Source organism: Malaya genurostris, chromosome 2 (genome assembly GCF_030247185.1).
Source record: "Malaya genurostris strain Urasoe2022 chromosome 2, Malgen_1.1, whole genome shotgun sequence".
Taxonomy (NCBI): Eukaryota; Metazoa; Arthropoda; class Insecta; order Diptera; family Culicidae; genus Malaya; species Malaya genurostris.
Window position 1 is genome coordinate 212,044,734 of NC_080571.1, and position 233,638 is coordinate 212,278,371.

The 233,638-nt window shown below is 35.9% G+C and overlaps 1 protein-coding gene across 5 annotated transcripts; it reads left to right on the forward strand.

Moving 5' to 3' along the window:
- Positions 1-11,984: 11,984 nt before the first annotated feature.
- Positions 11,985-231,102, forward strand: LOC131427403 (nephrin-like). Of its 5 annotated transcripts, none has more exons than XM_058590556.1 (19): positions 11,985-12,825; positions 94,087-94,482; positions 138,964-139,087; positions 139,200-139,314; positions 147,008-147,101; positions 152,528-152,641; positions 161,574-161,777; positions 166,331-166,624; positions 166,696-166,826; positions 166,952-167,111; positions 193,744-193,843; positions 195,611-195,722; positions 201,095-201,176; positions 201,445-201,586; positions 215,548-215,732; positions 215,829-216,046; positions 216,262-216,385; positions 230,454-230,503; positions 230,582-231,102. In XM_058590556.1, the coding sequence occupies exons 2-19, from the start codon at positions 94,386-94,388 to the stop codon at positions 230,849-230,851; spliced, it is 2,616 nt and encodes an 871-aa protein (XP_058446539.1). In that variant the 5' UTR covers positions 11,985-12,825; positions 94,087-94,385; the 3' UTR covers positions 230,852-231,102. The 5 variants fall into 5 exon arrangements, with proteins under 5 accessions (XP_058446539.1, XP_058446540.1, XP_058446541.1 ...); XM_058590557.1 differs by having other exon boundaries at positions 11,985-12,587; XM_058590558.1 differs by having other exon boundaries at positions 11,985-12,578.
- Positions 231,103-233,638: the final 2,536 nt, after the last annotated feature.

Here is a 233,638-nt window from a genome sequence, read left to right on the forward strand (position 1 = left end):
CATTTTTTTTCTCTGCGTGAGTGTAGGAAGGAAAGAAATGTAGATAAACACTTGATGCCAGATTAAAATGTTCACACATTCTCAATGAAAGAATTCAATGAGTAATTCCACCGCAAATGACAGAATATTTTTGAAATTTTATTTCGTATATTTTGATTCGTATGAGTACAAAACGTATTTATGACCAAAAGAAACAATTTGCATCATCAGTTTGCCATATTTACACTAGTCTTTATGTTTGAGAAAAGACTAAACGACCATCCCCATAAAAAATCAATAATATATATCCCACAAACGATTGGTCCGATCGATTTGGTATCTTCGGCAATGTTTTAGGTAATTATAAGGATTTTGTAAAAAAAAATTATACTGTGTAATTTTTTTTGTGTTCTTCTTATTTAAAAAAATATCTCAAAAAATGTATTTGTTACGATTTTGGATGATCTTAAAATCTTGTTAACATAGAAGCAAATTTTCTTGAAACAGTAGATAAATTGTTAAGCAAAAGCTAGTATTCATTCTATGATGCGTTTTGCCTTTCTCATATAGAAAGGTTATGCAATCACTGTGAAAACCGCCTTTTGAACCGAAGCCCGGAGGGCCGAATGTCATATACCATTCGACTCAGTTCGTCGAGTACGAGTTTCTGTGTGTGTGTGTGTGTGTGTGTGTGTGTGTGTGTATATGCGTATGTGTGTATGTAACGTTTTTTTGCACTAACTTTTCTCGGAGATGGCTGAACCGATTTTCACAAACTTAGATTCAAATGAAAGGTCTTGTGGTTCCATACAAAATTCCTGAATATTATTTGGATCCGACTTCTGGTCCCGGAGTTATGGGATAAAATGTGCAAAAAAAACATGTGTTCTAACTTTTCTCATAGATTGCGCCACCGATTTTCACAAACTTAGGTTCTAATGAAAGGTCCTGTGGTCCCATACGTAATACTTGAATTTCATCTGGATCCGACTTTCGGATCCGAGAGTATAGGGTAAAGTGTGTTAAAAATTTTAACCATCACTGAAAACAGCGAAAAACCATAAAAAGTTTTCTAAATCAACCTCAAAACTCCTCCAATTGTTAGATTTTATCAGTAACCGGTCAAACAAACCGATTTCGGTTATTCTTTTAAGAATCGAAGAAAATTATTTTGAAGAATACCACAGTATTATTAGGTGTACAACTTTGCTTCCGTCGTTTTTTCCAAAAATTTAAAGCTTTATTGAGAAAAAGTGCTTACAGATGTATTATTCAAAGTATTGTCCGTCGCTAGCGACAACTTTCTCCCATCTTTCCGGTAATTTTCGGATCCCGGCTCAAAAAACGGAGTCCTATTTTGACGCTATCCATGAAGCAATCCATTTTTCCAACTCTTCGAAGGATTGAAAATGTTGATCTGCCAGGCCGTGTGCCATCGAACGGAATAGGTGGAAGTCAGAAGGGGCGACATCTGGGGAATACGGCGGGTGGAGCAAGACTTCCCATTTCAGCGTTTCCAGGTACTTTTTGACCACTTTTGCGACGTGAGGCCGAGCATTGTCGTGTTGGAGGATGACTTTGCCATGTCGCTCTTGATACTGTGGCCGCTTTTCTTTTAGCGCGCGACTAAGGCGCATCAGTTGCGTTCGGTAGCGATCTCCTGTGATGGTTTCACCCGGTTTTAAGAGCTCGTAGTAAATTGTTATTCATCTTTGAAGGTTTTTTCTCTTCCACCATCCACCATGTTTGTCTTCGACATCGAAATCACCATTTTTAAAACGTTGAAACCACTCCCGACCGTTCTTTTACTCAGAGCAGCATCACCGAAAGTTTCTGAAAGCATTCGATGCGCTTCAGTTGCATTTTTTTTCGAATTGTAACAGAAAAGTAAAACTTCCCGCAAATGGCGAGAATTGGGCACATAAACAGACATTTTCGAGCGTGAATAATACGAAAACAAGAACAACTGTCACTGAAACTGAAACTCACACGCATTATCATCTATGTATTTTGACCAGCCTCAGCCGGTACAGCCACCTATCGGAAAACGGCGGAAACAAAGTTGTACACCTGATATATATATATATATATATATATATATATATATATATATATATATATATATATATATATATATATATATATATATATATATATATATATATATATATATATATATATATATATATATATATATATATATATATATATATATATATATATATATATATATATATATATGATAGTATGATTGATATGAGAAAGGCATCATTACAGCACTAGGTGGATTAAAACAGGTTTTTTTCTAATATATTGGCAATATATATTTTTCGTTAAGAATAAGAAAACATGTTTCCCAATACGTACCTGCTGATTTCGTAGGTAAAAACTGTTGTTATATTTTCCTGATTTTACAAAAATGTTTCTGTTGGTTGTTACAGGTACCCATGTTTGTGGATAGAACAATCTGGCACTACGAATAAACAAGCTAATGAAAAACGAGTGACAGGCAAGTGATAATCAATTGAAAACAAGAAATAGCTCAGAATTGAAGAATGAAGTACAAACTGAATAGATTCTTCTACAGGGATTGCGTAAACGTGTTTCTAAAAAGTGTTCCAAAAGTTACCGAATTCTCACGGAAAGTAATATTGCTAAGTTAGTTGACATAGGATTTGTTGAAAAAAAATCTGCCTAACAAAAAATTTAAAATTTGCAATTCATTTCGTTACAAGTTGAACAAACGAACTGCTTTATCTATCTATCTAGAGGAAGATGCTTGTATAGATGTTCAGAAAACAACACAAGCAACAACAGAAACACCAATAGAGTCAACAAATTCCAACATGATTGTTTTCAGTCAGGAAATATTGAAAGCGACGTCAGCAACATCAATAGAGACAACGGACTCAAACGTTCCAGAATACACCCAAAAAGTTAATAATTGACAAAACAAAAACTAGATCTGTTAAATATATTATGGAGAAATATCACGAGACAATAAACAGCATTAGAAAACATATATTCTAAACAAAGAAGCTAGTTTTTATGAAGGAAGAATCAACGAGTTGTGTGAAATAATTAACAGCTCAAAAAAAAAAAGTTTCCCAGCAAAGGTACAACAAAAGCTGAACAATTTCAATACCTAACTGTATTGCCTAAGTTATGGAAAGCCGGGAAAATAAAGGAAACATTAAATACGACGCTATATACGGCAACGGAAGTAAAAAGATTACTGAATGAGAGCGGTGTGCATTCTACTGTTGAATCGAAAGCAGCCAGTGGACTAGATGAAAATATTAAGGACACCAATTTTACGAGGATGACGAACCAGCCGACCAATGCCTGATCAACGTGATTATATAATTAGTAACGACGGACAACATGAAACCGTTCAAAAAAGGCTAATGACCACTACATCGCGAGAAGCCTACAATCGATTTTAGAAATTGAACACTGGAATGCAAATTGGACTTTCAACCTTTGCTCAACTTCGGCCTAAGAACTGCAAACTGTTAACTGGCTCAGGAACTCACAACGTGAATGTATGTACCCTTCACGAAAATGTGAATCTCATCATCCATAGTTTAAAAAATATGGCTTATCTAATGCATTGAAAGTGTATACAAATAGTTTGACATCTGAAAATGTAACAGTAGAATGCATTTTTCGTCAATGCAAAAATGCATCGAATCAGCCACGATCAGTTTATGTGTTTATGATAGATTGTGTAATAAATTAATGAAAAGGCAAAAGGACTACATTGCCACGCAAGCACTAGTCTAAATGTTCACTTGATTTTGCGGAATATTCATGTAGGAAATAGAAATCGTTTTTGTCGTGAATACGACTTGGTTTACTATGGATAGAACTAAATCTAGAGTTCAAAACTCTATCGTATCAACATAATTCTTTTTTCATGCAATCAGCAATATGATCAGCAATTCAAAAAAAAATTTGCAACAGTTTGAGATAACCGCAATAAAATCAAGAATTAGGTTTTCTCAAATTTTTGGAAACAGTAAGCAAAATTCATCACGCTTGCTTGCCTTTCTCGTACTTGCAATGACGGTTTTGAGGTATTCAGACATCGATGTCAAACTAGATGAATTTAACAAGTAAACTATGATCGAAAGTCGATCATTTCTTCTTGTGCTCTAACAGAACTGGACATCATGGTGAGAACCTTCCAACACCAGCTGCAATAACAAACTTTCTGAGTAGTGTAAAGCTTCAAACGCTCAGGTCGCGCTCTAATTCGCTTTTCGGAGTCGTGTCGAGCCTCAACATTTTTCTCAACCAGTATCAGCAGCAACAGATTATCAGTAATCGCACTTAGCTTCAAAATTCTAAATCTCGATACGGGAACCGAATTTTTTATTGGATCCCGAAACAAAATCCTAAGCTTCTGAATTCTGCCACCTGAATTCTGAACTCAATTTCAGGTTTAGAATTTGGTTTTGAAATTCAGTTTCAGAATTTTTTTCAGATTACTGGTTCAGAAATTTAAACTATAACTCTACAACTGAGTCCTAATTCTAAATTCTGGAACTGGTTTCTTAACTAGAATTGGGAACTGAATTTAATTTCTTAATTTATGTTCGAAGTTTGAATCTAGAATTCAGAAATTCATTTTCAAAATTCTGGAATCAAATTTAGGATATAAACTTTAGATCGGAAATCTGAAACTAAATGTTAGACCATAATTTAGTCGCTGAGTTCAGTTTTATGATTTAAATCCTGCATCTAAATTTGGAGCATGGATTCTGGAGCTGAATTCAGTTCCTTCATAATGGTTTGGAATTTAAGTTTATAATTTAGTTCTAGAACTAAATTTAGGCCTGGGCTCTGAAAAAGAGTTCAGTTCCATAATTCTAGAACTAAATTTATGACCTGAATTTTCCTACTGAATTCTGAACTTACCCTAGATTTCTTGATTGAATTCAATTTCAGAATTCAAAGCTTAAATAAATTCACATGAATTCAATTTCAGAATTCAAAGCTTAAATAAAATCAAGTCAAAAAAGAATCAACTGTTGTGAACATTGGATAAACAACGCAAATCGATTGTTCTAAGAACCATTAATATATTCTCAAAGTATTATACGAAGTTTACTTCTACTAAGTCTACAAAAAAGCTATTTGTTTCGTGTAAATAACACATTTTATGGTAGAATATGTTTGTCGTCAATAAGTTATTCTTTAGAACAGATGAATTGCTACTATTAGGAAGCCAAGCAATAAAATTTTCAAAATTCACACCATACTCGATACTAATACGATCGATTTTTTATATCCAAAGTGTGAAAGATGTATGTCAGTTTTATTCGTATTCACGTCCTTCAGTTATATCTGTGACATGGTGGATCACCTTTTTATTCACTGACATACAAAGAATGGACATCATAGAAGATCATGAACTGACTAAGCCCAGCTACGCTGTTCTTAGTAATCATCAAAATAATGTTTTGTTTAAAATTTGCAATGTATTTTTTTTCTATATCCTTTAAGATAGTTTTTAAAATAAATATGTTATCATTCTACATATATGAGATTGAAAGGTCAACTTTTTCAACAACATTTTTTTAAATATAATTATCATACCATAAAAAGCAAAGTCCTGGCATTACATTCCTTTTGTGGAATTTGACATTTCTGTTTCAACAGACTTCGCAGCCGATTCTTAGTGTACAGAATCATTGCATGGCTAGTACTATGGATCCTACTGACACTAAGAATCCTGCCAGGTCGGGGCTCGAACATACGACAACTGGCTTGTAAGACCAGCGCCCTATGCATTGAACCATCATACCGTAGCTTATTACAAAAACATTTTCAAGATTTCGATAATTCATTCATATGAAGTTCGATATACACAGGTTTTATTCACACAGTTCGTTTGAGTGAATTCTCAAATACGAAATTGAACCCGGATCAATATACCCAAAACTGTTTAGAGGATAAATTATGTTAAGCGTCGTTTTTTGAAAAACAAATTTAGATGAATAAAATTTAAACTGATCTAATGAAATTCTCCACTTCCTACTGAGACATATGGAGTGTATCGAAAATAAGCTATCCACATACATTTGTGTTGTACGTATGTATTTGTGATGGTATTTTATGCTCAGATCACAGCATGCTGTGCGTTTGGCTGTCAATTTTCGTTTGTTTACTTGTTTGTGCGGTTGGAATTCTGCGATTTCAAAATGTCGCGTATTGAAAACGGAAGTGAAAATTAAGATTCTGGTTAAGTGACATGGCTAAGTGAAAAGGGTATTACTATGCGAAAATTGGCGAAGCGGTTTGGAATTCATCATGCCAGTGTTAAAACCATCATTGGGGAACACTATTCTTTGGATGAGCTACCAGGAAGAGGCCGTTCTTCCTACCCGAAACTGGACCTGAAAGTGGTATTTCTAATCATGAAGAACAAACCAATGTCAATACGTGATTTGGCCAAAAAAGCAGGAACGAGTGTCGGAATGATCCAGCGAATCAAGAGGCGAAATCACCTGAAGACCTACAAGAAGCAGGAAATCTCGAAACAAAGTGTAGAACAGCAGAAGCGACCACTCTCAATTGGCTTACGGAAAAGGGTATAAATTTCGTTGAGAAAAATATCAATCCACCAAATTGCTCTCTGCTTCGACCAATCGAACGTTACTGGGCAATCGTGAAGAGGGTCTTCAAGAAGACTGGTAAGGCAGTTGGGAACATGCAGGAGTTACAAATAATTTGGGCTCAAGCGTCCAAAAAATGCGATGCAACACTTGTCCGGAACTTGATGAAGAGCGTTCTATCAAAAGTTCGAAAATTTCATCCGGTTTTCCTTATGCTCAAGTTAAACCTCGTACAATAAAGGATCAATTTTTAGTTTGAATAAAATATCGTTTTTTACCATATATATATATATATATATATATATATATATATATATATATATATATATATATATATATATATATATATATATATATATATATATATATATATATATATATATATATATATATATATATATATATATATATATATATATATATATATATATATATATATACATATATATATATATATATATATATATATATATATATATATATATATATATATATATATATATATATATATATATATATATATTTATATATATATATATATATATATATATATATATATATATATATATATATATATATATATATATATATATATATATATATATATATATATATATATATATATATATATATATATATATATATATATATATATATATATATATATACATATATAAATACCATTTTGTTTCACTCATTATTGAAATCTTGAAACAGACCTTCGTGGCTTGAAGTTATATACGTGAAACTAGTCCAACTGGTTCATGATCCGAGAAATTTTAATCATGGGGTATTTTCACAACATGAAAGTACATTCTTTTTTCCCCAAATCATAACTCGTTTCGCACAATTCTAGAATCGGAATTTTGCTCGTGTAGTTTTCTGGTTGGCCATACAAAGTCGTACAAAGCATTCACCAGTTGATTGTTCTTTGTTTGTATTTAAAAATTCCAATCCGAGTCTATGCGTTCATACACCAAGGTCTACTGAGAGGAGCGGCTCATTTCGCCGAATGGGTCATTTCGCCGGAAGACCATCATTTTTTACGAAAGGGTTATTTTGAATACATAACATATTAATTTAACGCAGCCACATAACCGAAGCTAAGATGGCTCGGCGACACAAAACCGCTGAGGCGACGCCAGCTGAGTTGGCCTCTTGCATACAATCCTGTAACCGCCTCGTTTGCCTGGTCTACTCAAAGCTAGGTTTCTTTGCTTCAGTTAGGTCCGAACGAGCGGTAGCGAGGTCGGATAGCATACGAACAAAACGAAGTTACGAAGCCGCATTAAATATTTTTTCATCTGCACTCAGTTATCGGAAATACCGCAAACAACTACGTGATAGGTACAATAATAAAGTCAACCATTTTTTTGAGAATTCCATTCTAAGGATCATGAATAAACCTACAAAAATTATTCAAGTCTCTGGATCATTTCAGAAATACGATTGTAGGTCAACAAAACTGGAGTAAATATAATCATTTTTTATTTGATTTACCTTTTTTTATAAATATAAAAAATAGGTATAGAATTCGCTCAAACTTTAGATAAATTTTCCAAGGCCCGAAGGGCCGAATGTCATACATCAATTGATTCAGTTCGACGAACTGATCAAATGTACGTGTGTGTGTGTCTGTATGTGTGTTGCCAACTAAGAGGTCGAGATCTCAGAGATGGCTGGACCGATTTTGATCAAACTAGTCGCAAATGAAAGGTCTCCCGTCACCCAGAACGCTATTGAATGGTTTTGAGATCGGATGTTTACTTTTTGAGTTATACGAAGTTTTATGTTAAAGTTTTCAGTTTTTTGACAGTATCTGTCACTCTTGACCTTGAAAACAGAGTACGAGGTCTGTTCAAAAAGTACCCGGAATTTTCATTTTTCTAAAAAAATATTTATTTATTCGTCTACATCTATATGGTCCCCTTCAAAGTAATCCCCCCTAGATATAATACACTTATGCCAGCGTTTTTTTTCAGTCTTCGAAACACCCCTGATAGTCACTTTTTGTAATGCTCTGTAGCACTCTCAGCGATTCTGCCTTTATCTCTTCAATCGATGAAAAACGCTGTCCTTTCATGGGTCTCTTCAACTTTGGGAACAGGAAAAAATCATACGGAGCGATATCTGGTGAATAAGGAGGTTGGGGCATGATTAAAGTCTTGTTTTTAGCCAAAAAATCACGAATAAGCAACGCAGTTTTGGAACGAATTTTGCTGCCACTCGTTTCATGCCCAAAACATTTGAAAAAATATGATGGCATGAGCCAACTGATATGCCAACTTCATCAGCAACTTCTCTAATAGTGATTCGGCGATCATCCATAATCATTTTTTCCACTTTTCCCACATTTTCATCGATTATTGACGTGCTGGGTCGACCGGAGCGTTCGTCGTCTTCAACGTCTTCGCGGCCATCTTGGAAACGCTTATACCACTCGTAAACACTTGTTTTTTTCATAGCAGACTCTCCGTAGGCTCTCTGTAATATTTCGCACACTTGGTTACACTTTATTTCATTTTTCACGCAAAATTTAATACAAATTCTTTGACTCTTCAATTCATCCATTGTTTAAACTAACAAAAATCGCCGAGCTCAAAAAAACACGTCTACACCAGCCGCTACAAGACAGAATGTAAACAATGAATACAGCTGAAAATTTCACCATACATTAGGGACATATATACCAACACAATAAAAAAAATTGACCACCGGACTCTCCAGACGCGCGCAATTAAAAAATTCCGGGAACTTTTTTAAACAGACCTCGTATGTCGGAGATATCGACATTTTTGTGTAAGCGACTTTTCCTCCTATTCCAGCAGTAGGCGTGTTAAGCGCTGTATGACAAAGCAATGCTTGGAAGCAACGTGAAACACGATTCTTATACTGTTACATACAATTGTTTCTAAGTACCAAACAGACTGTGTACTGCATACTCTTCAAGAAATTTAACCTCGGACCGATTTTAGCACGGTTCGTTTTTGGCAGCATAATCGTTCGAATATGACATATGTAAACCAGATGATGGCAGCATTTTCGTGTTGAAAGCAATTCCATAATTATATTAATTTAAACTACTCACAGCAATAATTGTTGGAAGAACATAACCCATATATAACATTGGAATCAGTTCGTCGAGATCAGCAAATGCGTGTGTGACAAATAATTTCACTCAATTTTCCCGGAAATGACTCAACCGTTTTCTACAAACTCAGATTCATATGAATAGTCGTATGCTCCTACACAAGGTTCCTGAATTACGTTTGGATCCGACTTCTGGTTTAAGAACTACAGGATGATGTGATGATAGTGTTACTCATTTTTCTCGTAGATGGCTGAGCCGAACTAAGATTCAAATGAAATCTAGGAACCATAAAAGATTAAAATGAAAGGTCTTAAGATCCTATAAAATATCTCGCTTTTTAGTCAGATCCAACTTCCGGTGTATGAGATACAGGATGATTAGTATAAAAATGTCCATTTCGCACAAATTTATTAGGTTTATTGGGTTTGTAGTTTTGGATAGTCGATAACCAAATAAACTTATCTCAGTTTTTGCGGCATTCAGTTTTCGATTCGGACGGTACCCAACAATTTAATTCGCACTACGATTTCTCAAAGATGTCTACATTGATTTTCAAACAGTTTGAATCAAATGTAAACTGCACAGCTCTTGAGGTGGATTTAACTGACTTCGGCTACACCGATTTTAGAATTCCAGTATCGAATTATTTCTCAAAGCTCAATCGTTTTCTCAAAAAAGTTCAAATCAAATTTCAACTACAAAAATTAAAATTAAAGGATTTATGGTCCCATACAAAATTAATAAATTTTATCCGATTCTAGAATTACAGGGCGATGAGTTTTTAATATTCATACCGATATAGAAGATGACACTCCAAAAAAGTTTCAAAGTTGTACTCAATACTTTTGCAATTTATACGTCATATTAATTTATGGCCATACGAATCGTTTACGGTTATGCGGGTTTTTGAATACTGGTTCTGGTAGTACCGTGAATAATCGTAAGCTCTAAAATGCAATTTATTTCGACATCTTGCCGCTTGAATATCATTAAAATAATGGCATGCGAACTAAAACACCAAAGAATAATCATGCAAAAAACACATGCGGATGATCAAAAAACTGCTAGGTGGATTAAGCACGTTTTTTATCAATTCCAGTCACGAAATTGAGAATAATGAAGAATTCGGCGTACTGAGGATACGTACAGCGTAAAAAACCGCGTAACTTCAGAAATTCACGTAAAAAAACTTTGGAAGTATGGGTAAAAAACACGGTAAAGCTAAAGGATTTTTTATTGATGCCAAATATGTTAGAAATGCATGAAACGTCCACCAGATCTGGTGTAATCTCAAAAAAATTATTTTTTTTTTTTGAAAAAAAATCGACTTTAAAACTTTTTTCAGATTTCCGAAATCGAAAATCTTTTTTTTTTAAGCCAAATGTCTTGGAAATACATGAAATGTCCAGATCGGATGAAACCACAAATTACAATTTTTTTGAAAAAAAATCTAAAATCTAAGAAAAATTTTGAGATTTCCGAAATCGATTTTTTTATGCCAAATGTTTTACAAATGCATGAAACGTCGAAACCAGATGTAATCTAACAAAATAAATTGTTCTGAAGAAAATCGGAAGTTTTGCAAGTGTCAGAGAGTTGACTTAAAAAATCGGGATAACACCAGATCTCAACGTTTCATGCATTTCTAAGACAGATCAATAAAACCGCGTAACTTCGGAAATCCGCGTAAAGAAAACGACTAAGTTACGAAATCCGCTTAAAAAACCGTGTAAAAAATTACCTCAGTGCATGTGCCCTGGTCACCGACATATTTTCATATTTCTGTAAGAAAATATACCATAGATAAACTCACTACAAAGCGCTATTCACCTATGAATTGAATAAAAATGAACGCTAAAGTTATTTTCAATGTACTATCATCTTCGAATGTTGTAGCAAATCCACACCGCAGCTATCACAGAACATCTAACGTGCTTCGATTCAGTTTGCCAGCTAAAAGGAGAATACGATGTAGCATAAAGAGCGCCCCTTCGAGTATTCCCCTAGCCTTTACAAATGAAGGGGAAGCGGGTGACGATGTACATACAATTTTCCGTGTACCGACTGAGTTCATTCGGTGTGCTGCACATTTCGAGTGTAGCGAGATAACGACCAAACGTTTTACTTCGTCCGTGTTGGGTCGTCATTTCTGAGATGCGGAAGTGAGCGAACTCTCTTACTACCGAACGGGAGTTTGCTCCGGTCGGAAAATTTCAGCAGCGTCACGAGGACGAGTTGAAGTATGTCGCGAAGTTTGCGAACAGGATGCTCTCAGTTTTCCTACGACTGCTGACGAAAGCGTAACAATTGCTCAACTAGGACCAGTCGAATACGACTTTGTTTTTCACCGTTTCGCCAACAACAGTGCGTCCATTACAGAGAAATAAGTTGCCGTATAATAAAGTGCCCCAAGGATTCTAGTGCACGTGCGGGTCAGGAACATAACGTGCTTTGGGATGTTGGGAAAAGTTTTCCATTTCACTAATATAATTTTCCTCCCATGATTTCTCCGCGACGCGTCATTCTGGTGTTCGATTTAGAAAACAAAGTGCGTTTTTGAAAGGCGATTAGTGAATTGTTGGATAACATCCGGTGGGACAGTACCGAAACGGTGACGAAGACGAGGGGGGAACATGTGTTCCATGTTGAGTTCAGGCACCGTGCGAAAAAGGACAAGGTATATACGGTGGTAGTGTAGTTTGCGAAAAAGGAAGCAAGCCTCAGCACAAACAGGAAGGAAGGAAGAGGCGTGTGTGTGTGTTTCATAGTACGTTGGAACGGAAAAGCGGTTGGAGAGGAGGAGAGTGTTTGTAGCATGCAAAGAAAATTTTGCCGAGCAAAGGCAGCGATGACAGCACGAGTTTAACTTGTGGAAATGTTGAAACGTGAATAAGGTTTTATTTTTTCTATCACTTTCCTTGGCGCTTGCCGAATAATATACAGCACGATAGGCAAAGAAGTGCCACACATCCTTAATACATCACAGTGAATTATTTCTCTGACGTTCTCCTAACCAAGCTGATACGACACCGACAGTGTATGAGATCAAAAGTTCAGTCTTCTTTTTGTACGCATACAAACGACGACAACCGGCTCGTTTATGCGAAGTTGACGAAGAAATTTACGACCCAGGTATGCATATGTAGATATATTTGGTAAAGCTGGTGCTCTAGTGACGCTCCTCGTCACACGAACACTCGGTGATCAAAATATAGGTTACATGTCTTAAAGAATCACATTTTGAGCATCACCATTTCGAGCCTGGAACCTTGAAGCTGAAATCACTTTGATGGTAAAAAAAACCCCCCGCCGACAATAATACGTCGCGAACGAGTCTGTGGTTTGCCAAAAATTAGAATTAGTGTTTCCCGATGTGCTAAGCAGCGATTAACCGATGGATGGCCGTTAATGTTGTTAAAGAGACATTAGATCCTAATCCGCTTACGGTATTCTGGGTGTCCAACTAACCAAACCACCCACCAGTTGGCCCGCTGTTCGTTTGTTGTGACTTTCAATGACTTCCCAGTTTTTTTACTCAAATCAACGATTGTGCTCAGGAACGACCGCTAGTGGGTGGTTGGGCTCCTTTCAGTAGATAGTAGCTGTTTGCTAGAACTGCGTGTCACTGAGGAACGCAAATGTGCTATTGAAACCTTCATACTCGGCTAATCCGGCATGTTATCTTCTTCATCGTCGCCATAATCATCATTGTGGAAATTGCAGTCTGCCAGTACACGATTAAAGCTCTGTTTAAGTTGTGTTTAGGTAAAAGTACATTTTATTAAGATTGGTTTAATCCATTGGTAAACACTATGGTAAACATCGGCTAAGGAATGTGAGAACATTATTAAATATTAGCGGACCCCCGCATACTTCGTAACGCAATAATATTAGAATGTAAATGAATCAAAGCTACTTTCAATAAATTTTAATGGTTATTGAAATAAGACAGTGGTTCCCAAACTTTTTTCTATCGTGGACCACAGGTTGGGAATAGTTGCTCTGTGATAAACAACTTTTTTTCTCCATTTCCGGTAAAAATATATAAAACCGATGGTTTGCGGACTCGCGTACAGCCAACTTACAATTCTCCATATAAAAAAATCCATAAACTCCTAATGATTTTCCTTGAGATTTTTTGACGGTAGCAGAAAAACTAAACGGATGGGAAATTGACGTTTAAATTTAAACGATGTATCAGTTCCCTCAATAATATTTGCAATTAACCTTTTAGCTTTGAACATTTTTTCTACATTTGCTTCTGTACTTATTACTGTACTTTCTGCTCTTGCTGCCCTTTTTTCTGTTCCCGGCGAACTTCGTACCACTCAGAAGTGATCTTTGGAAGGAAATTATTTCGAACAGTCAGAATAAACAAACGACCTGTGTAGGAGTCGGTTTCAGAAGAGCGTGGTTATGAAAAGTTGTTCTATCGCGCACAGTTTTCATGTTCTGTCAAAATAAATCGTCAATTGTTCTTAATTCGACCTCAGCAATTTTTCAAAATGGGTACCATTTACACTTTGCTGCACGAAGTAGCGTTGAGCAAAAAATATGCCCAAAAACATTTCGAGTGGGTTGATATAATTTGGATCGTGTTTGGGCCAATTGAAGACGTTTGGGCTCGAATGACCCGTACTTGAAATTTGAAACATTTCTAAAATTTGGAGATCATTTGGAGAAAAGTACGCACAAAACCTCCAAAACAAGCACAAAGACATCCTTCGAAGGTTTCAAGCCTTTATTCATTATAAAGTATTTGCCTGAAATATTTGAAATAAGTTTCACTTACTCGTACCAGCGATTATGATATTATGTTGGGCTATTGTACCGATAGTTATCTCATTACTAGAGTCACCATATTATTTTGCCGATTGCTCAACTTTTGTTGAATCAACGAACTATTATAAAATCGGATACAATATATTTGCTTCGATTCTAAAGCTACGATCAGGCTAGGCCAGTTTATCTGTCACAGTTTATTTGCCACAGACAAGTAAATTTTTCGGCAGTTTATATTTGGTCTGGCAATGTGATCACACTATTCAAAGTTAAATGACTGCAACAGTCAAGTTTGACTGCTGACAGTAAATACTTTGATAGTTGTTATGTTTGACTGTGACAGACTTTTTGAGCATGTCTGTATTGTGATTACATTGATCAGACAAATAAAACTGGTTACATACTTAAATATAGGGAGTGGGCTGTTTATTACAGTTTTTCTGCACACAGTGATCACATTGGAAGAAAGTTTGTGTGACAGAGAACTTTTCACGGAATATTGCATTATGATAAAATAACGATCTGGTCTCATAAACGGAAGTTCGTTGCGTTGCTACTTGGTGTGTTGTGTTTGGAAGCAATTAAAGAAGGAATATAAATGTGCTCCGTTTTTTTACATTTTTTATAAATATCAAAAATAGGTATAGAAACCGCTCAAACTTAAGAAAAAAATGTAGGTTATTATTTTAGAAAATTTCAAATACTGAACCTTTCCACAGTTTAAAAAAATATGAAACTGATGCTCTTCGATGTATCTAAAAATCATTTATTAACCAAGTATGAAGTGAGCGTGTTTTTGTTAAAATGAAACGTTTATTTTGAATGAAAAAAAAAATAGTCGAAATAGTGACCATCTTTCTGGCAATTTGTGGATACCTCGAGAATCAGACATCCCATTTTCGACTTCTTCGTAGGAATTGAAATGATGCAAAGTCAATGCGTGGCTTTACAATAAAAACATATGGTAGTCATTTCATTTAAATTCATATTTGTTTTCCTTCCTTTTTTATCTCTGAATGATTTACATTACAAGTGATTCTATGTATTATAAAATATTCCATCTTTGTTACAGTACTTTGGTTGTTCTGTTTCTTATTTCCTATCTGTATCTTGATTTCCACTGATTCAGTGTCATTCGATACAAATAGTATTCGGAAATAAATGAATACGACGGTGAGGAAGAAACTCCTAGTCATGTGCTTTGATTGTAACCTTCCTGAACTTTGAAACTGATTTTTATTTGACTTTGCAGTATTTTTCTTCCAATGCAAACATAATTCTAATGCTTTTCCAAAATCATCTCTTTCTAATACAAAATTCGACAATTTTTAAATGATGAAAATATACGATGTTGTTTGTTCTATGACTATTTTATGTATATTTGATATATTTAGCAGATGTCATAACAAAAAAATATTGAGATTCTTTCACATCATATGTTCATTATCTACACGTTTGTGTCTTAACGCTCACATCATACTGGTATATCTGCTATTACTAAAAATCCAGAGTGGCACCAAGATCGAAAAAATATGTTTCGCAATTGTTAAGTATTTTTCACGCAACAAATATATCTTCAATAGATTGTAAATGGAGTGGTAGATTCAAAAATCAAATGCAATGAAAATCCATAGAATCATCCTACCTCCGTCAATATGACAATTAAAGAGTTGAAATTTTGGGAAGGTTGTCTCCAGTCCAAGCTCTTTCAAATATGGTATAACGGTATGAATTCGCTTTGGGGCAGAGTTCAGATTTTGACAGATCCACAATTGTATTACCAAACGCTTTGTAATCAATTCAATTATCGAATGAACGAACGATAAGCTATTGGAAATTCGGTAAATATTTACAAAATTTAGAAAAACTTTCCAAATAAGTACATTTTCTGTTACCGTTCATCATTTTTCAATTTGGAGTAGTTAATACTTTGTTCATTAATTCATTATTTAATTTTTCATAATTATTTCATTAAAGTACAAAGCAAAACGTTCCAGTACTATGCTTCTGGAAATCCATTGTACTTTATCGTGAAGATGGAGCTCGGAAAATTTAGTAGTAATTTCTATTAAAAATTCTACGAAATATGCGATAACCTAAGCTTCATTATTTCGACCGGCAATGACGACATTGACAACGCGGTTCGGTGAGAAGTTAATACACGTGGTTAAGAGATAGAAGTGGAGTCTAATACTCGTTAATCGATTTCGATCGATTTTAAGTACTTTTTTGTAAAATAAACAATATTTGTGTATAGAACTAAAGAGCCACAGCATCATATCCAAAGAGCCTTGGGCTATCCTGATCCTGGCTTCCTGTTCCTGAAATAGTGGTCATATACAGGGTCACTCGAAGTGTAACCGATTAAAAAGGCCATAAATTCAGTTTGGAAAATTACTTTTACTTAATTCAAAGTACAAAATGTGTAAAAATAATACAAAATTCAGAACCAATTCACTTTTGCTCGATATGACCACCTTTTGCCTTGACTATGGCCTTGAGACGGTCAAAAAACGAATCGCAAGCTCCCCGAATGTGACTTGCAGGTGTATTTTGGCCCACTCGCGGACAATAACTTTTTTCAGCGCCGCGAGACTGGTGTATCTTTTAGTTCGGACTTTGCTCTCCAAAATGGCCCAAAGAGAATAATCCATTGGATTCGCATCCGGTGAATTCGAGAGCCATTGTATAAACGTGATGAAGTTGTTTTTCAGCCATTCTTGGTTTACTCGAGCTTTGTGAGACGGTGCCGAGTCCTGCTGAAACGTCCATGGTCTGCCACCGAAATGTTTGTCTGCCCACGGCTTCAAAGTAACCTCCAGAATACTTTCCCGATAATATGTCGCATTTACCTTGACGCCAGGCTCGAAGGTCTGAAGTTGGTTACACTTCGAGTGCCGGACCCTGTACTAAAAAATGGAACTCACTCACTTTTCGTAAAGGTTGCTTGACCAATATTTACAAATTTAGGTTCAAATAAAAGGCCAAAACTCCTGAGTTTCTGAACTTTACGCGGATGCAAGTGTTTAAAATTTCATGTTTGCCATTTCTAAAATTATAAGTATTTGAAATGTAAACCGTCGTTTAAAGTACGATGGCCGAATCATATAAAATCTTATAAAATTTACTAAAATCAATACAGTTTTTAACCACTATTTCAGGAACAGGAAGCCGGGATTAGCCCAAGGCTCTTTGTATATGATGCTGTGGCTCTTTAGTTTTATACACAAATATTGTTTATTTTACAAAAAAGTACTTAAAATCGATCGAAATCGATTAACGAGTATTGGACCCCAATTCTATCTCTTAACCACGTGTACTAACTTCTCACCGAACCGCGTTGTCAATGTCGTCATTTCCGGTTGAAATAATGAAGCTTATAGAATTCTTAATAGAAATTACTACTGTATTTTTCGAGCTCCTCCTTCACGATAAAGTGCAATGGATCTCCAGAAGCATAGTACTGGAACGTTTTGCTTTGTTCTTGGATGAAATAATTATGAAAAATTAAATAATGAATTGATGAAAAAAATATTATCTCCACATTAAAAAATCCTGAATGGTAACAGAAAATGTACTTATTTGAATTATTTTCTAGATTTTGTAAATATATACCGAATTTCCAATAACTTATCGTTCGTTCATTAGTTCGATAATTGAATTGATTACAAAGCGTTTGGTAATACAATTGCAGATCTGTCAAAATCTGAACTCTGCCCCAAAGCCCCATTCCGTTATACCATATTTGAAAGAGCTTGGACTGGAGACAACCTTCCCAAAATTTCAACTCTTTAATTGTCATATTTACGGAGGTAGGATGATTCTATGGATTTTCATTGCATTTGATTTTTGAATCTACCACTCCATTTACAATCTATTGAAGATATATTTGTTGCGTGAAAAATACTTAACAATTGCGAAACATATTTTTTCGATCTTGGTGCCACTCTGGATTTTTAGTAATAGCAGATATACCAGTATGATGTGAGCGTTAAGACACAAACGTGTAGATAATGAACATATGATGTGAAAGAATCTCAATATTTTTTTGTTATGACATCTGCTAAATATATCAAATATACATAGAATAGTCATAGAACAAACAACATCGTATATTTTCATCATTTAAAAATTGTCGAATTTTGTATTAGAAAGAGATGATTTGGGGAAAGCATTAGAATTATTATTGCATTGGAAGAAAAATACTGCAAAGTCGAATAAAAATCAGTTTCAAAGTTCAGGAAGGTTACAATCAAAGCACATGACTAGGAGTTTCTTCCTCACCGTCGTATTCATTTATTTCCGAATACTATTTGTATCAAATGACACTGAATCAGTGGAAATCAAGATACAGATAGGAAATAAGAAACAGAACAACCAAAGTACTGTAACAATGAAACATTTTATTATAGAATCACTTGCAATGTAAATCATTCAGAAATAAAAAAAATAAGGAAAACAAATATGAATTTAAATGAAATGACTAATATTTGTTTCATCGAGTAGCCACGCATTGACTTAGCACCATTTCAATTCCTACGAAGAAGTCGAAAATGGGATGTCTGATACTCGAGGTATCCACAAATTGCCAGAAAGATGGTCACTATTTCGACTATTTTTTTCTCATTCAAAATAAACGTTTCATATTAACAAAAACACGCTTACTTCATATTAAGTTGATAAATATGAATGATTTTTAGATACATCGAAAAGCTTCGGTTTCATATTTTTAAAAACTGTGGAAAAGTTCAGTATTTGAAATTGTCTAAAATAACAACCAATCCACCATGCGTCTCCGGGCCTCGGAAAGAGTAACCAGTTTTATTTGTCTGATCAATGTAATCACAATACAGACATGCTCAAAAAGTCTGTCACAGTCAAACATAACAATTGTCAAAGTATTGACTGTAGGCAGTCAAACTTGACTGTTGCAGTCATTTAACTGTGAATTACACTCACATTGCCAGACCAAATATAAACTGCCGAAAAATTACTTGTCTGTGGCAGATAAACTGTGACAAATAAACTGGCTAGTCTGATTGTAGCTTAAAAGAATTATTTCGACGAATACCACATATATGAGAATGTGAGAATATGAGTAATGCGAGAAAGCCCATCAATACACCACTAGGTGGATTAAAACAGGTATTTTTATTACTATCTGGTTTCTACACATCAGAAAAAAAAATATATCACAAAACCAACCCTCTTGGGGAAAACCACGTGTACTCACTTCTCACACTGGTGCTGGAACGTTTTGCTTTGTGTTTGGATGAAATAAACAAGTTTTTGGTTGTCATAGAATCTGTGGCAGACAACTTCTGCACAACAGTTTCAGAAACAGTCAAATTTTTCTGTACAATCCTCAACTGCTTGTTTGTCGACTATGATCACACTGTGATCACATTGTCACAGATAATCTGCACACTTTGACTGCATACAGATGGACAGTCAAATCGATTTTGACTGCTTACAGACAACTGCGAACCAATTACACTATATTACAGTCAAACTGCACAGGTTTGTGCAGATAAACTGGCTAATGTAATCGTACCTTTAGAGCGACGCGAAAACTCGAAGTGAACGAACCTATTTTCAACTTACCCTGACTATCTATCGAACCGAGATAGCAGATCTCACTCTGACAATTAGTTTTCGCATATGAGATGACTTCTGGAGTTGAGATGAATGGAGGTGTCGCAACCCTACCAAATTATTTTCGCATTTCACTCCAAATTGACTTCATTTACCAATTGTATGTACGTTTTGTAACATAGTTGTGTTTGGGTTAATCTATTAAAATTAAAGAAGTATAACTACAGCTGACCGCAACTGGTGATGCAAATTTTGCTATTCGAGCATTGCTAATGCTTATGTAAAATTTAAGCCAAAAAAAACTTCATTCGAATTCACACAGAATTGCTATGTTCACAGCGGCAGAAAATAACATGTTTTAACGATAGTAATATAAACTTAAAACCGCACTGTTCACTCTAAAGTATTCTTACAATTTTGACTTGTCGAGCCGTAATTGGTTTTTGAAATGTATAAACGGTTACTGTTCCGTTCCACGGGGATGGTTTTAGAACTGAAACGTAGTGTTTGTAGCAGAATTTCACAAACAATCTGAAAATGCAACTCAAAATTATAAAGTTTTAGCCAAAACAATTGAAATTTGAAAAAGTTTACATAAACTTTTCCGAATTTTTTTTGTTGCTTGCGCGCTGCTGTTTCGTATTGAGGTGGTGGGAGAAATGCACGGAGGACTCGGTGGCATTATATCGTGAGCAAAAATTGCATATCAAATAATGAAGCGAATTTACACAGCATTGGGTTTTGTGTTGAAATTAAAACGAGTTGAATACAATAAAATGTGTATTATAAGAAGTCATCTATTTTCTAAGTAACTGTCATTTATAATGCTAAAAATGTCCAACTCTGTTGAGCTCAATGCACTGATGTTGCTGAAGCAATAATGCTTGGCTGTGTAAAGTCATATAATAGGTATTATTTTAGATTCTAGCAATTTTTATACCAAAACTAAAACTTCAACCTTGACTGGCTACTGAATGCAATGAATACAAACCAAGTAGTATCGTTCATGTAGAATATTTGAAAATATAACTTCTATATAACCTGTGATACAAACAATGTGGGCCTGGTGAACTACTGGCAAAGATATCGAAAATACTTGAATGTTCTCTTGTCTTCAATCGTTCTTTTGAAGAAAATTCCATGCTTGCTACTAAACTCAGGTATATACATGGTTAGCAAGTTAGTCAATACATATAACAGGTCGGCTGAAAAGTTCGTATCGTTTCTATGAGAGGGCGCCACTAGAATTAAATCCATACCATTTTCAGTTAGTACCAACCTTCAAAAGATACGTGTATAAATTTGACAGCTGTCTGATTATTAGTTTGTGAGATATTGCATTTTGAGTGAAGCTACTTTTGTTATTGTGAAAAAAAATGGAAAAAAGGAATTTCGTGTGTTGATGAAACACTACTTTTTGATGAAAAAAAGGCGGGTGGGTAATGTCAGAGACATAACTGGATGTCGTGAATACGAAAACAAATGACATGTTCCTCAACACTTCCGAATATCAATTACTTGATCAATTGTATGAATTATTCAAGCATTCCCCTTTTCCACATTTTTCGCAAAAACAAAGAAGGCTTCAGTTGATATCGATTACTGTGAATTTCACACAGCGAAAAGTGCACAAATCTAACCAAACTGTTCTAGATTTGCACTAAACCGAGGATATTTCCTTTCGATTTGCGAACAACAAATCCTAATAGTTCTTTAGAAAACTTTTAGAGCCATTAGAACGACTGATTTTATGTAATGCTCTCCACCGTTGCTCTTTCACCAATTCAAATGACTGGCAGCTGTGACGTAATCGCTCTTGTCGGAAGCGAAACTAGCTTTGCAAACGACACAAAATACATCGCAGTGGCGATAGAATCCTAACTGATCCAATTTTTGTTGAGAGGCTTGTTTTTACCTGATTTCGTTTGTAGCTTTTTCACTAATGGGCGGTCCTAACGGCTATAAAAATAGTAAAATAGAATTTTAATTTCGATATTTCATTTCGGATTTGCATTTCATTGAAAGAAACTACCCGGATGCTGTACCAGGTTTATTCCTGCCTTTTAGAAGGACCAAATTGTGGAACTCACTACGATATTAAACACTGTTTGAAACATTTTTCTCGAACGTTTTGTTTTACAGCAGCAGATATTTTGTTCTCTTCCTCAGAACGCGTTCTGATTGGCTGGTGTTGACATGGGTCAAATCAGACAGGTTTTTCAATAGTGTACTATTGAAATACTTCAATGCTTTTTCTTTACACGCTTAGGTTGAAAAATTTGGATTCTATTGGTAGTTAGATTATATAAATCCTTTCACAGATCACTGAGCTATGAACTTTACAAATACGAGAAAGGCAAACGCGCCTTATGAATTATCCTCTTTGATACTCGTTTATACCAAACATTTCAGAAAAGTTTAATTTTGAATTATTTGAGATTATGTCACACAACTGAATATTTTATCATAAAATTGTGATCATATTTCCGATGGCATGTAGCAAAAATTATGTTGTTTCGCTAGATACAACAAAGCGATATTCACGATCAAAAACTTATCACTCTCTCAGAGGGTAAATTTTGAAAAGGCGCCCCATAGTAAAGTAAGTCGTATTCACGACAAAAGTGCCGCCGATACCAAAAAATGGCTTGATGAGTGTTATCCAGACTCTGCACCGGGCGAAGCAACAATTCGTAAGTGGTTTGCAAAATTTCGTACTGGTCATATGAGCACCGAAGACAATGAACGCAGTGGACGTCCAAAAGAGGATGTTACCGATGAAAACGTGAAAAAAATCCACAAAATGATTTTCAATGACTGTAGAGTGAAGTTGATCGAGATAGCTGACACCCTAAAGATATCAAAGAAACGTGTTGGACATATTATTCACGAATATTTGGATATGAGAAAGCTTTGTGCAAAATGGGTGCCGCGTGAGCTCACAATCGATCAAAAACAACAACGAATTGATGATTCTGAGCAGTGTTTGGAGCGTTTATATCGAAATAAAACCGATTTTTTTCGTCGATATATAACAATGGACGAAACATGGCTCCATCACTTCACTCCGAAATTCCCACTTCACACACGAAATTCCTTTTTACCTTTTTTTATATATATAAAAAATAGGTATAGAATTCGCTCAAACTTTCGAAAATTTTTCCGAGGCCCGGAGGGCCGAATGACATATACCAACCGATTCAGCTCGACGAACTGAGCAAATGTCTGTGTGTGTATGTGTGTGTGTCTGTATGTGTGTTGTCAACTAAGAGGTCGAGATCTCAGAGATGGCTGGACCGATTTTGATCAAACTAGTCGCAAATGAAAGGTCTCCCCGTCACCCAAAACGCTATTGAATGGTTTTGAGATCGGATGTTTACTTTTTGAGTTATTCGAAGTTTTATGTCAAAATTTTCAGTTTTTTGACAGTATCTGTCACAATTGACCTTGAAAACAGAATATGTTTTCAGACTTAGATTCCGCACGGTAATACCTATTCAACAAGCCATAGATTGTTAAAATCCGTCCATTTTTAACGGAGATATCGAAATTTTTGTGTAAACGACTTTACCCCCTATTCCAGCAGTAGGAGTTTTGAGCGCTGTATGACAAAGCAATGCTTGGGAGCAACGGGAAACACGATTTTTTATTCTGTTACATACAATTGTTTCTAAGTACCAAAAAGACTGTGTACAGCATCCTTTTTCATGACAATTTGCCTCGGGCCGATTTTAGCACGGCTCGTTTTTGGCAACATAATCGTTCGAATATGACATATATAAACCAGATGATGGCAGATTTTTTTTTAATTATATTGTTTTAAGCTACTTACAGCAATAAATGCTGGAACAACATAACATCCATATACCATTCGAATCAGTTCGTCGAGATCAGCAAATGCGTGTGTGACAAATAATTTCACTCAATTTTCTCTGAAAATTTCTTTTCTACAAATTCAGATTTATACGAAAAGTCGTATGCTCCCTAACAAAGTTCCTGAATTATGTTTGGTTCCGACCTCTGGTTCCGGAACTACAGGATGATATATAAAACGAAATCAAAATTGTGTAACTCATTCTTCTCGTAGATGGCTGAACCGATCTAAGATTCAAATGAAAAGTTGCAAGATTCTATAAAACATCTTGCTCTTCAGTCAGATCCAACTTCCGGTTTTGGAGATACAGGGTGATTGGTATAAAAATGTCTATTCCACATAAATTAATCAGGTTTATCGGGTTAGCAGATTTGGATAGTCGATAAAAAAAATTATCTATTTTCAGTTTTAGTGGTATTCAGTTGTCGATTCAGAAGGCACCTAAAAATTTAATTCGTGCTATGATTTCTCAAAGATGTCTTCACTGATTTTCAAATATTTTAAAAACAAATGTAAACTATACAGCTATTCAGGTGAATTTATCTGACTTCGGCCATACCGATTTTAGAATTCCGGTTCCAGTATAAAATCGTTTCTCAAAGCTCAATCGTTTTCTCAAAAAAGCCTAATCAAATTTCAGAAACAAAAATTCAAATTGAATTAAACTTATATACAAAATTAATTAGTTTTATACATACATACAAAAATTAATGAATTTTATCCAATTAAGCTTCAAAGTTGTACGTAAAACTGTAATTTATTCGTCATATGGCCATACGAATCGGTTTGGGTTATGCTGGTTCCTGAATACCGGCTCTGGAAGTACCTTAAATTACCGTAAACTCTAAAGTGGAACTTACATATCATGGCATGTTTAATCGATTATCACACTTCTAGATTTAAATTCGATTGTATTTGCAGTTTCGACATTACAGAGTAATGAGTGATTACAATCTCAAATTGTCGCTTAAAACGACGGTCATTAAAATAATGTCATGAAAACTTAAACACCGAAGAATATTCATGCAAAAAACACATGCGGATTGATAAAAAAAGGTATCATCTCACTGCTTGGTGGATTAATCACGTTTTTTTTTATTTTTTTCACAATAACAAAAGTAGCTACACTCAAAATGCAATATCTCACAAACTAATAATCAGACAGCTGTCAAATTTATACACGTATCTTTTGAAAGTTGGTACTAACTGAAAATGGTATGGATTTAATTCTAGTGGCGCCCTCTCATAGAAACGAACTTTTCAGCCGAACTGGTACATATAACCTCATGTTAGTCATTCATAATTACTCTTGATTCATAGACCTAGTGTAAGAGTAATCACTAACAATAACAATTGAATTAGCATATATTCAATGCGTGAAGGATCCAAAAATCCATTACGTCCAGTCTTATTTACAAGCCAACATAACGAGAAGTAAGCCCACTGCGCTTAATCACTGAAAAAAGTTCTGGTTTCTATGTGTCGGTTTTTCTTGTTATGCTTTGTGCGACGGTTCGTTCAACTGAAGCGGATAAAATTTTGCGCGCATTTTATGACGCTACATTTCACCTTAACGCTCATGGGGAAATATTTTTCCTTCTATAAGAATCGTTATTGATTCTTCCATTATTATTAAATCGATGTGTTTTACCTTTTTTTAAAAAATTGAAAATAGGTATAAAATTCGTTTGAACTTCAGAAAACTATTCCGAGGCCCGGAGTGCCGAGTGTTATATACCAATCGATTCAGCTCGACGAATTGAGAAAATATCCGTGAGTGTGTGTGTATGTGTGTGTCTGTATGTGTGTTGTCAACGAAGAGGTCGAGATCTCAGAGATGGCTGGACCGGTTTTGATCAAACTAGTCGCAAATGAAAGGTCTCCCCGTCACCTTGAACGCTATTGAATGGTTTTGAGATATGATGTTTACTTTTTGAGTTATACAAAGTTTTATGTCGAAATTTTAAGTTTTTTCACAATTTCTGTCACACTTGACCTTGAAAACAGAATATGTTTTTTACTTAGATTCCGCACGGTAACAGCTGTCCAACAAGCCACAGATTGTCAAAATCCGTCCATTTTCAACGGAGATATCGATATTTTTGTGTAACGACTTTTCGCGATTTTCAATTCTGTTTTATGCAATTGTTTATTGGTACCTAAAAGACAATGCACAGCACCCTTTTTCATGACGTTTCGATTTTAGCACGGTTCGTTTTTGGCAACATAATCGTTCGAATATGACATATGTTTTAGAAAGATGGCAGTATTTTCAAGTTCAAAACAATATTCAATATTTGTATTGATTTATACTGCTTGCAACAATAATTGCTGGAAGAAAACAACTTCTCACATCCTTATATCATTCGAAGAAGTTCGTCGAGAGAATCAAATTTGTGTGTGAAAAATAATTTCTATGATTTTTCTCGGAGATTGCATAACTGATTTCTACAAGCTTAGACTCATGTGAATTTATCTAACTTCGGCTACACCGATTTTCGAATTCCGGTTCCAGTATCGAATCGTTTCTCAAAGCACAATCGTTTTCTCAAAAAAGGCCAAACCTAATTTAAAGGACCATACAAAATTAATGGATTCGGGAATTACAAAGTGATGGGTTTTTAACATTCAAACCGATATAGAAGATGACAATTTCAAAAAACTTCAAAGTTGGACTAGACACTATTGCAGTTTATTCGTCATATTTATTTTTTGGCCATATGAATCGTTTTGGGTTATGCTGCTTCCTGAATACCTCTAAAGTGGAACTTACTTTGACATCTCATGAAATGTTCAATCGATTGTCACACGTTCAGATTCAAATTCGATCCGATTTGCAGCTTCGACATTACGGGCATTAAAATAATGTCATGAGAACTAAATCACCGAAGAATATTCATGAAAAAAGCACATGCGGATTGATAAAAAAAAGGTATCGTCTCACTGCTAGGTGGATAAGGCACGTTTTTTATACTAAATGTAGAAAAAAACTTTATTTCCAAGGCAAAAAATGGGTTTCTGAAAGAATAAAATAAAAGAACTGTTATATTATATTTTCGTGAAAGGGTTAAAAAGAAATTTTTTCCCCTTTATGTTAATAGTGAATTGCACATCAAAGCATGAGTAAATAGAATCTCAGCGGACTTTTGTATCAAAATAAAACAAAAATTTGTATTTTCAGTGTTTTATTTGTTAGTTTATTTGTTTATTATATGTCTCTTGTTTTCCGCTGAGACTAGTTGCGTCCACAACCAGGGGGCTCCAAATTGAAGCTTTTTGGTGTGGAGAAGAGTGGTGGGCAATTGAAAAAACTACAATATCTGTTTAGCATCAATATTAAATATTATATCTTATTTCTTTATTGATCAGTTATTCCAATTTCATTAAGTAAATAGATCTAGAGAAATAGTTACTCTATTCTGAATTCTAAAATATAAAATAAACTTATTCGTCTTCTTTCAATACTTTGTTCTTGGTTTAATATTCCACACGGAAAGAAATCCATTACTGCTGTTATAATTAGAAAATTATGAAACCAATCCTTTTAACTTATTATGAAATCATGAGCAATAACTCTTCTCCCATGGAAATTAATCATGGTTCGAAAATGCGTTACTTGAAGAATGCATTTCTTTCAAAGCTCGTTACTCTAATTTTCTACCGGATAACACTTTGAACCCTCTGCCTCAAGTGATGTGATAGATTAATAGATTAATGGTTAAGCAAAAAGCAGACATTGAAAAGCAAGACCTACTGAAAATTCTTACTTGATCCTGAAGCATGTTATTAAATAATCGTGTTGTCTTACCAACATAACATAAAAAAAACCCTTCTTAATCCACCTAGTGGTGTGATAATGCCTTTCTCTACTTTCATAACAGTCTCATGAAAATATGTCTCATACTTTAATTAAATAAATTTGGATACTAATTTTGACACCAATAGATTAGATTAATTCGAGTAGTTCACAAAAGCATGCTTAAGTGTTTATGTCACACAGTCAGCATCATTTTTCCAAACTAGTGCTTGACATTTGCGTTGCCTATTTGTATGAGAACAGTGATGCTAATCTATATCTGGAACCAAAAGTCACAACCATTTGATCTTCGAACTTGATCAATGGCCCGGCAGTAGCTTTCAAACGAGCCCAAGTTTGTTAAAATCGGTTGAGCCATCTCTGAGAAAATTGAGCGCGTTCAAATATCTTCGAAAAGTGCACACACATACACACACACACACATACACACACACACACACACACACACACACACACACACACACACAGACATTTTCCGATCTCGTCGAGCTGAGTCGAATGGTATATAACACTATGGGTCTCCGAGGCTCCGTTCGAAAGTCGGTTTTTCCAGCAATTCTAATACCTTTCTATAGAGAAAGGCAAAACCCTTCTTAGTCCACTTAGTGGAATTTTCATATATCTTGAAAAATCACCAGTACATGAAATTTTCGATATCGAAAAAAAGTTTGATGCCAAAAGGCTTAGAATTGCATGAAACGTCGAGATTTAGTGTCATCTCGAAAAAAAAATTTTTTGAAAAAATCGACTTTTTGGGACTTAGAAAATTTTTCCCAGAAAGTTGATTTTTTCAAAAAAAAGTTTTTTTTTATGTGACACTAAATTTCGATGTTTTATGCAGTTTTGAGAGTTTTGGCATCAAAAAAAATTTTCGATTTTGGAAATTTCATGTACTTTCCCCTATGGTGCTTTTTCAAGATCGAAAATTGTCAAACCTTTACCACCGGGCAGCACCCCTTAAGCATGTCCGATTTAGCTCAAATTTCGCATGAAGGCCTTTTTCGAGGTTCTTAAACTTTTGAGCACTAGAACTTTACGAAAATAGAGTTGATCCCAAAATTTTGGCACCCTTATATATATAAGAGCGGTAAAAATCAACGTGTTTTGTCGGTTACGTCACTTATACAATCATATATCTGGAACCAAAAGTCACAACCATTTGATCTTCGAACTTGATCAATGGCCCGACAGTAGCTTTCAAACGAACCCAAGTTTGTTAAAATCGGATCAGCCGTCTCTGAGAAAACTGAGCGCGTTCAAATACAACGCTTTTTGTCGGTTACGTCACTTATACCATCATATATCTGGAACCAAAGGTCACAACCATTTGATCTTCGAAACCTGATCAACGGCCCGACAGTAGCGTTTAAACGAGCCCAAGTTTGTTAAAATCAGATCAGCCATCTCTGAGAAAATTGAGCGCGTTCAAATACAACGCTTTTTGTCGGTTACGTCACTTATACAATCATATCTCCGGAACCAAAACTCACAGCCATTTGATCTTCGAACTTGATCAATGGTCCGACAGTAGCTTTCAAACGAGCCCAAGTTTGTTAAAATCGGTTCAGCCATCTCTGAGAAAATTGAGCGCGTTCAAATACAACGCTTTTTGTCGGTTACGTCACTTATACAATCATATCTCCGGAACCAAAAGTCACAGCCATTTGAACTTGATCAATGGCCCGACAGTAGCTTTCAAACGAGCCCAAGTTTGTTCAAATCGGTTCAGCCATCGCTGAGAAAATAGAGCGCGTTCAAATATCTTCGAAAAGTGCACACACATACACACACACACACACACACACACACACACACACACACACACACACACACACATACATACACACACACAGACATTTTCCGATCTCGTCGAACTGAGTCGAATGGTATATAACACTATGGGTCTCCGAGGCTCCGTTCGAAAGTCGGTTTTTCCAGCAATTCTAATACCTTTCTATAGAGAAAGGCAAAAAGCCTTCTCAGTCCACTTAGTGGAATTTTCATATATCTTGAAAAATCACCATAGGGGGGAGTACATGAAATTTTCGAAATCTAAAAAAATTGAATTGCATGAAACGTCGAGATTTAGTGTCATCTCGAAAAAAAAATTTTTTTTTAATCGACTTTTTGGGACTTAGAAAAACTATCAAAATTTTTCTAAGTCCCAGAAAGTAGATTTTTTCAAAAAAAATTTTTTTTTGGATGACACTAAATTTCGATGTTTTATGCAGTTTTAAGAGTTTTGGCATCAAAAAAAGTTTTCGATTTTGGAAATTTCATGTACTCCCACCTATTGTGCTTTTTCAAGATCGAAAATTGTCAAACCTTTACCACCGGGCAGCACCCCTTACGCATGTCCGATTTAGCTCAAATTTTGCATGAAGGCTTTTTTCGAGGTGCTTAAACTTTTGAGCACTAGAGCTTAACGGAAATAGAGGTGATCCCAAAATTTTGGCACCATTATATATATAAGAGCGGTAAAAATCAACGTGTTTTGTCGGTTACGTCACTTATACAATCATATCTCCGGAACCAAAAGTCACAGCCATTTGGTCTTCGAACTTGATCAATGGCCCGACAGTAGCTTTCAAACGAGCCCAAGTTTATTAAAATCGGTTCAGCCATCTCTGAAAAAATTGAGCGCGTTCAAATACAACGCTTTTTGTCGGTTACGTCACTTATACAATCATATCTCCGGAACCAAAAGTCTCAACCATTTGATCTTCGAACTTGATCAATGTCCCGACAGTAGCTTTCAAACGAGCCCAAGTTTATTAAAATCGGTTCAGCCATCTCTGAGAAAATCGAGCGCGTTCAAATATCTTCGAAAAGTGCACACACACACAGACATTTTCCGATCTCGTCGAACTGAGTCGAATGGTATATAACACTATGGGTCTCCGAGGCTCCGTTCGAAAGTCGGTTTTTCCAGCAATTCTAATACCTTTCTATAGAGAAAAGCAAAAAGATAATGACTCAAAAATGACATCATAAGAGACATTTTTCATTTGACAAACATCAATGTTACATTTTGTTCGAATGTATTCTTACATATGTGATCGTTGTTGCTAGAATAATATTCCGAGAGCTAGCGTTTAATTCGATTGTGAATTTGGAACACCATCTACCGAAAATCAGAAAAATATTTTGTTGAACTACTTTGATTAATTTATTTCATAGATATAACAACATAAGCTGTATTGATGCACCTAAATATTATGAATAAGACGATTTTTTTTTTGCAAGAATTCGACATAGAGTTTCTTTTTAAGAGGTTTGATTCACTCGTGTTTTTTCATGCAGTTTAGGTGTTTAAATTCAAAAACACAAAATCAAAACTGAAGTAATGAACGCAAGTAAACACGTTATCTCTTACGTCGTTCGTGCTTTTCACTGAATTTATATTGCAAAAATGACCATCGTTTCGAAAATCACACATAACGCCTGAATTTATGTTGCAAAAAATACCATCGTAGCAGAAACACGCCTGAAGTTATACCCAACAACTTCAAGTGCGTTTCGTTTAAATTTCATAGAAATCAGTCCGAATGGAAATTCTAATCATGGTGTATTATCATAACATGAAAATATATTATTTTCCCCAAATCATGACTCGTTTTGCTCATTTCAAGAATCGGAATTTTGCCCGTGCAATGACATAATTTTATGTCTGGTTACTATTTCGTCATGCAGGCTTGGTCATGGTTTTTTGTCTTATAACTCTTATTTCAAACTAAATAATGTTAAAAAAATTAAATGTTAATGATGTTCATCAGATGTAGCATGTAATATGGATATTGTATCATGATTTGTAACTTTTAGGTCACGCATAATGCTTGCCTAATGGTCATTACTGTTCGTGAAACCTAGATCAATTTTCATACTACTGTTGTAAGCGATTTAGTAGCCTCTTTAACAATTTGTTAGAATACCGCGACTTCCATTAGTCGCCGTAGTTCTCGGCTATATAACTCTATATTATAGTTCATGTTAAAATCACCACAAAACAGATTTTCTGTTTTGTTGCCGATTGATAAATCCAACCACTTATTTTCAAGAAGTCTCAGAAATTCTAAGTCACTTGAACTAGGAGAATGATACACGGCAGTAACGACAACACAAAATCGATCTATTTGTGCTTTGACTGATAAGATCTAATTTCCTTTTGTTGTATCACATAATTTTTTATTTCACTCTTACATCATTTCTGACATAACATACATAGAAACTCCTCCAGTGTGTCTCGAAAGAGGAAAACAGTTTAGCATTGAGTATCCGATAATCGAAAACAAACCAACACACAGTGGTTCGAATCAATAAAAACGTGGACATAAATCAGTAGCTGCCAAACCGTTCTTTTAATGCATATAGTTGCTTTGAAGAAATTATTTACAAATATATACCGCGTAATTTGATCCTATCAATAAGTGTTCATGGCCTACTTTGACAAAATATGTAACCATAACTTTTTTTTCTGAAGAGATAGAATTTTTTTTTTCTTCTACAAAGTTTTAGAACTATTAAAACTAATTTACTTTGTCAAATATACCAAAAGTCTAGGTCGCACCGTTTCGGATATACAAAGCGTTTTTATGGCAACCCCCTTAAAATCAGTTTTTTATTTATAACTTGTTTCGAGTTAGTTTTTTATGCATACTTTCTTTGGAATAATTAAAGAAAATAAAAAATCCCATATTTTTGTTGAAGGTAGTGCATAGGTTTCTTGTTTCCTGGCAAAGTTATACAACATTTTACCTTTTTTTTACCTATCATAAAACCTTACACAGAAGCGAAATATGCAACTTTATGCAGCTGATTTTTACAAAATTTGTAGGAAAAGATGTGCCCAATATCATAAAAAAAAATCTAAGTGGAACTCGGTGGAACTTTTTTTTTAGGTCTTTTCAAAGTTTGTTTTAATTACTGAATTATGGCAACCCCCTTAAAACTAGTTTTCTAGTCATAACTTGTTTCGTGTTATTTTTTTATGCAAACTTCGTTTGGAATAATTGTAGAAAATATAAAATTTCATAATTTTGTAGAAACTAATGCATAAGTTTATTCTTTTCTGGAAAATTTATGCATAATTTTACTTCTTACCTAGAAAACCTTGTGCCGAAGCGAAATATGCAACTTAATGCAGCAAACTTTTATAATACTTATAAGAGAACATGTACCTTATCAAATTTATTTTCCAATGAGAATTTCTAGAGTAATATTCGTGTGACTCATTTACACTATGGCCATGCTGAAACCATAAATGGTTAAGAAACAGAGGGCGCACAGTGGTCCAAAACTGGAAAAAGACGGTCACAAGTCTGTACCTTTCACTGATTTTTAAGAGCTAACGTGTCTTCGAAGAAGTTTTACAAAATTATATAACGCTTCTTTTGAAAGTAGCACCTTAATTTTTGTTAAGGGGGTAGTACCGATTTCGAAAAAAAATAATTTTGTTTTTGACGAAAAAAAATTTTTTTTCTATCTCATTTCAAAGAAAAAAACATTTCAAGTATTTTTGCTGAAGATATGAATAATGTAAAAAAAATATTTTTTGAGATATTCGCTTTATTTCAAAAACAGTTTTTTTGGATTTACCTACGTAGAATTTATCTCTATTACCTAAGTATCTACTTCAAAGCTAGCAAAATTACTCATTTAAGTTTTCCCAATACTTTTCACAACCTAATCAATCAACTAGGTAGTTAATGTTACCTAATAAATCATTACAATATGTCACTTAGTCGCATTGCATTCGATCAATCAGTATCAGTCACGCTATCGTCCGAGTTTTCCGTATCGCTAATTTCTTATTCTGTTGTAAGTTCTAGCATATCAATTGCTTCCAGTGACAATTTCTTTCCAGTTTTGATAGGTTTGTAATAAATATTCGAAATCAGTGGGTCAGACGCTACTAGGAGTCGAAAAAAAAATTTGTCATCGTTTTTTCACGGCTGTTTTTCCTCATGCCCAAGTTTGGATTTTTTTATTTGTTTATTAATTTTTAACTTTTTTCATTCAATAAACTATAAAGGTTGTTTTATGGAATGGCTTATTTGAAATCTAAGAAAAAACCGTACATTCATGCCTTGGACGAATTTTTATATCTTTGTTATATTTTACAGGCTGTTGAAAAATGGCTTTGTGCGAAATACCCCATGGATTATTACTTTGTTACTTTTTACAATTGAATTTTTTGTTACTTTTTACAATTGACGATATTAGAATAAATCTAAGTGGAACTAGATGCAATTTTAGGCCTTTTCAAATTTAGTTTTAATTATTGAAAATCCGAAAAATTATCAAAACTTCAACACATATTTCAAAAATGGAAAAATGTTTTCTAGACAAAATATGATAAAGTATTGTTAAAGTACAAACCTTTACGAAAAGATTTCATGTTTAAACGTGTAAATAAATTGAGTTATCGCGAAGCAACACGATTTTTAACACGAGATGTTGATCGGGCGACTGCAAAAGTGAGTTACAGAAATAGCAGACGCGTGACGCCCTCTGTTTCTTAACCAGTATGGCCATAGTGAAAATGAGTCACACGAAGAGTACTCAAGATATTCTCATTGGAAAATAAATTGGATAAGGTACATGTTCTCCTATAAGTATTATAAAAGTTTGCTGCATTAAGTTGCATATTTCGCTTCGGCACAAGGTTTTCTAGGTAAGAAGTAAAATTATGCATAAATTTTCCAGAAAAGAATAAACTTATGCATTAGTTTCTACAAAATTATGAAATTTTATATTTTCTACAATTATTCCAAACGAAGTATGCATAAAAAAATAACACGAAACAAGTTATGACTAGAAAACTAGTTTTAAGGGGGTTGCCATAATTCAGTAATTAAAACAAACTTTGAAATGACCTAAAAAAAAAGTTCCACCGAGTTCCACTTAGATTTTTTTTATGATATTGGGCACATCTTTTCCTACAAATTTTGTAAAAATCAGCTGCATAAAGTTGCATATTTGGCTTCTGTGTAAGGTTTTATGATAGGTGAAAAAAAGGTAAAATGTTGTATAACTTTGCCAGAAAACAAGAAACCTATGCACAACCTTCAACAAAAATATGGGATTTTTTATTTTCTTCAATTATTCCAAAGAAAGTATGCATAAAAAACTAACTCGAAACAAGTTATAAATAAAAAACTGATTTTAAGGGGGTTGCCATAAAAACGCTTTGTATATCCGAAACGGTGCGACCTAGACTTTTGATATATTTGACAAAGTAAATTAGTTTTAATAGTTCTAAAACTTTGTAGAAGAAAAAAAATTTCTATCTCTTCAGAAAAAAAAGTTATGGTTACATTTTTTGTCAAAGTAGGCCATGAACACTTATTGATAGGATCAAATTACGCGGTATATATTTGTAAATAATTTCTTCAAAGCAACTATATGCATTAAAAGAACGGTTTGGCAGCTACTGATTTATGTCCACGTTTTTATTGATTCGAACCACTGTGCAACATTGACTTCATCTGTTGGATGTGTCTTCACCAGGACTTTTTTTTTTTTTTATTCAATATTATAATATAATTTTAAGGCACACTGCTTAAGCTCTAAGATGCCAAGGATATTTACTAATCTTAATTACGACTATATTAAAACTAGAATAGTATCATTATGTAATGCCGGTGAATTGGATATTGCATGAGGGTCTTCCATATGGCGTTTGCAAATATCCATGTTGGCCGCATCCTTCGGTCCGTGTGGGTCCGCGGGAAACACCCCCAGGCTACGAAGGCCTGGCGGGTGGCCCGCATGCTGGTTTTCGACTGGAGCGGTCTTCCCTGGACGATGATGGTGATGTTACGAAAGAGATGAAGAAAAAAAAAAGTAAATATTGTGGAAACGGGGTAAAACAGGGGATGTGGGGACAAAATGTCTGAAAACGATAGAGATCTAATTAGTTGCCATCGAGATGGTGAAGAGACAGGGAAGGGGGAACGAAAAAGTTAGTGACAAAAAAAAGATCTTGTTAGTTCCAATGAAGATGGTGGACAGGGACGGGGATCGAGAGAATCGGGCGGATGTTAGTGTCGAACCTGTAGGTGGAGTTTATACTTTCTGAACGAGGATAAACACATTACACTTGTATATCAATGTGTTTAAGGTACTGGTATATGAGAAGCATATATGAACTATCCCGACTCGCCAACACATCCCGAACCGGAACCTCAGGCGGTCTACCTCGAGCCCTAAGGGATTCCAGTAGCTTCGACCTGGCGTCATGATACTCTACGCACGACCACACGACATGCTCGATGTCCTGATAACCGTCGCCACAGGTGCAGAGACCGCTCTCCGCAAGCCCAACACGCCGGAGATGTGCGTTGAAGGTGTAGTGATTTGACATGAGCCGCGACATAACACGAATGAAATCGCGACTCACGTTCATCCCCCTGAACCAAGGTTTCGTCGATACCCTAGGGATAATGGAATGTAGCCATCGTCCCAGTTCGCCATTGCTCCATGAAGTTTGCCAACTTTCGAGAGTTTTCTGACGAGAGATACTGAAAAATTCATTGAAGCAGATTGGTCTTTCATAAATATCACCTTCCAATGCGCCCACTTTAGCCAATGAGTCTGCCTTTTCATTGCCCGGAATGGAACAATGCGAAGGGACCCAGACTAACGATATTAAATAAGACCGTTCAGATAAAGTTCTCAAATGTTCCCGTATTTTCCCCAGAAAATATGGGGGATACTTTCCTGGCTTCATTGCCCGGAGAGCTTCTATTGAGCTTAGACTGTCCGTAACAATGAAATAATGGTCTTTGGGCAAGGTTTCAATGATCTCGAGGGTGTACTGAATAGCAGCTAATTCTGCGACGTAAACTGAAGCCGGATCACTGAGTTTGTAAGAAGCGGTGATGTTTTGATTGAAGATGCCGAAGCCTGTGGACCTGTCGATGTTTGATCCGTCAGTGTAAAACACCTTTTCACAGTTGACTGTTCTAAATTTATTATAGAAAATATTTGGGGCCACTTGAGGGCGCACGTGATCCGGAATTCCATGAATTTCTTCTCTCATGGATGTGTCGAAAAACACAGTAGAATCAGAAGTATCCAAGAAATGAGCACGGTTGGAAACAAACGAAGAAGGATTAATATTCTGAGCCATGTAATCAAAATACAAGGACATAAAACGGGTCTGAGAATTGAGCTCGACAAGCCTTTCGAAGTTTTCAATCACCATCGGATTCAAGATATCGCATCGGATAAGCAATCGATATGAGAGATCCCAGAATCGATTTTTCAACGGTAATACGCCCGCGAGCACTTCGAGACTCATCGTATGAGTCGACTGCATGCAACCTAAGGCAATACGCAAACAACGATACTGAATTCTTTCCAGTTTAATGAAATGGGTGTTCGCGGCGGATCGGAAGCAGAAGCATCCATATTCCATTACGGACAATATCGTTGTTTGGTAAAGCCTGATCAGGTCTCCTGGGTGGGCACCCCACCAAGTTCCGGTTATTGTGCGAAGAAAATTGATTCTCTGCTGGCATTTTTGTTTCAGATACCTAATGTGACATCCCCAGTTGCCTTTGGAATCGAACCAGACCCCGAGATATTTAAATGTGAAGACCTGAGCTATGGTTTCACACCTTAGTTGAAGCTGTAGTTGTGCTGGTTCTCGCTTCCTTGAAAATACAACCAGCTCAGTTTTCTCCGTAGAGAACTCGATACCCATTTGAAGAGCCCATGTCGACAAGTTGTCGAGGGTATCTTGCAATGGTCCTTGGAGATCGGCAGCTTTGGGTCCTATAATAGACACAACGCTGTCGTCGGCAAGTTGTCTTAGCGTGCAAGATGTGTTGATACATTCATCAATGTTGTTTACGTAAAAGTTGTATAAAAGGGGGCTTAAGCATGAGCCCTGAGGAAGACCCATGTAACTGAATCGTATTGTCGACAAATCACCATGCGCGAAATACATGTATTTCTCGGACAACAGATTATACAAAAAGTTATTCAAAATTGGTGAAAGACCTTGCTGATGCAGCTTCTCAGATAGGATGTTTATGGAAACTGAATCAAAAGCCCCCTTGATGTCTAGGAAAACTGACGCCATTTGTTCTTTACGAGCAAATGCCATTTGAATTTCGGTTGAGAGCAACGCAAGACAATCGTTCGTTCCTTTGCCCCTGCGGAAGCCGAATTGTGTATCTGAAAGTAAGCCATTAGTCTCGACCCAATTGTCTAGACGAAACAGAATCATTTTTTCGAACAATTTCCGGATACAGGAAAGCATAGCAATCGGCCGATACGAATTGTGATCGGAGGCTGGTTTCCCTGGTTTTTGAATGGCGATAACTCTTACTTGTCTCCAGTCATGTGGGACAATATTATCCTCAAGAAGCCTATTGAATAAATTCAATAAGCGCCTTTTGGCAGAGTCAGGCAAATTTTTCAACAAGTTGAATTTGATTTTGTCTAACCCCGGAGCTTTATTGTTACACGATAAAAGCGCAAGTGAGAACTCGACCATCGAAAAAGGTGTTTCGTTTCTGTTAGATGAGGCGACGCGCATGATCGTCTGTTCCGGAGCAGAGTCAGGACATACTTTTTTAGCGAAATCGAATATCCAGCGGTTAGAATATTCCTCGCTTTCGTTCGTGGTGTTTTTGTTGCGCATTCGTCGGGCTGTGTTCCAAAGAGTACTCATTGATGTTTCTCTCGATAATCCGTCTACGAATCGACGCCAATAACCGCTTTTCTTCGCTTTAATCAAGCTTTTCATCTTAGCGTCTAATGCCGCGTAGTTTCTAAAATTATCAGGTGTTCCGTTTTTCCTAAACTCGATAAATGATGAAGTTCTCTCCGCGTTTAATTCCAAGCACTCTTTGTCCAACCACGGGTTGGGAGGACGGATGTTAGTTTTCGCGCCGGGTACACGTTTCGTCTGAGCTTGAATCGCGGTGTCGAGAATCAAGCCAGCCAAAAACGTGTACTCTTCCTCCGGAGGAAGTTCTTGTGTTGTTTCTAGTTTCTCAGATATCGAATTTGTGTAGCATTTCCAATCAATATTTCGTGTGAGGTCATACGAAACATTGATTGTCTCCGATGGTCTTAATCCGGTGGCGATTGAAATTACGATAGGCAGATGATCGCTACCGTGGGGATCAGGGATTACCTTCCACGTGCAATCCAACCGTAGCGATGTCGAGCAAAGGGATAAGTCTAGCGCACTTGGTCTTGCTGGTGGTGCAGGAATTCGTGTCATTTCTCCCGTATTCAAGATTGTCATATTGAAGTTGTCGCAGATATCATGGATCATAGTTGATCTGTTATCATCGTGAAGACAGCCCCATCCCGTACCGTGTGAGTTAAAGTCTCCTAAAACCAACGTCGGTGCAGGAAGGAGCTCTACGATATCACTGAGCCACCGATGCCCAACCGAGGCTCTTGGGGGAATGTAGATGGAAGCAATGCAAAGGTCCTTACCTTTGATTGTAACATGACATGCGACAACTTCAATACCTGGTATCGAGGGGAGCTTAATGCGATAGAAAGAATAGCACTTTTTGATCCCTAAAAGTACTCCTCCATAGGGATCATCTCGATCCAGACGAATAATGTTAAAATCGTGGAAGTTTAAGGGTATTTCAGAAGTTAGCCAAGTTTCGCACAATGCAAATGCGTCACATTTCAGATTATTTACTAGAAATTTGAAAGGATCTATTTTTGGGATGATACTTCTACAATTCCACTGTATAACAGTGATTGTATCCGTGACCTCGGTGGGTGACTTAGCCATCGAAGGATACGATCGCTGAAAGAAGGGGCCATTTTGCAGTCAACTGCTTCAAGAATGTTTTAACTGTAGGAATAAAAGCCATTATCAGGCTTTTAAGAGGTTCAGAAATATTGAAAGTAGACATGATCCAGTCCACAATATCAGAGAATTTAACAAACCCAGTATTTGGTAAATTCTCTGACTGATCTTTAGGGACTTTCGGGGGTTTTGAAGTCCCAGGAAGTGATGGAAATTCTTGCTCGGAATTTAATTTTCCAAGGCCTGGAGCTTTTTTCTCTGGTTTTTTGCCATCACTACCAGTTGTTGTGATTTTTCGAGACCCATCAGAGGACATCTTCGAGCCCTTACTAGGGAGCTTTTGAGAGGATTTATTTCTTCTCTTTCTAATTGATGAGCTATGAGGGACAGCCGAAGATGTACCTTCGAGGGGGTCATCATATTCGCTCTCGTCAGTTGACAAGTAAGCGTAAGGATTTTCGGTAGGTGGCGTAGCACATTTCAACATTTCCGCAAATGAGCGTTTGGAATGTTGCTTGAGTGAACGCTTCATTTTATCCTTACGCAATTTATACACGGGACAATCAGAGAGGTCATGCGGCCCCTCCTTACAGTAGAGACACTTTTCATTGTCTCCACTGCAGGAGTTATCCGCATGACTCCCTCCACACTTTATACACCGGGATTTATTGCAACAATGGGATGCTGTATGTCCCAATTGTTTGCAATTGGTGCAGTTCATGACCCGCGGTACATAAAGACGAACAGGTAAACGAACTCGGTCCAGGAGGACGTAATTAGGCAAAGCCGAGCCAGCGAAAGTCACCCGATACGAGTCTGATGGGATATAGGACTTAGTCCCATCCTCAGCGGTCGATACTGAACGCAATTGCTTGCAGTCCAGTATCTTAACGTTCTTGAGTAGGGGGTTTTTAAATCCGCCTGCCCCATGCTTAAGAACGTCCTCGCAAGTCAGACTCGGATCGGTGATCACGCCGTCTATCTCGACTTCGCGAGCTGGTACGTATACGCGATACTCCCGCGTGAAATTCTCACTTTGAACGATCTCATTAGCCTGTTTTGCACTGGCTAACAAGACCCTAAGCTTGTCCGGGCGTACTTTTTCAATTTTTTGTACAGTATTGTATCGCGAGGACAGGTCATTAGAAAGTTTTAGAAGGTTCAATTTTTTACCATTCGCTTTGGTCCGGATGTAAACCGCATACGGTCCGGCCGAGAGTGCAAGCCCATCGGGATAGCTTCTAATGCGCGATTTATTGCCATCTGAAGCATCCATCTGATCATCAAGGGGAAGGTCAGGCAATTTGATATCGCCTGTCATGTCACGGACTTGTGTCCGTGCGGTCAGATTCGGGGTGCAATTGAAGTGGTATTAAACAACAGAGAAAATAAAGTTTTACTTAGCTTAAGCTCCAAAACGGTGAACGGCTGCCAATACCCAGTCCGAGGCAATGGGTAAATATTCCTTCCAGTAGAGTGCAAAAAACCTCTTTCAGGAAAAAGCACTTTTTTTTGTCTCTCACTACACTGTCCAATGAAACGTTTCTCTTTTTATCACTATGTATATTTATCACTGTTTCTAATGTACAACGATATATACGCGGCGCCCAGCACTGGCGCTGGCTAACGGTACCGCACGCAGTGCTGCTTCACACAAGCTCACAGTCGGCCTTGAGAACGGATTAATTCGAATTATCACTGATGCAAACAATAGAATACGGAATGACCTTGATAACGGAATAAAACAATTCACCACGCGATTGGAGAAAGCCGAATTTACGTCCGATCGATCCGATAGTCACGGCACGAATGGCTTCACCAGGACTTTGATTTGTTTAAATCTATTATCTATTCTATTTATTATAGCTGAGAGAGTTCGTCAGCTTTGTTTTGCTTTCTCTTGAAAATCTCGCATTCATACCTCCACGATGAATGGACAACTCACAACTCTTGCAAGTCTTCAACTCGTGATTTTTCGCATTGCTTTGGACGAACATTCGGTAAAGGTTATGCCGAACGGACAGTAAACATTTTGATGCCGATTTCGGTAAATTTCGTTTTTTCTTTTGTCGAGATGATTACCGAGTACTCGGCGGTGCCAATCAGCGCAAAAAACAAATTGTGTAGATTTGAAGGATGTTTCACTCTTTCTAAAAATCATTCTGAAGTCAAATTGTTCTATCCATCCGTGCAAAATCGTCGTTTACCATACTGAAGTATGCAAAGTTTCATCCACATCGGAGCACGTCGATCCTAATTTTGACATCTTTTCTATTGCTTATTTCGGGAATTTCTTCATTGTAATTCTCGCAGCCAATCTGGGTTCAATTCCAGTACAAAATATTTCTAAACAATAAAATAATAATTAAATTAAATTCTACTCTGTCACCTAAAAGATTCGCTTTAATTAGGTCAGTGTCATAAACCTTTGACCATTTGTTTATCACTGAATCAGGGGATTGTAGTTAAATTTGCCCGAAGGCGAGAAATTTGTTCAATTTTCACACCGATTTGCCATGATGCAATCGGCTAATGGACTATGGTCTCTATTATTAAAATAGTTTCTTACTGAAAAATGTATGCTGGAAAATCTAAAAATAACTCCAGATAGTTTCGTAAACTGAAATGATTCAATGATTGTGAAAAGTCAACAGCAAGCATCAGAGCCGGATACATTGTATCCAGCCAGGCAACTTCACAATGAGCAGCGGTTAGCAAGAAAGGGAAAAAAGAGCTTTTATTTCTTCTCGTCCCGCCTCCGGAAAGTTTACACTTTCTCAAGTTGTGCTGCCTTGTTGTCAACCCTTGGTCAGACTAGTCAGACCCTCCCTCCCTTGCATGTCGCCCTTTTCCTTAGCATAACAGGACGAACAGTCGGTCAGGAAGCGGCAGTCATTTCGAGATTGGAAAAGTGTAACTTTTCCACACCGATGCATCGGCTTGATACACCGGACGCAGGACCCGAAGCTGCTGGAAGACGAGCAGACTGCAATCACATGATATCTGGTGTATTGTGCCACCAATCGCAATTCTTTTCTTCTGCTTTCCATCTGGCTGCTGTCGGTTTAGCTTAGCTTTGCAGTGGTCCCTGGGAAGTGGCAAAGGTAAAAGAATGGAAGGATGCAGCATTTTTATTCGTACACATTCCTTGATGGAGTACGTGCAATCTCGAGAATGTCTCGTGTATACTTGGTAAGAAATGCAACAACGAAGCATCGCAGTAGCATCGGTTTGGAGTTTGCGGGAAGGCAGGTATTATTGAATTGATTGATAATTCGGTCCTCCGGGGGGGAAAGCAGAGGAAGAATCGGTCTTTGCCGAACTGGTTTATTCCTGCTGTTCCGTACATTTTTTATCGACTGAAAGGTTTATAAATCTGCCGCAAAACAGGTTATCGGAACATGTTATAGAGTCTACTACTTAGATTAGACGAGTGAGATACATCTAGAAGCTGATGTCCTTCGTACCAATGTTTATACAATTTACCGAAAAAGTGTTTTCGTTCTCCTTCTCTACGGATTGTGTTCAACCGATATTCGTTCGATTCAACCCGATAGACACTTATTTGATCGAGACGCAGCAATGTGTAGCAGGTGTCGAAGAAGGTACTCTCGACGAAAGCAATTTCGTAGAATCAATTTAGTTCCATCGAATAATGGATGTATTCTGGGACAACAAGGCACCGTATTCTCTTAACAAATCAACTTTGGATGTGGGTATAGAATACATAGATAACGAAACTTATTTTCAGTGTTAGCAGGGCTGTAGAAGAACATAAACGAACATTCTCTTCTGTTGGTTTTGCGGTGTTGTGATTGTAGTGATATTAGGTGAAATGTTTAGTGATGAAATTACCAACACGCTGGTGTTTTCGTTTCCTTTTTCAATCAGTTGAATTCACCAAACAATTGCACCCCAAGCTGGTCAGCTTAGCTCATGAATATTCATGCGTAAATGCACTTTCTGATTGCACTGTACCTGTGCTTGCTAGCTATATTATCAAACGAAAACTGCGAATTCACTCTCTCATCATTCGTCAAAATACCTCAGTTATAACAAGGATGTAGGAAACACTAGAGATAATCCGGTTAATCTTATAACATTTTAGTCATCAACAGGACGCAGCCATAAAAATTAACAGATTCTGAACCATTGCAAAATGGCAGCGGTTTTTGGTTGCGGCCATACTTTCTGGGACAGTCTTTATCAAGTTGAAAATTTGATAGAATATCAATGACAGATGTGGCAACCAGTGTTGGTGATTGCCGATAATTTGGCAGATTGCTATTGCTATTGGTATTGCTCAACATTCTGTACAAAATTTTCAATCCGGATGCTACAAGAATTCGCTGCCCCTCAATGCATGAACCGTGAGAGAATTTTTATACATTTCTTCGTTCCGCCTCATACTCTGAGTATTTCACTGCTCTTACCTAATAGATACAGTTTTGCAATGATCGGCACTGTATGGAATTCACCAAAAGATAATCGCAAGTTGACAATTAACGCAGAAAATCGAACTGATGATTCTCATACTAGGTTACAATATTTCAAAACTCTTGCATTCACAGACATTTTCATAGACACAACTTATATAAATGTTATTATCCACTGCCCGTACAGAATCGGATCGCAAAACGAGAATGAGCGACCGTTTGTTGCTTCATAAAAAATCTCCACAGTAGCTTGCTAACCCGTGACGGGTCATCGAGAGAAATTCGCTCTTGCACTGGTGTCCATTCTAAGTTAAATGAACCATGCCGGTTTTTTGTTGCTGAGATGATATTCGTCTCTCTTAGATGGCACTGATTGAATCGTGTGAAGAGTTAGTAGAGAGCGTTCTTTGATACTATAAAAGCCATCCTTGGTGACAACCTAAATAAATCTACTCGGGTGACTGAGAGCGCCACAAGGTAGTAGTTTGAAATGCCATGAAAAATTCGTCTAGCTGTTTTACCCTAATTTTACTCTAGTAATAATGTTCAGTTGGATTGATTCATAGATATTGAAAAAAAAACCGGGCATTTCGCAATGCGCTCTTTATCTAACAATACAGACTTAAAACCAAAAGCGAATAGTTATCGGATGATTTATTTTAATAATCTCAATAGTTTTTTATTGCTTCTCTTTTAAAGGTAGTGTTTAGTTCAATATAAACTAAAAACAATGCACGAATTAATTATCAAACTTTTTTATTTCAAAAATAATTTAGTATATTATTGAGAATCGGATATTTTTGACGATGATTTTGATTTAGTGTATTCTTTCTATTTGGTGGTAAAAATTTTATTTTATTTTTTTTTTTTATTTAAAAGATATTTTTTATTCAGGCCTTTTTGCGTACAAGCTTTACGTGGCCGATTGAGCCGATTTTTAAAAAAGTTTTGTTTTAGTTGGATCTCGTTGTCACCCTTTTTCTAGGGGGAGAGGAGCTTCCATTTCCTTCCTGCAAGGATTGAGGGGCACTTCGTTCGTGGTTCGTCTCGTCATCCATTGCCGCATCGATGGTATTGTTGTCGATTTCCGTCTTCTTTTCGTTGCTAGTTGATGTAGATGCACCTTGTTGTATATTGGTTGCAATTGCTGGTTGATTGGAGGGTAAGTTGTTAACTGCAGCCGTTGTACTTTGTTCTATAGAGGATACTGATGGTTTCGTTGAAGGGGATGCTTCATTGTTGTTGGCGGCTGTCACAGGTGTACTGGGGTTGCTTGGGGTTTGTGTGAAGGAAGCACCGTTGTCCTTTGGCGTAGTTGTCTCCTTGTCCAGTTTATCACATGGCTTACCGTAGTGAACAGCTTTTTGACAATATTGACATGTGGCCATCTGATTGTCATAGGTAACAAGTGATTTGCACGGGATTCTTGTATCTTGACCTAAAATCACATAAGAAGGTATAGCCTTCTTCAAGTGTATGCGTAATAAACGTACGCCATTTAGAATACCGGGGAAAAAATTCTTCCGCTTTTCTTTTTCGATAGAGAGAATCTCTCCGTATTGGGACATAGTTTTGCGAATATAAGCATCGGTGACGCTTGAATGAAGATCATGCACACGCACTTCTATGGCACTATCATCCATATATACTGGAATGTTGTACTTAATGTTCTCGTGCTCCACATAGTGCACATTGTTATTGTCTTTTTCGAATTGAATTGCATCCAACTCTTTATAAAACTGGATGTTAACAACATTATTCGTCTTATTGCATTGAAGTAAATGCACACGTTTAATTTCGAGATGCATTTGCTCCTTAAGCAAACCTTCAAGTTCTCGTATCGAAGGTCGAATTTTGCACTGCCTGAAGTCAACAACAATTGTATTCTTTCGCGTCGGCGGTAGCTTTTGTTCGTTTGGTTCACTCATTTCGAGGTCTATTGTTCACTATACAATACTGTACTTGGTTTCTTCTGTCCCGAACGTAAGCGGTTTTGTTTTATCGACTGACTTGGATAAGATGTAAAACCGAACTGAAAAAGTTGTATTTTGTTTTAAATAAACAGAATTTAGTAAAAATTTTGTTAAGCGCTCTGAACATGAATGCATTATGAATAAGAGAAAGAGACAAATCCATTTATTGTTTACATGTAACTGTATTCGCTATGTGTTGTCACTGTTCTTTCTGACGTTTTGTATTGCGGCAAATTCGATGCGTTAAACTCTAAGGTACGGAGTCGTTCAAGGTGGTTCCCTATACTATTCAGGCATTAGCTCTGCTTAAAACAAAATACAGAGCCAGAGATGCCATTTGTACAGATTTTTCTGTATTGTATAGATTTTTGCGTTCGCGTACTGATTTAAATCAATGTACATATTTTATACAGCATTCGTAAATTTAATACCAATTTGTACAGGTTAATAAAAAGTGAGAAGTAAAAAATTAGACTTTTCTCTCTGAGAATCTATTAGTATTTGATTGTAGTGATTCTTTAAAAGTATATTAGTCAACGGACAAATAACATGTTGAAGTGGAAAGCTTTTATGCAGATAATTAATTATAAACACTGAAAAACATTTATATTAAAATTTTAAACCAATTTGAACTGATATATCAAGACTGACTAAAAATTCCTATCGCTAAACCTTTTGTTAATTTGGATTTGACAATTCAGTTCGATATCGTCGATCGGCCACGTTGTCTTCGATGTCGTGTGGTTGGCGGCTGGTACGGTTGCTATGTCGGGTTTACCCCGTGTCAGCATTTTCCTTGCTGCGTTGGTGGGCGGACTCTCGGCTGTCGCTATGTTGAACTATGGCGTTGCTGTTCCGGATCCGGTATTTCGTAACATATATATATATATATATATATATATATATATATATATATATATATATATATATATATATATATATATATATATATATATATATATATATATATATATATATATATATATATATATATATATATATATATATATATTGTTATTGATCAAAAATGACTTACGAAGACATAAAGAACTATCTTTTAACATCATTTTATTGAACATTTAGGGTTTTTTTTTGTTTTGTGCAAAAAGCACATATTTTGTTTCAATTTTCTTTGCGTTTCGCCTTCGGCTCGTCAGTGCTTAAAGCAGTTCAAGTAAAACTGCCATCTTCGCCTAGAAGTCCAACTTAAACCGCTAAGTAGACGGAAAGCTTACACAACTTATGTAACGCTCATTTTATTAGTGAAAACAGATAGAGCAGATATAGACTTTTGTCGTGAATACGACTTACTTTACTATGGGGCGTTTTTTCAAAATTTACTCTCTGAGAGAGTAATAAGTTTTTGATCGTGAATATCTCCTGTTGTATCTAATGAATTAACATAATTCGTGCTACATGCCAACGGAAATATGATCACAATTTTATGATAAAATTTTCAATTGTGTGACATAATCTCAAATAGTTCAAAATTAAACTTTTCTGAAATGTTTGGTATAAACGAGTATCAAAGAGGATAATTCATAAGGCGCGTTTGCCTTTCTCGTATTTTGAAAGCTCATAGCTCAGTGATCTGTGGAAGGATTTATATAATCTAAGAGGCTACTCTGAACGTACGAGACACCGTCAGCACGATGGCACCGAAAACCGGTGGAAAGGCAGCCAAAAAGTTCAACAAGGCCCATTCAAAGCACTTTTCAGTGCTTTTCAGACAATTTAAAGCACTTTTCAGTGCTAAAGATCATCATAAAGAACTAGTTGAATTTTGTCGCTTTCCTACCATTTTCTGAGCAACTGTTGCCGAAACAAGACACACACGAGAACAATCTTATGTCGTTTTCGTTTTTAAATTGCACTACACTGGTGTAGCGAAAGCTGCACTGAAACCGTTCGTTTTTACCAATTGCACTACACCAGTGCTACACTTTTTCTGCACTGATACCACTGGTGTAGCACTCATCAAAAGTTTGGTGTAGCTCTGTGCAATGGAATCGTTTATTGTAGTCAATGGTTACTGTTTATGTTTTCGTCATTTTTGTTCGTTTATTCATACCTCAGTGTAGCACTGCACCGGTGTAGTGCAAATTAAAAACGAAAACGCCATTAGATCTGAACGCAGATCTTCTTGTAGTTCTTTATGTTGATCATTAAGAGTTAATTAAACTTTCAATATTTCTTACCAAAAGATTTATTAAGATGGAAATTAAAATAATTTGTACCGTCACTAACACATTCAATTACGAACGGCAATGCGAAAGCGAAAGTGATGATGTTGAACACATATATTGTTATTATAACTATTATTATTGTTATTATTATTATTATTATTATTATTATTATTATTATTATTATTATTATTATTATTATTATTATTATTATTATTATTATTATTATTATTATTATTATTATTATTATTATTATTATTATTATTATTATTATTATTATTATTATTATTATTATTATTATTATTATTATTATTATTATTATTATTATTATTATTATTATTATTATTATTAATATTATTATTATTAATATTATTATTATTATTATTATTATTATTATTATTATTATTGTTATTATTACTATTATTATTATTATTATTATTATTATTATTATTATTATTATTATTATTATTATTATTATTATTATTATTATTATTATTATTATTATTATTATTATTACCATTATTATTATTAAAATTACTCTTGCATACCGAAGATCGTCGATACATTTCAGACCAGGCCATTGCAATTGTTTCGTACTGAAATTTCGAGAAGAGTCAGATATCTTCAAACTTCATAGCTTCAATAAAAATAAACTACAAATTTGTCATACCCAGCCTCCTATATTGGCAAATTAAAAAGGAATTGTTTCAAGTTTGGAATATATAGCTGTAGAATAGTAGCTGTTTAATGTAACTAATCTGTACTTTAATGTAGGTGCATCGCTTCAAACTCTATTAGTGAAAAAGGGGAAAGCTTGCACAATTTATACAATCAATCAACTAACTGATATTCGGAAAAGTGATGGGAGCGTGCCAGTTTTTTCGTATTCACGACATTCAGTTATGTCTCTGACATTACCCACCCGCCTTTTTATGCAAAGTAATACATGTTTTTTATGAAAGTATATGGCATCTTTGTGCACAGCCGATGAAACACACACACTTCACAGCATTATGCGGAATGAAGCCAGTGCTACTAGATTTGCCACAATAGTTATTTTGCATTAGTTTTTAACACGCTCTTTCTGGTAATATTCGAAGCCGAAACAGTTTTATTGAAATATTATTATCAATAATATAATTAAACTAATGTCATGGATACCAAAAACATACTTTTTGATGATAATTTTAAGAAGAAAAACAATTTTTGTTTTGTAACATTATGAGGCAACTTGGCTACTTTGCGAAACCAAATGAGATGAAAACAAAGCGCAATCAAGTGAACTAAGCGAAAAACTTTCATCTCATATTTTTGAAGACTTTTATTGCTTGTCGGGTAATTTTTGCAGTTTAATTAAACGTTAATTAAACAAGTGGCAAGTGAACATTTCTAATTATGAAGTCATCCAGCATTCAATGGTAGTGTAATTGTTCGAAATAGTGATCATGTTTTGAGACGAATCGATTAGTAGATATTCAGAAACATGACGAACTGTAAATCTTGAGACGAAAATGTGTTAAATGAAAAAAAAAAAAAAGATCACCGAAGAGTTTATAACCATTTCTTTCAATGGTAAAGTGTGACAATAGCTTTTATTATTTTTAAATTATTTTAAAACATTTCACAGTTTGGTTCAGGTAGGTTGTTAAATATTATTTATGTTCAAAGTAATGAGGTGAAGGGATGAGATGGAAATAGGAGCTCAGATGAAATAGGGAGCCGTTAGCCTATCATTGTTAATGAATACAAATACTGCTAGATAATACCAGATGGAGCGATCCTGTCATGATCCCAGTGCTTGTTTGTATCCTTATTCAATGTACTTATGGATGTACAGTAGGGGTGTCACGAGTGATATCTGACAAAAAGAGGTATGAAAATAAATGGAAGAGGAAAAACAAAATGGATATGTTCTGACTATACCTAATTGATACGGATAATTGATGAATCGGATATCGGATATTTTTATAGCTATCGGTAATATGATGACAGACTGTTTAAAAACCCCAAACTGCATGAACTCCTCATCTTCTCTTCGCTGTTATTGAAAGACGCAAACAAAGTGGACCGCTTCTTATCCAAGTCGCACACCTAGTTGTTCATTTGCATGATAAACGTTATCTATAGATTGCGTTACAAATTTTCTATGCACCTCTAGTATGCTCACATTTTCTATAATTGTAGGAAGATTTACGCGAATTTCGATTACGAATGGTTTCTGTTTAATTTGCATGAGTAGAATGTTTTCCTACTATGTGCCATTTGATATCAGATGATTGAATAAAGTTTCCAACCGACGTATCACTTTATTTAAAACAGTTGATTTGTCCATTATGAAACTGTAAACGTAATGGCCACACAATGGGAATGGTAGTTTCTATTTTGTAAATCTCCTGGTAATGAACTCATAAATTCCACTGCGCCTGCCGGAATAAATGAATCCCATTTTGCCTGCCGGAATGATTTGCAAATTGTTACCAGAGCTTGGTACTCTGGACCCATTTTGTAGCTTTTCAATTGCCTTTCAATCGGCAAAATTGTACCGGTACAATTTTCAGTGAGTGAATTTAATTGGCACCCGTAATTACTGCTATATTTTGCGACCGGATATTTCAATTGACACTCTGTCTGCCATAACTTTCATAATTTTTCTTTCAAGTTGTTAACGTTTTCAAATGCCAGCATGGCTCCAATCAACTAATCGACGATTTATTGTTGCACATTGTATAAACCGCACCGAAATGGAATATCTGATCGTGCCCCAGGATAATCAATTCTGAATTCCTCCAGCTGAGGCGCTAGAATTAAATGAACCCACCACGTCCAACCTTGACGCTGCCACTCTTAGCCATTCGATAAACGCCAACTGATATTATTTCCCACCGAGTGACTGCATATTATTGCACTTTCCTACTGATTGCATCGGAAAAATAGCATAATGAGTGTGAAAAATATGATTATGCGTAAACGGACACGAAATTAAACCATTATTGCATTACAACTCATCTATTATGGAATTAGCAACCGGGTCGGCCGGAATATCAGCGTATGGAACAATTGTTTGTATTTAGTGCACTCAGCTGTGCGATATTGCAAGCAGAATTCCTAATTGGCTAAATCATGGAGAATGGAAAATGTATGACGAGCATCAGCCAACGGTGAAAAGGCAAAACGTTGCAAAATGATTTGTGTTGTTCTATTTTTAACTTGTCGTTTAAATACAAACTGACTTAGCATTAGCATTAGCCAGGACCGTCGAGTGGAAATATGAGCCCCGGGGGGACTGCAATATTACGGGTCTCTATATGTGAGAATGAAAAAAAAAATAAACCGTGTCATGTGCATACATTGAAATCGCTACTCGGATCTCTGTATTATAACGTTTGACAAATTTAACTAAAAACTGTACCTGAAAAAAATGCAACACTTCCTTTTGCGTGTCACTTTTTATTGTATGGGGAAAAACCCAAGTCTATTCCACTTAGTGGTGTAATGATGCTTCTCTCATATTACTGTGAGATTGAGCCGTATATAGAAGAAGAGGGAAATTAATAGAAGTTTATAATTTTTAACACGCTTCATTCTGAAATTTCGGAACAGTAAATCGAACCAGATATTCAGTGTTGGCCTATGCAACTAACGTTTGTAAAACTAAGACAGATAATTGCTTTTGATAAATTTCCCATGGAAGTTCTACGCCCTTGCGAGCGGCTTTTCGGCAGTTATCTGGAACATTCATCATGGCGGACGAAAAAAATGCATGTAGGCATGTTTTTGAGTTCCTCCTTCGTTTTATTTATCAATTCCTTCTCAGTTTTTGCAACAAAATTGATGGAGTAGATGTTACGTTTCAGGTTGGCCTAGAAATTCTCGGCAGGGGACGTTTCGAGGATTCGTCGACGTGGGTACCACATCGATATTCAACCGCTCATCGCTTCGAGTAGTGGGCCGATGCCAGATCCGGCCAGAACGACGGATTAATTTCTGGATTAACGAGGTAACCTCTGGCAGGGTTTCCGTACTAAAAATTTCCCCGTATACGGCCAGTCCGGAGCTAAAGAAAAGCAGCTTTGACATCCCCTTTCTCGTTGATTGTCAGCCACAGTCGCACCTTCTTGGGGAACTTGGTGTGTGAAATAAATTCCACCTCGGAGCTCACTTCCTTCGTTGTGGCAGGAAAATACGAAGTGCCCTACCAGTCGTTGCCATTCAGGGATGAAATAGGTTTCGTTGTCCATCACAAACACCACGTCGCGATTTGCGGGAAAATCCAGTTGATCGCTGCCGCTGTGTCATTGCCTGCAGCTCCGAAACCGGACGCGACTTCCACTTCCTGACATGTATGTCCAATTGTTTGGCCGGTTGAACTGACCTCCCGACCAAGCGCACGTAGCGATGTAGCCACTTTTTCGTCGGAGTTCCTCTTCAGCTTCATTTTTAGCTACTTGTCGTTCATGGTCGCCCTCCGGAACCGGGATTTCTTTCGATACTTGTATTGCTGTCTAATAGTGCCAAGATATTGCAGATGCCGGAACGGGAGTATCCAGCATCCACAAAAAACCGCACGATGTCCGATTTTGACGCGGCACTTTTCCGAATCCTATCACGACTCCATCTTGTTGAGATCTAAATCGGAACTTCAAAATCATCTGATTTCAACGTAAATAAACAATTACTAATTACTAATCGTTTATGATTTACCTCGTGTATTGCACGAAAATTAAAGATTTTTGGATCGATTCTCTCACAATAACTTGTCGGTTTACCTAAAATACAGCAGATAGTGTTTTGGGACATCAAGTAGAGGTAATTTTCACAATTTGAGAGTCGCGATGAGTATCAAAACATCACAGTATTTGGGACCCGAAGCGCGAGGGGCTCGACGTAATCGGTGTACTTTCAAATGGCTGGTGCTAATATACCGGTGTCATATGGCTGGTTTTTACCATCACGGCTGGAGTTTGACTGATAGAGCTGTCAAATTTTATCTGTTGACTCATGGGTTACTATGATGCATGGGCTGCACGGGTAGTTTCGTCAGTGCAGGTGAAGGTAAACAATTTTTGAAATGCAAACATTATAACATCAGACCAGCCATCTTTAAGAAAATGAAGTGATTGTATGCCTTCTCCTACAAAAAGATAAAATAATAGTTGGAGACCCCAACTTTCGAACGGGGCCTCGGAGATCCATTTTTTATATACCATTCAACTCAGCTCAATGATATCGGACAATGTATGTGTGTGTGCACTAGAGATGGTCGGGTTTCGGCTGTTTGTACCCGAAACCCTACGGGTATTGGTCGGGTTTGGGTACAGAAAAAATATGTTTATTGGGTTCGGGTGTTGATTTTTTTCATTTTCAACGGGTACGGGTCGGGTTCGGGTTAAAAAATTTGGACGGGTTTTGGGACTTTTTTCGGGTTTGGGTCGGATACGGGTAATTTTTTTTTATCGGCCACCGTTCGGGATCGAGTTTGGAAGATAAAAGAATCTCGGGTAAAGGTAGAAATTAGTTTACCCTCAATCGGGTACAGGTCGGGTTTAGGTTTAAAAAAGTGATCACTTTTCAAAGTATTATCACCGCTCAATTTTCTCAGAGATAGTTTAACCGATTTCAACACACTTAGACTCATTTGAAAGCTATCATTCGCCCCATCGTTCACTGACCCTGTTTTATCGTCGTCGAAGTTGTTGTTGTTGTTATTGGTTTCATCGTTGTAAGCAAGGTTGCTGATCCTATCAATGAAACATTACTCGTGAACTATTCTTTTCACCGGCGATGCTCTACCCGTGCGGCGAGCAGTTTGTATATATTCCGTGTCTGCTTTATTCATTCTTTCCTTCCACTCAGAGAATTGAACCGCTTGGCAAAGCAAGCAAGCATCTTATATGCACTCTGTTGGCTCACAGTGAGTTCGTTTCGAAGCATTTAGGTAGAAAGCTATTCGGTGGTGCTGATGACTCGCGTTGAGTCGAATTTTCTACTCACGGTGATTCGTTCTCTGCGACGTATGGCGGTACAACTGAATGACCGCCCAGGATAAAATTTTATTCCTGTATAAAGCTTATAAGAAATATGTCGAATCTTTTCGAATTGTCTTCACTTGTCACTAATAATTGATTTTAATTTCATGTTAATCATTCATAATAAACTAATAGTATTTGTATTGACTTCGAGACAAGTTGTGTCGAACCAAGTCAACTACCAAAAAGATTGAGACCAGCTTTGATGATAAACACTATCAGTTCGTACTAGAAGAACCATAAACACCAAATAATTCCGTCACATTCAATATACAGGGCGTTAGAGCTACAATATAATAGAAACTAAAACCGAAATAGAACTTCTATAATTTCGTATAAGGCACTAATTTGGAGGCCAACATAAGATTTTACTGAAGAATTATATTTCTATTATTATCAAAAACAAACAAACTCTCTACAGTTACTTGTTGGAAACTGTGCCATGGATAATCGTGCAATGAAGACCTTCCGCAGTTTCCAATAACGAAATAAATATCTAAAAATCAAGTATCATACAATCAAACACAACAAAATTATCTGTCTCGTGACATTAGTGACGTTAAATAAAGTGGAATTAAATGCATATTTTTTTTCTTGATCCTATATTCTCCTACTATCTCCTGATTATGTGATAACAGAATTATATTTCATTTGGACTCTTTGTATGTGATCCTTGAAGTATTCACGTAAAATTTTTTTTGCTCAACATAGTTTTAAGGTAAATAAGACAATGAGTAGTTTCAAAACTGAATGTGTGATATGAGTAACAAAAATTCTAAATCGCACTATCTGACAAATCGATAAACCACGCGGATTGTATTATTTTTCAAATTGAAATCGTTTCCTCTGTAATATGAATATTGTAAAATGTTATGAAATTGAATTTACAATTTCTTCTAGCGGAGGTTCTTTTTTAAAAAAAAGCTAAACCGATCACTTCGGGAGTCAATTGTAGAACATTTTATTTGCAATACATTTTTGACAGCAATATCAGATTGTAATCTTAATTTGATTTCAGCTCATCAATTTCTCAACTGATATCACATTACGTTATTATTTTGCTGTTTGCTTTTGGAAAAAAAACTTACGAGGCAATAGTTTTGTGAAACTCCAAAAATGATAATATTAAATGCAAAAATTTAACGAATGCATTAAAATAGGACTAAGTTAATAAGGCGATACAAAAATGCAAAAGTAAATTTCAATGGAACATCTATTCCTCCAATTTTATGTTGCGTTTTACAAAATTCTTCGACATCCTGTGGCAGTTGGCCGGAACCACAACCGTGATTCTAATCGATAATTTGCGTAGATGTATGGTAAAAGATGCTGAATGAGTATTTAGTTAGTAATGACTATTTCTTTGTTAGCCATTCTTCTTAATTGCTTTGATTTTTGCAGAGCAAGCAGTTACATGGCGTCTCAGTAGGTTCAAACGTTGTGGAAAACCCTGCACTCCTATTACTTCTATAAATCAAATCTAAGCGTTAAATTGTGTTTAATATAATAAAAACATGAGAAAATAGATCATCCCTGGAATTAAAAGATTAGACTTGCCTCTATAATCAATATTCAGAATATATTTTTGTCACTCTATTTGCATTGCATATTGATATTGCGTATTGGACTTGATCATTCATAATCATATGTGATTTTAAAAAATATCACTGTAGATATTTCAGTCCATTTTCAAAATCATAAATAAAATAAATATCAAACAAACCCGAAAGATAATCAAAAGTGTTGCTACAGTTATATGTGGAAAATAATTCCTTTAATTTTATTTCTTATATAAGCCATATAAACTGCAAAATTTTCACTTTACAAAAGTGATTGTCCTCAGGTGATTCAACTCCAGCTTTTTTAAAATCTATCTGCCATTACTTTCCGCAAAATTTCAACAGCACGAAGTACGAACGTGAGAATAGTATTCGGTGAAATCTGAATAAACTGTTTCATTAGTTTTATTGCAGTAGGAAGTACATTATATGTACACTAGTATACGATTTTAAACGACGTTTTGAAGTGGACTATCAGTTTTATTTATCAGTTTAATTTTTATCCAACCCAATCGTTTCGCCATCTTCCAATGATAAGTAATGATATTACGTTTAAAGTTTTCCAAGCTAATTTGGGATGTTCAACGCACACTTTTTATCAGGGCAATATCTACGAGACAATTAAACTAAGCAAAATAAAAAATTGCTTCCATCGCATCGCTAATTTTTGTCTTCAATTTTTTTCGTACACTTGCATTCATGATTGCTGGCATTTTGACTCGCAGTGAGTCAAAAATTGACTCAATGTAAGCGCTATTCGTGCTTGATGATACCTGCTCTTGAAATGGTAGAGAATGGCTCACGGCGGAATAGCAACCAGCATGAAAAAGCAAGATCTCTTCTCTCTTGCGAGTCGCTCAGGCAGTCACATATTAAGCATAGCTTTTGCCTCGTCCGGCATTACATGCTTTGCTGTCTCCGTTCTTGAATCGTTCGCAGGCGGTGAACGTTAATGAGTTGCGTGAGGCGAATTTCAGCAACCCTGGTTGTAAGAATCCTCTGTCGCGTTTTCATTCTGTTGTAAATTGGCAGCGATTGATAGTTCCTTTCATGAGAGTATTGGATGGTTTTTTGTTGTTACAAGCAAGGATGGCTTTTATCGTATCAAAGAACGTTCAATCTTCACTCTTCACACGATTCAATCAGTGCCATCAAAGAGAAATGGGAAACATCGCAACAACAAACACCCGGCATGGCTCATTTAACATAGAATAGACACCAGTGCGAAAGTGAATTTCTCTCGATGACATTTCTGAGAATCAAAGGTTAGCACGCTGCTGTGGAGATCCTCTCTGAAGCAACAAACGGTCGCTTATTCTCGCTTCGCGATCCGATTCTGTATGGGCAGTGGATAATTGCGATAGAATCATTTCACTATTGCCGCTTATTCTAACTATGTGCATATAACCTTTGTATAAGTTGTGTCTATGAAAATGTATGTGAATGCTCCACACAAGGGTTTTGAAATATTGCAACCTAGTATGAGAAACATCAAGATGAACCATCGATTCGATTTTCTGCGATAATTGTTAACTTGCGATCCTCTCTTGGGAAATTCCACACAGCAACGATCATTATCAGACTGTATTTTTTTTAAGGGCCGTGAAATACTCAGAGTATGAAGTGGAGCGAAGGAATGTAGAAAAATTCTCTCGCGGTTCATGCATTGACAGACTCGAGTTCTTGTAGCATCTTCTACCGGATTGAAAATGTTGTATACAATATAGATAGCAATATAGCAGCTTCTGTCAAATTTTCGGCAATCACCAACACTGGTTACAAGTACTAACGTTACTTGTAGTTTGTTTAAAAGAAGTCTCATTGTTCTTAGATACAGATGTCTTTTTGTCCATTTTCGCACAAAGCTTGCCACAGTGATCGGTTTGCTGACAGTTTTGATATGTGGTCTATTGGTTTTCATACGTGGCCTGTAATCTACATGACTAGCTCCCGTCAAAATCGAAGGTCACATAAGATGGAATTGGTTTCAAATTTCTTCGTATTACTGCAGATTGTTTCTAATGAAGCCTCTGGAAGGATATCATGAATATGCACTTCGATTGCACTATTTTCCACAAGTTGTCATGTACTACATAGTAATTTTCTTTAGATAAAACTTGGCACTGCATTCCTTTCGTGAAATTTGACCATTCAACAGACTTCGCCTCGCTTTACTTTAGGTCTATGTGCATTGACTCCTCAAGCCAAATACACCGATGTTTGAAGTCAATAACAATTGACCTTGATCGCGGAACCAACACTTTCCTTTTTGCATTAGATTTACTAATTTCGAGTCGTCTCTTCGTTCACCTTACTGTATACTGTTCTTAAACGGTATACGAGACAAACTGTTTCAGATAAGGTATGAAATCGAATTCAAAATGTTCGGAACTAATTGGCTCAAGTGGCACGGAAGCCGGAATAAAGTTCTACTTCAACCATAATATCTTTCACTTATATCTAAGTTTATTTATATCGGTCCAACCGTGTGTCGGTAATTGAAGCGATTTCCGTTTTGGAGTGGACGTCCCTGGTTTCCGATTCTGCCGGAGCCGGAAGCTGAGATTTGTCATTGTCCAACTGAAGAATTATACGACTAGTTGAAATTATTTTGCTCGACTTCTCAGCGTCATGTATAGAACCAAGCTCTTGAAATGTCTATACAGTTTTTTAAGTAAAAGCGTGTCCCGCAAAATTTGGAATAGTTTGTTAATTAATAGTTTTTGCTTATGCATACATTAAATACATTCTGCGCAACGCATTCAGTTTAATAGTGGGTCCAATCACCACCAACATCAAGTATTGCTTGTCATCTCCACGGCATGTTTTCCACTAAATTTTCGGCGCATTCGTGGAGAAGCGCCAATTTGTTGAGAGAGCTGCTTCAAAATGTAAACACGATTTCCACGGAGGTTCTGCATTAAATACTGTCCCAGAAGTATGGACGCACTTTGATTTCGCTGTAAATAATTCACAAGTGTTAGATATTCAAATTTTATTCGAGATACTGATAATATTAGACTACAACAACAGAATATTATTCTCAACATTTACTACTTAGCCATTTTAGACTAGCTGGCGCATCTTCTTGCGAACGTTCCTCATAAAATTCCGCACAGACTTCTTGGCGACAAGTTTTGACACTTTTTTTCCAATCTTTTTCGAACTGTTGAATGGTTTCAGCTGCCGAGACATGTTTCCTAAGATGTGCCTTTGTTAATGCCCAAAATTCCTCAATTGGTCGAAGTTGTTGGCAATTTGGTGGATTCATGTCTTTTGGGACGAAAGTGACATTTTTGGTAGTATACCATTCTACCGTTGATTTCGTGTAGTGGCAAGAAGCAAGATCTGGCCGGAAGACAACTGCATCCTTGTGGCTTCGAATCATGGGTAGAAGTCGTTTTTCATTTAAACATTCCTTGATGCAGTGTTGTGATTGCCGAAAATTTGACAGAAGCTGTTATATTGCTATCTATATTGTATACAACATTTTCAATCCGGTAGAAGATGCTACAAGAACTCGAGTCTCTCAATGCATGAACCGCGAGAGAATTTTTCTACATTTCTTCGCTCCACTTCATACTCTGAGTATTTCACGGCCCTTAAATCAATTACAGTCTGATAATGATCATTGCTGTGTGGAATTTCCCAAGAGAGAATCGCAAGTTGACAATTATCGCAGAAAATCGAATTGATGATTCAACTTGATGATTCTCATACTAAATTGCAATATTTAAAAGCCCTTGTGTAGAGAATTCACAGACATTTTCATAGACACAAGCATAGGTGCACATAGTTAGAATAAGCGACAATAGTAAAATGATTCTATCGCAATTATCAACTGCCTCTATAGAATCGGATCGCGAAACGAGAGTAAGCGACCGTTTGTTGCTTCAGAGAGTATCCCACAGCAGTGTGCTAACCTTTGATTCTCAGAAATGTCATCGAGAGAAATTCGCTCTCGCACTGGTGTCGATTCTATGTTAAATGACCCATGCCGGGTTTTTTTTGTTGCGATGATATCCGTCGCTCTTTGATGACACTGATTCAATCGTGTGAAAAGTTACCAGTGAGCGTTCTTTGATACGATAAAAGCCATCCTTGCCTTGATGCATATTTCGCTGTTCATTGAAGCAGTGGTGATGAAGGGTTTCGAAATCTTACCGCAGCTACAAATTGCTTGCCAGACCATATCAATCGATGTCTCGGACTGGTTTGACACTTGCCCTTCTCGCACCGTATAATATTGTGGTCCCGGCAAAAATTTGTAATCGAGTTTCACGAAGGTTTCGTCGTCCATAATTATGCAGTTCAAATTTCCAGCAAGAATCGTATTGTACAGCTTTCGAACCCTCGGCCTGATCGATGCTTCTTGTTCAGGACAACGTTTTGGTTGTTTCTGCTTCTTATAGGTTCAAATATTCAAAACTTTCTTTAGCACGAAGAACATTTGACTTCGAAGTGTCCACTTTTTTGGCCACATCCCGAACTGCAACCTTCTTCTTTTGCTCGAACGCCTTCAGTATACGTTTATCCAACTGAGGGTTAGCAGGACCTTTTGTCGTGAATACGACTTACTTTACTATGGGGTGCCTTTTCAAAATTAGCTATATGGAAGAATGGGCAGAACTTAATCGTGAATATCTCGACTTGTATTAATGGTAGCAACATAATTCTTTCACCATTTCATCAAAAATATGATCTGGACTTTAGGATAATATTTTGAACAATGTGAGATAACCACAAACAACTCAAAAATTAAGTTTTCTAAAAATTTGAAAATAATGCGGAAAACTCTTTACTTTCGTTTGGGTTTTCCGCGCAAGGACGACGATTTTGAGGTAGTCAGGCACATATCTTCATCTGAATGCATATAAAAGGGGAACCGTGGTGAAAATCGATCATTTCTTTTCGTGCGTTCGATGGTAGCAGACGTAGTGGGAGTTAAACCTTCAACCAGCAGCGACGGAGAGTGCACCTTCTGCGTGGTTAAAGCCTCAAACGCTCAGGTCGCAACTCTCATTTGCTTCTCGGTAGTCGTAACGAGAAGTTCAAATTTCAGATATTAGTTCCGCAATATAGGTTTAGTATTCAGAGCCTGCGTGCTGAAACTGGATTCTGGAACTGTATTCCGGAACTACTTTCAGTTTCGAAATTGCAGTTCTAGAATTCAAACTGGATTCTGAGTCTGTTATTGGTTCTAAATTTAGTTCTTGAACTCAGGGTCCAGTTCTTTATTCCAGACTTCTTCTATTCGGTTCTTTTTAGAACCATATTAATACCCCTAAAGAATTATGCGGAAATTTACTTTACCGTACTCTATACAACCCATTCTGGTAGTCATGGCGGTCTTCAAGTTTCAGAGCTTAGTTCCGAAATATGGGTTTAGAATTCAGAGTCTGCGTGCTGAACTAACTCAACTCGTCACTCTCCATCACGAACGCTTTCATAAAAAGTTCTTTTCAGAGCCACCATTTTTTATTATAAAGAACTATACTGCTTATTTCATAATATTTAATTGCGTTTTAGAATGTTTAATGTAACTAATCTGTAATTTAGTCTAGGCGCATCGTTTAAATTTCTAGTAATGAAAGAGGGGAAAGTTGCACAATTCAAACAAAACTACCAGTTCGAATTCGGAAGCATAAATAAAGCGTGTCATATTCGTATTCACGATATCCAGTTATGTCTCTGACATTACACACCCGTACTTTTTTTCGACCCGTTTTCGGTTTTTCCTCAAAGGTGTTATCCTCACCGAACTTCCTGATTGCATTTCGCACGGCTTTTTCATTTTCTCCTTCCATTTTTGCTATCTTCACAGAAAGAAATAATGAAACTTACACGGCATGTAAACCGATAGTACTATGAAATAGACGTCAGTTGAAACGAAAATCTGATTTGAAACCATGATTGATGTAAAATTACATTATTATTCATTTAGTTTTTCATTGAACAAGACTGTACATTTACAAACGCTTAGTTTTGTAATTTAATTTTCCATTCAATTGCCTGCTCCGAATATGTGCATGAAAATAAATGTAAATTTACAAAATATTTTTATCTGTGTTTCTCAGAGACAGTCCGCGTTCTGTGCACCATTTGTACACAATTTTTCGACGTTGTTCTGCTGAAAGTCCACGCATTTCGAATCAAACTAATGAAAACGAATAAACAACTGCACAAGTTGTTAGAGAAGAGTGTAAACAGCAGGACGCAGCCATACAAATTGACAGATTCTGAACCATTGCGAAATGACTGCGGTTTTTGGTTGTGTCCATACTTTCTGGGACAGTCTTTATGTAGGCCCGAACGTTTCCGATAGGATTTGAATTAGACATTTTTTTCCATTTAGTACAGAACCAGCTCCGGTGTTTATGATCATTATCTTCTTGCAGAATTCAGATCTCGTTTTTTTACATTGTTTGCGCACAGATATTCCCGAACGACGCCATGTGATAACTCGAGACCTTTTGCATCAATTTCACATGTCCTTGACGTAAGGATGAGCCAGGATTGCGCACAAACAAAGCCACGATTCGTTTTTCGACATTTTTGGTCACTTTTCCTACGGAGCCACGGTATGGCAGGTCCACGGTTTTGGACTTTTGGACCCACTTCCAGGCAAACGATACCGACTTTTTAATGTATTTAAGTTAATTGTTGGTCCTTTAGTGTGCGCAAAAAAACGGCTTTGAAATGCTTTTCGAAATGGCATTCATTGTGATCTTAATCTTAATATTGATTTTCACACAGCTAAGGAATTCGTAAGGCCGCACCAAGCGGGATTTACTGGAACCCGCACCACTACGGATCACATATTCGTGATAAAACAAGTACTCCAGAAGTGTTGGAAATACAACGTACCCACGCATCACCTACTCATTGACTTCAAAGCGGCATACGACACAATCGATCGAGAACACGAATACGGCTTCCCGGATAAACTGACGCGATTGGTCAAAGCAACGATGGATAGAGTGATGTGCTACGTCCGAGTACCTGGGACGCTCTCGAGATCCATCGAATCTTGGAAAGGGCTACGGCAAGGTGATGGACTCTCTTGTATCTTGTTCAATATTGCCTTGGAAGGTGTGATTCGAAGAGCGAGAATCAACACGAGTGGCACGATCTTCCGAAAGTCCGTACAACTTTTTGGCTTCGCTGACGACATTGATATTGTGACACATAACCTTGAGAAGATGACGGAAACCTACATCGGACTGAAAACTGAAGCTAGGCGTATCGGACTGGCGTCAAAAACAAAAAACATGAGAGGAAGAGGCTCTAGAGTAAAAACACTACGCCTCCCATCACGAATATTGATTGATTGAGTTCGTGTATTTAGGCTCACTGGTGACCGCCGATAATGACACCAGCAGAGAAATTCAGAGACGTATTTTAGCAAGAAATCATGCGTACTTTGCAATTCGAAAAACCCTTCGATTGAGAAAAGTACGCCATCGCACGAAATTGACCATCTACGCTCATTAGACCGATTGTTCTAAAGGGTGATTTTTTAAGAGCTTGAGAACTTTTTTAAACAATAAAACGCATAAAATTTGCAAAATCTCATCGGTTCTTTATTTTAAACGTTAGATTGGTACATGACATTTACTTTTTGAAGATAATTTCATTTAAATGTTGACCGCGGCTGCGTCTTAGGTGGTCCATTCGGAAAATCCGCTTTTTTATCGACAAATTTTGTTCAGCGATGAGGCTCATTTCTGGTTGAATGGCTACGTAAATAAGCAAAATTGCCGCATTTGGAGTGAAGAGCAACCAGAAGCCGTTCAAGAACTGCCCATGCATCCCGAAAAATGCACTGTTTGGTGTGGTTTGTACGCTGGTGGAATCATTGGACCGTATTTTTTCAAAGATGCTGTTGGACGCAACGTTACAGTGAATGGCGATCGCTATCGTTCGATGCTAACAAACTTTTTGTTGCCAAAAATGGAAGAACTGAACTTGGTTGACATGTGGTTTCAACAAGATGGCGCTACATGCCACACAGCTCGCGATTCTATGGCCATTTTGAGGGAAAACTTCGGAGAACAATTCATCTCAAGAAATGGACCGGTAAGTTGGCCACCAAGATCATGCGATTTGACGCCTTTAGACTATTTTTTGTGGGGCTACGTCAAGTCTAAAGTCTACAGAAATAAGCCAGTAACTATTCCAGCTTTGGAAGACAACATTTCCGAAGAAATTCGGGCTATTCCGGCCGAAATGCTCGAAAAAGTTGCCCAAAATTGGACTTTCCGAATGGACCACCTAAGACGCAGCCGCGGTCAACATTTAAATGAAATTATCTTCAAAAAGTAAATGTCATGTACCAATCTAACGTTTAAAATAAAGAACCGATGAGATTTTGCAAATTTTATGCGTTTTATTGTTTAAAAAAGTTCTCAAGCTCTTAAAAAATCACCCTTTATATGGCCACGAGACCTGGGGTGGCATTATGTATCTCGATTCGACTTAAATTTTATCGAATCGACCACGTTTCGTATTATGGTTCTCGATTCGAAGTCGATCATCGAGCTTCGTTCGACTTCACTCGAAGAAGTATTAGATTATCGAGAAGTTTTGGCATTATGGAACCAAAACAATCGAGCTCGTAAATGACTGAACTCGATCAGAAATGGTCGAAAGCCTTATTACTATCGACTATGAGTTTTCGAATACGTTTCTTTTTTATTTAGGTAGTTATCGATAACATGTTAGATTCTCATAAACATATTAGTATTGATAATCTTTACTTGAATGCATTGTTTTGTATATCGTTTTATATATATATATATATATATATATATATATATATATATATATATATATATATATATATATATATATATATATATATATATATATATATATATATATATATATATATATATATATATATATATATATATATATATATATATATTGTGTTTGGCATATTATGTACAAGTCGAACTGTTTAGAAAGCATATTAATTGAAAGCTGCGTGGTGTTTACTTAAAATAACAAAAATAAGTCGAAACTAACCTATGCCCAGTAACTGTAGTTTGTAATAAAATTTCTGAATCCTGTGGACAGAAAACGTCGCTCAAACGGATTGTAGGAAAAAGCTTATTCGCTCGATACCAATGAGCAAATAATGTTTTTACCCATATATCTAACTCAAGTTAATTGAAAAATTTTTCCAAACGCCTTGAAAGTATTTATAATATGCCAAAAGCATCACAATCTCGTGCTATTAGCGTGTATTTGACTCTTCAATAGTACCTAAATAGATTATGAATACCACAAAGAATGGGTTGCTCCTGGTATATTAGCTAAAGCAATATCTCCTAATAAATATGATAAAATACTACAAAGAAAGTTGCAAAACCTAAAAGCCTTTGATTAAAACTACACATATGGATGACGTAAATTGAATTAGACTTGAAACAATGCATGAAAAATACAGATTTTTTTTATTATAATTTCAAAAGTTCATCGATAAATTGTGTACAAGAACACGCTTGAAAAAATTCTTTACGTTTTCAAATGGAGTGGAAACGAATCTGCTTCTTGATTTAAATTTCAGAAATGTGTTCATGTTAATTTCGTGCGGCAACTTTAAACCGCAGTATTACAAACAGTTTGCTTCTTTTCAGTACTTGAACTGAATAAATGTAATCGAAAATACTCGAACAATAATTCAGTTTAATTTTTTTCATGCTTGCAATGTATATGGGTTTGTTTACCTATGTATGTTATGACCAGAGATGCAAGATATTCTCATAGAAAATCTGTTATGATTCGTATAAAATATCTGTATTTATTTGTATTCGCTAATAAAATGAAATTTCTACAATACAATTATGTTAAAAGGTGTTATTCCAATAGATTATGGTTATAGAGTGGTAGATTAAATTTCATATCTTATATTATTTTCATCGACGAAATTTTTGAAATTTGAAAATGTTCACTTCATAAGTTGAGATGGATTTCCAAAACCCAATATGCAACGTCAAGTCAGGTAATACAACTGTCAGTCTGGCAATAATGTTTCATGATGCCAAGACTTGTCTAACTTTTAAGTTCAATTTAGTTACAAATTTTAATATAAATGGATTTCAGTGTTCTTCATTAAATATCTGCACAAAAAAATATATATTTTAAAAAGTGATTTGTACGTTGATTCCTAAACGTTTATCTCGTCATTGCAATCAAATACTAATAGATAGTTCAAGTACTAATAGATAGTTTAATTTTTTCCTTAATACTTTTGGTGAAATCTGTATAAATCTGTATTAAATTTAAGAAATCTGTAAGAAATCTGTACTCTGTATTAAATCTGTATGCGCATGTAAAAATCTGTATAATACAGATAAATCTGTATAAATGGCATCTCTGGTTATAACAGTTCGAGCAGCGTCAGTCGAAATCTAGTACCACATTGTTAGGATCTCGATCACGAGGTCGAAAGCGATACGTAATGCCTCAGTTCCGTCGAATCGACTTTAAAAATAATCGTTTCGAGCAACTCGATTCGAGATGCATAATGTCAGCCCTGGACTGACCCAACTCTCATTCACCACTCCCTCCTTCTACCTCCCATTTTAAAGCATATTTCTTTTTTTCTTTAGTTTTAATGCAAAATCACCAACGTTTACCCGATGGGTTTAGTGTCGGAGTTAGTTAGCTAGGATTAGTTTTAATTGATAGTATTAAGTACATACATGTATCTGTTGGATTGTAGTAATCTGTTGATATAAACGATGAGGAGGTTTTATGCCTGCTGGAGTGAGAGATTATTATTTCAGCTCCAGTGGGCTTTTTCCTGCTCCAAATAAATAAATAAATAAATGTTGACAGAGGATCAATACGCCCTTAGTGTTTTCGAGAGAAAGGTGCTGAGGACCATCTTTGGCGGAGTGCAGATGGAAGACGGAACGTGGAGACGGCGTATGAATCACGAATTGCAACAGCTGCTAGGAGAACCACCCATCGTACGGACAGCGAAAATGGGACGTCTACGATGGGCTAAGCAGGTCATAAGGATGTCGGACGACAGCTCAGTAAAAATGGTTCGTGAATCTAATCCGACTGGTACAAAAAGAAGAGGAGCACAGCGAGCAAGTCAGATCGATCAAGTGGAGGGTAATCTCAGAAACATCCGTGCCTTGGGTGGCTAGCGACGAGCAGCCATGGACCGAGTTATGTGGAGACGTATGTTTGATACCGCAAAGGACTATAGCTGTTAGGTAAGGTAGGTAGTGGCTGTGACAAAAAATGTCACTCGATTTTCTCAGAGATTGCTGAACAAATTTTCACAAACTCAGATTCAAACGAAAGGTTTCATGGTCCCATATATCGCTTCTTCCGACTTCTGGTTCCAGAAATATTTGCAAATCTATGAGATAATGCGCACTCAATTTTCTCGGAAATTTTTTAACCGATTTATACAAAATAAAACGCAAATAAAAGATCTTGAAATTCTTAAAAAAGTTCCCGAAAAGTTTCATTTTCATGATGATTTCATGATCATTGATGATTTCTATTAAAAAGGCCATAAATTCAGTTTGGAAAATTACTTTTACTTAATTCAAAGTACAAAATGTGTAAAAATAATACAAAATTCAGAATCAATTCACTTTTGCTCGATATTACCACCTTTTGCCTTGACTTGATGACTTGAGAGAGCGAAGGAGTTGCTTCGTTTTGCCGAAAGCGGTCAATTTCCGAACATTGTATTTTCTGACGAGAAAATTTTTCCAATTGAGCAATTCGTAAACTCTCAAAACGATAGGGTTTACTTGACCGACCGTTCATACGAGAATTTGAGTCATCGATTGGCCACCAGGAGGCAGCACCCGCAACAGATAATGGTTTGGGCCGCTGTAACCGCAGATGGGCGCTCTCCAATCGTTTTCATCGAGCCTGGCGTCAAGTTAAATGCGACATACTTTCGGGAAAGTATTCTGGAGGTTGCTTTGAAGCCGTGGGCAGACAAACATTTCGGTGGCAGACCATGGACGTTTCAGCAGGACTCGGCACCGTCTCACAAAGCTCGAGTGAACCAAGAATGGCTGAAAAACAACGTTCCGAACTTCATCACGTGCACACAATGGCTCTCGAATTCACCAGTCTCGAGGCGCTGAAAAAAGTTATTGTCCGCGAGTGGGCCAAAATACCTGCAAGTCACATTCGGCCAAACGAAGCAACTCCTTCGCTCTCTCAAGTCATCAAGTCAAGGCAAAAGGTGGTCATATCGAGCAAAAGTGAATTGATTCTGAATTTTGTATTATTTTTACACATTTTGTACTTTGAATTAAGAAAAAGTAATTTTCCAAACTGAATTTATGGCCTTTTTAATTGGTTACACTTCGAGTGCCGGACCCTGTACACCACTAAGTGGATTAAAACAGGTTTTTTTTGTAAAAAATCAATTTTCCCATACCAGATTCCATACAAACTTAGAACTTTGGGCGCGAAAATATAGTTCCACCGAGCGATCTTAAATTTTGCATAGTTCCCATGGGACCCAAAAGGAACACGAAAAGTTTGGTGAAGCGAGAAAATAAACCGTTTCATTTTTTCCCCCATACAACCTTATCTTACCCTAGCTTTCAGACTAGAATTGATTCGGCAAAACAGTTTTGGAGTGGTAGTGGAAAATCCAATCCAGTCTTACAGTTGAATAACAAACAATACAGTTGCTAATCAACCGTTCAAAGAGACCCAGACGACCCAATGGCGGGTTATCAGCGTGAACACAAGGAAGGCGAAGGATTACTTCAAGCACAGTCCGAACCTTTTGCTTCGGTACGGGGCCAAGATGGTCAGTTCTTCCGTCTGGTTCGTCCATCAGATAATGAAGCCGGCCGGGCATGTCTTCAAAGCAACGAAAATGCCTAACCAAACGGATAAACAATATAAAACACTCTGTTTTGGCTGGATGTGGCATCGTACCATTTCGTGATACCGGCAACGCTGTTGTTTTTGTGTCGAAAGAGATAAAGCCACCCACCCCGCCAGAACTTCGTAAAAAAATTCTGGGCGACTATGAATGGCAAGTTGCGAAAAAAGAGAGAAGGCCTTCAAAACGACCATGATTGGATGAAAGTGGTGGAAATTCTTGTCAGTTTTTTTTCTTCAAGCAATCCTCACTTTCCATAAACAATTTTATGCTAATAGAATGCTTCTAAGCATAAACTTTCACTATATACACCACATTAAAAGTATCGCATATTGTGAAAATTGAAGATTTTTGCAACTTTTTACAAATGTTCAAATGTATTTTTCCCCTACTACATACCATGAAAATGCAGAGGTATGCCAACTGCCAATCAGCAACGCGATTTTTTACAAAAATCCGTATCCAAAAACGTGGCACGACATCAAATACAATTTCGAATTTCCGCTGATGTAATATAAAATGACCCGGACGTGCCTTATTCTGTCATTCACAATTACCAGGGCCAGTGTCCAGCGAGTGATTATTTAGTTCCAAGCCGACAATCGGGTATTCCGATTAAACAGAAGGCAACCTTTAATGGACACTTTTCCGGCAAACATTTCCGCGAACCTTCAGTGAGTGACGAGTCGTTCGATAGAAGGTAAATAAAAATTTCGACACATCTATCACCAGTTCGCTCTGCCGAACACGTCAGTGTTTCGCTCGTATTCGCAATTATGCAATCTACTCTCATCGTGTCCAAAAATATGATTAAAATTGACACTGCGGTAAATTGATTTACGAATCGGTAAAATGGCAAATTTTGGTCTTAGCATTCTTCGTGCGGTGCGTGATTGGTGTTACGCTGGCCCTACTGATGATAACTACAAAAAAAAATGGAATTAATCGACGGAAAAATCCGCATGTAATGTTTTTCCCCGCGATGCTAGTAGTGATAAGGAAAATTAAAATATACTGTAAAAGTACTCCGTTAAATATACTCTAGCATACATTTGTCTTTGCATAAACGAATGGCAACACGCCGTTAAAATATTTTGCGTAATAGATACTCGCTCATGTCAGGCTCGAATAAAACGTAAATGGGCTGGATTGATTTCCCAGTGGGGGATTTGAAATACGTTAGTGTGAAAAGTTGTTCAGTCAGCTTTCGAGTACATCAATAGCATAAAGATTGTACTCGGAAAAAATGCAACGGCTATATTTGATCACCAAAATTCGTTTAAATCACGGCACAAATAAACACCGATATGTTTTTGCAATGTTGGTTATGCAATCTCCTTTTCTAACGTAATTGCCCGCACCTTGGACTTAATGCTACTAATAAAATTCTATGCAACACTTACGCCCTCTTTCTTACACTTTTTTGCCCAGAATTTTACTATTGGGTGAAGTTCTGGCGAGTTTGGCGGGTTTTCCTCTTTCGGCACAATAACAACATCATTAGCTTCGTACCACTCCAACACCAGTTTCGCAGAAGATTCTAGAGGAATCCTTATTCACACATTTAACCGTTAATGGATCCGCTTGTGTTTTCTTGCCGTTCAGTTTTCCGCATCAAGTGCCTGCCACACCAAGTACTTCATGGCAAAGGGTGTAGCCGAGTTTTCATATAAAAACTGTCCCCAAACAGAAAAAATCGAAATACGGTGTTTGAAAGGGTTTGTATTGGAGATGATTTTCCTAAAATTTAAACACTTTATCTACCATATTGGTGGAGTTAGGGTGATGCTTCTGATTTTCATTTCATTTAAATTTTTCAAAAAAATCTATAGCAAAAAATATATTCAAAAAATCAGGAATATTTTATTAATTATGGGAAACCTTTCTGATTTTTTTCAGAATTTTTCAAAATGTATTTCATGTGAAAAAAAACCTTCGAAATTTTCAATTTTTTTTAATCGCACTTACAATTTTGGTACCACTCTAGATTTTACATAAAAAATTAATCATTTATGAGTACATTACGCTGTTTTTTTTTTCAGATTTTTAAAATAAGTGGACGGGTTTTTCATTCGGAAAACCATGCGTCTCCATCAAATTGTCATCATCCGATGGAGACGCATGGTATTTAGTTCTAAAATCATACATCACATACCCTTAGAACTAAATGCCATGCGCTTCCACCTACAACTTGAGTTCAGGGCTTGGGTATTGACGTAATCAATGTTGATAGAAGAATTCTATTCCTTATGTTATTTACACACGCCCGCACGCCTGGGTTGATTTTCCAAGCAATGATGTAGGAAATGCATTAGTGAACATGGGGGCCAGCGGACGGTTGTAATTCGTTTCTAACTTGCGGTATAATCTGGAGGTTTCGAGGTTAGGTATTAGCAGTCCTAAGAAATACTATAAATCAAATAGAAAAATCGTATTGTTTTGTTGCTTTAATCGAAATATCTATTAACTATTTTTTTCGATAAACAACTCGAAAATATTCGACACGTATTTTTTTATTTCAATATGGTACGTGGAGTTTTCGAGATATGAAAAATTTCACGTTTTCAAAAAAAAGCCCTTTTTCAACAGCCAATACTGTAAAATCTAATAAAGATACAAAAATTCGTCCCAAGACATGAAATATACAATGAAAAAAAGTTAAAAATTAATAAACAAAGAAATAAAATAACTCTTGGGTCTATTTTTTTAAAAGAAGCCTTAGGGGTTTAACTCAATCTTGGCAAAGTTTCAGAGTGGAAAGATCAATATTTTCGGAGCAGTGAATTTTTCAATTACGACTCGCACGCGCGAAGTGTACCGCAGCGCAACTCGCTCGAATACGGGCTTAACTTGTCGACACATGTCGCGCCACAGATCGAATTCTAACTTTGACAGTTTATTGTTAGCAACGTTTCAGGCAGAAAGCGAGTAAAATTGGGACAAAGGATTTACGTGAGTAATAAAATAATGGTGACATAAAGTTTTTGCACAGTTGCAATTTTTCTATGATTTGTTTTTTCTGGTTTACAAAAACTCAATACTTCAAACGTGTCCTGGGAAGAGAAAACTTTCATTTTCAATTCCTTGTCTCCGTGCGGCTCAATAAAGTGAAACGATTGTGTTCCAGAAATAGTTTTACATTTTTCGAAACGATTTTTAAGTGTTTTACATTTATGAATTGCGTGTGTGTGTGTGTGTGTGTGTGTGTGTGTGTGTGTGTGTGTGTGTGCGAAAAATATTGTCACTTTTTCGGAGATGGCAGAACCGATTTTCACAAACCTAGATTCATATAAAAGGTCTTATGGTCTCGGACATAGTTCCGGAATTTCATTTGGAGCCAACTTCAGGTTCCAGAATTACAGGGTGATATGCATAAAAATGTGTAAATAATGCACAAAAATGGGAAAATAATGTCACTCACTCAGGTATGAAAGGTAGGTTAGGTACTCAGTATGAAAGCGTCAATTGCAGGAATACTTTGCTCATTAGCTACCTTTTTATATTGGCTAGTGATTTTTCTCTAGTTTGCAGACCATGAGACTCTGAAACCAAACAAACCATTGATAATCCAATAAATGATTTGCTAAATTTTATCCAAGTCCGACTACCGGTACATTTTTTCCCACATTCAAATCGTCATAGAGAACCGTAAATAAATTTGTAGTTCATGTTAGTGTATGGTTGAATGAACCAAATATCACTATGTCGATATGCAGCTTTCGGTTCCGGAAGTACCGGCAATAATAATCAATTATGATAAAATGGAGCTCACTTCACTTTCTCACATATGATTGAATAGATTTTCACTAACTTAAATTCAAATGTAGTGTATCAATGTAGTAGTATTATGAAACAGAAATCTTCAAAACTATTTTCTGAACTTTTCAAATTGTAGTATTTCGAGGAATTTCTGCTGTAATATACAGGAAAAAGTGAAAATAAGAAAGGCATCATTACACCACTAGGTGGATTAAAACAGGGTTTCAAGGTTATCAGCTATGATGAAGATATTGTTGTCGACGAAGAAGCAGTCGAAGATTGTCGATGATAGGAGAATCCTAAGACAAGACCTGACAACTGCGGGGATTGCTTTTGTTCCCAAATGAATCAGTTTCTGGTTGGCTGATTTTGATGTTGCTACCCGCACATTATGAAAAGAAAAAACTTTTGCAGGGTACGCGGGCAATGATGCCAAGTATAAAAAAAATCAGAAATTATAATTTCAGTTCACCAATGAAAATGAAAATTTTCAGAGATTGTTTCACTTTTTTCAATCTCATTTGTAATAAGTGTACCTTATGATCAAAGAAGAACCGGAATTTTATTTTTAATAAATTTCTTTATTATCGCCTTCAAAGTACTCTCCTCCTGCGGCAATACATGCATGCCAACGCTTGATTCAATTTTCCATACAGGTTTTATAGGCCGCTGAAGTTATGGCCTTTAGTTCACGTAGCGAATTCTCTTTTATGGTCTCTATGGTCTCAAAACGCGTTCCCCGCAATGGCAATTTGAGTCTGGGGAGGAGGAAAAAATCACACGGGGCCATATCTGGAGAGTACGGTGCTTGGTTGATGATATTGGTTGAGTTTTTGGCCAAAAACTGCGACACAATCAACGCTGTTTTTGAATGAAATTCAGCTTTTTTGGCACCAGCCGAGAAGCGACGCGTTTTAAACCCAAAACATCAATTAAAATGTGTTCGGCTGATCCATAAGAAATACCCAACAACACAGCAATCTCTCTAACTGATAACAGATGTTATTGGGCGGCCAGGGATCTCATCATGATCCAAGCTTGTACGACCACCTTTGAAGCGTTTATACCACTCGTATGCCTGTGTTTTTCCTAGACACGATTCACCAAAGGCCTTTTCTAGCATTTTCAACGTTTCGGAACACTTAAATCCATTTGCAACACAAAATTTGATGCACACACGTTGTTCTAAATTTTCATCCATTATAAAAATCACCACACGAAAATTTTTCAACTTCTTTGTATAGACGCCAAAAAAAAACTAATCGCACGATATGCGTCAAAATTTGACAGAATGTGTATAAACGTGTTGCCAACGTTGAGAGAATAAAAGTTTACCGATTGGACAAGCGCGGGAATTTTAGAATGAAAATTCCGGTTCTTTTTTTATCATAAGGTATATAGTGGCAGCACTGTGTAATTCAAATAAGCATCAATCCGTTTTTCTTTTTAGTGAATTAAAGTGTAACCAAAAAAGATTTCCATTTAGGGGTTAGCCTATGTTTGTGCTTAGGGCACATAACCGTTTTTACTTTTCTTTACGTTTTGTCTTAGACTCGTCAGTGCAGAGCAGTTCAAATTGAACTGCTTATTGCAAACTTAAACAGTTCAACTTGAACCGCTAAGCAGACGTAAAGTTAATGCTATTTGCAAAACACTTATATATTTGGTACTGAAGTACCATGTCTTTTCTGACGTGCCGAACGAAATGACCATACCTGCATCGGCCAGAATAAGCCGAAAACAACAATAGCATTAACTTTACGTCTGCTTAGCGGTTCAAGTTGAACTGTTCAAGTTTGCAATAAGCAGTTTAATTTGAACTGCTCTGCACTGACGAGTTTAAGACGAAACGTAAAGAAGAGCAAAAAAGATTTGTTAAATTAGTGTAAACTCGAAAGTTTATTTAGTTTTACGAGAAGAATGAACTGTTGTGTTCCACACTGTGGTCGCACTAAGCGTTTCTATTCAAGCTTGACTTTTTCCGGTTTCCAAAAGATCTGGTAATACGGCAACAATGGATTCGATGGTCATGGAAGCTCAATTAATTGTTTTAAAGTATGATCAGTATCTAACGGGGAAACAGATTGGAAAATCGACATGTGAACACAATGATGTAATGAAAACCGCGAAAATGTTACCGCAGAGACGGGACTCGAACCCGTAGCTAACTCCTAACCGGGGAAATTGTTTTACCAATTAAACTACCCTGCATATGAAAACACATGAAGAGAAAGTCCAATTGATTGGACGAAACTAAGCATGCTTCGCTCTACTTAGCCACTACGGTATTCACTTACAGTCCCGTATCGACGGAAACAAATTCAACAGAAACACATACAATGATCACGAGTCTATTTCTACCCATCTGTTTTTGCCGCACGATACTGATTTGAGACTTTTGTTTTTGTCTATTTCGCTATCTACGGGATAACACACGATAGTTTCATCCATCGATTTAATGGATCTCCACTAGTGTGTGGTAGCAGCAGTGACGATTGTGTGATCTCAAACACAATGGTAAAGGTAGACAAACCTTTTATTGTCCTTCAACGATTTTGTTTTAGACTTCGTTAATCGTTAAATCGATGGATGAAACTATCGTGTGTTATCCCGTAGATAGCGAAATAGACAAAAACAAAAGTCTCAAATCAGTATCGTGCGACAAAAACAGATGGGTAGAAATAGACTCGTGATCATTGTATGTGTTTCTGTTGAATTTGTTTCCGTCGATACGGGACTGTAAGTGAATACCGTAGTGGCTAAGTAGAGCGAAGCATGCTTAGTTTCGTCCAATCAATTGGACTTTCTCTTCATGTGTTTTCATATGCAGGGTAGTTTAATTGGTAAAACAATTTCCCCGGTTAGGAGTTAGCTACGGGTTCGAGTCCCGTCTCTGCGGTAACATTTTCGCGGTTTTCATTACATCATTGTGTTCACATGTCGATTTTCCAATCTGTTTCCCCGTTAGATACTGATCATATTAAAACTAGCTCAAGGCGGCTTTACGTCTTAACGAAGTCTAAAACAAAATCGTTGTTTTTAAGTGTTAATATATAATAAAAAATATGCATTCATCAAAACATTTTTCATGTTTATTTCAAATCAAAAATCGAGTCTAAAAATTCAAATAAAATAAATATTTTTTTCTTAGTATAAAGTTATTAAGTAATCTGTAAATATGGCTACACTGTAACGTTGGTATTACTTGCACATGGCGAAAATAACAAGAAGGAAGATTGGGAAGGAAGAATAAGAAGCCAGTTGTCAGGTCTTGTCTTAGGGAGAATCAAACTTAGATCATCTCAGTCACTAGAGGCATAGATTGTTGTTGTTTGTGACAAGCGTACATTTCAAGTATTCTAGTAGGATTTTGTTTTGTCTCGCTAAAATCTAACTTTGGCAGAATATTGTCATATTGTTAGAAGAAATCGGTTTTACGGGAGGAGAGTTGCTTCTCAGGTCATTCATTTTCAACCTTATACTTTTTTTCTAGGCTATACTAGGCTAAAATAGTATTGGAATACACTAGAGATGGTTAGTCCACGAACGGTCCAAAAGAACTAGTCCTCCTCGAAGAGTGAGTGAACTGGAGTTCTTTATTGAAGAATGATACTTTTCTATTCTTCTCAATAGGAATGAAAGTAATCGAATTATTTGAGTATGTATACAACAAATAAGTTGCGTCTTTCGGAACATTTGCTGGTGTGAGGAATCTGGTATAAGTTCGCGAACTTTGAAAATGTATACAAAAGAGAATTATGATTGGTAGAACACATGCAAAAAACACTCACTATTATTGAATCTGTTTACTATAAAATATATTTTTTGTAGCTCTCATATTATTTTCGAAGAAACATACAAAGTTTTAGAAAAAACGAAAGGACGGTTCAATAGAACTAATTCTTTCGGATAAAGCTATTCAGTTTTCAGTGGTTCTTCGAAATGAACGGCTTTAGCTATCTCCAGATAGCCTTAAAAATACTGATTAAGTGGTAGTCTTGCAAAAGATTGAATAGTTCACTGTTGGCCAAAAAAGGAAGACAAAATAAATACAAAATTCCTGAATATTATTTGGATCCGACTTCCGGTTCCGAAATTATGGGGTAAAATGTGAAAAAATTGTGAAAATAAGTGCACCAACTTTTTTCGGAGATGGCTAAACCGATTTTCACAAACTTTGATTCAAATTAAAACTCCTTAGGTCCCATACTAAATTTCTGAATTTCATTTGGATCTGTTTTCCGACTCTCGAGTCATAGGGTAAAATGACCAAAAAAATGAAAATATATGTTAGCCTCCTATTTTCACAAACTTAGGTTCAAATGAAAGGTCCTGTGGTTCCATTCGGAATTCCATGAATTTCGTCCGGATCAGGAAATGTAGGACAAAGCGTATTAAAAATTTCATTAAAAAAAATCTAAATCGACCTGAAATCTTCTCCAATTGATAGTTTTTATTAGTAGACAGCCAAACAAACCGATTTCGTATACACTAAAACCTCAATTTACGCGAACGTTTTTTGCGCGAATGTAATTTACGCGACTTTTTTAAGCGCTTTATTTGAAATAACGCGATTTTTTATTTATTTACACGATGATCGCGTGAAAAAAGGTTTTTTTGCATAATGGTGGAAATTTCAATTTATATACATATGCAAAACAATCTGCCTTCAGGGAATTGAATGCTGTGAATCCCAAGTAACAATTGGGTTATTTGATTTATTTCTTCTTAGATTAAGTGTAACTTGCATTAAAGAAAATTTCATGGTCGCCATTATGATGTTCTTTGCCGTAGCCATTATTGACATCAAATAATCTTCGAAATGCAAAAACGAGGAAGTATGATGGACTGTTATGATTCATTTTCAGAACGTATGCACAAGTTTTATCGCCACGAAATAGATTTATACAAAAAGAACGATGAATCACAGAAAATAATTTTCATAAATCATGGAGACTGTCACAAAAACCGTATTTATTTCAAGGCGATTAGTTATAATTTTAATTTTTATCCATACATTCACGATAAAAATAAAAGCGCATGAAGTTTCTACGTTCGGTAAAAGCCTCAAACATGTAAATAAAATCCAATAAATTCTTACTGTTTGCATTCAAAGCAGTCATGACACACATATAGTCAAGAAAAATATTATCAAAACGACAGTTAATTCATAGCGGAATTCATTCCATCCAAATAAATTTAATGTTGATCGTAAAGCTGGTTTCAAAATTTTCTTGAATTTGAAGTTTTAACGCAGCTTTAGGCTGATTCTTCAGTTTGCTTTATAAACCTTATGAAGAATGGTCCACTTGGCAGGAACATGCTCTTTTAGAGGTTTTCAGTAGGCTTTCGTGGAGTTTAAAGCTTTAATCCAAGATTTATTATGTAGCATTGCAGATAGCTACAAGTATTTATTAATATTAAAAATGTTACTTGGGAATAGTATAGTACTAGAATGTTTAGTTTTGAAGAATCTAAATAAGATCTTGGGCATCCAAGAATTCTCCTGAAAACTCACTTAACGGATGACTTTTGTATGACTATTGAGTGTGGTATGTAGTCGTAGGACTAATTACAGAAAATTGACATACTGTGATAAGATCTGTAGAAGAACTCGCTCATCCAAAACCTCTTAGGAACACGCCTTAAGGTCTACCAATGTAATCGATGACTTTAGCGAGTTTATTGATTGTGGTCTATACTTTTTGTGTTTCAATCAATTTATGGAATTATTGCGACGAATTATTAGGAAGTGTTGGTTCATCCAAATATTACTTAAAGTTCAGGCCTTAAGATCAACCTGTGTAACACAGTGTAGTAACGAGATTGTAGTTCTCGATCCATATTCGTGTTACCACATGCGAGGAAAGATCAAAATACCCAAATAAGCAGTACATAAATCTACGATTATGAACAGAATTGAAAAACTGTAAATAAACTGCTGAATGCTCGTGTAGATCTTAAGACCTGTTTTCACTGTAGTTCTTGGACGACTGAGAATGTCCCGAGCAAAGATCAAAATAAGTAAGCAGAATGTATCTCTAGGACTATGAGTAGCATTCAAAAACTATACAATGCTCGTATAGATCTTAAGACATGTATTGATTGAAGTTCTTGGACGGCTGGGAACCTACCTGGAACAGCTATAAATAGACAAGTAAGCAATGTTTAGCTCTAAAAGTATGAATCACAAACAAAAAAATGTATTAACCGTTGTAGTTTTTGCTGTTTCACAGTGTAGTCCCTAAGGACAATACTCCAAGTAGTTTTTGGGTATTTGAGCATCTCTTAAGCATTTCCATAGTCTCAGAACATGAAACTACAGACAGGTCATCAGGCGCTAATGCATCGGTCGTAGTTGAATTGTTCATGTTATTTACACTAAAATCAAATTAAATTTAAAAAAAACCTTTATTTACGCGAAAAACTTTAAATAACGCGATGTTTTATTTAATTTACGCGAAATTTAATTTACTCACCCCCGGCTCTGCACGTAAATTGAGGTTCCAGTGTATTCTTTCAAGAATCAAAGAAAATTATTTTGAAGAATACCGCAGTATTATATATGATAGTATGATTGATATGATAATGGCATCGCGTTTTTTCATTTGCACTCAGTTATTGGGAAATACCGCAAACAACTGCCTGGTAGATACTCTAATAAAGTCAACAAGTTTTCTTGGGAATTCCGCTCTAAAGATTATGAAATAAAAAAAAATTTAAAAAAAATCGAAAAACCATTCAAGTCTTTCTTGATTATTTCAGAAGTACGATTTCGGATCAACAAAACGGAAGTAAATATTATCATATTGTCTTTATTTCAAATCAATACACCGAAACCTCCATTTACGAACTAAACGGGGGTTCGTAAAAAGAGGTAGTTCGTAAAAAAAGTTTACGTTATTTGGGATTTAGTTCGTAAAAAAAGTTTACGTTATTTGAGATTTGGTTCGTAAAAAAAGTTTACGTTATTTGGGATTTGGTTCGTAAAAAAAGTTTACGTTATTTGGAATTTACTTCGTAAAAAAAGTTTTGTGTGATTATTGTGGAAACCGCGCATCATATGTCTATTTCCGGAACGGATGTGAAGAGTAAGTGCAAGAAAATGTTTTTTGGGTTCGTTTCAAAATCCAAGATGGCGGCTTCCGGTTTATTGAGATTGCCTAAAACCCCTAACAATATGGGTATCTTCGGAACGGAATTGATGAGTAGATGTCGGAAAACGATGTTTGAAGTGGTTCTGAAATCCAAGATGGCGACTTCCGGTTTCTTGATATTCCTTGAAAACCCTTACAATATGGATATTTTCGGAACGGAATTGATGAGTAGATGTCAGAAAACGATGTTTGAGGTAGTTTTGAAATTCAAGATGGCGACTTCCGGTTTGTTGATATTCCTTGAAAACCCTTGCAATATGGGTATTTTCGGAACGGAATTGATGAGAAGATGTCGGAAAATGATGTTTGAAGTGGTTCTCAAATCCAAGATGGCGACTTCCGGTGTGTTGATATTTCTTGAAAACCCATACAATATGGATATTTTCGGAACGGAATTGATGAGTAGATGTCAGAAAACGATGTTTGAGGTAGTTTTGAAATTCAAGATGGCGACTTCCGATTTGCTAATATTCCTTGAAAACCCTTACAATATGGGTATTTTCGAAACGGGGTTAATGAGTAGATGTCGGAAAATTATGTTTGAAGTGGTTCTGAATTCAAGATGGCGACTTCCGGTTTGTTGATATTCCTTAAAAACCCATACAATATAGGTATTTTCGGAACGGAATTGATGAGTAGATGTCAGAAAACGATGTTTGAGGTAGTTTTGAAATTCAAGATGGCGACTTCCGATTTGCTAATATTCCTTGAAAATCCTTACAATATGGGTTTTTTAGGAACGGGGTTAATGAGTAGATGTCGGAAAATGATGTTTGAAGTGGTTCTGAAATCCGAGATGGCTACTTCCGGTTTCTTGATATTCCTTGAAAACCCTTACATAATGGGTATTTTCAGAACGGGATTGATGAGTAGATGTCAAAAAACAATGTTTGAGGTGGTTCTTAGTTCCAAGATGGCAACTTCCGGTTTCTTGATATTCCTTGAAAACCCTTACAATATGGGTACTTTCGGAAAGAGATTTAAAAGTAGACGTCGGAAAATTATATTCGAGGTGGTCTTGAAATGCAAAACAGTGACTTCCGGTTGATTATTATCTTTTGAAAGTTTTTGCCATTTTCCTTTAACTCTTTATTCCTTTAAAACACTATACCGTTCCGAAGATACCCATATTGTATGGGTTTTCAAGGAATATCAACAAACCAGAAGTCGCCGTCTTGAATTTCAAAACTACCTCAAACATTATTTTCTGACATCTACTCATCAATTTCGTTCCAAAAATACCTATATTGTATGGGGTGTCAAGGAATATCAACAAATCGGAAGTCGCCATATTGGATTTCAGAACCACCTCAAACATCATTTCCGGACATCTACTCATTAACCCCGTTCCGAAAAACCCATATTGTAAGGGTTTTCGAGGAATATTAACAAACCGAAAGTCGCCATCTTGAAATTCAAAACTACCTCAAACATCGTTTTCTGACATCTACTCATCAATTCCGTTCCGAAAATATCCATATTGTATGGGTTTTCAAGTAATATCAACACACCGGAAGTCGTCATCTTGGATTTGAGAACCACTTCAAACATAATTTTCCGACATCTACTCATCAATTCCGTTCCGAAAATACCCATATTGCAAGGGTTTTCAAGGAATATCGATAAACCGGAAGTCGCCATATTGGATTTCAGAACCACCTCAAACATCATTTTCCGACATCTACTCATTAACCTTGTTCCGGAAATACCCATATTTTATAGGTTTTCAAAGAATATCAAGAAACCGGAAGTCGCCATCTTGAATTTCAAAACTACCTCAAACATCGTTTTCTGACATCAATTCCGTTCCGAAAATTCTTATATTGTATGGGTTTTCAAGGAATATCAACAAACCGGAAGTCGCCATCTTGGATTTCGGAACCACTTCAAACATAATTTTCCGACATCTACTCATTAACCCCGTTTCGAAAATACCCATATTGTAAGGGTTTTCAAGGAATATTAGCAAATCGGAAGTCGCCATCTTGAATTTCAAAACTACCTCAAACATCGTTTTCTGACATCTACTCATCAATTCCGTTCCGAAAATATCCATATTGTATGGGTTTTCAAGGAATATCAACACACCGGAAGTCGCCATCTTGGATTTAAGAACCACTTCAAACATAATTTTCCGACATCTTCTCATCAATTCCGTTCCGAAAATACCCATATTGCAAGGGTTTTCAAGGAATATCGATAAACCGGAAGTCGACATCTTGGATTTCAGAACCACCTCAAACATCATACTCATTAACCCCGTTCCGGAAATACCCATATTATATAGGTTTTCAAAGAATATCAACAAACCAGAAGTCGCCATCTTGAATTTCAAAACTACCTCAAACATCGTTTTCTGACATCTACTCATCAATTCCTTTCCGAATATACCCATATTGTATGGGTTTTCAAGGAATATCAATCAACCGGAAGTCGCCATCTTGGATTTCCAAAATACCTCAAACATCATTTTCCAGAATCTACTCTTTAAACCCGTTCCAAAAATACCTATATTGTAGTAGTTTCCATGGAGTCGGAAATCGCTTTCGATGAATGACAAAACCTCTTTTTACGAAGTAGGTTCGTAAAAAAAGTTTACGTTATTTGGGATTTGGTTCGTAAAAAAAGTTTACGTTATTTGGGATTTGGTTCGTAAAAAGAGGTACGTAAAAAGAGGTTACGTATAAAAAGTGTTCGTAAACGGAGGTTTGGGTGTACCAATCACAATATGAAGACTATTGAAGAATTCGGCAAAATAACCCTTTCGGTGAAACGGCTTTCGGCTTTTTTCAGGGTCATCCTTATATATCATTCAACTCAGTTCGTCGAGTGCGCCAAACGTCTCAGTTTGCGCACACAATTTTTTCGGAGATGAATGCACCGATTTTCCCAAACTTAGATTCAAATGAAGGGTCTTTTGGTCCCACAGACTGTTATTGAATTTAATCTCGACCAAACTTTCCGTCCCGGTAGAAGCAGCCATGAAATGTGTTAAAGAAGAACAATAGATTTTTTTTTAATGTTTCATCTTTTCAATTTTCGATCCAGCAATCTGTGAAAATGATGAACGAGTATCAAAAATACATTTACAGTATTTTATTGTTCAATCAAAAACGCCACTTCGAATTAATTTACAACAAATGTCATATCATCCTTCAAAGCAGCATCTCTCCGAAAGAAATATTATTATTGTTAGTTGTTGAGAGGTTCAGTCTTACTCTGAGGAAAACAATATAATTTCATAAACACACACGGCAGAAAAAGAACTTAGAATTACATATTTTGTCATTGTTTTATGTTATAAAATTATACATCTAAGTCTTATGTTCAAAACATTCGATATCAACATGAACACATTTAAGAATCAAATGTGATGACAATTGCACTTGCCATATGATGCCACACTTTATATTCATTAGGTAAACTTTTAAAGTACAAATAGGGCATGTTAGTGCGCCTAGAAACATGATAATTATTTAGAGAAACATTTTGTGGATTTTTATCAGTGTATTTATCTGAGTCGGTTTTGCACGATACGCTTTGTTTAATGGTTCGTTGAATTCATGCGGTTGAAATTTTGCATGCCTTATTTTGGCACTGAATATCTCCTAACTGCTTGTTCATACCAAACAATTTAGAAAACTTGAATTTTTGAGTTATTTATACTTATCCTATACTACGAGAAATTTTATCATAAATTGTGAACATAGATTCGATGGCATGGTGCTACATTCGCCTACTGCGTTAAGCTAACTTCAACGTGTGATCGAACTTGATTGAAATTGCTGTTTTAATCAAACTACTCATTTCAGGTTCAACAAACTGACGATCTATCCAATGAATGTTTCATTGCAATTTCGGATGGATTAAATTATTTTTTCATACTTCACAAACACGTGCAAACGTAGACGTGAACAATCCGCTGTAATATGTCACCACATAATTTCCGCCGGGTAATCCAGATTTTACTCCTCAATGCTGCACCATATTTAATATGCAAACTTTCCCAATCGCTATTCATATCGGATCCGGCCCGTTCCCTAGCGCTCCGATAGAAGCCATTCGATGAAGTGCCTGTGTGGGTGGGTGGCTGTGTTTGTGTGAATGTAATCAGAGTCTGGCAGAACAAAAGACTCTTGGCTTCAGTCACTTTTCTTCCTGCTTCTGCTGCTCCAGTAACGACCTAAGGACGAGGCCACTTTTCACATGACAAACAGCAGCCTCAGCTAGCAATCGACCGGGAAGAACAGAGGACACACCAGACTTCGTTGTTCGTCGACGCTTCATTGAATGGCACTGGTACCTGGGTACAAAAGAAAGGTAATTGTAAATCAAAGTGAATCGCTCTACGTGACCGTTGGGTGTCGATCGTTTTGCTAAAGTATCACCAGCATCTCGAAGATAGGCGTTCCGAATCGGCCCGGCACTACGGTCGAGTTGACTTAGATACTTCGTGTGAATGCGCAAGATGGCGAGATCCGGATTCTATTGAATCTCGATTGTCACCCAGTCAGGACCGAGTTGCACGTGATAATCACAATTTTCAAACATCTCCACGGATAGGCAACTAATAGTTCAGTAAAATAGTTTGATGTACTGGTTTATGGGGGGTTGAAACAGCTTTCTTGGTTCTCACTCATCAACAGAGAACATTGAGAGATGGCGAAAATATGAAGGTTTTCCAATAAGACACAAACTAGCTATAAATATAAAACTATAGCGACGAGATCATGCATCTCAAAATGGAAAAGCCTGACCTTTAGATCAAAAATCTTCATTGATTGCATCCCTACATAGTTTTAACAATCGATTGCTCATCTTGCGGCTCTGCTTGGTACATCGACCAGTTTTTTTCTAGCAATTTTCCTATAATATTTAATGGATCGTTGGATTGGAAAAGATTTAATAAATAAATTTTTTTTCAAACTATATTACGTGATTGAAATGGCAAGTTCGTGCCAGTCTCAGCCTTCAAGTTCACCCGTTCATTGTTGTCGGTTTAGCTTTCTTTTTCCCGGGGACGAAAATACGGTCACATCCGCTCTTTCGTTAAACATCGGTGGACGAGTTGGGGACGGGAACATCAACCGAAATTGCAAGCAAACGTGCGGTCGATTTTTTTTCTCCTTTAGACGGAATCCCAACCAACCAGACTAGCTGTTGGTGTGCATGTGCTACTTTACTTCAAGACGACGGATATGGCTGATGCAGTTCTGAGCAGTCGAGTTTCGCGACAAAGTGCCTCTTCAATCGTTGAGAGTTTTTCGAGGAAACATTCGCTCGGCTGCTGCTGCATTCATTTCATCTATTGCTGGGTATAGTGCACTAGAATAGTCACGTTTAATCTCGGTTAAATCATCACTGGGATATGTGATGATCAAACATTCTTTAAGTTTTCTGTTTATCACCTAATATTTTCTAAATTAGGTTAAAATTTGCAGAAATTTCTAAAGGACACTCAGTTATTATCCCTGAAAAGTAGAACAATTTTGAAAAACAAGACATTTTGCTCAAAACATCTTCCGTGTTTCACTTATTCAAAATGATGCGATCACCTCTACTCTGCTTTTAAAGCAAAGAACACACAACAAACTGCCATACATTATTTGGCAGAGTTTGTCGAGCTTGGGAAATATATTCGTGTTAGCGCCTTGTTGTCACTGTTATTGATAAAAACTTTTGGCTTGAAAGGTGTTTTTCTGGATAGCATGATTTAGAAATCAGTTATCACCGTAACTCGACACTGAAGGTACCTATCAAATTATTTTTGGGGAGCCGCGTTCAGCATAATGGGTATGACTAGAGTGCCTATAACCAGAGTGACGACATCTCATCCGTAATTTTGGCAACAATTCAAAACATTCCATTAGCTTTACATTGAATTGACAGGTCGTTTGCTCGTTTGGAACTGAGAGCTGTCATTCCAAACGAACAGCTGTCGCCACTCTGATTATAGTCACTCTAGGTATGACGATGCCATACGGAAAGACCGTATTCAGCGAAAAAAAAATTGATTTTCTGATTTTAGTTAGTTATTTTTCGAAACAACTAAAATAATCTAACTTTTGCAAACTTAATTTTTTTTAATTCTCATTCCCCTAATAATGATAAACTATTAGTAGAAATTGCTATTTTTTTAGTTGAACTCACCAATTAAACGTGCTGTCACTTCTTAGCTAAGGCACACTCCATTCCCATCCAACCATTTTTTTAATTGAATTAGAAAAATGAAATGCTGTTTTTAACCAACATGAATGGTTAAATTGGCTTCTGCAATCTGCAGTACAGACTTTCATAGCAACAGACTGCAGCTATAGGGACCGTGCACGATAACAAGTAGCGCCATTAGTGACGAATAGGCGAAAAACTCTACCATAGCTTTACACTGTTACATATGTTCACGGTGAATAAAATAGTCAAAAACCTGTTTTAATACAACATAGTGGTGTAATGATCCTTTTCTCACATCAATCATATCCTCATATATAATACTGTGGTATACCATTAAAAATATTTCTCTCCAATTCATAAAATAAACCAAAGAGATTGTTTGTGCCTTAACTAGCATAACCTACAGAATGAAACAGTTCTCTGACATCGATGAGAAAACGAAGTGAGTTCCACTATTGTAGGTATTTCGGGCACTAGAACCCGAAAACGTATAATCGAAGTTGGTTCGTATGGCCATCAACTAACATGATTTTAATTGCAATCGAAAATATGCTGATTTTCGGTAGGAGCATAAGATCATTCATTTGAACCTAAGATTAGGAATACCGGACTAAGTGTAAAAGTAAGAAAGATCCTTTTTTGAGTGTATGACTATTATCTGCCGTCGTTATTCGAAAACCAGGAATACTGTCGAGACCAATTTAGAAAACTTTTTACTTTTTTCGTTCCGACTCTTCAAGTGACGGTACACAATTTTTAACACACTTTGCCCTATCATTCCGGAACTGAAAGTCGGATCCGGATGAAATTCAAGAATTCCGTATAGAACCATGGGACCTTTCATTTGAATCTAAGTTGGTCAACATCGATTAAGTCATTTTCGAGAAACACACACACATTCTAAGAGTATGGACCATCCTGCGAATTATTTGAACTTTTAGTTAAAATATGACAGTCGGGCAGTTATTTTTTGTCGAGTACTTAAATTTATCTAAAACTGTGGCCCATTTCAAAGTTTGACGGATGGAAAGTTATTTGGGTCTATTTTCCTCTGAAAATAAAGTAATAGCAAGTGGTGTAATAATTGCAATTCAGCGAAAGGAAGAATAACTTCGAGATAAACTTACTTTATTTAAAAAATATTTAAACTTTTTACTGGGGTATTTTCTTTGAGTAAAAGTATAAAAAGAAATTACACAGAATCAATTTTACTAAAGGTCTGAAATTAGAATGTTTAGCAAGATATTTTTCAGTGTTTCCGGCCAAGTCTATTAAAAAATCATTCAATGTGCTGAGAATATCGTTCGAGTGTTTGAGTTTGAGTGAATATGATAAATACACAAATCCAACTGCAATGACAAAAAATGACGTGGCCGTATTTAGATACAGGACGAATAATTCGACTCAAAATTCAATAACCAGCCAATGTTGAACAATCGTTCGCACCGCACGCGAATAGTTCCTGGCTCCGGAAAAAATACGCAGAGAAAATACGCTAGAAAGTATTTTCAAACTCAGATTACAAGTTTTGCTATGGTAGCATTATTTTTTCCACTCGCCGCCTCGTGCGCTGTCATTATCGGGACACTAAACCACGCCCTCGTGCACGGTCCCTATATGGCGCCCTGTCACCGAAAAAAACGTTAATACTGTAATGACTACTAACCACTAGATGGCAAACTACTACCGAAAAGAATTTTGCAGTTGCGGTTGTCTTTTCTATATTGGCAGGTATAAATACGATAGCGACTTCCCGTGTTGTATTTACGGAAAAAGACATAAACGAAACATAGAATTCTTTTTCCTAAACTTTTTTTTCTAAATCACTGCTTTCTTTATTCGACTCCGCGAAATCGACTCTCTCACTGAAAATTTTGAGTACTTGGAATCAAACTCCAGACGGCGTAGCCCGAGCGAAACATACCATGAAATAACAAGAAGCCACAAAGAAGAACAACCGCCCACTACGAGTATTCTACACAAACTGTGAAGGATGTTATTTTCTTGTTCCAAAACTATGTTTTGAACAAATATAAACCTACCTTTCTTCTTGTTTGCATATAACATTCAACTGAAAAAACTACAACCAGTTGCAATGTAGGTTGGAAGATATAACGAACTTCGTTTGACATATACAGTTAGAGTGTAACATTCGAAACTCACTTCATTGTTCCACGTAAAAACATTATAACGCACAATCGCATCAAATGCGCACAAATTCTATCCAAACACACTTTTCACTAAGAGTTTACGACAATTTAAATATGGATATATTGTAACACATGTGAAAAACATCAAAACAATTTGCTAGCAGTTTCAGCAAGACTATCCTTCTTAGCTTTTAAATGGATTTTCGTCTTTCTCATATAGAAAGGTTTGGCAATCACTTGAAAAACCGACTAGTAAAAATTAGCCCGGAGGACCAAGTGTCATATACCATTCGGCTCAGTTCATCGAGCTGTGCAATATCTGTGTGTGTATGTGTCAAATAATATCACTAGGTTTTCTCGGAGATGGCTGAACCGCTTTTGACAAACTTAGATTCAAATGGAAGGTCTTCCGGTCCCATACGGAATTCCTGAATTTCATCCGGATCCGACTTCCGGTTCCGGAGTTATAGGGTAAAATGTGTTCAATAGTGTACACCGTCACTTAAACCGGTGAAACAAAACCGTAAAAAAATTTAAACTGGACTCAAAACCATTAATAATTAGTAGAGTCTGTACGTCATGTTAGTTGGTGGCCGTACGAACCGGTTTAGATTATACCGGTTCTTGGGTTTCGGTGACAATTAGATTCTTTCAGAACAATTGATTGTACTCTATTTTATGCCTTGAACAATTTTTTACATTTGAACATTTTTGGAAAATATCCTTTAAATCAAAGTCAATTATGATGATTTCAAAGTTACTTAAAAGATCAATTTTGGATACGAACAACCTCAAGTTATAAATCTGGATTTTATATCATAATAATTTTCAAGACAGAGAACGTACAAACTTAATCATTTTTTAAACAGCGATTGGAGAAGATTTTAAATATTTCGATCGAAAAATGTGAATGTGAAAAATTTGAATAACCGTCAACCAATAAACTCATTAATAGTGTAATTTTAATGATCCTTCGTTAAAAAGCGTCGATAATCTTCGGAAAGTGTTTGAAAATAGAATAGCAGCAATACAAGGAAGAAAATATGTGACACAGTCCGCAGAACATATTTTGTTACTTCAATTGATTTTCACTTTTGCATATTAAGGAACCAATGCATACGCAATCAAATTCCTTAATTTTGTTCATATTGTAACTTGATTCTATTAATAGATGAACGAACATTGTCATTGTTACAGCGCATGTAGTGATAAGACACTTGTTGTTTTGATGTACATAAATGATAATTTAACTTAAAATTGAGGTAACCCGAGTTTAGTAAGGATTTAAATTATACATGTAAAATCGCAAATCAGTTTGTCTTGAGTTTATCTCTAATACTGTATTTTATTGCATCTGATAATTCTATATACCTTATGATAAAAAAAGAACCGGAATTTTCATTTTAAAATTCCCGCTCTTGTCCAATCGATAAACTTTTATCCTCTCAACGTTGGCAACACTTTTATACACATTCTGTCAAATTTTGACGCATATCGTACGATTAGTTTTTGTTTCACGTCTATACAAAGAAGTTGAAACATTTTCGTGTGGCGATTTTCATAATGGATGAAAATTTAGAACAACGTGCGTGCATCAAATTTTGTGTTGCAAATGGATTTAAGTGTTCCGAAACGTTGAAAATGCTAGAAAAGGCCTTTGGTGAATCGTGTCTAGGAAAAACACAGGCATACGAGTGGTATAAACGCTTCAAAGGTGGTCGTACAAGCTTGGATCGTGATGAGATCCCTGGCCGTCCAACAACATCTGTTACTGAAGAAAACATTGCAAATCGTGTTGCAAAATCGTTCTGTACCGATTAGAGAGATTTCTGTTGTTGGGCATCTCTTATGGATCAGCCGAACACATTTTAACTGATGTTTTGGGTTTGAAACGCGTCTCAAAAAAGCTGAATTTCATTCAAAAACAGCGTCGTGTTTATGTGGTCAAAGAGATGATGTCCAACGCAGATAGTGACCCCTCATTCATCGAATGCATCATAACTGGTGATGAGGTGTGGATCTATGAATATGACGTCGAAACCGCACAACAATCGACCGAATGGCGCTTCGAAGGCGAGCCGTTGTTCTAAATTTTCATCCATTATAAAAATCGCCACACGAAAATTTTTCAACTTCTTTGTATAGACGCCAAACAAAAACTAATCGTACAATATGCGTCAAAATTTGACAGAATGTGTATAAAAGTGTTGCTAACGTTGAGAGAATAAAAGTTTACCGATTGGACAAGCGCGGGAATTTTAAAACGAAAATTCCGGTTCTTTTTTGATCATAAGGTATTTATAGATTCCTCTTCGAAATACGCAGAATGATGCGGTGTTTTTATGCATGACGCAAAGTCTCACGGAAAGAAATCCGTTGCTACTGTCATGATTAGAAAATCATGAAACCGGTCATTTTAATTTCTCATGAAACCATAAGCAAAAAGTCTTCTCCCATGAACATTAATCATGGTCCGAAAGTGTGTTACTTGAGGAATGCATTTCTTTTAAAATTCGTAACTCCAATTTTCTATCCGGATATCACTTTGAACCCTCTACCTCAAGTGATGTGATGAATTGTTTAATAGATTAATGGTAAGACAAAAAGCAGACATTGAAAAGCATGAACTATTGAAAATTTTTACTTGATCCTGAGGCATATTCATTTTATAATTGTGTTGCTTCACCCAACGGCTGACAGAGAATTGACAACATAAAGATAATAAACCGAACATTGACATCATAAGTTTTAAATTTTGTATGAATATATCTGAATGTGTTCTTACATATTTGATGTGACTGTTGTTAAAATAATAGTCCGAAAGCTACGTAAACCGATAAATAAATTCAACTGTAAATTAGGAGCACCATCTAACGAAAATTAGATTTTTTTTTGTTCAATCAGTTTGATTAATTTGTTTCATAGATATAACTACACAAGCTGTATTGATTCATCTAAATATTTTAAATAATACGATTTTGCAAATATGTTTTGAAAACAAAAAAGGAAAAATCGATCCGCGGTATTTGCAAGAATTCAACATAGGATATCTTTTTAAGAGGTTTGATTCACACGTGTATTTTCATGCAGTTCGTTTATGTTTTCCTAATTCTGAAACAAAAAACAAATCTGGAGCAATGAACACAAGTAAACACGTTATTTTAGGTGTCGTGGTTGTTCAAATACATATTTAAATTGTTGATGCTTCAAATTAAAAAAAAATCGTTGTGCTTTTCACTTTTTTTCTATTCAAATGTACATTATTTGAGACATTAGTTGAAATCGTATAAACAATACGCCACACACTTTCACACTATTCCATTTAATTCATATTTAAAATCTTCATATTTTAAAACATAACGACTGAATTTATGTTGCAAAGATTACCATCGCAGCAGAAACACGCCTGAAGTTATACCCAACAACGTCAAATGCGTTACGCTAAGTTTCAACGAAATCAGTCCAAATGGATCATGATCCGAGAACTTTTAATCATGGTGTATTATCACAACATGAAAATATACTATTTTCCCCAAATCATGACTCGTTTTGCTCATTTCTTCAATCGGAATTTTACCCGTGCTCCTATGCCGAACAAGAAAATGACGTCAATTTGGTCAGCTGGGATTGGTGGATGAGAACATAGGTCAATTCTAACCATTTTTTCAATAATATGCTATTGAAATACTGAAACGACGTTGCCTTACATGTTTAAATTAAAAGTTTCCGAATCGATTGGTTGTTAAATTATATCAATCCATCAACAAATAACGAGTTATTAACGTTCAAAACAATGACGCAAAAAGGTTACGCGGCTATTTTTGAAACTTTTAATTGACCCTTGGCCCCGTATAGTGAAGAATAAGGCATTTTTAATGCCAAAAGCAGGAGCGAGTGTCAGAATGATCCAGCGTATCAAGAGACGAAATCACCTGAAGACCTACAAGGAGCAGAAAATCTCGAAACAAAGAGTAGAACAGAAGAAGCGAGCAGCAACAAGGGCCCGAAAATTGTATTCGCGTCTTTTGCAGTGTTCGGATGCATGCGATTCGATGGACGATGAGACTTATGTAAAGGAGGACTCAAAAACCCTTCCAGGTCCACAATACTTTACTGTCATCATTGGGGAGGATGTGAGCGATGCGGACAGGTCGATTCAAGTGGAGAAATTCGGTCGAAAGGTATTGGTATGGCAAGCAATATGTTCCTGTGGTTTGAAGTCAACCATTTTTTACACTACCGGAACTATAAATGCATAAATTTATTGATCTGAGTGTCTCCACTGCTTTGACCGGATTTAGCGTCGGCTCACTATGCCAAACCCACTCTCAGTTGGCTTGCGGAAAAGGGTATAAAATTCGTTGAGAAAAATATCAATCCACCAAATTGCCCTCAGCTTCGACCAATCGAACGTTACTGGGCAATCGTCAAGAAGACTGGTAAGGCAGTTGGGAACATGCAGGAGTTCAAAGAAATTTGAGCACACGCGGCCAAAACATGCGATGCAACACTTGTTCGGAACTTGATGAAGAGCGTTCGATCAAAAGTTCGAACATTCGTGATGGAATAACTTAAATTTCATCCGGTTTTCCTTATGCTCAAGTTTAACCTCGTACAATAAAGGATCAATTTTTAGTTTTAAGTTACATGAGAAGACAATTAGGTGGATTAAAACAAATTTTTAGAGTCACCAATAGATTACTTACAATTTATTGGACACTAGGACACCATTTTTGTACAATATATCCGAGTTACCATGCAAAAATACATACGCCCTTTTTGAAAATCAGTCTAGAGTCGAATTGGTCTTTCTATCCGTGCAATTATACTATTTTCTCATACTGAAAACGTGTGCAAAGTTTCATCCGAATCCGGAGTATGTAAAGTCTGATAACTTGCTAATCATTTCTAAAGCTGCTCTACTTCGAGTTAATTTCGTTACGTCATGACACGTTTTTAAGATCACAAGCATATTTTGAATATATGTCTGGACTATATCTACAATATTTCACTATCTATCATATTATTTATATTGCCATTATTAGTAATGAAGTGGAAAATTGACAGTCGAACAAAAAAAATTTGGTTGGCGATTTTACGAATTCTAACCCTATAGTTAGTTTGCTCTCTTGTTGATTGATGGCCAAACAAACTGTAGGAATTAACCGGTGATTTAAAATAGATTATAAAACGTTTCGTTCTTTCATTTGAATCTGAATTTGTAGAGATCGGTTCAGCCACAAATTCCGAGTTCACTCACACTGCCACATAGCCTTTCTATAGTGAAAATTGAAAATCTCTATCCACCACTTTGCCTTTTCAACACTAAATATTTTATTCTTACATTGATTCAATGAATTGATAATTGCTCGCCTCAATTCTGAAGCTGTTTAATATCGGATACGATTGCCAATCATAGCCCTTCCCGGAACGAACAACTTTGAGAGCATACATTTGTCTCCAGGCCACAAATGGCTCCATTTGTCATACCATTTCGGTGGTATTATCCCCCCAGAATATAACGTGACGATCATTATCGTATGCAAAATGGCCCAAAAAGAGAACGGAGTCCTGATTTGGTACCAAACTGTGCCATATTTGCAAAAGGACTCCACCAATAAGCCACTGCATTTGAAGCACTATCCAGGGTTTGTGCGGGAACATTCACTGCCGCCAAAACAGCACTCAATTGGCGATTCATGAAGTTACGAGTACATTGTCTGGCAGGAAATAGAATGCAGCTGCGACACTCTGCACTGGTTAGACTGGAGTGGTGGTGCAATTTGGAATGAATATGCTATTAGAAGTGCACGGTTGCTAACTTCTGCATCGCTGCCACTGCGGCTGCTTCTGGCTGATGATGGCGATGATAATAACTGTGACTGTGTCATAATCATAGTTTCTATTAATGGAATGGAATACCCAAACTTCTCTGTTCTTTTGATAGCTCATACAAGACTCATTCGATAGGTCCAGTATAAACTATACTGGAGACTGAAACTACCCAATATAATTGGTTCAACATCCTTTCAAGTTACTACGAAATTATAAAAACGCAAACGAATCCGTTTTCTTTTGTTTACTTTTCCTGAACGAGCAGACTGTCATAGGTAAAAATTGATACGCGTTTTCCGGTACTGTTGAACCATGATGCGAGAAAGTGAAATTTTTCCATTATCTCAAAGTAGCAAAATGCAACAGATGAGTTTTGCTTTCTCGTTACAGGGCTGATACTCTCCAGAGCACGAACGGAACGGAACTTGTGCTGTACTGCCATCCTCGCACCCATCCCCAACGCACATTTGTACAAACACGCAAACAAACCAAACAACGTGAAACCATCCAGAAGATAAACTAGCATAGAAGATCATAGAATGCACATAACCGCAGTTGCAAACTCATAAAAGGTTCAAACGATCCTGTATTATAGTGCAGTTACCAACAAAGGGGGAAAAGAGGAGCGCAATAGTTGGAACAAGTCCCAGAAGCAGGAGCCGAACGACGATTTTCAGGAGGCGGTGAAAATGAAATTGAATGGTTTCGTAAATGTTTTATGCTTCAAACTGGTGCTAATTATAAATTTAGCAAATGGGAAATTGATGCACGATAAGGACAAACACGGTAAGTACATGCGCACACACAGTTGTTTGTTGCTAACAATTCGACCGCACGAATGATAATAAAGTATGGAATACCCTCTTTCGGATGTGGGAGGAACTAGCGATTAAATCATCCTGAAGTGTTTTTTTTTTCATTTGTTTCACAGAGCGCCTGTTCTCTAAAGTCACTGAAAAAATCGCTTCATTTATTACAAAGCAATATATCCTATAGAGGTTTCATAACTTGCAAAATGAAGCTTTTAATATTATGTCACTACATAAGCCTTTGTCTACACAGTTTTGCGACGGTTACGGTTCCCGCGAATCCCCAGTAGCAACTGATGGGCCCGAAGTTCTATCCACAATCATTGTTCTCGGAGCTCTTTGTAATAGGAACATTCGCTTGGCCTTACTCAGCTGGTCTACTATTATGTAGCATAACAGCGGGAAACAGAGAGAGAGAGAAAGAGACCAGAAGAAGATCAGTCGAGGAAGGGGAAAACGAGACCGATGTACTATAAATCAAACAGAATATTAATCTTTTTGTTGTATATTGTCACATATCCTTTTCACAAACACACGCATCTCCGTTACGCTTTCATCAGCTCCACTTACACTTGCTCTGATGTTTGAAGACAGGAGAAAATGCTGGATGGTTGTCATCCGCCAAGGTCTTTTCATCTATTCAGAAAGTGATGTTGATTTGTGTCACACGTAATTTTATTTGTTTCTTTCCTGAATGTTAAAGTTAACAATTTCTGCATGGGCAACAGTGCGACGAAGTCTAGTAACGTGATCTTTTTTTGTCCCGGACTTGTACGGCTGAAACATGAATGGGTGTAGTAGCAGTACGAAATTTCCCGTGATCACTGTACGCATACAAATAACTGACCACCTTATCCGACAAGGGTACATGTTACGATATTAAGTTGTTGGCGAAAGGAAAATACTCGAACAATCAAATATTGACAATAGAACTAATGATCCAACTCCAAATATTGACACTAGAACTAATGATGATTAGTTTACAATGCAGCATATAACATTCTTCAATATTGATACAGTCGAATATCCATTTGGGAACCGGAACGGAAGTTCGTAAATCGAATCTGCTGATAACAATTTGAAATCTGCTATGTCAAATAATTTTCAACACTATTTATAATGTTAAATGTGTATAATATTTTCGTTTCGGATTTTTTTAAACCGAATTTTTGTTATTTTCAAGATGGGCTGTCATCCAATAGGAGATTGATAGTACCTATTATCTTTCTCCGGACAGGACCAGCCTAGAAGCCGCGTAGAATCCGGTGGTAACAAAAAAAAATTAGAATATCCACTGGGTTCCTGCTTCCATATCGTAAAAAGCCCCAATTGCCGGTGTTTCTCTGTTCCTACCTTTAGTTACCAGAATTCTATTTTACTAAACTATCACTTGGTGGAACAAAGTGATATTATTTATTCCTAATTTTTCAAGGGATGTCTTCTTACCTAATTCTTAGAGGGTTTAAGAATTGTCTAACGGGAAAATAATTCTTCTTTCATGTTATTTCTCATTCTTCAGCACTATAGGTTGTGGTGAGCTCGATTCAGCCGCGTTTCTCATCAATTTTTCTCACGTGGTGATTCGATAACGGTGCATTACCCAAGTAGCAAACATTGTTCTAGTAATTAATTTATTTAATCTTCTCGCAACGATTATGCGATTGCAAAAGTGCACTTTTCTTGTATGATGTACAACAAGTTGCTTGTTTCATATGTTTCACAACAGTAATATTTAATAAGTGGAAACCGGAATTGAAACTGCTCAATGTGGAACATAATCCATTCAGGTTTTTGAGTTGAGTGATATGAATGAATTCTACATCCGTTACAAAAACGTGTTGAATCAATTGTCTAACATATCAAACAAAAATAACCGATATGAAGCAATTGTGAAACATGCCAATTATAACAAGTTTTAATTGCTACTTGGGTAATTGAAAGTTTTCCACTTAGTTGTTTGTAGTTTTACCTTTTTTTATAAATATAAAAAATAGGTATAGAATTCGCTCAAACTTTAGAAAAATTTTCCGAGGCCCGGAGGGCCGAATGTCATATACCAATCGATTCAGCTCGACGAACTGTCCGTGTGTGTGTATGTGTGTGTGTCTGTATGTGTGTTGTCAACTAAGAGGTCGAGATCTCAGAGATGGCTGGACCGATTTTGATCAAACTAGACGCAAATGAAAGGTCTCCCCGTCACCCTGAACGCTATTGAATGGAGATCGGATGTTTACTTTTTGAGTTATACGAAGTTTTATGTCAAAATTTTCAGTTTTTTGACAGTATCTGTCACAATTGACCTTGAAAACAGAATATATTATCAGCACGGTAATACCTATCCAACAAGCCATAGATTGTTAAAATCCGTCCATTTTTAACGGAGATATCGAAATTTTTGTGTAAGGGACTTTTTTCCCTATTCCAGCAGTAGATGTTTTGAGTTCTGTCTGGCAGAGAAATGCTAGAGAGCAACATAAAACACGATTTTTTATACTGTTACATACATTTGTTTCTAAGTACCCAAAAGACTGTGTACAGCACGATATTTTGCTTCGGACTGATTTGAGCACGGTTCGTTTTTGGTAACATAATCGTTCGAATATGACATATGAAAACCAGATGAATGCAGAATTTTCGAGTTGAAAGCAATTCCATAATTATATTGATTTAAACTACTTACATCAATAAATGCTGGAAGAACATAACAGTCTTATACCATTCGAATCAGTTCGTCGAGATCAGCAAATGCGTGTGTGACAAATAATTTCACTCAATTTTTTTGGAGATGACTCAACCGTTTTCTACAAACTTAGATTCATATGAAAAGTCGTATACTCCCAAACAAGGTTCCTGAATTATGTTAGGTTCCAACCTCTGGTTCCAGAACTACAGGATGATATGTGAAACGAAATTAAAACTGTGTAACTCATTTTTCTCGTAGATGGCTGAACCGATATAATATTCAAATGAAAAGTTTTAAGATTCTATAAAACATCTTATTTTTCAGTCAGATCCAACTTCCGGTTTCGGAGATACAGAGTGATTAGTATAAAAATGTCTATTTCACATAAATTAATCAGGTTTATCGGGTTAGCAGATTTGGATAGTCGATAACCAAATAAACTTATTTCATTTTTGGTTGCATTCAGTTTTCGTTTCGGAAGGCACCCAAAATTTTAATTCGCACTACGATTCCTCAACGATGTCTACATTGTTTTTCAAACATTTTGAAACAAATGTAAACTATACAGCTCAAATGAATTTGTCTGGCTTCGGCTACACCGAATTTCGGATTCCGGTTCCAGTATCGAATCGTTTCTCAAAGCTCAATCGTTTTCTCAAAAAAGCCAAATCGAATTTCAGAAACAAAAGTTCAAATAAAATAAATCCAATTTTATCCAATTCTGACTTCCGATTCTGGAATTGTAGGATGATGAATTTTTAAAATTCAAAGCGATATGGGAGATGACAATCCCGAAAAGCTTTAAAGTTGGACTCAAAAATATTGCAATTTATTCGTCATATGGCCATACGAATCGGTTTGGGTTATGCTGGTTCCTGAATACCGGCTCTGAAAATACCTTAAATTACCCTAAAATCTGAAGAGGAAATTACTTCGACATATCATGGATCCGATTTGTAGTTTCGACATTACAGAGTAATGAGTGATTAAAATCTCAAATTGCCACTTAAAACGACGGACATTAGAATAAAGTCATGAAAACTGAAACACCGAAGAATATTCATGCAAAAAACACATGTGGATTGATAAAAAAAGGTATCATCTCACTGCTAGGTGGATTAAGCACGTTTTCTTTATATCATACTTTTCTTTCACTAGATTAAATAATTTATGAATTTAGTTTTCCAATGCATATTCTAAGCCGCCTGGATGGTAGAAAGCAAAATCTCGGCATTACATATCTTTCGTGGGATTTGGCCTTCCTGTTTCAACGGACTTGACAGCCGATTCATAGCAGGTGGTGAGCCCAATTCGTCTGCGTCTCTTGTCTCTATTTTGAATATGGCGATTCGCCAGCAATAAAATTGTTACAAGTGTGCGTACACATATCTTCTTACCAAATAAGTTGTTTTGATGCTTTGTTTAGTGTTTCTATGATCTACTAAGAATCTGTCCGGGAGCAATACGATTTTATACAGTCTAAGTAGGTCTGGAATCCTTCTAATGGCCAAGTCTGAATTCTTTTTGGTTCAGCCGTCTTGGTTGTCTTGAATATTTTCAGTTGAAATTGTAGCTGAAGTGTCTAGGTGTTTACTGTGATAATCAGGTATAATGAAGGAGATCAGAGCAAGATAAGCTCTAAATTTATCTCATAACTGCTAACATCATTAAGTTTCGCTATGAAACAAATCGAAGATCATTAGATTAGAGCGATAGTCGTTCGCAGAAATCGGTTCAATCGAAAATAAATAAATACAGTCTGTTAAGTAAGAGCATGTCCATCAGAGCTTAATATCCATAAGTGATGAAGTCGATCTTCATTTTTTTCTGATCGGAGGATGGAATCTCTGTTTTTAGCGTTCTAAAATTCAGTCAAAGTCAATCGTCCATCGGGAAGATTCAGTGGCGGGCAGCTAAAAACATTAAACAGTCGGTATCGATTGTCAAGAATTGGAATCAACGATTTAAAGAATCAAAAACCTGTCAAATCGTGGATCAGATGTAAAAATAACCAAAAAGAATGAAAAACGAATTCTGGCTTAATTTTCACACAATCCTTACGTCAAGAACAAGTGAAAGTGAAGGTCTCAAGCCAAAGCCTTGGTGTTACATTCCTGTAGTGGAATTTGACCTTCTGTTTCTACAGACTTCGCAGCCGATTCAGAGTGTACAGAACCATTGCATGGCTGGTGCTACGATTCTACTGACACTATGAATCCTTCCAGGTCGGGGCTCGAACATACGACGACTGGTTTATAAGCCCAGTGCCCTATGCATTGAACCGCCAACCCGGGGTCTCAAGCTATCACAATTCGCCATTGAGAAACATTGTGCAAATCTGGATCTTGCTGGAGATCTGGCTCTGTACTGCATGGAAACTGTAAAAATGCATTGTGACACTCGATTTGCCTTTGCAATCGCGTGATACAAATCCTATGGAAAACGTCCGGGCCAACATCAAACTGATGCTCCGTGGAAAACGTGTAAACACTATCAGCTATCCCAATATATTCCATTTATTTGGATGGCACTTCCCCTCGAATACGCCGAAAATTTAGTGGAAAGTATGCCTCGGAGATACCAAACAATTATTGATGCTGGTGAAATTAAACTTACTATTAAACTGAAAGAGTGTTACCTCAGAATGTATTTAATGTATGTCAAAATTTATTATTAAATCAATTATTCCAAAATTATGCTGAGCACGGTCTTACTTAACAGACTGTAATCAAATATAAATTCCAATAAGTTAACTATCGTCTTTTGTATCATTATCACAGCACCTCAGCATAGAACTGATTGGCCGTCTATTAAAATACAGTCTGTTACATAGGAGCGTGGTCACGATTACTCGCCATCGGTAAAGTGGAATGGTGTGATGTTTTTTTTTTACACAGAGGGCAGTAGTGTCCTTGACGCAATGCGAGAATAAATCAGCTGACTATTGTTTACAATTCGATTTCAGAATTTTTCCAAAATGAGTACCGCGTACGCTACGTGCACCGAAGCAGTTTTTTGTGCTCCGAGCTGCCGCGGCAAAATACATGCAAAAAACGAAACAGTTCGTGAGTAAGTGGGTGAAAAATGTCGACGACTTTCAAAGTCGCGGTTCTATCGGTGTATTGTCGGAAATAAAAGACGAAAATGTGATTTGTGACCTGTTTTTGCAGAATCCAACATTAACTTTACGCGAAGGTGCTTCAAAATTGACCAAAAAAGGTTTAAATATATTGCACGGAACTGTTCGCGGACATTCGATCGCAAATAATTTGAAATTTCGACGTACTTTGCAAAAACCGATTTTGAGTGGAGAACATGTGCAAAAACGTCTTGAATGGGCAAAGGAGCTAAATGGTGTCGTGACCTTGGATTAGCCCTCTCAGTCGCCCGATGCCAATCCAATTGAGAACGTTTGGGCTCAAATGGAGATAAAGCTTAGGAAAAACTGACCACACAAATTTAGAGGTCATTTTCAGAAGAATACGCGCAAAATCTCGCTCAAAGTATGTCTCAAATGTATCAAGCCATTATTAACGCTAATGGGGATTGGAATTGCTATTAATGTATTTGTATACAAGTTTTTGATCTGATAAAACAATATTCAAAAGTATTTTCATGTTGAATCTTTTCATGTTCTCACAACAGTGACCACGCTCTTATGTAACTTCAAATCGATTGACTACAGTCTCGAAAGTTTGAGCTGTACCTGATACTTATGAATGGAAATATTACATCATTAATATATTAAATAGTTCTGAAACCGGAAGTCGGACCCGGATCGAACTCAACTGCAACCTATGAGACTGTAGGACCTTTCATTTGAGCCTTAGTTTGAGACATCGATCATATCATTTCTGAGAAAAACCAGTGAGTTTCGTTTAAAGTTTTTGACCACTATTCTCGGTACTTCCGGAACCAGGAACTGGGAACCGATATAGCTGAAGTCGGTTCGTTTAGTAAATAACTAATATAGATTTTTAATGCAGAATTTGATACCCCGATACAGATTTTTCTCCTGAAAGATATGGATTTCAATGTGGCAACCCTGCACGCTGCACAGTGGTCCAAAACTGGAAAAAAACGATCAAAAGTCTGTACTGACTTTCACTGATTTTTAAGAGTTAACGTGTTTTCAAAGAAGTTTTACAAGATTATAATACGCTTCTTTTGAAAGTGGCACCTTAATTTTTGTTAAGGGGGTAGCACCAATTTCGAATAAAAATAATTATTTTTTTTTCACAAAAATTTTTTTTCTATCTCATTTTGAAGAAAAAAACATTTGAAGTATTTTTGCTGAAGATATAAATAGTGTAAAAAAATATTTTTTGAGATATAATCACTTTATTTTAAAAACAATTTTTTTGATTTATCTACGAATCTACCTCTATTATCTAAGTATCTACATAAACAATCATAGCATAAACATGCTTATGATTGCACGCGCAACTTAAGCAAATTGTTGGGATTTTTATTTGGTTTACTTTTTGATAATTAACAATATTATAAAAAATCTAAGTGGAACTCGATGCAACTTTTTAGGCCTTTTTCAAAGTGGGTTTTAAATATTGAAAATCCGAAAAAATATCAAAAGTTCAACACATATTAAAAAAATGGAAAAATGTTTTCCAATCAAAATATGAAAAAGTATTGCAAAAATACAAAACTTTACGAAGAGATTTTATTTTTAAACGTGTAAATAAATTGAGTTATCGCGAAGCATCACGTTTTTTAAGATGATATATTGATCGTGCGACGCTCACTTAGAGATGTGCGAAGCAGCTCATACTGGTGAGCAGCTCCGAACCGATCAGCTCACTGATGGGAATCGATTCAATGTATCAGCTCATCAGCTGATACATTTAAATGGAACTGAAGGTTTGTTTTGAGCGCCGTTTTTCTTTCATATGCATGATCGAAATCATTGATGCACAAAGAACAATGCTATGCGAACTAACTTGTCAAAATTCAATAACTAAAACTAACGTTGGAATGGCTTGAAAAAAAGTTCGATCGAGTTTCACTTAGATTTTCTCATTATAGTATTGAGCATATCTTTTCCTATAAATTTGGTAAAAATCAGCTGCATAAAAATGCATATTTCGCTTCGGTGTAAGGTTTTATCATAGGTAAAAAAAGGTAAAATGTTGTATAACTTTGCCAGGCAACAACAAACCTATGCACTATCTTCAACAAAAATATGGGATTTTTTCTTTTCTTCAATTATTCCAAACAAAGTATGCATAAAAAAATAACTTGAAACAAGTTATGAATAAAAAATTGATTTTAAGGGGGTTGCCACAAAAACGCTTTGTATATCCGAAACGGTGCGACCTACACTTTTGGCATATTTAACAAAGTTAATTATTTTTAATAGTTCTAAAAGTTTGTCGAAGAAAAAAATTTTCTATCTCTTCAGAAAAAAAAAAGTTATGGTTATATTATTTTGTCAAAGTAGGCCATGAACAATTAGGGATACAATCAAATTACGCGATATATATTTGTAAAAAATTTCTTAAAAGCAACTATATGCATTAAAAGAACGGTTTGGCAGCTACTGATTTATGTCCACGTTTTTATTGATTCGAATCACTGTGCGCTGTACGAAACTGAACCTAGCACGTTGTGTGCTTCGTTCGGAAAGCGGTGGTGTTTTTTTCTTCCATACCATCACGTACCAATGAGTATCTTTAAAGGCAATGAGAGCTTTAATTTGAATCAAGATTTGGAAAAATCGGTTTAACTGTTGTTGAGAAATCGAAGTGAGTTTCGTTTTTGGAGCTTTCCTTCACCAGTATCGGTGCTTTCGGAACCGGAAACCGGGGACCAGTAGTTCCAAAGTAGGTTTAAATATCCACTAACAAGATCTACCAACGAGATGAATTTACCAGTAGGTTTTATAAAAATTTGCACCTCGTTTCGCCATCGCTTGTAAAAAAATACTCATAAAATTAAAAATTTTCCATCAAACGCTTTTTAATACTGGATCGGCTCTGGATCAACTATTCGTGGATTTTTTAAAGAATTTCAGACCTTTTGTTGAAATCTAAGTTTGTGAAAATCGGTTCAGCCATCTCTGAGAAAAGTGAGTGACCATCTTTTTTATTCTATTTGTTGCATCTCACTCTAGAATTCCAAAAGTCCTCTGTAATTCCAAAGTTGGATCGGGATAAAATATGGAACCCTAAGACCTTTAATTTAAATCTGAGTTTGTGAAAATCCGTTCAGGCATCTTTGAGAAATTTGAGTGGCATTATTTGTCACATACCACGGAACCACCCGCGATCCCATTTCAACCAGAATATTAGTTGATTTTCTGAATTCGATTGGTTAAAATTTGGTACAACTAATCGATTGCTGTTTTAACTGAACTGTCATTTTTGTTTTTCGATTAGCAGAAACTATGGTTGAAACAACTAATTGAACTGTTTAAAAAAAAGCTGACAATTAGTGAGGACACATACCTTTCAATTTCAACAAATATTTTAGTTGAAATAACTGGTGTTTTTATTGAAACAAAATTCTGTTAGTTGAAAAATAAATCGGTTTTATTTGTTTTAGACATTGCAAATAGTTGAATCAACTCGAACAATGTTATTGATTTGCGAAAATAATCAAAATATACTTACTAAAACACGTCATGATCTATTTGAAATAAGTTCGGTATGTTGAGATTCATGAAATAAATATCGTTATTCAAATATAAACATTATTTTATATTGACATGTAATATCATTAGGGCTGGGAAAACCACCGATAACTGCTGATTTGAAGTGATCTTAACCAAGGAATAAATTATCATTACGAAATCAGAACTGATCTGATCTCCAAGTAATTTTGATTTTTGTATGATCATGATCATGTCAAGTCGAGATCAGTAAAGATCTGAATTCTAAAAAAATACTTCTGATTCGATTGGAAATGATTAATGTAGAAAAATGTTTTTAATCGGCAAAAGTGCCCGGAGGGGCGAGTAAATTAGCGAAATTATTAAATTTGTCTAAAATGAGTATTGAAAGATGATGCCTTCAAACGGTTGAACTAACAGGTCGGCTGAAAAGTTCGTATCGTTTTTATGAGAGAGCGCCACTAGAATTAAATCCATACCATTTTCAGTTAGTACCAACCTTCAAAAGATACGTGTATAAATTTGACAGCTCTCTGATTATTAGTTTGTGAGATATTGCATTTTGAGTGAAGCTACTTTTGTTATTGTGAAAAAAATGGAAAAAAAGGAATTTCGTGTGTTGATGAAACACTACTTTTTGATGAAAAAAAGTGCCGCCGATACCAAAAAATGGCTTGATGAGTGTTATCCAGACTCTGCACCGGGCGAAGCAACAATTCGTAAGTGGTTTGCAAAATTTCGTACTGGTCATATGAGCACCGAAGACGATGAACGCAGTGGACGTCCAAAAGAGGCTGTTACCGATGAAAACGTGAAAAAAATCCACAAAATGATTTTCAATGACCGTAAAGTGAAGTTGATCGAGATAGCTGACACCCTAAAGATATCAAAGGAACGTGTTGGACATATCGCTAATCGCTGAAACTGAGGCCTATTTTGAGGCAAAGGACAAATCTTACTACAAAAATGGTATCGAAAAGTTGGAAGATCGCTATAATCGCTGTATCGCCTCTGATGGCAATTATGTTGAATAATAAAAACGAATTTTGGCAAAAAATGTGTGTTTCTATTAAACGATACGAACTTTTCAGCCGAACTAGTTATGCACTGATAATTTTAGTCAATTTATATGAGCTTGGGTGCATCAACCGCTGGGAATTGGAATTTTTCGACGGCAATTCAAACGCGCCATTCAATCGCAGCGCGTTCTGTGCGTTTGAAACCCTTCGCTCCTGTCACTTTTATAAATTAAATTCATGTCAAAAAGCGTTTTATTGCTAATGCATGAATATCATCATCGGTATCAAACAGGTGGAAGTAAAACAGTCTGCTGGAAGTAAATCAATGATCGAATTTGATGCATGAAATTTTTGCGCATACCTGAAAGATTACGAGATGATCATTTATTAACATTTTCTAATTTGTCACCGAATCTTTTTCATCTTAAACAAGGTTAACTTTATCACAACACCGCTGTTAGATAAACACTTGTTATCATAAATCTCCCAAATCGAATGAACACAATTTCACCAAACGCTTTAACCATCGATGTTGCTTTCATTGACATTTTGATGCGACGTGAACAAATTTCAACTAAAAAAGTTGTTGATTTAGCATTGCGATTATTGTTTTGCTTTCAACTGTCTCCGGCATTTGACAGCATTCAAAACAACATATTTTTCAACTACTTGAATATATGCAAATCAAAAACCATTTTGGTTGAATCAAAAAGAAATTAGTTAAATCAACTATCGCAATAATCAAAAACTGCGATATCGCAATTTTATGATCGAAGGGTTCTCCGTGCACACAGACATTTTGTGATCTCGACGATCTAAGTCGAATGGTATATGTCACTCGGCTCTCCTGTATGAGAAAGGTAAAATGATATATAATTAATGTGCTGTTTTCCAGTTCATTGATATTTGTATTGAAACTGTACCAAAATTTGATTCGTCAATTCAAAGTATACGAGTTAAACTTCGATCGAAAGTTTCATGCTTAGAACATTATAATTACTTTTCTCTTACTGAAAGAAAAGGCAAATGAAACAAAATCGACGATACGTAATCATAAACCAATTAAGATTCGACAGAAATATCTGACATAAAAGTTATCTCCTATAATCAGATACAAATGATACAAATAGTTGATATAAAATCTTGATATTTCAACAACTATCCAAAGTAAATTTATATCAAATTCAGATTGGTTTCGTGTAATTTATAATATCAAAATCTGATACAATTTGGATAATCACATCTGATCGGTTATCCTTTTTATAGTAATAGAAAAGAAACTCCAAAACGGAAGTTTCATCGATTTCTCATACAAACATTAAAAACAAAGGCATCATTTCACCACCAGATTAAAACAGGTTTTTTGTTAATTCCATTCTGTTTGCCTATATCCTTCGGGATAAAGGAAGCTCAACCAATTAATTGAAAACGTGAAAGGAAATACATAGACTATCGTCATTTTCCCATGCCGCATAAATGGTTTTCCCTGTTCTCTCACAAGCTTATCTACGAGTTTGTAGTCATGTCGTCAAATCAGAAATTGTTTGTTCGAATATCCTCCGAACAAGCTCGTCTCATTGCTAATTCAGCTGTCAGAAGTTACCCATTTCTGTCAACGATTTATCATTCAAAATGTTTGAGATTAAGAACACATTCTTCTCGGCAGCACATAGATCTCTATCGATTTTCACATCCGTGTTGAAACAGCACAACCCGCACAGCACCGACGCCGATGTCCATTGCTTTCTTGAAACGAGAAAGTGCCTTGAACGTAAATTTCAATTGATTTAATTTACTTTCATGGTTTTGCTACTGCTGTGCTGTTGTTTTTTTTTCTTTTTTAAGCTTTACACTTCCTATCAACTTTCGCTACTGTTTCTGACGCGGATCCAGCGATGAAGCTTCACAAATTGGAGCAACATTCGACACAGGCACGATTGGCGAATAAGCAACAGCATCTTAGCGCGATAAACTTCCGTTTCCGTTTAGGATCACAGACTTGGCTATGGAATGATTCATTGCATTCTTGCTTCATCTTGCTTCGGAGATTGCCAGTACTATACGATAACGAACGCAGCAATCCCTTTTTTTTGCACTGTTCGCGAAAGGGAATCTGCTGGAGGAAGCAACGCTTCGAAGATACGATCCGGCAAACACAAATTATTGCTTTAATTCAATCAAGTAACGAAATAAGATTTAGGAACACTTATACGCAAGATTAGCGTCGGCTTTTCTTTGACTTGCTTCTCTCTGAGGTCGCTCATAGCATAGTTGCCAACCCACTCGAACTCGGTGCTGGTGCTAGTGCTGATAATAAGGCCACCGTGGAACATGTCACAGTTCCGGCAGGTACCGGAGCAAATTAATCCTAACGAACCTTGAACCAAATTCAGTGCAGGACGCTAGATGAGCAAATCACACCGTCTTGGGAAGAACCGGCATAAGCTTTTGCTTGTAATTAAATGTTCCGGTGTTATGCTGGAATATCAAGCCAACTGTAATTAAAGTAATTGATTATAATTGTATATAGCTCAGTCTTCATTTGTGAAAACCGAAAAAACTTGAATCAATCTAAAATCTCGTGGGTTGAATTTAGTTTAACAACAATTTGAAAAATAAATTGTTGTCCTGAAACATACACACCGATGAATGCGCCTAATCGGATGACTAGTCAGTGTCAGATTTAGTACTTCTATCCTTGTGCTTTAAGAAGTATTTTTAACTCAAAATTGGGAGAAATAATTCCATAATGTTTTGCCTCCACTGAGTTTATCTACAGGGTCCGCCATGTAACTTTTTTTCAAACATGCAATAAAACACAAACGGTTCATCCGATTTCAAAATTTGTTTTTTCATATTAAAGTACAATCCTTCCGGTTAATTGTGGAATATAATTTCATTCAAATGGCTGCCTCGGCTGGCCTTGCAGTACGCCATACGGTCGGTCCAGTTTTTTAGTACATTTTCGATTGTATGCAGCTTTATTTCAGCTATGGCTGCACGAATGTTGTCCTCCAAGGCTTGAATTGTCTCTGGCTTGTCCACATAACACTTATCTTTGACAGCCCCCCAAAGATAATAGTCTAACGGTGTCAAATCACAGCTCCGAGGAGGGCCAAACGACATCCGAATTTCGACTGATAATTCGATCTTCGAAGACTGTGCGCAGAAGATCGATTGTAGCGTTGGCTGTGTGGCACGGAGCGCCTTCTTGTTGGAACCGAATGGTGTCCAAGTCTTCCTCTTCAAGTAACGGGAAGAATCAATCGCTAATCATGGCGCGGTAGCGCTCACCATTGACCGGTGCGGCGGCTCCTGCCTCATTTTCGAAGAAAAATGGCCCAATGAGGCCGCCAGACCAAAATACGCACCAAACCGTCACTCTCTGAGGATGCATCGGCTTCTCCATGATAACGTGCGGGTTTTCTGTCCCCCAGATGCGACAAATTTGCTTATTAACATACCCGCCGAGATGAAAATGTGCCTCATCCGAGAAGATGATTTTTTGGCAAAAATTGGCGTCTTCTTCAAGCTGATTTTCAAAGTAAAACTGCGCTATTTTCACGCAGTCCTCAAGCGTATACACAACCATTTTCGTTAAGCGGAAAGAAAAAACTAAGTTTCTGTCAAATCAGAAGTGACATTAAGGTTACCAATGTCGAAATAACCGCTAGTTAAAAAAAAATTAGATGGCGGACCCTGCACACTTCACATTAGACAGAACACCACACAGTCTCTCGCGACCTACGATCAATCGATTTGACTAGAACAGATCCTAAAAGTCCGGAAAATATCAGAATTAAGCTTCACCGGGAAATCCGGGAAAATTATAATGTAACACCGGTAAAAATATAACCGACCCAGAGTTTAATAACCATTCTTAGCATCATGATTTTCTTGATTTAACAAATAAAAAGTAAGAGGGAATGCTCAATTTAACGTATTAGTAAAAAATCCAGTAAAACCGGTTGCTAGGGAACAAGATTACCTATCTTGGAACAAAAACTTATTCAAATAAAAAATGGTGTTTTTTTATTTTGTAAATCGACTTTGCGTTTTAAAATTGCTTTTATTCGGTGTAGTACTCAATTTGGACATATGAATAATTTTGTGAAAGTTCCTGTAATTATTTTTTAAAGATAGCTTTAAACTTCCTACCAACCATTTTGCATTATACCCTTTTGAAAAAATTGTAATGATAAAGTTTGAATCAAAATAAAAAAGGCGGGTGGGTAATGTCAGAGACATAACTGGATGTCGTGAATACGAAAACAAATGACATGTTCCTCAACACTTCCGAATATCAATTAGTTGATCAATTGTATGAATTATTCAAGCATTCCCCTTTTCCACATTTTTCGTAAAAACAAAGAAGGCTTCAGTTGATATCGATTACTGTGAATTTCACACAGCGAAAAGTGCACAAATCTAACCAAACTGTTCTAGATTTGCACTAAACCGAGGATATTTCCTTTCGATTTGCGAACAACAAATCCTAATAGTTCTTTAGAAAACTTTTAGAGCCATTAGAACGACTGATTTTATGTAATGCTCTCCACCGTTGCTCTTTCACCAATTCAAATGACTGGCAGCTGTGACGTAATCGCTCTTGTCGGAAGCGAAACTAGCTTTGCAAACGACACAAAATACATCACAGTGGCGATAGAATCCTAACTGATCCAATTTTTGTTGAGAGGCTTGTTTTTACCTGATTTCGTTTGTAGCTTTTTCACTAATGGGCGGTCCTAACGGCTATAAAAATAGTAAAACAGAATTTTAATTTCGATATTTCATTTCGGATTTGCATTTCATTGAAAGAAACTACCCGGATGCTGTACCAGGTTTATTTCTGCCTTTTAGAAGGACCAAATTGTGGAAATCACTACGATATTAAACACTGTTTGGAACATTTTTCTCGAACGTTTTGTTTTACAGCAGCAGATATTTTGTTCTCTTCCTCAGAACGCGTTCTGATTGGCTGGTGTTGACATGGGTCAAATCAGACAGGTTTTTCAATAGTGTACTATTGAAATACTTCAATGCTTTTTCTTTACACGCTTAGGATGAAAAATTTGGATTCTATTGGTAGTTAGATTATATAAATCCTTTCACAGATCACTGAGCTATGAACTTTACAAATACGAGAAAGGCAAACGCGCCTTATGAATTATCCTCTTTGATACTCGTTTATACCAAACATTTCAGAAAAGTTTAATTTTGAATTATTTGAGATTATGTCACACAACTGAATATTTTATCATAAAATTGTGATCATATTTCCGATGGCATGTAGCAAAAATTATGTTGATTCGCTAGATACAACAAAGCGATATTCACGATCAAAAACTTATCACTTTCTCAGAGGGTAAATTTTGAAAAGGCGCCCCATAGTAAAGTAAGTCGTATTCACGACAAAAAGAATTTAAAGATTTATCAAAGTATCGTCCATCGCTAATTACTACTTATTCCCACCAATTCTCGGATTCTATTTTGAAAAACTTTGAGCTTTTGAGGTGATCCAAGTTTGAAACTAATTTTCGATTTCTATGAAAGAAGTAAACAGATGACCTGCCAGAACGTGCTGCATTCGTCGGAACAATCAGTAATCAGAAAAAGTAATGTCAGGAGATAGTGGCGGATGCGGCAAAATTTTCCACTTGAGCGTTTCCAAATATTTTTTTCAAGAATTTTGCGACAAAAGGCCGAGCCTCGTCGTGCTGGATGTTTTTTATCATGTTTTTGCTGGTATTCTAGCCGTTCTTCTTGTAATGCACGGCTCAATATCGCATAGTATTATAATATCGACTGGTTGTAATTTTTCTTCGACTTTCAGTCAAGCGAAATACGCGAAATACGAAGCGAATGCGCCTAATTTCACCTTATTGTTCCTTACTCATACTCACTCTTACAAATGGTTTTCGTATATGAGATGCCTACTGGAGTTATCCTATACTGATTTCTCCACTATATTCGACTGAATGAACATTTAAATAACAGTTGCAAAACTCCATAGACTTGGATTCAACGAACCATTACTTAAATGGCTGGAGACAAGGGATTCACTTAGGACCATTTACATTTTTGCTTTATTTTGACGATATCAGCTTTGATTAGAATGTCACAAGCTATCTTTCGCGAACGTTTTCAAATTACATTATCTAGTGGAAAATTCGTGGAAATATTTCTGCAGTCACAGCTGGACTTATATGCGAACTGGTGTTATTACGATAGGATGGTTTAAATTGCATCAAAGTGTTCGCATTACTAAGAGCTTCGTTAATGTTAATGTACTATGTACTACCTCAAGGCTTTATACTGTGGTCTAATTCGCTCGACACTTGAATATGCAGCTGTTGTCTGGTCACCTCACAATCAAACTGGCGTTGATCGTATCGAAACCATTCAGCACACATTCGTCGCTTTGTGCTGTTTACCTTGGAGGGATCTAGCCAATATTCCTATTTACAGAGATCACCGTAAACTTATAAACCTGGATCTGTTATTTGTTCGCAGCAGTATCTCTAAAACTGTTTTCATTGCTCGTTTGTTACTATGAAGTACCGGTTGTCCCGAGCTTCTCATGATGATCCTCATTCCTTCTTCAGAATACCTACTGCAAGAACAAATGACGGTGGACATGTACCGAACATTCAATAACTGCTCCAATGTATTCCCTTTTCCGTTTATCTCGTAATACAATCAAACGAATGATTCAAATTAGCTTGTCAAATTATCTTTAAAATTAGTGTTAGTTTGTAAGTGAAAATGATTTATTCGATGTATTATTTAAGTTTATGATATATGTATCATTTGGATGTGGACACTCTTTTGGTACGAAAAATGAGGAGGTTTTATGCCCGTCAGAGACCGAGATCGAATGAGCTTTATTTCCAATACACGTTTTTTACTCCACAGAATGAGAATAAAACTAAAATGGCGTGGAATTCTTTAATAATAAACTCTTTTTAAATGAAATTCACGATTACCAAACTTAGTACACTTAGTTTCTGAATCATACAAAACCTACTCTTAATTTAAGTTTTATTAGAATTTGAGATGATGTTTTATTTTTTTGATAAAAAGATACTGGAAAATTTGAGTTTGGACAAGACGTGTCCCACTTAGAAAATTTCTACAGATTTCGGTAACTTTTTACCGAATTTTCAACAGCTGAACGTTCGATAATTCAATTGATTACTGACCGTTCGGTAAAACTAATTTTGTTGTCTATCTCACGAATAGTTTTTTTGATTTTCGGGCTTTCTAGTGTCAAGAAAAAATAGTCATTTGAAAAACACTTTTTCGTGACCAAACTGTGAACGAGTGAAAGCATAATTATCTCAGAACCCTATGAAACTCGGTTTGTGCGAATATATTGTCTAAATGAGCAACTAAGCATTTTTTTATTAATCGATAATTCCATCCCAAAGTGTTAATGCCATTGAACAAATATTAAATTATTTCTCTTTTATTTGGACATTTATTTCCTATGGTAGTCAGGGAACATAATTGCCTACATCGGAACAAAATTTCATCTAAATCAAAAATGGCGTTTTTTGTATATCAAATTTAAATTTTTAAAATCGATTAGATTTTTCATTTTTTTTATTAAAAACTTGTGTACCGAATAGCCTTTGTAGAACTAATTTGATCTATTATTTTGCTCAAGAAAGTATGTTGATACATTGAGGCGTTTAAGAGTTAGGCAATATTTTTGAGATTTTTGAAGGTATTTTTAAGACTACTTTAAATAAGTTAAAAAAATAAAACCCTTCCAATTGCCTCTTAAATTTTTACTTATATTATGACCTTTCAGGAACCGCATAGGATACATTTTTATCGATCTGGCATCTAATGAATATTGATATTTGAAGCTTGACTAATTTTCGATGGAAAAACAATCATAACTTTTTATTGGTAGCTCATATGAAAAAGCTTCGATTGAGCAAAATTATGCGAAATGATTAGTTCAACAACTCTTCTGAACACAACTCTTCCGTAGAACGTTTCACAAAAAAGTTAGAATAAAAAAAGTGATTTTTCAGGAGCCACCATACTCTTACTCGTAAAACTTGATGTAACTCGATCAAATGAAGAGCTAGAGAGGTGCTTTTTTCAACAAAGTTGCTCAAAATAAATCTTCCTACAAAGTACAACAAAATCATTTTGAGTTCAATTAATAAAGTTAGATTTCAGATTTCAGCCTAAATGAGGACCACCCTAGTAACTTTTTTCATCACAAAAAGCGCCATTTGATTACAAACAACTTTTGTGAAGACACCAACTACAAAAAACTAATATTTAACAGTGAAAATATTTTTGTCACTCTAATTTCCCGTTTCGGACCATAGTGCAATGTCCAATATCAAATGTCAAAATCTCACTACTTTTTTTTTTATTTAAAAGATATTTTTATTCAGGCCTATTTATGTACAAGCTTTACGTGGCCGATTGAGCCGATTTTCTAAATAATTTTTCTTTTGAGTTGGATCTCGTTGTCACCGTTTTTCTAGGGGGAGAGGAGCCTTCATTTTCCTCCTGAGAGGATTGAGGGGCACTTCGTTCGTGGTTCGTATCGTCATCCATTGCCGCATCGAAGGTATTGTTGTTGATTTCCGTCTTCTTTTCGTTGCTAGTTGCTGTAGATGCACCCTGTTGTATATTGGTTGCAGTTGCAGATTGGTTGGATGGTACGTTGTTAAGTGCAGCTGGTGTACTGTGTTCTATAGGGGATACGTTGAATGGTTTCGTTGAAGGGGATGCTTCACTGTTGTTGGTGACTGTCACAGGTGTACTGGGGTTGCTTGGGGTTGGTGTGAAGGAAGCACCGTTGTCCTTTGGTGTAGTTGTCTCCTTGTCCAGTTTATCACATGGCTTACCGTAGTGAACAGCTTTTTTGACAATATTGACATGTGGCCATCTGATTGTCATAGGTAACAAGTGATTTGCACAGAATTCTTGTATCTTGACCGAAAATCACATAAGAAGGTAGCTTCAAGTGTATGCGTAATAAACATTTAGAATACCGGGGGAAAAGTTCTTCCACTTTTCTTTTTCGATAGAGAGAATCTCTCCGTGTTGGGACATAGTTTTGCGAATATATGAATCGGTGACGATTGAGGAAAGATCATGCACACGCACTTCTATAGCACTGTCTTCCATATATACTGGAATGTTGTACTTAATGTTCTCGTGCTCCACATAGTGCACATTGTTATTGTCTTTTGCGAATTGATTTGCATCCAACTCTTTATAAAACTGGATGTAAATAACATTATTTGTCTTATTGCATTGAAGTAAATGCACACGTTTAATGTCAAGATGCATTTGCTCCTTAAGCAAACCTTCAAGTTCTCGTATAGCCTGAAGTCAACAACAATTGTATTCTTTCGTGTCGGTGGTAGCTTTTGTTCGTTTGGTTCACTCATTTCGAGGTCGTTCTATTGTTCACTACACAATACTGTACTTGGTTTCTTCTGTCGTAAGCGGTTTTGTTTTATCGACTGACTTGAATGAGATGTGAAAGCGAACTGTTTCGACTCCTTATTCGTTTGGCAGTATTCCAAGGAGTGTTCATAGAGGTTTCTCTAAATAATACACTATATACTCGATAGCTACACTTTTTGGCATGAAGTGTACTATTGTAATTGTTTTCCAAAAATAAGAAAATATATATATAAGTTATTTTTACTATCCCCCTAGCAAAGTTAAACTTCTAAAACAAAATGTAATCATTTTGTTATACATCTGAACACCAAGGGCTATTCTATTGGTCAATGGACTTGAAAATCATCTTTTTCGTACTTGATCAGCTGTTAGGAGCAAATGTATTTTTTTTTAATTTCAAGATGTTCTACAATTGTTTTAGTATTGTTATTTATGTTAGATATGTTCAGAAAGCATTTAAATATATTAAAATTGGTTGTGCAACTTATCACTGTTAAGTTTCACAACACTTCCGAAAAAAATCACTGTAGAACAACTTCGAATATGTACATCTAAAATAATTGTGCAAAAAATCACCAACTTGTTCAATTTTTACTAGCAGTTATAGAAGTTCTGCAAAAAACTTCACATCATCATGTAAAACGGGAGTAACTATAACTAATGTGCAACTTATAAACAATTTTCCAAACGGCTGTCATAATTGTATCGAACACAATATACGTCGAAATTGCTGTAAATCTCATGTTGAAGAAAAATTAGCGAAATGATGCACTCGGCAAGGTTAAATATGATAAGCCGAATTGAGAACCTTACTGCAAAAAATATTTTACTGCTGAGTGCGGATAATTTTGGCTGCCTCGTGAATTTTTAGGTCAGTGTGTGAAGTTTTCTGTAGTTTTAGAAAAACAGTGATAAAAAATTAAAAACTTGCATAAAAGTTGTGCAAGATTTATCTGTTTGAAATGAACGCAAAAATTGCAGTCATGAGGAGATTATAATAGAAGTTACATAAATGCGCAATGAAAACAAAAATCAATCAGATAATTTGTATTCTGTTTTCATCTCGCGATAGAAAAGAGCACACCTGACCTCACATTTTAAAGATATTAAAAGAAAAGTTAAGTTCATCATAGTTACTCTCATAGTGATTTATTACCGCTTGAGCGACTTGTTTTTGCAACTCCAGCACATGGGCTTATCAAAATAATACCAGTGCGTGTCACAAAAGTTGGACCCGCTAAGTGAGTTTTTTATCAGTTGCACAATTGTTGTGAATAAATATTCGTTATAACAGAATAATTTAAAGATATGTTGCACAACACAGAAAAATTGTACTTTTTCCAACAGTTACTAGAGAACTAGTATAAACTAGCTTGATAAATTGCAAGCAAAGTCTTGGCATTACATTCCTTTTGTGGAATTTTGCCTTTCTATTTCAACAGACTTCGCAGCCGGTTCTTAGTGTACAGAATCATTGCATGGCTAGTACTATGGATCCTACTGACACTAAGAAGCCATCCAGGTCGGAGCTCGAACATACGACAACTGGCTTGTAAGACCAGCGTCCTATGCATTGAACCGCCAACCCAGGACAAATAAATATAAATTGCACAATCAGTAGAAAAACGCAACTTAACATGCTACTTGGGTTTCAAAATCGAACCAGTCTTTTTAGGAATTTGTTAGACATAAAAATTTCGAAATATTTGATTCAATCGAAAATCACGAATTCACTCTGAAGTAGACATGATCGAGTATGCATATTCGTAAGCATCGCTAATCACTTCCAAAATCACATATTGCTTGTTTTTAAGCGGACTTCAAAGATTTTTTTATTCGGATGTGGTCTACATCTCTAAGTAATCTACCCACGAAAGTAGCTAATTCTTGTGCCAAAAAGTTTGCTTCTGAAATATTTACATCAATTCACAGCCTCACTTCGCGACACAAATCTCCTCTACGTTTAGAAAAGGTAATTATATTTAATTTTCGAATTAATGCATCAAACGAAATAACCTGTACATTTCGAGACCACGCACTTTGGCTTTTCAAATAAGCTGGTCCCTCGTATGTGCGACCTTTACGCTTGAACTCGACCCCGCAGCTATCAACTACACGCAACTATGGAAACCAGAAAATAATTATGGACATGAAAATCATCTGATAAATGATCGAAATGCACCGGAGCTTAATTTTTCGGTTGGCTTTTTTATACCATTGAATCGTCCCCAACTGCATCATCACCATTCGAACATACATTGCATTGCTGCTATTTCAATACCGCCTGGTAAAGCCATTATCCGATACTGTGGGCAATTCTGGACACTTGCGGTTTCATTTGAAAAAAAAAAACAAAGTTTTTGTTTTGATTTACATTTTTCAAAGCATTCAGATTCTTCCAAGTTACTAACACTACTGTAATTTTTTAAGAATGTAAGTGATCGTTCTGAAAATCACACTTGTTATGTCGATATCCATTCGTCCCACTGTGATCTCTTTTCGAGTCGAGTTGCATTTTTCGAGAAAATCACCTGCAGAACAAAATTTTCACAGTAACGTCAAGTTATTTATGTTCAACAGTGTGATCAAACATAAATAAATAAGAGCCACAACTTTAATGTATGGCGCAATCTCTTCTCTCGCTACCAATTACAATTGGATACGTAATTGTATTCATACTTTTTCGATTAATATACGCGGTGATGCAGTAACGTTTCGGTACCAACAAATGTATGATTTTCCATTTTATTGCATATCGTAGTCGTTGATGAATTATTGCAAATAAGTTCATGATTGTATCCCAGAAGTGGTCTGGCACTGATCATGGATCGAGAAATTTGATTAAAAATAAATAATTCAAAAATGCTGCTTGAATTTTCATGTTTTCAATATTCTCCACCATTTCTTTTGAATGTATGTGCGATGTTAATTGGACTATCATAAACAACTATCATAATCTTAAGATTTTCATTATCTGTTCAGTAACGAATGATGACTTTTCAATCTAATTACAAACACAGGTTTATTTTGTTAACCTTGTTTGTACCTCATAAAGACTGGTTTATGTAAAAAGTAATAGTTTATCGGAGATTTGATGAAAAGTTCGTATTTGTGCCCAATGAACTCAATTAAATTTGAACTGATCCAATCAGGGAATGAAATGTGCACAATTAGATAATTTTTTATACGAATAACACCAGAGAACATGATCGTTACGATTTGGATTCGTGAAAACATATCACTGGTAGCTGTCAAATTCGCACTTTATTCGTGAAATTTTCTTGTAAAATTTAATTCATAATATGGTTTAAATTAAAACTGTGCTCTAGAAAAGCACTAAAGATAACATGTATGACAATATTCTCTGCAGAAAGCAATGGGAATATGTAGGAAGAAGAGTTAAGGGTTTTGTTACTCCAAATTGGCCTGCTGAAACTTCACGCATTTTTTTTTATCGTGCATGAACAAAAAATCGTGCACACCTCTTCCCATTTGTATTCGCAGAAAAAAAAATTGTGAAAATGAATTCTGGATAACTCAGAACATATGAACTATATTCTAGTTCAAAACAAGCGTATTTTGTTTGAATCTGCTATATCTCCACAGAAATAAATTATGAATTTTACAGGTGACAAACGATCTACAAACGATACAATTCATTACTACTTAACTGTTCAAATGACTCAATATATCACTCGTACAGAATTTTACAGGCTCCGAATGTAATTTGCTACCTAGTGGATTTATATGTATCAATTATTCATCAAGCACATATTAGCCTTCTGCGGTTCAGACGATTAACCGATGTGCTTTGTGAGCTGGTGGTTCTTGCTTCAAGTCGCGCTGTTACTATCGATCTTTGGAGTTTCATTTTATTAGACTATCAAAAAACACAATTTTTTACATCTGTTTGAATATATAAATTTGTTTGATATACGACGCTCCATAACTTATAAGATGTAAAATCACAACATTTTTTCGAACTGTGTCGGTTTGAAACAACTATTTTTTTAGTTTGATGGCCCGGCGGGCCAAGTATCACATATTATTCGACTCAGTTCGTCGAGTTGAGCAATGTCTATGTGTATGTATATGTGTTTATGAGTCAAATAATCTCACTAGGTTTTCTCGGAGATGGCTGAACCGATTTTGACAAACTTAGATTCAAATAAAAGGTTCCATACGAAATTCATGAATTTCATATGAATCCGACTTCCGGTTCCGAAATTATAGTGTAAAGTGTGTTAAAAATTTCATACCGTCATTTAAAAAGGCGAACAAAATACGTACAACAATTTCTAAATTGGTTTCAAAACTATACCAATTAATAGCTATTATCAGTAAGCAGCCAAATAAAGTGATTCCGACTATCCTGGTTCCCAGTTTCCGGTTCCGGAAGCACCGGAAAATGTGCTCTTATATTCCAAAATAAATTTCAATTACTTTTCAGCGATGATTTGACCGATTTTCACAAACTTAGGCTAAAATGAAAGGTCCCCTACGTGATTCCTAAATTGCATCCGAATCCTACTTCCGGGTCCGGAGTTATAGCGTAAAGCGTGTTAAAAATTTTATGCCATCAAGAACTAATAAAAGTCTTTTTCATTGACTCAAAATAGACGAAAATGACGAGAAATCATTGTCACTCTCAACTTCGCTTGCAAACTATGAGAACGAAATCCATGTCCAGTCAATGACATAAGCGGAGCAGCAATTTCAAAGTTGTGGTCTTATTTTCATTTGCCTTTTCAGTGATTTGCGGTTTTCAGTGAAAATCCCATAGTATGCAGTGTCGGTATTCAACCGAAGCTTTGAGAATCGAAAATGACAGAAACAGGTTTCACAATGACTTTTACCTGTTGGTGCTCGAATTCGTAGTAGTTTTGGTTTCCGAAGAGGTTTTGGGATGTAATTACTTCGGTTTGTCATATTTTAGTCACTCGTTATAGCCAAGCGTCACAGATTGTCAATACATCGATGAAAGAATGAGAATTGAGATACTGCTGTTGCTTCCTGCAGACGTTAGTTTGGTTTCATATTGTCATAGAGGAAAGAGTTACGTTGACAATTATACTCTCTCATTTTTTCAATGAGAAACGAAAATGCTTCGTCTCTCTTCGTTTGTTCTGGTGTCGGTCATTCACGAATGAGACATTAAAATATTGAAAATGAGATTATAGGAATGGTTTCTTTCATTGAGAATGCGTGACAATTTTACGCTCTGATACCATCACTAAAAGCGGCAAAACTAAAACCGTAAAAATGTTCTAAATTGACCTCAAACTATACCAATCAATAGCTATTATCAGGAAGCAGCCAAACCAACCGATCTCAATTCTCTCAGAGATGGCTGAACCGATGTCAATGAACTTAGATTCAACTAAAAGATCTTATAATATTTTAAAACGCAATAGAATTTTATTAAGAAAAGATTTGCGGTTCCGGAAGTAAGAGGTGATACGTAAAAAATCAATTTCTAGAGCGTGTTTCAACACATGGCGATGCGAAAACAAATGAAATCCTGTTAAACAATGTACTTATGTACATATTTTTTGTACCGAAAATTACTTCATATTCTCAGGCTAAACCAATTTTCTTAATCTTCGGTTCAAATAGAAGTCCCATAGACTGCTATTGAATTTCATCCGGACTCGGCTTGCAGTGCTGGAAAAACAGGATGAAGTTTAATTAAAAGTTTAATCCATCTCGTCATTTAAAGCAAACTATTCACGTTAACTCAACGAAATGTCTAGTATTTACGAGAAAATGTGTAATAAAAAAAAAACATCATCACACCCCTAGATGGGGAGGCGGGTCTCTGACGACTGAAAAAGTACTATTTTTGACAATTGTTGTAGAGCTATCATTCAAACAAATAAATTCAAATGTTTTGCGTAATACAAAGCGTGATTCGAACAATATTTTTTAATATTTCCGTGGAAAAATATGCCGATGAAGGAGTATTTTTGAGGACGTTTCTTAGAAATAATGATTTGTGGTGTACACTGTATCTCAGTGCAGACTAATCAGAAATCAACAAATCAAAGTAACATATTTTTCTAGACCCAAACGTTTTTGTTAATGTTTAAGTTTGTCCCGTTGCGGATGTTTAAAGTCAAAAACGATTTTTCATAAAAAAAAATCTGCTATTTTGCAGCTGTAAAGTCTCCCCAAAGTAACAACGAACAAGAAAACGTTGGGATCTGGTATTTTACATGCAGGAAGTATGCGCAAAATTTGAAAAAAAAGTTCAGTAGTTTTTGAATGACGAAGAACACGGACTTCAAAACCTGTTTTCAAGAAAAACGTGTTTAAAGCTTTTTGTTTTTAAAATCGAAGGAAACAATTTATTTTTAGGGAGCGCATAGTGTTTAACCATTATACATTTTCTTCGTATTTTGTTATACATTTTCTTCGTATTTTGTCATAATAAAATATTTCGAGAATTCATTTCACTGATTATATAGAAGAAAATCCTAGTTTATGTGAAACGCTCGCACTTTGGACTTGACATTCTTCATTAAATTCTGCACAGTTACTTTTGTGACTTTCCTGGTGGCAGCTGTCCAGTTTTTTTAACTCCTGCATGTTTTAGGACACTGTACCTTCCTTCCGAAAGTGCCGCTTGACAATTGCCCAATACCTTTCAATTGGCCGAATATCCGGGCAGTTCGGTGGGTTGATGTCCTTTTCCACGAATTGTACATTATTTTTTGACAACCACTGTAGAACGAAGTGAGCGTAGTGGGCTGAAGCCAAATCCGGCCAGAAGAGAGGAGGAGCCTTATGCTTTCTGTACAGTGGCAGCATTCTCTTCTTCAAACATTCTTCCTCGTACACCTTGGCGTTAATTGTGCCCTTCGTGAAGAAAATCGACGACCGCAAACCACAGGTAAAAATTGCTTGCCAGACCACCTTCTGTCCAAACTTTTCCATCGCCACCGTGGTGTCAGCGTCATCCAAGTCCTGGTACACCGATTTCGTATAATATTGCGTTCCGGGCAGCGCTCGAGTGTCTTTCTTGGAGAAAGTTTCATCGTCGATCAGGATGCATCCATCTTTATTCTGTAGAATCCGGTTATACAGTTTTCGCGCTCTTATTTTGGCCTGAACTTGCTGTACCAGGGACTTTTTCGGCACCTTCTGTTCCTTGTACGTTTTCAGGGAGTTCCGAACTTTGATCCGTTGAATCATCCCGGATGCTGGTGTTGAACTGCTTGGCCAAATCCCGCGTCGACGCCGATGGGTTTTTCCTGATGTACTCAACCACTTTTAGGTCCGTGCTGGCTGGGACTCGTTTTCCTACCGGATCGGGCAAATCATTCATGGAAAGGGTCTTACCGAACTTCTCGATAATATTTTTGACACTGGTGTGGTGCACTTTCACCCGTTTTGCAATTTCGTTGTACGTGACACCACTTTCTAGACACCAAGTGTGCAGAATTTTCTTTCGCGTTTCCGGATCAATTCGACTCATCATTGAAACGATAAACCGTACCGAAACCAATCGATTGCGCAGCTGTTATTGACATGTAAACAAACATGTCACCATCGATGTCATATTGGAAAATATTCAAGCAAAATTCACTTCGAAATTTTTCAAGTTAAATAAAACATCAAATTTGATCAAAAGCATCTGGCAATTTTAGAAATGTTTCTATATACGTATTTTAAACACCATTCCGATGATTCTCATTAAAAATAATATACTGTTATTTTCACAGAAATTGGTGTAAAATCATCAAAACACGTCAATTCAAAGACGCTTCAAAATTTTGGACGTACGAATACATTTTTCACCATGAAAATGCAGTTTGTTGTCGATTTTTCATTTACAAAAACACGAAAGTTTAATTCCACAATATGTAGCATTATCATTTTTCATGTGCAAATTATTTTACAAGATCCATGTTTGTGCTAAGGGGCTGTCCATAAAAGACGTCACGCCGCGAGAGGGAGGGGGATGTTTCACAAAACGTGACCTTTTGTGACAGGGGGAAGGGTGGAGGGTTGTTGGAATGTTACGTCTAATATTTTCAATGAGTGCATTTTTGAAATACCTAATTATGTTACTGCTTTGAACTATTTCCTGAAAAAAATCTCCACAATAAATGTTTACATTCTACAGGAAAACGTGTATTTATTGATGTAAAAGCTTCTTCTTGTAAATTCGGAAATGAATGATGCAGGAAATCATTTCAGTTGTGATCAGCAAAAGTGCACGGAGGGGTGAGTAAATAAGCGAAATTAATAAATTTTGCCTAATATGAGTGAAAACAGATGCCTTCAAACGGTTTAACTTAAGTTATGCACTGACAATTTTAGTCAATGTATATGAGTTTGGGTGCACCAATCACTTGGAATTATGGATTGTTTAACTTTCGGAAATTTGATGATAGGTAGTAAGCAAATGTGGAATATAAACCACACAAAGAATGAAAGAATTTCAAAAAGTTTGTTTGGTCGGTCGCATTGAAATTTCATACTTCTTGATGTATTTAAAATTCATTCAGCAATAACATGTTGGCGGAGTAATATCAATAAAACCGGCTAAGTACATTTACATATATGTTGTGATTATCAATAATTATAATGATAAGAAAAACATGTTCAATCATAAAGCATGGCATGCAGCTGATTAATTTACCCTGTTTAGCTTGAATATCATACACAGAAGTAACAGCCCGGGTAGATGTGATTTACCAACCAACTATTAAAACCAAACATCTCAATGGTAGAAAGTAACATTATTTAGTTTGAAATAAGAGTTGAAAATTAAAAATTATTACAAAGTCTGCATGAGAAAAGAGCAACAAAATATAAAATTCTACCATTGTAACTTCAAAGCAAGAGCAAAACATTTATAGAAGACGAATTTTTCAGTAATTTGATTTTCTAGCTTTGAGAATAGTAGATTTCTCTTATCTTATTCTGATGCAGTATATTCAATAGTATTCCATTTGAAAAAGGAACCACTGGATCAATTGTACTTAATGAAAATGGTATGCCTCATCAATAACGAAATAGCCTATAATAACAAATATTGATGCTAAATAGATTTTGTCTAATCTATCAAGAAGATTCCTTCGATTAACTATCAAGAAAATATGAAGTATTGCTTTGACAGCACAGGAACATCAAGACAAGATATGATGGTAAAATTTGTTATTATTTTGATTTTCGTTCACTATCGCACATCTACCCGGGAGGAGTTCGGGTTTTGCTATGCAATTCAAACATGCCTTTCAAACGCAGCGCCTGCTGTGTGCTCAAACCCTGTGCTCCTGTTACTTCCATAAATTAAATTCATTTTAAGAAGCGTTTTATTGAGTTTAATCAAAATAGTGCATCATCATAAACATTATCATCTGCATCAACCAGCTGGAAGTAAAACAAAGTCTTTTGTCGCTCTAATCACTATGTGGTGTGAAATATTTTTCTAAACTAATCTTGCATGGAGCATTGCTATTGCGTAGAGAATGCTGTCAAATTAACAATATCAATGTGATTACGATCCAAACTTATTATTTTCATGAAATTTTCATCTAGTATTTATTTCTCTTAATCTAGTATTCATTTTATAGCGAATGAAACAACGGTTGAATCGAACACGGGATGCATCAAAAGAGAATATAAGTTGAAACTACGTAAACCGTAACGTAACGAAGCCGGTATTTTCCTCAACTCTGTTGATAAGGAGTGTTAAAAGAGTATTTCTCAAAGATACAAAATTGATAATGTTCCATGATTTTGGAAAAGTCTCATTAACACGCGTTATCCTTAGTTATAAATTCCTGTAGGATTGCTGTTATTACTAATTTTCACACCTCTCAGCGGGGGATCAACGATTTCAGACGTAGATCATGTCATGTCTTATCTTGATCATATGTGATCGAATCATCCAATGATTGAACTTACATGAATCAAGAATCATTTTACCTCAAAATCACTACCGATTTTGTGCGACGGAAGATCCGTACCGATTTTGATCGATGTGATTTAAAGATCACTAGATCAGAAGTGATCTTTGTTGGGAAAGATAACAAGCGATCTTACTCGGCAGTGATCTCGATTTGATGAGGTTTTGAACTTTATTTTCCTGTATGCTACACTAAGGAAATGTTATTCCTTAGCTAAAGAAACCTGTGTACCCCTAGGAGAATTAAAACAGATGATTTAAATGTTTCATCAATTCCAATCAAATACTTTTGTTAAATTATATAAATAATATTAGTAACATAATTTCGATGGTTTTGTAGTTTTAGAGAGTTTTTTTTTTAATCTAATGACAGCATGTAATAAATCGATTTTTCCCTCATATTTGTATGGTTTGTCATACATATTGAGTATGTATTGAGATGAATTTGATTTATTTTGAATTCGTGACATGTGACATAGGGAGGGTGGGGGGTCTTTGCTGCTGTGACAATTTGTGACAAAGGGGGGGTGGGGAGTCAAAAATTCCTAAAAAAAGGGTGACGTCTTTTATGGACATCCCCTAAGAACAGTTGTATTGAAAATGAAACTTATTCATTAGAAATTAAGCTTGTTATGTTTTTTGTAAATATCATTTCATTTCTTGTTTACATCACGAGTTTCACAATTTGTTTTTCTCTGATTTTATTACTGCCTTTGAGATGGGATCGACGCATGAGTTTTTGTATCAGTTGCACAATAATTGTAAATAAATGTTCGTGAGAACGGAAGAACTTAAAGATATGTTGCACAACACAGACAAATTGCACTTTTTCCATAACACTACAGTTACTACAATAGTAATATGAAGTAATTTGATAAATTACACAATCAGTACAAAAATACAGGACAGCAAATTAACATGCTACTTGTGGTAACTGACAAAACGTGTTATTTTTTTAGCCGCTCAATTTGCTCAGCCATAGATAAGCCGATTTTGATAAGCTCAGGCTCGTTTCAAAGCTACTATTGAATTATGGACAAAGTTTAAAAATCGAATGGTTGTCACTTCTGGTTCTGAACATATAATAGTATAAGAGACGTAATAGACTAACCTAACGGACTATCGAATTTCGATAAACTTATTTAAAAGCTAGCAATGTCAATCAAATTTGGAAGAGTTATGGTAAACATTTCCGGTTCGAGTGATGTAACGTTGTATGTGACGTAACCGAAAAATCCCAGTGCTTTTCAATGCAACGAAATTTCTCGAAGATGAAAGATTTGAGTTCTAAAGACTCGTTTGAAAGATACTATTAAGTTATTTGATAATTCACAATACTAACGGCCGAGGACAGAATCTTATTAATATTTTTGTGAGACTATTTAAAGGGCAAGAGAAAGACGTTATTATAAATCTAGGTAAATTAAGAAAGATATTGTACAATCTGCCATCTAAAACTCACGGAAATTCATGCAAATGCCGTTTTGGTGGCATAACATTCATTAATTTTAAAACTAGACATATTTTTGAACACACAGAAAAAATTGACAAACGTGTAAATGTGCAAACAAGCTTGTTCTGATTTATGCTGAAGTCAAAAAACGAAACAACATTTGTTGACCCAATAATACAAATTTTTAAGCTAATTCTTTCCTTAAATTTTCGTATGGTTTCAGAGAGTGAACCAAGCTCCGAATTCACTGTATTACAAAGTCTTACATTTGTAAAAAAAAATCTGTTCATGATGGTGATCAACTTTGTAATCAAAATCAATAAAATTGTGAGAAACCATTTCAAAAATCTATGAATAGGCTCACAATTGTGTTTCTATTCAGAAGCACTCTAGGGTCAACTGTTCATTCGATATTTGACGATAGGTATTGAAAATAATTTATGAATAGCACCAAAACGATACCCCGTAGCGATTGACCACCGACCGAAACCGCGCTCGAAAGTGTTGCTGTTTCTGTTGGCCAGAAACAAAACGAAATGGTTGATTATGTGGCCATAACAACTACAACAGAATAGACAGCGGACCACGGATTTTTGTCGAACAACTCAAATAAGCCAACCGTCGAATAAATACCTCAAATTTCCGAAACTTACTCTGACCAGCCCTGAATGAGCGCAAACCGACCAACCCAACCAAGCCAGGATGCGTACGAAAATTTGGACAGGGATACCATAATTTATCATCACCATCGCCACACCATCATCATCATTGTCATATTCACCATACATTGACGGTTCCGGATCGAGTATACAAAACGACGATAGACCGGACTGACCGGGCTGATGCTGACGTGAGAGCCTTACTCTCAACTATACGCCAGCCAGCACTGAGCTCGACCGAATGAGTAGCTCCATGTGCAACAACCGAACATGGTGGTTGCATCACTGCGCATTCCGGGACTTTAACCACTTCCTCTTAAGTCAGGGCACGGATGCTGAACTGTAAGCGCCTCTTTTTTGTACATAAATTACTCTGCGGTTACTGTCATAATTGTGAGCCATCAATTTCTGCATATTATGCCCACGGAGGCAGATCGTTGGAGCTGCTCCTGAAGTAGGGGGGGGGAGGCAGGACAGATGAAGGGCTCGAAACTCGTTGCTCCTGATGTATGTAGTACCATTGTTCCCTTCCGCCAGCATTTTGCGGACAATGAAAATCCACAGTTTGACAGGACCGCTGTAATGAAGTTTGCTGATATGTGGATGTCCGTGTGGTTTGCCTGGAACGCCTCGATACATGGTTTTGGACATGCATTATTGACACCTTGACATTGTTTCGAGTCACGGTTTTGGAGTGATTTTAATCAATCGCTGTGTTGGCTTTGTGAATACGATATACAACAGCAACCGTTAGATACCGATGGAAAGTTCGGCATTTGATGCAGGTCGGTGTTCCGGTTTTCCAAATATAAAGTAACGTATTGGGAGTTTTTCACGTTCTCTCGTGATTCGTGGAAACATTAGTACCTAATTGGCCGTGTGCTGGCAAATCAACTGACATTGAGAATTTTTCATTGATTAGAACTATTATGCTAAGTCCTTTAATAGAATACAGATTTTTTGTGAACGTTCTACATCCAAAACGCTAAATTTCAAGTATTACCTCAATACTAAAATTATTGGTTGTACTTAATCCACCTAGTGGTGCGATAATGACGCTCTCTTGTCGCTGACGTTTTGTTGATTACGTCACTTATACCATTATAGCTCCGGAACCAGAAGTAACAGCCATTTGATCCTCAAACTCGATCAATGGCTCAAGCATTCAAACGAGCCTAGGCTTGTTGGAATCGGTTAGGCCATCTCTGAGAAAATCGAGCGGTTTCTATACAGATTTTATTTTCCGTCATATGCAAATGACTTCCTTCTTTGAATCTTTGAAGTTCGAAAATCCTACTGCTGCTATTTCCGCTGGTAAACTGCTTACTGAAAGCTTATTTGGTCAGCGCAACTTTTTGACGTAGCGTTATGAGATTATGGAAAAATTGCAGATAGCTCTGATGGCTATACCGGAAACTGAATATAAAAAACGTGCTTAACTGCTAGGTGGCAGTGAGGTGATACCTTTTTTTATCAATCATCATGTGTTTATCGCGTGAATATTCTTCGTTGTGTTTAGATTTCATAAAATTATTCTAATGACCGTTTTAAATGAATTGTAATTAAAATTTTAGAACTGCAAGACGAATCGAAGATAGAAATTTATGAAACCTTAAAATTATTCCCTTTAATCTAAACGTGTGACATTAAGCATTCCATGAGATAAAGAAGTGAGTTCCTCTTTAAAGTGTTTGTCATTATTTATGGTACTTCCAGAAACGGTATTCAAAGACCAGCATAAACAAAAATAGTTCGTACGTCCATGAATTAGTATTACGAATAAATCGAAATAGTTTTGAGCCCAATTCTGAAAATATTCTTTGACAGTTTGAATTTCCTGTTAATTCAAAATAGGAAGACGAAATCGGATAAAATTCACCAATTTTGTACAGACCATAAGTTTATTTTAATTTGAATTTTTGTTTATGAAATTCGTTTTGACCTTCTTTCAGCTTCTCTATTTTCAATACTTTCGGAAATCGGTGTAGCCAAAGTCAGTTAAATTCGTCTAATCAATTGTTAATCATTTCATTAGATTCGAAATTTGTGAAAATCAGTGTAAGATGTCCTTAGAGAAATCGTAGTGCATTCCACACTAAATTTTTGAGTATCTTCCGTGATCGAAAGCCAATTACCGGTAAAACTGAAATAAATTTATTTGGTCGTCGGCTCTCAAAATCTGTGAACCCGAGTAACCCGATAAATTAATGTAAAATTTTTACACTAATCACCCTGTATCACCTGAACCGGATGTCGGATCTGATTGAAAAACAAGCAGTTTTTATGGGACGTTAAGACCTTTTGTTTGAATGTTAGATGGACGAAATCGGTTCGCCCATCTACTAGCGAAATAAGTGACATTAATTCAATTTCATTACTTATATCATCCTGTAGTTCCGGAACCAAATAAAGGATCCAAATGTTCTCACAGCAATCATTGTTGCAAGCAGTATAAATCAATATAAATATGAAATAGTTTTGAATTTGAAAATACTGCCATCTTTCTAAGACATGTGTCATGTTCGAACAATTATGTTGCAAAAACGAACCGTGCTAAAATCGGGACGTCTTGTAAAAAGGTGCTGTGCATTGTCTTTTAAGTGTTAAAAACAATTGCATAAAACAGTATTTAAAATTGTGTTTCACTTTGCTCCGAAACATCGCTTTTTCGTCAAGTGCTCCTGCTACTGGAATAAGACGAAAAGTCGCCTAAACAAAAATATCGATATTTCCGTTAAAAATAGACGGATTTTAACCATCTATAGCTTGTTGGATAGCTATTACCGTGCTAAGTCAGAAAACATATTTTGTTTTCAAGGGCAATTGTTACAGATATTGTCAAAAAACTGAAAATTTTGACATAAAATTTCGTATAACTCAAAAAGTAAACATCCGATCTCAAAATCATTCAATAGCGTTCAGGGTGACGGGGAGAGATTTCATTTGCAACTAGTTTGATCCAAATCGGTCTAAAAAAAACAAACACACACAGGGACATTTGGTCAGCTCGTCGAGCTGAATCGAGTGATACATGACAATCAGCCCTCTGTGCCTCGGAAAATTTTTCTAAAGTTTGAGCGAATACTATACCTATTTTTATATTTATAAAAAGGGTAAACATGTTTCTAAGGTTGGATCAAGCGCTGGCATAAGTGTGTTACAGTCGGTTGTATCGATTTTGATGACTAATCTTGTATTTTTAATTTTCTAAATAGATTCCGAGATCTTTTTGATCAAATTAGTTTAATTTGAATTTAAATTGATATTAATCTTACTATAAATCTATGACGCGCCGCTGGCTAACAGCCTTTCCCTAACAGAGACGATGGTTCTGTAGGAGTAAGCGACATTGCGATTGGAAACCGACACTCTGATTGGCCATTTAATTCAAAGGCAAAATAGAAAAAGGGTAGATGGTTGACTGCGTTAGTCTCTAATGGAATCCAGAAGGGTGAGGTTCGAGTCAATCAATTAATCAATTCTAGGTTCGGATTGGAAGAAAAGTCTAAGCAATAAATGGTGCAATAGAATTCTTTCCTATGATTTTAAGATCCACCTAAAGCCATAGAGAACAGACATCCAAGCTAGCATAAACTTTTTTTTAAAGTTGTGTAAATCATACAAGTTAAAATTCGTTAAAAATCGTCATTGCATACGACTTCGCATGCATAAATAAAAATTGTATGCAATCAGTTCGTGTTCGCATCTCATCCAACGCAGTCGAAAATCGCTTACAGTCCAGACGATAAAAACAAAGACAATACAGTGTACTGAACAATAGAGTATTCAAAATGAGCAAATACTGAAGCCTATTGACTTCAAGCACTGCATAGTGAGAGTGGCAGCAATAGAAATTGAAATCTTTCTTATAGAACGAATGCATCTAGACGTAAACGATGGCTGTGAAACACAATTAAATAAAGTTTCTAACTCTGTGTGCATTATGTTTAAACCTGAAAGAGATGCAATTGACATGATCTCCCCGCTCGTGAACGATCGATTCCATCGAAAAGGAAGTGTGACTTTTTTCCCGGTATCCGGAATGAAATGCGAGTAGTACGTATGCGACTACATAAGGTAATTCCATCTTTCAGCATTTGTGGCCAAGACTTGTAAAACTTTGGTTACCAGCTCACTAGGGTCAACCCTGCACTGACACTGCGAAAAAGACATCTTCAACCAAACACAAGGTCAACCGCTCAACAACGGTAACTAGTGAGCCCATTACTTCCGAATCAACAAACGAAAATATCAATGGACTATCGAACAACATACCTCTTCCTCCAAGACATCCATAGTGAAAGACCGCAAACAATCAACCATTAACATCGATTTCAATAACATAAACAATATAAACAACAGCAACAACAAATGCAACAAAGACGATGACAAAATGATCGACGATGGGACCGGACCATTTGACCCTTAACCGTTGCTGAATAGCAATGAGAACACCTCTCCCACAAGGAAGCGCGACAACAACAAGATCCAGTAAAAAACTCCGGCTCTATTAAATTTATAAATCTTGAGCCGTGTAATAAAAATTTATGTAAGCTCGAGCCACCAATAAACGATTGGTAGACTGCTCGAAGCGCCTCGTCAGGCGAGTTATCACTTGATGATCGCTTTGCCAAACAACGGTTAAATTTCTTACATACATTGAAATCTCTACATGGATTTTTTTTATTCAATAATATAATTTTTAAGGCACACTGCTTAAGCTCTAAGATGCCAAGGACTTTTTCTAATTTTATTAACTACTAACTTAAAACTAGGATAGAATAATTGGATAATGTTGTACTGGGGTCGCAGTGGTCGACTTTGGCAGATCCATCCTTTAGCTGGCGATCGGCACCGGCCGGTGGATTGAATATGTCATGAGTCTTCCAGATGACGTTGGCCGCATCCTTCGGTCCGTGTGGATCCGCGAGAAACACCCCCAGGCAGGGTTGCTGAAATTCGCCTCACGCAACTCATTAACGTTCACCGCCTGCGAACGATTCAAGAACGGAGACAGCAAAGCATGTAATGCCGGACGAGGCAAAAGCTATGCTCAATATGTGACTGCCTGAGCGACTCGGAAGAGAGAAGAGATCTTGCTTTTTCATGCTGGTTGCTATTCCGCCGTGAGCCATTCTCTACCATTTCAAGAGCAGGTATCATCAGGCACGAATAGCGCTTACATTGAGTAAATTTTTGACTCACTGCGAGTCAAAATGCCAGCAATCATGAATGCAAGTGTACGAAAATAATTGAAGACAAAAATTAGCGATGCGATGGAAGCAATTTTTTATTTTGCTTAGTTTAATTGTCTCGTAGATATTGCCCTGATAAAAAGTGTGCGTCGAACATCACAAATTAGCTTGGAAAACTTTAAACGTAATATCATTACTTATTATTGGAAGATGGCGAAACGATTGGGTTGGATAAAAATTAAACTGATAAATAAAACTGATAATCCACTTCAAAACGTCGTTTAAAATCGTATACTAATGTACATATAATGTACTTCCTACTGCAATAAAACTAATGAAACAGTTTATTCAGATTTCACCGAATACTATTCTCACGTTCGTACTCCGTGCTGTTGAAATTTTGCGGCAAGTAATGGCAGATAGATTTTAAAAAAGCTGGAGTTGAATCACCTGAGGGCAATCACTTTTGTAAAGTGAAAATTTTGCAGTTTATATGGCTTATATAAGAAATAAAATAAAAGTAATTATTTTCCACATATAACTGTAGCAACACTTTTGATTCTCTTTCGGGTTGGTTTGATATTTATTTTATTTATGATTTTGAAAATGGACTGAAATATCTACAGTGATATTTTTTAAAATCACATATGATTATGAATGATCAAGTCCAATACGCAATATCAATATGCAATGCAAATAGAGTGACAAAAATATATTCTGAATATTGATTATAGAGGCAAGTCTAATCTTTTAATTCCAGGGATGATTTATTTTCTCATGTTTTTATTATATTAAACACAATTTAACGCTTCTTCGGATAGATTTGATTTATAGAAGTAATAGGAGTGCAGGGTTTTCCACAACGTTTGAACTTACTGAGACGCCATGTAACTTTTAAATTCAGAATCACGGTTGTGGTTCCAGCCAACTGCCACAGAATGTCGAAGCATTTTGTAAAACGCAACATAAAATTGGAGGAATAGATGTTCCATTGAAATTTACTTTTGCATTTTTGTATCGCCTCATTAACTTAGTCCTATTTTAATGCATTCATTAAATTTTTGCATTTAATAATATCATTTTTGGAGTTTCACAAAACTATTGCCTCGTAAGTTTTTTTTCCAAAAGCAAACAGCAAAATAATAACGTAATGTGATATCAGTTGAGAAATTGATGAGCTGAAATCAAATTAAGATTACAATCTGATATTGCTGTCAAAAATGTGTTGAAAACAAAATGTTCTACAATTGACTCCCGAAGTGATCGGTTTAGCTTTTTTTTAAAAAAGAACCTCCGCTTAAAGGAAATTGTAAATTCAATTTCATAACATTTTTCAATATTCATATTACAGAGGAAACGATTTCAATTTGAAAAATAACACAATCCGCGTGGTTTATCAATTTGTCAGATAGTGCGATTTAGAATTTTTGTTACTCATATCACACATTCAGTTTTGAAACTACTCATTGCATTATTTACCTTAAAACTATGTTGAGCAACAAAATTTTTACGTGAATACTTAAAGGATCACATACAAAGAGTCCAAATGAAATATAATTCTGTTATCATATAATCAGGAGATAGTAGGACAATATAGGATCAAGAAAAAAAAAATGCATTTAATTCCACTTTATTTAACGTCACTAATGTCACGAGACAGATAATTTTGTTGTGTTTGATTGTATGATACTTGATTTTTAGATATTTATTTCGTTATTGGAAACTGCGGAAGGTCTTCATTGCACGATTATCCATGGCACAGTTTCCAACAAGTAACTGTAGAGAGTTTGTTTGTTTTTGATAATAATAGAAATATCATTCTTCAGTAAAATCTTATGTTGGCCTCCAAATTAGTGCCTTATACAAAATTATAGAAGTTCTATTTCGGTTTTAGTTTCTATTATATTGTAGCTCTAACGCCCTGTATATTGAATGTGACGGAATTATTTGGTGTTTATGGTTCTTCTAGTATTTGTACGAACTGATAGTGTTTATCATCAAAGTTGGTCTCAACTTTTTTGGTAGTTGACTTGGTTCGACACAACTTGTCTCGAAGTCAATACAAATACTATTAGTTTATTATGAATGATTAACATGAAATTAAAAGCAATCATCACATATGTTTACAATTATTAAGGAAACGATCGTCGAATGGCTTTGTAATCGGTTTATAAATAGTTTCACGATCATGAGAAACAATAATAATTGACAAAAACTTGGGACTATTACTTCTCAGGCATAATAAACAACCCTACATTCGACCGAATGAAAAATACCAATTTGGCATTTCAAATGAGGTATAATTTGTTTGGAAAAGTCGAACTCGATCGAAACACAAAATGAATTTATTATAGAACTACGGAATAGGAGTGAAAGTTACATATTTACGACACACAAAAACGCTCCATTAATAACCCTTTACAGTTTGATGGTTAATCAATAACATATCCTGGCAGGTATCAAAGTTGTCCCTAACGCTACAAATCACGATTGAAGTATAGCAAACACCGAAGAAATGTGCAGTGAAAACAATTCAAAAAGATTCGACATCATTCTTATAAGCTTTATACAGGAATAAAGTTTTATCCTGGGCGGTCATTCAGTTGTACCGCCATACGTCGCAGAGAACGAATCACCGTGAGTAGAAAATTCGACTCAACGCGAGTCATCAGCACCACCGAATAGCTTTCTACCTAAACGCTTCGAAACGAACTCACTGCGAGCGAACAGAGTGCATATATGATGCTTGCTTGCTTTGCCAAGCGGTTCAATTCTCTGAGTGGAAGGAAAGAATGAATAAAGCAGACACGGAATATATACAAACTGCTCGCCGCACGGGTAGAGCATCGCCGGTGAAGTGAATAGTTCACGAGTAATGTTTCATTGATAGGATCAGCAACCTTGCCCCCAGGCTACGAATACCCGGCGGGTGACCCGCATGCTGTATTTCGACTAGAGCGGCCTTCCGTGGGCGATGACGGTGATGTTAAAGAATTGAAAAAATATAGAGAAGTAAATATTGCGGAAAACGAAGTAAAAAGAGGATATGGGAACGAAATGACTAAGAACGACAGAGATCTAATTAGTTGACATCGAGATGGTGAAGAGGCAGGGAGGGGGGAAGCGAAAAGGTTAGGTACAGTAAAAAGATCTTGTTAGTTCCGATGAAGATGGTGGACCGAGACGGGGATCGAAAGAATCGGGCGGATGTTAGTGTCGATCCTGTAGGAGGAGATTATAGTTCATGAGCGAATACAGATTACACTTGTATATTAATGTGTTTGAGGAACTGGTATATGAGAAGCATATATGAACTATCCCGACTCGCCAACACATCCCGAACCGGAACCTCAGGCGGTCTACCAAGGGCCCTGAGGGATTCCAATAGCTCCGATCTGGCGTCGTGATACTCTACGCACGACCACACGACATACTCGATGTCCTGATAACCATCGCCACAGGTGCAGAGCCCGCTCTCCACGATCCCGATACGCCGAAGATGTGCGTTGAATGTATAGTGATTTGACATGAGACGTGACATAACACGAATGAAATCACGGCTCACGATCATCCCTTTGAACCAAGGTTTCGTCGATACCTTAGGGATAATGGAGTGTAGCCATCGTCCCAGTTCGTCATTCGTCCATGAAGTTTGCCAACTTTCGAGAGTTTTCTGACGAGAAATACTGAAAAATTCATTGAAGCAGATTGGTCCTTCATAAATATCACCTTCTAATGCGCCCACCTTGGCCAATGAGTCTGCCTTTTCATTGCCCGGAATGGAACAATGCGAAGGAACCCAGACTAACGATATTGAATAAGACCGTACAGATAAAGTTCTCAAATGTTCCCGTATTTTCGCAGGAAATTCCTGGCCTCATCGTCCGGAGAGCCTGTATTGAGCTCAGATTGTCCGTGACGATAAAGTAATGGTCTTTGGGCAAGGTTTCAATGATCTCGAAGGTGTACTGAATAGCAGCTAATTCTGCGACGTAAACTGAAGCCGGATCACTGAGTTTGAACGAATCGGTGATGTTTTGATAGAAGATGCCGAAGCCTGTGAACTTGTGGATGTTTGATCCATCAGTATAACACATCTTTTCACAGTTGACTGTTCTAAATTTGTTATTAAAGATATTAGGGGCCACTTGTGGGGGTACGTGATCCGAAATTCCACGAATCTCTTCTCTCATGGATGTGTCGAAAAACACAGTAGAATCAAAAGTATCCAAGAAATGAGCACGGTTGGAAGCAAACGAAGAAGGATTAATATTCTGAGTCATGTAATCAAAATATAAGGACATAAAACGGGTTTGAGAATTAAGCTCAACTAACCTTTCGAAGTTTTCAATCACCAGAGGATTCAAAATGTCGCATCTAATGAGCAAACGATATGAGAGTTCCCAGAACCGGATTTTCAGTGGAAGAACGCCCGCCAGCACTTCGGGGCTCATCGTATGAATTGATTGCATGCAATCCAAGGCAATACGCAAACAACGATACTGAATTCTTTCCAGCTTGATGAAATGTGTGTTCGCCACGGATCGGAAGCAGAAGCATCCATATTCCATTACGGACAATATCGTTGTTTGATACAGCCTTATCAGGTCTCCTGGGTGGGCACCCCACCACGATCCGGTTATTGTACGAAGAAAGTTGATTCTCTGTTGGCATTTTCGTTTCAGGTACCTAATGTGACATCCTCAGGTGCCTCTGGAGTCGAACCAGATCCCGAGATATTTGAATGTGAAGACCTGAGCTATGGTTTCACACCTTAGTTGAAGCTGTAGTTGTGCTGGTTCTCGCTTCCTTGAAAATACAACTAGCTCAGTTTTCTCCGTAGAGAACTCGATACCCATTTGAAGAGCCCGTGTGGATAATTTGACAAGAGTATCTTGTAACGGCCCTTGCAGATCGCCAGCTTTGGGTCCTATAATAGACACAACGCTGTCGTCGGTAAGTTGTCTTAGCGTGCAACATGTGCTGATACATTTATCGATGTTGTTTACGTAAAAATTGTATAAAAGGGGGCTTAAGCATGAGCCCTGGGGAAGACCCATGTAACTGAATCGTATTGTCGACAAATCACCATGCGCGGAGTACATGTGTTTCTCTGACAATAGATTGTGTAAAAAGTTGTTAAAAACTGGCGAAAGACCATGCTGATGCAGCTTCTCAGATAGGGTATTTATAGAAACTGAGGCAAAAGCCTCCTTAATGTCTAGGAAAACTGACGCCATTTGTTCTTTACGAGCAAATGCCATTTGAATTTCTGTTGAAAGCAACGCAAGACAATCGTTCGAATCGTTCGTTCAAATTTCGTATCTGAAAGCAAACCATTAGTTTCGACCCAATTGTCTAGACGAAACAGAATCATTTTTTCGAACGATTTCCAGATACAGGAAAGCATAGCAATCGGCCGATACGAATTGTGATCGGAGGCTGGTTTTCCAGGTTTTTGAATGGCGTTCACTTTCACTTGTCTCCAGTCATGTGGAACAATGTTGTCCTCAAGGAACTTATTGAATAAACTCAACAAGCGCCTTTTGGCGGGGTCAGGCAGATTTTTCAACAAGTTGAATTTTATTCTGTCTAATCCCGGGGCTTTGTTGTTACATGACAAGAGTGCAAGTGAGAGCTCTACCATCGAATGGTAGAGTTAGCTGTATGCATGAAAGCAAAAAATTTCTCAGTTGTATTAACCAAAGTCTATTCAGTTATTTGGGGGGCATCTAATCGTTCACCGTTTTAATAACGAAATTTTGTTCAAGTAGCTGCTTATAGCTTAATCACTAATCTCACAGATTATAGAGAAATACAACAAAATATTGTAATTACCAAAAGGGCAGCAAAATGTCCACAGGGCGTTAAGAACACGTTTCCTCCACTTGCAGAATGGCTCACTGGAAGAGCTTTTTAGATTCCGTTTTGAAGAATGTTGCTGACAAGCCAATGCTACAGATGCACCTTCAAGAAAATACCATTTACATTAGGAGCAAAGTTTCATGCGTTAAGCGGTTTTAACTACATTGACATAAACTGTCCGAAAATACATTACTCACAGATGGAATTAAAACATTTATACTATAGGAATATCTATTTAATAATTTATTTTACAATTACCTTTTATATTCTTCTGCATACTTTCACTTACATGAAACAGCCACTACGTAACTGACATAAATGACGTTTATTTGCCAATGAAAATTTTCAATATGAAAGGTTTCTGGTGAAATGAAGAGTATTTTTGTTCTGCGTTTTGCTGTATTCGTTCTCGGCCAAGTGACAGCATTTGAACACAGCAATTTCGTTTACCTGAATCGTTATGACAAACAACAATTGCAATATTGTAATTTTGTGATCTGCGGGTTCTCCGTGTAATAGCATCGCTCTTTCGAACGGTGTTTAACCTATAACTAAAACACTATCAAACTAATCTAATTGATGGTTTTTAAGTTTAATTCTCTTTATGCAAAATATAAATCATCAAAACCCATCCATTGCAATCTCTAACAAGTTCCGAGTCAGATTCGAAACATCGAATTATTGATCACCTGACACAACTCGTGTGGCTAAAACATCCATCCATTACTGAATTGTTGCTGCGAAAACGGTCTGATAATATTCCACCGGGAATTCCGTCCAAACCCCTGCAATCACTCATTCTGCCTCGCTTGAAGTTCACATTGCATAATCAGAGATCACCGGTTCCAGTGGCTTTGCAACGCAAACAAGAATGCAACATGAAGGGAGATGTTCAGTTAGGTAAGACTGTCGTAATTTGAAATTTGATTATCCCATTCGAGATTGTTTTCTAAAGGACTGATTGCAATAGTTTGTAGTAATGCTATACTGACATTATTCACGATTATGCAAAAGTACTATTCTAACAGAACCTAGTTTCCTGCCTAGTGAACCGCTCCAATGATATTTTGATCACTCCTACTTAATAATGGTTCAATTTCAATCGCCATCAAATGACCCTTCGCGTTCCGTGGAAACGAGATATGGTAGTTTGCTCGACGGATATTGATTCGAAATGAAAAGCGGTCTGAGCGAATGTGTTCGCAGATTGTGATTATAACTATTGCTCGACACTGTTGTCTACGCTTGATCGGGGATTTGAAAAATGCTCACACATCTGCCACACACACACGCTCTAGTTCTATGCCATACCATCTATGGCGTACTGAATCGAACGACCGCATCCAGAAATGATAAATCTCACCCAGGCTATTCGGAATTCATTCCGCGTGGCTGTGATTTCGGAAACCAATTCTAGAATTTCATAACTTTGTAAAAACAAAGCGTTCCAACTGCCAACGTGATGGTAACGGTCTCTGTTCAGTCTAACCGCTCTGCTCGGCTAGGTTCCTCTGCAATCCGAAAACCGCACAACTAAATTCGATTCGTACTGACCTCATTCCATCGTTTCATCTTTATATTGAAATTTTCCAGAGCCTTACAGCGTGGAAGGCGTGGAAGGACGCAATATCGAATTACAATGCCCAATTACCGTCCCGATGGCCGAGGTGAGCATGGTGCTCTGGTTCAAAGACAATGCCGGAATTCCACTGTACAGGTAGGTGTGCCAAAGGGCTAAACAGCTATAACGGGGCAGATGCAACGGAACGGATCTCGAAAACTGAACGAATGAAATTTGTCTCTCCCTCCACTCTTCGGCTGCCATCCAGCGTGGACGTACGTGACAGAGTTGCCAGACAACCATCGCACTGGTCAGCGCCCGAAGTATTTGGATCACGTGCCAAGTTCAATATTGATAAATCGCCGGCTTCGCTGCTGATAAAGGTAAGTGACAGCACGTATTTTTTGTTTTCAATGGAAACGTTCCGATATTGCCGTTTTGTATGTACTGTTTCGGAGTGCCGAGTGAAATGTTCAGCGTAGGGAAAGGGTCCGGCGTAGGAACAATTGCTCGGATCGGACATTTAAACTAGTTGAAGATAAATTTGTTTAAGCATTTTTTTTGGAACAGAATGTAAAATCACAGACAACAGATTGACATTTCGAGTTTTATATTGCATAATCCTATGTCCTTTTCGCATGTATCACAATGAATTTCCAATATGTCAAAATAAAACTTACCAAATATGTGACTTCTCTGAAACCTTATGGGAAAAAGTTTGAAAGCATAATTTCCTTATTACGAGTTATATGCTTAGCCTGTAAATGACATAAAAACTGTTCCAATTAAAAGCGCATGTTATAGTAGACGATTACATCTCAAGTAATCATTTTGAAAACTTACAATAAACTTTCTTCACATGCAATGAAACTCAAGTCTATATACAAACATATTTTAAAAGCTATTATCAGAATTAAAAGAAAATGGTTCATATAGCACGATTCTATCACAATTCGGAAATTTGTACCTTGCTTTTTGCCTTTCTCATATAAAAAAGCTATACTAACACTGTGAAAACTGACTTTTGAACCAAGGCCTGGAGGGCCGTATGTCATATATCATTCGACTCAGCTCGATGAACTGAGCAAATGTCTGTGTGTGTGATAAATATTGTCACTCACTTTTCCCTGAGATGGCTGAACCGATTTTCACAAACTTAGATTCAAATGAAAGGTCATATGATCCCATACAAAGTTTCTGAGTATCATTTGGATCCGACTTGCGGTTCCGGATTTACAAGGTTGTATGCACCAAAAAAGTGAAAATAATGTCACTTCTCTCGGAGATGGTTGAACCAATTTTCACGAACTTAGAATTATCTGGAAGGTCTTGAGATGCCAGAATAATATCCCAATTTTAATTCGGATCAAACCCCTGGTTCCGAAGGTAGGGTGCTTAGTATAAAAATGTCAATTGCAGGAATACTTTGTTCATAAGCTACCTTTTTATATTGACTAGTGATTTTCTCTAGTTTGCAGATCGTGAGAGTCTGTAACCAAATAAATCATTGATAGTCCTATAAATAATTTGCTAAATATTATCCAAGTTCGACTAACGGTACATTTTTTCCAGAATTCAAATCGTCATATAAAATCGTAAAATAATCTGTAGGTCACATAAGCTTATGGTTGAATGAACCGAATGTCACTATGCCGATATCCAGCTTTCGGTTCCAGAAGTACCGACAATAGTAATCAAATGTAATAAAATGGAGCTCAATACACTTTCTCACAAACGATTGAATAGATTTTCACCAATTTATATTCAAATGTAGTATGTATTATGCTACAGTATGTAGTTGTGTTATGCAACAGAAATCTTCAAAACTCTTTCCTAAACTTTTTTAAATTGTGGTATATCGATGAATTGGCTGTAATATATGGGAGAAAATGAATAATGTGAAAAAAGCCCAGTAGATGGATTTAAACAGGTTTTGCCTTTCTCATATAGAAAGGTTATGCAATCACTGTGGAAACCGACTTTTGAACCGAGGCCCGGAGGGCTGAGTGTCATATACCATTCGACTCAGTTCGTCGAGTACGCAAAATGTCTGTGTGTATGTGCGCATGTGTGTATGTAACGTTTTTTTGCACTCACTTTTCTCGGATATGCCTTAACCGATTTTCACAAACTTAGATTCAAATGAAAGCTCTTGTGGTCCCATACAAAATTCCTGAATATTATTTGAATCCGACTTCCTGTTTCGGAATTATGGGGCAAATGTGCAAAAAAATGTGAAAATAAGTGCACTAACTTTTCTCAGAGATGGCTGAACCGATTTTCACAAACTTGAGTTCAAATGAAAGGTCTTGCAGTCCCATACAAAATTTTTGAATATTGTTTGGATCCGACTTCCGGTTCCGGAGTTATGGGGTAAAATGTGCAAAAAAATGAAAATATGTTTTCTAGCTTTTCTCAAAGATGGCGCCACCGATTTTCATAAACTTAGGTTCAAATGAATGGTCCTGTGGTCTAACACGTAATTCCTGAATTTCATCTGGATCCGACTTCCGGATCCGGAAATATAAGGTAGTGTGTTAAAAATTGTATACCATCACTGAAAAGGGCGAAAAACGGTAAAAAGTTTTCTAAATCGACCTGAAATCTTCTCCAATTAATAATTTTTATCAAAAGACGGTCAAACAAACCGATTTCGGTTATTCTTTTTAGGAATCGAAGAAAATTATTTTGATGAATACCACAGGATTATATATGATGGTATGGTTGATATGAGAAAGGCATCATTACACCACTAGGTGGATTAAAACAGGTTTTTTCTCTTGATGTGAAATGACAGGAAGAGAAAGCGCAATTTTAAATTATAGCACAGCACAGTTAGATTTGATATTTCTTATGAACTTCATCAAGACCTTCAGAGCTCCATGTCATATTGGGCAAGAATATTTTTATGTTTTCGATCCCTGCACTTCGGTTCATCCTTGTATGAGAGACCAAAAATTTCAATACGCGATTGCACTACTGATGGTCACTTATATTTAAAGTGGTATAAAGGTTCAGAACCGGATTCACAAAAAATCATAATCATGTGATGATTAAGTCAACAATGTCCAGTCAGTTTTCATACTAAAGACTGTACTCAAAAATATGTATGTTGTATGATTTTTCCCGATTTTTTTTTCTAAGCTATCGTTCAAAACAATGAATGCAAATGTTTTGCATAATAATCATAACTCCAACCAACTGAGAATGAAGTCGACGACGAAGTTTTTTCGAAGCGCTTTTTTAACTGAAACTTAATGCTTGATTCTGAAACTGAGCTAGGATCTAAAGCAACCGAAATGAGGTGCTTAGTTAGTACAATAAACTATTACTTTGATATAAGTTTGCTATCGCTTTTTATTCGGGCTTCTATACCGACCCAGTAGGTAACACAGAAATAAAATGTTGCCTACTACCTCAAAACCGTCGTCGCGGGTACGAGAAAGGCAAACACGCGCTATGAGTTTTCCTCTTTGATACTCGTTGACACCATACATTTGCGAAAATTTTAATTTTGAATTATGCGTGGCTATGTCATGCAACTGAAAATTTTACTATAAATTGCTGATCATATTTCCGATGGCAAGTAGCAAAAATTATATCGATACATTAGATACAACAAGAGATCTTCACGATCAAAAACTTCCCAGAAGAAAAGTTATATTCAAAAAGAAGTGTTTTTGAATGCCGTTTTTAGAACTCTGCAAAATGATTAAATTAAATACAACAAATTGATAGACATTCTCGGACTCAGATCTGGTATAAATTCTGTTCTCCGTTTTGAAATAAAGTGAAACTAAAGCAAAATTTCAATTCAAGATTCAGATTTGAATATATAACTTTATTGCCGTGAGTTTTTTTTAATGTAATGTGCAATATGAATTGAATTTAAATTGTTAAGATTTAAGTTGGGTAACTTTCCAGCTCTATTATAAACATATAAACTTATATACTAACTTACTAACTAATGCAAAGAGCGAATCAATTCTATTGAAGATGGTATTGATTTTTGTAGGAATTTTCTAATAATATTTTGTGACATTACATCTAATGGTTCTATATTTGTAAGTCTGTGTAACTCATTTGTACTAATCCAGGGAGGATGGTTCAAAATAATTTTTTAAATTTTATTCTGAATCCTTCGAACTTCGAACAACAACAACTCCAAATTGGTACTGCATAAAGTATGGCTAGTCTGAAAATTTATTCATGATTTAATAATTTGTTCTTAAGACAGAGCTTGGAATTTCTGTTTAATAGAGGATATAAACATTTAATATATTTATTCCACTTTTCCTGGATCCTTGAAAATAACTTTTTATACTACGTTAAACCTGAATATTTTGCTTGATCAGACCATGTCAATTCCAAACCATTCAATTTTATTCAACGTAATATTTGATTTATTTTAGAAAAGAATCTCTAGGCTTACAATGTTGCCATTAACCATATTTCAATACTTTAAACTATTACATCGGATTGCGTTAATAAATGTTGTTATGATGATATAAGCGATTGGTTTTTCATATCATTAAGACTAAGGCCACCTTTTAATTCGACGATGTTCCCATGCACACAAATTTTAAAGCAACTATTCATGTGAAGAACACATAATTTTATGTTGACGGCCCTGACTAATACTAGTAGTGATTTGTAACGTATTTGCAAATAGAAACATTACCTTTTAATTATGGTTATAAAATAATCTCAAAAATTACTCGTTTTGAAAAACATCTGATTAATCGATGGTGGAATTTTACTGAACCTATTTTATGCACTTAAGCTTAACGAGGCCGTTTAACACTAATAAAAAATATTATTTTTTCTTATGGCTGGATCTAGTTGTCATCTTTATACCTTTTTTTATAAATATAAAAAATAGGTACAGAATTCGCTCAAACTTTTGAAAAAATTTCCGAGGCCCGGAGGGCCGAATGTCATATACCAATCGATTCAGCTCGACGAACTGAGCAAATGTCTGTATGTGTGTTGTCAACTAAGAGGTCGAGATCTCAGAGATGGCTGGACCGATTTTGATCAAACTAGTCGCAAATGAAAGGTCTCCCCGTCACCCAAAACGCTATTGAATGGTTTTGAGATCGGATGTTTACTTTTTGAGTTATACGAAGTTTTAAGTCAGAATTTTCAGTTTTCTGACAGTATCTGTCACAGTTGACCTTGAAAACAGAATATATTTTCAGACTTAGATTCCGCACGGTAATACCTATCCAACAAGTCATAGATTGGTAAAATCCGTCCATTTTTAACGGAGATATCGAAATTTTTGTGTAAGCGACTTTTTCCCCAATTCCAGCAGTAGAAGTTTTGAGCGCTGTCTGGCAAAGAAATGCTTTGGAGCAACATAAAACACGATTTTTTATACTGTTACATACAATTGTTTCTAAGTACCAAAAAAGACTGTGTACAGCATGATATTTGGCCTCGGACCGATTTAAGCACGGTTCGTTTTTGGCAACATAATCATTCGAATATGCCATATGTAAACCAGATGATGGCAGAATTTTCGAGTTGAAAGCAATTCTTAATTATATTCTTATTATATTGATTTAAACTACTTACAGCAATAAATGCTGGAAGAACATAACAGCCATATACCATTCGAATCAATTCGTCGAGATCAGCAAATGCGTGTGACAAATAGTTTCACTCATTTTTTTCGGTTTTCTCCCAAACAAGGTTCCTGAATTATGTTTGGTTCCGACCTCTGGTTCCGGAACTACAGGATGATATGTGAAACGAAATTAAAACTGTGTAACTCATTTTTATCGTAGATGGTTGAATCGATCTAAGATTCAAATGAAATCTAAGAATCATCTAAGATTCAAATGAAAAGTTTTAAGATTCTATAAAACATCTTGTTTGTCAGATCCAACTTCCGGTTTCGAAGATACAGGGTGATTAGTATAAAAATGTCTATTTCACATACATTAATCAGGTTTATCATGTTAGCAGATAACCAAATAAACTTACTTCATTTTTGGTTGTATTCAGTTTTTGTTTGGGAAGGCACCCAAAAATTTAATTCGTACAACGATTCCTCGAAGATGTCTACATTGATTTTCAAACATTTTGAAACAAATGTAAACTATACAGCTACTCAGGTGAATTTGTCTGATTTCGGCTACACCGATTTTCGAATTCCGGTTCCAGTATCGAATCGTTTGTCAAAGCTCAATCGTTTTCTCAAAAAAGCTAAATCGAATTTCAGAAACAAAAGTTCAAATTAAAATAAATCTAATTTTATCCAATTCTGACTTTCAATCCTGGAATTGTAGGATGATGAATTTTTAAAATTCGAAGCGATATAGAAGATGACAATCCCGAAAAGCTTTAAAGTTGAACTCAAAAATATTGCAATTTATTCGTCATATGGCCATACGAATCGGTTTTGGTTATGCTGGTTTCCTGAATACCGGCTCTGGAAGTACCTCAAATTACCCTGAACTCTAAATTGGTAATTACTTCGACATATCATGGAATGTTTAATCGATTGTTACACTTTTAGATTCAAATTCGATCCGATTTGCAGTTTCGACATTACAGAGTTCACGGACATTACGGACATTAGAATAATGTCATGAAAACTGAATCACCGAAGAATATTCATGCAAAAAACATGTGGATTGATAAAAAGAAGGTATCATCTCACTGCTAGGTGGATTAAGTACATTTTTATTGGAGGAGAGGCATTTTTATTACTATCCATCAATTTAAGGGGAAGCAGTGGTTCGCAATTATCGCTCTCATCCATTGGTTCGGTGTCACTGTTGTTGGTGGAATCATCGTTGTTACTTCTATTTGCCCAGGTGTTGGGTGCGTTGTTAGCTGCGGCTGGTATACCTTGTTCTGCATGAACTTTGACTATAGGTTACGTTGAGGGGGATGATTCATTGTTGTTGGTGACTGTTTTCGATGCACTGGAGCTTTTAGAGGGTTGGTGTGGAGGGAGCGCTGTTGCCCTTTGGTGCAGATGTCTTCTTAATCAATTTTTCACATGGCTTACCATAGTGAAAGGCTTTTTGGCAATATTGACATGTGGCCATCTGATTGTCATAGGTAACAAGTGATTTGCACGGTGCCCTTGTATCTTGGCCGAAAATTACATAAGAAGGTAAAGTTTTCTTCAAGCGTATGCGTAGCAAACGTACGCCATTCCGAATACCGAGGAAAAACATTTTCTAGCTCGAAAAGAATTTCTCCATAGTGGGACATAGTTTTGCAAATATGAGGATCACAGATGCTTGAGGTTAGAACATACAATCGCACTTCTATAGCATTATCTTCCATATATACAGGGTCCGCCATCTAACTTTTTTTTAACTAGCGGTTATTTCGACATTGGTAACCTTAATGTCACTTCTGATTTGACAGAAACTTAGTTTTATCCTTCCGCTGAACGAAAATGGTTGTGTACTTGAAGAGGAAGACTTGGACACCATTTGGTTCCAACAAGACGGCGTTCCGTGCCACACAGCCAACGCTACGATCGATCTTCTGCGCACAGGCTTCGAAGGTCGAATTATAAGTCGAAATTCGGATGTCGTTTGGCCGCGCGGAGCTGACGCCGTTAGATTATTATCTTTGGGGGCTGTCAAAGATAAGTGTTATGTGGACAAGCCAGAGACAATTCAAGCCTTGAAGGACAACATTCGTGCAACCATTGTTTTTGTCTTTAGCTAATTGAATTGGATCCAATTCTCCATAAAACTGGATGTAAACAACATTATTTCTTTTGTTGCATTGAAGTAAATGCACACGTTTAATATCAAGATGCATTTGCTCCTTTAGCAAACCTTCAAGTTCTCGTATCGAAGGTCGAATTTTGCACTGCCTGAAGTCAACAATAGTTGTATTCTTTCGTAGTGGCGGCGGTAGCTTTTGTTCGTTTGGTTCACTCATTTCGGGATCGTTCTATTGTTCACTACACAATACGGTGTTTGGTTTCTTCCTTCCCCAACGCAAGAGATTTTGTTTTATCGATTGACTTGTATGAGTTGTGAAAGCGAATTGACTGAAACTAATTGATATTTCACTTTTTTTTTGTTTTAATTTCAGAACCTCAAACGCCACGATCAAGGCATATATCGCTGCCGAATAGACTTTAGAACGTTACAAACCCAAACACATCGCTACAACTTAACAGTAATAGGTAAGTCATATTTGGCGTTAAGATTTTATAACATTGTTTTAACGTTTTCAAAGCCTGCTGTAGGCACGGTTTGTAATCCTAAAATAGTACTGAAAATTTTTGGTCTAAAATCCAAACTCCGGATAAATCATTCAATTCAGGATCAAATTGATGCATATCGGCATAAAATTGTTTTGCTCTTCTAATTTTACTGAGTTTAAAACAGATAAATGCAATGTTAGTCGAATATCGAAAATGCAAGGAACGTCAACGATCATCGTTCGCTTTCCTTTGCCTTTGTTTGATAATCGCTCTGGTATTCGGACTTGTTCGTTTATTCAAGAGCGAACGAAGCCGATGCTGCATCGCTGCTGGTATGAAGGCCTTTTCTACACATTTGAGATCAAGGATGGCTTTTATCGTATCAAAGAACGCTCACTAGCAACTCTTCACACGATTCAATCAGTGCCATCAAAGAGATGGATATCATCGCAGCAACAAAAAACCGGCATGGTTCATTTAACATGGAATGGACATCAGTGTGAGAGCGAATTTCTCTCGATGGCCTGTCTGAGAAACAAAGGTTAGCTCGCTACTGTGGGGATCCGCTCTGAAGCAACAAATGGTCGCTCATTCTTGTTTTACGATCCGATTCTATACAGGCAGTGGATAATTGCGATAGAACCATTTTACTATTGCAGGTTATTCTAACTAAGTGCACACAACCTTTGTATAAGTTGTGTCTATGAAAATGGATGTGAATGTCCACACAAAGATTTTGGAATATTGCAACCTAGTATGAAAATCTTCAAGTCGAATCATCGATTCGATTTTCTGCAATAATTGTCAACTTGCGATTCTCTCTTGGTAAATTCCACAGAAGGGCCGTGAAATACTCAAAGTATGAAGTGGAGCGAAGAAATGTAGAAAAATTCTCTCGCGGTTCATGCATTGAAAGACTCGAGTTCTTGTAACATCTTCTACCGGATTGAAAATGTTGTATACAATTTCGATAAATATCGAGCAGCTTCTGTCAAATTTTCGGCAATCACCAACACTGGTTGAGATTCGCATTGAACAAACCCCCGAAAGACTTAACGCGAATGTGGAACGAATATTCATGCAGCGATCATCGTCAAAACCTAATTCGCGATCATCGTTCGTGCTGTCTTTGAAACAAGCAAATTAAGACGTTTTCCTTTGTATTAGTACCATAGTCTTAGGTGTGTGTAAAGAACCATATTCCAGTACTCCCCCATTGCAGCTTCCTCACGAGATATGATGAATTTATTAGATGTAGAATGCTTTGCAAAGAATGACGCTATTCGAACCAATTCGAGAAGTAAAGTAAATGAACGAATGTCGAAAACGAACATGCACGATGTTGGTATACATCAACATAGAATGTATTAGTAGATCCGAGTTCTGCACAATTATTGCTTATTCATTTTCGCCCTTCTCTCTTTTATGCGGTGAATAGTTCAATGTTATTCGAGACGGGTGTGACTAATACAAGAAAGTTCGCACTGAAGATGGATTAATGAATTAGTAACACGAAGAATATGTGCAACATTGAATAAATGATTCAGTGACCAGTTTAGTAGCAGTTTCATAATTATTCTGACTTACCTTATGATCGAAAAAAAACCGGAATTTTCATTTTAAAATTCCCGCGCTAGTCCAATCGGTAAACTCAATGTTGGCAACACTTTTATACGCATTCTGTCAAATTTTGACGCATATCGTACGATTAGTTTTTGTTTGGCATCTATACAAAGAAGTTGAAAAATTTTCGTGTGGCGATTTTTATAATGGTTTCGGCTCGCCTTCGAAGCGCCATTCGGTCGATTGTTGTGCGGTTTCGACGTCATATTCATAGATCCACACCTCATCACCAGTTAAGATGCATTCGATGAATGTGGGGTCACTATCTTCGTTGGAAATCATCTCTTTGGCCACATCAACACGACGCTGTTTTTGAATGAAATTCAGCTTTTTTGGCACCAGCCGAGAAGCGACGCGTTTCAAACCCAAAACATCAATTAAAATGTATTCGGCCGATCCATAAGAGATGCCTAACAACACAGCAATCTTTCTAATCGGTACAGAACGATTTTGCAACACGATTTGCTTCGCCGATTCAATGTTTTCTTCAGTAACAGATGTTGTTAGGCGGCCAGGGATCTCATCATGATCCAAGCTTGTACGACCACCTTTGAAGCGTTTATATCACTTGTATGCCTGTGTTTTTCCTAGACACGATTCACCAAAGGCCTTTTCTAACATTTTCAAAGTTTCGGAACACTTAAATCTATTTGCAACACAAAATTTGATGCACGCACGTTGTTCTAAATTTTCATCCATTATAAAATCGCGAAAATTTTTCAGCTTCTTTGTATAGACGCCAAACAAAAACTAATCGTACGATATGCGTCAAAATTTGACAGAACGTGTATAAAAGTGTTGCCAACGTTGAGAGAATAAAAGTTTACCGATTGGACAAGCGCGGGAATTTTAAAATGAAAATTTCGGTTCTTTTTTGATCATAAGGTATACTTGAATACCGATGACCAGATAAAAAGTACTCATAAGTCGTATATATAATAAAAGACTCACATTGGCTGTAATTTTTTTATCCATTGGATAATATCCAATGGATATTCTCAATCAGAATTTTGTGTGAAATTAGATTATTATGGCCCTTATTACGGGTATCAATACACGGTGAAACCCAAGTGAAGTGATTGTTATCTTTTTTATCGGTATCACTTCACGGTGAAAATCAAGTTTAGTGAATGTAGGCTTTTATCACGAAAGTTGCTCCAGAGAACAGTTTGCCAAAAAATACATGATTTGGCAATCAATTTGCTCATGTGGAAGGGTGAGCAAAGGTGAAAAATTGACGACCAGTACGATCAATAGGCAGGAATGCCTCTAAAAGCGTATAGTGCCACTTATAATGTCACACAATGGTTCTATGCTTTTCTGGCCGGATTTAACCTCCTGCCATTACTCGAAGGATGTTTTGGAGTGGTACAAGGCAAATGAGGTCAACTTCAGCATTTTTATTGTTTATTTATACCTGGTTTTAACGTAATTATGGTCTTTCAACGGGAAGTTGGAAGGGCTTCAATCCCCTTAATGCACAGGAACTGCGTCTAGTCGAAAAGTACTGGGCCATCATGAAGTAGGCGCTTCGGAAATATCCTTTAGGAAGTATCGGAGGACATACCCTTACTCTTACTCTTTCACTTGCAGACCACACGAGTCTCTGCTGTATATAGAATGCGTCTCAATTCAACTCGATTCATGGCTGCTCGCACCCAAAAAACCTCGCACCCGCAAAAGGTCTCCAATTCGTCCTAAAATTGATTAAACAATACTTCCCGCTGCGTGCTTCTTTTTCTTCTTATGCTGATAGGATTATTGTCGAGGGCCATTTCAATCGAGTTTATCTCTGAAACCCTAGCAATATGTCCATGCTGCTGCAAGTAATTCTGAGTCGATGACCGCTACCGTTCAGTGTGGAACGGCGGTAGTGGAACGTTGGTGGAACGCAGTTTTGAGCGCATGTTAGCATCAACTAGATATTTAATTTTTTTATATTCGATACAAAAAAAAATTTATTATGTATAAATCAACGATATAAAAAAGTCGCTGGAAAAAAGCAGACTATCGTATAACCTTCATAGGGTCAGTCGACAATATTCAGCCAGCGACTGACACCAGTAGAGAAGGTGACAAGCAATTATAAATACACTCTCCTACTCAGTGCTTGAGCGGTAAATAGGTATAAAGCGAGAAAACTAGTGTTTGATGAACAGAGAAGATGTTTGGATGTATGGTACCGATCGTGAGACGGCCAGGATGTAGAGCATGTTCGATGTGCATTCTATCATGCCTAGTCGTGTTTTAGAGCTGTGTCTATCATAAGGCTTAGGGTGGCAAAATGGTAGCGCGTATGCACGGAATGCATAACATAAGAACGCATGTTCGAGTCCTGTCTCTGAGCGTATCTTTTTCCTAAAAAGCATCTTTTCTGTAAGTTTTTTATTCATTTGACTTCTTCAATATATGTTTCAACTCAGTCATTGCAAAAACTTAACGTAGATAGTGGAGTCCAAGTGGTTGTCCGAACCGCGATACGCAAGGATATTTCTTATGTCTGAAAAGAATCGACCGTCGATGAAAACGTGGTCGGTTTGTGTTATTTTTCGTTTGTCAGATGATGTCCAAGTGACTTTGTGGATGTCTTTCCAAGGGACTAACCAGTATCGTTGGTGACGGTGCGCAGGCTGTCATAGGTTTGCACTCTCTTCATTTCTGATGCGAGCGTTGAAATCCCCGATAACGATTTTCACATCCCTCTGCGGACAGCTGTCGAACTTCACCTCCAGCTTCGCATAGGATACTTTCTTTTCGTAGTTGGATTCTTCCTCGTGTGAAAATTGCACGTTAAAGATGTGATAGTTGAAGAAACGGCCTCTTATTCTCGTCCACACTTTTCATAGTTGATCGTCTCCCAAGTCAACGCACGATCCCGCATTTTGACCAACACCATTCCAGCCTATTTTCCGCTGTGTTACAATTGTTCGCTAGAGTGAACCCAGTGAAGCTAGAGTGAATCGGAGTGCCTGCTCCGGGTTTCTATCGACATCGTAATTTGGGCCTGTCTCCCGTGAGCTGACGGACTAGCTCTATCCTCCGAAAACTGAGGTGGAACCTATCCCTTGTTTGAATTCGACAACAGATTCTAAAGGTTACTCGTTATGAAGCGACAGTAGCTCTGCTGCTTATCCGTACTCTTCAAATTATAAATTTCAAAAGGTATAAATCATGAAATGAAAAATGTTTAAATAATTTTGGACGATTTTCTGTAGAACGGTTTTTCACTTCCATTGCTAACTTAGTGAAAGACCAGTTCCGTTAAATGAAGAAAATTCTGTGCAATGAAGAAACCTTGTACATACGACAACGAAACATATGATTTTATTAGTTTTAATTTATTTGATGACCAATGAAAGAACTATTTAAAAAATAATTTGCATTTCGTGTTCTATTCGTTAGTGCACAGAAGCTCAGATCGAACTGCTAGTGCTCTTTAGTAGCTCAACTTGAAACGCTAGAAAGACTTGCTTGAGTAACACTTTTATTCATTGTGGCGATGCATTTGTTCATAACAAAAAGAAACACAACGCTAAAGCTAATGTAACGAAACCATTTTGCAGTATTTCATGTTTTATTTTCGACTCATCTGTACATAGAACTTGTCTCTCAGTTTCTGACTCAGGTTACAAAAATGTCTTTTTTCGAAGGTGAAATCTTCTGATAACAGTACCCATATTGAAGTAGTCATTCGAGACAAATTTTCACTAAAAAAAACAAATTGTTAAAATACAAAAAAAAAACAATCTCGTAACATTTTTTTGTTCCATAATTGTTAACAGTGCTTCCGGAGCAACCGGTGGTTCTGGATCGCTGGGGTCGACTGATGAACGGAACCAAGCTCGGTCCGAAGGAGGAAGGTGATGACATCGTCATAACATGTCGCGTTTCTGGAGGTAAGTTAACTCATTTGACAGAATCACTGAACACCGTCCTATATTGTTCCTTCCTACCCAAAATCAAACAGGACAAAAGTAAATCTTCTTAAAATTAGGTAACTGTTCAAAAATGCAATTACATCTATTCAACCATCCTCAACCGCTAGCCCTGTTGTGTTAAAATCATCCCAACTAGAATGTATCGATAGAACTATTCATTTCTAGTCTTTCGAATCATACTAGTTAGACAAACTGGATAATACATAAAACTCAATTTGTTCTGTTAATTCAACGTGGCAGATGTATGCTTCCTATAAAGACGAACACGCAATGAGTATGCATTAGGGCGGTAAAAGCTTCAGAGATAAGAAAAAAATTAGAGGGTTGTATGCAAGACACGACCGATTACGATTACATTAAAAATTTAATAATTCCCAGGTACCCATAATCAAAACAAAAATAAAGGTGATGGTGGATTCATTAAACAGTGAAGAATTACAAACTCACTCTGCTTTTAGTGTTTACATTATTGGCGAATGATCAAAATAACAAATTAGATTTTTTCAAAACAAACAAAACAAAACTACTCTATTTTATGCCTTCAACAAATTTTTACATTTGACAATTTTTGGAAAATATCCTTTAAATTAAAGTCAATTATGATGATTTCAAAGTTACTTAAAAGATCAATTTTGGATACGAACAGCCTCAAGATATAAATCTGGACAAATGAAACGATTTTATATCATAATAATTTTCAAGACAGAGAACGTACAAACTCAATCATTTTATAAACAGCGATTAGAGAAGATATTAAATATTTTGATCGAAAAATGTGAATGTGAAAAATTTGAACAACCGTCAACCAATAAACTCAGTATAATAGTGTAATGTTAATGATCCTTCGTTAAAAAGCGTCGATAATCTTTGGAGAGTGTCTGAAAATAGAATGGCAGCAATACAAGGAAGAAAATATGTGACACAGTCCGCAGAACATATTTTGTTACTTAAATTGATTTTCACTTTTGCATATTAAGGAACCAATGCATATGCAACCAAATTCCTTAATTTTGTTCATATTGTAAGTTGATTTTATTAATACATGAACGAATTTGTCATTGTTACAACGCATGTAGTGATAAGACACTTGTTGTTTTGATGTAAATGATAATTTAACTGAAACTGGTGGTAACCCGAGTTTGGTAAGGATTTAAATGATACTTGTAAAATCGCAGATCAGCTTGTCTTGAGTTTATCTCTAATACTGTATTTTATTGCATCTAATAAATCACAATATATAATGTGAGTCTGTGCAACTTATTTGTACTATGTTCCGAATCTTTTGAAGCGTTTTATTCCTGGAGGGACAACAACTTGTTCGAATCGATACTGCATAACGATTTTCATTGCATTATTTTTGCTACACTTAGTCTGGATCCCTTCTATAAGATTCTTGGAAGCAAGATCGAAAAATCTATCGCCGATAATTCTAAGTTGGCCTGCTAGTTACCGGAGAATCAAGACAAGCCACGGGTAAACTAAAGCAGAAATGTATTCGGGCATATATTTATAGATTCTCTTTTGTGCTATAGTTCATACTGCGCGAATCGGACGAGAGTTTGACATCATTCACTGCGACTGTCATTGGCTCGTGAAAACATAGGTCAATTCCATCCAATGCAATTGAAATACTTAAATGACGTTACCGCATAGTTTAAGTTAAATGATTTCGAATCGATTGGTAGTTAAATTATATAAATTTATCAACAAATGACTGAGTTCTAAGCGTTCAAAACTATGAAAGAAAAAGGTTACGCGGTTATTTTTGTATTTTTTTTTTAAATTGACACCCAAGTCTCGTACAGTGAAGATTTAGCAAAAGCGACATTCCAACGAGAGAACGCATATACAATCTAGCCATCACCTCACTGGACGAGCTACTTGTTTCATTCACAGTCAAGCATCAACTGAAATCAAGAAATGATTTGCAGCATATATTTTTAGATTCCTCTTCGAACTACGCAGAATGATGCGGTGTTTTTATGCATGACGCAAAGCCTTCTATCATAAATCAAATAAACATAGATTTCCGACTGTACGGTGACACTAACAGCACCTCTAGTGAGAAACGGGTGTACTTTTTTCCATTAGCTACTGTCATAAATCAAATAAACATAGATTTCCCAGTGTAATAGTAATGTAGTTGAGCAACCCGTGACACCAAAAGCACCGTCTGGTGGAGAATGGGTGCGTAAATGCTCCTAAAATGTATCCATAAAGTTGCCTGCGCATTTAACAAAATCACAGTAGCTAATGGAAAAAAGTACACCCGTTTCTCACTAGAGGTGCTGTTAGTGTCACCGTACAGTCGGAAATCTATGTTTATTTGATTTATGCTACTGTGGTTTTGTTAAATGCGCAGGCAACTTTATGCATGCATTTTAGGAGCATTTACGCACCCATTCTCCACCAGACGGTGCTTTTGCTGTCACGGGTTGCTCAACTACATTAGTACCACAGTGGGAAATCTATGTTTATTTGATTTATGCTTCTATGCCGTACAAGAAAATGACGTCAATTTCCTCAGCTGGGATTGGTGGATGAAAACATAGATCAATTCTAACCATTTTTTCAATAGTATGCTATTGAAATATTGAAACAACGTTTTCATACATATTTAAGTTAAAAGTTTTCGAATCGATTGGTTGTTAAATTATGTCAATCCATCAACAAATGACTGAGTTATTAACGTTCAAAATTATGACGCAAAAAGGTTACGCGGCTATTTTTGAAACTTTTAATTGACCCCCGGCCCCGTATAGTGAAGAGTAAGGCATTTTTAATGCCAAAATAATTTAAATCGTTCATACTCTATCGAGTTGTAGGATATGAATTTTAGCGGATGATGCACATTTTCTCACATATTGTATAAAGGTGAAATATAATTAATAATGTGTTTCTTCTAACCCAAGTAGCAATCCGCGACTAGTTCTGATACGACAAAGTCCAAACTATGTTGCAACAAGAGCACGAATAAGTTCTTTATGTTACACTGGTTAAAACATGGTAACAGCAATGTTTCATCATAACATAACTAGTTACGAAATAGTTATTTAGGTTTCCAATCATAACATCTTTGTGTCATATTGAATTAAATATAATTTATAAGCTATCGTTACTTAATCCAAACATATCTTTAATCACAACAATGCTTCTAGCTACTAGTTGAAAATAAGTTTATTCGACTTCACAGTCGCTAGTCACATGAGGTATCATTACACGAATAGGTGGATTAAAAGATTTTGTGAGTGTAATTCTTGAAAAAGCATTCTGCTATTCTCATGAAAAAAGGCTATGCAATCATTGTGAAAACCGACTTTTGAACCAAGACCCGCATTCCATTCGAATCAGTTCGTCGAGATCGTAAAATGTAGGTGCGTGTATGTAGCAAAAAATAGCACCAGATTTTCACAGATACGGTTGAACCGGTTTTCACAAACGAAGACTTAAATGAAAGGTCCCATGGTCCCATAGGTTGCTATTGAATTTAATTCGAATCCGACGAAGAGGTGTGATGATGCGAAACCTATTCTAAATCCTCTTAATGGTGTGATAATGCCTATCTCTTGTCATTGACACAGACCTATTGAACCATTTTGCGCCTTGTTTCTTCAGGATAATAATTTCTGACACGAATTTAGACTGATTTTTTATGCAAGTTCATAATTTCGTAAGTTCGAATAATTCTCAAAAGCATGATTCAGTGCTGCCATATATTCGGGAATATTGCTCAAACCAAATGTATCAGCAGTAATAACTTTGAACTTGATCATTGAATACATTCTAAAGTAATTGGTTCCAATCTCGTAAAGCTGAGCCGAATGGGCGTCCGAAGCTCCAATCAAAAGTCACAATTCGCAAATTTTTTACAGCAATTCTATTACCTTTCTATAGAGAAAGACAAAACAGGTAAAAAATATTCTAAATTTGACTCACAACTGTTTACAAATTGGAAAGGTTATGTCCCTAGTAAACGTTGAAGCTTTTTTTTTTTAATTTTCTGGAAAAATCCTCTAGTGAGAATAATAAAAATATGAGTGATCATTATTAGGCATGATTACACAGGATTTACCTTTTTTTATATATATAAAAATAGGTATAGAATTCGCTCAAACTTTCGAAAATTTTTCCGAGGCCCGGAGGGCCGAATGACTTATACCAATCGATTCAGCTCGACGAACTGAGCAAATGTCTGTGTGTGTGTATGTGTGTGTGTCTGTATGTGTGTTGTCAACTAAGAGGTCGAGATCTCAGAGATGGCTGGATCGATTTTGATCAAACTAGTCGCAAATGAAAGGTCTCCCCGTCACCCAGAACGCTATTGAATGGTTTTGAGATAGGATGTTTACTTTTTGAGTTATTCGAAGTTTTATGTCAAAATTTTCAGTTTTTTGACAGTATCTGTCACAATTGACCTTGAAAACAGAATATGTTTTCAGACTTAGATTCCGCACGATAATACCTATACAACAAGCCATAGATTGTTAAAATCCGTCCATTTTTAACGGAGATATCGAAATTTTTGTGTAAACGACTTTTCCCCCTATTCCAGCAGTAGGAGTTTTGAGCGCTGTATGACAAAGTAATGCTTGGGAGCAACGGAAAACACGATTTTTTATTCTGTTACATTCAATTGTTTCTAAGTACCAAAAAGACTGTGTACAGCATCCTTTTTCATGACAATTTGCCTCGGACCGATTTTAGCACGGCTCGTTTTTGGCAACATAATCGTTCGAATATGACATATATAAACCAGATGATGGCAGATTTTTTTTAATTATATTGTTTTAAACTACTTACAGCAATAAATGCTGGAAGAACATAACATCCATATACCATTCGAATCAGTTCGTCGAGATCAGCAAATGCGTGTGTGACAAATAATTTCACTCAATTTTCTCTGAAAATTTCTTTTCTACAAATTCAGATTCATACGAAAAGTCGTATGCTCCCAAACAAAGTTCCTGAATTATGTTGGGTTCCGACCTCTGGTTCCGGAACTATAGGATGATATATGAAACGAAATCAAAATTGTGTAACTCATTCTTCTCGTAGATGGCTGAACCGATCTAAGATTCAAATGAAAAGTTGCAAGATTCTATAAAACATCTTGCTCTTCAGTCAGATCCAACTTCCGGTTTTGGAGATACAGGGTGATTGGTATAAAAATGTCTATTCCACATAAATTAATCAGGTTTATCGGGTTAGCAGATTTGGATAGTCGATAAAAAATATTAACTTTTTTCAGTTTTAGTGGTATTCAGTTGTCGATTCAGAAGGCACCTAAAAATTTAATTCGTGTTATGATTTCTCAAAGATGTCTTCACTGATTTTCAAATATTTTGAAACAAATGTAAACTATACAGCTATTCAGGTGAATTTATCTGACTTCGGCCATACCGATTTTAGAATTCCGGTTCCAGTATAAAATCGTTTCTCAAAGCTCAATCGTTTTCTCAAAAAAGCCTAATCAAATTTCAGAAACAAAAATTCAAATTGAATTAAACTTATATACAAAATTAATTAGTTTTATACATACATACAAAAATTAATGAATTTTATCCAATTAAGCTTCAAAGTTGTACTCAAAACTGTAATTTATTCGTCATATGGCCATACGAATCGGTTTGGGTTATGCTGGTTCCTGAATACCGGCTCTGGAAGTACCTTAAATTACCGTAAACTCTAAAGTGGAACTTACATATCATGGCATGTTTAATCGATTATCACACTTCTAGATTTAAATTCGATCCTATTTGCAGTTTCGACATTACAGAGTAATTAGTGATTAAAATCTCAAATTGTCGCTTAAAACGACGGTCATTAAAATAATGTCATGAAAACTTAAACACCGAAGAATATTCATGCAAAAAACACATGCGGATTGATAAAAAAAAGGTATCATCTCACTGTTAGGTGGATTAATCACGTTTTTTGAGTTACAACGATTCAAAGGAAGAGCATGCAAAAATACATGAACTCTTTTTATAAGTCAGTCTAGAGTCGAATTGGTCTTTCCATCCATGGAAAACAAGAAGTTTTTGCTATACTGAAGTCGTGCAAAGTTTCATTCAAATCGGAGTACTATTTTAAGCCTGATTGCTTGGACACCATATCCAGAACTGCTCACTAGTTTTATAACTTTCACGGGTACAAATGAAACACAATAAATATAAACATACGACTGCAATGATCACCTTCATTGTCGGTTTGAAAAATTTGTTTGAACTGTTCCAGATAACAAATAGAACCTCTGAACTAGAGATTAGCAATCAGTTCGCAAACTGCTCTAAAGAACTAGTTTAATAGCGTTTAAAATAATGAATGAACTAGAGTTCTTTCTTAAAGAATGATAGTTCTCTATTTTTTACCGAAGCCCGGACCATTCGACTCAGATTGACGAACTGAGCAAATGTCTCTCTCTCTCTCTCTCTGTGTGTGTGCGTGTGTACCCAAAATATGCACTCACTTTTATCAGAGATGGCTGAATCGATTTTCTCAAACTAAGATTCAAATGAAAGGTCTCGTGGTTCAATAGCCTGCTATTGAATTTCATTTGGATCCGACTTTCGGCTCCGGAGTTACATTGTAATATGCAAAAAATTATAGAAAAAGTGCGCACTCAATTTTCTCTGAAACGGCTTAACCTATTTTCACAAAATAAGTCTTAAAGGTCTTACAGTTTCCTACAAATTTATAAACATTTTATCCGTATCCGACTTCCGGATCCGACTTCCGGCTCCGGAACTGAAGCAAGAAGAGTGGAAAATTACCAATTTCATTAGTATTTTTTCACGAACGATGGTTAAAAACTGGTACGAATCCCATAAAACTGTCTGATAAATTCTTCTAGTTAGCAGAGCTTGTTAGTTTGTGGGCATAAAAGCTTAATTCGGCACTACTGGTCCACCCTGTTCCTGTTCCGGAAGCACCGAAAGTGGCGAAAGAAAAACTCCAAAAATAGAATTTTCTTAGATTTTTTCTGCGATGCTTGAACCGATTTCACAAAACTTGATTTGAATTAAAGCTCATATTATCTTTAAAGCTACTGTGAAATTTCATTCGGATCCGACCTACGGTTCCGCAGTTACAGGGCGATGAGTGTCAAAGTTTTCAAATCGTCATGTCTGCTACTAGTGTGTGATATTGGTAAAAGACGGTGCTGCGGTTGATAAAATTTTTAGCTTTTTTATGATAAATGTGACAGAGAGAATAAAAGAATGATAACCCGGGGTGAAATAAATGATGTAAAAAAATAAAAGAATGTCAATGAATTGACATTTATTAGAAAATGCAATTTTCACAGCCGGTAGTGCAGTAATACCGTGCCGGTGGTGTAGTGATGTAAATAATAATAATAATAATAATAATAATATTAATAATAATAATAATAATAATAATCCTACTACATATTTTAAGATGCCGGTTCATGCTGTTTAGCTTGACTTACATTAGCAAAAGTAACAGAAACGTAGGTTTACTTTGTTTGTTAGATTTCGTTTAATTGGTTTAATCGAAATAGAGCATGAGATACTAAGTCTAAGTTTAAATAGGTTCAAAACTGTTCCAATTCGGAGGTCATATTTGTTGCTGGCAAACAAACCAACTTCGTCTATTCCGGTCTTCTGAATCCGGTTTCGGAAGAAAAACGCACTCGTTTTCCTTCAAGATGTCCCAAACGATATTCACAAACTTATAGGTTCAAAGGAAAATTCTTACAGTTTCATACGGAATTCCTAAATTTGTTGTGGATACTACTTCCGGTTCCGGAATTACAGGGTAAACAGGATTTCCAGAGTTTGTTAGATTAAGTTCGAACGAACTTTCCTATTTCTATTCAATGTACAGTTGCTTTTGCGAATACAAGTAATATTTATGATGTTATGAGTAATATGAGAAAGGCATCATTATACTACTAGGTGGACTAAAACAGGTTTTTTCAATGAATATGGGAGAAATCAAATTCTTTAAAAAGGTGTACACATTAACTGGCTATTTTGAAACGGTCTTAGGCAGGTTTTAGAAATATGGTCAGTGTTGCATATTATTCGTAATCTTTAAAAAAGTACACAACAGAAAATGATTATTGGTTAAAGTACATACCAAACAGCACTCACTATTATTAAATTTGTTGACTACAAAATATAATTCATGGTTCTCATATTTTTTCGGAGAAATATACAACATTTCAGAAGAATGAAAGAACGGTTCAACAGAACTAGTTCTATCGGTAGAACTATCAAGTTCTGAGCAGTTTTTTTTTCGAACTACCTTTTTGTTCCACAAAAAACAACTAAAACCTAATTACAATTCTATTGAAAATAATCCGAGTATTTGTTAAACATTCGGTGTGTTAGTGTTTGGAATATTCGCTTAGATGAACTATGTAAAATATCACGGCCGAGCACAATGATATAGAAATAATATTCCACAAGGAAGTTTTATAACCCAATAGAAACTATTTCAACGTGGTTTATGAAACCAAAATTGTTCCAGACATCTATTTGCCACCCTATTGCACGTTCTCGTGGGCCGGAGTACACGTATTTTCTGGTTTGTGTTGCTACTAAATGGGAGACTGGTGGTTGAATAGCGGCCCTGATTAGGCCAAAACATGGACTGCTTCTGGATGTCTTAGCTGCTCGGTTGGAAGGACTCGAGATAGCAGCTACCGGTCGTGGCACGAAACTGTGTGTATATTTTCGTGGTGTCTATTTAAATTGGACCATATTTTGGCCTGTCCACCTACAAACGTGTGTTCTATCGAACGCAAATCGTATTCAGTTCTACAGGGCAAAACACTCGACTGTACAGCATGAACCGGATCGACACGAAAGTTACCTGTTTTCTACACTCGCCCGCTACAGTAGCATCCGCTTTTCACCCACAGGTCGACCCCAACCTGAGGTCCGATGGTTGATAAACGGCGTAATCGTGGACGACCAGTTTGAGCACAATTCCGGAGACATCATCGAGAACCGGCTGCTGTGGCCAACGATCCAGCGCAGTGATCTAAACTCCATATTCACCTGTCAGACCATGAACACCCGGCTAGCTGAAGCAAAGGAAACCAGTTACGTGCTGGACATGCACTGTGAGTATGGTTCAAATTAAATTAACAATATTTCTGTACAGTTTCAAAAGACCGGAAAGAATGTGCTACAGTGACTAGCTGGAGTGAAAAGGGGTGCATAGCGAGCAAAGCGCGAGTGTGTCTAAACCTGCTACTACATTTTCCTATGTTTTGTCCAATAGGCTGCAAATTCCATTCATACGTTTTATATCGTGCTGTGCATGAATGCGCTGATTTTATTTGGTTTATCAATCTCTTTCCTGCATGGAATTTGTTGCAATTGTGATAGCTATGATTTTTATTATCATTATCTCTATAGTTTGACACCTACTTCCATTTAAAGGGTGAGTCCACCATGCACGTAAAAAAATAAGGTAATTTCAGAAACGCTTTCCGGAAACAAAGTGAAAGCTTTCCAAACATATTTTTCAGTTTAATCAAGTGTACTTGAACGTACAAGAATAAATATTGGTACATAATTCCGATAAAAAATAGCCTCTTCATTACCAAGTTGCTGCGGCTAGTTTGCCGGAAGGTCCAAAACGGACGTACCGGCTGTATCTTCAAAATTAAAGCAGGAACAAGATCCAAATTATTTTTCAAGTATATATCATAAACTAGTATACCCCGTGCTATTTTTTTTTTAATTATATTCACATAAGCAAAAAGCTCAATTTTTTACATGAAAATTTCATATTGTATTGTTTATAAAAAAAAGTTCACCTTCCCAAACTGTCATGGACAACCAGTTTGAGATTCATTTTGACCACAAATATTTTTTCTCAATCTAAGAGGTTTTATGAAATTTTTGGGCTCTCAAAAAATTTCTTGATTTTTTGAAAATTCCATGGTGGCCTTAATTGAATTACACTATTTGAAAATTCCGTTTAATTTCACTGTTTTCGGCTAAGCTCATATATTTGTGGGGGATCATTTGACAAACACATTCTTTCTATATTTTAAGCTATCCAGTGGCGAAAATTCGAGACTATTTTGTTATTCATGGGTACACCGGCACATGCTTTATTCCAATGTATTTTTTAGTTTACATCTCAGATTTCTATCAATATATTTAGATCATGCCAGTACATTTGCTTTTGTTTTTTTGCTCTTTCAATTTTTTGGAGCTTTCTGTTTTCCTATTCTTCTTCTGCAGTTTTCCTGTCTTAAAGCCCAATATTTAGGATTCATTTCCTTTGTCGTTATTTGTTTATTTGTTTATTTGTTTATTTGTTTATTTGTTTATTTGTTTATTTGTTTATTTGTTTATTTGTTTATTTGTTTATTTGTTTATTTGTTTATTTGTTTATTTGTTTATTTGTTTATTTGTTTATTTGTTTATTTGTTTATTTGTTTATTTGTTTATTTGTTTATTTGTTTATTTGTTTATTTGTTTATTTGTTTATTTGTTTATTTGTTTATTTGTTTATTTGTTTATTTGTTTATTTGTTTATTTGTTTATTTGTTTATTTGTTTATTTGTTTATTTGTTTATTTGATTATTTGTTTATTTGTTTATTTGTTTATTTGTTTATTTGTTTATTTGTTTATTTGTTTATTAGTTTATTTGTTTATTTGTTTATTTGTTTATTTGTTTATTAGTTTATTTGTTTATTTGTTTATTTGTTTATTTGTTTATTTGTTTATTTGTTTATTTGTTTATTTGTTTATTTGTTTATTTGTTTATTTGTTTATTTGTTTATTTGTTTATTTGTTTATTTGTTTATTTGTTTATTTGTTTATTTGTTTATTTGTTTATTTGTTTATTTGTTTATTTGTTTATTTGTTTATTTGTTTATTTGTTTATTTGTTTATTTGTTTATTTGTTTATTTGTTTATTTGTTTATTTGTTTATTTGTTTATTTGTTTATTTGTTTATTTGTTTATTTGTTTATTTGTTTATTTGTTTATTTGTTTATTTGTTTATTTGTTTATTTGTTTATTTGTTTATTTGTTTATTTGTTTATTTGTTTATTTGTTTATTTGTTTATTTGTTTATTTGTTTATTTGTTTATTTGTTTATTTGTTTATTTGTTTATTTGTTTATTTGTTTATTTGTTTATTTGTTTATTTGTTTATTTGTTTATTTGTTTATTTGTTTATTTGTTTATTTGTTTATTTGTTTATTTGTTTATTTGTTTATTTGTTTATTTGTTTATTTGTTTATTTGTTTATTTGTTTATTTGTTTATTTGTTTATTTGTTTATTTGTTTATTTGTTTATTTGTTTATTTGTTTATTTGTTTATTTGTTTATTTGTTTATTTGTTTATTTGTTTATTTGTTTATTTGTTTATTTGTTTATTTGTTTATTTGTTTATTTGTTTATTTGTTTATTTGTTTATTTGTTTATTTGTTTATTTGTTTATTTGTTTATTTGTTTATTTGTTTATTTGTTTATTTGTTTATTTGTTTATTTGTTTATTTGTTTATTTGTTTATTTGTTTATTTGTTTATTTGTTTATTTGTTTATTTGTTTATTTGTTTATTTGTTTATTTGTTTATTTGTTTATTTGTTTATTTGTTTATTTGTTTATTAATTTATTTGTTTATTTGTTTATTTGTTTATTTGTTTATTTGTTTATTTGTTTATTTGTTTATTTGTTTATTTGTTTATTTGTTTATTTGTTTATTTGTTTATTTGTTTATTTGTTTATTTGTTTATTTGTTTATTTGTTTATTTGTTTATTTGTTTATTTGTTTATTTGTTTATTTGTTTATTTGTTTATTTGTTTATTTGTTTATTTGTTTATTTGTTTATTTGTTTATTTGTTTATTTGTTTATTTGTTTATTTGTTTACTTGTTTATTTGTTTATTTGTTTATTTGTTTATTTGTTTATTTGTTTATTTGTTTATTTGTTTATTTGTTTATTTGTTTATTTGTTTATTTGTTTATTTGTTTATTTGTTTATTTGTTTATTTGTTTATTTGTTTATTTGTTTATTTGTTTATTTGTTTATTTGTTTATTTGTTTATTTGTTTATTTGTTTATTTGTTTATTTGTTTATTTGTTTATTTGTTTATTTGTTTATTTGTTTATTTGTTTATTTGTTTATTTGTTTATTTGTTTATTTGTTTATTTGTTTATTTGTTTATTTGTTCATTTGTTTATTTGTTTATTTATTTATTTGTTTATTTGTTTATTTGTTTATTTGTTTATTTGTTTATTTGTTTATTTGTTTATTTGTTTATTTGTTTATTTGTTTATTTGTTTATTTGTTTATTTGTTTATTTGTTTATTTGTTTATTTGTTTATTTGTTTATTTGTTTATTTGTTTATTTGTTTATTTGTTTATTTGTTTATTTGTTTATTTGTTTATTTGTTTATTTGTTTATTTGTTTATTTGTTTATTTGTTTATTTGTTTATTTGTTTATTTGTTTATTTGTTTATTTGTTTATTTGTTTATTTGTTTATTTGTTTATTTGTTTATTTGTTTATTTGTTTATTTGTTTATTTGTTTATTTGTTTATTTGTTTATTTGTTTATTTGTTTATTCGTTTATTTGTTTATTTGTTTATTTGTTTATTTGTTTATTTGTTTATTTGTTTATTTGTTTATTTGTTTATTTGTTTATTTGTTTATTTGTTTATTTGTTTATTTGTTTATTTGTTTATTTGTTTATTTGTTTATTTGTTTATTTGTTTATTTGTTTATTTGTTTATTTGTTTATTTGTTTATTTGTTTATTTGTTTATTTGTTTATTTGTTTATTTGTTTATTTGTTTATTTGTTTATTTGTTTATTTGTTTATTTGTTTATTTGTTTATTTGTTTATTTGTTTATTTGTTTATTTGTTTATTTGTTTATTTGTTTATTTGTTTATTTGTTTATTTGTTTATTTGTTTATTTGTTTATTTGTTTATTTGTTTATTTGTTTATTTGTTTATTTGTTTATTTGTTTATTTGTTTATTTGTTTATTTGTTTATTTGTTTATTTGTTTATTTGTTTATTTGTTTATTTGTTTATTTGTTTATTTGTTTATTTGTTTATTTGTTTATTTGTTTATTTGTTTATTTGTTTATTTGTTTATTTGTTTATTTGTTTATTTGTTTATTTGTTTATTTGTTTATTTGTTTATTTGTTTATTTGTTTATTTGTTTATTTGTTTATTTGTTTATTTGTTTATTTGTTTATTTGTTTATTTGTTTATTTGTTTATTTGTTTATTTGTTTATTTGTTTATTTGTTTATTTGTTTATTTGTTTATTTGTTTATTTGTTTATTTGTTTATTTGTTTATTTGTTTATTTGTTTATTTGTTTATTTGTTTATTTGTTCATTTGTTTATTTGTTTATTTGTTTATTTGTTTATTTGTTTATTTGTTTATTTGTTTATTTGTTTATTTGTTTATTTGTTTATTTGTTTATTTGTTTATTTGTTCATTTGTTTATTTGATTATTCTTTATTCATCTAATTATTAGTCCAGTATTGCTTCAGTTGTTGATTGGGTTGTTCTCATTTGGCTACATTGAAAGTTGATTATAATATCGTCATATCGTTCTGTCGAGCTACACAAACATTCTCTGAAATTTTCTCTGTTCTCCCAACTCAAATATTGTCTTATTCTCTTTACAGTAAAACCGCTTACGGTGAAAGTAATCGATGCCCCTGATGCCATAGTGGCCGATAAGCGTTACGAGGTGTCCTGTCAAAGCACCGGTTCTCGACCTAACGCAATCATCACCTGGTACAAGGGTAAACGTCAAATGCGGCGTACCAAAGATGACATAATCAGTCATAATACAACCATTTCGACGCTTAGCTTCTCGCCTAGCACGGAGGACGACGGAAAAACACTGACCTGCCGGGCCGAAAACCCCAACGTCAATGGGTTGTTCCTCGAAACGACCTGGAAAATGAATGTTGTGTGTAAGTGTCAACCAGGAAGCTGATCTAATTGCCAATGACTAAAATCACATTCCGTGTGCCCTTTCCTTCAGATCCGCCGATTGTGACCGTACAACTTGGGTCCACACTTGCTCCCGACGACATCAAGGAAGGCGATGACGTTTATTTTGAATGCCATGTAAAATCCAACCCTTCGTGGAGAAAGCTGCTCTGGTTTCACGATGTAAGTACTTCCATCCATCATTTCAAAATTTGCTTTTTATGACCGTACGTTTACTTTCCTTTTTCCTCAATCATCGTTCATCGTGTTCTGGATGGTGGGCTTACTATGAACCTTCGGGGCCACAGGACACGCTACTGCTACACAACGCTTCTGCCCGGGTTATCCAAACCAACCAGAGTCTGGTACTGCAAAAGGTGGTAAAGCAATCGGCCGGATATTACGCTTGCAGTGCAATCAACGGCGAAGGGGAAACCGTCAGCAATCAGCAGTTTCTAAGAGTAAAACGTAAGTACTGATTTCACCTCATCACCGAGTTGCGGTGCCGTATATTTCCGATTTTTTTTCCTTTGAGATGTCCTAGGAAATGACCGGAACCTGAACGAATCACAGCATGAAAGATGGTTCTCAAATCAATCTCCGGCGATTGTCTATTTTGGATTTCATAGTCAAGAAAACTGATTGGCTACATTCGAAACATGAAATAAGTTAAACGTAGCAACAGGCACTCCATTCCACTCCAACATGCATTACAGTGTTTTTTTTTTGTATGTGAGGTTAAAATTAAGAAAATTTTTCCGAGTACAGTAACACAGATATTTTTTTGATTTTTATATATTCATTTATAAGTGGATAACAGCAACAAAACCTGTACAAACGATGTCGGTTCGTATGACCATCAACTAGCATGACGTACAAAATCTACTAGTTTTTATTCAGATTTAGAAGGTTTTGACGATGTAAATATATGTTGAATCCGAAAACATGCTGTAATTATTGCTACTAGCATAAAATATTTCATTTGACCCTAAGATTGGGAATATCGGTTCTGCAATCTCTGAAAAAGTGAGTAAAATCCATTTTGAGCATATGACTATGATCTACCGTCGTTAATCGAAAACCGGAAACCAGGATAGCCGGAATCGGTTTGTTTGGCTGCCTACTGATAATAGCTACCGATTGGAGTATTTCTGAGGACACAAAAATCGACGGACTGAGTCAAATGGTATATGACACTAGTCATTTTTTCAAGTCATTGCTTAGCCTTTCTATATGTAAAATAACTGTATATCTCATTTAAAATAACTGTTTTCATATGTTCAGAATTACGTTTGACTGGTTTCAGAATTTTACCTCAATAAGTTTCGGAAACAATGAAGAAGAATACGAAACAATCAATTCAAATTTCGTGTATCCGACATTTCATTGTGCCCAGCTCGACAATCGGTTTTAAGTGTGTCGACCAATAATCAAACGAACAATATCAAATGCATCACTTCACTTTTTCAATACATTTGTTCTTATGCTCAAAAACAAAGCCTTGGGATTACATTGCTGTTACGGAGTTTGACCTTTTGTTTCAACAAACTTCGCAGCTGATTCTTAGTGTGCAGAGCCATTGCACAGTGGGGAAACACGACCAACAACGCGACTCTGCTCAATCTATATATATAAAATAATAGCGAAAAAAGTGTGTGTTGCTAATGTTCTTTGGTATGCGTGGGTCGATCTTAAAATGTTTTTTTTTGTTCGAAAGGTGACGTTTATGCGGAGGTCTTAGGCTATAGCACATAAGGAAATTCTCCGGAAAAGTAGAGAAAAACTAGAAAATTGGTTCGATTAGAATTGCAAATTTTCCACTCAATGCATGCTAGATCTCCGATGATTGTTTGGCGCGTATCGAGTTATGCAATGTTGCTGCCCGCTGGAGAGCAAAATGTGAACACTAGATTATTAATAAAACCGTTTGGCGCCAAACGAGCTGATTTGTGCAAAAATTTCACTGAGCCTACTTGATTCACGTGTTTCTTTATTTCGAATCACATGTTCAATTAAGTAGGGGCGCCAAACGAATATCATACAGGTTACCATTTTCCGATATATAAATTTGGGTTCAATGCCGTGAAGTCAAATTATGAAACGACTATAAGAAAAGAAAGTGATTAACGTTTTTTTATGATTCGTTGTTTTACTAAAACTCCAGAAATGTGAATCTTATCTTCTTGATAGATATAATTATTGCTGTCATAATGCGCTGAGACAACAGGATTGAGGTGTGCTGCCACTTCAATTTAAGACCGTTAACTCAAACACCAAAACTGTCCGGCTCTCTAGTTTTTGGAACAATCCCATTCGAATTAGAAGGAAATTTTCTCGGCTTAAATTTTTCATAAGCATTTCCCATACCTTTGAAGATATTTTTGGACGAGATTTTGTGTAAATTTTTCTCGAAACGACCTCCCAATTTCGTCAATTTCTTCATATTGCAAGTTCGATTATTTATTTGAGTCCAAACGTCTTCAATTGGACCCAAAAAGGGGGCCATCGACATGTTTTACCTATTCGAATGATCCACTCTCTTTCTCATAAACTGTCAAACTTATTTTGGTTGTATTTTGCTTGAATCATTTGGGACTCTTAAGAGCAGGAAAAAACTGCTTTAAAGTACGAAGTGTACGTGTGTACCTGACTTGGGGAAAAATGTTGAAATCGAATCAAAAACAATTCTCGGGTAATTTTTCAAAAAGGCGTTTAAGCAAGTGACAGTTTCTCTTTAATCACTCTCTCTTTCGATTATTGTGATGTGACTAAAAAGATTTTCTTTGATATCACTATTCTGTTTGAATGTCGAAAGTTTCGGGTTTCATTTCATGCAAAGAGTTGAGTGATAAACGTGGAAACCGCTTGGTAATTAATAGAAGAGAAAGTAAACAAAGAAAAACTGTAACTTGCTTATACGCCCTTTTGAACCTTTGAATTAACCGAGAATTGTCAGATGATTCATTTTTACAGAGCACCCTACCATTCTACTTTACTAATCTCGAGCAATCATGAGGGTCGTTCGATTATTCTAATTTAAGAGTATTCGAAATAATTTCCATCCAAAGATATTTTTTGTGTTGTGAGAATTTCACCGGGACACAGGTACAGAAATAAAAAAGAACAAGTACAGAAGCTAGGTTCAGGAGAAAATAAAGAAGGTACAGAACAAGTACAGACAGTACCAAGTACCAAGTACATAAATGAGGGAAACAAGTATAGGAAGTACTGGCACAATTGAGTGCAGAAAAAGGTACAGAATGTGCAGATGGTACAGATATAAGCACAGAAGTTACAGGACCAAATACAGAAAATACGTGAGCAGGTATAGAACGCACAGGAAAAAATTCTGAAACAATCACAAAAAGTACAGGAACAAACACACAAATTACAGAAACAAGCACACAAAGTACAAAATAAAGTGCAGACAATAGAGAAACAAGTATAGAAAAAAGTTAAAAGTTGAAAAGTTAATAGCAAATGTTGTCGAGACTACAATTTCGAATGGCAAATTAGAAGAAGAAAAAGTTTTCATTCCACGCATTCCAATGATGCCCACTGATATGTCATTTCAATTTGAACGTAATTTTCTCATCCGTTTAACTTTTTTGTTACTGTCAATAATCGTTATGAGTCTGTAGCGTGAATTTAGAGTTGTCCGCGATATAAAAAGGTTGGGGCCACTATCATAGAGCATTATAATGATATTTTTCTTCAATAATCAATAAAATTGATAAGTAGTTTTGATTTTCTACATCATATTATTGCGCTACGAAGTGTGCAGTGGTCCGCTAGTAATTCTATAAAAACCCAAGCAAATATTCTCAAAATTAGTATTTTTTTATGCAAAATTTATCGTAGAATGGATTGATGATAGTTAGAAGATCCGCAAAATCCCCTTTTTGCTATAATTTCTCCTTTTTTACTTCGAAAACTAACTGTAAAACTCTGAAATAAAAAAAATGAATTCGACTAATCGGAAGATGCTCCTGACATGTTCATAAGTTCAATAAATAGTTTGTTTTAAAAAGATCGACTGAAATTAACTGTATTCTGTTTTACCTCAAGTCATCTTCTTTCATGAATTTAAAGAAAAAAGGTTCTACTTTCCAAGCAGAAGTCCAATATGACCTATCAATACACCCAAACCTCCATTTACGTGATAATCGGGACTACCCAAATCGAATTATGACGTAAAAAAAGTTTTCCCTATGTATGTATATTATTGAATATGTATAATATAATGTAATAATGGAACAAAAATTATTAGTATTTGCAGGAAAAGGATGTTCTAGGTCGCATCAATTTCCAAGATGGCGACTTTCGGTTTATTGATATTCCTTGAAACCCTTTACAATATGGGTATTTTTGGAACGGGTTTTGTTGAACTCAGTAACCTTTGATTATGTATGAAGTAAATTAAATTCATTCCAATATATTATACCGTTCCAACCAGACGTCTTTTCTATTCTATCAGGTTATGGGCCTGACGTGATGTCATAGAAACGGTTCAAACAGTTGAAGAAAAGTTTTTTTTTCCACCGAAGATTTTCGAATCATTGAAGATAAGTTTTCTCCAGGAGCTTTATGCCGATTGAGCGGTCTCCAGTGAGAAGAAGAGACGAAAGTATTTCAGAAGCGGTGCAAGGTTCGACTGTTTCCGGTATGGCGATTCCAAACGGAGAAGCGCAAGGAGCGACGAGTTCCCGGATGTCGTTGCCAGGCGGAAGTATGAATCTACCTTTGGCGGAGCGACTACGTGGTCAGGAGAACTATAGTTCCTGGGCTTTCGCGATCAAGATGATCATGATTCGGGAAGGTACGTGGACTGCTATTAAGGAAGAAAACCCGTCAGAAGAACTCTCGGAACGGGCGCTGGCTACCATATGTCTGAGCATTGATCCGATGGATTACAGTCTCGTCCAGAATGCGGCAACTGCCAGAGAAGCATGGGACAGTCTGAAGGCGGCATTTCAAGATAGTGAATACAGTTGCGAGTCGATACCATCAGGACAAAAATTCTTCAAGATGTCAAGTGGCCGGACGATTTGATGGGAAGCGATTCTAGTAGGGCATTTTATGGGCAGTCGAAAATAAAGAATAAATCGAAGCCGGATAAGACACACATCAAGTGCTACAAGTGCAAACAAGCTGGTCATTACGCATCTGAATGTCAAAAACCGGGAATCCATGTTTCACAAGATCAGAAGCGAACAGATAATCGGCTTTCAAAGAAGCTCGATAGGCACGCGGCGTTCATGGCACATCATAACAAGAGTTGTGCGGATGACTGGATTATTGATTCTGGAACGTCATCACATATGTGCAGAGAAGAACGGATCTTGAAAGATACACAGAAGGTGACTGACAGTGTCTTAGTTGCGAATAGCATGGAAACAGCGGTAGTTGCCAAAGGGAACGTAACAATCGAAGCAGCCGTTGGAAGTGTAACACAAATACTTGATGTTTCCGAAGTACTCTGCATTCCTGAGTTACCCATGAATCTCCTGTCGGTGCATAAAATTTGCAGTTTTGGTCATCGCGTAGTATTCAACGAAATTGGTGTGAAGTTTTCAATCCACGTGGCGCCTTGGTAGCTGTTGGAAAGCAGCAAGGTGGAATGTATCGACTTTGTCAGAAAAAGCAGAATATTACTTGTTTGACGAAACCAAAGGAAGATATCAAATTGTGGCATCGTCGGTTGGGGCATCTGAATGTGCAAAGTTTAAAGCAACTTAGGAGTATGGTAACCGGTATGCAATTCAGCGATGCAGAGATTCCGTCTTGTGTTTCTTGCTTGAAGGGCAAGCATCATCGTCAACCATTCAATAACAAAGGAACCAGAGCAACAGATGTGTTGGAGTTAGTACACAGTGATCTTTGCGGTCCAATGGAAACGAAATCTCTAGGCGGCAATACGTATTTTCTCACGTTCATCGATGATTATAGCAGAAAATGTTTCATCTACTTCATTCGGTCGAAGAGTGAGGTATTTGAGTGCTTCAAAGATTTTCAAGTCTTTGCTGAAACTCAGACTGGTAAGCGACTGAAGCGACTGAGGAGTGACAACGGTTTGGAGTATGTCAATGAATCCATGAAACGATACTTCCGACAGTATGGAGTACGGCATGAAACAACCGTGCCACATAATCCAGAACAAAATGGTCTCGCGGAACGTATGAACCGGACCATAGTAGAACGTGCCCGATGCATTCTTTCTGATGCAGGATTGGAAAAATCGTTTTGGGCTGAGGCTGTTGGTACAACTTGCTACCTGACTAACCGATCACCAACGAAGGGCCATTGTATGACTCCAGAAGAGAGATTCAGCGGAATTAAACCAAACCTGTCCAACTTGCACGTGTTTGGAACTAGAGTGATGACCCATATTCCCAAAGTGAGAAGAAAGAAATGGGACATGAAATCCGAAGAAGGTATCTTTGTCGGCTATGTTCATTCGGAAGGATATCGTATTTATAATCCAACAACCAAAAGATTGTTTGTAAGTCGCGATGTCAAATTCCTGAATGAAGGCGATGACAAGGTGCAATCAGCTGCAGTGAAGTCTGAACCAGAAGTCTTACAGTTCGAGATGCAGACAAGTGAATATAGTGAAGGTAATATTCAAACCGAAACAATAGCAGTGATTGATCCACCTTCGCCAGCAGAAGTAGCGCTCCCACCGCAAATAGAATGCCCACCAAATGTGGTAAAGCGCAGCGGCCGGGAGCGCCAGATTCCAGACAAGTACCACGATTTTAAGATGAGCTTTAGTACTGTCTCTCAGATTATTTCCATGTCTCAGGGTAATCCTAACCAGGAACCGCTATCGTATACGGAGGCGCTACAACGCGACGATAAAGGCCTGTGGCAACAGGCAATGGAGATAGAGATGAAGTCACTAGAGGATAACCATACGTGGGAAGTAACAGATTTACCACCGGGACGAACGGCGCTTAAATCAAAATGGGTCTATAAGATAAAGTACAATGCGGCTCAGTTGAAAGATACAAAGCACGGCTCGTGATCAAAGGATTTTCGCAGATCAAAGGAATTGATTACGGCGAAACTTATTCGCCCGTGGTCAGATATGCTACAGTTCGCTATCTTATGGCAGTAGCAGCGAAGCTTGGTTTGCAGATTCATCAACTTGACGCAGTCACAGCTTTTCTTCAAGGCGATTTGGATAATGAAGAAATTTACATGGAGCCACCAGAGGGGTTCAATACTGATGTAGGCAAAGTGTGTCGTCTTAAGAAAGCTCTGTACGGACTGAAGCAAGCAAGTCGAGTTTGGAACACGAAACTTGATGCGGTGCTTAGAAATATTGGTCTACGTAGATCAAAGCTGGATACCTGCGTATATTTTCTAATTGAAGATAGCAAAATACTCATCGTTGCTGTATATGTGGATGATCTTCTAGTGTTTTCAAATGACTTTGAAATTGTAACAGCCCTGAAGCAGCAATTGATGGCCAAATTCCAGATGAAAGACTTAGGCTATGCGGAACAAATCCTTGGAATGCGTTTAACACAAACCAAAGGAATGGTTATGCTAGATCAAGAGCGATACATTGACAAGTTGCTGGAGCGGTTTAGAATGACTGACTGTAACCCTGTTTCAACACCGTTTGATGCTAGCCAGAAATTGTCAAAGGAAATGTGTCCGAAGTCTACCGATGAAATCGCAAAGATGGAAAAGGTACCATTTCGAGAACTTGTAGGTGGATTACAGTTCGTCTCACAATGTACCAGACCGGACATTGCTTTTGCGGTGAATGCAATCAGCAGTTTTTGCAGCAACCCGGCAGAAATACACTGGATCGCAGCTAAACGTGTACTCAGATATCTGAAAGGTACCAAACAAAATAAACTTGTGTACAGCAACAGAGCTGGGACAGAGCAGTTTCTTGGGTATTCCGATGCAGACTGGGGAAATGACTCGGAGACACGACGATCTATCACCGGATACGTGTTTACGCATGCTGGTGGTGCTGTCGCCTGGTGTTCTAAAAGGCAACCAACAGTGGCTCTCTCAACAACAGAAGCAGAGTATATGGCTCTGGCAGCAGTGGGACAAGAAGCATTATGGTGGCGCGCATTTAGGGCAGAACTGAGCGGAGCTGAAACAACACTACCAATTTGCTGGGACAACAGAGGCGCGATTTGTCTTTCGGAGAAGGAAATCGGTTATTCGGCACGAACAAAACACATAGATTTGCGGCATCATTTCATCAAAGAACAAGTGGAGAAGAAATCTGTGAAGCTATGCTATGTTCCTTCAAATCAACAACTTGCCGATATCTTGACGAAACCAGTTCCTTTTACAAAACTTCAGGATGCTAGAAGGTCCCTTGGAATACTCGAAAATCAAAGTTAAGGGGGGATGTTGAACTCAGTAACCTTTGATTATGTATGAAGTAAATTAAATTCATTCCAATATATTATACCGTTCCAACCAGACGTCTTTTCTATTCTATCAGGTTTGATGAGTAAATGCCAGAAAACGATGTTTAAGGTGGTATATATTGGTAAGGTTTTCGAGTAACATCAATAAACCGGAGGTCTCCATCTTGGAATTCAGAACCACCACGAACATCGTTTTCCGACATCTACTCATCAAATCCATTCCGTAAATATCCATATTGTATTAATTTTCATGGAATCTAAATGAGCGGGAAATGATTTTCATTGTATGCAAAAACCTCTATTTACGAAGTAGGTTCGTAAAAAAGGTTTACGTTATTTGGGATTTTGTTCGTAAAAAGAGTTACGTAAAAAGAGGTAACGTAAAAATAGTTCAAGTAGACGGAGGTTTAAGTGTATTGGTTTATATCACGTCGAAAACTTTAGTGATACAAACACACATAATGGGATTGACAGTACTAGCTCGTTTAACCCGCTTTACCCCAATTTTATCTTCTCTGGATGAACTTTCTTTCGTATCCCGTTAGGAGGCTGATTGAGGTTGATTAAAATTGATTGATCTTACGAAGGAAGACCTAAAAATGAGATTACAAAAAGATTCTGCACAAATATTATTATACCGTTTCACCCTAGTTTATTTCACAGGTCGTATTTCTGGTTAAACTTTCTTTCGCATACTGGAAGGAGGCTGATTGCAGTTTATTTAAATCAATTGATATTACAAAGAAAGCTCTAAAAAGTAAAGTACAAATAGGTTCAATGACCAGACGAATCTTGTTATACCGTTTTACCCCAATTTATTTCATATGTCGTATTTCTGGTACAAAAAGAACCTAAGAAAGTTTACCCAGCGATACAATTTATAAAATAAAGGGTTAAACGGGCTACCACTGTCACTCCCATTGTATTTAATTGGACCACAGATGTTTTGTACGTAATATGAACCAATATTGATAGATCGTATTGAATCTGCTTTTGGATTATAGATCATATTTCCACTGAATATTATACCTAGAAAAGAAATGGGGTTAAACGGTACAACGAATTTGTTACTGTCCCTTAAACTATATGCAACCGATTTGTTAGACTTTTTTACGTCAGAAACACTCTATTAGCTCTTCTACAAGTACTTCGGTTTTATGTTATATAGTTAACCTGTGTTGTATCAGTACAAAAAGGGATCTTGGGGTAAAATGAACATGGTAGCGTTTCCTGCGGTCGTTCTAAATACATGGAAACAATTTTACTGACCATTTTACACAAAAAAAGTGCTTGGTGGTCAGCTGTATCATGCCTCCAAAAAAAATCGTCGCATTTTTGGTTCATTTTCCCAATGTGCAATCCTTCAAGGACGAGATTCGAACATACGTCAACTGGTCGGACCAATATTGTTTTTTAGTTTTCTCAAAACTCTAAGCATGAATTACAATAATTGTAAAATGTCTTGTTATAAAAAAGTTTTTATTCATTTCTTACATATCCAAAATATTTCCGAACGAGAAATACTAGTCGATTTTGCATTTGATTCATAATTTCGATAGACTAATGCAGGACTTACCACGATGTTGAATCAGTTTGTTTTAATTCCTCCATCAAAACACTTTCCGTCCCGACTGTTTCTGATCACTGCTGGATGTCATCACAATCGATTCCATACGCTCCCACATTTATCAACTGAGGCAGATCGATTCCATAACATTTGAACAGACGCTAATCGTTACGACCCGCCGAAATTGCTATTTGCAAACGCGAAAACCAGATCCGTTCCGTATTCGAACTGTTCCTGGGCGCAACTTTGCGAGTGAAAACGTTGACCGTACGTTGGTTCGTCGTTTTTCCACCAAGCCACACATGAAACTGTGGACTCGTTCCGCTTCGGAATTCCTCTGTTTGAATGAAAATGAGTTGCGGTGCTGCGGAAATACGAAAGCAAAACACGATGCCTTCGCGCTACATGTGCCAGATTTGGAAACGAGCTGGTTTCCGATTTGTGGGCTATCCAATGAACGCGGTTATTTGCGACCCCGTCGGCACTGAAGCTCTGCTGGATTAGTGCGTTTACTCTTTACACTTTGCAATAGAATAGCAGGGAAGTGCGGTCAAATGACCACTGATATCTGCGAACGATTTCCATGCGCTGATGTCCTAAACGAAAGTAACATGACTTCGATGGTTTTCGCTAGAAATGAGAAGATAGGTCGAGTTTCATTTGACATAAATACGATTTACCAAACTATGAAGTGATGCAGAACATCGTTCAGAAAAGTATCTCATTCTATAATTGCTTAAAGATATAGTAAAATCTGACTACTAGTGATGCTATATTTTAGTTTGCCATAATATGAAAAATATCACATCTGTTACATTACAGGGTCAGCACATGGCTCGAAAACATAAACTGCTAGTGCAGCTAAGTTGCACTGTAGTCCAAATTAGGGACCAAGATGTTCCTCTCTGCCGATTAGTTTGAAGGCACTAATTTGGTTAGCCAGTTGTCAGAGATTTCCACAAACTTAGGTTCAAACTAAAGGTCTCGTGTTGAAAATTTTATACCGTCACTTAAAGCGGTGTTACAAAACACGTGAACACTTTTCTTAACTGGCCTTAAAAGTACACCAATCGGTAGTCATTTTCAGTAAACAGCCAAACAAACCGATGCCGACTATTCTGGTTCCAGATTTTCGAACAACTATGGGGGATAATATTCATATATGTACTCAAATACGGATTTTACTCAAATTTCTCAGAGATTGCAGAACCGATATTTCCAATCTTAGTTTCAAATGAAAGGTTTTATGCTCCTACCAAAAACGATGCATATTTTTCGTATTCAACAATTATTTACACCGTCGTTTGGAGTACGATATCGAAATCATATACAATCCAGAGGTGGAAACAAGCTCATTTTGCGCACGAAAATGTGAATCAACATTTCCAAATGTGGATCAAAAAACTGAGCATCGTGAATTAAAAAAATGGGTTACAAAACTAAAATTGAGATTATTTTTTAAATTGTGGGAACTGTATATTACACAGACTAGCAGCAGACCTTATGCATACGCGTTCTTTTTATTGCGCTGAGAGAAGACCACCGCGGCAGAAATAAATGTACTGCGCTTCGTACGTTTTCAGCGAATTTAGTCAAGAACGAGGTTCGAGTGCTCCAGTCGCATGAGAATAAGCATCGCAACCTATGTTAATTTACTCTCCGATAAGTCCCCGATCACAATATAACATTTATACAATTTTGAAAGAATATTAAACCCTTGTTTTGGTAGTTGTATTTTCTGAGATTTGTTTAATTACTTTCCGTGGCGTACGGCACAATTGATAATACTTAGGTTTTTAGAAGTGGGAAAAGTATCTGTAACTATTCAATCATTCTAAAGCTTTTTTATATACTTCCTAAAAATTTTGATGCGATCTTCACGTGGTTCATACATACATAAAAAAACAATTGAAATATTTAATAATATATTAAATAGAGTAATCACGTTAGTAATTTTAATTATATTAAACTACTTTTCAAACCTGATAATATCGATAATTGGTATAATTTTTAACACTTTAACCCCCCGACAAATGACCATTTATGGTTAAATCCGGAGTGAATTAAAATAATAAAATAATGATAATAACAATAATACACTTTAATGAATTTTGATTCTGAAAAATATTTTTATAAACATATATTATCGAATAAGATCAAATAGAAAATATATAATTTCTATACAATTAGATTAAAATGAAAGGTTCGTCATCAATATCTAGTATTCAAAAATCTTTTAGATCTCGAACAACTTGTAGGTTAAATAATGGATGGCAAGCACGCAAACGAATCTGTTAGATGAAATAGATAACATTAATAAGTGGAATGAATCCCCCAACCGAGGGAAACTCGTAGAAAATTTCCATGTAAAAATTAAACGCATTTGCTCTGAAAGTACCGGCTATGATTTTATCCGGTTATCCCGTTCAAAACTTTTCGCTCGACTCTTGCACTAAAAATGGCTTTAACCGTTTTCTGTTCTGGAAAGTTCAAATCCGATTTTGGCATACAAAGTATTAATTCGGTTTTCGTATTCGAAACTACTTAAAGGGGGTTTCAACGATAAGTTGCACTTATCAGACGTTTACTTTTTGAAATCTGTTATGTTTCAAACAGTATCACACACAGAGATTTTTTGATCAAAAACTTTTGAAATGTTTCATTTATGTTAACTTGAATATGTGTATTAGGTCGCTGAAATTTTTTAGACCCAAAACAAAGTTATTATGAATTGAATTTTATTCCAATCCAACTTCCGATTCTGCAATTCCAGAATTATGAGGCTTTTAAGCGCATAGTTATTAACCTCTCCGGATCAGAAAAACTCCACAAAAAAATTAAAACCGGCATATAAATGAACACAAAAAGGTTATAAATTTTCAAAACTGATCTCACACATTTCAAATTACCTTCTATGTCGAATAGATGAACAGAATAAGGAATATATTAAAAACAATTGCGATACTCATTTGTAGAAGATACTACAGCTCAATTCTTGAACTTTACTTGTTTGGATGGCGCGTTTTAATTGCCGTAGCAAAACCTGCACTCCTGTTACTTCTGTGTATGATATTTCATGCTAAAAGGGGTAATATCAATCAGCTGCGTCGCACGTTTTGTGATTGGACATGTTTTCCTGATGATATTACTCCATCACAACGGTGTTATTGAATAAATTTCAATACTACGCGAAACATGGAATTTCGATGCGACCGATGAAATAAACTCACCCAACGGAAATAAAACTATTGATATCGGATAATTCATATCCGAGAAAATTGAGCGGTAATCAGTTTTGACGTTTACGTCACTTATACCATTATAGTACCGGAACCGTTAGAGACATCCATTTGAACTTCAAACCTGTTTAATGCACACAAAGTAGCACTAGAACGAGCCTAACTTTATTGAAATGTTGATCCTGAATCAAACAGTGATACTGATAACGATGAAGTCATTTTTAAACTACAAGTAAAATCAAAATTTATCTCATCAAAAATCATTCGTTTCAAATACTGGTAATACTGACTATTTTATTTACTGTGAATCAAAAAAATTGGTTCTTTCCACCCCTGATACGATCTTCAAGATTTGATTAAAAACTAGTAAAGTTTGTACGTGGTTAGTAAGCCCACTTTGTTTTCTCTAGAATGGCCTAAGCGATCTTTGATTTCTTTCAAGAATCGAAGAGAAATATTTCGAATTTGAATACTACAGTATTGTATATGAGAATATGATTGATTTGAGAAAAGCATCATTACACCACTAGGTGGATTAAAACAGGATTTTTATATTATCGCTCTATACGACAGGTTGCAATTTCATAAACACTACCCTATATTTCCGGAACCGGATGCCAAATCTGGATAAAATCCTGCATTAACTTATGGAAACATATTACTTTTCATTTGAATCTGAGTTTGCGAAAATCGGTTGAGGTTTCTGGGAAATTGGAATGCTTTCAGGTTTGGAGCACACGAGCACTATTACGGTACTTCCGGAACCAGGAACGATTATCCGGTATACTCGAAGGCAACGTATTTAGTCATAAACTAATCATACTTGCCAAATTGAAGTTTTATAGCGCTATTTGAATGAATTTGGTTTGATTTTTACCTGTCATGTATAAAAACACGCTCCTGAAAATGGATTTTTTATACTTCATTCATCATTTTTATATTTCTTTATCATCCTGTAGTTCCGGAACCGGAAGTCGTATACGGATGAAATTTGGTTGTATTATATGGAGTTGTAAGACCTTTCATTTGAATTGAATTTAAAAATCGAGTGCACTTTTTGGTTGACTTACATTTACACTTACTGGTTGACATTTTACCATTTTACCCGAACCGAAACATGGATCCAGATGAAATTTAACATTTTACACACACACACACAGAGAGAGAGAGAGAGATATTTGCTCAGATCATCGAGCTGAGTCGAATGATATATGACATTCGGCCTTCCGGCACTTGGTAAAACAGTCGGTTGTCGTAGTGAAGCAGAAAAAAGATTACTCGCAGTTAACATAACCAAAAACGGAACATAAGTTAATCTGAAAGGGATAAGTCGACACCTTTCAAGCAGGTCACCTGGGTTCGATTCCAACCACGCACATAGGGTCAGAAAGCTTTTCTGGCCTGAAGATGCGAATGACCCTACGGTTTAAACCTCTATAATTGAAATGAAATAAATTCTGAAAATTTCAATAGAACTTCAACTTCAAACAATATTGTGTAACAAAACACATCAATCAATAAATCGTGTGTCTGACACACATATGGCGCAATCATTTTCAAATTCATATGACGTTTATGAAGTATCAAGTTTCAAAAGGAAATATCAAGACACTTCAATTAGTCAGTAAAAAGTGACAGTCATATACTTTTGTCATTTCCAAAACAATGGACTCATTATCATTGCTTCCTGATGAGAAAAAGATGCTGTACGAGCTCAGCAACGGCTTCCAAAGTTTTATCCGAACTTTGCTCCATCGAAAAAATCAATTGTTATTAGAATTTAAACGTGGTCGTAAAGACAACGATGGTGATGAAAGTTCTAGTCGTTCAATTAGGGCGATTATTCAAAACAAAAAACTACTCCACAAATTGGTTATATCTAATCAAAAAAATTACCTGAGATATCTGAGGCCTCAAAGATATCAGAGAACAGTGTATTTATAATTTCACATGAACATTTGACCATGCGAAAGCTGAATTCGAAGTGAGTGCTGCATTCACTTACTCTCGTTCAAAACCTTAATTCGTGTGTTGATGATTTAGAACAGTTTGCCATGTTTACAAGTAATAAATCAGATTTTTTGGGCCAATATGTGACAATGGATGGAATATGGATCTATAAGTTCACTCCGGGATCAAAACGATCATCATCTGAGTGGACTGACGTCGGTAAACCATGTCGGTAAAGACGTTCAAAGACACAAAAGTCAACTGGGGAGGTTGTGACACATGGTATAATATTTAACGACTATCTTGAGAAAAGAAAAGCAATCAATAGCGAATATTACACAACGTTATTGGATCGCTTGAATGCAAAAATCAAAGAAAAGCTATCTCATCTGTCGAAGAAAGAACAAGATGCTTCAGTTCAGATCTGGCCCCCAGTGACTATCGGCTATTCGTTGATCTAAAAAAATGCTTTCCGGTAAGAAATTCAACTCAAATGAAAAATCAATTTCTGAATGTGAAGGCTATTTCGAGGCGAAATGCAAATCCTTCTACATGCACAACATTGCCAAGTTATAGATGCGTTGGAATGATTATATTGCTCTACCTACAAATAAAATCGATTTCTGCCGAAAAAAAGTTTTTCTTAGTTATGATATATGACTTATTGAGTGATGTGTTAAAAAAATCAATGGTTTTTTTAAAAGAGCAAGGCGTGCGCCTCAGGGATGCATTTCTCTTACATTGAATAGCTAAGCAATTAATTGTTTATTTTGATGTACAAAATAAGTACAATGTACAATTATAAGTTGAACGTAACAACACTTGAGCTGAGCTGAAGTGAAGTAGACTACCGTAGTTTCACTTCGTCTAAGTGGAATGTAATAACATTTGATATAAAAAACTAATCCAAAAAGTTGAACATTAGAGCTTACCAGTAAGTTTACAAGTTTACAAAACGATCTTGTTATGTATATTCATGTTTCAAAAAGTACCATTAAAGTTTCAAAAAGTACCACTTCTACTGTACTTTCAAGTAGCTAAAATTTCCACCTGTATTAGTATTCAAATCATTTCCATCTGGTATAAGTTTGAGTGAATTCGATATTGTTTCAAAATCAAATAATTTCAACTGAAGCTTCGTAGCTGCACTGTAATTTATTTTGATCATAGTAAAAAAAACAAAACTAATCAAACCATGATGAACCTGTTTGGCCTTTTTGAAGTTTTGACACGAAGACAGGTTCGATATACGGCGTTTAATAGACCGCCAAACCTAGTCCTGCCGTGAATGTGGTGCTAGTAATTTTCCGAAGCCACACACACACACATTTCGCAATGCCACATTATCGCAGGCTGAGATGGCGACAGTGGTAGCAGCATCGAAAACCATATGCAATCCTAGATATGTTGATGTGTAACGCGACCTTCACTGCATTTCGCTGAACCTGATGCCAATGTATTTCCGTATGGTCCAATGCGAAACATGCTGTGAGCTCTTCACACCGGCGTAGCTCAGTTGGCTTCGAAATAGAAACCCCGTTCATTTGGTTTACAAATCAGCCAAACGATCGGTGCCACGCGAGTCACGCATTTGTATATTGATTTATACCATTTGAGGTCAACGTGTATAATCTAGAATTAAATTTAATAGCATTTTAATCAAACATGTCCAATCTGGGATGCAACCTACCATGCACCGTTCCCGTCGATGACAGTCAACTGAGCTTACCACGAAGCACATTCCAGTGTTTTGGCGAAAACAATGACCACTATCTACGATTCCATTATTTGTAAACACAAACTTCTATCGCTTGAGTTTTTTGACGTTAAATTGATAACAAGTAAATTTCTCGAACTGCTGGATTTAACTGAATATCGATTGAGGCTTAAATCGAACATTTTAAAAACTATTATAGGAGTAAGTAACAAAACAAATACTTTCATTATAGTTTAGATTACTCTTAATCCCAAATTAATTTTTAGTAATGCAACCAAAATCAAACATCTTTTTTCGGACATCATTTCTATTCCAATGCTCATGTGTGCGTAGAAGTAATTTGATTTACAGCAATCGAAAGCAGGGAACAGGGAAAAGTTTCATAATTGCTCCATATTTACGTGTGATTTGAATTTTGATTACATGTTTATCTATTTCGGAAATTCTAAACTCTATCAAGCCAAAACAAGAGTATTGGTACACATTTTGAAAAAGAAAAGTGAACCCGAAAACGATTCGAACCAATTTTTAATTGCTCCCCTGCGTCAAGCTTCAAGCTTCGACGTGAGTATTATGCATCGATCGAAACATTTGGAAGTTAGATGGCGCCTAGTCTGAACTTAAAGACGAATTGGACAGTATTTACCATCCATTATCTTTGATTGAAGAGGAAAATTAAGAAAAGTGTTTTCATAATGAAAAATTTTATGTTGGAATATTTTGCTTATAATGCCATTAGTTTCTACAAGCTAGGACTTGGCTGAACAAAATCCAAAATCTTGACTCGAAATCAATGACAAACAGTGCACTCTGACTGAATAGAATGAAAATTAGTTCATTTTGGCGTTGTAAAAACATAAGTCATTCTAGCTTGAACGTGCCGATTATTACTCGCTCTTTATTCGATACATTTGAGAAGATCTTTTTGAAATCGAAGTGTTATTATTTTTGCAGTTCATGACCAATCATCTGTTCTTGCATCTAGCTTTTCGGTAGAGCAAATACATCCCTTAAAAGTTTTCAAACGTTTATATCTCAGAAACGGCTGGCCCGATTGATTTGGTAATGTTTTTGGTTACTGCTTGGACTATATCGAAATAGTATTATTTATATTTTATTCTGTAATAAAAACCTAAAACTTAATATTCATGAAAAGGCAGTTATGATTTTAATAATTTGATACGATATGGCGGACAACTATAGAAGTTTATTGCACTATAGCTCAAGATGGAACAACAATAGGCTGAAAAGTTTCAGTCTTTAAAAAATGGATAATCGAAAACTGTTGAATTATATTTTTTATTTTTCATTTTTCTAGAATACGGTGTAAAACCAAGCTTTCAAGATATAGAATATTCAAAATTTGAGAACCGATTCCTACAAACTTAGATTAAAATGAAACGTCCCATAGCTTGCCATTGAATTTTGTTCGAATGCGACTTCCGGTTCCTGAGTTACATGGTAAGACGTGTAAAAAAAACTGGAAAAATGTGTACTCTACTTTCTTAGAAATGGTTCAACCAATTTAGATTGAAAAAAGTCCTTTCAATTAAACAGCCTTCTATTGCATTTTAACTGGATCCAGAGTTACAGGGTGACTCCATTTTCTCAAAGATTTTAACAACCTTAAATTCAAATTACAGGAATTTAATTTCCATAAATTGATGCTGTACTTTACACGAATCCGACTTCCGGTTCCAGAATTATAGAGTGATGAGATTTAAAACAGATTTTCGATATAGTTACAAATATGACGTGAAAATATTTCTATGTAACGATTCAAGTAGATAGAATTATATATTTTAGATTAATGGTGGTTGAAACTTTATATATTAAAGAGCAATGTCTAATTTTCGCTGCTTTCCATGCTATTATCGTGGGTTTCCTCTAACAGAGACGACAATTTCTTATCCATCCAATTTTCCGGTTGTCATAGGAGAAGTTTGCTATGAATTGATATTACGTTTCATCTTTGACTCATCAGTGCGTTGCAGCAAATATATTAAATATCAATATGTATCACTTTAACGAATTCGATACAAATCAAAGACGGCATCACAGTAACACCATCTCGTGACAGAAAAGGCTATTAGTTCAGTCATGTTCAATAGTTTGCGTTTAGCGTGCACCCAGAAGTGAAAAGTCAAAAATAATTGAGCATGATGCCCGCATAGAGGTGTGAACATTTTCATATTTAAATGTGTTTTCTTCTGACGAAAGTAAATATCGCCTATAAATAATGTCGTCTTGACTTTCAAAAGTTATGAAGTAGTATTTAACTTTACTCATGAATGTTATGAATAGTGCTGAAAAGACGAAACCTATAGACTGTGAGAGCAATGTTTGGCAGATCGGTTCTTATATATAGAACAAAATTAAAATGAAATGAATGGTGTATTACAAGTTACTTTGATTGCGATATTTTTTTTCATTGCGTTCATGACATTGAATTTAAATTAGCTGCACATTATCTTTTCTCTCAGGGAAAGTTAAAATGTACAAGAAAATTGCCATTTTTTAAAATTGTCTATGCATTAAAAGTGCATATACTAAGCGATCTGCCCCTTGCTGTGAACTGTTTTGCGAATAGTTTAAACTTTTAGTCAAAATTTGAAGTTTAGATATTCATTTTCTGAAAAGTAATTGAATTTCATTTTACAGACGAACCATTCCAAAATTCGACAAATAGAAAGTTTGGTTAGCACTGAAAAAATGTTAATAAATAGTATGATAAGTGCAATACAGTAAGCAAAAGAACAAGTTATACTTATTACTTTTACTTCAATTGATAGCTCTCGTTGAGGCAAATTACGGTTTATTCAAATACTAAATCGTTTTTTTTTGTGAAGCACCCATTCATTTATTTATTAAACAACCTGATATTGTATATTTCTGTCACCGTAACCGTAATTTTTCGAATCAAAAAATTGTATTACATAATTCGGGAATGTTGGTAAAATTCTGGAACTAACATTAAGATTAATTTGTTTAGTTCTGCGTGCACATTTCACGCCTACCTTATGATCAAAAAAGAACCGGAATTTTCAACCGGTTGTCCAATCGGTAAACTTTTATTCTCTCAACGTTGGCAGCACTTTTATACACATTCTGTCAAATTTTGACGCATATCGTACGATTAGTTTTTGTTTGGCGTCTATACAAAGAAGTTGAAAAATTTTCGTGTGGCGATTTTTATAATGGATGCAAAATTAGAACAACGTGCGTGCTTCAAATTTTGCGTTGCAAATGGATTTAAGTGTTCCGAAAACGTTGAAAATGTTAGAAAAGGCCTTTGGTGAATCGTGTCTAGGAAAAACACAGGCATAATCGCTTCAAAGGTGGTCGTACAAGCTTGGATCATGATTAGATCCCTGGCCGCCCAACAACATCTGTTACTGAAGAAAACATTGAATCGGCGAAGCAAATGGTGTTGCAAAATCGTTCTGTACCGATTAGAGAGATTGCTTTGTTGTTGGGCATCTCTTATGGATCAGCTGAACACATTTTAACTGATGTTTTGGGTTTGAAACGCGTCGCTTCTCGGCTGGTGCCAAAAAAGCTGAATTTCATTCAAAAACAGCGTTGTGTTGATGTGGCCAAAGAGATGATTTCCAACGCAGATAGTGACCCCACATTTATCGAATGCATCATAACTAGTGATGAGGTGTGGATCTATGAATATGACGTCGAAACCGCACAACAATCGACCGAATGGCGCTTCGAAGGCGTGCCGTTGTTCTAAATTTTCTTCCATTATAAAAATCGCCACACGAAAATTTTTCAACTTCTTTGTATAGACGCCAAACAAAAACTAATCGTACGATATGCGTCAAAATTTGACAGAATGTGTATAAAAGTGTTGCCAACGTTTAAAGAATAAAAGTATACCAATTGGACAAGCGCGGGAATTTTAAAATGAAAATTCCGGTACTTTTTTGTTCATAAGGTATTTATATAAATAGGGTTTTTTTTAATAAAAAAAAACAAAATGTTCTCATCCGAGTTAGTATCAGATTACGATTCTAAACCGTATTTACAGCTTATTTTTTCGAGCAGTGTATATCGACCAATATTCCATTTTTTGGAGTTGTTTAGTTCAGTGTACTGATTTGGAAAGCTGTCATATGGGCATTAAACAAATTGTATTGTATCAGTAACCTTTTTTGCGCACTTTACTGTGATGTCCCTCGTGAATCCATATTGATATATGGTATATTTATGGTCAGTCTAGTAGACATTACACTCCGTCGTAATATTTTGCAACTAGCATTTACTTTACATCTGCCTAGCGGTTCATGTTGAGCCATCAGGTCGCGCTAGCAGTTCAACATAAACTGCTACGCACTGATGAGTCAAAGACAAAACGTAAAATCAAGTCCAAACGGGTATGTGCAAGTCCCATTCAAGCTTCTTGAATTTTATTCAAACCCGACTTCTGGTTCTGAAATTGCAGGGTTATTAGTGAAAAAAATCGAACTACTACTCGGTCATTTTCCTCACAGATGCCGTGACCGATTTCTACAAACTAAAGTTCAAATGAACGGTCGTATGGTCTCATACAAAACCGAATTTCAGTTTCATTTCAGGGCTCAAAATCAAACCTAATAATCAAGAGAACTTTAGATAAATGCCCTTGTTCATGGTGGAAGAGATCGATCGTGAAAAAAAGTTTATTTCATTGCTCATACATTTTATTATTTTTTCACTTTTGTAACAATATCTCATTGGAGTCCTTATATTAGATAAATTCAGGGTCTAACCTTGATATTAACACAACACTAGGAAAAAATCCATTTCCGAAAATGGCACTAAAATTTTGAAGGCCTCCGCTACATGATCTTGAATCGATAGTTAACAATAATAATAATTTTTGATAGATAGAAAAGAGCAGCTATTACTTAAGTTTTCTTCTGCGTGAAGAAATACACACTCGCACCAATAAATTGTGTAGAAAAATTGTGTGTGTGTTCGCATTTAAGAAAAGCATTCTTATAAAACAAAAATCGGTATCGAGTGGACTTCCATTCGGTGCGGTTCACTAATGCTGAAAAAAAGGCTACTGTGCGTATTACCTTCTGCCGATATATTTTGTGCGTCGTACACCTTGCACAAGAGACATTCGAGGATGATTTTGATCATATAATGCTGGATGATTGCGCAACTTCCATCACCAACCCTTTGAGGCATCCAAAATTCTCAAAGAATAATTTTCGAGAATATATTTCGCATATACACTAATAAGTTTATATAAAACTCAAAACCCTGTTAAAATCTCTAATTGGTGTAATCAGTGTTGGTGGATGCCGATAATTTGATAGAAGCTGCTGGACATCCGGCAGAAGATGCTACAAGAACTCATGTCTTTCAATGCATGAACCGTGAGAGAATTTTTCTACATTTCTTTGCTCCACTTCATACTCTGAGTATTTCACGGCACTTGAAAAAAAAATTACAGTCTGATAATGTTCGGTGCTGTGTGGAATTTACCAAGAGAGAATCGCAAGTTGGCAATTATCGCAGAAAATCGAATCGATGATTCAACTTGATGATTCTCATACTAGGTTGCAATATTTTAAAAACCCTTGTGTGGAGCATTCACATACATTTTCATAAACACAACTTATACAAAGGATTCTATCGCAATTATCAACTGTCATATAGAATCGTTTCGTTTAGCATACACTAGCATGACCTTTTCAATTTATTAAAAGTTTGGAGCTAATTTTATTGGAATTCTTCGTTTTCTTTTAGATTTTCGCCTTACATGACGGTATGAATTTTAAACACACTACACCCTGTTGTTCCGGAACCGGAAGTCGCATCAGAACAAAAGTCAATAACTGTCCATGAGACTATAAAATCTTTCATTTGAATCTAAATTTTCAAAACTCTACTTAACCGTCTCTGCGAAAATGAAAACAGCTCCGTAATTCCGAAACCGAAAGTCGTATCCAGATGAAATTTGATAGAGTTCCATGGGATTGTGAAACCTTTCATTTGAACCTAAGCTTGTAAAATTTGTTTGAGCGGTCTTCAAGGAAATCGAGTGCACTTTTCTTTATTATTTTACACGTTTCACCATGGTATTTTGGAACCGCAATTTGAATCAGAGTGAAAATCAATAGCAAGCTTTGGAACATTAGGACTTTTCATTTGAATCTAGATTGAAGAAAATGGGTTATCATAGATACTTTTTATCATCTTATTGCATATTTTATCCCGTTACTCTCAAACCGGAAGCTCGATCCGGGTAAAAAAATCAGGATGGGATCGATAGAGCTTTCAATTAAATCTAAGTTTGTGATAATCGGTTCAACCACTCGGTACTCGACGAACTGAGTTGAATAGTATATGACACTCGGCCCTCCGGGTCTTGGTTCCAAAGTCGGTTTTCACACAGCTTTTCTATATGAGAATGGCAAAAACTAAAGGCAACTAACTATACAGAACAAATTTTATCAGCGGTTTTGACAACAGTTTTGTAGTCCTACGTCAACATAGCAATGTAAAAAACAGCAAGTTTTTTTTCCATAAATACATTTATTTCTTAAGGCAATTTACATAAGTTTTTCTTCCCCGTAGCATCACATCACATAGAATTCTCATCCTAATATAATACTAATATAGTCACAACGTTTTGAGTTCAATAAAACATATTCTTCTTATTTTTTAAATATCATATTAGGTATTTCGTTATTTATTATTAAATATACTCAAGAACATAATTTGAACCAACTGATTAACTGCTATAAATTATAAAATATGCTGAAATTTTATACATTTTGATTCCGTAACCCATTTCGAGTTTGTTTTTATCAGCACATCATTTTTATTAAAATTTTGCTATTGGATGAACTAATGGACGCAGTAGGAAAAGGGTCAATTATTACATTGAAACTTCAATTGTCTTTATGAAATGATAAAGAAGTTTTATGTAAGAAAGGTCACGACAAGCAAGAAAGTCTCGAACTGGGACATTGGATAGTCTACCTTGGGTTTTGCAAGGAATTTAATAGTTGAGATCTGACATCACGATACTCCACGCATGTCCAAACGACAAAACAGCAAGTTGTACATTACAATTAACGATACCAAATTTTCAAAACTGGGCTCAAATTTATTTCAATTTTAAGGTTTTGTTAGTTGATGGCCAAATGAACTGACTTGGGATTCATCGATAGCCGCTTCCGGAAATTCCAGAAATAGTTATTGTACAAAAAAGCTACGCTGAGAACCGACTTTTGTCGTGAATACGACTTACTTTACTATGGGGTGCCTTTTCAAAATTTACCCTCTGAGAGAGTGATAAGTTTTTGATCGTGAATACCTCTTGTTGTATCTAACGAATCAACATAATTTTTGCTACATGCCATCGGAAATATGATCACAATTTTATGATAAAATTTTCAGTTGTGTGGCATAATCTCAAATAGTTCAAAATTCAACTTTTCTTAAATGTTTAGTATAAGCGAGTATCAAAGAGGATAATTCATAAGGCGCGTTTGCCTTTCTCGTATTTTGAAAGCTCATAGCTCAGTGATCTGTGGAAGGATTTATATAATCTAACTACCAATAGAATCGAATTTTTTCAACTTAAACGTGTATAGCAAAAGCATTGAAGTATTTCAATAGTACACTATTGAAAAACCTATCTCATTTGATCCATGTCAACGCCAGCCAATCAGAACGCGTTCTGAGGAAGAGAAAAAATATCTGCTGCTGTACAACTAATCGTTCAAGAAAAATGTTCCGAAAAGTGGTGAATATCGTAGTGAGTTCCTCAATTTGGTCCTTCTGAATGCTAGAAACGAATCCCTACAGCATATTGATAGTTTCTTTCAATAAATTATGCAAATCCGAAATGAAATAATCGACATTGAAATTCTGTATGCGGCTATTTTTATAGCCGTTAGGACCGCCCATTAGTGAAAAAGCTACAAACGAAATCACATAAAAGGAAATCTCTTAACAAAAATTGAAGCAGTTTGAATTCTATCGCCACTGCGAGCAGATGTGTTTTGTGTCGTCTACACAGCTAGTTTCGCTTTCGACAAGAGCGATTACGTCACAGCTGCCAGTCATTAGCATTGAAAAAAAAAAACGATGGAGAGCATTACACAATATCAGCCGTTCAAATGGCTCTAAAAGTTTTCTAAAGAACTATTAGGATTTGTTTTTCGCAAATCGAAGGTTTTAGTGCAAATCAAGAACAATTTGGTTAGATTTGTGCACTTTTCGATGTGTGAAATTCACAGTAATCGAGATCAAGTGAAGCCTTTATTTTGCGAAAAATGTTCCAGAGTTTAATGTCGTAGAGAATTACGCAATTTGACCCTTCTGAATGCTGGAAATGAACCCCTACAGCATATTAATAGTTTTTTTTCTATAAATTATGCAAATCCGAAATGAAATAATCGACATTAAAATTCTGTATGCGGCTATTTTTATAGCCGTTAGGACCGCCCATTAATGAAAAAGCTACAAACGAAATCACATAAAAGGAAATCTCTTAACAAAAATTGAATCAGTTTGGATTCTATCGCCACTGCGAGCAGATGTGTTTTATGTCGTCTGCACAGCTAGTTTCGCTTTCGACAAGAGCGATTACGTTACAGCTGCCAGTCATTAGCATTGGAAAAAACAACGATGGAGAGCATTACACAATATCAGCCGTTCTAATGGCTCTAAAAGTTTTCTAAAGAACTATTAGGATTTGTTTTTCGCAAATCGAAGGTAATTATCCTCAGTTTAGTGCAAATCAAGAACAATTTGGTTAGATTTGTGCACTTTTCGCTGTGTGAAATTCACAGTAATCGAAATCAAGTGAAGCCTTCTTTGTTTTTGCGAAAAATGTGAAAAAGGGGAATGCTTGCCTATTTCATACAATTGATGTTCGGAAGTGTTAAGGAACATGTCAGTTGTTTTCGTATTCACGACATCCAGTTATGTCGCTGACATTACCCACCCGCCTTTTTAATCGTGGGCCCGGATAGCCGAGTTTCATATACCGTTCGACACAGTTCATCGAGTGTGTCTAAGTGTGTGTGTATGTGTGCATGTAACTGAAATATGCACTCACTTTTCTTGAAGATGACTCACTATTGTCTCAAAGAGTTGTTGTTTAAATTTCGTATGGATCCGACTTCCGGTTCCGGAATCACTGAATGAAGTGTGTTTAAAATTTCAAACCATCATTCAGAGAGCCGCTGCAAATGAACGGGAAATTTTTAATTTTGTTTCTAATTATTTCAATTTGTAGGTTATGCTAGTTTACGTCCGAACAAACTTTATTGTTTCTATTTAATTAACAGTTTTGTTTGAGACAATATGACTAATAGGAGAAAAGCATCATCACAACATTAGAACAGGTTTTTTACAATATTTTTATTTTAAGTGTGCCTTTTTTAAAACTTAAGTAGTATCTCAGGGGTTTTATTATTTCGTGGGTAATCAGTTTGTGCTAAGACCACATGACTTATTCCAGGTTTGTTACGTTTCGTCTTCGACTCTTCATAGCATTATCAGATTCATCCGTGAGGTGGCATTAGCAGTTCAACATAATCTTACGACACAATGCAAAATACGAGTTTAATATTTTTCGATGGAGATCAATCGTTTAGGATATTACTGAATCTCGATTGTATATCGTTTTCACACGGAATTGCTGTATGGAAGAATGTAACTCACTTATTTTAATTACATTTACAAGGCAATATTCTGTTTTTTGTTTCTATTGAGCTCATTCATTTTGATTCTTGATACGTCATGTATAAAATTGTTCAGTTTTTAAATATATACAGAATTCAAAAAATCAACAAAGACAGAAAATAACTGCTTGAAATGATACATTTCGAAGCTATATTGAGTCATAACTCAGGTGAAATAACATTGTTGAATCGTATAAAGAGATTACATTCACGGACATCAATATTTTTGCCACAGATAGCTTATCCGTTCAGACACTTTAACTACCAAACCGATAGAGATTTAAAAATTCCGGATAATAGTTCTGGGAATCGATTCTTTTTTTTTCTCAGTTACCTTTTCATTGTGTTCCGATAGAATCAGCCCGCTAACACCTCCCGCGCGGTTCCATAAATTAACGGTCAGATTTACATATCGTATATCGAATGAACGAACAAAGTTTGCCGGCATCAACAATTGTTTCACAATTTCACTACTGAAAACAAAACTAAATAAATCATTCCACGCTTTACAGATGTCCCGGTGTGCAGTCGCGAGAAAACCGTCCTAATTGGTGCATCGAAGAACGAAAATGTGGAAATTTTATGCGAGATTTATGCAGATCCACCGGCCAGGTAAGAGCGTTCAGCTAACCAATGTAAACCCAACCGAAGCTTTCGGGCGATGCGGTGCGACGGGAACAGAACAACTCTCACTATCTGCAGCACTTAAAACTAATTGTCAATGGACGTGTAATATTTTTTGTCTTTTCGCTGGTGTTTATATTATAGTTCATTTTTTCTGCTTTTATTTTCACGTATTCTCACAGAGTTTTTACACTCCCTTATATTATACTGAATATTTACGTTTCTGCTACCCATTCGAGTGAAATTCCACACGTTTTTGAATAATTATTGATAAAACTTTTCCAAATATGATGTTAGTTCTGTAAGCTAGTTGACACTCGATTGAGATACCGAATGTCCTTACTCATTTAAAATTAAAAAACTATATTTATAAATATTAGAATAATTGAATATTAAGTACAAAAACGAACGGCATCCTCATTCATCTCAGCTCGACACCACAGAAAACAGTTATACAGGCTCGCTTATGAAGTGTGTATAAAATTTGCTCATTCAGCGTAACGAAAAATTGCAGATGTCACCGCGATCGACACTATTTTGGGTACCGCGTTCACATGAAACGCTATTTGGGATGCTACATTCACTTCACGCTTGATTTTTGTTTTGCTGGTCAAAATCACAAGTTTATTTTTGTTTTATTCCAATTGAATTCACGTGTGCTTTAAACGAACATGGAAATGAAGTTGTCTTTTACGCTCATAGAAAAGGTATGAGAAGTGTTCAAATCGTTGTAGTTGAAATATTTCTATAATAGACAGTAGAACTTTGTTATCGTTCCGCAACGTTTTGAAGGATAAAGGCGAATAGTCGAGTGGGTGACTGTGAGTTCCTTGTTTCTAGCGTACAGAAAATTTAAAATTTACACAGGTTTTTAAAATTTATTGTCGATCCTGTATATCTGTTAAGTCTGTGGTTTCACTATTCATCATGTTAAGACGACTTTTGGAACTGAAATGAATGGGGGTACCGTTACCTTATGTCGTTTTTGCTGAGGACAAATCTGAGCAGGTTTCAGAACCTTGGCTTCAAGCAATCGATTTGACAGCAGTTAGGGTAAAAACATGGTTATGTTCCTCATCAGGTGAAAACAACATTAGTCAAACAAAGTGCACAAGAATAATACTTCAAATTGATTGCTATATATTTTGCTCACTGAAATCAGATCAAATCAAAAACTTGAAGTACGCAGAAATCGCCGCTCTCAACCCTCGGCTCATTCGTTCCATGCCCTTTCTTTTAGCGTAGGTATTTCATAACGTCTAAAAACCAGCGACATCACATAAAGTTTCAGATCGGAATGAATTTGAAAAAAAACTTTACAAGCAGGGCCAAAAATAGCTACTTTCACTGTAGAACATGGTTAAAGAGTGTGTTTATTTATTAAAAAGTTACCTGTGCACATGTTTACGGATTTTTGCGAGCTACAACCTGGTGAAGTTTGTTTTTATGTCCCTACACAAAGTTGCATTTTTTGTTTAGCTCGTAGCAACCGCACGCTTTGCCCTAATCAGAGGCATTTCCACCGTGCTCAGTTTAGTTAAGTTAAAAAGTTAATACCCGCATCCGGAAAGCATCCAGCATCGCTTTTATCTTACGAAAAAAAAATAAATAAGATGATCAGCTTATTAAAAATTTTCTCCAAAACGGTTAATTAAATTTCAACACGCATTTACCACATTAAGCAAAGTTTCCCCGTTTAGTGTTCTACTCCATCCGACCGAACTCATTACGCACCGTTTTCCCCATCTTTAACAGATCCTTCCACTGGCGCTTCAATAACTCCGCTGAAATACTGAAAGTCGACTCGCACCGGTACTCAAACTACGGAAACTTTAGCGTGCTGCACTACACTCCAGTAACGGAACAGGTAAGCTGGTGAAATTTGGTGAAAAGCCTCCCGTACCCGGTTTAACTTATCCGGGGGTTTGTTTCTTTATTCATGCATATTAAATAAATAAATTGCGAAGCGTAAACCTTCTACCGCCATCTAGGAAGAGATTTTTACAAAAAAAAAAAGTTATTTAACTTTTCCCATTCAAATCGGGCGTAAGTAACGGAGCTCTGAATCCGTTAGCTGTTTACACCCCTTTCCTCTGCCGAATCACTTGTTTCAAAAGAGATAACATCGCTTTTGTTCTAAATTTTTATACTGACGGTAAGTGAGCAATTTTGGAAAAAGAAAATCAACAATACTAAAGCATATTTCAGGTTGGGATGATGAAGATAAATAAAATCTTGGTATTCTGCAACTAATATTTTAACGTACAGAACCATTGCATGGGAAGGTGATACGATTCTTTTGGCGTATAACCATTCCAGGTCAGGGATCAAACATACTTCAACTGGCTTGTAACACTAGCCCCCAGTTCAATGAACTATCTCGACAACTCGACAATTAAACCGTTCATATTTTGTGGTACTACTGGAATTCCCAATGATGATGATGGTGTATTCAATATCATGTCAAATAAAGAGTGATTTTTTCAGAGGTATAGGATTTGAAAAAAAACACAAAAAAAATTGATGCGGCTTCAATTTTGCTTGTTGACATATCCATTCAATTGAAAATGAGCTTCGTCGCTGAACACAATTTTTCGATAAAAAAGTGGATCTTCCTCCAACTGTGCCAGCTCCCATTCTTGATTAAATTGAAGACTAAACGACAAGTATAATTAAATTATAGACCAAACTGAATAAGTTTGACAATGACAGAAGACACGATTCACGCGTGATCTGTCAGAAACAGTGTTACCAAAAAGATACCAGCAAAAAATTAACCCTTTATATGAAGATAAAGCTATGGAACATAAAACCATTCTTACAAGATTTTCATAGAGCGAATGAAATTTCCAGCTAAACACTGGAACTTCAATTTACGCGCATAGCCGGGGGTGCGTAAATCAAATAAAACATCGCGTTAGTTCAAATTTTTCGCATAAAAAAAGGTTTTTGACATTTCACTTGATTTTAGCGTAAATAACATGAACAAACCTACTACGTCCGATGCTTCAGTGCCTAAGGACCCTCTGAGTATGTTCTGAGACTAAGGAAATGCTCCAATATCCAAGAACTACTTGGAGTATTGTCCTCAGGGACAACACTGTGTCACAGCAAGAACTACAACGGCTAATGCCTTTTTTGTTTGTGGTTCACACTTTTAGAACTACACATTGCTTACTTGTCTATTTATAGCTGTTCCAGGTAAGTTCCCAGTCGTTCAAGAACTTCGGTGAATACAGGCCCACAAATCTACACGAGCAATCAGCTGTTTATGAATAAATTTTCAATGCTGTTCATAGTCGTAGAGCTACTAACTGCTTACTTGGGTATTTTTATCTTTTCTCGGGACATTCTCAGTCGTCCAAGAACTACAGGTCTTAAGATCTACACGAGCATTCAGTAGTTTATGTATAATTTACCAATGCTGTTCATAATCGTAGAGCTACATATTGCTCACCTGTCTATTTTCTACTATTCCTGGAACATTCCCACGCGTTTAAGAACTTCAGTGAAAACAGGTCTTAAGATCTACACGAGCATTCAGCAGTTTATGTATAGTTTTTCAATTCTGTTCATAATCGTAGAGCTATATACAGCTTACTTGGGTATTTTGATCTTTTCTCGCATGTGGTATCACGAATATGGACCGAGAACGATAAGTTCGTTACTGCCGTTATTCTTAAGGCCTGAACTTCCATAAATTAATCGAAACACAGAAAGTATAGACCACAATCAATGAACTCGTTATATTGGTGATCTTAAGACTTGTTCCGAGGAGGTTTCGGATGAGCGATTTCTTCTACAAATCTTATCACAGTATGTCAATTTTCTGTAATTAGTCCTACGAGTACATACCACACTCAATAGTCATGTAAAAGTCACCCTCAAGTGATTATATACAATATCTGTTTTCAAGAGAATTCTTGGATGCCCAAGATGTTATTTAGATTCATCGAAACTAAACAATCATCGCGTAAATTAAATAAAAATCGCGTTGTTTTCAATAAAGCGTGTAAATTTAATTCGCGCAACCCCCCCCCCCCCCCCCCCCTCTGGGTACGTGACTGATTCGGAGCATTTATGAAGTGCATATTGTATTAATTTTGAATTCATTCGGAACATGAGCAAAAATTTCTAAATTATTGTGCGCACGAAATCACAAAACTACCTAATTTTGAGTATTTTCCATCTAACTTCGGGGTTCCGTTCTTAGTCTAGCTTAGTTGTCCGCCCGTGAGTTTCCCGCGGTTGATGATCTTGAACCAGATGCATGATACTTGGGACGACGACGTCGCCCAAGTCCGTAATATTTCTATTTATAAGTAACATGCGTCAGCTACAGTTTACATTCTCAGGAAATATACAACAACTAAGCTAAGCACTAAGCTTCGCTAACGATGAGGGACGCGTAGGTACTGAGCTCACCACAACCTATAGTTCTTTTCGCCTTTCTCATATAGAATGGTTATGCAATCACTATGAAAACCGACTTTTGAACCGAGGCCCGGAGGGCCAAGTGTCATATACCATTCGACTCAGTTCGTCGAGTACGCGCAATGTCTGTATGTGTATGTGTGTAAAGTTCCTGAATTTTATTCAAATCCGACTTCCGGTTCCGGAATTACAGGGTGAATAGTGAAAAAATCTTATTTCAAATTACGTCCTCACTTTTCTCAGAGATGGCGTGACCGATTTCGACAAACTTAGATTCAAATGATCTAATCAAATGAAATTCTGTACACAACTGCCAAATTTCATCCTGATTCGACTTTCGGTTCTGGAATTATATGGTGAAGTGTGTTAAAAATTGGATACCGTCACTTGAAGCGGCGAAACAAAACACGTAAAAAATTCTTAAAAAGCAAAGTCTTGGCATTACATTCCTTTCGTGAAATTTGGCCTTTCTATTTCAACAGACTTCGCAGCCGATTCTTAGCGTACAGAATCTTTGCATGGCTAGTACTATGGATCCTACTGACACTAAGAATCCTTCCAGGTCGGGGCTCGAACATACGACAGCTGTAAGACCAGCGTCCTATGCACAACCAAACAACCCGATTCCGGGTATACTGGTTCTCATTTTCTGATTCCGGAAGCACCGTAAATAAAAAGTAAATTAATTTCTAAACTTGCCTCAAAACTATTCCAATTGGTAGTCAATGTCAGTAGACGGCCAAACATTAATTTGCCTTTCCTTGTTCGTGGTTATTTGATGAACGACCGAAGATTGTAGCCATAGACTCAAAAATGGATCCCAGTCACTTTTCTCGAACCAACTTCGATTATACCGGTTCCCAGATTCCGGTTTCGGAAGTACCTCTTTTCGTTTCCTCAGAGATGGCCTAACCGACCTGAGTACTGTCTTACTCTATAGGTTATACTAGTTTATGGACAAACCTTTTAGTTTTTTTTTATAAAATTTGTTTATTCAGGCCAATTTGCGTACAAGCTTTACGTGGCCGAATGAGCCATGTTTTTATTGGATAAAATAATTTTTTTACCGTTGGATCTCGTTGTCACCCTTTTTCTAGGGGGAGAGGAGCTTCCATTTTTATCTTGCGATGATTGAGGGGCACTTTGTCCGTGGCTCGTGTCGTCCTCCATTGCCGCATCGGTAGTATCTTTGTTGGTTTCCGTTTTTTCTTCGTTTTCCTTGTAATTTGCATTCTTGGGTTGGTTGTTGGTGGCTGTAGACGCGCCATACGCGAAATACATAGTTTTATTTACTCAAACCAATGCGTATAAGTATTTCCAAGCAGTAGGTGTAATGATATCAAAAGTTGACTGAGGTATAGGTATTTCCAACCTGACATAGCCCTACGTCAAAAACGACAAAGAATCAGAACCAAAACAACACGAGTCATTGCAACGAGTTCGATGGAGCAGCTCACTTGAGATGTGAGCTCATGACTGGTAGAAATTTGTATGATTTATCTAAAGATTTAAAAGATATTGTTAATTTGTTCTGCATTTTCCGTTTGTTCCTTTTATCTACACAAACAGTAACTATAATTCAGAAACAATTATACGCAGAGTATAATAAGTGAACAAAATGAGCTGAGAAGTTCAATTTTAAGGCTAATGTAAATTCTTACTTGCTCTCGTAAGAATCCTTGTTTGCCTTTGCTAATCATGAGAGATGTTGATAATACACTGTTATATAATATATGTATCCGAGCAACGAAAAAAATAATGTAAAACGACAATCCAATCCAGAATGACCTTGCGTTGAAATAACACTCAACCCTAGTACATAATAACCCGGATCCCCAAGCTATATCACATTGGAAACACAATGTATGGTATTGATCCTGGCTGAGTCAAATAACGCGTAAAATGATTAACAAAAGTTTAGAGGTAATAACATTTTACTACCATCATGTACGCCTGCCAACTCGTCAATTTGTTATGACAAAAGCCGCACGAGGAAATGTTTACGAGCAATTAAAATATGTTAATGAATAAAAAATTGAATTACGCGGGTGATAAAAAAATTTTTGATTTGGAAAAATATTCACGCTTCTGCTAAAGCAATGTATGGAAAATAAATTCGAAGAGCTTGAAATTCGTGTACTCTAGGGTTTAATTTTGATTCTAGCACCAGGTTATATGAATGTTATACTACTTGGTTTGTATTAATTTCATTCAGTGGCCGGTCTAGGTTGAATTTTTAGTTTTGTTAAAAATAATTATTAATAATTTATAATCTATAATGTTATTTCAACACAAAACCCAATGTTGCATACATTCTTGTTATTTGATATGTAATTTTTGCTCACGATATAATGCCACCGAACCCACCGAGCATTTCTCATACCACCACAATATGAAAAAGTAGAGCGCAAGCAATACAGACAATGCTGTAAACTTCTTCAAATTTCGGTTTGTTTGGCAAAAGTTTTATAATTTTGAGTTGCAATTTCGGTTTCCTTGTGAAATTTTGAAACCAACACTATTTTCCAATTCTAAAATCATCCCCTTAGAACGGAACAGTAACTTTTTATACATTTCAAACACCAATTACGGCTCGGCAAAGCCAAATTTCAAAATTCCAAGAATACTTAGTTGTGATAAATTTAATTGGGAAAAATTAACTGTTTCTAGTTTTTCGAAAATTGCTCTAGTTTGTGAATAATTGACCGAAAACGCGATGCGAGTATTCCGCAACTATTCATCTTAAGGATAAAAAAAAAATCAAATTTCACATCATTTTGAACTAAAATGTAAATTTGTTCACAGGACTATGGAACGATTACATGTTGGGCATCCAATGAAATTGGCACTCAGAATGAACCGTGCTTATTTCAAGTTACACTGGCAGGTAAATAATTTTATTTTTATCTCTTATCTCGCAAAGAACCTGCATGACGTTATAAATGACCGTGGCGGTCACTGCTGTCATTATTGTTGCCTACGCCACTATGCCGACTAAAAATACCTTCCTAATTAATACTCACTCTTGTCCGTCACATCCTTCTGCGTAGTGTGAATAAAAACCGACGTCGACAACGGTCTAACCCAACATTACATTACTCGAATACCCACCCACGCACCAAAGCACACTAATGAAGCTCGTTTCTCATCCGCAGATCTTCCGGCACCGGTGACTAACTGCACCCTCTACAACCGAACGCAACAGTTTGCCGAGATCCAGTGTGCGCCTGGCTATGACGGGGGTCTACCGCAAATGTTTATGCTGGAATTAGTATCCAAAAGGAGCGGAACAAGAAGGTGCGTTAGATGATCCGTTGTCGTGTAGTCGGTAGCAGGTCCGATTGCGAGGATATTTGAATGTTTAAATATTATCTTAGTTGAATTTTAAAGTTGGCCAATAGTATGAGAAGCAGATGCATCCTCAATTATTCTCAAATTTATTCTCGAGCTTCCAATTATTGTACGGTGGCTTACAAATCTATTTAAAAGATGGCTTTTTGGTCAAATGGTGCTTTACAAAAGATAATTTTGCGTTAAAGGCCGACGTTTCGAAGGAATATCCCTTCATCTTCAGGGTAACTATAATATTAACATACAGAAATTAGTCACAATTTTCACACTATACAATTACATACAAATTGTTTACTCACAACGACTACAAATATTTTTTCGTCAAGTAGATTGGAACATTGAAAATTGTCAAAAACGGGAACGGCTACTGTACACTAAAAGCACAAACATTGTAAAAAACATTGATTTTTAACAAACTTTGATTTGAATTTGTATGCTTGTGCTAACATACAAAGTTACTTCCCCCGCACATCAAACCAGATTGAATATTGAAACTTTTCAGTCATGGCCGATAATACAGCAAAAATCAGAAAGAGACAGATGAGCAATAGACAGCGAAAACGCAGAGATGTAGATGTAGAAAAAGAAAGAGACTGACTGTTAATGTGAGAGCGAGTACAACAAACCAGAGTATGCTGCGTTTTGAACAGTGCAAAGATTCTAGATCAAGACAACAGAATCAATGCACAGCAAATTTTAGAAATGTGTCACATTTTCACATACGGGTCCACCATTAATTTCAGAACCGATACACATAATTTGAACGCAGCATACTCTGGTTTGTTGTACTCTCTCTCACTTTAACAATCAGTCTCTTTCTTTTTCTACATCTACATCTCCTCATTTTCGCTGTCTATTCAACCCATACACAACCTGACAGAAATGAGCCTGTTTCATATGTGTTCCACTGAATTCAGGACGGCGCTACTGTACCTAAACAATACGGGTGCAATGAATTACGAAACAAAAAGTTTACAAGAGAAACCAATACTTCATTACGTTATTTACGGGTACTGTGTATGTTTCCAGCAATATATTTAAAAGGAGCGTAATTTTCATATTTTGACTCGCGCAAGAACTCCCGAATGAAATGAAAATATTGCGATTTTTTCTAACAGCGCTGCATAGCAACAAACTCATCCATAACACCCGTCATAAATCTACAAATATGCGTATTTTGTAATTTTTCTATCTTTTGTTTCACTCTGCCCATCGTTTTCTCTATGTTCTGAAAAGATAACTATTAATAGTAATTGATAAAGTTAGAAATGAAGTGTTTTTTGAAATGTGGTGTGTGACTAAAGAGTACCTAATGTATTTAGTCGTATCAATGAACACGCAAAGAATTAGTAACCATTCGTAGAAGTATTTGTTATCATTGGATGATCTTCTAACGACTCGGATAATGATAAGGGAACCATAGATTTAATCTTGGTTTGCAAACTAGTAGTATTGTTCTTTAAGATTCAGTAGAATTAATTACTTCACGTTCATTGTTCATTGAAATGTGATGAACTACTTGTAAATCTTCTATTCATGAAAAAAGAAAAAATATACTTATACTAAACCATAGTAACTTATAATCATAATTATTTAATTAATGTATAAAAATGCTAGCAAAATTGATTTTACTTATTTATATATAAAAATTTAAACAGCAGATTGTCGAAAAACAGATGCGTTATTTCCAAATGTTACTCCATTTACGACGCCATTGTGGAACCAGAGAACCAAAACTTTTACTTATATTCTCGATGTAAGGGAGCTGTCAAGTTGTCCACGGGTTGTGTCTATTGCTCATCTTTCTGATTTTTGCTGTATTGTCGGCCATGACTGAAAAGTTTCAATATTAAATCTGCTAACTGTGTAAGTTAGAACAAGCATACAAATTCACATCAAAGTTTATTAAAAATCACTGTTTTGCCTTTCTCTATGGAAAGGTATTAGAATTGCTGGAAAACTGACTTTTGAACGGAGCCTCGGAGACCCATAGTGTTATATACCATTCGACTCGGTTCGACGAGATCGGAAAATATCTGTGTGTGTATGTGTGTGTGTGCACTTTTCGAAGATATTTGTACGCGCTAAATTTTCTCAGAGATGGCTGAACCGATTTTAACAAACTTGGACTCGTTTGAAAGCTACTATTGAGCCATTGATCAAGTTCAAAGATCAAATGGCTGTGACTTTTGGTTCCGGAGATATGATGGTATAAGTAACGTAACCGACAAATCACGTTGATCTTTAACGCTCTTATACATATAAGGGTACCAATACTTTGGGATCACTTCTAATTTCGTAAAGCGCTAGCGCTCAAAAGATTAAGCAACTCGAAAAATGTCCTCATGCAAAATTTGAGCTAAATCGGACATGCGTAAGAGGTGCTGCCCGGCGGTTAAGGTTTGAAAATTTTCGATTTTGAAAAAGCACCATAGGGGAGAGTACATGAAATTTCCAAAATCAAAAATATTTTTGATGCCGAAACTCTTAAAACTGCATGAAAAGTCGAGATTTAGTGTCATCTCAAAAAAAATTTTTTTTGGAAAAATCAACTTTCTGGGATTTTGATATTTTTGAGTCCCAAAAAGTCGATTTTTTCAAAAAAAAAATTTTCGAGGTGACACTAAATCTCGACGTTTCATGCAATTCTAAACCTTTTGGCATCAAAATTATTTTTTCGATTTCGAAAATTTCATGTACCCCCTATGGTGATTTTTCAAGACATATAAAAATTCCACTAAGAGGACTAAGAAGGGTTTTGCCTTTCTCATATACAAAGGTTATGCAATCACTGTGAAAACCGACTTTTGAACCGAGGCCCGGAGGGCCGATTGTCATATACCATTCGACTCAGTTCGTCGAGTACGCAAAATGTCTGTGTGTGTGTGTGTGTATGTATGTGTGTATGTGCGTTTGTGTGTATGTAACGTGTTTTTGCACTAACTTTTCTCGGAGATGGCTGAACCGATTTTCACAAACTTAGATTCAAATGAAAGGTCTTATGGTCCCATACAAAATTCCTGAATATTATTTGGATCTGACTTCCGGTTCCGGAATTATGGGGTAAAATGTGCAAAAAATTGTGAAAATAAGTGCACTAACTTTTCTCAGAGATGGCTGAACCGATTTTCACAAACTTAGATTCAAATGAAAGGTCTTGAGGTCCCATAAAATAATCCTGAATATTATTTGGATCTGACTTTCGGTTCGAGAGTTATGGGGTAAAATGCGCAAAAAAAATAAAATATGTGTTTTAACTTTTCTCATAGATGGCGCGACCGATTTTCACAAATTTAGATTCAAAGTGAAAGGTCCTGTGATCCCATACGTAATTCCTGAATTTCATGCGGATCCGACTTCCGGATCCGGAAATATTGGGTAAATGGGTTAAAAATTGAATACCATCGCTGAAAATGGGGAAAAACCTTAAAATATTTTCTAAATCGACCTCAAATCTTTTCCAATTGATAGTTTTTATCAGTAGACGGTCAAACAAAACAACGGTCGATCAAAATCAACAAAACAGCAGAGAGAACAAATTATATCTGAAAAGTTCAACAATTATTTCATAAATAGTGTTCAGCAGATCAATCAAAGTATTGAATTGGTAGGTGAACCTGTTGAAATGACACATCCAATGAATAACTATTGTAGACTTGATGAATTTCAACCAATCACTTTTGAACAATTGAAAAATATTTGTTTCAATTTGGGAAAATCGACTGGTATTGACAATGTAAACTCAAAAGTGATACATGATTGCTTTCATGTTATCGGACACGATCTACTGGATTTGGTAAATGAATCGTTGTACACGGGGCACGTGCCAAAAGTGTGGAAAGAATCTCTGGTGTTTCCTATCCCCAAGGTTACTGGAACGGATAAGGCCGAGGAGTACCGTCCCATTAACAAATTCTGGAACTTGTTGTTAAAGACCAGCTGATTAACTATTTGAACTCTAACAGTTTGCTAATACCGAAACAATCGGGATATCGTAAGGGTCACTCTTGTGAAACCGCTTTGAACCTAGTATTGGCAAAATGGAAGGAGAAAATCGAAGCCAAAGAGAGTATTTTTGCTGTGTACTTGGATCTGAAGAGAGCCTTTGAAACAATTTCAAGATCTTTATTGTTGCAGACATTACGGCGTTCTGGCATCGGGGAATGGCACATGAATGGTTTGAAAACTATTTATGTGGTAGATCTCAAAAGACTGTTTTTAACGATGTAGTGTCTAGTTTCCTCGGCAATTCACTTGGTGTGCCTCAGGGAAGTGTGTTAGGTCCTATTCTATTTATTATGTATATTAATGATATGAAGCCAGTCTTACGTTTCTGTGATATAAATTTGTTTTTGCAGACGATACTGTTCTGTTCATTACGGCTAAAGATTGCAATGAAGCTGTTGCACATTCAAACGAGGATCTAAGTTCGCTGGTTTGATGGTTAAAATTTAAGCAACTGAAACTGAACGTCGCGAAAACTAAATATATGGTTATTTATTTCTTCTATTAGCACCGGTCATAACGCCAATGTGGAAATTGATGGTGAAACTATTGATCGCGCTAGAGAAATGAAGTATCTTGGAGTCATAATTGATGAAAAGTTAACATTCAAATCTCATATTAATAACGTCATCAAGAAGATTGCCAAAAAGTACGGTATATTGTGTCGTTTGAGAAATGACCTAATGATCCGTAGTAAGATTCTACTGTATAAAACAGTCATTTCACCACACATTGACTTTTGCCCATCCATTCTGTTTCTTGCTAATAAAACACAAATCTTAAGATTTCAGCGACTGCAAAATTAAATCATACGATTAATTCTAAAATGTAGTAGATTTTCTACTGAACGCATTACAATGGCTTTCAGTGAAACAGAGAATTTACTACTTAACCATGGAATTTACTTTCAAGATCTTAAATGGCATGCTGCCACGATATTTGTGTGATCGAATTGAAAGAGGAACTGATTTGCATAGGTACAACACTAGAAACGCATCTGATGTTAGAACACCAAGCTTTTTGTTAGCCAGATCGCAAAACTCATTATTGTACAAGGGAATAAGTTTTTTCAATTCGATGCCAAGAGAAATCAAACGCTCGGCGACATTGGTGGAGTTCAAAAAGTTATGTATTTCACACATAAAGTCCGCTTTGTAAGCAAATATTTAGTTAGTTCAAATTTTTCAGATTTTTTTTTACGGATTACGAAGATTGTATTTTTTTGTTTATACATATATATATATATATATATATATATATATATATATATATATATATATATATATATATATATATATATATATATATATATATATATATATATATATATATATATATATATATTATTTGTTTATTTGTTTCTTATGATTCATCTGACATAGTTTGTCTTAATGAATAAAAATTAATGAACTAAGTACACTAAAATTAATTTTCACGATACACAATATGAAAAAGGTCAAGTAGACGTTGATGAAACACACGGGACGACATATAAAATCGAAATACTGGAAAAACTCGTTGAATCTCGTACAGACAGAGCGAAAAGGTTCGTGCTGCCCATAAACCGTATTCCTTGATTCCAGGAGCAGAACGTTGCGTTGACGAAGTGATCTTTCCGGTGCGTAGAGATTTAACCGCATTAGCAAAGGTGGGCTGTCAATATCCCCCAAAAGCAGTTTAGCAGCAAATGTAGCTTGAGTAATGATTCGTCGTGTTTCCAATGGCTCAAGATTCAATAGACGACATCGATCGGTATAGGGCGGTAAATTCATGGGGTCACGCCACGGTAGCAGGCGCAGAGCGTATCGCACAATTTTTCGTTGAACAGCTTCAATCCTAGTATTCCATAGAGCATGGTAAGAACACCATACCACAGCGTTTGACTCAAGTAAAGAGCGTACAAGTGAGCAATACAAAGATCTCAAACACAACGGATCCCGAAACTCTGAGGCAATCTTCATGATGAAACCGAGTTGACGATTGGCTTTGGCTAAAATTTCGTCATAATGAAGTCTAAAAGTCATTTTTTGATCCAGAATGACACCAAGATCCTTTATATTCTCCACTCGTGTCATGGATCTTCCCGCAATGAAATAATCGAATATGACAGGATCAGTTTTACGATGGAAGGAGATGATACAGCATTTCTGGATACTTAAACACAAATAGTTTTTTGAGCACCATTCAACGTACGTTTGTATCATTTCCTGTAACTCAATGTAATCCAGGACATTTGACAACTTTAAAGATTTTTGTGTCATCGGCATAGAAGAGTCTGCATTCCGGTGGTAACAGTAGCAGAAAATCGTTCATGAAAATCGAAAACAGCAGCGGACCAAGATTACTGCCTTGCGGAACTCCGGACAGGTTTCAGAAAACTTCTGAAATCGAGGAGCCAATTTTTACACTGATTAACGGTTTGTTAGGTAGGATCTGAACCATTCCACGCTCATCGATGAGATTCCCAGTCGTTGCAATTTTGATAGAAGAATTCCATAATCCACTCGGTCAAATGCTGCTTTGAGATCCATATACGCTGCGTCGATTTGCCATCCGTCTTCCATACTCTGCACCCATTTCGAAGTGAACAACATGAGATTAGATGACACCGAACGTTTCGGATAGAACCCATTCTGCTCGTTATCTATGTAGCTCCTACGTTATTCCTCGATAATTGGAGACATTGCGTTTATCACCTTTTTTGTGAACAGGAAACAGATAGGAGAACTTCCATCGAGAAGGAAACTCACATTGTAGAGTTGAAAGGTTGAACAGTCTTGCTAGTGGATAACTGAGAGCACCTGCACAACGCTTCAGCACAGATGAGGGAATACCGTCGGGTCCAGCAGCGAACGACAACTTCAATTTGTTCAATGCGACTCTAACCATTTCTTCGGTTACAAGCGGAATATTGAAATTAAAAATATCGCGAGACACATCTGTAACTGCTACGTCTATTTGCATCAGTGTATCAGAACTTTCGTTGAATGTTTGTTTAAAATAATGGGCAAATAAATCGCACTTTTCCTTTTCGTTGCGGGCCGTTTCATCGGTTAAGTACATAGAGTGCGGAAGGCCAGCCTCTCTCCTTTTTGAGTTAACGAAGGACCAGATACGTTTATTGTGAGACGTATTAAGTTACTATGTTCGGTATGATGATGATGGATTTTTAGTTTGTTTGAGAGTTAAAAATAATGAGCAGTCTACAAACGTTTGAGCCTCGCGCGCGAAGCAGGTAGTGACTATTTGGAAAGCGAACAGGACTGGCTGAAGAGCCTTAGCATTCGGTGTGTTAAGTTTGCTCTTGACCTTGATCACAAGGTTTGATTAATCATTTAATGAATAGATTCGGTAAACTAATTGAGATCGACAGTTGTTGATGGAATTGGGCTTGGCTCTGCTCATCCGCAGTCTCGTTACTCCATCGTAGCTCATGTGTGTAGCGATGAACTGGTCCTGCGGGAGGGGCCAGGTGAATTACTGTCTGATACTGGTAAAAATATCGGGTTCGATTCCTGATGTGATCAAGGATCTTCCCGGGTTGGAAATTTTCTTGATTAACCCTGGATAGTAAATCCGAAATATTTTAATGTTATTTTGTGGTCAGTCGTTCTTTTGAAGAAGAATTTATACCTGCTAGATTAATCAGATCGTTTTCTTTTGTTTACTGGTTAAGATATGTGCAAAATACTAATTATCATTTAGATAACTCGTTCTGCTCACACCTTTGTAGGGGTATGAGGTGGGACCATCATTATCATCAACAAACCGATTTCGGTCATTCTTTCAAGAATCGCAGAGAATTATTTTGAAGAATACCACAGTATTATATATGATAGTATGATTTATATGAGAAAGGCATCATTACACCACTAGGTGGATTAAAACAGGTTTTTAGATTAGCATCACTGTTCTCATACAAATAGGCAACGCAAATGTCAAGCACTAGTTTGGAAAAATGAAGCTGACTGTGTGACATAAACACTGAAGCATGCTTTTGTGAACTACTCGAATCAATCTGAATCAATTTGTTTAAAAATTAGTATCCGAAATTATTTAATAAAAGTATGAAATATATTTTCATGAGACTGTTATGAAAGAAGAGAAAGGCATTATCACACCACTAGGTGGATTAAGAAGGGTTTTTACAATGTTTGTGCTTTTAGTGTAGAGTAGCCATTCCCGTTTTTGACCATTTTCAATGTTCCAATCCACTTGACGAAAAAATATTTGTTGTCAGTCGGTGTTGAACAGTCGTTCGCACCGCACGCGTATAGCTCTTGGCTCCTGGAATTTTTTTTCTGGCTACCTAGAGTTTCATTGATTCAAGTCTTCAGTCTTTTTCAAGGCTACCTGAATCACTAACTAAGTGACTAAGTGATACAAAGAGTGATATTAGAGTGACTAAGTGATACAAAGAGTGATATTAGAGTGACTAAGAAATTAATCAGCCTTTTTTAAGGCTAGCTAGGAGTCTAATCGAAGACTAATTTAGCCTAGTTAATTTAATTTAAAATTTCATTAATTTCAAAAATGCCTGCGTCCAACCGGAAAGGCAACAAGCCTAAGGCTAAAAATAATTCAATACGGAATAAATCACAATCCGTTATTCAACATTTTTCTAATAACATTCACGATCTTATAGAATCTGAATGTAAAAATAAAAGACAACGGACGGATTTCCCTTCCGTTGATCCTATGCCGTCTAACAATATTTACGAGATTCTTCCTGAATCCGATTGTAGCGACATAGAAGAAAATTCTTCAAAAATTCCCAAAATGGACGCTTGTCGTTCTGGGAAGAAACATCAATCTATGCCACCAGTGACAGTGATGATTTCCGACTTCAAAGCATTCCGTACTGAGCTTTCTACTTTTCTCCCGGAAGTAAAAGTCTCATTTCAAATCGGACGAAGAGGAGAATGTCGAGTCTTGGTGGATGGATTGGAAGATTACGAACGTCTTATTCGATATTTGTCCGAGAAACTTCATAAATTTTATTCATATGATATAAAATCAGACAGACCCTTCAAGGCTGTCTTGAAAGGATTATCAAATGATCAAAGTATTGATGAAATTAAAAATGAACTAAAAGAATTGCTTGGTTTTGCCCCTTCCCAAGTAATACTTATGAAAAAAAGAGCGAATGGTACTTCTAAACCACGCTCTGGAATTTCCCATGAACTTTACCTAATACACTTCAATCGAAGTGATGTAAACAATTTGAAAATTTTAGAAAAAGTACGTTTCATTTCCCACATTAAAATTCATTGGGAACATTATAAACGGCATAATCGTATTGCAAACTTAACGCAATGTCGTCGTTGCCAAGGCTTCGGCCATGGAACCAAAATTGTCATATGGATATACGGTGTTTGAATTGTGGTAAATCGCATTCGAAACACGTTTGTCCAATGAATGAAACCACTGATAAATTTTCATGTTCAAATTGCAATGGAAATCATAAATCCAATTATTTGAAATGTCCTGTCAGGGAAAAAATTTTAAACGCTCATTCGCTTCGACAACAAGTCAAATCAACGACCTTAAATTTACAGAACATACCTGAAAATCAAAAAACCGTTACAAATGCCACGCCTAATTCTTTTAAGGCACTGATTTCTTCGAAACAAAAAACAGGTACGCCTGCCAATTCGTCTTCTAACGAAAACAATTTATTGACAGGTAGATCAACCTCGTCATCATCTTCTTCTAATGTCAGTTATGCTGGTATTTTAGGTAGAAATCTATCACCTATTTCTTCTAATGTAAATAATCAAAACACAGGACCGCCTTGCAGTTCTTCTTCTAACGAAAACAATTTATTAATAAGTAGACCGGCCAAATCATCTTCTTCTAATGGCAGTCTACCTACAAATATTCCTTCAATGCCATTCGCTTCTTTAAATGAAGTCGATTTAGGCGATATAACTGAAAATAAAATGATCTACCTACAAGATCAACTTTTTCAAATGATCATCCAAATGAATTCGACTTCATCACTTTTTGAAGCATTTCAAATCGGATGGAAATTTGCAAATAATATTATAATGAATTTAAAATTTAACAGTGATGTTAAATAATTATTTGAATATTTTAAATTGGAATGCTCGATCTTTGAAATCGAGTGAAGATGAATTTTATAATTTTCTCAAAGTTCACAAAATTCATATTGCCATTGTGACAGAAACTTTTCTTAAACCAAATGTCAAATTGAAAAGTAATCCACATTATGTGGTTCATGGATTTGACAGGTTTACTGGAATGGGTGGTGGAGTTGCCATTTTTGTCCAACGGCAAATTAAACATCGAATTTTACCTTCTTTCAATACTAAAGTTATCGAAAGCTTGGGAATCGAAGTTGAAACCATTCATGGAATTTATTTCATCGCTGGAGCATATTTGCCATTCCAATGCACCGGCGAACAATTAAATTTCTTTAAAGGCGATTTGCAAAAACTTACAAGATATCGATCGAAATTTTTCGTAATAGGGGACTTAAATGCTAAGCATGTCCAGTGGAATTGTAGGCAAAATAACAGTAATGGTAAAATACTTCATAATCAACTCTCAGCTGGTTACTTCACAGTTCTTCATCCCAGTAATCCTACTTGTTTCTCTTCCGTGAAAAACCCGTCTACAATTGATCTGGTTCTAACAGATCAAAGTCACATTTGTAGTGAACCGATTACTCATGCTGACTTTGACTCAGATCATCTTCCTGTAACATTCAGACTTTCCAACGAAGCTATAATTAATCCAATTAGTTCTATATTCAACTATCATAGAGCTAATTGGTTGGATTACAGATCTCACATTGAAAATCATGTGGATCATGAAACTATTTTAGAAAATTCTGCGGACATCGACACAGCAATTGATAATTTGAATCATTATATTATCGAAGCTAGAAATCTTTCAGTTCCCAAAGCTCAAACTAAATTAAATTCTCCTATCATCGATGACAATCTTCAACTGCTCATTCGGTTGAAGAATGTTCGTCGACGACAATATCAACGTTCTCGTGATCCTGCTATGAAAAACATAGTTAAGGATTTACAAAAAGAAATTAAACATAGATTTACTCTTTTGCGAAATGAAAATTTCGCTAAAGAAGTTGAACAAATTAAACCATATTCTAAACCTTTCTGGAAACTTTCTAAGGTTCTTAAGAAACCTCAGAAACCAATTCCTGCTCTCAAGGAAGGAAATCAAATACTTCTTACAAATGGTGAAAAGGCTCAAAAACTAGCTCAGCAGTTCGAGAGTGTCCACAATTTTAATTTGAACGTTGTGAGTCCTATTGAAAATGAAGTCTCACTGAAATATGATCATATTTCAACCCAAGTGTTATCACACGATGACATTATTGAGACGAATTTTGATGAAATTAAATCAATTATTAGGAAACTCAAAAACATGAAGGCTCCTGGTAATGATGGAATTTTTAATATTCTTATTAAAAATCTTCCCGATGTTGCCTTGAGACTCCTGGTTAAAGTTTTCAACAAGTGTTTTTCATTAGCTTACTTCCCAAAAAGATGGAAAAACGCTAAAGTAATTCCTATCCTAAAACCTGATAAAAACCCAGCAGAAACATCAAGTTATCGCCCAATTAGCTTACTTTCTTCTATCAGTAAACTTTTTGAAAAAATTATCTTGTTGAGAATGATGACTCATATAAATGAGAATTCAATTTTTTTACCAGAGCAGTTTGGATTTCGCCATGAACATTCAACTACTCATCAACTTGTCAGAGTAACGAACATGATAAAAGCAAATAAATCTTCTGGGTTATCCACTGGAGTTGCTCTTCTAGACATAGAAAAAGCATTTGACAGTGTTTGGCACAAAGGTTTAATAGCAAAAATGTCTGATTTCCAGTTTCCTATTTATTTGATCAAAATGATTCAAAATTATTTAACTGATCGTACTCTTCAGGTTAGCTATCAGAATTGTAAATCTGAATTGCTACCCGTACGAGCCGGTGTTCCGCAGGGTTCGAGTGTAGCTCCAATCTTGTATAATATTTTCACTTCTGATCTTCCAAATCTACCCGTTGGTTGTCAGAAATCGCTATTCTGTGACGACACCAGTCTGTTAGCCACAGGTAGAAATCTAATACCATGTTCACATTAGCGCTGATATCACTTGATATACCGAGATGATATGCATATCATGTCGAAGTGTTCACATATGATCGAAATGATATCGTTTGACAATCAAGTTGTCATATTGAATGTTCCCATTAGGAGTAAGATCAATAATATTGCTTTTCTCTCCTACAATTCAATCAATAATTGAAGTCTTGCAATGAATGGTTTCCGAACCCCAGTATTCGTTGAAAAATTTAAAATTATAATGATTGTTTATTGTCACTCTCAAAGTGACGTTTATAAATGAGTACGTTCAATGCCATCATCCGTGTTGCTAGTAGCGATTTTTGACAACTCGACATGATATCGTACATGATATCCCGGATATCATGCCAAAATGGTGATACGCGATGACATAAAATTGTATGGGATATCATGTGATATCGCACATGATATCATCGGATATCAAGTATATCCGTATATCACTTGATATCAGCGCTAATGTGAACATACTATAAGAGTGATCTGCAGTCGCCTACAAAGAAGTTTAAATATTTTCAGTGATCTGTCAAAATGGAAAATTAAACCAAATGCAGCAAAAACGCAATTAATTATCTTTCCTCACAAGCCAAGAGCTTCTTTTCTTAAACCAAACAATAATCACATTCTCAAATTGAATGGCTTAGAATTGACATGGTCTGATCAAGCTAAATACTTAGGTTTAACGTATGACAAAAAACTCACTTTCAAGGATCACATTGAAGGAATCCAGGCAAAGTGTAATAAATATATTAAATGTTTATATCCTCTTATAAACAGAAATTCTAAGCTCTGTCTAAAAACCAAATTGTTCATTTATAAACAAATTTTCAGACCAGCCATGCTTTATGCGGTACCAATTTGGTCAAGCTGTTGTTCCACCAGGAAGAAAACGCTTCAAAGGATTCAGAATAAAATTCTGAAAATGATTCTGAAGCGTCCTCCCTGGTTTAGTACAAATGAGTTACACAGACTCACAAATATAGAACCATTAGATGTAATGTCACATAATATTATAAGCAAATTCCGACAAAAAATCGATGCAATCTTCAATTGAATCGATTCGCTCTCTGTATTAGTTAGTAAGTTAGTATATAAGTTCCTTTTCCCCATTACACAATACAAGTAGGTTTAGAATTTTCCCTACACAAAAATCTCAGAATTGCGGAAGCAAATGATGTCTTCATGGTAATAACCAAATCATATATATACAACAGGGCTGAAAAGTCACCACTTGTGGCTGAACACCCAATTTAAATCTTAATAATTTAATTTAATTTTAACTCATATTCCAATAAATAGTTATTTAAAAAAAAATATATTTGTTGTCGTTGTGAGTAAACAATTTGTATTTAATTGTATAGTGTGAAAATTGTGACTAATTTCTGTATGTTAATATTATAGTTGCCCTGAAGATGAAGGGATATTCCTTCGAAACGTCGGCCTTTAACGCAAAATAATATTTTGCAAAGCACCATTTGACCAAAAAGCCATCTTTTTAACAAACTACAACAAAGTGGTCGTACCGTATTGATAATTTTACAAAACTATGTAAAAAGGAAATAATATTTGCATGACTCAAGAATTTGAGAAATCTTTGACAATTGAAACCGTCCAAATGAAAGTAATGGAAGTTTGCGTTCCAATGAAACCAAATAATTTGCAAAGAAAAAGTTTCTTCGGTAAACTGATTTGTTGTTATCAACAATATTTAGCTTTAATTAGTAATTTCAAGCGAATTGTTTTTTTTGTGTCTCCTTTTCCTAGATTCAATTTCTCCAACAAGCATGAACCGTACTTCTTCCTTGACCGACTGGATAAGCTAGCAGGCCTGATGTCGCTGGAAAACCACTCCCTGACGTGCGTGATATACTCCGTCAACCAGAAGGGACACAGTGCGGGTGTGGTTATACCTGACTTCGAAATCGGTCACATTCGTCCGCTTCGGCTGGGTAGGTGTTCAATGAATGCAAAAATCCTGTACACATTCTCCAATCTAATCCTCTTCAACTGTACAAACTGACTGACTGATCGGCTAATAATTGCAGCGAGCAAACACTCAACCGAATGGCTTCCAATAGCCCTCGGAGTCCTGCTTACCATCACAATATTGATCCTCTCGATATCGACCAAAGCGTACCTCAGGCGCTGCTGGGCCAGCTGCTGTCGACGGAGAGAAGACGAACGGAGTGATATGAAAATGGCACAGCAAACAAAAAATATTGTGATAACCAGCGATTTCGAGTGCGGAACTAACTGTTTGAAGGTAAGAGCCTCTTCGACTCAATTTGTTTCACTCATCCCTCATTGCGCCTCGTCAGCCTAACAATAGCTAGTCCACCGTAACTCGTAAATGAACTCTTTCATTCATGCAAACACACCATCACACAAATTAACCCAATCCCAATGTTGATTCGAATGCTTTTCCCACCCCGCAAATGCTATCTATTTGATGATTTCGGTATCCGGCGTACACAAAAGCTGAAAAACGTGCAAACGCACAACCAGCAGCAGCTACGGGCCAGTTTGCGGGAGAAAAACACTTCAAAGGACTCGAATGATGACGAGCCAGATCCGGATGTGATTCCGGCACGATTCAATATGAGTAAGTATCAAGGCAATCAAATTATGTCCCGGTTAATTACTGGCAGCTGACGTCTGTACAGAATGACTGGAAGTGAGTGTGAATCTGGGATTTTTATTCACTGGCTAAGTTTTTGATGAACTTCCTTCGATCATTTTTATTCGACATATACTTTAACTCGAACAACTGTTGAACATTTAAAATAATCTACTTTTTTAACTCCCCAAAGTTTCTTGCGTATTTAATGTAAAATAAAAATTTATTAATTGAATCAAACGCCCGCAAATTTGACTAACAAGTGGATGAACTGTTTGAACGAATGAAAAATAATACTTTACATACGGTGTACTGGAATCATGAAATCGACAGGAAATTAATAGATGCCGACCTCCGACAGATTTCTGTTTCCCCGGAGCCCACTAGCGATATTCGGACGTTTTCTTGAGAAAAATATTATACCAGGATATTGACTGATTCTACTGAGCTTGTGTTAAGCCGTGTTTAATGATGATCCTTTCCCATGAATTTAATAATTCTTTATAATGGTAATATTTTACCCAAGTAACCCTAGGCATTAAGCTATAGCACTGAACTGGACTGCGTCGGTCAATTGTATGGCTATTGAAATGCATAAAAACACTGCATTTACCTATCAGGGGAAGGGAGCGTAGCAACTGTCCTTAACAGGGGTCATGAAAAAATCTATTTAATTTGACGAGAATCGATACTTTTTGAAAACCATAGATACTTTGTGCGCAACTTAGATATGATTATAAGGGTATTCGTGTGAGGTAAATGTAGTACGTGCCTTTAAAAAGGGTGAAGTAATGTTTGTAACGGCATAACTCCGGAACTATTGAACGGATTGCTATCAAATTTGGCACAGATACTTCTTGCTCTTCAGAGATGATCAATTTTCAAGTTTGGCACATGTACAAAAGGTGGGATTCGATATTTTGTGAAAAGCACAGATAATTTCTACACTACTCAGGGTAATCATGGAGGAGATCTAGATCTAGGCGATAAGTTTACTGACATAAAGGAAGGTAAATCAAAATAGATTATGAGGTTATTTTGAGGGTGAGGGGATGTAGCAAGTGCCCCGAAATTGGAAAGTGTTAGGGAAAATTTATCGGGTTTAACGAAAAATTGATACTTCTTCACTAATTGTTACAGCATATTTCTAGCAACTAAGTGAAGTTCACAAAAATATTCACAAGAGAGACGGGGAATAAGTATTCTCAACATTGATCTAAATTTAGGAAATCAATGGCCATTTTGTATGTAAATTGAGAAAACTGTCGACTCAAGGTGATGGAAATAAATTTACAACAACATTTGTATTAACTGAATCGTATTTCTATAGGTTTTCCTCCCCGGTGAACGACCAAAATAGTTAAAGCCGGGGTAAAATAAATGATATAAAAACGTTATACTATACTACATGTTATGATGTTAAACAGCCTTTCGTTATAAAAGAATCATTAACAGATAGAAAATTTTTGAGCAACTACGTGGAAATAATGATCTCCTAAAATTTTTTATAAAGAGGGGGAGTTACAAGTGTTTATAGCCATGGAAGCCAAAGGTATTGTAGATCGAATGTGATGAGGAAGTACGGAAGCACGTTACAAACACATATACATAAAAATTCAAATACGTTACAAGCACATATACATATGAAACTCGGAGGTTACTAAGAAGGTATTTATAGACAATTTCTAAAAAAAAATCCGCCTTGTCTTCACGAAACATTTCCGAGCAACACCGGTAATTCAGCTAGTGTTATTATACTACCGATATATTGCTTACGGTTTGACGTGAACATATCTTAATTACAATGGAAAGCGTTCTCAAAATTCGTCCTGTGAAAGAATGGGTAGATCTTGATCGTGGATATCTCAAATTGTGCTAAACGTAGCAACATAATTCCTTTTACATGCCATCAGAAATATTACCAGCAATTTGTGCTTAAAATTTCAACAGTGTACGTCAAGCATAAATAACTCAAAATCTAAGTTGAACGTAGCCTCAGTCCCGATGTTCAACTGTACAAGTATAAAAGGTTAAACATGTTCGAAAATCGATCATTTCTTTTTGTGCTTTGGACGGAACTTCCACCAACAGCGACAAAAACATACCTTCTGCGTGGTAGAAAGCCTTATTTGGATTGGGTTCAGGAACTGAACTCTAAGCCCGAATTTTGGAACAGAACTCAGATCCTAATTTGGGTCTACCTGAATTCTGAAGTTGGTTTAGATTTACAATTCAGTTTCAGAATTCAGTTTTAGAATTTAGTTCCAGAGTACAGGTTCAAAATTTGAGACTTTATTCCATTTGCTGAACTAGATTCTTGGAATAGGCCGTGTCGATTGCACCGTTCGTGTGGTGACTCTATTGAAGATCCAATTAGAGTGATCACCACGAGATAGCGTTATGATGATTCTTTTGACATATCCCATGTATTTAGAAAAAATTTTGGACGAATTTTTCAATTTTTTTTATTAAAAAGATATTTTATTCAGGCCTATTTGCGTACAAGCTTTACGTGGCCGATTTAGCTGAGTTTTTAGATAATTTTTTTTGTATTGGATCTCGTTATCACCCTTTTTCTAGGGGGAGAGTAGCTTCCATTTTCCTCCTGAGAGGATTGAGGGGCAGTTTGTTCGTGGTTCGTCTAGTCATCCATTGCCGTGGTATTGTTGTTGATTTCGTTGCTAGTTGCTGTAGATGCGCCTTGTTGTACATTGTTTGCAGTTTGCTGGTTGGTTAGATGGTAAGCTGTTAATTGCAGCTGGTGTACTCTGTTCTATAGGGGATACGTTGGATGGTTTCGCTTCACTGTTGTTGGTGACTGTTACATGTGTACTGGGGTTGTTTGGGGTTGGTGTGAAGGAAGCACCGTTGTTCTTTGGTATAGTTGTCTCCTTATCCGGTTTATCATATGGCTTACCGTAGTGAACAGCTTTTTGGCAATATTGACATGTGGCCAACTGATTGTCATAGGTAACAAGTGATTTGCACGGGATTCTTGTATCCTGACCGAATGTCTCATAAGAAGGTATAGGCCTCCTCAAGCGCATGCATAACAAACGTACGCCATTTAGAATACCGAGGAAAAAATTCTTCCACTTTTCTTTTTCGATAGAGAGAATCTCTCCGTATTGGGACATGGTTTTGCAAATATAAGGATCGATGACGCTTGAGGGAAGATCATGCACACGCACTTCTAAAGCACTATCTTCCATATATACTGGAATGTTGTACTTGATATTTTCATGCTCCACATAGTGCACATTATTATTGTCTTTAGTGAATTGAATTGCATCCAACTCTTTATAGAACTGGATATAAACAACATTATTGGTCTTATTGCATTGAAGTAAATGCACACGTTTAATGTCAAGATGCATTTGCTTCTTAAGCAAACCTTCAAGTTCTCGTATCGAAGGTCGAATTTTGCACCGTCTGAAGTCAACAATAATTGTATTCTTTCGCACCGGCGGTAGCTTTTATTCATTTGATTCACTCATTTCGAGATCGTTCTATTGTTCACTACACAATACTGTGCTTGGTTTCTTCTGTCCCGAACGTAAGCGGTTTTGGTTTATCGACTGACTTGGATGAGATGTGAAACCGAACTGAGTTTTTCAATTTACTTGAGTTTGAACGCATGCAGATGGCAAAACCTTACAAATATGGGTAAAAAAATGATTATTCACGTGTTGTCATCAAACATATGATTGAAAATTGTCCTATACTTGAAAATCTCAGATGAAATTTGAAATTTTCAGTTCACATACAGATTTGATTTAGATGATAAAACATGAGTCAATAGACGAGTAAAACAACTTTTGATCAAAATTTATCAAATAATCTCAAAATCAAACCATATAACCAATAAAAGTTCCCTGATATGAAAACAGTACCCAACCTCACTTCTTTTAATTTGATATTTCATATTACGATTCCGCCATAAATATCAATCTAACATACCACGGAAAGTTACTGAATCATTGTTGATCGATTTTTTTACCAAACTTTCACACGTTTTTGTATGTTAGTATTTGATTCATAAGAAAAAAATAAAAACCCGGCATTTTATTCGAATCTTCAAGCAAAATCTGAAAATTATCACCATCGCTTAGTTCAAAGCTTGCCACTCGAGCAGCGCAGCGATCGCAAAAGAGTTGGTTGGATTCTTCAATAGTGGTTTGAGCATTGAGGATTGGTGGGGTTCGCCCAACAATGGAACCACGTGAGACCGTGTTGCCAAACAATATACGACCTGTCAAAGTATACATTTTTGTCGGGAATTTTGGTTACATTCCAATAAATGTCAGTCGTGTTTCACAACATTAAGGGCTGAGGACAGTGTGTTTTAGGGTATTTAGAGGGCCATTTTCACGTTTCAAATATGATTTTCTCAGAGACGGTGACGAATATCAAAAAACCCAACTGACAATCTCTTAGAATATTAGTTTAGATTATTCTGTGAAAATTTCAGAATGATTCATTGACTTTAGCGGTCGGGAAAGTTATTTTTCTGGAGCATGAATTGCATAGCTGAAAACGGCAACTTTCAACTTGTTCATTGAATTTCTCGCCTTCAAAAGCATGGATCAAAAATCTACCCTGACAATGTCTAGATAATTTAATTTAGATGCTATTAGTGCATAAAAACATATATGTTGTCGCGATAAAAATGAAGTGAATGTTATTTTTGTGAATGTAAGTTGATTTCAAAGGCGGCGCCATTGTTTTCTGCTCCAGTTCCCTAATAACGTAACGAAACATGAGAGAGAAATAAAATCGGCTCAAAAAGGCTGCCAAACAAGCGGTAGCTTTATTGGATTTTATGTGATGTAGTCAAACTTGTTACCGAAAATATCAAAACTTTCTTGGCCACCCGGCCACATCGAGAGTCATTTTGCACATATGCGAGAGAGCGTAATGTAATACGCACAGCGAGCCACGTGGTTTTACGCGACCTACTAAGCTCAGTCCTTATCGAATAAAACAGCTTAGCGAGAAATGAATCAAAATCTTAAGACCGTGACTGTCCAGCAAGACAGAAGTGCGCGACGGAAACTAAAACTTATACCGAGTGGATGAAGAAAAATCTAAGCCACTTTAAATTGTACAAAAGTATCTCAGTATCAGTTTTTAGCTTGAAAGGTTAAAATTATAATATGTAAAATTAAAAGTTAGTAAGAAAAGTAAACGTGAAATGTGTGCAAATGTGCTTATATCTAATAGTACGGTTAGCTAAAAATTTATTCTATTGTTAATTAGGTTCTTACAACAGATTATATTTAGATTTGACTGAACTGAGAATTGATGATAACTAATTTAAAAGTAAATCATTTAATGTATTTTACATAACTTAAATTTCGACATGATGTGGTAGAAAATGATATAAATGACATCATCGATGATAATGCTTGCGCAGGTTCGTTTGTCTATGGACCATTTTTCTTTACGATTAGAACAAGTTTTGATCTTTTCTCGGGGTTCACCGGACGGCTTATGACGTGGAGTGTAGTTACCAACGAAAGCCGGACAACACGCCAGCGATCTACCGTCATAGCAATCAACTAGGAGTCCATCGTCAATTGACGATCATTTCCAGAAATATAAACCTGCATGTTGAAATTAAATTTGGAACTTGGGTTCCAGAACTAGATTTTGAAACAATTGAAAATAAATCAATTGTTTTCAAAAAATGTACGGAACACAATGAAAAAAAATTATTCGTCATTTATGTACAATAAGTTTAAGTTTATTGTATTATCTACGATCTGTGAAAGTTTCATTAAAATATGTTACCATATATTCAAAATTCAAATTATCCAAATGTTTTTTTCTGATATAATGTACTTGAGAATAGCACGCAATTTCACATTGTGTAAACTGCATTAATCCCTGTATGCTGATCAATACCGACGCCAGCCACGTTCGAATGCAGATCTACTTGTTAGTCCAATGCATGTTACTACTAAAAACCGAGGAATCCTCTGCATTTCCACATGCATCACAGAAAGGGGTTGCTTGTTGGTAAATTTTCGAATAATATTATTATGTGTTTATTGCTCTACGTAGCCAGCTACCGAGAATACGTTGCAATTTTGTCGCGATTTGTATTAATATGTGCTGCCTATTAAAATACGAAATTTCTTCCGAAACTTGTAAAATTCCGGGCAACCGGCTGTCGGGAGATACGCTATCAATTAATACATTGAATTCATAGTGTTCAGTTTTTTTTCAATAGCCGTAATACTGGCAAGATATCACTCAATCATCATCAATCGAACAACAACGCTTTAAGCGATACGAAATAATGTCGATATCTACTCCCTCATAATCATAAAATACCAAATGGATTCTCCTTGCAGTTTAACCCGAAGAAAAATAGATCCATTGATCAAACGTTCCCCGAATAATCGAGTTTAGTCTAGCCCGATTTTTAGTAAGGAGAAATATAAGACATTGTATATAAGAAAAACGTGAACGATCTCACCAAGATACTAGTGGTCTCTCCTATTCGAATTGCTGTAAGCAACACGAGATGACACACCACTACTGAAAAAATAAAATAAAATAAACTCTCGCGGATGCGTTTACGGCAAACCAATTTTAGATTTTCAGCTTGAATCACACGATTGATTTGTAAATTTTCAAATATTTCATATAAATGTGAAAACATAAATCTGATAACACCGACAATTGTATGCAGATGGCGCTTCGATCAATTGACATAGTTGAATTTTGGGCGGAAAATTCGCAGTATCCGTCGCTTGAACATTTTTCTGTTTCGCGAATCAGCATTATTCAAAAAAGAATTCTTTTAACTACTCAACACACACTTGCCACTGCTACACTATCACTCAAAATAACTGTTTCGACCAATTACTTTTCTAAAGTTGTTTGATACACATTGAAATAAGAATTTTTTTTAGAGCAACACTTAGGCACCGCATCGAACTCCCAGTGATACCAACTCAATCCATAATCAAATTGTCAACACATGAACAAAATATAAAAATAGTATTTTTGTGTTTTTACGAATTCTGACCCTTTTCTCAGAAATGGCTCAACCGATTTTCACAAACTTTGATTCGAATGAAAAAAATAAAGGCGGGTGGGTAATGTCACAGACATAACTGGAGGATGCGAATACAAATAAAACTGACATATTTCTTTTATATTTCGTAATATAGGGGAGACCGGCGCTAGTTGGCCGAGTTTTCGTTTCGGAATTTCTGTACTCATTCTGATTAGACTTTTTGATAAACGGTTTACGTTGTCTTGAAGATATATCTTTTGAGCACATTTGTGATTTTTTTCATAACTCTAGAAAAATCAGGGAAAAAGTTGTTCACAAGCAAATGCGGAGGAAAAAATCGGCCAAATAACCCGAGGGCCGGGGTAGGTTAGCCGAGTATGATGAAATATGTGAAACACATCAAATGCATCAATGGAAAACGATTATTAGTGGAAACAACTCAGTTCACATTGAAAAGTTTCTCTTTTTTATTTATTTCAACTCTGGTAGATTTGGATAACCTGATAATAGCTCTCGCTACTTTTTTTCCTCCACTAGCGTACGCTTACGTTTGCTTTCAATTTTTTCCTTAATGCTGCTCTTATTGGGGAATCTGTCAATATTTGGGTTGATCGACGTTTGCGACCTTGTTGCTTCTTCAAATAAGTTCGTGCACTCGCCTTGGGGAGAGGTATTACGCCTTCAAGGAACACTGCATCTGCAACAAACTCTATGCCATTGGACAAGTTTTGATCGGGGTTGGGTCGATCTGTTACAAATCCTGTCAGGAACTCCCCAGGAGGAAAAATTTCAGAATTGAAGGGGCACACACCAGACATTCTGGAACCAACTTGAATATTGTTCGGTATGCATGCAAATGAAAATGCACTGGCTACGATTTCTGGAATGTCGTGAATAGTCATTGTTTTGTGCCAGGGTTGTTTGTCATACACGCATCAGAGACTGCAGTGCGGTGGAAAAAACAAAACAACAACCCCGTGTTTACCTTTTTTATATATATAAAAAATAGGTATAGAATTCGCTCAAACTTTAGAAAAATTTTCCGAGGCCCGGAGGGCCGAATGTCATATACCAATCGATTCAGCTCGACGAACTGAACAAATGTCGGTGTGTGTGTATGTGTGTGTGTCTGTATATGTGTTTTCAACTAAGAGGTCGAGATCTCTGTTACATACAATTGTTTCTTAGTACTAAACAGACTGTGTACAGCATCCTTTTTCATGACAATTTGCCTCGGACCGATTTAAGCACGGTTCGTTTTTGGCAACATAATCGTTCGAATATGGCATATGTAAACCAGGGCTGATATTATGCATCTCGAATCGAGTTGCTCGAAACGATTATATTTGAAGTCGATTCGACTGAATTGTGGCATTACGTATCGCTTTCGACCTCGTGATCGAGATCCTAACAATGTGGTACTTGATTTCAACTGACGCTGCTCGAACTGTCATAACAAACATATGTAAACAAACCCATATACATTGCAATCATGAAAAAAAATTAAACTGTGAATTATTGTTTGAGTATTTTCGATTACATTTATTCGGTTCAAGTACTGAAAAGAAGAAAAATGTTTGTAATACTGCGGTTTTAAGTTGTCACGAAATTAACATGAACACATTTCTGAAATTTAAATCAAGAAGCAGATTCGTTTCCAATCCATTTGAAAACGTAAAGAATTTTTTCTAACGTGTTCTTGTACACAATTTTTAGATGAACTTTTGAAATTATAATAAACAAAATTCTGTGTTTTTCATGTATAGTCTAATACAATTAACGTCATCCATATGTGTAAATTTAGTCAAAGGCTTTTAGGTTCTGCAGGTTCATGGTTATCAAGCGAATATGCTTTTTCCCAGAATCCGTTTGAGCGACGTTTTCTGTCTACTGGTATCAGAAATTTGATTACAAACTACAGTTACTGGGCATAGATTAGTTTCGACTTACTATTGTTATTTTAAATAAATACCACGTAGCTTTCAATTAATATGATTTTAAATAGTTCGACTTGTACATAATATGCCAAACACACAAAATATATAATGATATACAAAACAATGCATTAGAAGAAAGATTATCAATACTAATATGTTTATGAAAACCTAAGATGTTATAGATAACTACCTTCAAATAAAAAAGAAACGTATTCGAAAACTCATAGTCGATAGTAATAAGGCTTTCGACCATTTCTTATCGTGTTCAGTCGTTTACGAGCTCGATTGTTTTGGTTCCATAATGCCAAAACTTCTCGATAATTAATACTTTTTCGAGTGAAGTCGAACGAAGCTCGATGATCGACTTCGAATCGAGAACCATAATACGAAACGTGCTCGATTCGATAAAATTTTAATCGAATCGAGATACATAATGCCACCCCAGATGATATCTGCATTTTCGAGTTGAAAGTAATTCCATAATTATATTGATTTAAACTACTTACAGCAATAAATGCTGGAAGAACATAACTTTCATATACCATACCACTCAGTTCGTCGAGATCAGCAAATGCGTGTGTGACAAATAATTTCACTAAATTTTCTCGGAGATGACTCAACCGTTTTTTACAAACTCAGATTCACATGAAAAGTAGTATACTCCCAAAAGAGGTTCCTGAATTACGTTTGGATCCGACTCCTGATTGCGGAACCACAGGATGATAGTTATGTGAAACGATATTAAAATAATGTAACTCATTCTCTCTCGTAGAAGGCTGAACCGATCTAAGATTCAAATTAAATCTAATAATCATCTATGACTCAAATGAGAGGTCATAAAATCCTATGAATCATCTTACTTTTTAGTCAGATCCGACTTCTGGTTTAGGGGATACAGGGTGATTAGTATAAAAATGTCCATGTCACATAAATTAATCAGGTTTATCGGGTTAGCAGATTTGGATAGTCGATTACCAAATAAATTTATTTCAGTTTAAGCGGTATTCGTTTTTTGGTTCGGAATGTACCCCCAAATTTTGATTCGCACTACAATTTCTCAAAGATGACTACACACTCCTCAGGTGAATTCAACTGACTTCGGCTACACCGATTTTAGAATTCCGGTTCTAGTATCGAATTTCAAAAACAAAAATTCAAATTAAAGGACTTAAGGTCCCATACATAGTTGGTGAATTTTATCCGATTCTGGAATTACAGATGATGAGTTTGGCGTAATAATTTATGGCCATTCGAATCATTTTGGGTTATGCTAGTTCCTGAATACTGGCTCTGGAAGTACCATAAATAATGACGAAAAACTCTAAAGTGGAACTTACTTCGACATCTCATGGAATGTTCAATCGATTGTCACACGTTAAAATTGAAATTCGATTCGATTTGCAGTTTCGACATTACAGGGTAATGAGTGATTAAAATCTTAATTTGCCGTTTAAAACGACGGTAGTTGAAATAATGTCATGAAAACTAAAACACCTCAGAATATCCATGCAAAAAACACATGCGGATTGATAAAAAAAAGGTATCATCTCGCTGTTAGGTGGATTAATCACGTTTTTTTTAAATAAATTCAGTGCCTCAACAGAATATACTAAATTTACAACTCGGCCAACCTACCCCAATGGATGTTTCCGAGAACAACCACGATTTACACTAACAGAAATAAAAGAACACTGGAAACCATCATACCAGTTTTTAGGGTTTTTAAAGCACTTTCCAGCGGAATTTGATTGATAATTGATTCGCGTTACGCATATGGCTGTACAAAAACCTAAATTTACTCAAAACTGCCGCAAAAAGTCTTAAACGGGTTCCTGTACAAACGACGACACAAAAACACCTGAAATTACGTCGGAACATGGGTGGCCTAATACTCCACCAATATCGCAATAGATGATCGGCCAACTAGCCCCGATCAGTGTTGGTGATTGCTGAAAATTTGACAGAAGCTGCTCGATTTTTATCTATATTGTATACAACATTTTCAATCCGGTAGAAGATGCTACAAGAATTCGAGTCTCTCAATGCATGAACCTCAAGAGAATTTTTCTACATTTCTTCGCTCCACTTCATACTTTGAGTATTTCATGGCCCTTATAGAAAATTTCAGTCTGATAATGATCGCCGCTGTGTGGAATTTACCAAGAGAGAATCGCAAGTTGACAATTATCGCAGAAAATCGAATCGATGATTCGACTTGATGATTCTCATACTAGGTTGCAATATTTCAAAACCCTTGTGTGGAGCATTCACATACATTTTCATAGACACAAATTATACAAAGGTTATAAGCACATAGTTAGAATAAGCGACAATAGTAAAATGATTCTATCGCAATTATCCACTGCCCATACAGAATCGGATCGCGAAACGAGAATAAGCGACCGTTTGTTGCTTCAGAGAGAATCCCCACAGCAGCGTGCTAGCCGTTGATTCTCAGACGGTTCACCGAGAGAAATTCGCTCTCGCACTAGTGTCTATTCTATGTTAAATGTACCATGCCGGTTTTTTTGTTGTTGCGATGATTTCCGATTCTCTTTGATGGCACTGATTTAATCGTTGAAGAGTTGCGAGTGAGCATTCTTTGATACTATAAAAGCCATCCTTGGCCCCGATCACCCCTAGACGACTTTCATTGCTTCCCTTCCAATGGTAACAGTGCATCTGTACTAAGGAATTCATCTAATTTTGACAAGTAGTCAATTTAATTCTTGAATTCAGGGATTAGATTCAAGAACTAAACTCGATATGTGTGACAGGCTCAGAATTCAGTTGAAAAGTTCAGGCTGGGAATCTAGATTTAAAAATCAGAACATAAATTTAGTTCCAAAATTATGAAACTTGACTCGTTTTTAGAATCCAGATTCCGAATTTACTTATGCTGAATTCTAAACTTGAATTCCGATCCTGGATAAAGGATCCAAAATCTAATTCCAGAACCCAAGTTTCGAGTTCAATTCCAGCTTGCATGTTTTGATTTCTGGGAATGAATTCCGATACTGAATTTGAGAAATTTTGAAACTGAGTTCAGGGAGTAAATTCTACAACTGAATGCAGGAAAAATCAAATTTACATTCAGTTCCAAAATTATTCGGATTTAGGATCTAAAATTTTGTTCCAGTATCCAGAGTTAGAATTCATGTCTTGAATATTATTCCCGAATTCTGAAGTAGAATTCCTGAATCAGAATTCTGTATACGAGTTCCGCGCTTAAATCAATACAGTAAACTTAGTTTCAATAACTAGTCAAGAAACCTGTTCCAAAACTCTAGTTCCAGAATCTAAAATAAGGTCTTAGTTTTAACTTTTGAACCTATATTCTGGAACTAAATTCTGAAACTGAATTGAAAATTTAAAATTAACTTCAGAATTCAGGTGGAGCAGAATTTAGGATTTGAATTCAGTTCCAAAATTTAGTTTCAGAATTCAGTTCCAGAATCCAATCCAAATGAGGCTTCCTATCACGCAGAAAGGTATGTTTTTGTCACTGTTGGTGGAAGTTTTTCTATCAAAACGTCCAATTTCGTCCAAAGCACAAGATCGATTTTCGACCATGTTTAACTTTGTATACTCACTCAGTTGAACATTGGGACTGAGAATACCTCGAAACCTTTGTGCGAGTACGAAAAAGACAAGCAAGCGTGATGAGTTTTCTCCATTATTTCCAAAAGTTCAAGACAATTTAGTTTTTGAGTTATTCATGCTGAATCAAGCAAATTTATTCACAAACCACAAATCATATTACTAATCACATTCGATAGATATTTTGTTACTACGTTTAGTACAACTCAAGATATTCACAGGGTGAATTTTGGAAAGGTTCCCCATAGTAAAGTAAGACGTACTCACGGTTAAATACAGTATTCCTGAACATTACTCGAATATGACTTTCGGTTCCGGAATTACGCAAACAAATGAAATATTTGCATCAACTTTTCTCGGAGATGACTGAACCGATTTTAACAAACTTAGATACCAATGAAAGATCATAATGCGTTATAAAAAATTCCTGAAATTCGTATTGATCCGACTTCCGGTTACAGGGTGAATAATGTAGAAATTTCAATTTCAAATTACTTAATCACTTTTCTCAAAGTAGGCGTGAACGATTTTCACAAACTTAGGCTCAAGATCCCCTAAAAACTCCTGAATTTCATCTTGATCCGAGTGTTAAAAAATTGTATAACGGCAATACAAAAGAAGGAAATATTCTTTTTAATTCGGCTCAAAACTATTCCAATTTGAAGGCCATATATGTTGCTGGCCGTGGATCAACTTCAACAATAGCGGTTCTCGAAATATCGAAAATAGTGGTCAAAAACTACATAAAAAAGATCTAACTCATTTTTCTCCAAGATGGTTGAACCGGCTTACATAAACTTAGATTCAAATGAAAAGTCTTGTTCCGAAAGAACAGGGTGTTTTTATTTGTAGATTTTTCTAGGTAATATTTGTCATGGTATAAATAATATGAGAAAGGCATCATTACACCGAAACGCAAAGTCCTGGCATTAAATTCCTTTTGTGGAACTTGGCCGATTGAACAGACTTTACAGCCGATTCATAGCGTACAGAATCATTGCATGGCTTCTACTACGATCCTATTGACACTAAGAATCCTTCCACCAGTTTGGGACTCTAACACACGACAACTGGCTTGTAAGTTAAGCGCCCTATGCATTGATGCGCCAAGTGAGATCTGTTGTCTCAGCTCGGTCCTTTGACCTTTTGGGTAAGATGAAAATAGGTGCATTTACTTCCAGTTTTCGCATAGCTATAACAACAGAATCGCACAATCGTCGAACAAATTTTTTTTTTTTCGGTATTGTTTCCTATATCCGAAGCAAGAAGATTGCAAAATTGAAAAACACATGAAAAACATTTAATTTCCGTTCATGTGAATTCATAATTCATTATGATTTTTGAAGATCGTGTTATCTGAGAGTAGATGAGAAAATGTATTCCAAAAGTGTTTTGATAACTGGCTTGGTAGTTTGTTTTCATTTCAACAATTTAATGATTCAAAAATTTTACACTTATATTCTTAACTTTTTTTTTTCGTTCACAGTTTCGTCTTCCCCATTGGCATCGTCGCCTATGCCTAGCACCAGAGATAAGGTAAAGATTGAAAGAATTAAAGGTAGTTTCAAACCGAATCGACTAACACTGACTGTATTTCTTTTCTACTCCATTCAGGACGACGGCTTCGCATTTGTGGACTACTCGACCAACTCGTATTATCTGAACCCAATAGATCTAACCAATCTTAGTAGCAACATGTCTCTGGAGAGAGAAAGAGTGACTGCTATCCAGCGTGCACCGTCGACTATGCCAGGAAGTAGGAACGATGATAACCATCAGCACGTAACGATACCGATTAGTGCTGCTGCCAACGGGTCTGATCTGGATATCAACGTGATAAAGGATTGCCTGTTGACTACCCGGGTGCCTGAGAGCTGTGTTTGACCGGTAATTTGGTTGGTTAACCAGAGGCTGTCAATAGGTGGGAAACTGTGCAATATCGACTTGATTTTCCTACTGTAGATTAAATCCTGCGCATTGAAGCGTAACATATCTCTTTCCCTCAATGACGTCGGTTTTCGACGAAACTTTTCGTCCTAGTGTGTGAAATCTTGTGAAGGCGTCCTTTGGAGAATAGAATGAAATATATATCACTATTTTACTAAAGTAATAAAAAGAAATTTTCAAATTTTGTATTCATGGTTGTTTCAGTTCAAATCCATCGAGTAGAAAGAAATCTTCCAATACATCAATCATATTTCTTCGAACCCCTGAGATTATCGGTGTGTACATGGAACCGCAAAACAACCTAATTATGAAAATATTTTCAGAGTTTTGTTCAATAGGCTAATTTTACATAGGTAAAGTGGTATAAGTAGAGTACATTAAGCATTTGCCAAAATATACTGAAAGGTGAGTTCTATTTACCCAATCCACTACAACCTTATTTATTTATTTTATTTATTTATAATAAAACGCGATTTTTGATTTAATTTACCACGTAAAAAAGTGTTTGCATAATGATAGAAATTTTTATTAATATGTATCCAGAACAATCTAACATACTTCAGTGAATTGAATATTATGAAATGTACATTAAGAAATTGCTTAGATTTCTTGGAATCTAGTTAGGATCGTGGGTATCTAAGAATTCTCTGAAAAAAAACATTATATAAACGCATGACTGGTGACTTTTGTATGACTTTTGAGTGCGGTATGTGCTCGTAACACTATATTCAACAAATTGACTAATGACTGTGACTGTGGCCTACCAACGTAACCAATTACATTAACATAGAGAGTTTCTTCTTTGTGGTCCATACTAACATTCAATTGATGGGATCATTATGATGAATTATGAGGAAGCGTTTGTTCATCCTAAAACTACCTGTAGTATAGGCCTAGATCTACCAGCGTAACCAGGTGAACTAACAAGATCCTTGTTCGATGTGCGTTAAAAAATAAAAACTATATCACTCACTTGTCTCGAAGATGGCTCGACCGATTTTCACTATCTTAGATCCAACCGAATAGTATTGAGATGCCATAAAAATATCCCAATTTTTATTCAGATTCAGATTATTATTTTTTCCTTTCTGTATAGAAAGATAATTTAATTGCTGGAGAAACCAACTTTTGATCAGAGCTTCGGAGACCTCTAGTGTTATATACCGTTCAACTCAGGTTGACGAGATCGGAAAATGTCTGTATGTGTATGTGTGTTCACTTTTTTTAATATTTTCTCTCGGCACAATTTTCTCGGAGATGGCTCAATAAATTTTAACAAATTGAGGCTCGTTTGAAAACTACTTTTGGGTTGTCAGTCAAGTTCGAAGAACAAATGGACGTCACTTCCGGTTCCGGAGATATACTGGTATAAGTGACGTTTCTCTCCGCACAACTTTCTTGGAGATTGTTCTTCCAATTTATATAAGTTTAAGCACGTTGGGAAGCTACTATTGCGTTGTGAATCAAGTTCGAAGATCATTTGGCTGTTACTTCCGTTTCCGGAGATATATAAGGCTTAAGACAAAACGCTAATATTTTCTATAACTTAGGCCCGTTTGAAAGCTACTATTATGTTGTAACTCAAGTTCGAAGATCAACTGGTTTCACTGGGACAAAACATGTTTTTTGGCTGCATTTTTTCCAGAAAGTAACCAATGATCAAGTACAAATGTATTATTGCTGACACTTTTGGTTTGGAAAATGTTTTCTAATATGCGACGCAAGTGATGAGTCACGCTTACCGAAACAATTTGAATGAATTTTTGTTTAATATCAGCACAAATTCATTTCAGAAGGTATCCTAACGAAAAAAATGTTTCCTTCCTGTTTGCATGACAACAGGAAGGCATTGTCACAGCACTAGGTGGATTAAGAAAATGTAATGAGTAGCGAATTTTTAAAATTTTGCCAATAAATTTCTCTACTTTGTAAATCATTAGTCTATGGCCAAGTAAACTCATTTCCATAAAATCAAATTGAATAAAAGAACTGGTAGTCCCATAAAAATTTATATAATATTATCCTAATTTGACTTTCGGTTCTAAAATAGCAAAATGTTTTAAGAACATCAAACCGTCATAGAAAATCGTAAAAAAATCTTTAAAGTTCACAAACTTCGGTTCAAATGATGTTCCTGTGATCATATACGTAATTCTTTAATTTCATCCGGATCCGGAAATATAGGATAAAAAGCGTTAAAAATTTATACCATTACTGAAAAGGGCGAAAAACCGTAAAAAAATCTAAATCGACCTCAAATTTTCTCCAATTGATAGTTTTTATCAGTAGACGGTCAAACAAACCTATTTCGGTTATACTTTTAAGAATCTAAGAAAATTATTTTGAAGAATACCACAGTATTATGTATGATAGTATGATTAATATGAGAAAGGCATCATTACACCACTAGGTGGATTAAAACAAGTTTTTGGCTATACTGGGGTCTAAACTATTTCAATTTGTGATTCATGTTAGGTTGAATGAATCGAATTCCACTGTACTAGTATCTTGTTTTCGGTTCTGAAAATACCAGAAATAGTGGTCGAAATCTTAAGCCTCACTTCATTTCATCATATACGATTAAATCGATCTTCTCTAACTTATTCAAATGTAGTATATAAATGTAATAGTATTATGCAAAAGAAATCTTGAAAACTGTAGTATTTTAATGAATCTTTCTGTAATATACAGGAGGTAATAAATGTTATACACACTTGAAACTTA

Excerpts from the sequence above, each read along its gene's own strand:
- LOC131427403 (XM_058590556.1), top strand. The coding sequence starts at position 94,386 with ATGAAATTGAATGGTTTCGTAAATGTTTTATGCTTCAAACTGGTGCTA. Across the intron at positions 139,088-139,199 it reads GCCGGAATTCCACTGTACAG|CGTGGACGTACGTGACAGAG; the intron begins GTAGGTGTGCCA and ends GCTGCCATCCAG. Across the intron at positions 195,723-201,094 it reads ACACTCCAGTAACGGAACAG|GACTATGGAACGATTACATG; the intron begins GTAAGCTGGTGA and ends ATTTGTTCACAG.